The sequence below is a fragment of the Perca fluviatilis genome, chromosome 4, assembly GCF_010015445.1.
Source record: "Perca fluviatilis chromosome 4, GENO_Pfluv_1.0, whole genome shotgun sequence".
Lineage (NCBI taxonomy): Eukaryota > Metazoa > Chordata > Actinopteri > Perciformes > Percidae > Perca > Perca fluviatilis.
In genome coordinates, this window is record NC_053115.1 from 6,783,176 (window position 1) to 7,071,533 (window position 288,358).

The 288,358-nt window shown below is 40.7% G+C and overlaps 4 protein-coding genes across 9 annotated transcripts in view; 2 read left to right on the forward strand and 2 right to left on the reverse strand.

Moving 5' to 3' along the window:
- Positions 1 to 3,092, forward strand: part of arl8bb (ADP-ribosylation factor-like 8Bb) — a 10,542-nt gene extending 7,450 nt beyond the window's left edge. Inside the window, exon 7 of the mRNA XM_039798415.1 lies at positions 1 to 3,092. This exon is cut by the window's left edge and continues 35 nt beyond it. Coding sequence (XP_039654349.1) covers positions 1 to 15 — 15 coding nt within the window. The 3' untranslated portion in view covers positions 16 to 3,092.
- Positions 3,093 to 98,969: 95,877 nt separating this feature from the next.
- sema3fb (sema domain, immunoglobulin domain (Ig), short basic domain, secreted, (semaphorin) 3Fb) lies at positions 98,970 to 158,437 on the forward strand. Of its 5 annotated transcripts, none has more exons than XM_039798613.1 (19): positions 98,970 to 99,374; positions 101,377 to 101,539; positions 134,891 to 135,051; positions 135,415 to 135,477; positions 135,917 to 136,036; positions 137,387 to 137,476; positions 139,187 to 139,280; positions 141,871 to 141,990; positions 142,249 to 142,388; positions 143,573 to 143,687; positions 149,733 to 149,802; positions 149,951 to 150,095; positions 150,321 to 150,543; positions 151,655 to 151,743; positions 151,883 to 151,924; positions 152,937 to 153,094; positions 153,467 to 153,534; positions 153,827 to 153,960; positions 155,608 to 158,437. In XM_039798613.1, the coding sequence occupies exons 2-19, from the start codon at positions 101,422 to 101,424 to the stop codon at positions 156,082 to 156,084; spliced, it is 2,427 nt and encodes an 808-aa protein (XP_039654547.1). In that variant the 5' UTR covers positions 98,970 to 99,374; positions 101,377 to 101,421; the 3' UTR covers positions 156,085 to 158,437. The 5 variants fall into 5 exon arrangements, with proteins under 5 accessions (XP_039654547.1, XP_039654546.1, XP_039654548.1 ...); XM_039798612.1 differs by having other exon boundaries at positions 98,971 to 99,374; positions 153,452 to 153,534; XM_039798614.1 differs by lacking the exon at positions 137,387 to 137,476 and having other exon boundaries at positions 98,971 to 99,374; positions 153,452 to 153,534.
- A 6,462-nt stretch (positions 158,438 to 164,899) lies between these two features.
- On the reverse strand, positions 164,900 to 213,542 carry LOC120558193 (caM kinase-like vesicle-associated protein). The gene is made up of 11 exons (XM_039799132.1): positions 213,368 to 213,542; positions 177,360 to 177,467; positions 177,145 to 177,276; positions 174,041 to 174,115; positions 172,557 to 172,695; positions 170,277 to 170,397; positions 170,081 to 170,156; positions 169,727 to 169,863; positions 169,473 to 169,551; positions 167,991 to 168,078; positions 164,900 to 167,878 (listed from the first exon to the last, which is right to left on the reverse strand). Exons 2-11 carry the CDS (start codon positions 177,452 to 177,454, stop codon positions 167,483 to 167,485), a joined length of 1,338 nt encoding a protein of 445 aa, XP_039655066.1. The 5' UTR covers positions 177,455 to 177,467; positions 213,368 to 213,542; the 3' UTR covers positions 164,900 to 167,482.
- Positions 213,543 to 268,946: 55,404 nt separating this feature from the next.
- mst1rb (macrophage stimulating 1 receptor b) overlaps positions 268,947 to 288,358 on the reverse strand; it is a 21,780-nt gene continuing 2,368 nt past the window's right edge. Inside the window, exons 2-21 of one of the 2 annotated variants that reach the window (XM_039796327.1) lie at positions 286,462 to 287,768; positions 282,365 to 282,541; positions 282,139 to 282,261; positions 280,943 to 281,113; positions 280,680 to 280,840; positions 279,819 to 279,954; positions 279,560 to 279,696; positions 279,141 to 279,320; positions 278,930 to 279,029; positions 278,577 to 278,795; positions 278,306 to 278,452; positions 275,207 to 275,360; positions 274,937 to 275,026; positions 274,600 to 274,812; positions 274,401 to 274,481; positions 273,972 to 274,153; positions 273,722 to 273,831; positions 273,397 to 273,562; positions 272,267 to 272,403; positions 268,947 to 271,237 (exon numbers count right to left, since the gene is read on the reverse strand). In XM_039796327.1, the coding sequence (XP_039652261.1) occupies positions 271,006 to 271,237; positions 272,267 to 272,403; positions 273,397 to 273,562; positions 273,722 to 273,831; positions 273,972 to 274,153; positions 274,401 to 274,481; positions 274,600 to 274,812; positions 274,937 to 275,026; positions 275,207 to 275,360; positions 278,306 to 278,452; positions 278,577 to 278,795; positions 278,930 to 279,029; positions 279,141 to 279,320; positions 279,560 to 279,696; positions 279,819 to 279,954; positions 280,680 to 280,840; positions 280,943 to 281,113; positions 282,139 to 282,261; positions 282,365 to 282,541; positions 286,462 to 287,667 (4,122 nt within the window). In that variant the 5' untranslated portion in view covers positions 287,668 to 287,768 and the 3' untranslated portion in view covers positions 268,947 to 271,005. Of the gene's footprint in view, positions 271,238 to 272,266; positions 272,404 to 273,396; positions 273,563 to 273,721; positions 273,832 to 273,971; positions 274,154 to 274,400; positions 274,482 to 274,599; positions 274,816 to 274,936; positions 275,027 to 275,206; positions 275,361 to 278,305; positions 278,453 to 278,576; positions 278,796 to 278,929; positions 279,030 to 279,140; positions 279,321 to 279,559; positions 279,697 to 279,818; positions 279,955 to 280,679; positions 280,841 to 280,942; positions 281,114 to 282,138; positions 282,262 to 282,364; positions 282,542 to 286,461; positions 287,769 to 288,358 lie in introns of both variants that reach the window. The other variant, XM_039796326.1, reaches the window with a different exon arrangement.

The following is a 288,358-nucleotide window of genomic DNA, read 5'->3' on the forward strand; positions in this document are numbered from 1 at the left end:
TCACGGAGAAGCTGAAAATGAAGCGCCCTGCCCCCCAGTTGCAGCTCTGGCCTCAGCCCCCTAATAGTCATGGGACCTCGACAGCCATCCTTTCCACTGCCTCTGTGAAGTAATTCCAGCTATCTGCCCACTACCGTCAGCACCTGCACCACCCAGTACACTACCATAGATGTGTAGCCCCTGTACAGCACTACCGCCACCCCAACTATCTGGAGTCTTGAAAAGTTGTTTCAGTACTGTGCTAGAAGGTGGATTGTCTACCCATCATGCCTTATCGCCAGTCATTACAGACATGCTTCGTGTTTGTTTTAAAAAAATTCTTTTAATAGCTTCTGTTCCCTTTGAAACAAGAGTCTAAAGGCCTTTTTTTAACAGTCGCCGTTCCCGACCTGTCGCGCGACATTGTGACGTCAAAATGACGTAGCTCTCGCTGGCGTGCCAGGATTTAAAGTACCACTCTATTTTATTTTTTTTCAGCGGCTCGCGACAAAGCGGAAACAGGACGCATGGACGAGTTCTCTCGTAAACCTACTGGGTTAACCCTTGTGTTGGAAGGACAACACAAGGGTTATGTACTTCCGTTTACTGTGTTGAGAATTGCTCTCTAAACCCGGTCTCTTGTTAAGTAAGTAAAGTTTATTTCTAGAGAACATTTAAACACCGTTTAAGCTGACCAAAATGCTGTACAGAAAAGCACTAAGGTGCTGTATAAGAAGAGTTCTGTTATGGTGAATGAAAGGCTTGATCCGACGAAGGAGGTCATCGAATCGTTGTGCAGACATTCTGAAGTAGTCTATCATCCTCATTTGTCTCACGAGGATATTGAGCTCACCATATTTGTGTTTGGCGTTACTCAAAGGATGAACATTCCACCTTCTTTTTCTTTGTGTTTTTTTTTTGCAAGCAGGCTCAAAAGCAGCTGTTCTTCCTCATCCATTGACTCCGAATTTATCATCTTATCCTAGTCCGTAGAAATAGCAAAAGTCGGTAGCCTTTCCTCAGTTGCGACACCTCTGTTCAGGAGAAGACGGCAACTAGTGTCGCGCCTGCCACGCGTGACTATAAACAGTTACGGCGCTCCCATGACGTCACACTGTCGCGCGAATGGCGAGTATACTGCACGTTTAACGATGTTACAGTGCGCTGTCCCCCCAGCTACACTAGGACGGATCTGGTCTGGCTATCACCAGACCAAGCTCAATCTTCTAAGATTGAACATTAGTCTGGGGAGTGTGCTCTGACTATTCTACTGTACAAGAGGCGTGATCAACGGGCATAGTTCAAATGACTCTGTGCGCAGTTGGGTTGAAGTCCTTCAACCAATCAGACCAACGTAGCAGCGACAGCGGCATCAACGGGTTGCTGCGCTTCGGTGGCCGCTATGTTGAATGTAAACAAGAAGCTGCTTGGTCGCTTCTCTCTCGCCACCGTGATAACCAGCCAATAGCGCGCCAGGTGGATAAGCCAGTTTGTGATTGGTCCCCGCAAAATTGTAACGGAAGCAGGATAGATAAACGTACAGGCTTCCAGCCTGAGCTGCAGGACGGAATCAAATCGCCGGCAGATCGGGCTGGGTTTACCCGGTCTAGGGTGGACCTCCTCCACATTTAAACATCCGTTCTGTTGCTTGTCAACATGTGGTGTTTACGTGACAAGGTTGTGATTGTAGTTTTTAACAGTTATTTGCCAAATGATGAGCTTGTGCTAATACCTTTTTTTTATTTTTTATTCTTGATTTAAATCTTCGCAATATAGCCTGCATTTTATTTGCTGGCGTGAGAAAGTATATATTTTATGAAGTGACTACAGTCAAAGTTTACACATAAGGTGAAGATGAATAGAAGGTAAGACTGTGAATGGTTTTGTCCGAGGCAAAATCCTAAGATAGGTCAGCAGAGTTTTAAGTGCCTTCGGCTAAGTGTGCGTTCCAATCAGATTGCCCAATGCAACTTCTAACCCACTATTATAAATAAACACTTTTTACAGCCGCAACATAAATCTCCTTGATCACACTTAACCCCACCCCTCGACGATCTCATTTTATGTTTTCTAATCTCATGCTCTCATGCGTATTATGTCTAAAAAAAAAAATAAAAAAAAAAGAGAGAAAGAAAAATGAGAAATGAAGTTATGGTTGATGTGAGGTGAATGAGAAAATATTACATTTGGTTTGGGTGGTGTGTACTTTGAATGCTGTTTCACGTGAAGCCTGTGACACTTTAATGAAGCTTGAAATGGGGGCTAACTTTTTTTCTTGCAGTTCTCAGGTTGTTAAAGGATTTTTTTAAATATTTTTTTTACATTTTTTTTTTTTAATTGTCTGAACACAGTATGGGTGTGCCCAAGTGTTTCAAAATCCCCATTTTGTCCGGGTTGGATAACAGAAAGCCAGTGTTAAGTCATGATGACTGAGCTTATGGAGAACGGAAGACAGTCCATTAGTTCCAAGCGTCGGATGCTGGATGTCATCCATGGCTTGCCACGCCCTTTGTCTCAAGCCTGATGTCTTTTTGTAGAAGCCTTAGCAGCCCGAAGGACAACACTGTCTCATCTAAAAGCGATGTATTGATCATTTCCTTTGAGCGACAAGACAATGATTTGTCACAGGTTTGATTACAGATTGATTATTAAACTGCCCCTTTGCTTGGCCAGTGCTTCTTGATCAATTTATCAAGTATTTTTGTGTGCGAGTGTTGCTGGAGGACAGTTATCCCTTGTGCTACAATGCTGTATGGCTACGTGGCTTCTGCATTTTACTGTAATGTTTTCTACAAATCCATCGCACACTTTACTGTCTGTTATCTCACATGTTCTGCGTCTGTATCGTCGTAAATCCTAAATGTCGATTGTTGGGACCGCAGCAGTGAGGGGCTGTCAAATTTGGGTGACTGTGGGTTATTTGGGGAAAAAGCTTTGTTACCTGTGTAATAATATAGCCTATTTGTATGTGCATGTGCTGAACTTGCTGAACACATTCAATCGCAGACTTTGTAAATAAGATTAGCATTTTTATTTCACCAAATGCTCTCCTGTAGATGTCATGCATTCTTTCCCTGTGATTGCTAATAAATTTGTGTTTTATTTTTAAGGATTTTAAGTTTGGCATCCAAATTCTTTCGGAGTGTGGTCAATTTAGTTTGTCACCACTAGGTGGAAGCAGAGGACTTTGGAAGGATAATAGTAAAGTTGTGGGAGCTTTAAAGTCTCTACAGACTGTAAACTCTCTAGTTTCACCTGAAGTTCTCCTTTGGTGCATCATACTGCTTTCCTCTTTTTTTTTTTTTTATACATAGTGGTTATCCAATCCAACTTTATTTGTAAAGCACATTTAAAACAACCAGTTTGACCAAAGTGCTGGACATTGACATTGATTATAGTAGGGCAGTGTTTCAGTGTATGCCTGGCAAATGGCGATCTTTAAGAGAAGTTTATAGGTGTAAGTAGAAGTTAAGAGTGAGATGACCGATTCCAGCTCAGTTTTCAGTTTCTCACTTGTTACTTGAACCTTCACAGCACCTTTTACCCACAAAACATTTCATAAGGAGATGATCATCAGGCAGCATACCTGCGCCCACAATTCCCATGATAATTTCCATACGCAGACTTAACATTGTGCTACCTTTGTGGATAGATATGGTTCTGTATTTTCCATTAAGCAGCTATTGTTGCGTACAGATCCCATAATAGACGATTAACACCTCCTCAGTGGTTCTTGGCAGAAGAAGAATGTCTATTATGCATAGGAATTTAACACGGTGCTAAGCAGAATGCTAAGACGAGCACAGGAAGTGTGTCACAAGCTAGGGGGCAATAAAGCAAGCCGTGTTCCCGCAGCTGGCGCTGCACAGAGCCGTCGGGAGGGGGGGGGCTGTGCTGTTAAAGCAAGAACACCTAAATTAATCTCATTTGTTAAACGCAGCTTTTAAAGAACAGCTGCTGCCATTTATCGTATACCAGGGCAGTTAGAACGTGTGGACAGATCTAGGTGTTATCCGATGAATTCCATGGGTCAGAGGAGACCGTGGCGTGTATGTCTGCACGGGAACTTCACATTCGTATGTATGTGTGGGGTTTGCATTTGCAAACGACCGCACGTTATTAAGTAGTGGTTACAAACACGCCACAGGGATTTATGTGAGGAGGTCACGGAGAAGACCCAGAGGCGTGAGATACTATTAATGTAGTTACACGCCATTACCGATGGGCTCATTAGGTATACAACTTGTTTTGCACCTAGCACCTGTCACAACTGTGCTATTTGCATTTCTTAAACGTCCAAACGCATTGGCCAGTCCTATGAATGACTATTCATCACCAAAATTACAAGGGCTGCTGTAAATTATGAAATATTTGTCCAGACATGATTCACTCCCTCATAGCTTTCACTCTACTTAATTACTACAACTCAGAGTTTAATAAATCCGCTCTAAAACCTTGATGGATGTCTTACATTATGAGGATGTAACCCAATTTTCAACAGGGCTGCTCGTAACGATATAATCAGGAACACGTCTACATAGCACTGTGGGTAGTCCGCTGTGTTATAATGCATTGTGGTCCAAATAATGTCAACGTTTTAGCTTACCCTAAATTAATATTTGAACCTTTGCAACATGAAACAACCGTTTGACATCACAGGTATCTATTCAGCTTCCTGTCTAAATAATTCCTGTCTAATGCACATAAACGGTTCATGATTGAAGCTGCTGCCACTTGCGTACATACACTGGCAGAATACATACATACAACATAACAGCCCTGGACAGTCTCACTTAACAGTCGGTGCAGGAAGCCTGCGCTTTACTTTTGCTCAATTGCTGTAACACGCCAACACATCCCACCTAGTTTATGCACCCTCATAATCATTTATTGTACATATCATGTGCAGAAATGTGCAAAGGAGCGGTCACCTTGTTAGCTGTGTATGTCACTAGGACATTTTTTACAATGAGAAAATGTTTATTGTCTGTCCGATCAAAGATTGTTTTTGATAGCGTATGATTTATATGTGTCTGTGTGTATCTGGTTTATTTAGCATGCAGTCTTGACGCATTAACTACTGTGCTATCCCTATCGAGACTGAAGCATACCCATTACCTTCCTCCTCTCTCTAATTCCCTGTGTCACTACAAACTGTTTTTATATCTTCCAGACAGGCCTGCAACACTATTTAGTTCACTTCCAGCATTTAGACTTTAAGATCATAATGTTTATGATATAAAGCATTTTCAGTGCACCCACAGAGCATCTCACCAAATCCCCCAAGCTGTGAACATGTGGTTCTCAAGGTGAAGGTCTTTTCATGTCTGATTTACGGCACCTGTATCAGAATGAGTTTCAAACAGCAAGATATTAAATCTAAAATTCAGCAGAGAATTACAAAGCGATGCAGCCGGACTTGGTGGAATCTGACAGGAAGCGTGGTTGGAGCTACTCTTTCAACAACATGTTGTGCTCAGTTTTCAATACATATGTGCAACATGAAAACAGTCATTCATATTTAAGACGTGATTTCACATTGGCCCAGGCATCAGTCGTTTGTTTTTTTACTGCTGTTTGCCAGTAAGTCCTCTTTGTTCATATGACCGCGATGACATCAGAGCACCACTGTCTTTAGCTGAGCTAACTGTGGGGTAATTTGTCCTGGGATCTTAAAGCCTCTGTTTTATGAGACGTAAATAAGTTGTTCCAAAGTTGTTAAACTATAGTTTGGGGATTAGAGGTTGGAAGCCCCAGCATCAGCAGGCATCTGCAAACACTTCATTCAGGTCCCAGTGTGGACCATAATTTGGCACTAATCACTATGTGTGGAATGTCACATGATTCATACAGAGCTGCATGGCACGTATCGCCATCCCTTACTGCTCCACACCCTGTAAAAGACAGATGGTGACATGCACACACAGCATTTATAAGACTCTTTATAAGACTCCATAGACAAATACATACCTCAATTAGCGGGTTGACCTCGGCCATTTACCGTGTTTGACCCAATGTGATTTTCAGTTCAGCTGTTTTTAAATAATCTCATTTGATGATTTTTTCCATCACATTTTGATAGTTATTTCATTTCCTTTAAAGACAAGTAATAACAATATGAAATTTTGCTTAGAGCAGCAGCAGATAATTAGTAGCCCTGTCAGCGACATGACATTATGGATTGTAATGAAGGTCTGTTGGTTGGTCCACCACTTTGGACAGACTGAGGCTGTGTTCGATACCACTCCCTCCCTCACTTATGCACTACTTTGTATATAACAGCACCTAAATAGTTTACTCAACAGTGACCAGTACAATGAAATTGCGGACACTTGAATCATCATTTTGCAACATCACTGACAGCTCTTGAGTCACAATTATCTTCTTAAAATGTCGAGCATTGCATTGTGGGATTGTTAGCAGAAAGTCCATGCCGTGGACACTACACGTTCTTCATTCAATTGTGGAATTTTTGACGGCATTATAGTTGATACATTCACAATTTAGACATTCATACATAGAGATGGCATACAAATATACTGCACTATATGGTAAATTGGGAGTCATTTTGGACCCAGCCTGAAATACATTAACAACTATTGTCTGGATCGCGCTAAATGTCCTAAAATGGTTGCAACTTAACCATCTTCTTATGTTTTATACATGGAACACTGAGGTTTTAGTTTGAGTGGTGGCGAGCCATAACAGAAAACCACTGTTTGAGTGTCAAACGAGAAGTTACTTTCCATTTGACGTAAACCATGACTTTCTCTTCTTTTTTTGTGATTGTGGTAGTGCAGAAAAGCTGCTGAGACCTCCAAATGCAATAAATCCATTTCCACTCAGTGCAAGTAATCTTTCAGGTCCATTCTGTTATCCGGCGTCCTCTCAGATAGCCGGCTCTCCTGTGGACGCTTTCATACTCTCACCTCCCTGCCTCGGCTCTGACACTCTCCTCTCCTCAGATTCCATTAAAAATCCTAACTTCAGCTCCTGGGGCTCTGATCAAATAGGGCGGCTAATGCATTTTTCCTGCGTTTTGATTTTTTTACCAATGTACCGCATATTTACATATAGATTGAGTATTTATCATTCTGCATTTTAAGGCAGATTCACTGTAGTCCACTTTATAACCATGTTGGATTTATGTATATTTAATGAAAAGTTGATGTAGAGAGTGTAATTCTTTGAACAAGGGAGTATACTTGGTATGTGGGGTGAATAGTAATGCAGCGGCTGTGAACAACTGAACTTGTAAGTCTTCAAGTGTCTTTGGTGTGGTTAAGTCAGTTTTTAGTCAGTTTGGTCAGTATAATGTCCTTTGCACCTCTACTCTCAGTAGCTGCATTGGTCCGCCAACATCGTGTGATTAAGGATATCAAATACCAATCGTCACTTTCTTTATCCTGCTCTAAAAGCAGACGGAAGTGACATACAGTACAGGCCAAAAGTTTGGACACACCTTCTCATTCAATGTGTTTCCTTTTTATTTTCATGACTATTTACATTGTAGATTCTCACTGAAGGCATCAAAACTATGAATGAACACATATGAAATTATGTACTTAACAAAAAAAGTGTGAAATAACTGAAAACATGTCTTATATTTTAGATTCTTCAAAGTAGCCACCCTTTGCTTTTTTATTAATAAGGGAAAACATTCCACTAATTAACCCTGACAAAGCACACCTGTGAAGGTAAAACCATTTCAGGTGACTACCTCATGAAGCTCATTGAGAGAACACCAAGGGTTTGCAGAGTTATCAAAAAAAGCAAAGGGTGGCTACTTTGAGGAATCTAAAATATAAGACATGTTTTCAGTTATTTCACACTTTTTTGTTAAGTATAATTCCATATGTGTTCATTCATAGTTTTGATGCCTTCAGTGAGAATCTACAATGTAAATAGTCATGAAAATAAAGAAACACATTGAATGAGAAGGTGTGTCCAAACTTTTGGCATGTACTGTAGGTCATTAGCCACAACACACAAGTCATACATATTCCCTGAGGCAATCTCTCTTCCACTGGGATGCCAAGCACATAGAGTCCAGAGAAATAATTACTACCATTAGCACAGTTAAAGGAACAGTTCAACATTTTGGGAAAATGGTAAAAATATTTTCTTTCTAGAGGATAGGATCAATACCCATCTCTTATACAGTATGTCTGTTAAGTATAAGCTACTCCCAGGAGGTGTTTATCTTAGATTAGCATAAAGACTGGGAAACAACTATCCTGGCTCTGTCTAAAGGTTGCAAAATCTCCATTGCACTTCACATACCCTTTTGTTTTAACACTTTTTTGTACAGATTAAACAAATAACATCTAATGTGTTAATTAGTGAGCTTTTGAGGTACTGGTGTGCTGATTGTGTTACCTTCGGAGAGACAGGCTACCTCTTTCTGGTCTTTATGCTAAGCTAAGCTAATTTGCTGCTGGCAGGAGATTCATATTAAAATGGACATATTAATCAGTCCTTCCAGAAAAATTTTTTTGTGATTGTTGCGGGCAAAAATCCTTGATTATGCGGCACGTTTTCTTAAAAAATGCGATGAGATATGCGGGATATTTATGCAATTTTATGAACTTAGGAATTTAGGAACTTGCAAAAACTGCGGTTTGATGAAAAAGAGAAAAAAAATGATTCCCCCAACACCCTGCTTTTCGATGATGTTCACGTCGCGTAATTACGTCACTTCATAACGTTCCCATGGCAACAGGGGAAAATGGCTGCTCTTGTGTGAAGTAAACGCAAAATGTTTCAACTTTCTGCAAAGATATATGTGTTTTTGCAACGAAAATGCGGGGATTATGAAAACATGCAAGCCCCACATATTTTGCGTGGAAATCGTCAATTTATGCGGCGAAAGTGCGGCGTATTTTAAAAAATGCGGCCCCGCATAAATATGCGGACTTTGGCTGATTATGCATTGAATTATGCGATCGCATAATCACGTTTTCCTGGAGGGACTGGTTAATTAGGACTGATATCAATCTTCTCACCTGGCTCTTGGCAAGAAAGTTAACAATGTTTTTGTCCACTCTATATCCAATTAGTAACATGACAGTATTGCTCACAAAGGGCATCATTGGTCTGATTGTGTATTCATTTCCTCATGCATTCATTGTGTCTCCTTATGTTGCGTAAAGTGACTTAATTTATCAGTGTGACCCTATCACTGTTGTCTAAAACTCAGCCTCAAACTTAATGTAATTAGACTGGATTAGTCATTAACATACTGGACCCTGAGAGGTCTTTAAACTACACAAGAGAATTGTAAAATGAGGGGAAGAAACAACATGTCACTAAAATGTGTCTTTTCTGATAAACGTTGCCCAAATCCTTACAAAGGATGTCCCTAACTGTGCGCTCGCAGCTTCACTGGCTGGAGGCATGACGAATCTACAGGTCTTTGTTTGCGTGCAGCATCAGGTGTGAGTGTGTTAAGAGGACTTTACGGGGCCCTTTATCCTGCAGTCACTGGGGTTTCAGGTTGACAATGGCTGAACACCCTGTAGGTTGTGAATAGAGAGGCTACCAGGACAAATGGTGCACTGCAGGCTGGAATGCTGGGAAAATGATGATAAACAATAGAGGCAAAATAATGTAGTGCAAACAGTGTAGCTACCTATAAGCTCAGTTTTTAAAGCCAGAAAGAGTTGAGCACCATCCCCACTAGCCCTACTCCTCTAAATAAGGCCTTAATGAGACTTTGGATTCAGTTCAATGAGAGGGACAGATGTTCCCTTGGGCCAGATAAACTGGAAACCCAGTGATAGCTGGATTCAGACCAGGTAACCTGCCTTTGATATTAGCAGTACGTTTCCTCTGCAGGTAGCTGGCCTTGGCAGACAACGTGAAGCCCATCAGATGGAAGAACAGCCTTTACCCTTGTCTGATCCCCTGCCAGGACACCTTCTGCAACTTTCCCAGGTTCAGAGCAGACACCGGATGATCATACATTCATCGTGGCTATGCGTCACATTGCATCTGCAGCAATGATAGCTAGTTAGCATAGCTCCAGATGAAAAGTGATTTGTGAAGAGGCCTCCGGTATGTGATGTCGTTTTGAGAGGCATGCCGTGATCTGCTGCTCTTCTTCTGGCTTAATCCTCTTGACTGCATTTGTTAGCATTTTTTTCTCAGAGATTTTTTTTTTTTTTATTACATGAGGGAAAAATCTGCAATACTGTCTCTTGAGCAACATGATTTACTATTGCTCATACAGTAAAAGCAACAGTCTTCCCTTTGGGGGTTGCGCTCTATTATAAACTGCGATATGGCTGACGTTTTGCTGATGAGAAACAGCTGTTGCCTAAGCTACCTCATTCACAGAAAGAGGAAAAATAGCACTTTGGCAACTTTCAACCACCTGCCTGAACATACACTCTTTTCAGCTACAAGCAGCCTGTCGAGAGAAACAGGAAAGTGTGCTGTATGACAGCAAAGTCTTACTAATACATACACTAGATACAGAGTTTAACTTATGACGTCCTTTTTCCTTCCTATAACACGTTCATGTTTTCCACACTGTATTCTGTGTGTGTGAGAGTTTAATGGATTGTCCATTTTAATTTCACTGACTTGCCTGCAATGGTTTCCAAGTGGCAGTTTTGCTTTAGCATGTTGTCGTTGAGACATTTCCAAAGCAAACTTTCCAGTCATTAATTCACTTGCCATGTTTTGTGCGGATTGCCAGCCCAACCACCTCTATGTGTTATGCTGTAATTAAAGAAGTGTTTGAACACGATCTGATGAAGAAAAGTGTTTGGATACACAGGAAAGGAGACGAGGCATGGCAATCACAGCTGAAGAAAGAATTACATTCTTTGACATACTGTAGCATGTCCTTCACACTCACTCTGCTGCCAAGTTAAAAGCATTTCTGAGAGCATGATTAAAGGTTACTTATAGAACAACATTTGAGCACAGCATATGCATGTCTTTGAGCTGAGAGTCCTTCCGTAAAGGAGCACGATGAAGCAAGACTGGAATGCTATTGTTTTACAGGAATGCTGTTTCCTTGCTATTGGCATTTGACTCTGAAATGAGGACAAGTTGCTATTTCTGGTGGAGTACGACTCCAAGTCATTGTGCCGGGCTACAATGAGCACAAGCCCCTCTGAAGGTGACACGTAATAGAGGTTGGTGGTAAACAATAACCTGGTGTCCTAGGATATGCAAGGCTGGGACTTAATAGAAAGTGTCGATGGCAGTTCTAACAGAGAAGTTAGGACTTGCTGAAAGTTCACAACTACACTGTTTTATACCCTTTGATATCAGTGTTAAAGGGAATAGTTTGACATTATGTCAAATACTCTTATTTGCTTTCTTGCCGAAGTAGGCGAAGGCAGGGTGAGCACTGCTGCCTCACAGCAAGTAGGCACTGCAGATCCCTGATCTACGCAGAGTTGGACCCCCGGTCCGAGCAGGGCCTTTCTGTGTGGAGTTTGCATGTTCTCCCCGTGTTTGCGTGGGTTTCTTCTGGGTGCTCCGGTTTCCTCCATACATAAAGACATGCGTTCTAGGTAACTAGGACTACAGTTAAAAAGTAGCTGACTGGCTAATACTGGCACATTTACAGAAATGTTGATTAATGTGCATTGTCTTAGTAAATAAATAATAAATCTAAAAATGAGAAGATTGATACCACTCTGATAACTGTCCGTTGAATATGAAGCAACCACCCACAGACGCTTAGCTTAGCATAAAGACTAGAAACAGCTAGCCCGACTCTGTCCAAATGTAACAAAATCCAGCTACTGGCACCTCTCATTAATTAAAAAGTTAGACCTCGGTTCAGTATAGAAGCAAAAATGTAAAAAACTACAATTTGTGGTTTTACAAGGGAGGAAATCAATTCACCTGGCATTGACCCCCTTAATGAACCACAACTTGCCATTTTTAAATTTTTGTGATGAAACACATTAAACACTGTTACCTTTGGACATTGCCAGGTAAGATGTTCCTTCGTGCTTCCAGTCTTCATGCTAAGCTAAGATAGCCAGCTGCTGGCTGTAGCTTAATATTTAGCTAGCTTGCGTTAAAGGAACACGCCGACTTATTGGGACTTTAGCTTATTCACCGTATCCCCCAGAGTTAGATAAGTCCATACATACCCTTCTCATCTCTGTGCGTGTTGTAACTCTGTCCGACGACCCCAGCGCTAGCTAAACCTAGCACAGATCCTGGAGGTAAACGGTTCCAACTAGCCTACTAACCCTACTGCTCCGAATAAGTGACAAAATAATGCCAACATGTTCCTATTTACAAGTTGTGATTTGTATAGTCACAGCGTGTACAAATAACAAGGTCACATGAAACACAGCCGTCTTCTAACCGTAAACTGAGAACTATATTCTCAGAAAGGCGAAGCACTGCTACTTCTGCTAATTGGGCGGAGTGATTTGCTAGCAGCACCTGAGAAGCCCCGAGTAGAGAGTAGCAATGCTTCGCCTTTCTGAGAATACAGTTCCCAGTTTATATATGGTTAGAAGATGGCTGTGTCTCATGTGACCTTGTTATTTGTACATGCTGTGACTATACAAATCACAACATGTAAATAGGAACATGTTGGTGTTATTTTATCACTTATTCGGAGCAGTAGGCTAGTTGGAACCTGTTACCTCCAGGATCTGTGCTAGGCTAATCTACCGGTGGGGCCGTTGGACAGAGTTACAACACGCACGGACATGAGAAGGGTATGCATGGACTTATTTAACTCTGGGGGATACGGTGAATAAGCTAAAGTCCCAATAAGTCGGCGTGTTCCTTTAACAGACAGATGTAAGAGTGGTATGGATCTTCTCATGTAATTGTCATCAAGAAGGTGATAACATATCTCCCAAAATGTGAAACTATTCCCTTAATATGTTAGAATTTATACAGAAACAGTGTAATAACACATACACTGGATGCCAGAGACAGGGCCATTTCAACAGCCACACACCTCCCATTCCATAACTTCTCAGAAACATTAACCAACCACTGTAAACACTGAGGCAAACAATGAACTCATTTATTGGAGGGGTTCAAAAACACATGTAATAGATGGCTTTTGGTAGCCTATATTTTAATATATTTCATAGCATGCAAATTAATTTAAGAATCAAACCATATTTAGCTTGGTCCTTCACTAATGCAGACCCCCTGATCCACTTCTGTCACGTGCAACCTCAAGAGGCTAATTCTCAGTAAACAGGAGAGGGAAATTATGGTTTGTTTCCGTGAAATTGGTTATGTTTTCTTTGGAGCGATAGACGGACAAGTTCCTGGCTTGAGACCACAATACAAAGCTGTGTGGGTATAGACAGAGAAGAAAGCAAGAGAGGTTGTCCATAGAGAGGATGCAGTGAAAAGGCTATTCCAGGTGAAGCTGTTTGCACTGAATAATTACATTTACAGTAGTTTGTATTCACAAGCTTCTTTGTGATTCTTTGTTTTCTTTGTGCATCCAATCACTTTTATCTCCTCTGTCTGAAAATGTGTAACACGTTGTATCTGCAGAAGGGACTTGGAGATGGTATTTTATTTCATTTCCCCATGACACTGGCTTTGTTAGCCTTTGCACAGGCTTGACGTGTGGAATGTCTTGTGTGACATTTTCAGTTTTCCATGGCTTATTGCATTCACATTATGGTATAGAAGTTCTCTAGTGTTGGCCTGCTGTCTGCAGCCGTGGTGGTCCTCTTAGCTGGAGACATGCCATGTCCCCCCATTGTCAACCATCATCTTCACCCTTTCTTCCAGCGACGTTGCACCGCTACCTTTTAACAGGCTAGGCGTCATACACTCCCACTAATCGCTATGCATGATTTCTCCAGAGAGGGTTCACAGCCATCTTTGTTCCTCCCATTGCTGCCTCTTGAGAGCAGGAGGCTCCGCGCATTCCAGCAGCGGCTGGTCATTGAGTTGTTTCCATTGAGGTGGGAGAGCATGGGTCCAGCTCTCTGTCTCCGGACTGATGGATGGGCTGTCTGACTTTATCTGAGCAGGACGGACGCTGCGTTGGCTGGGGCCCAGAGATTGTCACTCCTGACTGCTTTATCAGGGCCTGACTTATAGAGCTGTCATCCTCTTAGAGCAGGGTTCCCAGGCATCTCGTCCAGCCGTTCCCCCCTCCTGTCTGTCATGTTGCCATCCAGGGACCTTGGCCATTCTGCTTGACTGGCCAGACGCCTGCCTCCCACCCAGGGACAGATACATTAACATCATCAGCTCCACCCTTGGGTGTTAGGCAGTCTGTTGTAAATGCCTTTCTTTTGACAAGTGATATTAACTCCAGATGAGACATGGATATTCTTATTTTAGATATAGATAGGCCTCGAGTGTGGATAAATGCCGCTTCATATGCAATTTCACTGGATATTCACTGGTGTTGTATCTTCCTCATCTTGCACAGACTCAAAGGAAGTGATTTTCAAACACTTTTTAATAGCACTGCTGATATGTTTCTTTATCTGGTGTTAACACTACTACTACACTTCCCTTAATGGTAAAAATAGAAAAAGATGGCAATTTTTCAAACATCTTCTCAAAGATTGAGCCCATGTTTGAGCTTGCCATGAAACCACAGCGGAGTTCCTTCCTTATTCTCACTTTGATGAGCCATTGGAGAGCTTGGGGGGAAGCCAAGTAAAGTCTGGGGCCTCTTGCTCATTCTGATGTTTTGTTTCAAACAGAGCAGCTTTTGTTCAACTGTCAGAAAAGGAGCGCTTCACAGTGTGTCGGAGTGTGTTTAGTAACCACAAACACACGGCATGTGCATTTATTTGATTTACTTTTTACAGAGGTTATAAAGACACAGTTAGACGTGTGGTTCATACCGTTTCCACCATCAATCAAGAAATTATGGGATTTTGAATGTGTATGTGTCAGTCTGTATCTAATAAGTATTATTAAGTTGAAAGGGTTAACCTCAGGATGGCTTTTAGGATGATTATATAGAGATTGTCATGTCTCCAGATCTCACGTCTGACTCCTTTCTTAGTCAAGACAATACAACACCCTGGGGGTTACACTTTAAAGATGGAACCATGAATAATTATGAAAAATAAATAAGCTATTGTATGTGTCCTATGGCTAGACCAGTCTTAGTCATGTAATTAGATTAAATGAAGCAAAACTGTGTTTTTATATATACAGTATCTCACAAAAGTGAGTACACCTGTCACATTTTAGTTAATATTTCATTATATCTTTTAATGGGACAACACTGAAGAAATGGCACTTTCCTACAATGTAAAGTATTAAGTGTACAGCTTGTATAACAGTGTAAATGTGCTGTCCCCTCAAAATAACTCAACACACAGCCATTAGTGTCTAAACTGCTGGCAACAAAAGTGAGTACACCCCTATGTTAAATTCCCATAGAGGCAGGCAGATTTATATTTTTAAAGGCCAGTTATTTCATGGATCCAGGATACTATGCATCCTGATAAAGTTCCCTTGGCCTTTGGATTTAAAATAGCCCCCCCACATCATCACATACACCGTACCTAGAGATTGGCATGGGGTACATTCCATAAAATCATCTCTCAATGCAAATCAAACCAGCTATTAGGCTAACTGACATAAAACCATGCCAATCTCTAGGTATGGTGAAGGGCATGTAATGATGTGGGGGGGCAATTTTAATTCCAAAGGCCAAGGGAACTTTATCAGGATGCATAGTATCCTGGATCCATGAAATAACTGGCCTTTAAAAAATATAAATCTGCCTGCCTCTATGGGAATTTAACATAGGGGTGTACTCACTTTTGTTGCCAACGGTTTAGACATTAATGGCTGTGTGTTGAGTTATTTTGAGGGGACAGCACATTTACACTGTTATACAAGCTGTACACTTAATACTTTACATTGTAGCAAAGTGCAATTTCTTAAGTGTTGTTCCATTAAAAGATATAATGAAATATTTACTAAAATGTGACGGGTGTACTCACTTTTGTGAGATACTGTATATATATATATATATATATAGGCCTACTAGGGGTGTCACGATTGACTTTCGATTTGAAGGCCACAATTCAATTCCAATTTCAATTTCCACATTTTAGGATACTTTGAGTTTCTCAGAGTTTTATTTTTAGTGACTGTACCTGAAGGCATCATGGAGTCCTGTCAGAGTCCACTTGTTTTTACCTTCGTTGTTTGTTTACATGACTCACACGGGGAATACACAATGTTGCCACACTGGTGACTTTTTCAGGGAAGCAGGAGGATTTGCTGTTGTTTCTCAGTCATCGCGGACTCCGACAGTGGTCATGGTGTCTGGAATAGTCAAGCTGCAGCTAACATCACCCTGTGTATTTAGCTGCATGCTACACGCTGTGGCTCTTTGCTCGGTGCATTGGCAAGGCTGAACTAGCGTCTTTGTTTTTGTTTCAGAGCTGGAATTGTCATAACTAACTTTTGCAGATAAGAGAAAGCTAGGCTGATAGTTTGCTTTTTTCCTGATGAGGGAAGGGGGGGTCAGAGAGCCAAGGTTTTAAGAGTCACAATATCTGACTGAAGGTTTCACCCTTGAATTGTGTTTATTCCAGTTATCTGTCCATCCATCCATTCCCTAAAGTGTGCTAATCTGACAATGTGTTGCTGCTTTATCAACTGGCACAATGACGTATATATCTAACTACTATCTGTGAAAATCTGAGAGCACGAATACAAAAAGTTCCTCATGTCCAGTGCTGTTTGACTATGTGGGTCCCTGGGCCATTACATTATCATTCATTTAAAGATTCACTATGACCCTTCACTGAAATTTGATATGCAACACTAGATTTGGACCATCAGCAATCAAATATACCGGCAGGAGTAATAAACTGAGAATGAGGAACAGAATGGGGCCAGTGTGTCAGCAAGAGTCATTCCAGGCAAACTGGAGTCTTTCCTGTAGCCCCCCCTCCACAGCTCTGCTTTCCATCCAACCTGGATCATATGCCTTTAATGGTGTGTAATCTCTTAAGGGATGAGATTTATGTCCTCTCCCTCTAGAGTCAGGGCCAGGGATATTTGGGAAGAGCGAGAAGAGGCTCCTGCGGGAAAAAATGATCAACTTTCTGTACATTTGTGTGAGAAACGCTCCAAACAAGGCACTTATAGTCCTGCGTGACCTCTAAACATACTGTATTTAGGAAAGATTCTAAAGGGAACTAATTATTCATCCTTCCTTTCCTATTTTTTGTACTACCCAAGAGCTTCAGATTATAAATATCACTGTGCAGGTAAAAAAACAAAAAGGTAACAGATGTGGACAGTTTGGCTGTGAGCCTGCAGCTTATATAACCATTCTCAATAGCTGTATTGTACCAGTTTGTTCCCTGTAATTGTTGCGGTGATGGTTCTGTGAAACTTGGTATTGTGTTAGATGATGGAATTTGTTTGGAGACAATACACGTTTGTTGAACTTATGAAAGAGAAATACACTCCGTTGATGTATGATATCTCCCTTCGGTTGGCCGATATTGCTCATAATTTTGATAGACTGGCTAGTTTCTCAATAAGCTGCTGTGTCACAGCCGCCCCAGGGCGCACTGGACATATTAGTTCTGGGAAATCAAGACCAAATGTCAGCCAAGTGAAGAGAGTAACAAATCCTTTAATATACAGTATATCTCATTTATTGATATGAGACATATGGAATTAATTTACCTTCAAAAACTCACTTAAATTGCAGTTATAGTCAAACTAAAAACTGAAAAATTTAACTTACATAAGCAACAGCCTTGCTAGCAGTTCTGTTTGGCTGTATAGCATTGCTGCAGTATCTTTCTTTGATCAAGCTAGGATCAGCTTTCTCAGTATACAAATGAAGTACTTCACATACTAATCCAAGCCAGCCTTTTGAGCCAGGAGAATATTACTTGTAATGTCAGTCGACAGCCCATATACATCACTGCAGGCTGGACCTCTAACATTAACTAGGATCTTCTAAGCATTAAGTCGTCCTTACTATTGTTTCCCTGTGAAATCCTAGCCTTACTTTATTCTAGCTGATACATAAATCAAAAGATTGCTTTATCTTGTGAAAGCAACATAGTCCTGATGAGCTTAAAGGTTATTGGATTAATGGTATAGGCTTTTTAAGGCTGAAATGCCTTTGATGTCTCACCCAATGCAAGCCTCATGATGAAGGACATATATCTATCACCTTGAGGTGGTGAGTTTATATGGCTGAAATAAAGGAGCCACACGATGAAAGTAGCTAAACTGAAAATAATTTACCTCATTCTGTTGCTACGGCCAAGCTTTTAAGTAGCTGCAGGTGTTCTGAGATAAGTGCAAGAAGCTATGTGATGTATGTATCTATAGTATGAGGCATCACTGTAATAGTATGGTGCTGTCACTTGTACTCGATAGAACAATTAGCCTGCATGAAATCACTTTTACAAACTACACACTTAAAAACATAAATCTGATCTGGTGAGTGTCTGTGCCCCAGTGAAGTACACAGCAATGTGTATTTCAGTGTATTCCTCAGTAATACTTTTTTTTGCATTTAGGTTATTGTAAACTTGTCACACGTACTTCATAAGCTTTCACCCGAACAGATGTCATAACGTTTCTATTTGTCCAGAAACACTGAGGACTTTATTGGAATATTTTATTAATTGAGCTGTGATGTGGGTATATTATAAAACTAGTGAACAGCACACACATCTTATTCAAGCGTGCCATGCTTGGTTGTGTGTTTGGAGTTTCGTCTGGTTTAGAAAAAGCCACTTGTGACTACAGTCAAGTACAGGCCAGCATTTTTCAAAAACAATCTGCTACCAAGGATGAAATTGCTGCTGCAGGGGAAAGGGCAATGATACTAATCCACAAAGGCGGAGAAACTGATTCTCTCAACTCCCTCGGGCTGAACCGTTTTTTAACTGAGAGCATTAGGCTATCCACCCTCGCAATGTACCACCAACATCTTCGTCCGCCATGTTTCACAGCTTCAGAGTGTACCATCAGGTTCAGGAATGGAAGGAAAACTCCTGGAAGACTAGGGTTGCAAAATTCTGTGAATTTTCAAAGTTGGAAACCTTCCATGGGTATAAACAAGAATAAACGGGAATTAATGGGAATAAACTGGATATTTTTAATATTGCTTGTTATAATACTGTCAGTCTATAACAGGGAACTTAAATGTAGTTGAAAAAAACACATCTTGCAGCATAATCTTGGCTAAAACAACCTGATTTAATGCAACTTCAGTCAAATGTCCTCCCTATATTCGTCAATGACATGCACGCACGCAGTAATCAGCATAGGCTACTACATACTTGCCAACGTTAATACATAACCCATTGCTATTATTAACCTATGTGTGTTAATTGTATAGCCCACTAGCCATAGTAAATCAAAATTGGAATGTTTCCAAAATTCCCCAGCTAAACTTTCCATGGAAAGCAATATTAAAAATATCCAGTTTATTCCCATTAATTCCTGTTTATTCCCATTAATTCCTGTTTATTCCCGTAAATTCTTGTCAATTGCCATACAAGTTTCCAAATTGGAATATTTCCAAAATTCCCCAGCTAAACCTTCCATAGAAAGTTTCCAGAAATTTAGCGCTGCAACTACAAGTCAAGTTGCGGCACTATATGCTGCAAATGCCGTCATCAAGGACTTGATTGCTCCCTTGCCTGTTGAGAGTGCAGAAGTGTGTGCGTGAATATGTCGGCACAACATTTGGAGGCCTACAGTCAAGGCATGTTTCATACTTGGTCTAATTTAAGGTTTCAATCTGTGTGATGATATGCATCATGGAAAACATATTACTAAGACAAATTTGTATGTGCAGAAAATTCACTGATAATAAATAGTTATTGATTTGGGGTAAGGGTACCTCCAAAGTGCACATATACATTCAGAACAGGTTATATCTGATGGTTGTATGTGAAAGAACACCCTAGTGTACCAATGTGTAGACATGAATTATATGAAAACAACATGTTCAGAAGCAGAGACACATTTTTTTGTGTGACGCTGTGGCCTGAAGGCCCAACATTTCTCCCCGTGAATTTACCTTGATTCACTAGTAAATAATATTATACTTTTAATGTTATTTGGATGTCCCTAGGGATCACATACAGCCTTGATTGATTACTATTGCATTTTTCCCTGGGTCAAACCACAGACTGACTCGACTGAGGGGATCAAAATATCGCTTTCCCTCTGGCTAGTTATGGTTACGGTTATGTTATGGCTATTTGCTCTCTGCTTTCTTCAGCCTATAGAGACACAATATTGATCACAATGAGAGTCAATGAGCCAAGATGAAATGCCACATTTTCTGAACATTGAACCAACATTCCAACATTTGTATTATTATTATATTATTATCATATTTTAATTATTATTATTTGGAATAATTAAAAAAATTCTAATTTTGACACTAGGAAATCTGTATAATGATAGTCTCGCATTGCCAGACCTTCCTTCACAGAGCTGCGGAGGAGGGTCTGGCTAGTCCACACAGCTTTCTGGGATGGGAGAAAAACGTGCTCTGGTTTATTGGCATTTCTTTAAACCAATCACAATCGTCTTGGGCGGTTCTAAGAGCCTCTGCAAAATAGCCTCGGGAAAGGAACTTGTTTTGGGTGGAACATGTGTACGTTCAAAGGTTGTTTTAATCGTGCAACAGAAAACTCAGATTGGACAGATAGTCTAGCTAGCTGTCTGGATTTACCCTGCAGAGATCTGAGGAGCAGTTAACCATAGTCCTCACAAATCGACCGGTGTTTAAAATTCCAACACAAAGAAAGCGGAAGGTGACGGACATCCGGCTGAAAAGAAGGATCCAAGAAGTGAAATGTTGTGGATATTGACTAATATAATGATAATATAGTCCTTAGTGTAAAGCGTCACTAGAAACACACCACCTGTTTGTGCGCAGCATCTTGATTCTGAGGCTGCATGTCTGTCCACCGATTTGACCCGCGGAGCGCCCAGGCAGACAGTGCCACCTTCTGCCAAGGTGACCTGTCACCACAGGCTTTTAAACAGGCCTGCCATGGGTCTTACGTCACCCAGGGGAGCTGTAAAAGTGTTAACACCATGCACACTCTGCTCACTGGTATTAGGGAAAGGCCTGGTTACAGGAATAGCCACCTGTTCCCTTCTGGTCTGGGATGACTGCCCCGACTGTCCCCAAGGACCCCCATGGCTACCACAACCACAGATACACACTGAGAGGAATGGCAAAGCTAAACAAACACACCACTGTGGTCCACAGTATACCTCAATTTGTAGATTGTCACTCGAAAGAAGTATTTCAGTGCAGTCAGTCAGGCTTCCAACAGAAAACCATTTGCATAATGTACACAAAAAGATACCTATTTTCTAAATCAATATTGATAAAAACTATTGATTTTAATTAAAAACCTAAAACATTTCAATTTTATTTAAATTAGTTTGCCACAATTTACCTTTCATTAAACCCATTCCTGCCTTGGCAAAAGCACATAACAATTTAACCCTCTCGAAATGTTCTGTTATCCGTGGATTAAAAATACCTGAATGGCTAGTGTCACCACCCTCCTCCTCCTCCTCCTCCTCCTCCTCCTCCTCCTCCTCCACACTCACATAAACACACAAACGTGCTCATCATGTTTCATGTGGACAGCTGCGACAACATACAGATGTTGGCTGAAGCTCTGGGCAATACAGCTCCAAGTGAATTGTTTCCATTTACTTTTCAAAATAAAGATGGTGAACCATGTTTATTTTATGCATGATGGCTGATTATACCGTTGCCAGTGAGTAATGTATATTTAGATGACTGACTCGTGGATAAAGCAGGATTTCCTGAGCGTTATTTATTGTCTCAGTCTTTTAAGTGTGTCATTACCCTGTTTGTCAAATTCAATTACGAATGTATTAATGGCTAATTGTTCCGGCTGTTTTCCCAGTTCAAAGTCCTTTACAAGTCAAATAAATACTAAATCTGTATTTCATTTTACGGTCATCAATGCTGTTTTCTATGTATGGGTCTTTCTGGAAAGTTTGATTAAGGAGGAAAGGAAAACATGTTCTGAGCCACCACACCTTTTTAAATAGTCAGCTTTTGACATTGCACCTTTTATAATTTGAGCGGGTACTACACCCACTAGACTAGATCTAAACTACACCTAAAAGACTGATGACAAACGATAGATATTTATCCTGTGTAGAAATCCTCTAAAGACCACTCCGCCCTTCCCAATGCTGACAAGCTGCTGGCTACAGAGTGGCACCCTTTCCTTCTGTTCCCGTTCTGTGGTTTCTGTGTAAATGAAATGGATTTCAGGGCCTAGGTGTGAGGGAAAGGGTGCAGTTCATTTTAGATCCCAGTGTCTGGGGCCAATGTCATCCTCACTGCAGCTGTTGGTGGAGGCCTTCCTTTATAGCCTGTTACCTCACCATAACCGGGTTATGAAAATATCATCACTCTTTATGTATGTGTGTAAGGACAGAGGGTGGCGCTTGACTCAGTGCTAAATTGAGAGTAGTGATGGATCCTCGTGGTCACCACCAGCTCCGTGTGTCACTTCTAAGAGTTAGAAAGCTTACAAAAAAAAGGACCGTACAACCGTGATTATGTCATACTCTGCATTTTCATTTGTTTTCCTTATTCAAAACTAAAAAGTTGAAGTAAACAGTCCAATGTGTTGTTCATTTTATTTTTGTTCTGCGTGCCCATCGTGTGTGACAAAAAGCCCAGGCTAATTGCCATTTCCCAGACAGGACATCTATTTCTCTTCTGTTAAGTTTCCATCCTCCCCTTTCACATTACTCATTGAAAAGTTGATGTCACTTTCTTTTCACACTCATTTTTTTTTTTTTAATTCCTCAATGTCGCAACTGAGTGCCAAAATCCTCCACACAGCACTTTCAGAAACAGCTTGTTTACTTGTGCAGAAAGTGTAGAAAGTGGGTCTCAGAGGGGTGTTTTTTTTTTTTCCGTGTTACAGTGTGTATTTTTTTTTTTTTTTTTTTTTTTCCCCGCCGCTGTCGGGCATTTGTTCTTGAATAGAACAAAATGAGACAGTAAATGAAAAAAGGAAAAAACAAAAGCCGGCCCTGAAGTCAGATTTAAAACAGAGTTTCGTACGACAGTTTTGATGTGTGCCTCGTGAATAACTGGCATCCATTAGTTCTAGTGCAGCATAAGAGTGCCTCGCTGCTTTTCTCCAACCCTGTTCTCCCCGCTTCTCCCTGGAACGAGCCTTTGAAAACTTTTAAAATGCTCCAGGTCCTCGCCTCCCTCACTAATAAACGTCAGTAACATCGCCTCTGTTTGTCTCTCTGTAGCACACAACCGTCCTGAAACCTCAAAATGATAGACTTAGCCTTCACTTTCTGTCCTAGAAGAACTTCAAAACTTTTCTAAAAGAATTTTGTTTGCACCATGAAATTGTAATTTCCCCATTGGGGATCAATAAAGAGTATAACTTATATTATTAATTATAAATTATTATTATTATTATAAATAAATTATAAATTATGCAGGACCTCAGCATTCAGCAAACTAACAGTTTAGTGTCAAACCTCTAAAGCCGTGTCGGCAGCTTCCACATAAACAACGTGAAGAGGCACGTGGCCTCGCAGCACAGTCGAGCATAAATTAGACAGAGGTTGTGATCTGGGGCCCTGATGCCTGTCAGCTGTGGGAGGGACTGTGTGCTGATGGAGAGGTGAGTAATAGATTGTCCAGAGGTGGAGATAGAGAAGGGGGGCAGATGATGTTGTGGCTGCATGAACTAAGGACTTGTGTAAGTGTGTTTGTGTGTGGTCAGTCAGCTTGGTCTAAACTCCAGTATTCCTCTCCTTATTCTAATGTCTAACATAAATGTACTTATAGGTAGGATGTACAATTTATACTTAATATACTATAAATACAATTGGATGGAAATTATTACAATATCGGGGCAGGGGTGGCCTAAAGGTTAAAGAAGTGAGCTTGTGACCGGGAGGTCGTCGGTTCAATCCCCAGACTGATAGGATAAAATCTGGGTGGTGAAAGTGAAAGAGCAGTGCTTGTCCCTCCTTCATTACCACCACTGAGGTGCCCTTGAGCAAGGCCCTCTAACCTCCAACTGCTCCAGCAGATCAGACTGTGGTTGTACTGGGCAGCTTCCAGGTATGAATGTGGAACTGTGTGAATGTGACAGCAAATAAAAATGCAAATAAAAACTGGTGGATGGTGATGCATTTTGTTTAATTCTTTAAAGACAAAAAATGCAAAACTTGTGTTATCTGGAGACTTTATACATTTAACATGTGAATGTTTTTGGCCATCATTTCTATCAGTTATGATAACATCGTGCTCAGCAAAGCAAGCCAGTAATTTAACCATATTACTGTATCTACAGTAAATCGCTTTATTTGGAGGTAATAGCATATGCCTTTATGAATCACCTTCATTTTACCTGAGTGTAGTCTCGCATTGCCAGACCTTCCTTCACAGAGCTGCGGAGGAGGGTCTGGCTAGTCCATACAGCATTCCGGGATGGGAGAAGAACGTGCTCTGGTTTATTGGCATTTCTTTAAACCAATCACAATCGTATGAGCAGCCCTAAGCGCTGCACGGAGCCACGGTGCTGCTGAAATATAGCCTCGGGAAGGAACTTGTTTTGGTGGAACATGTGTACGTTCGAAAGTTGTTTTTGTCTAGCTAGCTGTCTGGATTTACCCTGCAGAGATCTGAGGAGCAGTTAACCATAGTCCTCATAAATTGGCTGGAGTTTAAAATGCCAACACAAAGAAAGCAGAAGATATAAAGCTGATGATCTTTTACTGCATCTGAAATATGAACCAATAACTGTAATAAGTTCCAGCTTTTTCAGCTTTGGATGTTGGTGAAAGAAAGTGGGTGATCTGACCTCGGGGCATTACTTCTACCCTCTTGCTGGGATGTGACTGCTTACTGTACATCCATGTACCTCCCATACAGCCTGCATGGGATCATTACTACTTCAGAGTTGCATTACATGCTCAAGGTGCCTTTTTCTTTGTGACATGTGGGGCCTTTTGTGGCACTGGGCCTTCTACCATGTACAAGCAGTAACTGTAGCATTCCTGCTACATGTGGCCTTAAGCAGACAAAAGAACACTATTTAACATTATGATGATATGTTCCAAAAGACCAATAGGCTCTATAGGAGGAGCTTTTGAACTTTTAAGCAGTATTTCTGTTTCTCTGTAATCAGATTGTGGTTCTAGTTATGATTTCTTTGTCCCTGCACAATGTGACATTGTAGGCACATTATGTCACTGACCACATGGAAGCCAACCATAACGTATAGTGTAATGTCATCATGGTGGCATCTTCTAACTGCATTATGCGAGCACAAGTATACATATATTTCAGATGATTTAAGCTTGTGTAATATGTGATATATCTGGGAGATTTTGAGCAGCTCATGTTCCTCTTGCTACTTCCATTGTGCCATTGTGAGAAACAGACTTCAACTAAATTGGATCCAGCATCTCCCAGGGCCATCCATCCAAGTTGAGCATTTGTCTGATGCATTCACTCAAAATGTTTGTTCTCATCACGATAGGACAAAACAAAAGATACGTATCTTTTTCTCATGATCTCATCACAGTCCAAACTGATTAAACCTCTCTACTTTGTTCAGTTTCCCCCTGGAGACAAAAAAAGGTTACATATTTTAAATCTCAGTGTGCATCTTGATTGCAAAGAGGGAGAACCCTGTCTTTCATCTTTTTGATTGATGTGAAGCAGACACTGATGTCTGTAAAATCAGCAGGGTCTCTGTAGTGGTGGGTCTGATTAAGTGTATTTGTGTTTGTCTGTGTATCTAAACTTTTACTCCTCGTATCATTTCAGTTGAGTGTTATATGATGATGTCTAGTCTAGGGGTGGAACGGTACACAGAAGTCACGGTTCGGTTCAGACATCTCAGTTCGGTACGAGTTCGGTACAATGGAGGGAAAAACAAAGCAAAAATGCACAAGGCAATTTAAATCTTTTTTTGATTGTGCATGTCTCTGGCTGTACCACCTAGTGTCATACAGTCTCTCCCCTGAGCTAGCCGCAACAGCCTGAAGTGTGTAAAGTAAGATCTAAACAGTAAACGATAAGTATCCCACATCATCTCCAGACTCCATCTGTAACAAAATAAGACAATCAGCTATAAAAAATACAGCATCTCTGTTCTCTGCAAAGACAAACTAAATTACCTGATTAATGCAATGTTATCACGACGTCTCCCGGCCATTTTTCACCGCAGAAAGCTGCTCCCTGCCTGGCTAAAGCTAATATAGTTAGCCTGAAGAAACAAGGCGTCTGTCCCAACTAACGTTACGGTTCGGAGCTGCGACGCTGGAAATGTAACACTAATCTACAACAACAGTCTTATGCTGTTTACACGTGGCCGGCTATTTTCATAAACGGACATTTCAACCTCTCCGTTTAAAAAAAAATAACATCGTGCACAGCTGTCAGTTTTCAGAAAAGTGTTCGTTTACACGTACCAGTGTATATATATATATGCCATCAATGCAGTCAAGAGCATGCCAAACCTGTAGGTGGCGGTGTAAACGAGAAGCTCAAGCCCACGTTAGCCAATCAGAATCCCGAAAATAGCAACAACAGCAACCAATCACTTCCTCTTTCTCTCTCTCGGCTGCCTAAACCTCCGTTTGTCTCAGTTTACATGCAAACGTGCAAACAAAGATTTCAAAAATCTCCACTCTGGCCGAAGTTTTTAGAAAAACTCGTTTTCAGAGGTGAATTCTCCGTTTGCGTGTAAACGAAGGGCGCAAACGAAGGGAAATGGCTCCGTTTGTAAAAATAACCGTGTACGTGTAAACAGGGCCTTATCCACCAGTCTGTCGCCTGTACTACTGGAACTGACTGGGAAACCGAAGTTTTCCCAAACTTGCGATCTTAAAGAGGCCGGCGGGTCCTCTAACTCTTGTGGGTCGCCACCGCTCGCCACGCTCGTCCTTAGTGCTGCTATCTATACTATACTGTTATGGACAGAGATCTTTTTTCTATGTGCTCACTAAAGTCTGGAATGACATTCCATAGCACATCAGAACTTTAACGTCAATAAGATCATTTAAATTAACATTTGCTCGCTATTTAATGGAGAGGTATACCTGTGACCATTGAGTCAGCTTTATGGCTTTGCCCTGTTGCTCATTCTCCTGGTCTGTGTGTTTGTTAGTGTTCTGTCTAGGAGTTTTTGTTGTGTATGTGGTGTTTATGTTCTGAACCTGCTGAAAATCAGTTTTACACTGAGTCAGGCCCGATTGTCTTTAATCTTTTCCTGTTTAATAAATAAAAAATGAAAATGAAATGAATCTCTGACTCACTAAAACTGCATACATAGGCGGAGCTCGGCTACAGGTGTTTTCTAGGTGGTGCGCCAGAGCTTCAGAGGTAAGGCGGGGCTACAGATTAGGTGTCCCTAAAGAACCTGCGTATCTAACAGTAGTTCTGCATTACATTAATTAATTTGCACGCAAGTTTTATTTATTTTCATACCGTGTATTCTCCGTGTAAATTCATGCACTGAACCGTGACGCCCGTACCGTTTCGGTTCAATACGAATACATGTACCGTTCCACCCCTACTCTAGTCCTCTGGATCTGAGACCCTCAACAGGTTGAATGTGTAACCACTTTAGAGTAATTACAGATAAAAGTCACATAAAAGTCAGTAAAATAAAAAGGACTAAGAAATGTGCAATGTCTGAAAGATGATCCCTGAATAGACGTACATACACACAGAGGCTAATTTGAGAAGATTTTGTTCAGGCAGCCCTGCTGTCCAAACATGGTTAAAGCTAGTGAGAGTAATAGCAATCTCAAATTACGATACTTCTGACAAATAAAGTAATGCTAATAAGTAAAAATAACAATATAATCAGACGGTTTCATTGAAACCAATAAAATATTAATTACCAAGATTGAGCCATGCTGGCTGTTCTGTGAGGCTGTCTTTAGGCACGATGGTGCTTTGAGCTAAATGCTAACAACAGCATGCTAAGTTAAAGTTAAGCAGGTTTAATGTTTGCTATGTGTACTATCTTAGTTTAGCGTTATAGCATGCTAACATTTAGAACTTAACACAAAGTACAGCTAAAGCTGATTAATGTCGGTATTTTTTTTTTTAAAGATATTAGGTTTATAAATTTAATTATTGGACACATTTACATTTTGACCTGAATATGATGCTACAGTAAAAGGTGCTGCTCATGGATGTGTGTACCAAATCTCATGGCAATCAATCCAAAGTTAAAGAGACATTTCACGAAAAACAATGAATGTCAGCCTCATGGTGGCACTAGAGGCAAAGTCAGGGGATCGTCAGAGTCATGTCTGGGAACCATGAGTGTCTGTACAAAATCCAACGGCAATCAATCCGATAGTTTTGAGATATTTCAATCTCGACCAAAGTGATTGACTGACCGACGTTGCCATCCATAAAGCTGTGTACAAAAAAAAAAGTCCTCCAGTTCTCTCATTTTGAGTGTCAAGCAGATTATGTTCGACTAACATCACTAACATTTAGGCCCCTATTTTAACGATCTAAGCGCATGGCGTGAGGCGCATGGCGCAGGTCCGTTTAGGGCGTGTCCAAATCCACTTTTGCAAGTGCAAAAGGGTCCGTGCGCTGGGCGCATGGTTCAAAAGGGTTGTACTTAGTGTCTTCATTAATTCATAGGTGTGTTTTGGGCGTAACATGCAATAAACCAATCAGAGTGTCATCTCCCATTCCCTTTAAAAGCCAGGCGCGTTTGTACCTTGGCGCATTGCTATTATGATGGCGGATTTGCACCGTAATATTTTTATTTGTAATCTTTTGCATGTTTGTGTGCTGCTGCGCTTCCCTGTGTGCACATGCTGTGCATTAGCCTAGGTGCATTTTACTAATTTGCTGTTAAAATAACAATGACTTTAGACCAGGTTTTTGTTGGTCACTGGCGCGATCACTTCCCGCTGCCTCAACATAGCAATACACTAAGAATGCACTTGAACACACCTCCCTGTAGGACCAGCATGCCCATGGGCGCAAAGATGGGCGCAGGTGCATTTGCTGTTTAAACGACACGGGCTCTGGACGGGAAATTGACAACTGGGTCGGTCTTAAACTTGCAAAGACACTTGCGTCGGGCTTTGCGTCGGGCTTTGCGTCGGGCTTTGCGCTGCGCCGGGTGCAAGATAGGGCCCCTAGTCTTACAGACTTGATGTGTACTGACAGTTATAAACTTGTGTCGATAGATGACATACAGTAAATATTTCTCTACACAAAACATGAAGTGAGTCTGAGTGAGTAGTGCCACACAGCAAGGATAAAAAAGATAGTTTGGACCTAGTTGTGTATGAAATGTCATTTTTACGATTACACACTCCAGAGTGAGGCACTGAACAGGACCTGTTTTCATAAAGACTTTTCCGTAGAGGGGCACTGCACTTTTCCTCTAATATGGTAAGCTTTAAAGATTGTATTTCCCTCTTATTGTGGGACCAGTGCCAGACATGGCATAGCTCTGGGTCATTTAAAGAGTTTGCTCAATGTCTGCGCATAGTATGCACACACATTCCCATGCACAAACTTGCAAATATGATCCGTATGTGCATTGAAACATAGTTGCAAGCATAAACGCAAGGAGCAGCATTATTTTCTTTCTCACGCACTTTGCAAAGCAGTTTTGTACTCTTTGAAAACCTAATTAGGGTTGTCGAAAAACCGCAGTCACTGAAAAATTTAAAAATACAAGATACAAAAAAAGGTCACTTTCACCTTTTCAAACTGACAAGCTGTTCCAGCCACACACATTACTTGAAACGATGCCAGCATTTTCTTGCCTTTTTTTTTTTTTTTTAACAAATCTGACATGCTCCAATTTATATGGCATTATAGCTGCTATAATAGCACAAAAAGAGCTCCTGCCATTAAGGAAGGATGGATTTAACACTAGATTTAACCCTTGGATTAGATCCTTTAATAGATTTTTTTTTTCCATCTCAAAGCTGCTTAAGGAATGTTTGGGAAGAAAGGAATTTCAATTTCCACAAATTCAAACCAGCACAAGACATGATACGCTTCCCACTCCTCCCAGCCCCCCGCTGGCTGTCTAATAGGCTAGGAGTGATTGACAGGATCGACTCAGGCCTTCTGCCTCTCAGACCTTGTTAGGATCTGCATGGGTTTCTGCACATTTCAGTTTTAAATCAGGGTAGAGAGGAATGTAGCCCACAGTTCTTCTGGAATTCTGACATATATTTTCATTTTTTAGTTACCATCCTTTGGCCAACGTACTGCAGCTTTAACAATCAATCTAGGTTCTACTTAGTGGATAAAAGATCAAATCTACAATTATAAGTGTTAAACGCCAGCTGTATTCATAGCCGTTTACCACTGTCTGATTCTTCAACTCTTCCTGTCTCTATTTTGTTTCCATCCCTCATGTCCTTTTGTTTCCTTGCCTGCTGTTGTCCTGCCTGCAGATGCCAGTCCCAGGAGCGTTAGGGGCTCCACACTCTGTTACCTGCTGACACTAATGTACACTGAAAGTCTCCAGCCGCTACAAGACCCAACAGCTAGCTGCAAAAAGCTTTTCAGGTCCCTCTGTACGTCCATTTCTTTCCAACTGAGTGGACATACAGTACACAGGGCTATTATATTCTTCTGTAATGTAGCTTACATGTCGGTGAACTGGAACTGGAACTGGAAATTCTCACTATGTGCATGAGTGCATTGGCAAATGCGAATGTTTTCGCTATAGTTTTTGATTTTAGAGCACCAATAAGTCACTAAAATAGTTTTAGAAATACCTTCAAGCACATGTGAATTCAAATTGGGATTTATATGTACATATTTACCAAGGAAGCAGTGAGATTTAAGGTTTTTAGTCGTGTGTGTCATGGGGAAAAAAAGGCTGTATGCAATACAGGCAAGAAACTAAATACATTGGGTGTTGGTTCTTATTATCTGATTACAGATGATATCAGCTTCCCACATGACACCAAGCAAAATCTGTGTCAAAGTGCAAATCGACTGATTTGTGCTTCCACTTGGGGCAGCTGGCAGACTCCTCCTTGTCTCTTAGTCTTCAACTTCGAAAAAAATAACTTCCACAACAGTTGTAAATATGTCAGCACACACAAGTGGTGCTCACAAGCACCAGGGGAAGAGTTGACATTGATCAAAGTGCAGGGAACATTGTTGAACTGAGAAACGGGAGAGCTTGATGTTTCGTCATCACTGTTGGGAATGATTTTGAATGATCTCTGTTTATAAACCCTGTGTCACACAACCCGGCTCGATTCATCCGTATTTTATGAAAGTTGGCTTGAAAAAGTAATTTTTGTCATCACCGAGATCAACATCAAGTCAAACATTTAACAAAAATCATGACAATCCAGGGATTGTGAATCAAACATGAGTCAAAGCATGGGCAAATTGTTTGATTTGTAGCTATACATGTGGAACTGAGGCTGATGTGATGACAGCCAGACAGTTTGCCAGAAGATCATAACTCTTCTATGGCTAACATCGGCCAATTAAACTTCCACATTACTTGTTTTACCCATTGTAAAGAGAGAAAAAAAAAGTATGACGACACATTGTATCCATTCCAGCCATTCTTCACGCCGTTTATTTGAACTTATTGCTACTATTTGGACTTAAAAAAAGAAGAAAATACTTGTTTATCACGGGTACTTCTTTGTTAACTTGGTTTCGTGGGCCGGATCTGGTTGGGGTGAATTGCTGATCTGGTTTATCTTGAATACGAAATGTTTCCTTCCCGATAGGCTATTGTATTGTGTGTCCTTTAAAAAGAGAACTCCCCTGTGGCCGGGTTGGCTCAGTGGTAGAGCAGGCGCACATATACTGAGAGGTTTGTACCTCGACGCAGAGGGGGTTCAAATCTGACCTGTGATGATTTCCTGCATGTCTTCCCCCCTCTCTCTCCCTTTTTCACTTAGCTGTCCTGTCAAATTAAAGGCAGAAAAGCCCATACAATAATCTTTAAAAAAAATAAAAAGAGAATCCCCCCTTAATGCATTGGCTGATTTTGTCTGCTTGTTGCTCTAAATAGCGTAGGACATGAAGTGAGACTTTTTATTACTACTGAAGTGCTGCCTCTTCAGGGGTAAACACTGAAATTATTTGTTAAGCAGAGCCTATTAAACATAACCATTTATATTTGTAACAATTTGGTGACACACCTAAATGATTTCTCTTGGTTACAAGTGGAGGGAGGCAGCTTCTCCCAGGACATAAATGCACCATAAGTCAGACAATCATAAAACACGACACATTTACTGTAAGACTTTACCTAGCTCAAGCAAGTTTCAAGCATTTGTAAGTTGATTTACATAGGGAAATAAAAGGGGCACCAATGGCTCTTTTGAAGATAAAAAAAACAGGTTCAACAGTTTACAACAATATGGTGTGCTTTGGAAAATGGTTTGTGATGTATGGCTAAAACATGCAAGAACCCCGGTTTGTGTGATTTTCAATGCACTATAACTACATCTTCCTCTGTCCCCAAAACAAATAGTACTAGCTATAAAAAAGAGAGGAAAGTTAGTATTAAATGCATTACATGTTTGCAGCGCAGTGTGTTTGGATTTGGGGAATTCCCTTAATTTTCAGGAATAATAACGTGTTCTAATAAGGTCACAGCAAAGCAGCGAATGTGTTGGGTGTATAAAGATTTGCCATTTATTTCTTTTCACAATTAACAATTGATAAAAGCATAAAAGCAATCGCAGATGACAAGGTAGACAAGTGTTAACCATACTGTGGTGATTCATTTTTAAAATAAATTTAATTTCATTAAACGTATTTTTTTCCTTTTTACGAAATGAACTAAACTCAAACCAAAACACTGACAGCCAGGAACATATTTGGCAGATAAGGGGCATAAATATGCAGACTGATCTCATGAAGTGACGTATGTATGACACGCCAATTCGTATGCCATTATTGGCGTGTTATCAAGAAGCATACTCGCTTTTTAGCGTCTTTATCGACGCTGTTTGGCCTCCGTAGACTTACGTTACCTTGTGTGTGAATTTACGCCGTAGCGAATAGTATGAAATGCCGAAAATCCGCGTTGGTCGGGGCGGTGGATGGGTCAAACACAGGACTTTCACCCAGGAGACCGGGGATCGTGTCCCGCGTGTCACGTTTCCTAAACTCAACCGTCGCTTTCTTCTTTTACTAAACCCAACCGGTTCTTCTTTTCCTAAACCCGTCCGCTGTGTACGGCGCTCAAAATGCGTGCAGAAAACACGCCACTTGGAGAAAGAGGCGTGTATGTTTACGTCCGCTGTGGCGTGTATGTTTACGTCCGCTGTATACAGCGTAGACATATACGCGGATAGCTCAAAATGCGTACAGATAACACGCCACTTGGCTTAAGTATGTTTACGTGAAGTCATGATATCACGTTGAAATATGAATCAAAACCTTAAATCATACCCTCTAAACTAAACAATCCGCAATTTTAATTGGAGCCTAATTTGTTAAAGTAGAGCTCAATCAAGTCGGGTCAGAGGTAATGCCATGGTCTGTTTGTACCCCCTGCTACTAACTAAATACTTTCAGTCAAAATGCGGTGAAGGAGCTCACATCAATAAGCAGTCCTGGTAATTATAAATGATTGACATGCAGCCAGGTTAATCCAGCAATCCCAGCCTTGCATAAAATGTCCCCCTGAGCTGTTTCGGGTCCTGGCTCCAGTCCACCCTGGCCCACATGTGGCCTCCAGATGTGGCTCCTGGGACGGATGATGTCAGGCACGTGGATGACTCTGTGAAGAGAAGCACTCAGCACAGATATAGTGGTTGAAACACTGACACAGTCACATCCCTCATGTGTGTTCCCTCAAGGGAATGCTCTATTGGCAAGACCCTGTAGTTTTCAGAGAGAAGGAAATGTGGACAGTAAGAGAAAATACATCAACCCCAGACAGCTGTAAACTGAAGACCTGTACCTTAAGGATCCACTTATAAAATATCACATAATCATACAGATGACATACTTAACCCTGGCTGGAAGATCTTTTAAAGTAGGTATGAGTAATTTGTGCTATATGTGCCTGTGCACATGCTCTTACGAATTGATTAAAAATGCCCAAAAAGTTCAATCCTCTGGCTATAAGCTCATTAGTTGTGTAATGACATCAAAGGCTTTAGGAACGTCTGTGGCTTTAGCTCTTGACTAAAAATGACTTTTGTTTTTTAAATGTTTGGTACTCTACACAGATGTTGAGAAAATAATGAGTAAATAATGGGTAATCTTTTTGCTGTGACAGCCAGACTCAGAGTGAACTCCCCAAAAAGGCGTGGTTTTTGACGCAGCTTTTCCTGGGTAAACAGGCCTCGTTTTTGCTGTATTTATACTAACAGTACAGCAAACATATTGCATTGAACTTTACTATTTATTGACCTGTGTATGTTTGACTGTGGCTGACCTGAGGACATCTGGCTCAGCTGACGGGTTTTCCCATTAGAGAATATGGGTTAAAAATGATCATTCTTGGACTGGCATAAATTACGGACTGGTTTAAAATGGCTGAAGGCTTTATATATATATATATATATATATATATATATATATATATATATATATATATATATATATATATATATATATATATATATATATTAATAAATAGATAGATAATAAACAGGCATGGTTTACTTCATATGCCGTGTACCTGTGTTATTGCATTATCTGGGTCACATAACAGCAATATATAACCAAAAGATGTATCCTGGAATTCATTCAAAACTTTAATTTGTTTAAAAAAGTAATAAATAAATAAAAAAACAGTATGCTGGCACTGCATGTGATCCTGGGGTCAAGGTTTAGCTATTTGGGAGGTTAGTGGGACCAAGCAAGGTCAGTATCCAAACTCTTCACACTTTTATAGGGAAACGCTCTTGATAAGTTGACGAATCTGGAGCCAAAATCTCTGAATTGGAAAAGTACGGGCTGCCCTCAGTATATGTACCTGTGGTCTTCAGCAAGGAACGGTCTGCCACCAAGAGAGTTTGTAGATTCAGGGTGACAGGATATACTTATGGTTAAATCTACCAGACAGAGTGGGTAGAGAGAAACGGCAGTACAGAGAGGAAAGGAAAGGAGCAGTAAAGACACAAATTTAGGATGAGAAATAAAAAATGAGTTTTTTGAAAGTGAGTATGATGTCTTGCTGAGCACCCTTTAAAACCGTCTTCACTGCAGTGGAGGAATGTAATTAAGTACATTTACTCAAATACTGCACTTAAGTACAAATTTGAGGTACTTGTACTTTACATAAGTCCTATCTTTTCATGCCACTTTCTACTTCTACTCCGCTACATTTCAGAGAGAAATATTATATGTTCCCATGGCATGAAAATTTCACTTTATGAGGTTTTTTAACATTAATATGAGTTCCCCCAGCCTGCCTATGGTCCCCCAGTGGCTAGAAATGGTGATAGGTGTAAACCGAGCCCTGGGTATCCTGCTCTGCCTTTGAGAAAATGAAAGCTCAGATGGGCCGATCTGGAATCTTCTCCTTATGAGGTCATAAGGAGCAAGGTTACATCCTCTTTCTCTGATTTGCCCCCCCAGAGAATTTGGGCCACGCATGAGAGAGAGAGAGACATCATGGCTTTCAAATGAGCAAAGTGGCAGTTGTTCAAGGCCACACCCCCACCCTCCACCTTGCCCCCCCCTCTCTCCTCCTCAATAGCTACAGACACATGGCACATCCTAAGGAAAGCTCATTGTGGGACTGGCTCTAGTGGCTGTAATTCTGCACCAAGGCTGAATTTCGGGAAAGAGACTTCAGATACAGTATTAGGGGACCACTAACGTCTATATAAAAGAGACTTCAGATACAGTATTAGGGGACCACTAAGGTCTATATAAAAGAGACTTCAGATACAGTATTAGGGGAACACTAAGGCCTATATAAAAGAGACTTCAGATACAGTATTAGGGGACCACTTAGGTCTACATAAAAGAGACTTCAGATACAGTATTAGGGGTCCACTGAGGTCTATATAAAAGAGACTTCAGATACAGTATTAGGGGACCACTAAGGTCTATATAAAAGAGACTTCAGATACAGTATTAGGGGACCACTAAGGTCTATATAAAAGAGACTTCAGATACAGTATTAGGGGACCACTGAGGTCTATATAAAAGAGACTTCAGATACAGTATTAGAGGACCACTGAGGTCTATATAAAAGAGACTTCAGATACAGTATTAGGGGACCACTGAGGTCTATATAAAAGACTTCAGATACAGTATTAGGGGACCACTAAGGTCTATATAAAAGCTTCCAAAGAGCACCATGTCATGGGACCTTTAACTCTACTACATTAATCTGACAGCATTACTTTACAAAGTAAGATTTTTGCACACAAAACACATGTAGTTTATAAAATATGATGTTTTATTATAAATTAAACTATCTCTCTATATATAAACTATATATATAGGCGTACATTTACTGTTGAAGTGATTAGGTGAATGAACACAGAACATCCTGATGATACTTAAATACTTTTACTTAAGTAACATTTTTAATGCAGAACTTTTACCTGTACCGGAGTTTTACAGTGTGGTATTAGTACTTTTACTTAAGTAAAGGATCTGAATACTTCTTCCACCGCTGTTATATATGCCCTTTGGGCAATGATGAAGGATGATGCAGGCAGAGACAACTTAGCTGTCATTCATCCCTAGGATGAGAGCATACAAGACAAAGTTAAGGCTCCTTCCTCTCATTCAGACTTTGGAGTTTGGACAACTGGACAGCATTCTCAAGTCAGAGTTTGCAGCTCTGTTTGATCATTTCGTGCAGTTTTTGCTAACCCTGGAAACACTCCTCACCACGTGGGTGCATCTGTGTTTGAGAGACAGAAGTGCACATATCTCTGATCTCGGCAGCAGTCCCCAGAGAACAGGTTTTCATCTCTATTCCTGATAAATCTCTGAACAAAAACAAGAGATTCTGATATTCTTCAAAGGAGGCCGAGAAAAATCTATAACCCGTCTGGGTGGAGCCTTTCATCAATATCGCATGAGGATCTCACAGTGTTCTCATGTGAAGCTGGCAATGGGGTTTTGTTTTTCTGACCGCAGAAGGCTGGGTTTTTGTGTGGAGCTGTGGGAATGTGGCAGTAGAAGCTGTAGTGTGGACACTGAAAACAAAAGTAGGTCTTGACAGGTTGAAGGTCCAGCACAATGCAGGGATTGTATAGGTTTGCCCACAGTTGCAGATGTTTTAATAGGCTGAAGCTGGATGACAGCTGTAGTAGCAGTAACAGTAACTTCTCCTTTAAAGAAACAGATCAAAGGTTTTAACACTACCTGCCTGTTATGGTCTAAATAATGGATGGATGAATGGGTGGATGAATGGATGGATGGATGGATGGATGGATGGATCAAAGTGATGAGTCTCCTCTGGATCTATCAGGGCCATATTGTGCTCTACTGCCTACAAGAGTGAATCAGAACTGAACTACTACCAGGCTACAGCTTAATTAGCAGTGAGAGATACACACTGCAAGGTTATTTCTTGCGGATTCACATCAACTTTACTGAATTAAAGTTAACTAATATTTTAAAACTATTAATAAGAAAATACAGTATTTGTGCTCTGCATGACGTTGCATTAGACACTAATTGCATGAAACTTATACAACCATACTGCCGTTCAAAAGTTTGGAATCACCCGTTGTATTGATGTTTTTCTTCTTTCCTTCAATAATGACCATTTTAACAAAGATTAAAACATTATAATTCAGACACCAAATGTATAATTTACATTTGAAACAGTTTTGGCCCCAAAAGAAGATAATTGATGATGATGATGATGATTAAAACTTCCATTCAGTCGATGTCCCACAGTGTTGCGTAACATTGGAGAATATGGAAACACGGCATATGAAAATGTTGCAAACAATCGTGGACCGACTGAATGTGTAAGTAGCCTAAAAATAGACATTATGTGACCACGACTCTGAACCGTAACCGTCATAATCATAACATTCAACGAGTTAGGCTACTAATCATTTGCACACATTAACAGTTGTATATTTTGGATCAAAAGTGAGCAGAATGGTATCAGTTAAGAGAAGTGGTTCGTAAATGTATATTTTTAGACGATCATTTAGTCCGTTTGTTATTGTCTGCCACACAGTTTCTCACTGTTTTATTATAGCGACTTTGCTTCTTCCCAAATATGCTTTGCTTCCTCGTATATATGGACATAGAAAAGAAAGACACTGAAAAGTTGGACTCCAAAATCTAGAAACTATGAAGATAATTAAATGACAAACTCAATGCACACTGTAAACATGACTTAGAGTATTTATCTGTTATTTCCCCCCAGCAAAATATAAATCCAAAAAGCATTGAGGTGTCCTCTCCCTGTTGTTTCATAGTTACCCTCAACTATATAGTTACTGGTCCAGTGAACTAAGACTATAATTTGGGAGGATTGTACAGTTAGGATAGGTTTTTACAATTGTACAATCCTCTCAAAGAGGAGAGAACACAAATTGTGTGCTAAGAATGGCAAATAAATGCACACGGAAGAGTAATACACATGATCCTTTATTGTTAAAGAATAGAAAAAAAAAAAATCATCTAAAACGATCTATTGGTCTCTGACCAGTCACCCTTTGTTTGAACCACTATTGAAACACACATGTAGTATAGCACTTTATATAATGCCCTTCATCACTGACTTGATTTAAAACACATTTGAAACTTTATCAGCCTTTTATAATTATCCCAACAACTGCCATACTATATTCACCAAACTATACAGCAATATAACAGCACCAACGACTGTCACATTAATAATTTTTGAAAATAATGGTCACAATGTTACAATAATAATAAGTATTTAACTGAACAGCAATATGTACATGTGTTATTTTAATAAATCCTGGCAGTTCGTGATATGGTCACGTTATTGAATCTATTAAGTCGTGGACAGGACACGTAAATGCTGTTTTTTTCGTGTGGCGATTACGAATTTTAAAGCAATGTGTTTCAATGGGAAGCATATTTCGTGATTACAGAATGATGACGGTAGCGAGTAGTATTGATAAGGCGAAAGTCTGCGCAGGGAGGTTGGTCGGGGTGGTGGATGGGTCAAACAACGCGGGACTTTCACCCCGGAGACCGGGGATCGCGTTCCGCGTGTTGCAGTTCCTTTCCTCGTTATTCTCTTCCTAACCACAACCGTCCCTCTGTTGTCGTGACTTGTACACAAATTAATAAATCTAAATAACGTGACTATTTCACGACCTGGCGTGAGACCGGGTTGGCCTGGTCAGGAGCAGGCTAGCTGCACAGAATAAATCTCCATGGCAACTTAAGTGCGTCTGCTTTCGTGGAACCGAGTCAAGGCTTAAGTCCTCCAGGATAACTGGGAAATCCCGGCTTAATCCGCTATCTAAGTTTTGTGAAATAGTCCTCTGTTCTGTTAGTTGAACTTACCAGACTGTTCTAGGTGTTCTATTATTTGCTTTTACCACTTAATCATTATGTAAGGGTTAATGCCCGACGAGGTGTCCATTGTCAGGTATTAATGGACGACGGCGAGGTGTGAACCGTCCGACGCGCAGTCCATTAATACCTGACAATGGACACCTCGAAGGGCATTAACCCGCTTATACCATGGTCACTTGCCAAATAACATATTTTTAAAACATTAGTTCATATTTTAATTAGTTTTACAATCGAAATCTAAAGTTTATCCAAACAATAACTCCGTTTCCCTGGTTACGCCTGACGGTTTGACTAATACCTGGAACAATCATTCCCATCCATCAGGTTCTTATGCAATGCAAACGTTGTTCTCTCCACCAGGCATTAGGAAGAACCTTAGATACGACTTGCCTCCCCTAGCAACCGGAGATATTTATATAGTCCGCTCAGCTGATAGAACCCTTCAGTTTAGCTACGAGCCAGAAAGCTAACGCTATGCTAGCAAGATCCAAAGTCAATAACATTGTGTACAGTTAGCAATCAGTAAAAATAATTTGACAGTATGTTGAACAACAAGACAAGCTAGCTATCCAGCCATGTCAACGACTTTTTCGAAGAATTTGATCCGCGATGTGTAACGTTACTGTCGGCTGCAGCGGCGCAGCCTGAAGCAGCGAGCTGAACAGTGAACGGGATGTGAGATAACGTTATTCGCTGTGAAACTGAGTCAGTCCAGAGGGCCAGTAGAACTTACTTCTTGCAGCCTGTGTGTTTTAGCGCTATCCTGTGGTGTTCAGAGGACGATTTGGAAATAATAAATCCACATTTCCTTTTTGATTCAATGTAGCGCATTCATATAGAACAGTAAACAGTCAGTTTCACCGAACTCCTTTAGTAGGTGTCCTACATCACTTTTTAATGGACACCCTGCAGCCAATCAGAATCGAGTATTCACCCAGACCATGGTATAAATCCAGATTAATGATGATTATTTATCTAAAAAATAATTGTTAAAATATTTTGTTGAAGCACCAATTGTCAACCCTACAATACCGTCGCAATATTGACATTGAGGTATTTGGTCAATTATATCGTGATATCTGATATTCTCCATATCGCCCAGCCCTACATGGGATCTTTTAGTACTTTCCATGATGCCTGTATCCACACATAAACACGTGACATACGTGCTTGCATTACCACACAAGTGTTTGTGAATTTAGTTAATATCGTTCATATAAATTTTATCAAAAACTTATAGTCCCTGTTTCCTACATCACAAGTCTGCCTCTGCTCTCTTCCTCCTACTTGTCAGCCCTTCAGAGGTCAAGTATTATCTCTCTGTTCAGACTTAGCAGCACTGCTCATCAAGTGCAGCCACACCTGTGTGTCTGTCAGTGTGCTGACCTCTCTGCAGTCCCTCAGGTAGACACAAAGACACACACTGTCTGACCCGGCACACACAGAACAAACAACTTTATTCATCTTCACTCACTCTCCACCTTTTTGTTCTCCTCCTGGTCTTTCACCCACCTCACAGGAGACTAGACACCAAAAGAAGGTCATTATCTGGCCTGTGGTAAATGAGCCATTGCTGACAATGATGAAAATCACAACAAATCTCTCATTACAGGAAGCAACAGTCCAGTGGATAAGTTTGGGTGCCGCAGGCAGAACATTCTAGTTGGTTGACCTGGAACTGATACTTTTCAGGGGACGGCCAGGATGGAAATCCCTAAGCCTTACAGGAACAAAGTGAGGGAGAGTAGCGTAAAGACGTCTTGTAGGATTTGTGCTGTGACGGTGAACATTTATGTTCCTTAAGTCTTCCTGCTTCAGGACACTTCCTGGCATAATCTTTATGCTCCGGTACACACATTGTCATTTTGCAGATTAAGCATGGAAAGAATAACAGCACCTGACCACACATTGCATACTGTATCACTTTCTTGGCGCAGTCTATTGATTCCTTTAGTGTTGTGCCCCATGAGAGGAGAGAGGGGACAGAGTGCATTGGTCCTGTTATGGACGAACAGAGCTTGGTATGTGCAGAATTTGTACAGAGGTTTTTGTGTCTGAGCATGCGGCTTGACCTCTCTCTGGGTCTCATCAGGCGTCTCTTGGCCTGAGACGAGGAGGCAGGAGGGGACCGGCGCTTCACCCTGGAGGAAATGAAAGAGGCAAAGGTACCAAGTCCCCTCTGACCTCTACCCCTTTACATTGTCACTCAGAATGACTTTAGAGAACCTGCCTACAACTTGTGTGTCTGTCAAAGGGGCCCCCTCTGCATGTTTTAAATACTTAACAGTCGCTCATTTACAAAGGCATACGGCACACTGTGGTGCCTTCAGATGAACTGGATGGGAGGAACGAGTCTGCTGTCTATCAAAATGAACATTTCCTCTCTCAGTTTGACACATGACAAAGTAACACCTGTGTGATACAAAACAGGCCCCGTAGCCTTTTCAAAACATCAACTATTGAAGCTGTTTGGATTTAACAGTCATATACAAAAACACACCTTCACTTAGCACATGTCCACTAAACCCCCAGGAATGGAACTATACTGCAAAGCGAGTTTGACATAGTGGCCAAACTGGGTATTGCAACTTCCCACGTTCATCACATGACGCACGCTAGCCCTAAAAATTCTTTTTTTTCTAACACACAAAAGGGCCAGTAACTGTTAAAGTTGTAATCTCGAACATCTCTGTTTGTGTTCTCTTTGGCGATAACGGGTAATTCCCAGAGAGCCAAACTGTCAGTTGGCAGTTGGCGCCGGGGCCGTTTACTCACAACGTTAGCAGAGAAAAAAACAGTACGTCGCCTCACACACAAGCTAGTTGAAGAGCAAATCTGTTGCGGAATATTTCCACCTAGGGGTGTGCAAAAAAATCGATTCACATGCGATTCGCGAATGAAGCTCTACCGATTCTAAATCGATTCATAGAATTCCAAAAAATCGATTCATATTTTAATTATTTTTTATTTATTTATTGTATGTCTACTGCAATCACATGGGGAAAGTAACTACATTTACATGCTGTGAATCGTTTTTTGAATTGAAAATCGATTTGAATCGAATCTTGAGCCTGAAAATCAATATTGAATTTTGTTTTTTTGTTCAAGGTTTTTTATTATTATTATATGAAGTCAGGACAATAGATTCAAACATTGTACAATAGTAATACAACATAAATGAGGATAAAATAAAGATTCGTTTTCACACCCACCCCCCAAGCTAGGTCTTACATGGCACACAAACATTGACGCACAAACAAGCATTTACTGGGAAACCAAATTAAGTGATCATTAAAAATTAAAATTAAAATAAATAAAAACTAAAAAAATGAAAAAAAAGTGGTTGTGGGTGAATGCACACCCTAATCAAGGAAGTGTTTGTAGCTCATTGAAATAACTAATAAAAGAGTTCCCGCATTTGAAAAAGTTCTCAGTATTCCCTCTTAGAGTGATTTTCACCTTCTCTAATTTTATAAAGAAAATAAGGTCCTTCAGCCACAGGGACACACAAGGGGACTGTGAGGATTTCCAGGAGATTAGGATCCTACACCTTGCCAGCAGAGTAGCAAAGGCAACAATATCTGCCTGTCTTCTGTTAAGAAGCCGTCAGACTGGTGAAACACCAAAAATAGCTAGTAGGGGGCATGGTTCTAATTGGACTTGAACCATGTTTGAAAGGATATTGAATATAGAATGCCAAAAATGTTCAAGTTTGGGACATAGGGCAAACATATGGCTAAGATGGCAGGGAGCTGCTCCACACTTGACACAGGTATCATCCACCTCTGGGTAACTTTCTGAGAGCCTTGATTGTGAAAAATGCAATCTCTGTACCACTTTAAACTGGATAAGACCTAGGCGAACACATGACGAAGAGGAACGTATTCTCTTGATGGCTCTCTCCCAAAAACCGTCTCCAAACTCTACTCCTAGTTCGATATTGAATTTTCTCAATTGTGCACCCCTAATGTCGCCTCTGACACCCAGTTCGTAATACTGCAAATGCAAGGGCATTCATCAGCAGGCCATAGGCTCAATCACCATTGTGTTACCTCATCTGCAGATAGATAATGACTCAACAGACATTTATTTGAATGAAAATCTTAGAGGTTATTACTTTAAGAGGCACAATGCTGAGCAAAGACCTATAAAAGTTCCCTTGGGTCTTGGCGGAGCGAAGCACGATTATAAGCATCCTGTTAAGGCGTGGATACCCGACCCGAGGCCGACGGGTCCCGACGGGTCCCGACGGTACCCGACGGGCCGGGCCTGGTTCGGACAGAGATTTAGAAATTATGGTTGGGGTCGGGTCGGGCTCGGTCACATCATCGCGATAAGGCAACAGCTTAATAACGTGCGCTTGTTGCCCCGTGTGCGCTGATACGCTCATCTGTTGACATTTCCGAATGCCTTCCTACAGTTGCTTAATAAAAGCGAGCTTTCCACACAAACAAACGTAGCCTATACATGTGTCATTAGTATGAGGAAAAAATGAGATTTTAACTGTGTCGGGCTCGGGTCGGGCTCGGACAGAAAAATTCGTCCCGATCCGGACTGTACATCCTATATGTGTAACACAGTCCGTTACGTTAAGTAAATATACTGTAAATGGTTCCTGTTCGTTGCCATAGAGTTAGGGCGGTGCAAACAGGGTATAAAATGAGCCAATGGTCTTGCTGTGTGTGTCCCTGAGTAAACATAGAGTCATTAGCCACTATGTCTCCTCTGCACAGCCATGGTCACTTGACCCTCATAAAAGTGATGAACAGTGTGTCTCGAGATGCTTACCTGTGTTAACACTCGTTAGGTTAGACTTTCACCCTATAGAGCACCTTTTACTATTGGCTCACCTCAGATTGACAAAGACATACAATAACTTCTCAAACTCACATGACCTGTCTCTCAGTGCCTCCTCGAATCAGTATTCCTGCCGTCTTAGACTCATGAATGGGTTTTAAGACGTCTCGGGGCAGAACGGCCCATCGCTCAGTAAACATATGACATTGGTTAATGCACAGCCAGGATAGTTTCATGGGGTTCAATGTAATGCTACACCACAAGTTGGAGGGCATTAACTGCTTGTGTGACTTTAATGGAAACGAGGGAGAGAGGAGCCTCCACCTTCGAGCCGTCAGTTCTCCAGTGTGTTGGCTAACAAGTCATTTCAAACATTTTCCTTCCTTCCTCACAAAAGACATACATTTCCCCTCTGTGTCTATTAACAATGACTTTTATAGATTATAGTTGTCAGGTCGTTCATTGGTTTACATATTGTGTAGCCTCAGTTTTCTTGCTTTAAAGTCCGTCATGTAGTATGGAGGGATGTTAATGTATACCACTCGATATTCATAGTTATTTCTGAAACAATGGTTCCTTTATCTACCTCCGTCTGAGGTAGATAAAAGCAGGTTGTCGCTGGTAGATTCAGCCATAGCTAGCTAACTGATGTGAGCTCCATGCGTTGGTTTAAAACTTTGTCTTCAACTGACTCGTACACTAGAATGTACGGAAGCTTAATGCAAATATTTTTTTGAGTGAACGCATTACGCTGCTTTGTGAATGAGTCTAAGCCTGTAAAAGAGTCTTAAGCACTTGATGCCTACTCTACATCATGTTATGCAAAAATACTGATGCAATAGGCACATATCCCTACAAGTCAGTGCAGGGTAAAGACAGTCAGGCCTAACGTTAAATTAGTATTAGTATTATAAGTGAAAATTGCATTAGAATTCTTATAGATTTCGGGCGCCTGGTTAGCTCACCTGGTAGAGTGGGCACCCATATATAGAGGTTTACTCCTCAACGCAGCGGCAGCGTGTTCAACTCCCCTTCGACGCCTCTTGCTGCATGTCGTTCCCCCTCTCCCTCCCCTTTCAAGGCTAAGCTGTCCTATCCAAATAAAGGCCTAAAATGCCACAAAAAAATAATCGAGTTTTACTTCTTCACTGATCTACTTATCTATCAGTATCACTGGAGAAAAAAAAAGGTATCCAAGTGGTTTTAGGATTGTTAATCTGCTTTCACATCAATCGCGCAAGTGCAACATTAAAGGTGCCCTGCCACATGTATTTCATTACTTTGTGGTAATGTCTGAAGTTCTACCATGGACTCTGTAACATTTTTTGTGGAAAAAAGGCCTTGGTAACCTTGTTTCAAGCCATTCTAGAGTGGTATAGAAAGCCTGCAGGAAGACTCAATTTGTGCCAGTTCTCATTAATAATCAATGAGCTAAGCTGTTTGAATCTGATTGGCTAACAGCTAGCCAATGAGAGCCTGGCTATCAGAATCCTTTACCCAGCCCAACTGGGAGAGGTCATGAATAGTAATGAGCTCAGGCAACATGATGTCAGACTGACCAGCTTTTGTAATTGGCCTGATTTCTCTGCTTATTTCTGTTCAGTGGCTAGAGCTGACAGAGGAAGTAGCAGTTCATTTTGACATTCACAACATAACACACACACACATATGTACCTAACATATTTCAAAAATGGTTTTGTATGGCAGGGCACCTTTAAGCATTGCCATTATTTTTGCAGTGGCACCCGCGTCGGGGCAAGGCATAGCACACAATGATCAAATTTTCTGCCAGTTCAAGTTCAACTAATGAACTCTGACCTCCACGACGTGTGTCCAAAGACATTCCAGCATAGACAGAAATTCAAGTTATGATGATGCTGAATTCCACACATGGCAGAAAATATAACATTAGAAAATTGATATTGCCATTTCTGCTTTGTATTTGTATTGCTAGGTATTGCGTTACGTAATATATTTGATCCTACAGTCTACCTCTACTTTGCTGTACCTCTAACTACAGTATGCATGATTGCACATTTTGTGAAAAAAAGAGAAAAAAACAGGTCATCTCGTAAAATAACTACTAACACCATCCTGCCTTGTACACTGGAATAATTTTCATTTCCTCGTTGCTCAGCAGTAGGCCAGCATGGTAGCAGACAGCCTGCAACATCCACACCTTAATTGCCATCTATCACTTTAATGGTGGGGTAACTTAACACTAAACAGCATACCCCATTAAAACAAAGTATCCCCATCCTTACCTGATCAGTGGTAGGAAGGCTCATTACGGCTCACATGGGGCACAGTGTCATACCACGACTCATAAAAAAACATGGTCACAGCAGCTGTGGGGGCAACGCAGCTCACTTACACAAGCATTATTTATGCTGGGGGTGTGTATGGGGGGTGGTAAGAGTAGTTTGGTGCCCTGTCTGTCACGCTGCTGGAGGGGTTCAACCTGGGCTCCGTTTTATAAGCCTTCGGTGCCAGGGGCCCCAGGGGCCCCAGCTCCCACCAGCGTGGGAAAGGAGGCTAACCATCAGGTTATGTGGAAGTATTTTTATGGTGCATTGTCCAAAGTGAGAGTGGAGGCTGGAGCCTCAGAGACCATGACCTTTGTGACCTTTTATATACACACATAAAAATGGCCACATCCACATATTGCTCACAACCAAAAGCTCACATCTTCCTACACCTCTGTTAATAGTAACCCAAGCAAAGGCAGTAATTTATGTGCTTGTTGGACCTTCTTGATCGTAAGCTCTTGTTGCTCATCTCTCTCCCGTATCGGATGTCCTTAGCCAGGATGTAAGTGTGTGTTTGTGGTATGAGCAACATAAGTGGGCTTGACGAATCCACATCTTAGAGCCTCAGTTGATTTGCTCCAGACCGCCGCTGAATCGTCCCTCAATCGGTGAATGATTCAGCTGTGACCAGACCTGAGGCATGTCCAGCTCATACCCACATTTTCACTACGACTAAGGAACATTTGGCATCACTAGTGCAGTGCCTGTTTAAAACATGCCTGTTTGTTTGGACGCCTGGGTAGCTCACCTGCTAGAGCGCGCGCCCGTATGTACAGTAGAGGTTTACTCCCCGACGCAGCGGCTGCGGGTTTGACTCCAACCTTGGGCCCTTTGCTGCATGTCTTCCCCCCCTCTCTCCCCTTTCATGTCTTCAGCTGTCCTATAAAAATAAAGGCCTAAAAATGCCCATCTTTAAAACAAACATGCCTGTTTGGAATGGGCTGATTTCTTGGCCTCCTGTGTTGCTGCATGCAGCTTTCTCCAGAACCACTGTACTCTGAAATAACTTACAAAGGGACCAAAGCAACTGTGGGCCTATATTACTGACTTACTGTGTACTTGTACTTAAGAGGAAAACATTGTACTACTACATTTAGCCTGCCTGACAGAATGTTGCCGATTCAGATTCTACTCACACAATATCACAGTTAAAATATGATGCATTGAACTATCCAGAATTATATTAGAGTTTAAAATCTCTAATAATGATAATGCCTCTCTTTTTAATTTAACTAAGCATTTGAAAGCAGAACTTGTACTGTGCGGTCCCAGGCGGTTTTACCATACGGCATAGGTAAAGCACCTTGTGAATGCATGTTTTTTGTAATTAATTTTTTATAAAACTCAACCTGCAACACATGTTGCAGCATGGTTTAATCAGGCGCGGTTCGACTGTGGCTCATTTAGAGATTCCGCGTGTCCCCCTTTTTTTTTTTCGTGTAGCAGTCACACGTCGTGGGCCTGGGCGGTAAAAGCAGGGAACCCGGCTCAGCAGAGCGCAGACCGGCTGGAGAAATGTTCGCAACCGCCAGCAACAAAACAACATGCTGGAGAGCCGCAACCTGTAACATACAGTATAATGCAGCACGGCTCAATCAGTCGCGGCTCGGCCGCGACTCATCTAGAGAGTCAGCGTGTGCCCTATTTCATCCTTTTTGGCATGACACCGGTAGCCAGAGCATCGCAATCAATGAGCCTTGTAGGGATGTAGCAAACCCCCGCCCCCCGCTACTGTACTGCGTGCTGCTGTACTGCGCATGTGTGGAGACACACGTACAGAGATTCCTCAAATTATAGGTAGATAAGCATCAGGTTCTGGTCCATTTTGGCTTTTTTGGAGGAAGCAACACAGAGTGGGATAAAAATGTAAATATGTTTGTACGGAAACTGCATAAAATATTCTGATGTCAGAAGTATCTGCTCTCTCCAGTGCTGAAGAAATAGTAATAGTCATCCAAGCAGCACAATAATGATTAAAAGGAGGACAGGGCAATTAAGAAGACATGTTAAGTAACTTGCATTAGCGGAGTTGTGTACTGTTTTGCAGCTATGTGACATCGTGGATTACATACAGCCTTTTTTTTTTACCCATCTTTCCAAACCCACACCCTGTCTGTGATGGTGTGGGGGCTAATTTGGCTCTTTCGTCTATATTTTAACAGCATCTAAATAATAAATAAAAAAAATACAAATACATATGTTTGGACATTAATGGTTAAAGCACATTATATGTATCGGGGGTTCATGCTGTGTACTGAATGTGTGTTACGTGTGTAAGAGAAAAATTATTTAAAAGAGGGAAATTTGGGCAATGCTGTATTTTACAGCCGGAGTCCATTACTTCCCAATACTATCCTGTTTGGAAACTTTATTCTCCTGAATTATATGCTTGCCTGACAAACTGAACAAATTAATCGGACGCGTGTCAAATGGACACGATCTCTCTTTACCTATAATTACTGCCAAAATGACATAGTTCTTTCCAGAAAGCTTCACTGGAAGTTATGGGAAGTTGTTAACCCTTAGTTACAGTATATCGTGCAGAAATGATTAACTAAGATTCACTGTCTGAATTAATAGGAAGCTGAAACAGGAATTGGAAAAGGTAATAAATTAAAAAGCATTAAAAAGTGGATATATTTGCTTGATTTGTAAGTAAGTAAGTAAAATGTATTTATACAGCGCTTTTCACAGAAAGGGTCACAAAGTGCTTTACAATGTGCATAGACAATAAAAACATAATATAAAAATAGTCTAAGAATACAATAAAGTAAAAATACAACATAAAAAATACAACATAAAAATATTATAAAATTATCAATAAATAAAAGACAGAGGTTACCCAAAAGCTAGCCTGAACAAGTGAGTCTTCACTTTTTGTCCCATTTGTCCATCCATCCATCCATCTTCGTCCGCTTATCCGGTGTCGGGTCGCGGGGGGAGCAGCTCCAGCAGGGGACCCCAAACTTCCCTTTCCCAAGCAACATTAACCAGCTCCGACTGGGGGATCCCGAGGCGTTCCCAGGCCAGGTTGGAGATATAACCATTTGTAACATCCAATATCTAGAAGAAAAAAAAAATCTAAGAAAATGTGTTACAATTTCGCATCTCTTAGCTTAATGGGGATGTGTAATGTCATTTAAATCATATTTATCCATGAATGTACATCAGTCCCTCCAGCATATTCATACGGGGGCCGCATTTCTTCAAATATGCCGCACTTTCGCCGCATAAATTGCAGATTTCCGCGTAAAATATGCGGTGCTTGCATGATTTCATAATCCCCGCATTTTCGTTGCAAAAAAGTCACATATATCTTAGTAGAAAGTTGAAAAAAATGTTGCGTTTATTTCACATAAGAGCAGCCATTTTCCCCTGTTGCCATGGTAACGTTATGAAGTGACGTAATTACGCGACGTGAACATCATCGAAAAGCAGGTGTTGGAGGTTGAATTTGACATGTACTTTGAGTCTCTTAAGTTGGTATCCAATAAGAAACCTATCTTAATATCTGATATTATCTGAAATTTCTTTAAGTGCTCCTGCTGTCTATATTATTAACGATTTTTGAAAGTCTGTCTCTTTTGTATCTTTTATTTCCCTCTGTTTAGACTATTACTTTTATTTTTACTTTGAAATTATATTATTTGTATATATTTTTCTATCTTATTTGTTTACTTATTGCAATGACTGAATATCTGTAAATTATTTTTGGAAATTAAGTTTTAAAAAAGCAGGGTGTTGGGGGAATCACTTTTTCTTCTCTTTTTCATCAAACCGCAGTTTTTGCAAGTTCCCGCATTTTTTGCAAGTTCCCGCAATTTCATCGCATAAAATTGCATAAATATCCCGCATATTCCATCGCATTTTTTAAGAAAACGTGCCGCATAATCAGGGATTTTTGCCCGCAACAATCACAAAAAAACTCCACATTTTTCTGGAAGGACTGGTACATACCACTTAAAAGTGTTACACCCATTTTGGAGGGTAACTACCGTAACTGGAACCTATTTTCCCAGGTTGAAAAAAAAATGGTAGTTACCCTTTAAGGAGTGATTCATATATGAGCAAAAAGACATTTTATTGGTACGGCTGGAAAGGACACAGAGTAGCTTGTATCCTAGCAGGTGTCTCTTCTTCCAGAAGTCCCATATGTCCCATATGTTCACTCCATCAAAGCTTAACATTTGACTGGGCTTCCCTGTGCTCATGAAAGTGCACAGTTAGGTTCCCAGGGTAAAGCATGAAAAAGCCTTTAGCAGGGTGTGTTCATGCACCTGTTCGGTGTACACTGAAGCATTATGTGCTGAATGCACTGGTTCAAGACAGGTTGAAGACTGATGTTGGGACACATTTGTTTTAGGACTTGGATGCTTTTGCACCTGCTTTAAGCATTACTGGTGCTACAACGTAGAAAGTAGAAAGTAGAAAGTAGTAGAAAACAGAACATGCTGTATGGACTTAGATAAAATAGATAAATACATAGATACAAAGATTTGTAACATGTTACATTGCAAGTAATGAGGTAAGTAATACGTATCCAAGCAAGCCTCAAGCCTTAGACATGGAAGAAAATTAATATCCCAAATATTTTTCTTCAGTTTTGATGGTTGTAAGAAAAATAATATTTAATGTGTGCCATATTCTCTGTCATTTAGCCAAACAGTTTGATATTTTAGGAAAAAAATGATAACTTGGACTTCCCTTTTTCTTGTTATATTATTTTTACCTTGTTCTGCTCAATTTCTTTTATTCATTTGCCACACTCATTCCTCATATGTTAGAGTAGTAGAAAAATGTTTTACATGCATCCCATCTGCTGATCTATATTACACTACGATAATCTTACCAACTACCACTTATCTGTTCCTTACCCTAAACAATCAAAGATATCCCCTGAGCTTTTAATTCATCTGTGTTGCATCATGGCATACATCTGGGACCAGTTGTTTGTGGCATTTGAAGCCTCCCGATGAGCGGATGGAACCTAAAACCATGTTCGTTCCCATGAGTTCATGATGTGCTTCATCTCCCCTGCTCCACCATGCTGCTGAGCCCAACCCGCAGCAGATGTTATTGAGTGCACATTTGTAAATATTTACCCTGGTGAGGAGCCTATGAAACTGAGGGACGTGCACAGTCGATGGCGACGCTGACAGAGCAGCAGAAATTGGCCTCCGAATTATTCCGTGTTTTCAATCTCAGAGGTTGTGTTAATAAGGCTCTGCTGCAACACAGCACATTGTAATTTCACTGAAAAGGCTTGGAGCAAGTTTAAACCTGCAATGATTTCACATTAAAGCTCCCTGATGAGCTTTGTGTGGTTGAAATATACTGATATACACTATCATATTAACCTTATTTGGCTGATTTGAACAGCTAATTTTGGTTTACGAAAATCTTGGAGAACCTTTATTTAACCTCTCCCAAGAGAGCACGCAAGAAGCATGTGCTTTAAGAACAAGGAAAGGAAGGGGAAAAAAGGAATTACTTTTACTCTGATATGAAGCCTGACCTGCTGCCAAGTGCTGTATCCCAGGAGAGAGGGGTCAAAATTTGCTTCGCTCCTCTCAGCCCCCTTTCCTTCTAATGAAGATAAAACAGGCAAGCTGCACAGCATTTTGCCTGGATGCAAGCCATTACCACTGCTAATTGGTAATTACTAGATTAATCAGCAGAGGAGGTACCTCTCAAGCAGTCACTCAAACGCAGGTTATTCAATTTGTGGAAGTTTAGTATTAAACACTTGCTGTGTCTGGACTCAGATTGGTGGTGACTGCAAACACATTGGACCATCGTTTGATACGCTTAACAAATAGTTAATGAACAAACCAAACTATTTTAGCACATTTTAAATATGTCTTGTAAGTAGTTTAATAGGCATAGACCTACATGCTGTTTCTGAATGCCTCAGGAATGTTTGGAGCATTTCTGAAGTGCCTACATGGTGTCAGACATGATCTTCCATGTTGTGGCCATGTAGCTGGCAGAATTCCTTTGCTTGCCAACGTGAAGCTCCAGAAGGGAATAAAAGCATCAATTATGCAGTATTTGAATGATTATACAAGCATACAGGATTAGGAAGTGCAGTGATCTTCCATGTTGCAATAACAGCCTGTCTATGTTGGTACAGCACGCCTCATTAGCACCACTCCCACAGCTGGATGTGGGCTAACAAGATAGCCGACATTCACTCTCTAATTAGCTCCTCTGGTACCCCGCGTTCCCCTCTCTTAGCTCAGCACCGGGTTTCGCTATCATGGCCTTGCTTTGCTTTTGCCGTGCAGGGGGTGCGAGATATTGATTGTGCTTCTTTAATGATAAATTCCCTTTGTGCTACGGAAGCCAGTTAGTGAGGTCTGTAGTACTGGGCAGACCTTTTTCTCTGTGAAATGGTTATGGCAAAAGAAACGTATTGGGGCATATCCTTGGAGTTCTGAATCAGGAGAATCTGAGGCGCCTCTCGATGTGTTGTCTGGAATTGGTTTTGGGTCTTGAGGCCAAGCAGCACTTTAGGGAGAAATAGTTTGCTTGTGCACAGGCGCAGAACATTTGCAGTAAATTCTCTGAAAAGTATTACATTTTAATGCCTGATCACCAAGACTGAGATGCTCAGACTAGCACATATACAGTACATTACTGTTACTAAATTACATCCTTGTTAGTGACAGGCGACTATGCCCTACCAGTTAGGAAGCGATTTTCTGGCAGGTCAGACATGACAGGAGCAGCAATGGGCAAGAGAGGAATGATAGGTCACAAAGAGAAACGGGAATGAAGGGGTTAAGAGGGCACAGGGAGAATTAGACATTGGGTGCTGTGAACAACTTGGGGTGAGCAACCCTTTCAGCCAGGGTGTCTGGTGTCTCCACACAACATGCCAGCGTTTATTTAGTACCAGGCAACAAGTTGTTGGGAAACCCAATCTCCTTGCCAGCAGCCGGCCGCTCCTCTTTCAGAATCTTCCTTCAGATCTTCGTGGCGTCTCCCCGCTCTCTTGTCTGTCTTTCCCTGCATGAAGTCCCCCGTTAGGTGACGTGGGACGCCTCTTATAGCTCGCCACTCCAGCTTTTCTACTGCGGTCAAGTCGCCACCTCTCGTGTTACACTGAATGGCTGATTCTCTGTCAATGATGGCCCAAGGGCAGATGCAAAGCACAGCGTGAAGTTGTAAGGGTGGGTGGGTGGTGGGGGTTCGGTCATCAGTTACTTTCCAAGTATGGCAGTTTGGAAATACTCCAAAGAAAGGGGATCCTCTGAACCTTCCTGTTCTATGTGCTTTCTGGACCTGTTTCAGAATATGCAACCAGATCATGTACATATGAATAAGAGTAACACTTTGGTTGATCAAATGCACTGATCTTAGAAATGTAGTATAGTTTTCAAATGATCTGCATCCTATTTTAGAGGTAGTTGACTTCTCAACTATGAATTCAATATCAAAACTACTTACATAGCCAACATTGATGTAGGATGACATTATCGATTAAAGAAAGCAATACACCATACGTATGTTGTTAAAGGGAGAAGGTTGCAGCCTACCTCCAAAAAATATTTTCTATCCCACAATATGGATCATAGAGTTGAAACAGAGGCTGTGTTAGCCAGCCGTCACCCAGAACCTGTACAGGAATGACCTTTTGGCTCACCCATACGGCATATCTCATTAGCATGCTAACATTGATTAGAAATTATCTGTGTAGTATTCAAAGGCTTAACTGCAGCATGGTGTTGTTTGTGACGGCATGTCAGACACACGCAGAGTCGTGCCTGGCCTGGTTGATTAATGATGGGAAAGGTCAGTCAAACAAGCTCCCTGGCTCTCCATTTCCAGACAACAACCAGAGGTGTAGGGTTCACTGTTTTCAATCAGCGGTGGATTTATCAGGACTGTGTTATCAAGGCTACATGTTGCAAGTCTCAGGAACAATGACGTAGCTGTAAGGGGCCTTAAATGGACTTTTAAAATGAAATCTTATGATAAGAATGAAAGTCGGGTGACCTGACATATTATTTTAAGACTATCAGGTCTAGATTTTCTTGTGATGTAAAACACAGTGTTTTGAGTGAAAAGCATGTTGTTGGTCAAAACATTACTTGAGAGCTACTATTTACCTTTTGGTCCAGGTGGACATTTCTCAACAACTGTTGGATGGATTGATATTGAAATTTGTGGAGTTTTTTTTCCCAGACTTTTCCTCTAGCACCACCACGAGGTTGATATATTTATCTATTATTGAAATATCTCAGCAAAATAGCAATCCGTTTAACAGGGATTGCAATTTTGTACAGACATTCCTGGTCCCCAGGGGGTGAATCTTCATTGGTGGTCCCTGGACATTTCCTCTAGCACCACCATTAGGTTAAGATTTGTGGTTACTCTGCTGTTGGATGGATTGCCATTAAAAAAATTGGGACATATACCAATCAACCAATTAAATAACCAATTCATTCACTTTCCATCTAGCACCAAGATCATATGATGTGAAGATTTGGGGGCAGAAAACTGCAAAACTTTCCGCAACAGACAATCTGACATTCACCCCCTCTTCGCTTTGTGATTGGTCAGCTATGAGGGGGTGAGTGAGAGAGAGAAAGACACAGGATTTGAACATCTCTTTTTATCTCCCTTTTTTAACTCTTGATACAACTTTCTGTCACTTTTCATGTGAACAACCGAGTGTAACACGATGTCTTCCAGGACAGACAGCAAGAAAATGTGTTATGCCCATACAGCACGTCAGCACGTGTTAACTAAGGTATTGATTGATTCACTGTTTAATGGTTTGTGAGATGCTATTTCCATGAGTTATTACAGTAATAAGCATCACTTAACAGTTAATCATGCAATATTAAACATTAGGTAAATGTTGACAAACGTCTCTTGATAACATCAACTATGGGTTTACTTGTTAATTAAGGTATTTCCTAATATTACTAGGTGGTTGATAAAGATGTTTGATAGCATGTATGTCTTAAAGTGATGGTTCGGAGTAATTCACCCTAGGGTCCTTTGCACCATGACCTCGAGCCAAACACCCCCCCAGAAGCTTTTTTCTCCTGGGTCGAACATTGGGAGAGTTAGCTAGAGTAGCGTTATCAGCTGAATAGCTTAGCGCAGGGGCTAATGGACCCACGTTTGTACACCAGAAGTTTATGTAAATAACACTTGCCTGCTGGCTTCTGCTCTCTGCTGTTGTTGCTGCTGCAGTAAGACGAGTGCTTAGGGACATCTACAAATTACAACACCGAAAAGAGATGCAACAAAAATATTTATTAATTTAACTTTTTTTTTTTAAAGTAAGTGCTGTAGTATAACTAGCAGGAGACAAGTAATAATTGAGGTAAGTTTGGAGACATTACCTTATTTAATCATTGAATTAATAAATATTTTTGTTGTATCTCTTTTCGGTGTAGTAATTTGTAGACGGCCCTAAGCACTCGTCTTACTGCATGTAGCAGCAGCAGCAACATAAAGCTGAGGAGAGCAGGCAAGTGTTCATAAACTTCTGGTGTACTTACAAACTTTCTAATCCATCGTTTTATGAGAGCATAACCTATTTGTACTACTTGTAGACGTTTGGTATCATTTCGGGCATTATTAGTGGGGTAATTTACAAGATACAAACGTGGGTCCATTAGCCCCTGCACTAAGCTATTCAGCTGATAACGCTACTCTACGCTAACTCTCCCAATGTTCGACCCAGGTGAAAAAAGCTTCTGGGTGGGTGTTTGGCTCGAGGTCATGGTGCAAAGGACCCTAGGGTGAATTACTCCGAACCATCACTTTAAGGTTCACAGCCAAGCCATCTTATTATGAGAAAACTGTTTTTTATTGTTTATTTACGGGTTATGGTTGTCCACATACTTTATTGTCCACTATATTTGTCCATCCTCCAACATATGACTTACTTTTGGTAGAAGGTGAGATCAATGAAAAGACTCCATAGTGTCCATGCTGAGGTTTGCTTGTTCCTTTGTCTTCATGTAGACATTAACTTAAAGCCCAACCTGTATAAATTATTGCTATAAGCATTACTTAACCACAATTGATCACTTCATTAATGTATAATAATACTGAATAAGCATTACTAAACCATAACTAAACAGTTATTAATGCTCTTTGATAGCCTTATTGTAAAGTTGAGAACATATGCACCTTAACTAACACTTGATGTATGTATAAATTGAATATATGTACTGTATATATGTATTAATATGTATTAATGCATATCATGTATCTGTCAGCTGGTTCTTCAGCTCAAGGGGAAGCAATGTAAACAAGCTGTTGAAACTGATGAAGCCATTTTGAAAAACAGTACAGCAGTTGAAAGAGATTCAAGAGCTTCTGCCAATAAAAAAAAACATTAAATCATTTGCCTCATGCAGGCATTTATATTGTTATAAAGTTATAAAGTGATACAGTTCATGTTAACATTAATTAATACCCAATCCTAGTAATTGTATGGACCACTGCAATGTTTTCTTTATGATTCCTTCCTTTTTTTCTTTAATTTTATTAGAAATCACAAAAGCAAGTGGCAATTTGTAGTGAACTTGTTAATATACATTTCGTATAAAGAATTGTTTTTTCTGTTAACTGTAGCATATGGTCTCGTTTTTGGGTGGATAACAGATGGTTGTCCAGAAAAAAAAATTCCATTTGGTTCACTACTGTTAAATGACAGTGACAGTTTAATTAATGATGGTGAATTAATGCATTAATCACGTGTTACTCAAGGGATATATGCTTTCATCTTCACAATATTGCTCACATAGAGCATACATAACTGGTTAACTATGGTTAAGTGATGTTTTAGCAGCACTATTATGCATGTATCAAGGGTACGTTAAGGTGCATATGTTTATATCATATATCATATCATTATTAATTGTTTAATTATGGTTTAGCAATGCTTATTCAGTATTATTATACATTAATCAAGTGATCAATTATGGTTAAGTAATGCTTATATAGAATGCACAATAATGTATCTAGGTTGGACTTTAAGTTAATGTCTACATGAAGACAAAGTGGTGGACAAAAGTATGTGGACAACCATAACCCATAAATAAACAATAAAAAACTGTTTTCTCATAATGAGATGGCTTGGCTGTGAACCTTAAGACATACATGCTATCAAACATCTTTATCAACCACCTAGTAATATTAGTTTTTGTGTATTAATAGCTTATTAATACATTAACTAATGTTAAAATAGACATATTAGTTAACTGTAATTAACAATCAGTTAAGGCATTAACTAATGGTAAATAATGCATCAAATAATACCTTACATGAGCAAACATGAACATTGTTTATAAATGTTTATCAGACACCTTATTTAACTGTAATTAATGGTTAATTCATGATTATGAATGCATTAAGTAATGCTAATTAATGTACCCTTATTGTAAAGTGTTACCCAATCTATTATGATATATGTTTTGGTAAGTTTGTCCCATTTGGCAATCCCATTTGGCAGCAATAAAATTGAAGTGAGATGAACAAACAGAGAAATGTATCTTTTTAGATAAAACAGATGTTGACAAAGTTTCCTTTAGGGGACATCATTTGAAACAGGGAAAATTTTGAAGCTGGAAAAAAGGTAATAAATTGCAATATATCGCAGAATATTGCAATATGTTTAAAATCGCAATAATATTGTGTTGTGACGTAAGGCTCGTGATGATATTGTATCGTGAAGCCCCTGGGGATTCCCACCCCTAACCCCTAGTATGAAGACGCTGACACACTAGACTACAGTCTGACACAGATTATGACCAAGATTTTATTAGACCCATGTTGTACAGTGTGACATGCAATAAACTTACACTGTTGTTCTGTTGTTTGGTCTCAAGGCATTTAGTCTTGTTCAACATTTTGTTGTGGATATGCTTTTAGTTAATATGAGACATTTATCAATACATTTCATTAAAATAGAAAAAATAAATAAAAAAGGCTTTTAGCCATTTTAATGATGTGCAACACCATAAACCCAAGGTTGATAAATATTATTTATACTCTGGCTCAAACATTGTTAAATAGTACAGGTAAATGGGAAATATGATACAGAAAATACTGTAGTTAGTGCCACATTGTGAATTAGGTGATTATATACTGACTATATCGTGTTTCTCCTGACTTAAAATTTGCCATGCCTACAGTGATGTGCCTACAGTGCTGCATAGCAGTAAGCCTATACTCACATGTATGTGTATGTATTAATAGCAAATGAGAAACAGACATCTAACATCCTCCCAACTTCCAGGACAACGTTTCAGGAGTGCCATTTAAATGTTTTTTCTGGCTCAGAAGTGACACCTCATCAGCAGTTTCTTATGAACCACACATTTTCAATCACTACTCCCATATGAATTCTATTTTCACCTGATAATCTGTTAAGCGACAAGCTGTTTGCGGATTTTGAGTGGAGACCTGATACAACGACGGTCTGTGAAAAATCACGCGCAAACAGTCTGTCTGATGAAAAGCAGATGTACAGAATCAAAACAAAAAGTATGCTGAAAAGATGATTTACTATGTGGCAAAACCCTTGTGGTCATATGACCCATATGGGTGACATAGTCATAGCTTGTGAGGCAGATAACTGAGATACTGTGAGGTTAGGGGAGGCCTGAAGCCTGTGCGTGAGCGGTTTGGTCAGACAGGCTCCATGTGCGAGTGATAAAAGTGTAAAACCATCCAAACAAAAGGCATATGAGATGAAATCTCTATCTGTGACATTCCCACAATAATGATAAAGCCAGGTCCCATGTGTGCCTGCATTAGTGTCTGACAGACTGGGGTCAACTCCACTACATAATCGCACTCTGTCACGGCAGAATACACAAGTTAACCACAAGACAATAACCATTTTTAAAATACAGGATCATTTGATAGAGTTTTAAAATATATATTTATATCTCTGGAATATCATTTTCTTTCAGGAGTTTATGGTGAAGAGAAATTATTAATGCTTGTGCTGAAAGCAACGCCGCTTTATGCATTCCCTTGCAGAAAACTATTGAGAGCTGCAGCAAATGGTGTGTAGCCAGAGCCCACAAGCAATCATAGAGATCTAAGTCAAATACCCCTATTCCCCATCATGGCACAACAAAGGTTTTCCCAGCAGCCACTTGGTATTCCGTGCGGAGAACTTGCGTGAAGATACCTCGACCCACAGCGGGGTGAATACTCCCCTCTTTTATATCAGGCATTGTTTTACATACGTCTGTCTTTTGTTTTGAAGTCCAGAGATTAAGACTCACCAGGAACAAGGCAGGTAATCCTCAAAGCAATACAGGCAATTAAGGCGATTAAAAGATAAGATCAATTTATGAAACGTGGTTGTTTATCGCCAGTTATCGCTGGGGATATAACTGAAGGCTCCAGAGACATGCGGGTAATTAACAGGGCATGATGGGTGTAAACACCAAGCGGTCACACGGGAGACGCGCTCAGATGGAGCCGTGTTTTGTTAATTTACAAGCTAGGATCACAGCGTTTTGACAGTGCAGACCTAGGACGTAGAGTGGATTGCTTATTTGCTTTGGTTAGCATGTGGTGACGGCGGGGATGCTCAACCGCCAGGAGAGACTGTTCTTGGTAAAGCCTGCTTTCGGTCTGCTGTAGTCTGTGTATTGAAGCATTGGCAGTATAGGTGCCAGAAGTTAAATTTGGTGCTAGTGTAGCCAAGAAAGCCTGCCATGCTTTGTGTGGTGATCAGTACAGCTACTCTGCCACATACAAGCCCAGTACCCCTAGGAATTACAAAGAAGAATTCACACCTCGTGATTATGTCTAACGACAGCATTCATTTACACCCAACGCAGGGAGTAGTGTGCCCTTTATGTAGCATGCTGGAGAGTAAGGATCTGCAGGTTGGTTCAGTGGACTACTTAAAAGGTCAGGGAGGACACCATTAACTAACTCCTGTGCATTAATGTGTGGGCATGTAGGTTAAATAAAAAGGACATGGATGTCATATCTTTTTTTTTTTTTATCATGGATGCTATCAGAGTGTAGGGCAACGTTAAACTTTGTCCTGCTCTTTGTTGGATTTGGGAAAGTTTACACTCCCAAATCCTAAACCCCAGTCAACGTTACCCGAAATAGTCCTGTTTGCCAGACCCATCGGTAAGTCCTCATCCTAAAACCTATTCTTGTAATGTTAAAAAAAAGGGAAGTGTGTAAGCTGGCCAGCCAAAGTAGGTTCATGTGTAGACACATTTAGCCGACGGCCGACCGTTGACAGAAAACCCCCGTCGATATGACCAGTCGCGTCCCTGAGTTCCAAAAAACTGCCGCGGGACACACACTCACCCGACACCAACTTGAGAAACGTAATACGTCTTGATAACAGCAGGCGGCGCTACTCTGTATTGTAGCCCAAGAAATGTAAATTATCTTCTTCTTTGGGAATTTATGGCAGCCGGTAACGGAACATCCCTCCAGCCCTACCCTTTCGCTAGTGAAGTACACGGCGCAACCAATGGGCGCTACTCTGTGTTGTTGCCCAAGAAATAAACACCGGCAGCTGATAGGACGAACGAGTGATGTGGGTCTGTTTTCTCCGGAAATTCAAAGCCAGACTGTCACGGCGACCGTTCAGAATACGATCTCATATTGTATTAAAATAGTTCACTGAAACGCGTTTCTGAAAACATTTTAAGCGAGAAATAGGCCGTGCAGTTGCTGAATCTGTCTTCATTTCAGATCGACAAAGGTCAGTTTAAAAGATTTCCGTCAGATTTTGAGAGACTCTAGTCACCTCATTCCACTCGTCATTTTTCCGGGTGAGTCCCGACGGCCCTGCCGGCGACTGAACATGTCAGGTCGGCCAAAATGAACGCCGACAGCCCCCCAGACTGATGACGACACGGGACACACCAAACAAACTGACCTCGCCAGACTGTCCCACGGCCGATAATCGGCCTGGTGTGTCAGCGCCTTAGACTAACCTTACATTGTTCCTTATCAAATACTAGGACTAACTAGCGCTACACTGCACAATGCTTCTTTATTTTAATGTCCTCTATGCCTGTGCCTGGGACATGCAGTTCGAGCCTCCATCTTTTAGCATAATATCAGGTATGTAGCCATGACGCGCATATTTAAGGCCTGTTTACAAGCTTCAAAGAGTCTGCTGGAAACCTCAAAAAGTCAGCCATAAAGAGCATTGAAACCAACTTATGGAGCTACTGTTGGCTTAATTAGCAAGTTACAGCTGACAACATTTGCCAGCTTTGTCATTTCAGCCCCAAAAACAATGATCGGCAACTAGAAATAGGAAGCCTGAAGTCTGAAATAAAGGACCCATTGTTTCAAAAACTGCTAAGAATTTGCGGGTGGTAAATCTGTGCCATGCTAAAACAGAAAGCTTGGGATGTGTAGCAACAGTAATTAACGTTTTTTCTTTCACTGACCTTAATCTAGTGTTTTTGTTGCCTAACCCTAACCCCACCTCAACCTTATTTCATTTGCCATCTTTCCCTAACCTTACCCATATTGAGGTTGCAAACATGTAGATTCAGCGTTAATTAAAAATTTTTAATTTGTCACTTCGTCCAATGTTGATGTTCTTGTCTGGCGATAGAGTTGCACATACACACTGATGATCCTACCTCAGAGTGGACCTCTCGTCTGAGCTGATAGCTCAGAGATGGATATGGTAAGGTTCACCTAATCTAAATTGAAACTAAACTTTACACCCTGATTCTTTGTTGTGTTCCCAGTACCTCCAGTAATGAAACCCATAGGGTCTGCTGGTCTGTTTTGAAACTGTATTGAGAGCAGAAATATTCTAGGTCATGGGCTTATTAGGAATCCCTGCATCACAAGAGCACCAACTGGTTTTAATAAAGTTCAGGATGAGGCCAAATTCATTCAGTGTGGGCTGAAAAAGTTTAAGAACCCCTTATATGGGAGTCCGGATTCCCTGACTGTTTATGATTAGCATTTCTAAAGTGAAGCTTGGGGAAACAATCCAGGCGAGTTTATTGTACACAATTTCTTGTGTTTTCTGATGGAAGAATGCAGATTCCAAAGGAGACAATACAACACACACAGCTGTATCTGTGCATTGCTTTTGCTTAACATATTGTGTTGCAATAAAGAGGTTGTAGGTTTTTGATTATCTCTTGTTTTCACAATGATAATGAACACATGAATTACTAATATTACAGTGGAGAATACTAAAACGCTGACACTTTTTGCTGATCCAGTCAATCGGCCTTCCAGCCTTTCTCTGTACTGGGTGAAAGGACTTTTTATTCCCTTAGTGGCTACACACACTGACATAATACTGAACAGTCAATCACACAAAAAAAAAATCACAAGTAATAAAGATCTACATTAAATATAGCCAATGCTAGCCTGGTGCCTTGAACACATGATGGAATGATACAGTCAACAGGCTCTGCATGCCAAACTTGAAGAACTTGCTCATCTGGAAATCTTGTTATTTTCTAACAGATGTATCTTATTTGTCAGAGGGAACTGATAGTTCTGTAATAAAACATGCTAAATGTTTGAAAAATATTCAAGCAAGTAGCACAGACAGCCCAAACTGCCAGTATAAATGTGAACCAGGAGAGGTAAGTCAACTGTGCATGCAGAGCTTCATAAATATAATAGCGTGCCTTGGTCTCAGTCTTGAGTTGTTTTGCCTTCAGAGCACGCCTGACTGATAAGAAAGGAGAGATGATAAGTGTGATAGCAAGTCCTGTGCTCCCAATTTAGATTTGAACAACTGCAACTGAGCTATGGCAAACTGGGAGCATTTATTTACCCACTATCAGACATTATTTCTACAAGTAAGACTCACTTAAGTGAGCCATACAAGCTGAGAATGAGGCTTAGGGTTATGTACTTGTGACATACAATTTAAAGGTCCCATGACATGGTGCTCTATGGATGCTTTTATATAGACCTTAGTGGTCCCCTAATACTGTATCTGAAGTCTCTTTCCCGAAATTCAGCTTTGGTGCAGAATTACAGCCACTAGAGCCATTCCCACAATGAGCTTTCCTTAGGATGTGCCATTTCTGTGTCTGTAGCTATTGAGGAGGAGAGGGAGGAGGGAGGGAAGGGGGGGCGAGGTGGAGGGTGGAGGTGTGGCTTTGACCAGCTGCAACATTGCTCGTTTGAAAGCCATGATGTCTCTCTCTCATGGGTGGGCCAAATTCTCTGGGGGGGGCAAAGCAGAGAAAGGGGAGGTAACCTTGCTGCTTATGACCTCATAAGGAGAAGATTCCAGATCGGCCCATCTGAGCTTTCATTTTCTCAAAGGCAGAGCAGGATACCCAGGGCTCGGTTTACACCTTTCACCATTTCTAGCCACTGGGGGACCATAGCCAGGCTGGGGGAACTCATATTAATGTTAAAAAAACTCATAAAGTGAAATTTTCATGCCATGGGCCCTTTAAATAAAATACATAATGTACTCTTAAGTAAACAAAATGTGCTACTGTTTGCTGCCAGCATTGGTACTAAAAAAAGTTCAAAAACATTTGGACAGTGAAGGAATGTCAACATTCTTGCTCAGAAAGAGGAGCTGATCAACACGCTCTGAGGTCAGAGTGCTCCTTTGTTGACTTTGTCTCCAGCCGTTGAGACTCTTTCAGCTGAGACGCTAGTACCTGGATGGGATACAAAGGTATCTTTTTGCCAGCTTGGCCGGGAAAGGATAGACATGCTCATGTGATTTCCACCAGCTTAGAGGATCTTCTGTGAGTGCCAGTGGTGTGACCTCCTGGTATCTTTTCACTTCCTCCTCAGCTATGGCAGATAATGATTTTGTCGCGGCTCCAACATCACCATAAGTCTGACCAAGTAAGTCTGTTAGCCCACGTGACTTTCTCATCTTGGCTGGAATGACTGGGGGTCCTGGATCCTCTTCAGTGTAGCCAGGTTCCTCCTGATGCTCCTGGACTTCTGGCTCAGAGATGGTCTGCTGCCTAAATTCTTCCTGTAGAGTACACAAACAAAGTATGCAGTAAATGTTGTTTCTCTTTGGTAAGTTATAGTTAATGTGTCTTTAATAAAGAGAGAGAGTGTAGGATTATTTTCCTCAGACACCACAGTGGTCGCCACTTGCATCGAAATCAATGCCTGTACAATTTCTTCAGTGTTTCCAACATCAGTATCATTCCATGCGAGAGTGCTACTCTTTCTCACTTCGGGAGACAACAGCGCTGCACATACGGCAGGCTATTGTTCAAGGAACCACCGTAGCATATCATAAGCACTGTTCCATCTCGTGCTGACATCAGTCTTAAGTTTCAGGGTCAGGAGCTGTAACATTTTCTGTTTTTTTCTCCAAAGCGTGGTTTGCCAGTGTGCTTCTGTTGAAAAAGGCCCCATGAGCCTGGCTCACTGTTGGCAGATTTAACTACCGCTGCGACGGCAGATTCAGCGTGTGAGCGAAACACTTAACGCGTAGGTATCCCGCTAACTGAACGGGAACGGCCATATTAGAAGCGTTGTTGGTGACAACCACCAGGTCTTTGTCAGCAATCCCCCATTCCCGTGCTGCATTTTGGCAGGAGGTCAGCAATGTTCGCCCCGGTGTGACTTTCGTGTGCTGCTCTAGTTTGGAGGACGTGAGCAGTTGCCAGTCTAATAGTCACAGATCAATCCACTGGCCGTGACGTCCATGCATCACAAGTTAATGCGACCCGTTCTGCTGTTCTCAAACTTTCCTCAACGTTAAGCTTCACTTCTCTGTAGAGCTTGGGTACGGCTTTGTGCAATGGAGTCACATACCTCGGTTCTAGTGTCTTTAGCAAGTAATAAAAGCCCTCATTTTCCACTACGCTGTATGGACGCAAGTCTTTGCACATTAGGCGATAGTTTGAGCTATTTTCTTCACTCGCTCTGAATTAGGAGGTAGCTTTGTCAAGCTAGTGTTGGTTGGTTTTTCGGTGGAGCTGATTTAGCATTAGCTTTACCGTCCTTGGCTAACGCTATCTCTAGATGGTGGCGTGTGAGATGAGCCCTAATCTTTGTGGTATTCCCAGACTTTTTTATTTTCAGTTCTTGCAAATCCCATGAGTTATATCCATCTCCGTTGTCCCCTCCTTGTTAAAAAAAACAGACGTAAGTCCATACATTTGATTTAAACGTGGACGGTGCATTTCTGATTTCTTTCTCTGATGCCGCCATCTTTATTTTACCTACTTTCTCCTGCACGCTGACAGTAACCCCTGCTGACCTCACCAGAAACCAGACTGCACCATCTAGTGGACTGAAAAAGCAATTTATTTTATTATTCTACCACCAAAAAGTTAAATTCTCATGTGCAATTTATATAATAAAAGATCGATGTATCGATACAGTATTGCCACGGGAAATATCGCGTTACTATGCTGTATCGATTTTTCTCCATACCCCTAATGCTAACCACATGGTTAGAATTAGGATTTGCTTTGACATTGTGTCCATGTCTTTATTTATCTTCATTATACAGGAATCAACACCTGTTATAACAGATTTTCCTTTGTTTTCTCTTCCAAATAGGTTTCGCTAACATGGGAGTTTGTTTAAAACCTGTATGATTGTCTTCCCGCACATATTCTTTGCCCTGTCTGACTTCTTTTTTAGTGAAGTTGGCTCTTTCTCATCTCAGCAATTACTGTAGTAAGTATAAGTATATCATAACTGATAGAAATAATTGTCAAAACCTCAGAAATAAGACCAAAATTTAAAGTTGATTTAAAGTATCAGTGGAGTTGGAGATTCTAAACAAACTTGGACAAACTCAGGCACCAACCCAGTTTGTTCTTGTAATGTCATTAATGTATCTATGATTGAAATATGCATTATTTAGTAGAACACCATACATGTTAAGCCTTTGCAAATATTTCCAAAGTGGTATAGGAGGCGATTTGTTTAGCTTGACAAAGATGGTGAATGATTTAGTTTCCTTGGAGAAAAAGTGAAAAGGTCTTTGTGTGGGTGGGTGTTTTTTTGTGTGTGCTTGTATATGTCTGAGTGGATGAGAGTGCATTAACCAGACCCTTGGGCTTGACAAGTCTCCTTTGGAGGCTGTCTGCAGAAGCAGAAGGGCAGGAAAACAGGGACCAAGGCCTGTCACAGCACATTCAACTGCCACCAGCTTACATTAAAATCAGCCTAGCTCTGCTCCACATAGACTGAGTGTAACGCTGCAGACTGCAACCAAAGGTCAACGTCTAAAAGCCAGATATCCGAATATGATAAACCAAAAGGAATGCAGCCACCTTTCCTGTAAATTTAAAACACAGAAAGCTGCTCTGGCTCGTCTTTCCAGTCGCAGTGTGGAATTAATGCTTATTCCCTGATGGAAGTAGGATGTGGAAGCTAACTCCTCTAAATGCTAGGTCAGGCCTTCACCATCAGGGCTGTTTTTTCACTACTGCCCTCATCGTGATCTGGCACTTTCTCAGAGTTTACTTCTTTAAAAAGCTCCATTGAGCCTCTTCTGCCGTGGAGCGAATGGACCTCTGCTCCAGAACACACAATGTTGCCGGTCCTCCTGAAAAGTGTCCATTTATAGGTTTTGGAGACCCGTATGTTGTCATTCATCCTGTTTTCCTAATCATGCTGTGCTGTTTTGCCAACGGTAATGTTTCCCTACATCTGTTTTTGATTCCTTGGGAGGAAGCGGGAAAATATATGCATCTCTATCAGTAAAGATTTAGAGAGAAAGGGTAATTGAGATATGGGTTTTTGGGATCAGATTACTTGTAAAAGCCTTTATTTCAAGAAAGAGTAATGGCTTGCTTCAACTCATTTTCTCTTATTTTGATCTACGTATGGTGTTTGTAAATCATTTAGTTTCACATGCCTTTTCTTTTTTACCAAACTTTACGCTCTCTAGCTTTGTCCACTTGAAGGCAGCAGAACAAGCTGTAAACACAACATTGATTAATTTGGAGTCAAAAGTGTTGCATGGCCATCCGAGTCCAGTACTCACCCTCCCTTTAGCTCTGTTTTGGTCTCCACCAACTCCTGAGGGAAATATCTGCCTCTTTTGCTGGCAAAAGCTCCACAATGTTCACTAGCTAACAACACTGTCTGTTTAATAAAACCACTGTATGCTACCTGCCAAGCACCACAACATTTTTGTGGTGCTTGGCAGGTAGCATACAGTGGTTTTATTAGAGGTTGATGAGAAAACCATTAGCTTCCATTAGCAGAATTGGGTGATTTGTCACTACTAGCGACCCCTTTTCACATTACACATAGTCATTTAATCTATTATATATCTATTAATGCAGCAGCTATACGCAACACATTTCTAAACACCGAGTTACGATAGACAGAAAACAATCTGCTGGGCTAATTTTAAATCTCACTTTCCACAAGACATTGAGAGTTATTTCTTTGTTTTAAAGTGGTTAATAGTTTTTATTTATTTATTGTTTTTTAAAGATAATTTTTGGGGCTTTTCTGCCTTTCATTTTTGACAGGACAGCTAGGTGAGAAAGGGGAGAGAGAGGGGAAATCGTCACAGGTCGGATTTGAACCCTGGACCTCTACCTCGAGGCATAAACCTCTCAGTATATGTGAGTACAATTAAACCAATATACTGATGAGTAAATTACAGAATAAAGTTAGCAATAGTATATTTTATTTTTTTGTCAAATCCCATTAAAGTACCAAGTAAAATCATCAGTGCATTCATCCATTATTCAGTACTTTCCAACCTTATCCTTTGCTTCTATATCTTGTCCTTTAACTTCTTTTTATGAATGACTCATGGACTCACTAACTTGAAATTTGGAATGATAAGGTCAAGGGTGCTGCATGAGGGAAAACTGGGAATAAAATGTGGACTCTTTCTGCTGCAGACCCCTGTTGTGCATCAGCCAAAGTAATTGTGAAATTTTGTCACATACAGTACTGAAAACAAGGCACCTTCGTTCTCCACTGTCGTTTGATCCAACCCGTCTTGTATTTCTGTTTGGGGCGAGGTGATTGAATTCTTTGGTTAGAGTGTACACTGGTGAATTATAAACTTGGATGGTATCAGCCGCACCACCCTGTAACCTTCACATTGTGTGAATTCTCTTCAACACATATCAGGCCTTGGTACTGCATCACGTTGCTAAGATTGTGGCTCATAACTTTACTCAACAAGTTCTTGCCCTACCGCCACATGCACATCTGTATTTGATGATGCTTTCAAGCTGAGTTCAAGGTAAGGCCACTACAAATTACAAAAAAGGCCACTACAAATTATTACAGAATGACAACTGGTATTTTAACTGAAGACAGTGAATTACAGCCATGCCTCCCAGAGAGCAGAATGGCATTCCTGTATTATCTTTTATTGGCCATTAGGTATTTTACTCTGAGACTAGAACACTAATTTTAACTAACCCCTGCTCTGCCCACATTATTTCAGCAGAAGTATTGCAGTAGAGGGACTTTAGCCAGTCCCCACAGCATCCTGTGTGACTTCCCTCGTGGAACAAGTGTTGCTTCTAATTGCACCCAGGAATATGGGTGAATGAAGGGATTCAATAGAGCATTATTAGTTGGTGCCCTCCGCCAAACTACTAAGTTTAGATGACATCAGCTTGTTAATTTTAATTACCCTCTAATCCTCTCTGCTTTGAACAAGGCTCATGCTAATCCTGGCGGTAATGGGCTGCCATAAGTGAGAGTAGACGAGGTTTAGGCTTGTTCGGGTAATCAACCAGCTGATGAAGAATGGAAAATCTGGGAGAAGGAAAGTGGCAGTCGACTTCCACAAGGCCTACAGATTCAGTAATTCTGAGTTTGTTTTCTCAGTGTGTAAGGGTAATGAAGGCATTGAATCTATCTAAATGTTTGTCAGATATACATCACTGCAGAGCAAAGGACATCCCTTTGCTACTTCCATGAGTAGAAGGATCAATTTAGAAGCAAAGTCATTTCGATGAAAAACAAGTGAATGATTTCTCTTTAATGGTGCTTTTTTCCATTTGATTGAAGAAAAATACAGCAACATTTCAAGTACAAGCACAAGATTAATTTGACTTGTTAAAGTTACATTCCTTAAGATTTGAGTTCCGGATTTGGTGACACCTGTAGTTAATTATGGCAAAGCTATGAAAGTCTGAATAATACAAGTCCCAGAGTTCTATTTAGAATGACACGTTTATCGATCACTGGGGACAGGAAGAGGCTTAAATTACCACTTAAAATAGCCACTTAAAATTACAATAAAAGAAGTGCAACTTGTGCATTTGTTTACATTGCACTCAAGCAAACCAGGGGCTCCGGGGATTCATCACATGACATTGCTGTAAAGACTGTTTGCTTAATTAAGACTAAAGAAAACCGTCAACAAGAAAACAAGGCTAAAGAATTATTTGATGCACATGTGCATAAAATACATGCACTGTGCACGCTCTCTTTTGAATTTCATCCAGCACTTGCATGCATGAATCCCTTGTTTTTTAAAGATTATTTTTGGGGCTTTTCCGCCTTTATTCGCTAGGACAGCGAGGTGAGAGAGAGAGGAAGACATGCAGGAAACCGTCACAGATTGGACTCGAACCCTGGACCCCTGCGTCAAGGCATAAACCTCCAAGTATATGTGCGCCTGCTCTACCCACTGAACAACCCGGCCACGGTGAAGCCTTTGTTTATGTGCACACCATCTGAATTCAGAGTGCGAATGGCGGACTCGACTGCTGACAATGCAAACTACTAGTTCATATATAGCGGTAACTAATGAGTGTAAATACATTTAATGGCTTTTTTTTGTGATCAAATGTTTTTATTCAACACACATACACAACCAGCAGTATGTTACAGGTAACAGAACATACATGTATATACATTTAATGGCTATAGCAAAATAAATTACATCCAAGTACCCTAGTATTAAGAATTGGGTTTGATATGTTTAAAATATGAATTAGTTACATAAATACAACTGAATAGGAGTCATTTATTTAATTTATTTTAGACTGAATTCGTAAGAACAGTGTTGAACCAAACCCAAATTGTCAAAATCTTCTGCATCGCTGTTGCGTGCGAGCACTGAGACACTTTGTTGTAGAGCTGCAGGGGAACTGTTGAGTGGCAAATTCTGATTCAAATTGCATGTGAATTATTTATTATTTTTCAAAGCTTGCACAAGGGTATAATGGGTTTAATTGCAGAACCTTGCTCTGTTCTGTTGTGCAATACTATGTCCAATACTATGTATGGTAATAAATGTAAAATACATTTAAAGAATTGTACTTTTGTGTATTTAGACAGCTTTACCCATTGTAGCTTTGGTTACAAAGCCATGTAGCTGTGCAAACAGAAAATAAAATTGGAAATCGCAGGAGGCAGGCCAAGCACGTGCCTGCTGCTACACACTGCTTACAGTGTGGTACATTTGATAGATAATAGAGGCTTTGACTTCAATTCAGCACTTTGTAAAGGAATGCCATGCTGCGTCTGTAACTGGTGAGTTACAGCCTAGTTTTACTCTGCCAAGGCATGACGTGCACTGTACAGGGGTTACTGAGGTTTAAAATGTAGCTCTCATGAATGGGCTGTAGTTTAATAAGCCTAAAAACAATATACATTCATATTTTAATTTCTTTGTTCATTTTGGTGTCGGTGGAATTCAGTTTTTTTTGGTAAATCTTAATAAAATAAATAAATATGCGGTGCCATACTGAGCATTCAAATCTCAAAAAGGTTTGTGTGTTTGTGTGCATTTTCAACATACGGCAAAGCATTCATTACATGTTGTAGCTGGCCTCCTCTGCACAATGCACACTGCACACTCTGCTTTAACTTTAAAAGGGAAAAACATTTTGTGTTGGATGAAGAGCCAGAAAAAACACACAAAGTCCATTGAAAAGAATAGGAATTTGAACTCTTGGAGGTCACCTCAGATGATATCGTAACAGCTGTATTCATCTTCAGAGTGAATGTGTGAGGGATGCTCTCTTTTGAAGTGTGAAGGGGAGAGCCAGTCAGTCTTTGCAGGTCAAAGTAATTACAGAGCGGCTTGAAAAGAGAGGCCAGAGAGGTCAGAGAGAAGTACCTGTTCTGGCCTTACAGATTACTACCTGCTACAGCCTGACAGCGCTCCAGAGGTCACTGTTAATACTGTAAACACCTTTATGTTGGTAAAAACCTTGTTTTACCATGATATGTCTTACTTTGACATCCTGTAGAAGGAAATGTTTTTGATTTACACATAAAGGGCTATTTAAAATATCTGGGACTGCAAAGGTGTGAAAACAGTGTAGCATCGTCAACTACAGAGAAAGCAGCCCTCACACACTAAGATCTAGATTCTCTCAAACGTGATCTGCTTATGTAGCTAATTAAAATTAGAAATTAGAGGTGTGTGTGTGTGTGTGTGTGTGTGTGTGAGAGAGAGAGAGATAATGTGTAATAGGTCATACCCCTGCACTGCCCCAGATAACATGAATAGTCCTATGACAAAGCATTTTAGCACATTCATAAATCATCGTTAGAACAATACAAGACTGTTTGTTCCTGGTTCCAATATCATTACATGTTTTTTGAAGCATGTACATATTACTATAGGGTTTATGAGTCACAGCCAAAGTATAGGTTTTACTTGTTGATGGTGATCTCACTCTTGGGCAGCCAGATGACATGTGTCACCATTGCCGCTGAGACATTATGTAGTCCTCGTCTGTTTTTCTGCATCTCTCATTATGTGAGGCTGAGACCCATAAAGGAAAGAGCAGGTCTGGGCCTGAGATGAAAGGGGATGTCAGTCAGCATCCGCAACAAGGCTGCCCACCTGCTCCAAATACCACACAACCAGATAGCTAATGATGAGATACCTGACTGAATTAGCCGATGGATACAGTATTTCATTAAGGGTCACTGATGGTTTGCTGATTTCAATCCAGCTTTGGTATTGAGCAGCGGCAGGACATGGATGCAGGACAATGAGGTGATTATCTGGCATTCGATAACGCTGCCAAATACCAGCAATGCCATGTTGATGGAGCTGCTATCAAATGCCAGGATCTGTGGCTCTGGGGAACAGGTGGTAAATGCTCACCAGAGCACCCCCAGTCTGCGGATACTTATCTCAAATAATATGTAACTCTGTTTTATTCTTTTTTGAATTTTCACTTTATTGGCTGCGTGGACGGGCAGAGTTACCTTGCCATAGACCATGGTGTGGTTATGGAAACACAGGTGTACAGGGTCTTCTCAATTCTCAGGTAGTGAATGAGTAGCTGCCCAAGTTCAAAGATAATACTTCCTTAAAAAATTGAACATCTTATTTTGTCAGCGCTAAGAAGCCAAATAGGACAGTGTGATGGCTTTACTTTGCAAGAGATGAGCAGCTAGGTCTGCAGATATGAACAGGTGCTCCAACGTAAATCCAGCTCTGACTTGGACCTCTAACTCTGCTCCTTTAAACCCCCCAGGAAGTCATTACTTACAGCTTTTGTATGTGGTAAGGAAATGTTGTTCTCTATCAATTACCCTGGAAACATAACAGTTGTACTAAAACCACATCATTAAGCAATTGTAACCAAAACAGACTATGTTTATTATTTGAGACTTTTGGCTACACTGACAAACTCTATGAACTAATGCTACCCTGGAGGAAAGTATGAATACATCTGCATATAACAATAATTCTCTACTGCTGTCTGCCTGAATGTAGAGGGGTTGCAACTTGTTTTGTGTCACTTCAAACTCAGAGAAAAATACACGAAGACTCCAATAGTGAAATAATAGTGCAATCATATTGTATTGACATCGCTATGTGTCCATGTTGTCTTTATGTTCCCTATATCCAATAACTTGGCATACATATATATATATATATATATATATATATATATATATATATATATATATATATATATATATATATGTATACATGCATTGTGGTCACACATGTATTGGTACTGTATCTCCCTTACTTAAACACACATTTAGGAATCCTGATCATGCACCTCAACGCTGCTCTTAAACATGTCTGCTCATGGTCAGGCTGAAGGTTTGGCATGTCGCTGAGATGACAGGGAGGTCAATAATAGCCGTTTATGAGAGGCATATCATCTCTACAATACACAAGCTGTAAATTATTATTATTATTAGTATTATTATTATTATTAGGACTGTATACGTACATGTCAGGACAGACTCTGTGGATTTGTATTGGACTGATTTCACGTCAATTAGATGTACAGAACCCTAGCTCTGCGGTGTGATTTATAGAGCAGGTCTGTTGGTGTGTATCAAATCAGGCATGTGCAAGAGGACCTTTATAAATACCCATAAACCCAGGAAACATCTCTGATAGCCTCTTACGTTTAGAGAGAGGCACCAGCTATTTATGGGAGCTGTTACCTCTCGCTAGTGAAAGTTTGATTACTCTTTTAAACATGTAGTTTTTAACTGTCTTCCCTTGATTAACAGATGTTTCAATCTGTCATTAATACTTCTGCTAAGGAGTTTATTTTTTTGGGGTTCAGCATGTTGGTTCGTTTGTCTATCAGCGGGATTATAGAAAAACTACTGGCCCGGTTTTCATGAAACTTGGTGGAAGGGTGTAGCATGGGCCAAGGAAGATCAATTCATTTTTGGAGCTGATCTGATTCACACTTTTCTTTTCTTTTTTACTTTCGTTAACATTGCTAGATAGGGCGTTTGTACTGCGTTCATGTGGTGTCGGAATAATCGGAAATATTAGTTACTGACTGGGAAAATTCACATGAGGCCATTTTTACAATTCCTTGTCCGTCTGGTTTTATTTTCTAAAAAAGCTTGTAAAACATCAACCCTGTTGTCTATAGTCAATCAATGTACATCATTTTTTTAAGGAAAAAATGGGGATATTAGAATATTTGTGCTGTAGTGAGGTCAATTGAATGTAAAAAAAGGTTGTATGACCTTAACATTGTGAGATAGCATGCCTTGGCGGAGGTTTGCGCTCTCCGGGTGCCCTTCTAGTTCATATTTAATTTAATGCAATCTTATAGCAACAGCACTTGCAGCAGCCAACATAAATTAGCTGTATCATTATTTTTGAATTGCTGTAGGCGCATACAGTACACAACAGTGCAACAATGCTTGAAGCAGTGGTGAGTGAAGTAGCTGCTCAAAAATGTATACGCTTCTTTAAACACACTGATGCTTGTCACATATAAACATAAGTTTTCCATAACAAGAAGATAGATTTGAGTCAGCAACTTACCAATGAGACTAATATTGGTTGTCAAATGGCAAAAAAAAAGAGTTTAAATTATTCACTTGTAATTTCTAAATTTGGTTTCTTAAATCGCAATAAAAAAGGCAGCAGGTTTTAGTGATTTTTGCATTGCTCTTACAAACAAATAAAAAAAACAGGTTGCTATGCGCACTTGACAATTAAAGCGAGGCTGAGCTGAGTGCTGCTAATACTGCTGAAAGTAACATTAGCATGGCTCTGATCTAGCACATGAAAGCGAGAGATGCGCCAGACTTGCTTCATCCAACTGGAGACACTCACATGGTCTAGACACACAATGCTGGCAGAGAATCCCTCCCTTTAACTATGGGGTGGTCACCATGGATACCACATACTCATCACCAATTTCTATTACTCTCCACATGGCACTGTGCGAAGGCCACACTACATCGGAAATCCAACTCAAAGCATCAGAAATGAAAGCTTTGAGTCTTCGTGCCTGGTGATCTATCACAGGATGGAAGTCATGATCAAACTGACTGTTATTAACGTTATCTTGTCATGCATGAGCCACGAGTATGGCTTTGGATATGGTGAAAAATTGGAAGTGTAACTGGATTATGAGGGATTTGAATTTGACTCGATCAGACACCTTCAATATCAGAGTCCATGTGTTACTACAATCCTGCATATAGCCTTTCATTCATGAGGTCTCCCACGTGAAACTGTGCATAAACACAATCCTATTCACACACTACAACCTCAAAATGTCTCAATAATTCACAGCCCAAAGTTTCTTTGCCTGTTTCTCCTCTCTGTTTTTATTAGATATTCCTTTTGCTTGGTTGCACTCCTGGGAGCAACAGTGCAAGGCTGGAGAATTTCAATGTGGTTTATTCATCCCCCCCCCCCCTTTCCATCTCCATATCAGTCTGAATCAAACAGTGGCATTTCTTCAGCTCCAACTCACCTAACCTGCCATGGTGGAAGTCTTTTTTTTGAAGGGCTGGCTTGGTAGTTTTGGAAAGCATCATCAGCAAGGCCGAGTCCAATTACTGACCTTCCAAACAGGGCCTTTGCAGACGTTACTGTGACATGTCTTATTTGCTTACAATCTTCATGTCAAGTCTGCAAGGGCACTGGGGCCTGTTTCACAAAACCAAGATAAGGGATAAAGCCGGGATTTCCCCCGTTATCCTGGATGAATTTAGCCTTGACTTCGGTTTCACGAAAGCGGAGGCACATAAATCACCATGGAGATTTATTCTGTACAGCTAGCCTGCTCCCGACCAGGCTAACAACCAGGATTTATTTAATCCTGGAGCCTTTTCTGATCACCCAGCAGTGGTTTTACCCTATTGTTATCAGCCTGGATTAAAATACAACAGGTGCATATTGCTGTTCATTTAAGTACTGTTATTATTTAAAGTTGTGACCATTATTATTTTTTAGAATTATTCATGTGACAGTCATTGTTACGGTTATATTGCTGTATGAAGACTGCTGTTCATATTGTTGTTAGAAGTTTGATGAATATATTACTGCAGTTGTTGAGATAATTAGAAAAGGCTGATAAAGTTTCAAATGTGTTTTAAATTTACTAAGGGCTAAAGGCAGTTACTAAGGGCAATACATACAATGCTGTACATTGTATGTGTAGCACACAATTTGTGTTGTCCAGTAAACTGGGACTATAATTTGGGAGGATTGTACAATTTTAACAACATATCCTAATCGTACAATCCTCCCAAATTATAGTCTAAGTTCACTGGACCAGTAACTATATAGGGATGTAGGCTACTGTACATGTAACAACAGGGAGAGGACACCTCAATGGTTTTTGATCTTATATTTTGCTGGGGGGAAATAACTGAAGAATATATCATACTTCCACAATAAGCTGCTGCTCACTCTGTATAAAGTATGTACAATGCGTATTCTCCAATTTGGCATCAGTATATCTGTGATCGACCTCTCGGTCTTTTGAGGAAAGCCGTGGACGCCATCTATCTGAATTACTTCAGCCTGGCTCGACCTAGTTGCTCCTCCTCAGCCTGGCTTGGCCTTCATGAAATGCACCAAGCCAGGATGCACAGATTAGACTAGGTCAAGCCTCGCTTTATCGGTTATCCTGGATTTATATATTCTGCTTTTGTGAAACAGGCCCCTGGACTGCAAGGGTTGTAAACATACATCAACAACACTAAGAGCCTACAAAAACACTGTACTGTGTAGACTGCACTTAGACATAGTAATGCTTTGAGCTAAGTGCTAAGACCAGTATGCTAACACGCTAACAATGACTTGTGCATGTTGATGTTCAGCAGGTGTGTTTACCATCTTAGTTTGGTGCCATGTCATTTCTCCAACCAGGAAAATTCCCTTTGGTCCTACAGCCCACTAGTCACACTAGTGACATCCACCAGCGATATTACGAGTCCCACTATGGCCACGCCAAGACCCGTCCTTCAATAGCATTTATTGGCCAGCTGTTCATGCTTACGCAAGGTAACGTAACCCCATTTGTTCAGGTCCTATCCCCTGACCAATCGGCTATCCTAACCTTAACCACTCAAGGTGTTTCGTAGGGCGGGTCTTGGCCTGGCCATAGTGGGATTCGTAATTTCGCCACCAATGGGACGTCGGACTAGTGGGCTGTAGGACCAAAGGGAATTTTTCAGGTTATTGAGAGGTCGGAACAATGGAGCGTTGGAGAAATGGGCAGTCGCCCTTAGTTTACCGTGTAAGCATGCTAATATTTGCTAATTAGCTCTAAACCCAAAGTACAGCTGAAGCTGATGAAAAAAAACGTTTTTTTGCAGGAAATTGACCTGATGGTTGCACTAGAGGTAAAGTTAAGGCATAACCAAACTCAACAAAATGTCTGTACAAAGTTTCATGGCAATCATTTCCTTTATTGTCTCTTCAAATGAAATTTACCAGCAACAAGAGACCTGGCACATAAATATGTATTATGTAAAAGCCAGCAGACAAGCTTAAACACCTAGAGGCAGGAGACCAGTCGGCAACAACTGTGGCTGTAAGATGTGTTGTTCCTGGAGAGACACTGATCTGATTGTTGCTGTTAATAATGCACTGTTTCCTTGTGACAGGCACATTTCCCCGTCAATGGACCACCAGTGTCCCGCAGCTGCTTGTGATGTAAATACCCACAGCAGGAAAACCTTGGGGTGAGGTACAGGTAGTGGTCGAATGAGTGTGTGTTTGCATGTTTGTGTGTGTATGGAATGGGGACGGGAGTCTGCGTATTTGCATACACGTGCATTAGAAAGAGGGAAAAAGAAACAAAGAGCTAGAGAAGAAATGGTTTAAAGAGACAGAGCACAACTCCTGTCAAGCATGAGCTGTGTAAGTCACATCGGGCCAGGTCAGAGTTCACTGAGCAGAATGCTCACTACAACCTCTGATGATGTTTGAAAGTGTTTGTTTGCTCAGGCTGATAAAAGATGGATGGGTTTGTTTCTGTAGACTGAGGGACATTATTCTTCAGTGACTGACAGGGGTAAATCTTTTACATAACAGCCTTCAAAGTAAATAACTGACGCATGCTTAAAGGAACACGCCGACTTATTGGGAATTTAGCTTATTCACCGTAACCCCCAGAGTAAGACAAGTCGATACATACCCTTCTCATCTCCGTGCGTGCTGTAACGCTGTCTGACGGATCTAGCATTAGCTTAGCCCAGCACAGATCCTGCAGGTAACTGGTTCCAACTAGCCTACTGCTCCGAATTGTGACAAAAGTGACAAAATAACGCCAACATGTTCATATTTACATGTTGTGATTTGTAGAGTCACAGCCATCTTCTAACTGTAAACAAACCGGGAACTATATTCTCAGGCGGAAGAATATAGTACTTGGGTGGAGTGATATGCTCGCAGCAAGCCTGTCTGAGAATATAGTTCCCGGTTTGTTTACTGTTAGAAGATGGCTGTGTCTCATGTTACGTTGTTTTTTGTACATGCTGTGACTCTACAAATCACAACATGTAAATATGAACATGTTGGCGTTATTTTGTCACTTTGTCATGGTCGAACGGCTCAGGCTGAGTTGGAACCAGTTACCGTAGGATTGTGTGGAATATCTTAGATCCGTCAGCTGACGCAACTACGCATGGAAGATGAGAAGGGATTATATATCGACAATAATTCTGGTATTCCGGTGAATAAGCTAAATTCCCAATAAGTCGGCATGTTCCTTTAAAGTAGTGTGGTATTCAGTTCGATCAGCAGGTCAGCTTATAGTTAACCAAATCCAAAGGCATGGCAAAATGGCTCCATCATACAGTACATGGTGAACATGGTAAACACCTGCTAAACGTCACCAAAATTGTGATAATTCTATTCTGGCTTTTCCTGATGTTAAAATCAGCAAGATGAGTTTGAACATGCTGAATGACATGCTAATCACACACCGATATCAACCACGCAGTTATTTCTCGAGCAGTAAAAAATAAAATGAAAACACAAAGTGGTGCAGTTTTGTGTGAGACATCGGGCCCTGTTTTAACGATCTAAGCGTACGTCGTGAAGCGCCTGGCGCAGGTGCGTTAAGGGCATGTACGAATCCACTTTTGCTAGTTTAATGGCGGAAAAAAGGGTCCATGCACCAGGCACATGTGTCTTCATTAATCATAGGTGTGTTATACTTTTATTTTTAATCTTTTGCATGTTTGTTTGCTGCTGCGTGTCCCTGTGTGTGTAACAAGCATAGTGTGCGCGCGCAGTTTACTAATGCACTGTTAAAATAACAATGAAATGCTGCTTTTCCGCTGCCTTAAGATAGCAATATGCCAATAATTCACCTGAACACACCTCCCTGTAAGACCAGCACGCCCATGGGCGCAAAGATGAGTGCAGGTGCATTTGCTATTTAACGACGTGGGCGCTGGATGGGAAACTGACAACTGCGTCGGTCTTAAACTAGCCAAGACACTTGCGTTGGGCTTTGTGCTGCGCCAAGGGTGCAAGATAGGGCCCATTATGTTTAATTTCCTCTTTGTCTATCTCTCCTCTCTCATCGCTGCGCTGTGTGTCACTATCCAGACCTCCATCAGAGAGGTGCTTGCTAATACTTGAGTGTGCTGCATGCTGGGATAGGGGGATTATCTGATCACCTGTTCCACGCTGCATTCCCTCACTCTCTATCCAGGAGAGCTGCAGGTTTTAGTTGCAGGCGGGGTTTTCCTCTTGAGCCCTCCCTCTGTTATATATTCCCTCATTACCTTTTCTCACATGCTAAGTAGGGACAGTCCTCCAATTACTCACCATTGAGGGTCGCTATTGACACCATACATTTGCATGCATCCCTCCAGGTATTTCTCATGAGAAAACTCCCGATGCAAAGGTGAGGAGTCCTTCCATGGCCAGAATTGTTACCCCAGAGCCCAACAAAAGATCCTTTCATCCTTTCTTATTCAAGAGGGAAATAGTCTGTGTGCCCTGGAGACGTTTGCTAACACGTTCCTGTAGTGGGTCATTTCCTACTTTAGTTCTTCCAATAAAGACAAGCCAGTAGTATTAACATTTAAGCCAGATGGTAAGCTATTCACATTGGAGCTTTAACAATAGCAGTGCCCTGTATTTCTTAGTCAGATATCTCCCTGTACTGCCAATTTCCTACCTCAATTTCTAGTAACATTTCAGGAAAAATGTGTAAATGAAAGCAATAACATTGCAGGGACATGCCCATAAAGGTCTATCTCTGTCTGACGAAAGATGCTTTCATGTGGAGCTAGCGAACCAATCACAAGACTGCATCCAATGCTCTTTTAATATTCCATTTAATGTATCGAATGCGTGTTTGTGATTCACGTTAAAATATTACTTGCGTCACAAACTTGTTAAATAAATCCCCCACGTACACTTACAGCCGGCCTTGCCCCCCCCTCCATGTTTTTCTTCTTCTGTTGAATTTTATGGCGGTGGGCATTGAAAAGTGTTGCATTACTGCCATCTGCTGGACTGTCCCTTGCCCAATCTATTCCGGCATTGCCACGGCACGTGTGAAAAGGCGCAAGATGAAAATTTTACTGAATGTAGTGCATGTGTGAATAGTGGATATGACTAGCGGTGCCTGTAAGGTTATCCCACTAATTTACCGGAAACTACTGTGTGTGTTAAAAGAGGCTAAAATCTATACACTGCATTCCAAACTGGGACAGATCTTTTAAACCTGCACTCCAAGACATGCAAACAGCGATCGACCCTTAAATGACGACCAGGCCAACATGCTTAGCCATTGGCTCCAGTCTGTGCTGTTGTGAGCTGCTCATCAATCACGTAACAACTAGGTACAACTTCGAGGAACATTCTTTTTTGAAGCTGGGTAGGCTACTGTATGAGTCAGACCAATTAACACAACATCAAGGCAGTGTAAAAATAGATTAACATCGGCTATTGCCATAGGCGCTTGTCACCTTATTTGCCGATATAGACCGATGACAGTAAATAGGGCTAGGGTTGTTACTAGGGATGCACTGATGCATCGGCTGGACATCGGACCATTCCGATCTCCAGCCGATGCATCGGTGCATAGTAACAACTTAAATGTCTGATGAGAATAGCCACTCTGCACAGCAGATTTATTTTTTCCTTTTTGTTTTCCTTTTTATGAAGCATCTATGAAGAGTGCTTTGCCTGTCATCAATATTGCCTGCAGAGAACTAACAGCAACAGATCCACCCTTAATAAGTAGTGTTTTTGAGTGTGTTCCGTCTGTGGCCTGTTTTAATGACCTGGCACCAGTCCGACTGGGTGACATGCTTACATTGTCCTCAAACTTCCCTCACACTGTATACCATAATTAGACATAAACTCATGAGGCAGTTGTGCAAATATGTTTTCCTCATGCAACACAAAAGAGGCCGCTTTGAAGTCAAGTATTTTCTAACTGTGTGTGAAAGGGTGTCTTTCGAGCGTGAGTCATACTAAAAGTCTTTGTTTCTTTTGTGCATCAGGCTAATGCTTGATGCCAGGGAGCAGATCCGTGCTGGAAAACCCTTTTGAGGTGACACTGCCAATAGGTCGTATAAGGAGAGCACAAGAGGGTTTCAGGAAAGGACAGAAATCCAGCCAAGCCTAGAAACCAAAACAGTGTGTGGTTCAGAAGGTTCATGCAGAATACTGTTTGATGAAGTCTCCTGCTCTTGTTTTAAAAAGAATGAAAGCCACTGTCATTTCAAACTGCGCGTTACTGACAGAATTGCTGTGTTATTGCTTAATTGAAAACTATTAAAGAACATGACAGATGGTGTTTAGTAGAGCAAGGGGGGTCCTTTTTGGCACAGGCCTTCACATAACCTGCTCATATATCATCTTAGTAGAGGATTATCCACTGTGGCACTCAACACTATCAATAATCAGAAATACATAAAACCTAATGACTTTTGTCACCTGGAGCACTGGGTAAAACATCTGTAGCATATGAGCATAGGATGACATCTGATAATGATGCCTTTCCCAGCTGTCTGCCAGGTCATCCACTCACTTCTGAACTAGCCTTCAGTGATTCCTTTTTTATTCATTGTTAATGGAAAATAGAAATGTACACCAAATTAGAAACTAAAAGAAAAGAAAAAAAAATATTTTCCTAATGTAGTAATATCTACCGATGCAGATGGCTTTACTTGAACAGGTTTTGAGATTTCTGTTGCCACACCAATACAATTGAGGTGAATTGAATTTTGTCTGTGGGGCAGACCTTGAAAAATTACATTTAAAATGTTTTATACCAGAAACAGCAGCCACAGAATATACTGTCAACAATTTTTGGGGTAAAAAGTATTTTCTAATGAAAAGAGTAAGAGTGAGGTCTGTGGGTTATCTTGAGCACTGTGACCCAAGCGGGGCACTGACTTATGCAGAGGTGGCATGAAGTACTGTACCTACACACACACACACACACACACACACACACACACACACACACACACACACACACACACACACACGACACACACACGCACACACACACACACACACACACACACACACACACACTTTCTGTCTCCACTACTATATTCCTACTCTTACACATACTATGTCAGTGTCTTGTGGTGAAATGTAACTAAATACATTTGTACTTTACTTGAGAGTCTTTTCTTTTCATGCCACTTTCTACTTCTACTCCACTACATTATTCTGACTGCTTCAGTTACTAGTTACTTTAAAAAATGTAATTTTTTGCACACAAAACAAGTGTAGTTCATAAAATATGCTGTTTTATTATAAATCAAACTACCCAACAATACATAGGCCTACAAGTACAGCTGAAGTGATTAGACCATTAAATACTTAAACACGCCAATTGACAGAACTGTTTTGATCGTTTCCAGTTTCTAAACTGTGAGGATTTTTCGGCATTGAGTACTTTCATTTTTAATACTTTAAGTACATCCTGATGATAGTTTTTTTTTTTACAGTGTAGTATTAGTACTTTTACTTAAAGTGACTATATTTAACCTTGTCATTTTTCATATAATGATCTTAAATTACCTGTAACAGCAGTGAAAAGAACGGTATTTTTACGTAGTTTTTATAAGTGCCGTTGTTTGGGTCCGAATTTTCCCGCCAAGTCACAGAGTGATTTGCAGTAGGTAGACCGGTTCTACACTAACACATTCTGATGGTTCACAGATTTCTTTGTAACACCGGAAAGACCTGTGTTAGCGTATCCAGCCAGATAAAAGGTAACAGGAGATGTCTTAATATAGGCCTAACCCTAACCCTTTTGTCCAAATCTGCCGCTAGAATCAACACAAACTGAAAGTTATATATAGCAACTTTAAGTTAAGGATCTGAATACTTGGTCTTGTCGCTACCTGAAGCAACATACCCACACCAACACAGCCCCTTTTTTTTTAATGCGCTGCTGTTTTTGGTCTGAATGCCCGATCATTTCTTGGCACATTTCACATTACCATGTGTTTTTTAGAAAAGTGAGAAAGGGTTACTGAAAACATCCAGGGGCACACAATGTTCAACCCAGCAGCCACTCTCATGACCTCATTTAATGTGGGTTTAGTTCACACCCAAACACAATTAAGGATTAATGCATTAAAAAGGATTGATCATGTTTGTGTAAAGTCCGCAAAAGTATATTGTAGTGATTAAGGATAAATCCAAACTTAAAACTGTTAAAGTATGTGTATCGTTTAGCGATGTTGACAGTGTTACTCAGTTCCCAAAGAAACTAATTCAATCCAGGCTTTGGCCTTTAGTGCTGCTGGCGCTGTGTAGTCTACAAACTGAGAAGCAAAGCAGCCCAGACATGCAGGGACCACAGCCCCTCCAGCACTATAGCAGACAACACAAGTAACTCACATGGAGAGTTTTCACTGTAATTATAACACAATGTTACTAAGTCTCCTGTCACCCTGCCATGCAGCCATGTATCTATGCTGTCCTGTACACTTTAGGCAATGTGGGGACATCCACGTGTACATACACCATGCAAATGGATACGGTCGGAGATAGTTTTAAGTTAAGTTTGAGGATGACTATACAAATCATTCCTGCTGCCAGTCTTTATTAGAATCTTGCTGAGAGATTTATGGGTGAAACTGAAGTGCCAGTATGCATGTTTTTGTTATTTCCTCAGGCTCACATCAACTGTATCACAGTCACAGTAGCACAGCAACAGAGAGATAACATGAGTCAGCATACTTGGATTTAACGCAGGAGAAAACAATTGGTATCAGGATGACACGTCGTAAAAGCTGTGTATTAAGAAGTGAGTTTCCACCACTACTGGGTGGTGTACATGCTAGTCACCCGCTGTTTTTTTTGGAAGGCACACCCTTGAATATTAGAACTGTAACCATGGCACTGGTATCCTTTGGCTGGTAAAGAGGAAAGAGGCCAACGTCATAGGGAAGGGGAAACAAGGAGGGTACAAGTAATTGTCCTTGGTTTTCTTGAAAGGCGCTTTATAACTAAAAGTTATTATTATTATTATTATTATTATTATTATTATTATTATTATTACTTAAGCATCCTTACTTTATTGGTTGAGTTAGTGATGATAATTAAAAGTTATTAAGACATATTTCTATTCAATAACTTTCTGGAAAAGTAAAATCTATTGTGTAGGAAACAGCCTAGAACTTAGCTGCTGCTTCCAAAACTATCAGTGAATCTTTTTTTTTTTGTATCCTCTTTTGGAAAATGGAGAGAAAAAAAAATTCACAATAGCAGTTGCTACACAAAAAGCAAATCATTTTATTTAAACTTTTATGTAGACCCACACTGTTTTGTTTACCTCTACTTTGGTTTGACGTTTCCTCAAGTCTTTCACCCACTCCTTGAGGACATTCCTGACCTTTTTCCAGCTGGATGTTGGCTCTTCATTCAGGTGGAGCCAGCAACATTAAGAGCAAGAGGGCAAGAGAGGCACCTGGTAAGAACCTGTAACTGAGGAATTGCATTCTGGTCTATTGAGGTTAATTTACTGTAGAAGAAGTGAAGAAGGGGGTAGCTCTGTGTCTGTTCTATGTTGGTTGCAGTAGAAGATGCCCAAAAATAAATTCAGAAAATAATATAGTAATAATATATGTTTTAAGTTGCATTTACATGTGTTGTGCTGGTCTACCAGCAATCAAGTCAAATGAATTAGGTTGAGATTCTGGGGCTGTTTGTGACTTCATGGTGGGATGGGTGAGGGTGTGGGAGAGGAAGGGAGTATCCTGTCTCTGCAGAAACAATAGTTGTACAGGTCGGTATTGAGAGTCTGCAGGATAAGTTCCCATGGAGTTTAAGATAACCTTTCAGTGGCAACTCCCAACACTTCAACCAGGCTTAACATGGTTGGCATAGAAATAGAGACACCGAAAACAAAAGTGGCACCACAGTTGTGGCTCTGCTGAGTGGGTTCATTCCACTGTTTTACCTTTACTTGACTTCCTTGCGGAGAATGTCAATGGATGTACGTATAGATAAACTAAAGCAGAGAAACTTAGATGATGCAATGTTGCATTCTCCTTTGAAAAGTATGAATGCTTTTTGTGGCAATTAATCTATAAGTTTAACACTGAGTCACATTATAAAGTAGTGAATTGAATTAGAATTAACAGGGAACACTAACAAATGCAGAGTTAAAATATTTACAACATTCAGATTCAGGTCTCCCTTTTGAGCTCAGTCTCAGTCAAAAAAATATGTGCAATGTGTATGCCAAAATCAAAACGTTCGTGCAGTAGATACGTGGAGCGCTCCAATAACAGTAATGGAGACCAGTGCGTTTTATATGCACACGGCTCTTGCAATCCTGCTCACGTATAGTATAAAGGGACGTGGGACCACGTAAGGAGGTTGGTTGGGGTCTTCCCTAAACCCAACCCTTTATTAGCGTGTTTTTGTGGTTATGTGCCGGGTTTTTTTCACTTTCTTGTGTTACTAAAGCCTTTCCCTGCATTCTTTTCCTAAACCCAACCATTTTTTATTCTTTTTGGCGTGACGTTGTTCTCGCAATAGTACGTCACGGTCTCGGGATAACACGCAACGTGGCGAAGCGATCCGCGTGCATATAAAACGCACCGGTCTCCCTTACTGTAATTGGACCGTTCCACGTATGTATTGCACGAAGAATTTGACTTTGGCGTACACATTGCACGAGTGTAAACCCGTGTTATTTGTACGCTTTTGAGTGAGACCGGGTTGCCCTTTTACTCTCCTTTCAGGCATTTCAACAGTAAACATTAAATCGATCACCTGTCTGTCTGACGGTGTTTCAATACTTGTAGTATGTGAAGAAACAATGCTGATATTTGTTTAAACTCACCTGTCTTTGCTAATGATGTCTACAATCAAATCATAACATGCACCAAAGGTGCAACTGGCCAAGCAGATTTGGACAGTATTTAGCTCCAGTGCAAACGACAGAAGCTCTGTAAGATTAGTAGAACCTGAATATGGGTTCGCTTGATGGGGTCATGACCTCGGCGTCCTATCACAAGGCAGGAAGTGAACGAAAGCCGAGAGGAAGTATTGCACTCTTACCCACTAGGAGTACCATGACATCCTCAGGAAGCATCCATGGAGCGGAGCAGTGCCAAGTCAACAGCACAATAGATAAAAAGCCAATGGAAGAGAGTGCACAAATTGTTCTCCATATCCTTGGTCTCCACCTCTGTGAGACTGCATTCACGCAAACACGCTGTGCTTGTCCACCTATCGGCAGAGCACCGATACGTTTCACTTGTGAGCCAGACTGTTAAGCCGAAAAGGACGCACAATACAACAGAGGCAGAAAGACTGTCAAGTCAAGTCAAGTCAAGTCAAGTTTATTGTCAATTCTGCAATATGTGCCAAACATACAGAGCAATTGAAAATACATTTCTCTCCGACCCACAGTGCAGTAAGGACACGTACAAGTATAAAATCGAAAATATATACAAATAAAGATACAAGTAAAATTTACAAATAAGATAAAGAAAATAATATCTATACAGTAATACATTCTAAATACTGGAAATGTAAGGCAAAATCAAACAGTACAGAAGACTAAAGATGAAGATATTTGAAATGTGCAATATAAAGGAAGAGTTCCTGAGTGTGAGGTGAGTTTGGTAAATGTCCAGGAGTGAGGGGAGTGGGACACCAATGATCCGCCCAGCAGCACGACTGGCAGTAGTTATTAGTGTGGGGTTGTGTAGTGCATTTTCTGGTAAGTATATGAGATTGTAGTAGCAGCTACTGCAGCTGTGGGAACAAAACGTGTATCATGTGGCCAGCTTTTTAATATGAACACAAGATGAGGAAGTAGAGCTGGGCGATATGGAGAAAATCAAATATCCTACGATATTTTTTGACCAAATACCTCGATATCGATATTGTGGCGAAATTGTAGGAATGAATTGGTGCTTTCACAACATATGCACACAATGAGATTTTTGATAAATAATCATCAGTTGTGTTGATATAATAACTATGTGGGTAAAGGCAAATAACGGAACAGCTAGAACAGTCTGGTTAAGTTCAGAAAATGACATCACTCTAATGTAATGCAGCCTTTAAAACCAGGAAAAGACAACACTTGTGTCAAATCACGATATTACGATATCCAAAATGTAAAAATTATTTATCCAAAATCTTGCCATTTTAGACGATATCTAGCCTCAGATATTGATATAATATCGATATACTGCCCAGCCCTATGAGGAAGCACTTCATCTCAGAAACATGGAATAAAATGACCATGCCCTAAGCCTGGCAATGAAACAACCTAAACAAAAAAATTGAAGATACATAAAAAGGTACAAATACAATACCGGTATACTGTATAAACAATCCCAAACTATTTGTTTCAATTATTCATTTATTTCTTTACATCAGTACATTTACTTTGAAGCTGGAACCAGCAGCCAGTTATCTTAGCTTAGCATGAAGACTTGAAACAGAGAAACAACTAGCCTGGCTCGGTCCAAAGGAAACAAAATCTGCCTACCAGCACCTCTAAGGCTGTGGTTACACCTGTCTTTTCAATGCAACTTTTGTGATTGGATCTGCCAGATTGGACCTCAGCTGTGTCCGTCCATGTGTGTGACACTTTAATGCGACCTGCCTGATCAGATAGTGATCAAATATATTTCCACGCGGATATATTCCAGCGTAATAGGTGCATCCAAAGTGGCACTTGGTGCAAGAGAGAGCCTTCTTTTTCTTTATATTTCATTTTATTTTGTAATGGTGGCAGGGCCCGTACAAGATGCACTTTGTTGAGGAGAGAGCAGCGGAGACGAGTGATTAACGCAACTACAGTGACCACAATGCTATAAGACAGCGGGTCTCAGCTGTGCTCCAGCCGCGGTTTTCCTCCTCTCTTCCCTTTGCTCTCGCTCGGGAGAGGAGCTCCTGTGTGGGACGAAGATGACGTGAGACCTACTTTTGATTAATTGTCTGTATTGTGTCCACATGCTGTCCACACTTTACTGAAATCCGAACGCAATGTGAGCCAGGCCTCCTCGACATGTGGTCTGGCTGATTGAATCCCAGTGGGAGCAAGTTCTGCTCTTGGAGTGTACAGACGTGAGAGTTACTGCGTCCTGGCATGATCGGATGACAGCCATAACTACAACAGATAACTTCTAACATAAAATTAAAATACAATTAGGCCTATATAAAGAAATCTCCTGCTACCTTTTACCTGGCAGGCTTTTCCGGTCTTCAGCTGAAATCTGTGACCCGTCAGAATGTGTGCTCTGTAGTGCCGTCTACCTGCCATAAATCGTTTAGTGACTAAGTGGGGAAAATCGGACCCGGCCAGAGGCATTAATAAAAACTGAATAAAAATAGCGTTCTTTTCACTATTAGTCTCGTTTACTGTTACAGTTCATGTATGATCATCAGATGGGAAATTACTCAGTTTCAGAAACATTTTAAAGTTATATTTAGTCACTTTAAAGCTACATTGTGTAAGAATTTCTCCCATCTAGCGGTGAAATTGTATATGACAAGCAACTGAATATTACTTTCTAGCCCCTCCAGTTCCGAGCGCATTTTAACTCCTACGGTGGCCAAGAAGTACGACTTTGTCCGTTAATGTTCCTTCCAGTGTAATAATAACGTTACGTTATTTTGGTACCATTTCATTGCTAACATCAGCTATCAGGTTCTCAAACACATGCAAGCTAATGTTAGTAAAGTATCAGTGCTATCGTTATAGTGTATATTGTACAAGATTAATAGTGTAATGCAATGTTTACAGCGTAAGAGAGAAGCAACAGAGATTTGTGCTTTTAATATATTTCTCTGAGCAGTATGAACAGTCATGTCAATGAAACCGAAATTAGCTCTTAGTATCTCCATCGTTTACACGCAGCTGTTCTAGCTGTAGCTAGTCTGTGTTACAACTGCACATGACGTGAGTTGTCTGCCAGGGAAATCACGACACATATGATTACGTTTATGTTACAAGGTAGACAATACTTTTTCATCATTGACGCGAGGAAAAGTATCCTAGACGTCATTCTAGCGTTATGCACAACCATGCTATGGTTAGCCAAGCAACTATAAAACTTTGAATTTACACAAATAGGCAGAATTACCTTTTGAGAAGAAAGCAGGCAACTTTGGCGTCCCTTTTAAAATCCTTGCTCCTTATGATCTCTTTCCATCTTGGAAAAGCCACTCCAATATTAACTTTGGTCTTGTTGCTTTGCCTGTCGCGTTGTCGTTTTAATTCTCTTTTTAACTTCTTTGGCGATTCCGTTCTCTTCTCCCCCTCCCTGGCATTCGTCACGGTGCCACTGAGTGTAAAAGCTTGAAAAGGCGGAGGTATGTCCCTCTTTGGCTAATGTATTTTAAAGATAGAGGCGCAACATGGCAGCCGTCATTCGAGCGAGTCGCTCCTATGTATTCTGAATGATTCTGCGCTTACGAGAATACTTTGATTAGTTGGTGGAAGTAATTACACATGAATGAGTACATATTTGTGAAAGAACAATGTTTTTTTTGCTAAGAATCAACTCAAGATAGCTTTAAGATAGATAGATTAAATTGGTGAAATACTCCAGTCAAAGTATGGAGGCATCAAGCATCAGGCAAAAGCAGCTAATCTGTTTGGGAAATAGCCCTTGTCAGAGCCCTTCCCATTTTTCTGTGAATTTTACGGTTATATTGTCCTGGGATGGTAGCAGGACCTCCCAGATAACTAGTTTTACAGATTCTGATACATAATCATTGTATGTGTGAAAATGATTTCTCCTGCATACGTATCTAAACACTTCAGTGGCTCAGTGATGTGATTCAGTTTTTACCTCCCCCATGGGTACTAGCAGCACAACATAAACTCTGTCCTAGTTCAGTACCTCCCAGAAGGTTGGTGTGAAGAGGAAGTATGACGCATACTAAGTATGAATCATATATGACCCACCTAGAGGACTTGGTTGTGTTTCTTTTTTTATAATCAGACCCAGTCCTCTGCTGAATGAAATCACCATTCAAACTTGGGTAGATGGATTATTTGTTCAAATTTTGCCACTCAACTTTACAGTGACAGCCAAAAAAAGACCCCAGACAGCCAGCCTCGGAGAACAGAGGTGTATTGAGAATCTCGAAGTGGGTTGGCTAGTCCTCCCCAGGCTGATGTCTCGGTTTGTGATTTTATTCAATTACACACTATTTACCTTTCACATAATGTCAACACTGATGTAGAGCGGCGGTGGGTAGAAATTAACTCACCTGTACCTCACATTATATTGTGTCGAACACACACAATTTAAACGACACAGAAACGCATATGTGCCCGCGCGCACACACACACACACACACACGCACACACACACACACACACACACACACACACACACACACACACACACACACGCACACACACACACACACACGCACACATACACTTTGGCATGAGTTTGTTTATCCAGCTCGGTCAAGACCAACGTACGGTCCTCGTCCCCTTCCCCATTTGATGTGTGAAAAGTGGAAGGAAATCAAAGCCATTTCCTTCATTCTGGCCGCTGTGGGTTGTGTTTCCCTGGGGCAGGAGAGGCGAGACTGGCAGGAAAGTATCGTTGAGCCTGCAGAGTCTGGGAAGTGTATGGAGCACCACATGTTGCCAAAAAATAACAGAGGAAACTGTTGCTCAAAGGTACCAACCGCAGGTAGGGGAAAAGGAAGGTGGTTCAAGCCCTCAATTGTGAACTTGGCTCCAAGGAGTTGCTTACTTTCATTCAGTGTGATCAGAGAGCCTGAAATCCCCCTTCCTCCCTCCTCTCCTACCTAATTTGTTCATTTGCTTGTTTAACTGAGTCACTCACTCACATTCAGTCACCACAGGAGATGAGAAAAGTTTGTTCTAAATGCTCTTGAATTGTTAAACAAGTTTTTATATTGTTGAAAGTTTCCCTGTGATATCTAGATATGATGCTTTTCTTTTCTCATTTAAATGCTAATAACTTTGAGGACATCATCACAGAAAATGCTGGGAGCAAAGCTTTCCCCCTATCTGGTCGCAGCACAAGGTGAGCACCTGCCTGCTGAATTTGAGATATTACTAAGTCTTGTTGGCGCAACAAGGCAGTTTTAGCTTTGTTTGAAGACTTTTTGCGAGCATACATGTGCACAAATATGTGTGTGTTTGTGCGTGAGAGAGAGAGAGAGAGAGAGAGTGCGTTAGCTGTAGACATAATACTTTCAGAAATCAGAATTATGTTGAGATGCCTGGCAATGAGGTAGTGGTAGCCAGTGTAAAACAAAGAGCACGTTGTGTTTTGAATTTTTTTTAAGAGTCTGTGCTTGAAACAGCACCTCAGGTTGTGATCGGAAAAGTATTAGCCTACTTAGTAATGCTGCAAAATGTGATTGCCTTTTTTCAGCGACAAATAGGGATTACAATTTTAAATTCAGTTATTACCGGTCCATTACTCATCCCAGTAGCAATCCTTTACTTCGACAATTCGGGGCTCGATTTGTTTGCTGTGTTACCAGAGGTTTGATGGACGGTTGATGCTCGTTTCTGTGTGTTTATAGAACAGACTGCTGCCAGACATGTTAGCTTGGTGAAGAGGTTAAAGGTCCCATGGCATGAAAATTTCACTTTATGAAGTTTTTTAACATTAATATGAGTTCCCTTGCCTGCCTATGGTGCCCCAGTGGCTAGAAATGGCAATAGCTGTAAACAGAGCCCTGGGTATCCTGCTCTGCCTTTGAGAAAATGAAAGCTCAGATGGGCCAATCTGGACTCTTCCCTCAATGACATCATAAGGAGCAAGGTTACCTCCCCTTTCTCTGCTTTGCCCGCCTATGAGAAAGAGAGAGACATTATGGCTTGCAAATGAGCGAAGCATGGCAGTTGGTCAAGGCCACACCCCCACCCTCCACATTACCTCGCCTCTCTCCTACTCAATAGCCTTTAAAGCTACAGACACAGAAATGGCACATACTGAGGAAAGCTCATAGTGGGACTGGCTCTAGTGGCTGTAATTCTGCACCAAGGCTGAATTTCAGGTAAGAGACTTCAGATACAGTATTAGGGGACCACTAAGGTCTATATAAAAGAGACTTCAGATACTGTATTAGGGGACCACTAAGGTCTATATAAAAGAGACTTCAGATACAGTATTAGGGGACCACTAAGGTCTATATAAAAGAGACTTCAGATCCTGTATTAGGGGACCACTAAGGTCTATATAAAAGAGACTTCAGATCCTGTATTAGGGGACCACTAAGGTCTATATAAAAGAGACTTCAGATGCTGTATTAGGGGACCACTAAGGTCTATATAAAAGAGACTTCAGATACTGTATTAGGGGACCACTAAGGTCTATATAAAAGAGACTTCAGATACAGTATTAGGGGACCACTAAGGTCTATATAAAAGAGACTTCAGATACTGTATTAGGGGACCACTAAGGTCTATATAAAAGAGACTTCAGATACTGTATTAGGGGACCACTAAGGTCTATATAAAAGAGACTTCAGATACAGTATTAGGGGACCACTAAGGCCTATATAAGAGAGACTTCAGATACAGTATTAGGGGACCACTAAGGTCTATATAAGAGAGACTTCAGATACTGTATTAGGGGACCTCTAAGGTCTATATAAAAGAGACTTCATACTGTATTAGGGGACCACTAAGGTCTATATAAAAGAGACTTCAGATACTGTATTAGGGGACCACTAAGGTCTATATAAGAGAGACTTCAGATACTGTATTAGGGGACCACTAAGGTCTATATAAAAGAGACTTCAGATACTGTATTAGGGGACCACTAAGGTCTATATAAGAGAGACTTCAGATACTGTATTAGGGGAACACTAAGGTCTATATAAAAGAGACTTCAGATACTGTATTAGGGGACCACTAAGGTCTATATAAAAGAGACTTCAGATACAGTATTAGGGGACCACTAAGGTCTATATAAGAGAGACTTCAGATACTGTATTAGGGGACCACTAAGGTCTATATAAAAGAGACTTCAGATACTGTATTAGGGGACCACTAAGGTCTATATAAAAGAGACTTCAGATACTGTATTAGGGGACCACTAAGGCCTATATAAAAGAGACTTCAGATACAGTATTAGGGGACCACTAAGGCCTATATAAAAGAGACTTCAGATACTGTATTAGGGGACCACTAAGGTCTATATAAAAGAGACTTCAGATACAGTATTAGGGGACCACTAAGGCCTATATAAAAGAGACTTCAGATACTGTATTAGGGGACCACTAAGGTCTATATAAAAGAGACTTCAGATACTGTATTAGGGGACCACTAAGGTCTATATAAAAGAGACTTCAGATATTGTATTAGGGGACCACTAAGGCCTATATAAAAGCATCCAAAAAGCAGCATGTCATAGGACCTTTAAAGGTGTGGAAAGGTACTTAGCCCAAAAAGGAACCAAAAGAGGATAAATGTGCCTCCTGGTAACACAAAATGTCTTATTACCTGCTGTGTCTTCTCAGCTGCCAGCTAGCCACCAGCAGCTTTGCCTACATTCATACATTAGTCTATATCCACAACGTTCCACTTCCGGGATTGCTCCGTTTGCTCCTTCTTTTCGGCCGGATGTCTGCTACCTTCCTTGTTCTTTGTGTTGGAATTTTAAACACCAGTTGATTTCTGAGGACTATGGTTAACTGCTCCTCAGGTCTCTGCAGGGTAAATACAGACTATCTGTCCAATCTGAGTTTTCTGTTGCACGACTAAAAAAACCTTTGAACGTACACATGTTCCACCAAAACAAGTTCCTTCCCGAGGCTGTTTTGCAGAGGCACAGTGGCTTAAAGGCACCGTGGCTTAAAGGCACCGTGGCTTAGCACGCCCAAGACGATTGTGATTGGTTTAAAGAAATGCCAATAAACCAGAGCACGTTTTTATCCCATCCCGGAATGCTGTGTGGACTAGCCAGACCCTCCTCCGCAGCACTGTGAAGGAAGGTCTGACAAAGCGAGACTATTCATACGGTGACAAGACGCCCCGGTTTGTCCAAGATTGTCCCAGTTTCAAGTAGGGTGTCCCCATTCCTGACAAATATCTGTAAAACACTAAAATGTCACGGTTTCACCACAATTAAAATAATAATAATAAAATACATGTGGAGATACTGTAGGTCTGGCAATGTGAAACTGCAAGTAATGTAGCTAATTACTTTTCAATGACTAATATGTAATGAGTAATTGAATAAAAGAAATTCAACACTGGTTGATCTTTCAGGTTTAACAGAAGTACGTAGGAAGGATGATCAGAAAGTTGTAAAGAAGACAAAACAGAGCAACAGCAACAGAAGAATCTCGTCCCAAGACCGAATTCGAAACCTACATGGTTCAACACAATACGAAAACACAACGCAGCCTCTACAGAGTGTCACATCTCTCCACACATATTGAAACTGGGATTGTGATACGAATGATCTTTTGAACCGTGTAAGAATCACAAATGCTGATATAACACCTGGCATCTGTTAATGCCCTGCAGGCAGAGCCCCACAGAAAGCACTGTTCACACCTCAGCTGGAATGCAGGCTCTGCTGCAGAACATTAAAACAACTTCATACACCACTTAAATAGATGTCAACAGCAGCTTGGAATCATGCACTGGCAAGATTTGCTTTTATCACAAATATTACAGTTAAGGCCCACTTAGGACCAAGAAGTCCTTGTGGGTAATGTACACAACTCACCCTTGATTCCCATCAAGCAGAAAAGATCGACTATAAGCAATCAGGGCTGACAGCTGATTTATTTTTTTTCTTTCAGAAAATTCCAGATGAGGGGGTGTGGCCTCTAGCTCACCCAGTAAGAGCGTTCGCCCCATGTTGGCTGAGTCCTGCAGCGACTCCGACCTGCTGCCCTTTGCTGCGTGTCATCCCCCATCTCTCTCCCCCTTTCATGTCTATCCACTGTCACTTCATAATAAAGGGAACCCCCCCCCCCAAAAAAAAAAGAAAACTCCAGATGAGGGCCTGCTTCTCGCAAAATCTGCCGTGTCCTTACTGAATAGATAACTTGTCCTGAAGAGGAGGACGTCTCATCAAACTGATCCTTTTCTATTTCAGCTCTGCCAAGTCACTTTAAAAAAGAACCTTTATGTTGGGCCGGACTGCAGAGTAAAAAAGCTACCGTGCCAGCGTCATGGCTTCATATGGAAGAACATTTGAGCTTGACAGCTTCTTTTGACCTCATTGAGCCAAAAGCTGAACACCTTACAAACTTTCTCTCTAATCCCAGACGAGTTTCATGGTGAATCGAGTACGTGCAATTTAAAGCTCCAGATTGAATGAGGGACAGATAATGCAGGTGTGAAAGGACACTGAATGGAATATGATTGAAAATGGGAAAAATGTTTAATTTTCTCAATGAGCTTTAGAAAATCTTTACAGGCGGTAACTCGGTGGCTTTGAAGCGTCCAATCAGTGTTTAAATAGACCAGCAAATTAAGCATTTTAATCGACTTTTCCGTGTACCATCAAATGAATTACATTGCTCACCCTTTTTTTTTTTTTTTAAATCAATGGGTACATAACCAAGATAAGACTTTTAATTTCTGATAAGTTGGGCCCGGCAATCATTACATTGTCTGTGCTCTAAGTGGCTAAAATGGACCAGGGAGGTCAAATATTCAATGGAATAAAATGAATGTAACGCAAACTTGTATAAAGAAACTTTTACCCAGGGAATGGTAAAGTTAATCAAAGTTATTTTATCTTTATAATACGCACTTTTAAAAGTATAACTCAGGTAAGTAAAAGTGATGTGAGCATGTAAAAAGGATTTATTTTTAGGCCAGTCACTTGTTGATTGAGAGAAAAGGAACACTGAAGGCATCCTATAAGCCAAATCCTTTCCCTCCACACCTCATGTGTGGGTGGCAGATGGTAGCTCGCTGGTTGTCACAGCGATAGAAGATGGAAATGCAGGCGACTGATTCAAAGCAAGCAAACACCCCCCTTCGTGAAAGACACTCTGCCGTACTAGTATACTACCTATACATTCACACAGGAGCTGATGTTTTTTTTTCTGTTATCACTTTGAATCAAAGCACAAGTTGTTAATGTCCTGATAATTGAAAGGTACACATAACAACAGCAGTGGCATACAAACTACATTACTTCATGCTTCTTTTTAATAGCCTATATGTTTTCCTGGCAACTGCTGGTGATACTGCTACTAAATATTTCTGTCATCATCTCTCTGCCATATGAGCTGTATTTATTTAGCCAGACTAACCATCAATAGATCCAAAATGCTGGATTTATAAAAATAAAAATACAAAAAAGAATTATGTGTTTCTTCCTCCCCTAAACAGTTTACAACTGGAGTTGTTATGTGACATATGGATTGCGGTAATGTGTTCATGTTCTTCTCATTGCTTCTGTAGCTTGTAGCTTAACGCATTCAGCCATTGAAGCCGCTATAATCAATATTTTCTACATCACAATTGTGTGTTATGCGAAAGGTGTCGCTTGGAGTGACAAACCCACAGACAATTATCACCCAACTGCAGTTCCCCTCAGGTCCACCGAGTGTTTCGGCATCTTTCAGCTCATTATAGATTTGATTTTTTTGGCCGACAGTCATCAGTGTTTTCAGACTTCACAGACACCTACTGTAGGAGTCCAATCAGAGAAAATAATCATAAAAGTAGCCCAATTATTTTATTTCCATTTAGGAAAGGGGTTTTGTAAAGTACACCTCTGTTATTTTGTGTTTTATTAGCATAAATTAGGTGAACCCAAACCACGGTTACAATAATAAAACATGATCTTCACCAATTGTTTTGGATAATATTAGATAACATTATGGTCAGAAAGACTTACAATGAATGTGTTAAAATGAGGTAATGCAGGTTTAAATATCATACTGCATCACCTCCGTAAACCAGTACTAGACTTGGATCTGATCAGGGGATTTTAAACTGACTTTGAAGATTTTAAAATGTGCTCATATGGGTAACATTTGTCAGATTTGACATATATTTTATTTTTTAATTACCACTCCAATAATGGCAACTTTCCTTTACATATCAGTTATAAATGAAGACATTGATAAGAACAACTTTTGGGCTGTCATGATATGAAAACTCCCTTATTTCACTTATTTTAGGAAAAGGGTTACAGAAAGTCATCAACTGCAGACCTGATGATTTGAGTAGGCCTGTAACCATTTTTTACCATTTTTTACATAATTGCGGTTTCTTTGTTTAACCGCAATTAATTGCTAACATTAGCTAAGGTCCTAAGGTATGACTGTTGATGGTAATTGTTGATTTTTGTTTAGATATGCCAAATTGTAATTATATAAGTGATTATTGGTCAGACTGTTGAGCTAAAGCTATGCTAGTTGTTGGCACTTGACGCTACACACGTTCATAGCAACAAAAATGACAAGGAGGATACAAAATGTTTTATGATAATAAAGAGGCGTTGTTTACATTATAGAGTACCTGTCTTATTACATTATCTCGGTCACGTAACAGCGATATATAACCAAAAGATGTATTCTGGAATTCATTCAAAACTTGAATATGTTTAAAAAATAAAATAAAATAAATAAATGTTTTTTAAAATGTGACTGAAAGAGACTATTATATTGTTAATCACAATTATTTCTGTGGCAATTAATTGTACAGCAAAGCAAAGCAAAGCTCTATATTTGAGTCCTTCATTAATTTGCTCTTACATTTCTGCAAGGTGTGTGGCTCACTATGTAAAAAAGCCATGGGCATATTAGATTACCAACATTTAGAACTGAATTATTACCATTTTCACAACCTGGCAACCTCATTTTTTTTCTTCTTTAAAATAGCCTTAAACTGATAGATTTTCCAACGTTTTGCACTTTGTGTAATAATAAAGATCATTTAGTACATAAAAACATCATGATACTTAAAACCTCAGTATTGGTGGCCGGGTTGCCTCAGTGGGTAGAGCAGGCGCACATATACTCAGAGTTTTATGCCTCGACGCAGAGGACGAGGGTTCGAATCCGACCTGTGACGAATCCCCGCATGTCTTCCCCCTCCCTCTCCCCTTTCTCACCTAGCTGTCCTGTCAAATAAAGGCGAGGAAAAAAAACTTCAGTATTGAATGTGGATGAGTAGTATCCATTTTTTGCCCCCTCTCTTCCGTGACAGCATACAGTGGTATACGACGGTAGTAAATCACGTCTCCTGATGGGCGGCTCGGCTCAGAGCTGCCCGCCCTGTGGGTGTGTTTAAGGCAAATAGGCCTGTGCATCCACCTGCTAGCGCCCTGCCTCCCTCCAGTCAGGAGCGCCCAACTTTCCTGAGGAGCACACGCTGCGTGCCTGGACCTCTCCACACCACAGGGACTTTGTTACCAACTGCTTTTTCCCACGAGATGTTGATTGTGCTCGTGCGACAATATCTCCTCGTCTCGCGGTCTCGCATAAGATTGAACTAAAAAAAACAACATTTTTTTGAACTGCCTTTTTTTCTTATTGTGCGCTGACAACTCCCGGGGCCAATAACCACGCAGGTACAGACTGCCCTCCTGAGCAGGGACTGTACCGGGATTTTCTATTATTATTGATTTCAACTTGGAGACGAAAGTGACCGATCTGTTGGAATTGGTTTGTTCAATGACTTGCAAGGTTGGACCTGAAGTTACATTCGGAAAGCTGTAACAATAAGGTAAGCCTTATTGTGCTGTTGCTTTATGCTTATTATTTTGTATTTAACCTGCTTTATTATTAATGGTTAAAAAGAAAAAGCCTACCTGTCTGCAGCTGCGCGCTTTTTTTTTTAATTTAGTTGCAGCATATGCCTCTAATGACTGTTTTGTGTTCTATAAACACCTGAACAGAAAAACCTAATCATAATTTTAATTTCCGACAAATCACAGCCTTAATTCTTACATGAATTATTACTAATATGTATTTAATTGCTATTTATTTTACCATGCGCTCTAATACCACACCAGACTGTTTACAGTTCTGTCTGCCATGTGTAGCCAAGGCTACCTTTTATTTATTTATTTTTTTTGCATACATTTTGTATTTTTCATTGCTGAAGAATTTAGTGATGGCGATCAATTAACAAAGTTTGATATAGTTTCCATTGTGATATTTTCAGAAAGAGGCTTTATATTTGTCTTATTGTTGGGAAATGTGACACATCAGCAGGGTTTTTGTCGTTTTTTTTTTTTTTTTATTTTCCATTAAATAAACAAGCAGGATTCATGAGAAGGGTTATGTTGCCACTGACAACTTGTGGTTATTAGCGTTTGTCTTTGACTACATGTAGAAGTTTAAAGGTTAAATTACATTTGTCCAACGTGTGGCAGTTAATAACTTGCAGACACAAACAATGAAGAAGCTGAGAGCATCAGTGGATGTGATATCTTCTGTAGTGTGACGCTAACGTTTCCATAAAAGGTCATTTTGCAAACTTCAACTCATGTCTTTATTTTGTGCCACGAAATGACTGAAGTGGAGCAGATATATTTATCTTTACAGCATAGTGTGAGTGGACTGTGTCTCTCGGTCTCCACAGTGTCATTTGGGAGCAGTGCCTTGTTTGATTTCATCTGCGTGTGTGAAGGACTCGGCCTCTGTCTCAGAATAAACAGCTGGATGGTTAACAAATTGTCAGTAAATAGCCAAGGTTTAAACAGCTGGGTTATGCTCATGACTCCGCTTCAGCCAGCCAGTCTGAGGTCTCTTTGGCTCTGCTGACGTCTCCAAAGGTGGGTTTGGGATGGAGACCTGCTCCGAAGTGTTCCGTGTTTGTAGTCCAAACGTGGAGGGGAGAAGAGTTTTGTGTCCAACCACTGAGGTCAGGTTGTTTTGGGAATAGACTGTGTTGCAAAAAAGTTTCATCCGTCCATTTAAAAATACAGACAAGTGGCAACATGGTAGAGATGATTAAATGATGGAGAATGCCCAAGGGCAAGAGGTGGCCTGTTAGACGAGTCTCTCTGAAGATTTGTGTGTGATGTGTGGATCATTGTCGTTGCTCCCAGGTGTCTATCATTCATTAACCGGAGACTTTATTGATGACCACCACTGCATTGTTCGGAAGACTTGCTTAACTGTTCCAGTTAGCGTTTGAGCCCGTCATCATTTGTAACCCCTATAGCAAGAAGTTAATATTTTATTTTAGAATGCCCCAATCACAACTTATTTTTTTGTCTCTTTCTCTAGTAAGCGTGGGGACGTGGTATAACCCGCTATTAGGTGAAGCTATAATTACAGAGCAGCGCACACACACACACGTATGGTGTCATGAGTCATGGTGTCAGGAATGCGTTTTGGGTGCGTGGAAACGAGCAGAAGAAGAAGAAGAGCTTCTCTCGCTCGAGTCAGCGTGATCTTCCCGTTTGTCACCAAGGCACACGCTCGGAAAAACAAACATAATTCTTCCCAAATGGAAGTGTGTGCACATCTCTAAAAGCTTGGCGCATCTCCATCAGGACTAATGAGTTAATGTGAAGCTCCCAGAGATCTGGGTGTAATCTCCACACCTCAGCGCTGCATCGCCCAAGACTCGCAGGGACGGGGCCCTCGGGAGCCGTTGATTTGACGTGTCACATAAATCAATAAATGAAAACAGACTTATTGTGGCAGATATATATTTGCAGCGCAGAGTTGAGAACGCATTTTCTCGTCTCACGTGTCTGTTTTTGTCCCTGCAGAGATTTATTTAAAGCGCTCTTTGTGCCGCTGGAGGTTGGTCGACCATGCAGCTGGACGGTCTGTGGACGGTCCACGCCCTCCTGGCACTGTCCAGCTTGGCTCTCGGGAACCCAGTGAGCAATGAGCCATTGGCCGCGCCCCGCGTCTTCATCTCCTTCAAAGGTAGGAACCCGGACCTCATGCTTCACTCTTTTATTCCCACCTGCCTCTCATTCCTGGTTTGCAACTGGATTTCTGAATCTTCGAATTCTGTGCCGGTTTATCAAACTCTGCCATGTGTTTACTCATTGTATGACTGATGACTGATGACTTGACAGTTGTGCAATTGAAGGGATTGTGGCTTTTTTGCAGAGGAAGAACTTACAGCATCACCAGACTCTCATGTTACACCGCAGAGCAAACCGCAAACAAATCATGCAGTTCTTATGGGCTGCCCCTTCCTCAGACCTCCAGGCATTGTAATAACCACCAGATGCTTCCACTAGCTTATATTGTAAAAAGAATTAAAAATGCAAACAACACCATATGCACATATTGAAGATATAGTGTGTGTGTGTGTGTGTGTGTGTGTGTGTGTGTGTGTCTTGTTCGTACTCCTTTTGAAACAATAAACATGATTATTGTTTTAGTTAATCAAATGCAGCGTCTTTATCTTCAATCATCTTCATTATGGAATCCCTAAATTGGAGCCACAAAAGAGAGACGGGATAATAAGGAGCATGTAATAACTCCATGGCCATTATGTGATTATTCCCTGGTGAGGCAGTACTTTTGAGGTCTGTGTTTGTGCGTTCCAGCGGCCGTACAGATTAGGTGAGATGGGTTGCCGGGTTTTGAGGGGTGCAGAGTGAGAGAGGGTATTATCAAGAGCAAATTGCCGGGATCAGCCAAGCAGAGCGACGTCCCCGAGGCCTGTCCTGCTCGGAGATCAAGCCTTTGATTAGCATCCAGAGAAAAGCTGAGGGAGCGAGCAGCAGTGCCCCTGTTTGCTTTGCTTTCCATTTCCCAGCGCTCCCTAGTACAAGTTGACTTAATTAAGTGGACTGGCACAGTTCATTGTTGAAGGCGTTTTCCTGCTTTAATCAAGTAGGATTTACCACATCAGTGAACGCACATCCAGAGCTCAGCAGATGTTTTTTTTTTTTTTTTTTCATTTTCCAAATATCATTTTAGTCAGTTCTTTACACAAACGCTGGGTTGTTTTTTTAGAGAACTGTGTAAATTGTTTTTTATGCTATAGGATATTCTGTGAGCAGTCTCATTGGCTGCTTTTGTGTAGGTGCATCTTTGGATGGCTGAACTCAGTAGAAATATATTTGAAGGCAGCGGACTACAGGCACTGTTCTTTGGCTGACAAGCAAAGTGGAAAAAGCTCGGCTCTCCTGCTTACCTGTGTGTGTTTGCCTCTCCAGTCAATATGAATTTCACAGTCTGCTGCCGCTGCCTCTCTCAAAGGAATGCACCCCCCCCTCCATTCAATATTATGACTCTCTCTCTCCCTTAATTGCTTTTTGAGAGGCCCATGTAGTCCTTACCTTGACAAGCAGGCTGCGCTTCCCCTGATGCATCGTGTTGTGTTAAGTTTTGCTTGAGCTGTTTGGGATTGCAGTTTGCCTCTGAGCAGCAACTTTAATGGAACACAGTTTGACGACAAATGTGGACAAAATGCAGTTTTTTTTAATGAGACTGAGGAAAAGAATGTGCTAATTATCGGTCCCCTGTTTATTATTATTGATCATTATGGCAGCGTGTCACACTGTGAAGAAAAACTTAAATTGCAGCTATAAAGCTGAATGTCTCTCTCAGCGTTGAACTAAACACGGGTTCCAAACTGATTAACTCGGTAGCTGAGGAGCGAGGTTCAGAACCATGACCTCCATCTGGGAGGCCCTCACTTCCCCATTAAAGCAGGCAGAGTAAATCATGGGACCTAATTGCTATGCTTTGGCTTCATGTAGTGCGCACAGCTTTTATGACAGGGAGAACACCTTCTGTGGTATTGCGCAAAATATTCAGAAGCTATAAGGTGAAAAAAAAATGCATCTACTTATACACATGTCAATAAGATTAGAGTTTGTAGAGTCTGAGGGATAAAACCTTGGAAGTAGACTTTGTTCAGGCTTATCACATTTTCTGTGCTAGTAAGCTGAGTTAGCAACAAGAAAGATGTCTGCCTCAGTTCAAACAGCAAATAATTGTAATCAATGTCAGATGAGAACTGAGTATTTTGTAGAATGAGGGAAAGAAAAAAGAAAGAAAATACTCCGTAGATAATCAGTAGACATAAGTTGACACAAGACCGCTGTCGCCAGAAACCCCCGAGAGAGGAATCATATCCAATAGTCGACCTGGAACTGCTGAGCCTCTACTAGTTTGAGGTAACACTCACCCAAAGTGACTCATGGCATGAAATGTAGGAATACTATCATTTAGGTTAGTGTGTTTAATGTAGGGATGCAACTATTGATTGTTTTCATTTTTGATTAATCTATCTATTATTCCTTTTGATTAACTGATTAACTGTTTTCTGCCTACGAGAAGTCAGAAAACAGGGAGATAGGTCTGTTATTATGTCCCACAGCTCAAGGCAATATATTCAGATTGCTTTTTTTTTGTATTCAACTACAAGTCCAATTGTCATGTATGACAAACAAAGCATCAAATCGTTGCTTTTGAGAAGCTAGAGCCAGCTTATGTTTGGCACTTTTGCCTGTAAAATTACTAAAGTGGTTAATCGATCATCAAAATAATGTTCTGTTGTTGACTAATTGACTTATAGACTAATAGACTAGAGTCGTTGCAGTTGCAGGCAGCATTTTGTTATGAAACCACTCATTTTGTCAGTGAAATAAACACAATCTGATGCATTTGAGACTTTAATCAGTTCTATACTTTCTCTAGAGCCATGTAGGTGTTTAAATTAGAGAACTTGATTTTTCTTTGTGTACAGGAGTGGATGTTTATGTAAAGCCGTTCAAATTGCCGCCAAATCAGCCCATTTTTAAAGCTGTGAAATACTGAATTTACATGTGAAAGGATTGGGTGAGAGCATTGCCTCTCCCTAACACTCCTAAGTCATGCAAGTGCCTTTGTAGCGTAAACCATTAAGACGTCGACTGATTTACATGTGTAGTTTCTTTTATTCTCGCTTTTGTTTTACACTGTGAGGTACAGGAAACACCACAATTTTGAATGGACGAAACACTTTCGAGGGAGGTTTTGCAAAGAGTGTAACATTACTGCTGTTGGCCCCGATGCCTTCTATGACATATTGGAGTTCATGCAGAAGAGAAGATCCAAATCTAAATCTTGCTTATGGCTCTGCTATTTCTGGTCGTACTGTATACCACACATGAACCTCTGCCTCATCTGGACTGCCACGACTTCATTCACTCACCAAACATCATTTTACTACAGTCCATACAAAGTCGAAGTAAATCCATGCTTTACATGCAATTGTTTACATGGAAGGGGTAACTGGCAACGAAAAGCCTTTAGTGCCATTCCAGAGATCTTTAAACAAGGGCTTTTCTCAGTCTGCTCAGATAAACAGACAGCAGGTAAACACTAGTTCAGAATAAACAGAGGCACAGGGCCAAGAATCCCCACGATTGTACATTTTCACTTTGAAAAGCCATGCAGACATAATCTACAGCTGAGGGTGGAGCCATGACTTGTGCCACAAAGACCATGTGAGAATTACAGTAACATCTCACCTTTTCTCAACGGCTGCTTTGACAACTGCAGCAATGGAATTATGGCATGTCAGCACAAAGGAAAAGTTCTTTAAATACCATCACATCATAACGATTACACCGCGCTTCCCCCCTTCCTCCTACTGAGTACATACAAGGCCGAATCCACCCAGATGACACCGAAATGGGGGCCAACTTTGCCACAATACACAAGCTCACCGCTGCCAGGGCAGGTGGCAGTGAAAGGAAGTGGCTCTGGTTCGTCATTATTCCAGATATTTATCATCTGCACGCCCTCCTGTGAAGGGCTAACAGCAGGCTCCTATTTTTACTCCTCAGCAAAGTCTTTAGTCTATATCGGGTGTGTGTGTGTGTGTGTGTGTCTGTGTCTGTGTGTCTGTGGGTGTGTGTGGGTGGCTTGGGTGGGTGGTGTGGTGGAGTTTGTTTGTGTGTGTGTGTGTGGGTGGCAGCATAGAAGGTAAGAAACTCCCCTTTGGGGTTAAATGCCAAGCATTCTCATTTCGGCCCTGGTTATCCAGTAGTTCTGTTTATGTTTTTTTGTCATTTAATGGCCATGAATGAAAGATGAGGATTAAATTTGACAATGTGAGCTAAAAAGCAGTTTAGGAGTGTATTCATACAGTGAGGTAGCTGTTTTGATAAGTCAACAGTTTGCTATCAGTTCATCTCTGGGCTTGCCCAATTACTGCCGCCCTGTCACTTATACTAGTAAATGTTTAAACTGTTATTACTGTTGTTCACACAATACGGTCCAGCGGTCGCTTTCTTCTTTGCGCTCCAGAGGTACACATTAGTGGTCAGAATTATTTTACGCTGTTTTCAGTGCTGACCTGATTGGCTATGACAGCATGTATTTAAAAAAAAAGTGTTTACTTAACATTGACTGTTTGAATGAACAACTATAATGTGGTTTCTATGGGAAATTTGCATCCAGGCCCCTTTTTACTGCTTTATGAAGTAAATGCAATGTGACTTGTATATTTGCTCAAGGTGATCATCACTAATAACTTCCTGTTTAGCCGCAGTCTAATTTGCAGGATACCTCAAGCATATTGGCACACGTTAGCCCTAACTGTAATATCGCAGTATTGTCGAACCACAGGCAGAAGCCACAAAACCACTGGCCCAGTAGTCTGGCACCACTGCTGTGATCTCTATTTACTGTTTGTGAGGTCTTATTTCATATATCCCCACAGCAGCAAAGTAATGACTGACAAAGCATTGACAACCACTATAACTTTGGCCATGTCCCAGACCTCAGCTTCTCTCCACAGCAGCTAAGCTAGGTTATATTTAGTGTAAAACTCTCTTCTCCCTCAGCAGGCCCACAGCAGTCATTTGTAGCACCGTGGTTAACCATTGAACACAGTCGGCAGGGTGGTGACGGTGGTTTAAGTGCAAACGCAGCTCGGTCCGGCACAACTTGCGCTCTGCTGTGATCCAGCTGTCGAGTGTGTCACATTATTGTTAGGTCCAGGTTGGCTTGAAGCCATCCTTAACTGTGTAAAACATTTGAAATGTGATTGAGTGGGTGTAGAGAAGAAGTGCAAAAGGAGACTGTAGTGTGGTTTCTAGTCTGAGCCCAGTGTTCAAGAAGGAGTGGTAATCCTTCACTGTGGTGCCCATAACTTAAGAATTGCCATCCCTTCTGCCTAATGTGTGAGCTCTCTAACCTTTGGAGTGGAATTTGTGTTACATTTACATGTAAATCCATACATCACTGTGGAACAATAAAAATAAAATGCATGGCACAGATGCCTTTACTTGTTTAGTAGTTCAGGGATTAAATCCTAAATTCATGTCTGAAATTAATGTATGTTTCCTTGACAAAGCTCAAGTCTGAGCATATAGCTGTATATCTCGAACTTTCATGGCTCTCTTCATTGCTCTTCAATCAAAGTCATGCAACAATCGGGAAAAAAATGAAACGTGATTGCTGACCAGCTGCAGTCCTCGTCCAAACTCGGGGCATGGATGATCATCTAGTCAGAGGTAATCGTTAGACAACTATGTCCAATAGTCCCAGGTTGACAGGACAGGAATGAGGGATCGATTATCTATCTGCCTGTGAGCTTCTGTTACATAAACTATGTCTCCTATTTGGTGGATGACTGATAGGACCATGATTGCATTTTCTTTCCGGACCAGTTGGTACATTGTTTGCATTGGAATGCAATGAAGATGATAGTGACAGCTGAGGAAAAAAACCATCAGTGCACTTTGGTGATTGGTCACATTTAAAGCGTGATATCAGTGAAATTCTAAAAATGTATTTGTATTTCAGTGTGAGCTTCAAACAGTTTTGACACAAATTCTGCAGTTATTGCTTTTAAAGCAAACCTCCACTCTTTGCTTGTCTATCATTTTGGCATGTTTTACACACGATGGTTTAAAGTACTGTTGTGTGTGCAATGGATGATCGCAGTTGAATATGGCACAAATTTGTCTCCATAACGCTTTGCAGTTAACCTAATCTATTAAATCTGTCAGTCCTATAGAAGGCAGCACTGCTGCTTTTCTCACCCCTCTCCATGTCAGGTGTATGTGTGGGACAGACGTGTTATATTCCACAAAAAAGATGAGTATGTTAGCACCTTTCATCACATTGAACCTGAATCCACCAGTAATTTCGTGTACGTCTCTGATGGTGCTAGCTTCCCTCTGCAAATAAAATCGCGGTCACAGTGTCATCTCATAGCTATGTCAGCCAACCATTAGTGCTGTCTGCGCCTCCCACCCGGCGCTGATGGAATATCTGTTTTATTCTCTCCTTCCCATGGTTGTTAAATGCACACAACCCTTTCTTTATGATGGCCGATGAATCGAGTCATTGTACTTGAGTGTTATAGAATATAGCCACTTGGCACCTTGCTCGACTTGATTCTTATGCCATATGGTCGCAAGGTTGTAAAGTGTATCGCAGGCAGTTTGGGTGGTCCTAATGTTTGATAAAAGAGGAAAAGGTATTAGTGCTTGTCTCTTGATTCCCCAAAATCTGGCCAATGGATGCTGGATATATTGTATGTGTGCAGGTGCAGAAGTGTTAGCAGGTAACAAGGCTCTTATACATCGGGGGGGGGGGGGGGGGGGGGGGGGGGAGAAAAGAAGGAAAAAACCAAAAAAAAAAAAAAAAAAAAAAACCCCGAACCGGGGGGGGGCCGCGGCGGGCCGTGTTTTTTTTTTTTTTTCTTTTTTTTTTTTTTTTTTGGGGGGGGGACCCCCCAAAAAGCGGGGGCCCCGGTTTTTTTTTTTCTCTGGCTTAACACCCTTTTTTTTTTTAGCATCTGCAGAAAGAGAGATATGTTGTGTTGTGAGCATGGTGTTCTCTCTTTGGTCAGGGTTTCACCTGTGGAACAGCCTCCTGAGTCAGGTTACGGGCTCTGTCAGTGCCTCGCCTCCAGTGAAACCAAGGTCGTCTTTCGAAAAGACTGAAGACCCAGTGTTGTCTGTCCGTCTTGTCTTTCACGGGCATGTTGTTGCATCTGTTGCTGCCCCCCTTAAAAAAAAAAAAGAGACAAAAACTCTCCACACCAGACTAGAAAATAGTCTAATCCAGATACTGTGAATCACTTTCTCCCCACCAGTGCAGCATCTCCTTCCATATGTTTTTTTTTATGTAACTACAATTTTACAATACTTTTTTCCAGCTTTACTATAACTACAAAACTACAGAATTAGAACATGTATGTTGTTTATGTCTATGCAGAATGTAAGCAAACATGTGTGGAGCTGTAAATGATTCCCCATGGCCGAACGAAGGAATAGCAAAAGTTATTCCCTGTAATCACAAAAACTGCCGGGGCAAAGGTCTTACTCTCACTGTGGTAGCTGGAGACTGTGCCAGTCGCATCATGGGAGCCCTGTCGGGCGTGATTAAACTTTATGAGTCTTTTCAGTGATGTGGAGAAAACTGTCATCCACCGTCTTTTGTTGTTATACTAACCCTTTGTACAGGAAACTGTTAACTGCGACTTGGTATCTAGTACACCTGCCAAGCTTCAAGGTTGGTCCTTTTCCTACGTGGCATAATTAAGACTTCCTGTGGGATTTTGTTTCTTTTCTCACCTGTGAAAACAGGGCATTAGTGGAGACTGGATAAACAGGTTGAGGACTCAGACTGGCTTTGTCTCTGTACCGCCGCTGGGGCTGAACACTGTATATTCTTAGCGCTAGTGTTTCTCTTGTGGCAGATTAAGGTGTCAGGTAGAATAATGGTCCAGGCGGATTAGATGCGTTCGTGAATCCAGCTCCAACCTGCGCCCAGGGTTTACACTTTAGAATGTGATCTACTGTGATTTATTTCCTAAAAGTGTTACTTAAGAAAAACACGGTGAACTAGCAGAAAAGAAGTGAAGGAGTCAGTAAAGGGGAAAAAGGAATTCAGTTGCCACATAGGTAAACGACTCTCGATTGAGCCCCTATACTCGGAGGGGTGACGTGACCGCCGTTGTCCGCCATTTAGCTACTCACAGAGAAATTGTGTTGTCTTAGATCAGCAGACAAGGAAATGCACTTAATATTTGGTGCATGAAAATGCAGATGGTATTCAAGTTTTAGTCATTTCTGTTTCTGTCTGGGCTTCAGCACTTCCTTCGTAGCCACCCCTTCAAAGTAATCCCTTTAGCCCCTGTACAACTCGACCAGAACAAGGCAAACTGCCTGGTCTTCCACCCCTGCAGATTCTCCCAGTATCACCTCCCTTCCTCCACTCGCTCCACTGGCTGAACGTACTTTGCTCGTATCATATTCAAAGCCCAGTGCTGGCATACCAGCCTTTGAAGGGATCCGCACCCCCGTACTTCCAGGCCTGTGGCTCCAGCCCTAGACAACACACCGCCCACTCCCTGCTCTGTGTTAAAGTACAAGAAGGCGCATGGTTCGCTCTTTGCTACAAAAAGCCAAGTCATCACTTGTTCACTCTTGTTTCTTCCTTCCGGCTCCCGAATGGTTAGCACTCTGATCTCAACAGCAAAGTCATTCCCTTTCTGCAGTTGTAGGCTTAGAAGTCATCTCCTCGAGAAGTACCTCACATCAGCCTTGTTTATCTGAATCATGTCTGTGCTAGTAGCTCTGAAAATACTGTCTTACTCTGTTCTTAGGTCTGATTTTATTCATTCGTTATCACGCATCACACTTTTTTCTTACACGGCATGTGTGTGTGTGTGTGTGTGTGTGGTGTGTGTGTGTGTGTGTGTGTGTGTGTGTGTGTGTGTGTGTGTGTGTGTGTGTGTGTGTGGGGTGTGGGAGACGGGCATGACCCTGACTACAGAGGTCAAGGCCACTGCCCCCCCCCTCTGATCTACAACCTCAACATCATTTCTCACCATCTGTCAGTGGGGGATTGAGTTTCAGATGTGTTTCGCTGCATCAGAGGCAGGCCCACTAATGTGACCTCTCTTCTTTGAGGTCTACAGTAAATACACCATGACTGAGTTAGTGACTAAGGCAGAAAATAATATTGTGCTAATTTACAGGTCGCACACAAATGATAGTGATGGCAATGCATTTAGCAAGTCCAGCTAAATGTGGTCCAGGACAATCAGTTTGTTCTGCACTTGAAATATTGCATATATTCATGGACTTTACATTAGCCCCTGCAAACCTGACATAGTCACAATGGTTTAGTTTCCAGTTTCCAACAACTGAACGTTTTCTTCACTCGAAATAAGAAGTCTTATTATTCATCATCTTGGTGGAATGGGATGATTTGGTGATGTAATTATTTTGAGTTCTCTGGCCCTTAATCTTTGTTTTATGATAATGTTAACAAATGTTGCAAAAATACTGATTACCAAAGTTATGTAAGCATGCCAATCATGGTGATGCAATTTGAAAGAAAACAGCAGAGTATGTTAAAAAAAAAAAAAAAAAAAGGATGCAAGAATAGAAGCCATGCATCTCCAACCTGTTCTGCATGTGTGATTTGTCAGTATCATACAAATCAGTAGTTAACCTGTGCCGTTTGCGGCATTGATTAGGTTGGGTTACGTATCAGATCAAAAGGTGAAACAGAGACTGATCGGAGCCAGACTTGGCTACAAGTCTATAGCTATTACTTGGCTATTACAAGTTCAGATCATTTAAATCTATAAAATGCAGACCCAGTGCAGCATTTTGACAGTATATCAGTATATCAGACCAACAAGCACTCGATATCGAGCCATACTCATATGGGTTTGTTAAACACAGCAACTGGATGCTATACTGATCATTATCTTAGCGTTCGCTGAAGGACACAGGAGGCTAAGGTCCATTAGGACCAAAACCTCACGCCACAAGAACAGTTTTTTCCCTTCCGCCACTAGACTTATCAACAAGGCACGGAAACCCACCCTGACACTCCCCACACTCTAATACTTGATTTTCTTTACCTCTTATTTTCGAGAATGTGTGACATGCACCTACAACACCAAAACAAATTCCTTGTATGTGTAAAAAACGTACCTGGCCATAAAGCTTTTTTCTGATTCTGATTCTGAAAAAGTGCAGTGAGCATTTAACTCAATCCTCCAATCCTTTCAGCATGTTTGTCCCTTTTTCTCACCTTCTCATCTGGTCAATGATGAGGTCATATACTATTCCGCTTTTGTAAGGGGAAATAAGGCTGTTTGGAAGACACACTGAAGAGTTTAACCCATAAGAGCACTCAGGCATATTACAATGCATGCACTTTGATGCCTTTGTAGTGGCGTGGTTTTGAAATGCTGATTTGGAGATTTCCCTATTGCTGCCTCCTGCGGGGATGGACTCTCATTTACATGCATTCAGGCCGGGCCGGGGCCAGCGGTGAACCCCCCAAAGGCGTTTTTTTTTGTCAACGACCCATCCTTTCAGGCCCCCTCCTGCGGCGGTGCCTCCTCTTGATCGGTGAAGGAGTGAAGAAGAGGAACCCTGGCTTGCAATTCCCCTTGTTGTTGTTGTTGTTTGGCGTCGCCCACACACTCTTCCCCCTGTGAAGGTCCTATAGCTGCAGGGGTGTTTGTGTAGGTTTGCCTCTTGTTCACAGAAGTCCGTTCACATTCCGGGAGACCTAGGCGTGGGTGTCAAACTGGCACCAGGCCTTTTTTGTCAATGAATGCGGCGCACAGCATCCCGCTGGCCTTTCTCTGGGCTGCCTATAGATTTCTCAGTCCAGGTCCAAGGAGTACCACTGTGGAGCCGCAAAGGGAGGACAGCAGTTTAGAATTGAGGTGAAAAATGAGGTCCTCGGATGGAGGGAAAATGAAAGTCAAGAGGAGCAGAGGGGATTATTTACGTCCTCCTCTCCAGCCTGGCATGCTGCCAAACCAGTAGTAGTGGGTGATGTGTTGCAATATGAAAGCACAAGGATTACGAGTATTAGAGGTAATGTTTGTGAAACTATTTGGTAATGCCCCAATGTTGCTCACTTTGTTCAATCACTCACCCCCCCCCCGTCTGTGATTCTCTGATCTCCCGGCTTGTCTAAGCGGGACGTACATGCTCTTGAGCTCTGCGAATCCTCTCATTGTTTTGTAAATCTTAAGATGAGAACGGGTGGTGTTACTATGTGTGCTAAGTCCCTGTTTGACTTATTAACTCAGTTGCTTGTTTTGCTTAGGCCTTCAATAGAGGGTTAATGAACACTCTATTGCCACTTTACTGTGTGGATCTTAGTGGAGGTATTTAATTTCCCCCCAGGGACGTCCTGTGGCGTTTCCCAGAGTTTCGGAGCAGCCTACTTTGCATTTCCTTTCTGTGAGAAGACAAACGGGCCAAGAGTCCAAGATGAACAGCTCTGAGAGAGGGAGGGTGAGAGAGAGAGAGAGAAAATGGGACAGACAGAGGAAGAGAAGCAGGCAGAGCGCAGGCTAGGATTTCACTCCTACTTCTCTCCCTCCGAGCTCTGAATCAGTCCAAAGTCTCTCTCATGGGCTGCAGCGTGGATCGGGTTTTACCCCCTCTCCCACCTTCCCAGTTTTGACATGCTTATGTTTTAGCATCCCTTTTGGAAATAGAAGACAGGCAGCAAGGGTGCTCGCTGAGGAATGGAGTTGCAGAAAGTGTAGAAGATTTTTTTACAGGGTAAAAAGTCCTGTCAGTAATTGTAAACTGTTGGACGCGTCCGTATTCTGTCACTTAACTGGAGTTCAGCTCCACCGGTGTGTAATCAGGCAGCCATCCATACATTTGTCACCATTGTGGTTGTATTCCTGCCGCCTTCAATCCTCTTCACCTCAGGTAATGACTGATATCATCAACCACCTTTGCAGCGTTTCCCCTTTTCTGCTCATAACTCTGTCAGACGGAGCTCAGTATGCAGCTCAACTGTGACGAGTGTTTACTATTTTAAAGAATGTAATTAAGCCAGTTAAACTTCCCTTTTTCCGTCATAGTGCACGACCAGACTGGGGTTCCAGGTGGGTCCCAGTGCCAACTTTTGTCACATGTTGGACCCAGTGGTGAACGATGGCTTTTTAATGGAGGCCTCCCTGCAGAAAAAAAGGCCCTAGCTAGTGAAACCAACCTGAGGGAATATTTAAAAGACTGGCAAAAGAGCAGTAACAAATGAGCAGCTCTTCCTGTTTTCTTAAACGTGGAAGCAGCGTTGAGTAGAGGTAATTGATCGTAACTAATTAGCGGTGGAGAGATAAATGATGGTTAGGTGAGATGCAGCCCTTTTAATGACACGCTGTGGGGATGGAATGCACTGTGGAGTTGACTCTTCTGTGAGCCCACGGTAAAGCTCTGTCATGTGTTTGTGTTTGTGAGTTAATCTCCAAGGCACCTTAGGCCTCGTTGGCTGCGCTGGAGCATGTGGAAATAAATCAAGTGACTTTTTCCGACATTACTTTTGAGCTGTTTTTGAGCAACGATTAGTTTCCGAAAGAAGGTATTGCATTCAAAATAAGAATTACTGCTGGAGTATCTGTTTTGCTTGTAGGAACGAGGCAGGTGCTTACAGTTTAAAATCCGGACGCTTGTTGCATGTGACAGTGTATAATCTTGCTGCCGGTCGTCATCTTTGACACAGGAACGATGTGCTACTCTGGTGCAAGTTGTCCTATACCTCTCCACGGCCTCTCACCAGCAAGACGTTTTGTTTCAAGATGGGGACGAACACTGCATAAAAAAGCACTACCATAACTCAGACGTAACTTTATGATGACTCCATTTATTGTGATATGCATGGTTGGAAGGAAAAACAGGAGTGTCTTCTGGCTGGAGCAAAAGCACAAGAAAGCCCACTGAAATTAAATCAACATGGGAGCATAAAGCGTGGCTTTCTTTTAAAATTATATGCTGTTTGAGTTTTACCTTGTCAAAACACGGCAGGAAGAAAACCTCTAATATAATCCAAGATCCAAGTTGTGTCTAAAATAACTCGCAGACACCAGAATCGCTGATAGATGCAGCGATGATGACTCTTCTCGCAGCTGCGGCCGACCTCTGCCTTTTCACCTTTCTTAGATTAGCACGTCCTCAGTTCTCTCTCTTAGCAACATGCTTCCGCTGCTTGCCGATGGTTGTCTCTTGAGATGTCAAGAAAATTCACTTTCATGCGTTAACCAGAAGGGGAAGCTCTGAAAAGAGCTGTCATGACCCGGGACAATCACCGACACACCTGATAGTTTACCTGTCAAAGGGTTTCCTCTCGTTTTTAATTCTCCTTTTTATTTATTGTGATTGATGCTTTCATGTGACATTAAGTGTGTGTTGATAAGCCTGCGGACATTCTCATTCTTTTGTCAGTGGTTTGTGTGTCTCACGTAAGGTGAAAAATCTCCTACATAGCAATCCCATCTGATTAAATGCTATTTCCACAGGAGATGACAGATACACTATGCCAGTATACCATTAGGTCTTTATTCTCTCTAATGTGGCACACAATTCATTTAATCAGACATTAGGATTGGCAAGAGATGAATGTTATGAAGGGAAGTGCTACTGTTAAATGCTCCATATCAGTGGAACTTGAAGCTGCAGCCTCGGTTCAGACTTCATCCTTCACATGCTTGTTAGGAAATAAAAAGCCTTGAGGTTGATTGTGATAAATATCATCTGGAAAACGAGTCCTTGCCGGTAATGCATCATTGTTAACCTCACTGGGCTCTGGAGTGAGCAGATATTTATGACTTATCTCTCTCCTTCATGTGAGAAAAAACTACTTTGAAAAACTGCTGCTATCAAAGCTGTATGTTTTATCTTATGATTTCGAGTAATAATGGGCACAGCATGTAGAAATGTATTTTTAATTCATTGTCTGCATAATAATACAAAAAAAGAGTGTTCCCAGGTCTTTGCTTTTTATGGTGCAGAGCAGCTCAACCACATTATATTGCTGCCAAACCATCCATTAATCCAACCACTTTACTGCTGACCATAGGCCAAACTATAATGCAGAATTTATAATGTGTTTGTCATGCTGTACCTGTCAGACATTTACCAACATCAGTGTGGTTGGAGAGTTAATTGAGTTAGTTGGCAGTTGAGAGTTAGGAACTTCCTTCTGAATAGCAACCTTTTTACCACAAAAATCTGTCAGATTCCAAAGTCTGTTTGTATATATTTTGTCCAGAAGTTGGAGGTTTTATAAAAGTAAAACTGAGCATTAGCTTAACTGTCCTTTTTTTTAGCAAGTCTCAAGACTGTGCTAAATATATTTTCATACAGAAATGAATGAAAAGCTGCTTGGAAGTAGACAAAATGATGATCTAAAAAAAAAGGAAAATCTAATAAACTGTTGTGTGTTTTGGGGAAGAAAAAAAAGGTTGGCAGTTATCTAACACATTCATAATTGGTAGTAAACGGGCTGAAATATGCAAGAGCACTGGCATGACCCAGTGGTGATGCACACCAATTATTCTCCCACTGTTCCCAGTGGTGATTATACAGCAGATAATCAGACATTATTGCCAAATATTTTCTTTGCAGTGAACTCTCTCTGGCTGAGATACAAGCCATACTTCTCTGAGGAATAGTCGACGTTCTCAAGATAAACTTGCCTGGGGAAGCAGATTACGCTCTCCTCACACAGAGGTTCCAGAAGAGCTCTGTTTTGACTTGTCTCGCTTAATTGCTGTGTCAATTAAAATGTTTTTTCAGAAACATCATGTGGGCAGGGCAGGGGCCAGGAGGATCGCGAGAGGCTCTGTCTTGTTCACAGCTGTGGATTGCCTGCAGTGTTGATGCAGAGAGGGAGAGAGGGAGAGAAAGTGAGGTTGGGCTGCTGGGGTGAGCAGCCAAAAGCAAGCTTTAGGTGTGTTTTCCTGTCCAAATCAGATTAACATATTCTGACATAGCAGTAACTGAGAGGCACCTTTATCAAGATGTAAATGAGAGTGAGATAAAGCTTAGCTGAAAGTGCTGTTGATTTTCGGGAGTGTAGATAAAAAGGTGATGGACTTTTTTTTGGAAAATGTCAGAGATGGAGACATTCTTAGCAAATTGATAATGAAATGAAATGATGAAGTCACTTAAACACTGTCACCTCTACAATCTTACTTTAAGCATGCATTATTCAAAATGATGGGAAATGATGTGAAAGTTATGCATCAGTGGGGCCAATGATAACATGCCATATTAACTGCTTACACATTGGAGCTGAGTTTTGTTCTGTTTGGCAAAGTGTAAAACATCTATCAGAGTTGTCTTTTGGGACAAGAAGGACTCGACCCATGATGGGTTTCATACCAAATTGAGGGTTAATTGCCGAGTGCTGCAGGGCCAGAAAAACCAGTGTGAGAACGAGGCAGTTCCCTCCACAGTGAGGTCTTTGGTACTTAATAGAGCCTAAAGCTGGATTTAGATGTGTTTGTAAGGTTGCTGTAGCCATAGCTACACCATAGGCTACACCGTGGTTGAAGTGCGCCTCTTAAAAATGTGACTACATGCTCAGACCGTAGTTTTGAGTTTTCAAAAGCCTCCATTATCTTTTCCTTTTCAGCAACACACAAGCAGGAAAGCCATCTTCTCCACTGCCCTTCTGCAATAATATAATTCTGCGAAACAGCATGATATTCTCATATCGTCGCTGTCGGGTGAAAACCTTGTATGTGCAAAACTGTTGTTTTTCAGTAAATGATAAAAAAGGCTAATTTGAAAACATTTTATTGAGCTATATACCTAGACGAAGTCAGACGAAATCGCCTCGTCACTGTTTAAGTAATTGTAAAACCTACAGACAGACATAAAGGGTGACCAATAGCATTGATTTATTAAAAAAAAATTAATAACGAAATATGGAGATACAAGGTTTCTGCCCAACAGCGATGATATTCGGTAATGAAACAAGGCAGACCATCCCACCATCGCTTGTATCAAAAAGTGAATGAAAGAATGCAAAAACAGTTTCAGGAATATAATTAAAGCATGATACAGTCGAGGTGCAGGGTCGTCCACCAGAAAAGTTGAACCCGGCTCACCTTCGCCGCAACACATTGCACCATCATCCAGCTACACACTGCGTTGGCACGTACAAGCACACATTCCTGGAATATTCTTTACCATTAACCTCATTATAGCTAAGAAGCAGGATAATATGAACGCCACAGTGGTGGATAACTTCCCACAGAGATTCTTCTAGTAATATAAACCACTGTGCAGTGGTTTGGCGACTAATAAGCCTTCAAACTCATCGATCTATCACTCAAAGTCAACTTCCTCAATGATATATATATTTTTTGTACCTTTATTTTACCAGGAAAAGACTCACTGAGATTAAAAATCTCTTTTCCAAGAGTGTCCTGGCCAAGACAGGGAGCAGTACAACCACACACATACACACCAACACAAAATACATAAAAACATAAAGAAGATATTTATTTTTCTCCAAACCTGTAGTAACACGCCCTCACCAACACAGCCCCTTGTGTTTTTTTTTCACACCATGCTATTATTGGTCTAAACACCCACTAAGGACTTAGCTCCAAAGATGAGCCCTCAAGCTCCGTCAAAAGCACAACTTTGCCTCAAACTGGGATGAAGCAGAGATAACTGCAATTATCTCAGTTACACTTTTCTCTCGCTGAAAATTTTTTTTTCTGGGATGCCTCCTCCCCGCCTGTTTCTTGTCTTTACCATCTAGGAATTCACTCTGAACAAAAGCTGTATTTTAGCCACTTTGCAATCTATACTTCCGACCTCTCCCGTAGCTCATTACTTGCTGCCAGAACTGCTCAAGAGGAGGGCTGCAGGGTCACAAAGTAGGATATCCTGCCTGTCAGTCAATGTCAGGGCTGTCAGGTGTTCCTCGCTGTTGCAGATTTAAACCCAAGTGTGGGGGGGGGGGGAGGACTGGTCATTAAAATCTCGCAGGGAGGCCGAGTTTTGAGTTTTGCCAAAGCTCAGTGTATTTCCACAGCTGTCAAGCTGTCTTTATGTCTGCTGCCATGTGTGGATGTCCCCCCAGGCACGACTGAGTCGAGAGAGACAACTTTCCTCTGAGTTAATGAAGAAGAGGGATGAAGATGGGTGGGGGGGACAAAGATGAGGAGTTGTGGGTGAGATGTGATCTGTTTTCTTTATGTAGACCCAGTGCTGCCCCCGGGTCATATGGGATTAATATTGTGACCAGTGGATGGCTTTAGAGAAATTTGATTAAATTAAGATTTTCTGCACCACAGGTTTTTTTCAGTGCAGTGACCCTTGAGTGAAACACACCCATCATATAGTCTACAGTGTTTGTGTGTTCTGTGACTGAAATACGTTCTACCTGTAATCTCAGTCGCACGGGACAATATGGAACGCAGACAGGGACATGTAGTACAGGAAACCCTTTTGAGGTTCTTTTTAAGACTTTTCATCTACTTTTCTCCTCCCGTCTACCCTCTCCTCCCCTCCCACTTACTGTGTTCTGCTGTCATGCCAGCCTCAAAGGTTATAAATGACTGTGGATTTGGGAGCCTTTCATGGGTTTTTGTAGAGGACTCCCTTTGTAAACTTCAAATGTGTGGGGTCAAAGCAAGGCTATACACCCAGAAGAATTATGGATGTGTGAATTTGTTATTGGAATGATAAAAGGACGTCTTAGAGGGATAGTATATCACACCACTCCAAAAAAAACAACAGAATGGTTGTTAGAGGGAGTGTAGATCCGTCAAATGTGGAAAGCAAGTGTTCAAAAAAGATTCATACAGGTTTTTTTTTCCACCTGGTTGTAGTGCAACACTACTGGAAAGCGGGAGCACTGACCTCTAAGTGCACTCAGTCTCTCGGAGAGATTGCAGCCTGAGACCGACCATGATGCCGCCCCATTAGCTGAGATAAGGCAGGCAGGGATTGAGAAGCTCAGATCAATGAGTCATTATGGGGAGTGCAGAGCTGTGGCCACAAACGCTGCCAGAGCAGGATGCTTATAGTTGTGGCTTAGCGGCAACGCGGCCAAGCAATTCCTTTAGCCGCTTCCCACCAGCCTGTAGTGAGGCCATCCTGGAAGAAAAACCCAGCAGGATTTTCTCCGGATTAACGGTTGATTTCATGTCGAATATGCTATCCAGGAACGATGAGACAGGGCATCAACCTTTTCAACTGACACATTTCAGATTGCCAGAGCAGCCATTAGGTTTCTCACCTGACACGGTTTACTTTAATTCTCATTTATGGATTCTGCTATTCTGTGGAATGCAGTACATGTGAGGCTTGGCTCTTTTCTTTGTACCGTGGTCTCAGGTGTTCTTTCCTGTGAAAAAATGATTTACCTTATTGAAAAGAAAACTGGATGAAAAAAGATACTTAAAAGCTGTTTCTTTTTAGCTGCATTTCCAGCATTATTATGGTAACTTAACCTATAAAAATGATGGCCAAACTACAGAAATAATAAACGGTTGTAATAAATGCATGATCCTTTAATATGTATACAGTTCCTTTGTCAAGCTCTTCCTCTGGTGCAATCTGTGGTAGTGACAAGCTTTTCATAACAGGTAGGGCATGGCTGACCTCTCATAAAAGCTCTGACAATTTGTTTAGTGCTCATAATGAATAGAAAATGTAGACGCACTCAAGGGAGTGGACAATGGCCACTTGTTGGCGGTCATCATGCGTGACCAACGTTATCCTTACACGCTAGTCTATTAGATGCAGGAAACACAACAAGTGTGTGTCTTTATTTTAAAAATGTGTTTGGTGCAATTGAATAGGTTGTGTGCTGAGACCCCTCCTTCATCCCCTCCTCTTGCATAGTCTGCCCATTTAAAATCTTCCCTGAGGCTTAGTGCTCCCTTAATAGCCACTCCTCTGTGTTACTCTCTGACTACATTTTGGCTGATATTGATCAAACTTGAAAGAGGAGCCCTTAAGTGAATGTGTAAAAAGTCCTGGTAATCAATGATTGACAGTTGATGTTTCGCTCATCAAGGTCACTTTGCCAATTTCAGCCCGTAGAAGAGCTGCAGGGCAATCAAGTGACAAGTGAGAAAGAGGGTTTGTTTTGTCTCTTCAGATTTTGCTGTACCAGAGGGAGGTCGAACTGAGAGAACGACTTTCAATCACAGTAGTACTTCAGCTCCAAGAGCAGGACAGAGCACAGCTGAAAGGAGAAACGGGGAAAATCAATCTTCGTGCCACTACCGTATTTGCACCAGGCTAGATATAACGCTGCTAGGATAATGCTTTTTTCAGTCCGCCATTACAGCTACAGTTTATTGAACTGAGACACAACCAATGTGCTGTTTTTGTGCATTTAAGAATGAGTAAATCACATTTTGGAGTGTGTTATTCGTAGCCCTTTGATTCCTGTAATATATACACATTGTTGAAAAGAAGATGCACAGCCCTGTAGTTTGAGCTCAGCAGAGGCAACCTGTGGAGTGGCATTTCACCCCAAAAAGTTAGTACACATTTCTGTTTAATCAGGTTGCACCTCAAGTCAATTAAATACATTTTGACAAGCACATTTCCTCTTAATGTGTTTAAAGGTCCCACCTACTGTAGTCGGATTAGTTCTGTTTGACTGAGAATGTGAGAAAACAGGAGAAGCCTCCTCTGATTTAGAAAGCATATTGCCTGTGTTGGGGAAGCAATGAAGTGTTTTTGGTGGGGTTTAAAGAGGCCGTACTGAGGGGGGGTTAAAGGAAAAAAAACGAGGATGCTTTGGCTGTGTGTCTTTTTTTTTTTTCTCTCTGAGGGCTGAGGTTTTGGTCAACATTGCCAAAGCAAACACCTCCGTATTCCACCACAGACGAACCAATACGAACCTTTCGCACGCTTCTTGCTTTCTGTACCTTCCATCAGGGTTTACCTCATTTCTGCTTAGTTTGCGTGCTGATTTTGCATGTGTAGAGGAGCTGGACACTTTCAACTTGTATCCATTACAGCGCTGTTGCATCTCATGCTTACATTGCATCTCCAGCTGCCGCCTGTCCAAACAATCACGAGTCACACTTGTTGTGTGCACGCTATGCATATTATCCATACGTGTGTGTGAGAGAGGCCGAGGGATGAGGTCCACACGCACACATCTCTCTCTCACCCACTCTGTCTGCTTCTCTCTCTATCCATCTCCTGCAGTTATCGGGCTGAGTGTATCACCCTGTTAGCTGCAGGGAGATTACCAGTGACAAACTGGGAAAGCTAAATCGGCTTGGTAAACTCACTGACCCTGCAAACCACCACCCCCGCCACCCCCCCACACCACCACTATCTCCTTAACGCAACCTTACATGGACATAGAGAGTGGTCTGCCAAAATAACAGTCTTAACACAGATAACACTTGGAGGAACTCTCGAGGTGAAGACTGAATTTAAATGATGAATGCCCAAAAAATCCGGCTGATGTAATGGACTTATATCGTGCAAATTACTTTGTTGAATAGAGGAAATGAAATTCAAAAACTAATGTTACAAATTATGGTTAGGGTTGTGGACCACAGGCAGGTAATAACATGTAAATGTTCCTTAACTCTGGATTATACTTTTAACGTTTTTATATCAACCATAATAGAAGCACGAAAAAGACCCAGAAACATAAGTTGGTCAAGTGATGACAACCTCAACCAGGAAATTGATTCCTCACGTCTTAAGGGAGCCTATTATCTCGTTCTGACTCTGAAAGAGGATAAGCGTGCAGAGCCTTGGAAGGCCCTTTAAAACGACCGTGGTTTACGAACAGCAGGCTTACAGCGGAGAGATGGAATCAGCGACTTTTGCTCCTCACTCTGTTGTAACCTCTGAACGGGTCTCCTTTAGTTGCTGCAGAACTGTGCTGGTTCAGAAGCGGTGAGGGAAGGATTATGCCTCAACAGAGCTAGTTTGCACGATGTGCCGGAAATCAAATGTGTTTATAGATGTTCCAAACGACCACACTGGAGGGTGGAGTCATAGAGGGAGGGAGACAGTCTGTCCTGGAAGTAGTGTTGTGTTAGAGACGCAGACCATTTAGGTCATCCCCCTGGCTGACAGACCCGGCGAGGCAGCGACAGCCGAAACACAAAGCTGTTTATTAAAGGCTAATCGCCTTAATTTCAGATGAGCGCCCTTCGAACAGAGAAAGTAATTGATGAGACAAAATGCAATGACGCTGCTGACATACGCGTGGAAAAATGGGATTTGTCTTCTAATCCCACTTCCTGTCCCCAAAGCCTGGGAATCAGGGGCGCGTCGGAACTCAACTGATCGCCTGCCTCCGTTCAAAGAAGGGATGAACGAGAGGGATGTCCCGCGAGCCTCCTGCTTCCGTCAACATCATCTGCCTCTTGTAGAGTATGGATGATCCTAGACCAGAGAAACTCTACATGGCAAATTAAATGGTAAAGACTTCCACGGACTGACACACAACTTCTCCTTTACCCCCCAAGGAACAGGAAGAAAAGTGCTGAGGTAGCACCACATGCACTTACACAGGACTGAAGGAGCAGTGGGAGCCTGGTGGGAGGAAGAGACCTGGAGCAGAGCCACAATGGCTGCTGTCACAATCTGTCCGGCCTTCCTGTCATTCTCAGGAAGGGGCTAGAACAACTGGCCTCCCACACTGTGACCCCGCACTGCTCCAACAAATAAGGCATTCATTACTACAGGGCATGATAGTGGGCCACTGGTGTCACATACATTAGGTTGCTATATCCTGTGTCTTTTCAATTGTAAATCTCCCACTGGCCTGTCAGGATGCACCTGAGAGACACAGAAATGTATTGTCGCATTGAGACAGTTTCCAGCGCTGCCTGACATAGTTTTCTCACTGGTGGATTCAAGCTGCCAAGAAAGATTTTTTTTTTTTAAATCCACTGTTTTTACGAGAAGATGTTGCTCCATTGTTACGAATGAAACCTTATTTGTAAGGAAACTATTTGGACGGCAGAGGATGCAGATATAACTTTATAGGAGCACAGCGTGGAAATAAGGTCGACGTTGAGTTAATAACAAAAAAGAAAATTTAAAACCTCCGCTGGAAGTCAGCCTGTGGCAACTTAAGCCTGGCTTTTTGATGTCTTTTGATGCAATTTGTTGTGTCTGGCTGTTGACATTAACATAAGATATTCTCTGTCATACCAGGTATATCACAAAGATGAAACGTATATATTATTCCATGGAAAGCCCTGAGCAGACTCCTACGAAAAAGACAGATTCAGCTATTAAAACAAATCACTTTGTTGCCAACATTTGACAACAGCTTTCATAAGTTTGGATACAACTAAACTTAGAGGCTGAATTTGTGTTATTAAGAGCTGTGAGACAGTGGATTTATTCAACTCTAATAGGTTACTCTCCTTAAACAATCTTTCAGTCTTTCTCCTATGTCTAGTCTAGTTTTGTGTTTGGTACAGCATAGAAGGGTTTCAGTATTTGAATTTTCTTCCCACATTCCCATAGAGTTTAAGTCCTGTCCATTTTCACGAGCTTTAACATTTTACAGAGCGAAGGATACTGAGAGAAAGAGAGAGAGAGCGATCCATCTTCATTACAACAAGGCTGTTCTGGACTCATAGCTGAGTGTTCCTTCCAGCTGCGCACTTCCTCTGGAACCAGACAGCAGAACCAGAGGCGGTGTGTCTCTGCCCCTGAGTGTGTCCACTATGTGGAGATTATAGTCTGACATGATGCTGAGAAATGCAAGGTTACAATAAGGAATGCTAAAAGTAACAGAGCTCTTTCAGTCGGGGCTTTATGTTTCGTCTTTGTGGCTGCTCCCTCATAGTTCTTCTGCTAATTTTGCAGTGCTATGCTTTTGTTCTTCTGATACAAACACTTGAGCGCATGCTTGCCTGCTGCCTCCTCTGGCTTCTGCACCAAATCAGCATTAAAATGGATTTACCATGCTTAATGTACTCAGGAAACCAGAAGGTATGCGCATACTGTAACTGTGGTTGGACAGATACCATATACCAGTGATTCATTGGTTCAAGGGGTGTAGTAATTCACATGTGGATCTCCACTGAGCTGGAACTCAGGGCTGGGAAGTGTTAGAGTGATGGCAGAGAGGTTGCAACCCTGAGCCCATTGAGTCATGCTCAACATACACTTTCTCTTCCCTTTACCCCTGTTGAACACAGGCTCATTGCGATTCTGGACAGGCCATCCAGTAATGCCACTTTACCTAAGGCAATCCCTGTTTCCTGATTTCACCCAGGCTGAGAAGAGATAACGCTGACCCTGAGCTAATCCCAGATTAACCAGAACATACAGCGCTGCCACTGCTGCCCAGCGACCTCTGACCTTCTCGTGTCTCCTGGCCGAGGCTGCAGAATCCATGCTGACCGTGCGCTTGCAAAAAGCAGGTTTTGTCAAAGCCCAGGTTAGGGCATTTGTGCCATTTAAAATAATCTAAAGAGCTCAGATTGCTTAAAATGGAGGCAGCCACCAGTAACTTTTCAGTAGGGTCTCCAGTGAAAAAATTGAATTCACAACAACAGTCTGTATGCAGAGGGTGAAGAAGGATTGACATGTGGGATGGGAACTAAGGCAAGATGTGTCACTGCTGAGCTGGAGACTGTTAATAAAACACATGTCAGTTAAAACAGAGCCATGTTTGTGCAGATGTGTGCGATTAGATCTAGACTCTCATGGGAGGATCTCCTTCCTTACTAGTTCTCCACATTTCACATCCTCCTCAGCTGGATCTCCACCTTTATTCATTTTTGCTAGATTGAAGGTGAAAGGTGTTCATTTGTTTGGAGAGAGAACTCAGGTCCAACTGCGAATATTATTAGCTTTATAAGATTTAAAAGAAGAAACAGCGATGGCATGTGTGACTTAAGTTTTGGTCATAGATTCTTCATCGCCTCTTTGTTCAACGTATTCTGTACCATCACAACGGTCTGCTGTTACAAGAGTTTACATGAAAATTGAGACAAATGTGTACCTCCTCCCCACACCCACACCCGCCCCTGCCCACTCTCTGCCTGTCCATCAGCGCGCTGGGCTTTGCAGGCAGAAGGAGAGGGGCTTAGATGATGGGAGCCAGAGGCCCTGTGATAAGACCATTTCTCCGCATGAGAGCTCATCAGAGCTGACAGTGAATACAAATTGGTGCCATTAGTGAATGGGGGTGGGTTGGACAGAGGAGGGGCGGGGCACTACAGTGGCTCCTAATTATAGAGTTGGTGAGCCCCCCAGGGCGGCAGGGGAGTGGCAGGGTGCGGGGGAGCGGGGGTAACGAGGTGGCGACAGTGGTAAACAGTAAAATGTCACGTCTCACAGAGCATCATGGTGCAACTTCTGGATAATGTGAGGTCAGAAGTGATGGTTAATGATGTGTGATATGGGAGTGCTTTTAGTGCGTATCCATTATGACGGATCACATTCAACATGTGTTGAGACAAGACAGGGTCACACCTTATCCCTAGCGAGGAGGCTCACAGCAACAGAATACAAACAACATGCCATGCATATCGAAGTAGCTCCACTTTATTGTGGTTTATAACAGCTGGCGAATCCCAGCAGGGAGTCAAATCACTGATCATGTATTATCATAATCCTGTTTTTGGCATTCATTTTGCGCTGTCAAAGTATGTGGGCTTTGGAAAGCCCCTCCGCCAACACCTTACCGACATTTGAAATGGGGCTTCATCTAAAAATGTTGATAACTTTCCCAAACTGAAATTGTGACATACACGCCCACTTCATGCAGCAATTGACAACGTGTGTGAAGGTGATAAAGTATGCAGGATGGTGCTGTCACTGACAAAGGTATATGTTTTTCCATTCAAAATATACAGTACAATAAAATAATTTAATATTCCTTTAAGAGCAAATTAACACCCCATTTTAGCTTGAACACCCCCTACCCACTATTCACAATTAAAAAAAAAAAACAGTCTGAACCCTGACACCCCTCAAGGGCCTAGAGCAGTGGTTCCCAAAGTGGGGTCAGGGGTCTCAGGGGGTCCCCAGCAAAAAAAGGAATCATTTATTTTCTCTATAATTCCATCAGTATGTAACACTGGTCATGGGTTTCATACACTTTCTGTAATAAAACATCTAAAAGCAAGAATCCTATTAGATGGGGGACCCTGGGATGAAATAATATCTAATATGTGTCTAATATGTGTCAGTTCAGTGGTCCTTAAAGTGAAAAAGTTTGGGAACCACTGGTTTAAAGGACAAAATGATTTCTGTGGAAAGGATACATAACACTATGAAAAATGACAATGATTAATAGATAGTGTGATGGATTTTTTACTCTAAAAAGTGGATTTAGTGTTAAAGCTATAGTGCGTAGTTTCTGTCTCCCCCATGAGGAATTCTAAGTAATGACAACAACACTGTCGGCGCATCCACAAGTCCTTCGGTGATCGCGCATGCGCCCCCACCCTTCCCCCACGCAGTTGCTACGTAGCCAAGGAGGACACGGAGGATTAAAAAAAAACATGACGGACTCTTCAGAAAAGGTAATTATCTTCACTCGAGCTTCTGTGTGGGAAAGTCACCGTACGACACAATCTTCTGAACATAAGAAACACAGAGAGAGTTGTGTGGAGCTGATAGTCTTAATAAGCTTTGTAGCAACTCATTTGGCAATGGCTTGAATGTAACAGACGTTCATTAATATCAAAAAGTTACACACTATAGCTTTAAATTTCTATGATGATCACAGTGTTTTCATTTTTGCAATAACTGAGTGGACTACTATAATACCATTCATGTTGTCATGTCTTGCTAATTTCACCAAGTTTAAAGAAAGATGATAGTGAGTAAAGGTGCTTGTGTTGATGCTTTGTATTGTATGGGGCAGGTGTTTGCACAGGTATGCTGTTTTGTCTGTGTTTTCTCTCCTAGCCGCAAGCTGCAGAGCCTGTCTCTCCACCAAGATGCAGACAAACACACACACACACAAACACACACACACACACACACACACACACACACACTCACACAGAATTCAGCGAAGCTTGACCACCCTGCTGAAAGCACATCACAAAACATTACCATTCCGTGTCCCTGGCTCTTTGGCATTACCAGTGGGTCAGATCATATCTCCAGATCCTGTGCCTTTGCATTTTTGTTATCTGCTGAATGACGCGTCCTATCTGATGTGACACAGTGGCCGAGCCTTTGACCGCTTTTATTATCCTCCGTCCCACAGAGTGACTAAGTCGAGGCGAGCAGCTGCTGTGTTCACATGCTGTTATCGTTCCTTTTCATTTAGCAGCACAGCTAACCTCATACCCACTCTCCAGTAATCACACAGGCATTCTTGAACAACTGTGTCACTTCTCTACTGGCATTGAAGCGTGCAGCTTATACAAACCCAAATAACTCATGTAAATGTTTGACACAAAGACAAGTCGTGTTGAAAGGAGCTGTTGAAGAAGAGTGAAAAAGGCAATGTGGGCCAGGAGAGTCGCTGATTAGAAGTGACTCTGCTAACTAGATAGTAGTGCAGGTGCCAGTTCAGCAGCCACACACTTGTCCATATGCAGAAGAGGGTCCTTTAATCTCCATCTTCGTGTTTGTGAGCTCAGCGATTGCCCCTATATTAGGCACGTCCTTATCTTGCAGATACAGGAAATCACTGTGAGAAAGTTTTGCTAGATTAAGATAAGAGAGAGAGAGAACCACAGCCACTATCGTATACAGGTGTCTGGGTATAAGCCAACTCCACTCTTACTGTGTGATCTCGGTAATAATCTCAGACTTTTATGAATAAACAAAATGTACACAGAAAACATAAGATACTTGTACTTTTTTGTGCTTTTTAAAGTTGTGTAGGACATTTTGTACGAAGGTGCAAATTCTTTTCGACCCAACAGTAAAATACCACACAAAGTAAACAGTCAAACATTCAAGTTATCATCATTTATTTGCTTTAACTTAGTAGTCGATTCCCCAACTTATTCAAATCAGACTAACGCATCACCCACAGATTATTCTCCGACTAAGAACGATTGCCATGTTTGCTGTAGATAAGTAACAGAAATCTGCTGAAGCGGCATTGGAAGGCAATGTTACAGTAGGATGAGGACAGATTAACACAGTCCTCCCTGATCACAGCAGATAGCAGCCACCAATGCGCCCAATCTTACCCTTTTTCTCAAATTCACGTGACCAGCCTTAACTGGGCTCAAGAGAACAAATGCATCATTATACAGGTACATGGGCAACAGACACTTCTTAAATATTTCACTTTCTAAGACTCATACAAATTAATGAGAAAGTCTGAAACTTCCATAAGGTAATGCATGCCATTTCCAGCAAGTCTCTTAAACCTGTGGCACTGTCACCTGTGGCGTCTCAACTCATTACTGCTCCTTGTTAAAAGCTGAACTGCCAACTAGGCAACATTGCAATTTTCCAATAAAAGCAAAGCGTCTTTTGTGCAGAGCTCCATAATTGCTATTGAAACGAAGTGTGCCTTCTGAAGAGTAATAAGACTTATTACTGTTACTCTGGAGTTTTCCTCCTCTGCATTGACAGCATTCAAAATGTTTGGCCAGGATTCCTGACAAGTGCTGCCTTTGATGTGAGAGAGCATGTCACCTCTCCCGCCCCCTCTTAAACACCCTAATTATCACTCCTGTCACTTCGGTGCATGTGAACGAACACACCTCTTTCTGACGGGTTGGAAACTGCCTCAGGACACTGCTCAGGTAGCGCAGCTTGTTTATGATGCGCCAGGGGCTAACGGGGTATTTATGTCGCTTTGTTACACAACCTCAGAAGACAGAAGCAAAACCTACTCAACACAAGATTTTTCAGTTTAGTGTTATTTCAGTATAGATCATGGCTTATGTGTTCCAGTTTTAGTGGTTCACTGTGATCTTCGGACAGAAGGACTCCTTGTGCAGTGGCTGCAGTTTCTAATTATCGACCACAAGGAAAAACCACAGATCCGTGAATCAAGCAGGTGATTGCTACACACTTTGCTCAACATTGCTCATCGCTCCCTTCCTGTTCAGTGTCAAAGCAACAGACCACAAACTTTTTGTCTCTTCCCATCACCATCCCCCATCTTTACAGGGAATAGCACAGGCTTCAAGCAGCAACATGCTCTGCACTGTCATTGACAGTGGCCTGCAATTTTAATTTACCCAATTTGAAACCAGAGAAATATGCAGTGGGGTGGAACACCCATATCGGTGTCATGTAGTGAGTGTGCGCTGCGCTGTCAAGTGCCAGGATGTGTGTATTTACTCCCTCTGAATTCTCTCTCTTTCTCTCTTCTGTTTTGTTAAAACACAAAGTCTGGAGTTTTCCATGATCCACTCACTTCCCTGACGCTTCTTGTGAATTTGCCAGGAAAGTTATGAGCGGGGTAGGCCGTGTACTGTTAAGTCACGCTGAATGCTGTAATCGTTTCTTAATGAGAGGAAGTTCTGATGTTACCGGTGGAGTAGGATGCATTAACAGCTGAATATGATACATAAAATCCAGTCTTCTCTTTCCCTTGTGTGACAGCATGGTGGGAAATCATGTCATATAAGAAGGCATTAGCCAGTGGGCTTTCTTATTTCTGGAGATGTGATCTTGAGAGTGCACCGCATGCCGGTGAACCTTTCCTGTCCAAACATATTTCCAAAGTAAACTCGGCCCGTTGGCTATTAATTTAAGATGGAGAGATATGCTATAACATGCAGGCCTGCAGTCCCGTCAGCAGCCAAGTATTCTCTCAGGAGGAGGAGGGCTGGCTCAGTCCGACAGTGAGGCATGTCTCTTCTCTATGTTTCTATACCTCATTTAACCAGGCAAGCTGACAAAAATACAAGTCTTATTTATAATGGTCTAAAGAAGGGGCTGCAGTCGGGTGGTGGGGCACATCCAGTACTTCCCAGTACAAGCACTGTGTTGTACCACTGGCCGCTGACCAGCTCCAGTGCTGCAGCTGAGGGTTTCTAAAAAACACGCTCGCACAAGTCTACAAACATGCATGCAGGGAGACAGTGTTGCATTTACCAATGAATTTACAGTGAATGAAGAACTCACAGCAACCCGTTTTCAATCTTAGAAACGAAATCTAATGAATGCAATAAAAAATACATTGGCCAATAAATGAAATAAACCATCCGTGTTCTTTTTGCTATTTGGCTCAATGTTTTAGTGTTGGCCCAGCTTCAGTACTACTAGATAGACTTCCCTGCTCAACAATATTTTAGCGGTTGAGGTGGCCCACGTAGTGATGGTGTGTGTGAGACGTTTTGGGCATGATGTGTGTAAGGATACTGTGGTATCTGGCCCTATAAGGTTAAAGTCTCAACAATACAAAGCTTTTTAAAAGGTTTAAGTGCGTAAAAAGTCTCATGAGTATTCACTGGATGCATCTGTACATGTATGCACATGTATGCCAAAGGCCTTGAAAAGAGCCCAAAACATTAGAATTAAAGTTGGTGCAGAGAATATATGTTTCCAACATTGGACAATGAGTTAGTTGTGGGCCAGTAAATTTGACTTTGACTTTGAATATGCTGGGATTGGCTCCAGTCTCCCATGACGCTGCAAGGGATAAGCGGGTGAAAATAATGGATAGATACAGCCTATCATTAATGGCCAAAACTCAATAACCATCACTTTTTTTCATGCTTATCAATAGTACAAATAGGCCAAAAATGAGTGGCGTCAAATGTTTTTCCAGCAGTGATTATTGTATCAAGCACATTAGAAGAGCTATGCACCTACCTTACCAGAAGCACCGCGGTAGTGTCTTGATCTGTCCCTCAACGTGTATGACCTGTAGCTCTCTACATCAGTTGGCTCTGATGCTGACATTAAAGTAGAATGTGGTCAGGACTCATCTTACTCAGCTCCCTGTTCTAAAACACCGGCAAAAACCTTTCTCATTGCCAGAGGAGAGTGTTGGGTTGTGGGAACCGGCATTGGGCTGTGTCACCCAGCAGCACCTTGAGATGCTGGGAGAGAGGAGAGGATTGTCTGTGTTCAGCAGACTGAAGAGAGTCGCCCGGATTGCCTCTCACATGTGGAATGAGAGCTCACTCCTGTGTAACCACTTAACTTTCTGTGTACTACTATACCTTTGTCTATAAAAGATTGAAAATGAGAGAGGTCTCATAAACTGACTTCTTCTTTGCGTGCAAGAGCATGCATAATAACGTAAAAAAAAAAAGGTAAAGGGAGAGACATTGAGTGCTTGGATCAGATTCCCTCACCAGCTTACTTTCACCTCTAATAGAGCCATTGCCATATCCCAGGGGGAAGTAGTGCGTTCCTGAAAAACAAAGCCCTCGCTGTGTGTGCACAGACCCCCCAGAGTGAACCTAAACCATACAAGCAGTAATGGGCTACTTTAAGAGTTTATCTGGCTCTAATAGACACACTTGTCCACTGCTTCCAGGCTCTAAATCTGAAGGATAAGTCTGTATGTACGGTAAATGCTGTCATGCGCTAATGTGGCTGACAAAGAGCATAGTAGTTCAGCCACTCTAAGCCTTTCCTGTTCAAAATTGTAATCTCATACTTAGAGTATGTAGTTATGTGTTGAAGGAGGAACAGTGGATTTTATTTCATTTTTAGAAACAAATTATGTAACCTTTATTTAACCAGGCAAGTCATTATGAACAAATTCTTATTTACAATGGTGGCCTGGCAAAAGGCAAAGCCTCTTGAGGGAGGGGGCTAGGGGCTAAAAGAGAAAAGTTAAAAAGACAGCAGCACACATTTCCAACACGTCCACTACTTATATATATATATATATATATATATATATATATATATATATATATATATATATATATATATATATATATATATATATATATATATATGTATACATACACATACATGTACAATCATAACAAGCATTACATGTGACAACAAACATAACATAAATGACATACAGTCTAGCACACAAGCATCGAGCAATACAACTATAGAACAAGTGTAGCATGCACAAGCAGTAAGACAAACAAAATCCAAATTGGAAACCAAATACAAGCACCACCAGGCAGGCCCTTAGATAAAAACCCCAAGGCACAAGTAAGAGAGGCAGGCCCAAGGATTGAGTTTGCTGTCTGTGACTGGTTGGATAGATCAGGGATCTTTTTTTTTGAAAATTTAGGGTTAGCACCTAGCAGCGCAGTCTCTCTGCATGTCTTTCCAAGCTGGTTGTGACTGGCTGTTTGCCTGGCACCAGTTTCAGTCCAGAGACCTGCTGGTCTTGTTTTCACAAGCGGCCTGACCCTCAGGGCAGTGTAGCAGCCGAGCTCAGTCCACTGCCATAATCCGTCTTCGATCAACATTTCATAGGAACACAATGCCATGTGCCCCTGCCTGAGGCGAAGGTTGACTTTGGGACTGAGCTGAGAAAGGCTAACAGAATAGGGAAGGATGTCTAACAGCTTGAATGACTTCACACTTTTTGTACCCAGATTCCAGACTCCTTACTTCTTTCTTTGTTTTTTAAACTCATGGTGAGAGGTTTCAACAGCTTCATTCTTATGGTATCAGAAGACCCAATGGCATTTAGCCTTGAGCTCCATATGTAAAAGCTGTGCAGCTTTACTCAGCTCTGATTCATTCTTTCATAATGAATCACCACAGTTTCATTTCTCAAACAACACCATCATCTGATAGGCATATAACTCTGCGATGTAATCTACGTTACAATTAGATATGGAAGATATGGTGTGAGGAAAGATATTTAATTACGGTGTTGAGTTTTTGCTGTGATGTAAAATTTGGACATGCTGTGGAGTACATTCAGACCCGACTATCTCTGTGTTATTGTATGATTATGAGATTAGATTACATATGTTTGTTTCTTAATGTGCGGCTCTCTATAGGGTGTGTTGTTGCTATGCACTGTCCACATTCCCTCTTCAGCTGACAGATGGTCTCATCCAGCTACTCTCTGACAACAAACACACACTGAGAAGTTGCTGACAACCTGCTTCAGGAAGGGCTTCGACTGGCCCTCGGAATGTGTGTGTGTGCGTGTACTATGTGTACTTATCCTGTGTTTCACTCTATCCGCACACACATAAACACAGCAAGAGTGTATGGGGAGTCATCATTCAACTTAAGTCTCCAACACAAATAATCACAGGGACCGACCACATGTTGCATCTCCTCTGCTGTGGGCTATGACAGCTGTCAATCACTCTGCTGACCTGTAAACATTCCTTTGGTGGGCACAGTTATTAAATCAAACTGTACAAATATAGCAAATCTAATGCTATTAATCTTTGCTTATTGACGTACCGCGGTGTTAAATTTAGATCTGGCAGGAAAGACTGGTAATATCAGATTCCATTGGGAGTCTGTTTGAAAAGGTCTCTAGATGGTGTTTATTTTAAGGCCCAATGGTGGACATGTTGATGGCTTTGCATGCTTTGGTGTCCAGACCTTGCAGGAATGTTTCTCAGTCACTTCAAACATACTGAACATGACTGTGCATACAGAGCTTGCAATAAAAAAGGGGTTATTCATCAACTGCCCGAAACATTTTCATTGTTGACAATGAAACTTGAAATGATTCTTATTTTTACAAGTCTTGGGTGTTGCTTTTAAGGTCTGACACCCCACGTTGACTACATTTCACACTTCCTTCTTTTTACTATACGCTGGCACACCTCTGTTCTGATATATCATTTGTAAACAGTGAAACAAAGCTAACTGTATTTGACAGTTTATCCTCTGGTTTCCCTTCACCGCATTTTTGGCTGCTAAATCGAGACAAAATAACTAACCTCAAAGTGTGGTTCCCTGTTTCAGCTTTCTGTGGTCTGTTGGTTGTAGAATAAAGCTAAACAGTGAAAAGGGACTTTCCTGCTGTTTGAGTAAAACCTCGGTGTTTGTCCAACAATATGTGAGGGCCACCCTCTAATGCCTCTCCCCTACAGATTGTGGAGGAGTGTGTTTGTCTATGGTGTGGCATGGGGCCTTTGCTGTCTTAGCAGTGGCCTCTCTGCCCTGCCTGTACGTGGTTGCTGAACCAAGAAGAACATATCAAACAAACACTCCCAACACAGAGCTATAGGAAGATTGGGTTACTCTCGACATGAGAGGACTAGTCGACTGCATTATATTACCAAAGGCACACACCCCTCTGCACTTTAAAGAGTGGGGTCCAACAAGGGATGGATCAGTTTAAACTCAGTATATCCACCTTACCGTAATTTATAATTTGTAGTAAACATCATATTTATCTGTCAAACTACCGTGTCTGTCTTTTCTGTCTTCCGACTGGTAGTCACAGACAGCCATTGATGACTTTCTAGATCCTCTGATCCACTCAGGCGGTATTAAGCCATCAACACAGTGTGACAGACACTCAGTAGCACTTGTCTCTAATGTGCGGTGTTAAGTTACAACAGTGTTGGTGGAAAACCATGAGATAACTCCACACGGGTATGCAGGAGTGGCATGAGGAATGTGTCAGTTGTGCATCCATGTGTGTGTGAAAATGTGCATGTGCACCACAGCTGTCGTTAATGGGTATGTTTCTGTCTCCATACAGAGCTAAGATCCACCGGTACTGCTCATCACTTTGCCTACCTCCTCAACACGTCTGACTACCGGATCCTGCGTATGGATGAGGACCATGACCGCATGTACGTTGGCAGCAAGGACCACATCCTGTCCCTGGACCTCCATGACATCAACAAGGACCCACATATTGTAAGACCATTCCCATGCTCTGCCTCCCCCAAACTCTGGCCCCTAAAAATTGGCTCTTACACTGTGATGAAGCAAGCGCCTTTACCTCAGCGCTACAACAGCTGCCCCCAGGGCAAAATGTTCTGTTCTATTGCCCCAGCAGCAGGCATTTTGGTTAGCTCACATCTAGTTTTTGCTGGAGTGCACTTTTTCTGGTGTCGGATCATTAAAACACTGTAATTGGGTTATAACAATCCCAACAGGACTAATATTAGCCTGGGTGGATATCCCTTTTGCAGTTTTAGCCCAAAAATCTCATAAAAGCCAGTGATGTATAGCGGGTTGGACTGTAACTATAAAATGTCTTCTGTTCCCCCATCGCAGATCCACTGGCCGGTGTCCGAACGAAGAAGGATGGAGTGCCTTGTGAGTGGGAAGGACGCCAATGTAAGTAGGCCTGTTGACAGCAATCTTAAGCTCAGCAGGGTCGTGATAGGCTAAAACAAATGTTGTTTTTCAAATGCATGGCCTGAGAAGCATAAAGCTCTCATCATTGTGCACAATGGTTTTAATGTGAGGAACCTGTAAAAATCACCTGTGAGGTTCGTAATTGGCCCAGTAAAGACACTGGTTCCCTTCTGTCTCGCCAAGGAGCCAGGATAAGCCCAGTCTGCCATCCTCCTCTCTGCCAGGCCAGGGTGGGCAGCACTGACAGATAGTTTGATATATTGTCCAAATATATAGAGAGTACAGTATTACTGGTTTGTTTCGAGACACCCAGACTTGAGTAAATCTGCAGGAGATGCACCAGTAAAATATGGCTATGAATGGCTATTCATTTAGATGTTTATTGCAGTTTGATTGACTCTGGTCTTTGTGTCTCCAGGAGGAATGTGCAAACTTCATCCGTCTGGTCGAGCCATGGAACCGGACTCAGCTGTACGTCTGTGGAACAGGAGCTTACAATCCAGTCTGTACCTTTGTCAACCGCGGGCGCAAACCTCAGGTTAGAATTAAAGTCTTGAGGAATGTACAAGCCTGGACGGTCATCTCTCGGTACATCAACTCAGCAAACATAAACAGCTTTCTCCATCTGCATCATGTATGGCATAGCTTGACCTCTCCTTTTTTTTTTTTCCTCTTACCCAAGTTCTTACTCTCCATCCACCTTACGCTAGGTTCCCTTTACGATTTTCCTCCATCATTAAGCCCGCTCGAGGTACCATGTCTCCACGTCTGGCAAATCAGCCAGCACAGCTTCACCAGCACACAGCTGTCATCCCCAGCGAGCTGTTAAAGCTACTCTGTTTAGTCTCAGCCTTTAATGGGACCTCTTGAATTTCCTAAACCAAGCCAGGCATCGCTACCTCGCGTTACTCCCCTTTAACACCTTACTCTTCCTTAAATATCACACTTGTTCCCTAATGATGACCAGGGGACTTTTTAAAAGGGGATCAATAAAAAGTAAATTTCCCACTGGATTCTCCCTTGAGATATACAGCACGGTGCAGAGAAGTTGCAACGGCAAGTGCGGCTTGTATGAGTCCCTTGTTGCATATGGTTCCTACGTGACCCTTTACTAATGAAGGGCTTCCATCCATCCACTCACCTATCCAGCCACCCCTCCATGCATCTAGGCCACCCGCCAGCCTCTACCATGTGAGACGTCGGGTAATTGGAAGTGGGAGCTCCCATTATGGGGTGCCAGTGGAATGTTCCAGTTCTAGTTCATTAATGAGAGGGCTGTTTTTTCTTCGTCACATTGAACAGACAGGTCTGAGTCGTTGTCCCGTGTCCACCTTTCTTAGCTGGGCTGGGCAGTCACCTATGATTGCAAAAACACGAAATGATACTCTTCACACAGATGTACGCACACACATATCCTGACACACATAAGGACACTTTTTTGTCATTATTAATTCAACATTCAGATAGATTGTTGTCATTTAATTACACCACTGCAGGCTATATTTTTAAGTTCCCCAGTGCTTAAAGAAGGAGTCTTGTAGCTTTTGTAAACGGTAACCGCAAAATGTTTGGCTTTGGCAGCAGCTTTGAGGGGAATGTACTGTATGTAGCATACTGTGAGAGCCTTTATTGACTCAACCACAGGATAGGCAACCATCTGGTCAAATAAAAGCTACACACATTCCCTGCACAATCTTGCACACATACAGTATATATTTTCCTCATGCACTTGCATTTTAGTAATTTCAGTAGTATTGGTTTGGGGAGTTTCTCACTATGTCTTGAAGTCAGCACAGAGTCAAGAGATGCAAGTGGAGGTCAGGGCGGTCCTTGATCGTTCCACATTAGTGGCGTAACATCCAGACTGTGTTGCTGTCTCCTGTTTTAGACGTCCATGTATCTGCAGATGGCCCAGGCCAGAGGAAGGGCTAGCCGCGCAGCTGAACCCAGCGCGGTGCACGAGACACTTGGACTAAAGGTGCGATGTGGGCCCTGTCTGCACCGCAGCCCTGCACACTGCCTGGGCTTGTGGTCACCAGCAGCATGCTCCCTCTCTTTGTGTCTGAGCACATTTTTGTCATCACCATCTTTAACCTGGCCATCGCTTGTTTATCTCCGTTACATTTGGCATGTATCTTCTCCAGTCCGTGCACAATCTTAAAGTTTTGTGTAATGTGGAATTGCATTTAATGTCATCTCATTTTGTTTCTCCCGTGTTCCCCTCATACTTTCTTTGTGAAAGCCTAATTGTCTGAGCACCCTTTTGTATCCATCATTGTCCATTTGTGCTTTGCATTTGTGCTAAATGTCATGTTTTGCATGAGAACTGGGTTATCAAGTGGAAATGGCTTTTCAAGCTGCTAAAAAATTCAGTTGACTTTTATTCGGCTCAAATTTAATTAAAAAGGCGTTCACTGCTGTTCAATGCATGGCATATTCATTTTTATTTAGCATATATTTAGCAGCGCCCATGAACAACAGATGACCGAATCATTCATCCTGCTTATCTGGGATAAGATGTCCCACCCATCAGTCCTTCACCGCACCAAGCCCTCCACCTTCTGTAGGAATGTGGTGCAGTCTTTCCCACAAAGGCGGCAGGACTAGTCAGCATCTGACCCACTCCCACAGCAGGCTCTGTTAGCCCAGAGCAAACACCAGCCATCTGTAGCCAACTAGCTGCGCAGCAAAGGAAATAAAAGAGCCACATACTTGAACATGTCTCTACTGTTTGAGCTCTCTAAGCACTTTGAAACAACCTTACAGGACATAAAGGCTTTAGGTGAAGTGGGACACAAAAAGTTTTTTTTAGTCAGATTTAATTAGAAATATGTTGCAACTTTTGTGAAGGGTCATATTTTACAGCAAGGTTGTAAAAACATGTTCAGGGCACAGGTTCCCTCTGGTACACATAAATGTTTGTGACCTTTTTTTACACGTCAACATCTGGCATGGCTGGGAGTGAGCTGCCATCACCTCCTTATTCGCACAAGTGGTGATTTTAATCAGAGATGAGTAGGGAATTGCACAAGGGTGCGTGTATGATCCAATGATGTAAGTTTGGCACGGTGCCATGTTCTCTCCCCTGCTTTAGTGCTGATGGACAATGACAGAGATGTCTCCATCTCTGTACCCGTTGGGAGTGAAAAATGGGGATTGGACATGCTCTGGTCTGTGAAGCGGGGCTACAGGACATGTCATTGCATGCCACTGATTCATTTTACCCCACTCTCATACGCAAATTCCTGCCAATCACCTCTCAGTGCTTGTGTGCAGGGATGCCAAGGGCACTGAGCATCAGTCATCCTGCCTCCATCCTGGGTTTGTTTTTTTCACTGTGCTGGATTACAGGTGTCAGCAGTAGGCCTGTGCAGCCATAGGCACCAAGAAGCTGAGAGATATTTGGCACGCAGCTTATTATGCTGAGAGAAGCAGCCCACGACACATTGTTTTCCGCAGTAGAGTGGCATAGAGATGGATTAGAAATTCCTTGCTTTCCCCGCATGTATTTTTCTGTATGAACGAGCGCTCGTTATTCTAATACTTCATTTCCCATAAGGCCGTATAGGTCCCACAGGAGTCAGAGGAAGCACATTCCCTGCCTCATTTTCCCGGCACAGGGGAATCACAGTGACAAGATGAAGAGTACTGAATTTATTGCCTTCTCCATATGATTTTTCCATTTCAGGAAGAAATCTTCCATTTGGAGCCAGGCAAAGTGGAATCTGGGAAGGGAAAGTGCTCCTACGACCCGAATCTCAACAGCGTGTCAGCTTTGATCAGTGAGTATAATCTGAGTTTGGTCACATGAGGGCGTGGGCATGGGTACAGTCGGGCCCAGCAGTCTCATCCCATATGGATTGTTCATCTTGTATCTCCTGTTTCTTTACATGGCCTTCTTTCTGCTCACAATTTATATTTTTAGCAAACTTTGTTAACAGAAGATATTTATTGTATGCCATTGCGCAAGAGGCCAAGAATGGCAGGCCAAGTGTCCTTTCCATTCTGTAACTATTTCCCACACTGAGCTGCTTTGTCCAGCCGCCTAATCATTATATCCTAAGGAATATGTTCTTGTTAGGGTTGAGATGGGCACAATAATATGTGCCTATTAATATGTGAACCCCTCACTGGGGAATTAGTGGCTTCCAATCAAAACACTTGCTTTTCAGTGCTTTCATCACTATTTTAAGAGTAAAATGATCTTTATTCCCAAATTTACTAGGACTTACTTCCCATGAAGCCTGAATTATTTGCACATGCTTTAATAATTAAACAATCATATACTTACATACCATTATATTTACAGACGGGTGACAAATGAAAGGGAAAAACTGAATAAATGAGTGGAGAAACATAATGAATGCAGACTCAGTAAATGGTTTGATGGTTATGAAAATAATGTGGATAATAATAATCATTCAGTGAGGAAATATGTTTTTTAAGGACGATGTTCATTCCTTCCAGGTGGAGAATCAATGCCAATGAGCATCAAAGCTGTTCTGGAGGCTTACGATGGCCTAAAGACACTTATGTTAGTGTCATAACATGGAGATGTTCCATATTCAGTGAACCAAAATATTGAAAATAACTACAATAATCTACTTTATTTCCGTGAGGAAGTGTATTCCCACTTATATTCCCATCTATCCATCCTGTTATATTACATTTACATGTATAACAGCTCAGTTTAGCTCATCATCTGTTGTAGCATTCATGAAGGCAGTGTCCTCTGTCCCTTCACACAGGGTCACTTAGTCAGGTCCAGACCACACAGTTGCCACCAGTGAAAGGCAATCTTCTCTCTGTGGGGTGAGACAGCGGGTGTAAATCACTGGCACTGCTTTCCCACATTAGCACAGTGCCAGCTGACCAGTATGGAACCAGTACTGTCATCCAAGATGGATTTATCTCCCACGTCCACCAGTTAGCATCATAGAAGGAACACTGTAGTTAGTGCTGATAAGGATTAAGAACCCTGTACCACAACAATAGATTTAGCATTGACCGCTGACTGCTCAGCTCTCCACCGCATTAGACAATCCATCGTCCGTGGACATTTTAATGATATTTCATCAATCTTCATGCAGCGCTGATGAGGACCATGACATTGAATATAATGGTGGTAGGACAGTGTGTTTTGTTTCCTCTGCTCTACCTCCTGCTGTCTGCTTACTCCATCACTGAGAGCTTTGACAGTCACACCTGCTCTTCAGTGGGGCCCTAACAGCAGCTGGAGGACCAGCACCTTTCCTTCCTGTGGCTTAACAAGACTGTTGTATGGATTTGTCAGTCTGCACACATGGATGTGCTCATATTTTATGTCTTTATGGAGTGCGTGCGAAGGCTGTTTCAGGAAGTTTGAGCACTGTTTTCGCTTTATTTTACCGCTAAATTCCTAGTGGTTTCCTCGGAAGTTATCTGGAAAGAACAATATAAGAACAATATACACCCATTTATTTATTTCAGCTTTTAAGAGCCAGAAAATGTTACAGTGCTTTAATTGTTGGGAGGGGTTTACAACTGGTTGATTTCCACAGGAAGCTCCTTGAAAGAAATACTAATCTTAATGACAAAAGTAAATAATTAAAATCCATTTTAACCCAAGCAGATTTATTATTGGAAACTTAATTGTCTTTCTTAATTGACTGTTCAAATAACATTTCAATCACAATTTTGTTCATAATCCTGTACTATACCACTAGGGGTAACTAATATATAGACAATGATGTTCCATATATCCATGTCTTCAACATGGAAATGTTTTGCACATGTAGCTTCAGCGTGTCTTCAGTCGTTTAGTCGACTTTTTTTCTGACTTCTCGTTTGAAATGAATTAAATGGAAACTGGAGATGGACTTTTCAACCAAATTCTGTGTTTTTTGCATTAGCTCACACTAGCTAAATGTGCATAATAAAAATCTGCTGATGACATTCATCATTTCAACTGACAGAATCCACGGTAGTCGGCTTTGGTTAAATTCTGTGTGAAATCGCTGAGTAGTAGTGCCTGTAATCACTGCGAATATCTAGTGGTTACTTTGCCTCGTAACTAATGTGGACAGGACAAGTAGGCAAATAATCAGTTAAACAATGTTTCCATTTTAAACAAATTACACAGTCCTTTCCAGAAACGTCCTACCAAATTACAATTGCATTATCCGTTCTTATAATTTCGAGGATTGACCACTGGCATCTTGAGTGAGGGATAGTATCAACCTATCAACCTTACCACGTTGTGTCTAAATGAGATAAATGTGTAGATGATGTTCTAAATATACAATTTTAAATAAAACCCTTGGTGTTTCACTAAACTGAACTGTTTTTTTTTTTTTTTTTTTTTTTTTTTTTTTTTCTCTCTCTCTCTCTCAGATGGTGAACTGTATGCTGGGGTCTATGTTGACTTCATGGGAACAGACTCTGCCATTTTCCGTACTTTGGGGACAAAGACTGCCATGCGCACAGATCAGTACAACTCCAGATGGTTAAATGGTAAATGTCCTATTTAGCCTATAAATGATACACCCGCTTTCACCCAGTGTGTGAAGCCTTCCTGACTGCCTTTTCAATATACAAACAGGGTTTCAAATGTATAGCTGAAATGAAAAGATTCTGGCGTTTGCATATACGTATGTTGAGAATCCCTCAACAAGTGATAAACAGGAAATGCTGTACAGTTTATAAAAGGTTTCAGCCAGATGTTTTCCCAAATTTACCCTCCGCCTGACTCACCACCTCTTCTCCCCACAGACCCCACTTTCATCCACGTACAACTCATCCCCGACAGCGCAGAGAGAAATGACGACAAGCTGTATTTCTTCTTCCGGGAGAAGTCCTCTGAGATGGGTCATAGTCCTGTGACCCAGTCTCGCATAGGACGCATCTGCCTGGTGTGTACACAGTGGGAAGCGTGTTTGTTTTGGGGTATAAACATAATGAAAAGAAAACCTGCATCGATATGAAAAACAGGCTGGAGACTTCCGAGGCAAACCAGTTATTTGGCCAACGCTGACGTGCTGGAATCCACATGTGTTTTTAACCTTCCTGTCTACAATGCATCCCTCTGTCTGGGAGGTTACCCTCTGACCTCTGACCCTGCGATCTTCTGACCTTTTCTCCATGGTAGTCCTAAAACACTTGAGCTTTTTAGTGTACATAGCAGCGAATTACTCACCGTCTCTCTCTTTTAGAGTCCTTCTCAGTTAAACTAGACTTCCTCCACAAAAGCCGACGTGCCCCGCAAATATAAAGTGAGCCGAGCAACAAAAACAAATAACAACAAATATCTCTTGGATAGCTCGCGGGGCATCGTATAGTATTTATACGGCGAGTGTGAGTGCATGCGTTCCCTTATGGATTTGCGTGCATATGCGAGTGTTACAGCGGGTGTATGAGCACGGGTATGAGTGAGAAAATGTGGCGTACGTGTGTTCGTTGCCTCAGCTGTTCACCGTTGTAATAATTTGAAGGGGTCAGGTGCTGACCCGGCACACAAACACTCATCACCATCGCGGTGGGTTCTGCCACGGCCTCCGGAGACCCGGTCCTGTCATTCTTACCTCGCCACACATCTGGATACTCTTACTGCCACTATCTGCACCCCGCACATCACCAAAAATACACTCAGCCGTCTACTGGAATTACACTGGAATTTATGAAAACATTTCAACTCCCAAAATGGGATTCATCAGAAGCGCACGAAGAATGTGAAGCCTACGACCGCCATTTAAAATGAAATATCAAAACATACAGAACAGGGCATGCTTTCTCCAAATATGCTGATTATGGAGGAGGACTTTAAAGCACATACTGGTCTCAGCTCTTTTTTACTGGGATAGATTCTGGCCTTGCTCCACCACAGATGGAAGAGTCTAAATAGGAGGGAGACAGTGTTTACCATCTCACCCCCCCCCCACCCCCCTTCCTTTTAGTTTCCTGGCTTTGCAAACCAACATGTACTCTATAGTGTGTGTGGGTGGCTCCACCTGTTTGTTTTTTTCATTGACATAGGAGGATGTGAGTATGAGCGAAATGATGGAGAAACTGTTCTGTGTCACCGCCCTCTCAAATACAGAATGATGACGGAGGCCACTGCTGTCTGGTTAACAAGTGGAGCACCTTCCTGAAGGCCAGGCTCATCTGCTCTGTGCCAGGGGCCGACGGCATGGAGACGCATTTTGACGAGCTCCGTGAGTACAAAGAGCTTAACGCCTGCACACTGAGATTATGCTGTGGTTCTCTTCCCTATTTTCAGTTGAAGTGGCGATCTGTAGGTCACTTAGTGTGGGTGGGGGTGTTGTATAGATTTCGTTGTCAATCAAACGGGCTGTCAGCCCTGTGATGTCTTTTCCTCCTGCTTCACTGCTCTTTTGCCAGATTGCATCCTACATATCTAGCCCTGCAACTAATTATTATTATTGATTAATCTGCACATTATTTTCTCTGTTGATTGTGTGATCATTTTGTCTATTAATGTCAAATTGCTTGCTTTATCTGACAGTCCAGAACCCAAAGATGTTTAGGAAGGCATCAAATTCTTACATAAAACACTGGGTCAATCTGTAACATGGAATAGCGAAATTCGTCTTAAAATAGAAATTCTGCTTTTTTGCCAGAAAGATTAGTCTTACTAAAGTCAAGAACTTTTGTTACACCCTTTTTTTTGAAAGAAACTATACCCTTTCTTTGTGCAGTTAATCATTTTGACAGTAGGTATCAAATGGCGAAGAAAAAAAGGCATAAATGACACGACTGGATTTATTTGAGACATATTCATTTTCAGGTTCCTGTCATGTATGATCAAATCTGAAATATTAGGTAGAGAATAGTCTACTGCAGGGTCTGTTTCTACTGCAGCACCTGCCAAGAGTGTGCTTGCGCAAACACATGCACACCAGAGCTCAGTCCCTGGCCCATATGGCAGGCCACTCCATCCCATCACATGGCCCATACAGAGTACTGGAATGAGAATGACACACATAATCCCACCACTGTAGTTGTGTTCTGCTTTCAAGATGTCTTAAATAAAAGTGTGTGTGTGTGTGTGTGTGTGTGTGGGGGGGGGTGGTTCTGATGGTGGGCAGATCAGATCACCAAGCAGGAATGTCTGTGAGTGTGAGACTATAAGCCTCTCCAGGGGAAGCTCTTTCCCTTTCTGTCTCACTGGTTTAAAATAGAGCCAAATAGTGATAGGGGACTGATGCGTGAGGCAACTGTTGCTCTTGAACTAATCTCAAGAATGAAAAGTGCCATGCCTGTTGAATTTGATGATAGTTTTTTGTCTCTTTATCTGTCTGACACATTCCTTGCTTTTATCTCGACTTGCCTGCAGTTCTAAAAGCACTGCTTTGTTTTCACAGATGACATATATTTTATCCTGCTTTGAACAATTGAAAAAGTGACACACACTTAAAATCTTTGTGGTCTTTTTGTGTGTGCAGCCACTTCACCTAAATGTAAGATGTGAGAGCAGTTCTGAGTGCGAATAAGCTCACTCTGTCTATACAAATGAGGGTTCTGTCTTTACTGGTCAGGTCAGTGTTGACGTGGTGTGCTGCGCAGAGTGGTTCTGTGACAGAGTTGGATAGTCGTCAGTGTTTGCCGCTGGCGATGGATTTACGGATATTGTGTGAATAAGGCTGTAAATGTGTAGTGGAGCAGGCTTGTGAATGACCATGACAGGGTACTGTAGACATGTCCAAAGAGAAGACTGCACGTCAGTTTGCAGAGCAGCCGTCCCTGCCAAGGACTCCTAGAGGGGACAGTAAATTGGGTATGATTGAGTTTCATGCTAATAGCTTCACATTGATGGAGTGATTTTGTTTACAGAGGGAAATGGATATTTTAGGATGTCTCAAGGACAAATTGGTCTTCATCTATTGCACATTGAATGCACATTAAATGTAGGAAGGAATAGTTGGACATTTTGAGAAATAAAGTTATTCGCTTTCTTGCTGAAAGTTAGACAAGAAGATTGATACCAGTCTCGTGACTCTGTGCGTTCAATATGAAGATGCAGCCAGTAGACAGTTAGCTTAGCTTAGCTTACTATAAAAACTAGAGGCGGGGGGGGGGAGACAGCTAGCCTGGCCAAATGCAACAAGATCAACCCACCAGCATGTCAAAAGCTCACCAATTTACGTTATGTTTTTTGTTTAATATGTAGAAAGCGTCAAAATTACAATGTTTTCCAGGATTCCAGTGCCAAGAAATATTCCCCCATATAAATTGTATCCTTTTACACACTTGCTGGACTTTAAAGGTGCTGAAAGGCAAATGTGTTACCTTTGGATGTAGCAAGTCTAGCTTCTTCACCCTGTTACCAGTATGTATGCTAAGCAAAGCTAACTGGCTGCTGTCTGTAGCTTCATATTTACCCAGATTGGGTAGTGGATTGGGAGTGTGGTATCAATCTTCTAATCGAACTCTTGGCAAGAAAGCTTATAAGCTTCTTTAAAGTTGCACTATGAGTTCCTGCATGGTCACTTCTGTTGATGTTCCAAGTAAATACCAAACAAACAGAGCAAGCTCTTCCCTCTCTCCATGTTTCTGTAACTGTCATGACTAACTGACTAACTGTCACTAACCCCCACCCCCAACCATCTTGTCGATGATTGGCTGGAGTGGTTTGTTGTATTTTGGTGCACAGCCTGTGCCCTAGTGTTTGTTTGACGTTTACGACCCCTGTGTTGTCTCCCGAGACCGGACTTTTTCACAGTGTATTCAGGGGGCAGGCAGCTAGCGGATCAAGGAGAGATGCCTATGATTTGAGACAAAAATTAAATTGCGCTGAAACCATGCAGGAACTCATAGTGCACCTTTAAGAGTCTACATACGGCATATAGCAAGGAGGCACTGTCGATGCATTACACTGCACAGTTGAAGATTGTTTCAAGCCAGGACAAGTTCAAAAAGATCAGTTAGCCATGCTTCTCTGAGATTCTTAAACTCCCCCCTTTCTTTAAGAGTTTTAATAAAACAACTCTACAAGTCATTACTGAGAAATGTGTTGAAATATCCAGACCAGCTGTATACCATGGTCTGATAGTCTTATTTAGAAAAGCATTATGGCAAAGCACGCCTTGAGACCTGGGGAGTTTGTACAGTTGGTATATGTAGCACTTATTGGCTCCACCTGTATACTTGTACTTAAACGACCCACAATGATTTAAAACACAGTGTTAAATGATTTTTTTATTCACTAACTTATAAAAGGAAAAAAAGGGGCTGCTGCATTTTAGATGTGGAATGCTTTAAAACAAGTCTATAATCAATAGCTAGATAGATTATAAGGCAGAGAGCAAGATAAAAGACCCACATTGAGAAAGAAGGAGAGACACTTAGGCACAGACAGCAGATTTAGAAAAAGAAGAAAAAAAACACAAAGGCTGATAAAGTAGAAAATGAAATCTTTTTAGAGGAAATGGAATGTATGGCGGCTGAGATTGTATTGCCATACAAAAAAAGTGTTGGATCTTTTCCAAACTGAACATCCCCTGGAGCTAAGTCATCACTGCTCTGTCAGGATAGCTTTTATTGCAAATCACATTGTTTTTCCCATGTTTTCCTGAAGGCTTGATCTGTTTTTAGCGACTGTATACCGTCCATGACAGTAGCTCTATCTTGGCCTCGGAGGTATCTCGTCTGCATATATGCACATTTACCTGTTCTGGCGTGCAAATTGCTAATTTCTGCAGAACAGCTGTATGTCATGACATGGATCATCTGTTGTGTGACACCCATGGCAGCCAGTCGTGCTACGTCCGTACTACCCCATGACCGTTTCACTGCTCCGGATGTGGCTGCTGTGGAGGACGGCATGTTGGTGTGTGTGTATGGGTGTGACTTTGGGGAATTTGGTAGCTATGGAGAAATGCCTGCTATCTTTGAGCTTTATACTTTTCTCTAGGAATGAGCTAAAGGCTGTAGACAGTCCCCAGAGGAAGGCCAGACTGTACAGATTCACTAATGTGGACAGGAGCAGAACACAGCAGTTCAATTCAAAGACAATGCTTACTTCCTCCATATATCATTCTATCTGCATAGCAGCATGACAGCTAATTTCTCATGCTGGTCTTTACCGAAATGCAAGTGCATAAATCTGAATGGGTATACTTTTTTTGGATGCATAGATCAGTTCTCCTTCTGTTTCCACACTTCACACAAGCTCTAATAGTCATATTTTTTTAGCTTCATCCCTCTGTCTTTTGCTTGTTGACTCTCTCACCAATCACATCTTTACTCCGTTATTTCCCTGCGCAACTAGGTTGGGAGCGCATTCTCCGTTTCATACCGAAGGCCCTTGTCCTATTGTAGGCAGTCAATGTGCCTCCTGGGACTTGTATTTAGGTCAGGTACCGAACAGGAGAGAGACTTATCACCCATCACATGTTTAGCTCCTCTTATTTGTTGCTGTGGACATTTCCTTAGTATCAACGAAAGGATAATCAAAATGTCCAATGTCAGAGCTCTGAGGACAGAGTGTGTGAGCGATCGGGATTTAGAAACCTCCAGAATTGGCCGTGGAGTATATGATGTAGTTCTCTTTTGGGATAGAAGATATATTTCCTTCCCATCAAAGTGGAAGACATGAACTATGAACGCAGGAAGAAAAGTTTAAATGTTCTCTCTCTTTGGGAGCAGTCTCAGGTGGTTCAGCAATCACGTTGTTCCAGTCTAGACTGTAGAGAACCAGACTGTTTGATACTCTGTGTCTGATTCCTGGATTGGAATGCCTTGTTGAGGTTAGATGATAAAACCTCTCAAGACTGAGTTGTGATGGTGGTATCTTGTCAATGAAACCTTCACATTATGTGTCCTTCCTGATGACATTGTTCAGTTTCCTGTTGCACAAAGTCGATTGCTGTGGTTTTACACCTACTGTTTCCGTCTGCAGCATATGAGAATGGCAGGAGGTCTGTCTGGATAGAAGAGACTCACTTTACTTTATTTTTTCTTTTACTTTTTTCTATTAGATTGTTAGTTTCGATTCACTTTTTGCCCTCAACAGTATCAACATTTGAATATGTCCAATACTTTGGTTTGGGACCAAATACTTCCTAAATTAATGTGATTCCCATCAGTCTCTGCTGTATGTTGTTGTTTGTGCTAATTAGCAAATGTTAGCACGCTAACACACTAAATTAAGATGTTTAACATGGTAAACATTATACCTTCCAAGAAGCATATTAGCATTGCCATTATGGGTGGGTTAACATGCTGACATTAGCATTTAGCAGGATTTAGCAACAGAGCAGGCTGTAGACTCTTTGGGGCCTTTTTAATGATCTAATCGCATGGCGTGAAGCGCATGGCGCAGTTTGACGGCGGAAAAAAGGGTCCGTGCACTGGGCGCATGCTTCAAAAGGGTCATACTTAGTGTCTTCATTAATCATAGGTGTGTTTTGGGCATAACATGCAATAAACCAATCAGAGTGTCATCTCCCATTCCCTTTAAAAGCCAGGCGCGTTTGGACCTTGGCGCATTGCTATTATGTTGGCGGATTTACACCGTAATATTTTTATTTGTAATCTTTTGCATGTTTGTGTGCTGCTGCGCTTCCCTGTGTGTGTGTAACAAGCATAGTGTGCGCGCGCTGTGCACAAGCCTAGGCGCATTTTACTAATTCACAATGAAATGCTGCGCTATTGACTTTAGACCAGGTTTTTGTTGGTCAATGGCGCGATCACTTCCCGCTGCCTCAAGATAGCAATACGCCAAGAATTCACCTGAACACACCTCCCTGTAAGACCAGCACGCCCATGGGCGCAAAGATGGGCGCAGGTGCATTTGCTTTTAAAACGACGCGGGCGCTGGACAGGAAATTGACAACTGCGTCGGGCTTTGCGCTGGGGAGGCAATTAGTCACATTTACACGTTGACATTCACACAAATTCTCACATGAACCCCTGACCTTTACTCTTTTGATGCAATTATGGATTTCAGGGACTCGGTATATAAGTTATATATAATTAACTTATAATATAAGCTCCCACTTTGTTCATCAAATCCAGTAGTGTGTGTTCCATGTGTTTCCAGCAAAGATGAAGTTTCAGCTTCATTGTTAGTGCATCACTTCTTCCGGAGAGGTGTAACCTAAAGGTCTCTCTGGCTAAGAGAGGTTGGGTTGACTGAAAACTGTGTAAATATTAGTAAGAGTGCTTGTGCTGTGGAGCGAGATGTTTCCTTCACCCGTTCTGTTGCACTGACGTCATTTCTCTCTATTCTGTTACAGGAGATGTTTACATACAGCCAACACAGGACACAAAAAATCCTGTCATATATGGCGTCTTCTCTGTCTCTGGGTAAGTATACTAAAATGCATACTGAATATGCACAACACCTGTAATAGACTCTGTTTTGATATAGATTTCCCAAGTTCATTTTTTTCCCCCCATTATTTTGCAAGATACATTTTCCTGACCTTTTTCTTCCTTTACTGTCTTTTCACAGCTCTGTCTTCAAAGGCTCAGCAGTTTGTGTTTACTCCATGGCTGACATCCGCATGGTCTTCAATGGACCCTTCGCCCACAAAGAGGGTCCCAATTACCAGTGGGTGGCCTACACTGGGAAGATCCCCTACCCTCGACCCGGCACGGTGAGCTTTAAATCCACAGTGACCCCACACACGAATCCCACAGCAAGCTGGCATAACAGCAGCTTCTCACTGACTCAGACCTCAAATAGAAACCATCTGAACAAGATGCAGGCATCAGTATTACCAAACTCTGAATAATACTCTAAGACAGGCTCTCAAATGTGCTTTTTATGTGATTATGTCAGTTATTCTTCATGGCTTACGACGCTTCTAATTCTCTTTCAGTGCCCTGGAGGTACGTTCACCCCCAACATGAAGTCCACTAAGGACTATCCAGATGAAGTGATTAACTTCATGAGGAATCACCCTGCCATGTACAATGCCGTGTACCCAATACACAAGCGCCCCCTGGTGGTTCGAACCAATGTGGACTATGAGTTTACCACCATCACTGTGGACCAGGTGACAGCTGCAGATGGCAACTATGAAGTGCTCTTTCTAGGAACTGGTGAGTGTTTTGTAATACATTTGATGTTGTATGATAGTAATGAGGGAAGGAGCCAAATATCTGCTTTTTGTCTGCTTATTAAATCATCACAGCTTTGTAAAGGTTTCTTTTTTTTACGTGTCACTCTGAACCCATGAACCCTTTGATCAGAGTCAGAATGGTGAATGACAGTGTCAGTGAGAAGCTGAAAAATGGAGAAAAAAATCCCCCCATGGAAATAAATCCCATGTAAGTGGAGGGCTTGTCTCCCCTGCAATCATTCATCATTAAGAGAAAAGCATTCTTGCCTTTTGTGCTTGAGTGGAAATTTAACCAATCAAAGGGTTTGTACCTCGCTCTATTCACATGAAGTAAACAACAGGAGATTTGTACCTGGAGGGCAAGGGTGGATCAACAGCGGGAGGGAGAGAAAAGAAACAGGGGGTAAGAAGAAGAGAAGGAGGACATCCATCACCTTAATCTTGCCCACTGGTGTAAGAGAGATTATCTGTCTGTCTGCATGCCTTGAACCTTTAATAAGGCCCCAGTATGACAACAGCAGCCACCACACAGGATGCAGCCCTCACATATTGCATATGACGCCTCTTCTTTGTTCATCTGTGCATTACGGGGAGGAGACTAATGGGTTTGTGTGCGATGGCGGGCCACTGTGGAGGAATGTGTGTCCTTTCAGCTGCTGTCAGAGGCAGCCATTCAGCCCTACATTGGGGCTGAATGCAGAAGTCATAATACATCTCAGGTATCCTGCTCACAGGAATGTCTAACTCTTTACAGAAATCAAACATGCTAGGTAATGCCGGGCGAATGTTTTATGGCATCCAGATGATTAGTTCAAGGCAAGAAGGGAGCTGAGGATTATAAAAGAAGTTTGTCACGGTGGCGGCAGTGAGAAGTGCACTAAGTGGAACAGAGCTTCATGTCATTGAGTAAAGGTTAAAGCAAAGATAGCCACGTAACAGAGGTGAAGAGTACAGTGGAGCCTGTTGATATGAGGATTATCCCTTGTTGGAGGCTGCTGAGAGAATAAAATGGAAATCCAAGGGGCTGTTGACAGGCGAAGGGGTGTGAGATTGCAGGTATGTAGCTGACAGGTGTGTGTTGTCCTCCACAGACAAGGGAACAGTTCAGAAAGTCATCGTTCTGCCCAGAGATGACCTGCAGACTGAGGAGCTGGTCCTTGAGGAGGTAGAGGTTTTCAAGGTACGTTTTTATTTACCCCTTTTCTCTGTTCTTCTACTATACTTTTTTGCACTTCCATCTATGTTCTCACACCCACACCTTGCACATTTTGTCATAAATTCCTTGTCCTTAATCACTATGTATTCTTTTCTCCATCAAGGTCCCTACTCCAATTACAACAATGAAGATCTCATCCAAAAGAGTAAGCATGTCTGTGCAAGTGATTTTCTTAACCTTTGCTAACATAAAGAGAAAAGAAACCATCTTCCAAAGACAGGAAATTACATTATGCAGTTTGGAAAGGTCACATACCACATACATAAGGATGTGCTTAACTGTTGCTTCCCTTTATAATTGATAAAAAAGCTGTGGGAGAAAATGAAGAGAGAAATGTGGGAAAGACACTTAGAATTTTGTGTTGTATTTCAGTGTGATTAAAATACTTGGCCTCTTCTACATGCTATGACATCATTTCACAGAAAGAGAGTTTGTGTTACACACAGCCTGCCAGATAAATTTCAAACTGCTGATTTTACAAATATGATGGCAACCTGATTGACCTTGCAACCTTTGATGAGCTCAATATTCTACCAGATGATCCAGGGCCTGTTGCTGTTTCAGCACAGTGCAGGATAAGAGTTTACCCTTAACTCTATTACATTCATCTGGGTTTGTGAAGTGTTTGTATGGAAGCAAATAATAGTCAAAAAGATTTGAAACACATAAGCCATTGAAAAATATATTTTTATTAGGGTTCCCAAACTCAGATAGAACATTCGAGTACCCAGGCTTGATTGCTCATCCCTGGTATCCCAGATGTCCAGGACTAAATCTCATATATTGAAGAATATTAGTGTCTGAATTTGATCAAGCCAGTTTGAGCAACCAGATTTTGACTTGACTTGCATTTTGATATCCCAATTGAGCTTCTTGAATTGTAGCGATTTGAATGTAGTTTTTGAATACTGGGAACTTGAACTTGTTAACCCTTAAATATACTATATGTATACTGAAAATTGACTATTGAAAGTTTCAACTATGGCCATTAATTGCCTCCATTTAGCTCTGCTCAGTGCATCTGTCCTAAATAAAACTCAGGATGTTTTCTCTTTCCCTTATTTCAATTCCAATATCGATGTGTACTGTAGCGTTGTGTATAACACCATTTTCCATCCTCTCTCTCTCTCTTTCTCTCTCTCTCTCTCTCTCAACAGCAACAGCTGTATGTGTCATCAGTGTTAGGGCTGACCCAGCTGGCTCTTCACCGGTGTGATGTGTACGGCGAGGCTTGTGCTGACTGCTGTCTGGCCAGAGACCCTTACTGTGCCTGGGATGGCAAGTCCTGCTCCCGTTACTCCGCCTCGCAGAAAAGGTGAGCACCAAAAGCAGTTTTAGCATGAACTTACACTAACATTATAACTAAATGACTGACTCAATTGGTGTGTTAAATGATGATGCTGAAATTAGACTGCCTGTATGGCTGATTGGCTGTATTAATGTGTTTTGTAAACTGTGGTTCATGCTCAAATAATAAATAATGTACTTGTCATATTAAAAGTCTATCCAGTAAATGATGTAAATTCACATACCTGTAATAACGTAATGGGATGGTGGTTTGTGGTTGGATCCATTTAAATGTAATACTTTAATGGCTTTATGTATTGTGGAATGGCTTTGAATGGCTTGCGGTTGCTTTATGTTTTTTTTCTCTCCTTATTCGGCAATACTGGTCTGACCCCTTTAGACGTAGCCGGAGGCAGGACGTCAAGTACGGCAACCCCATCCGCCAATGCCGAGGCTTTAACTCTAACGGTAAGAAGTCTGTTCTTCAACCTCCTGAGTTTTCTTTCTGTTGCTTCTACAGTATTTTGTTCATTAATGAACTCAGAAGGTTGAAATGAATGACACATCCCATTATTTGCTGCTCCTAACGGTTCACGCTTTCATTGTTATGTGACTGTAATCTGGCAGCTTTATGGTAATCTGTGACATCCGTATTGTTTTAAAAGACTTTTGATTTGGGAAGATTTTGGTTGTAAAGGAGTTTATGGTAATGAGTGTTTTGGTTGCCATGGAAATCCCCCTCTCTCTCTCTGCCCTGCAGCCAATAAGAACACTCTGGAGATGGTGCAGTATGGGGTGGAGGGAAGTAGTACCTTCCTGGAGTGCCAGGCACGCTCTCCACATGCTGTCATCAAATGGCATCTGCAGAGAGATAACAGTGACCGCAGGAAAGAGGTGAGCCGCCACATTGTGTATTTCTCAAAACAATTCTGGTTATATAAGCATATTGTATTAGTGGGCAGTTTACTCACGTTCATATTTATCTAACATAACGCACAATATAAACCTCCCGAAAGTAAGGAATCGGCTTGAACTTTACTGGCATGGGCCAGATGAGCATTTCACCAGATGAACATGAAAAATGTATTTTGGACATATCCATATGTGGCGGGGGCCAGTATTTCTTTCTCACTTTATTACTCTGTTGTCATGGAGAGATGGAGAATTATATGCAGTATGGCACATTTGAAAAATGACTCCAGTGTAATTCTTTTCCGATTCTCTGTTAACACCATTAAATGATTCAGGCTCTGATTGAATGATGCCTGATTTCTCACACAGACCCCTGACTGTCCTCAGACCCAAGGGAAGGACACATAAAGGGGAGCTGTGAAAAAGCCCTCTGCTATGAAATATATAACTATGAGGCAGTAGTTAATGTTTTATTGTGAAGCTATGTAGTGTTGCTGACTCTCTTTTATTGACTATTCTGTTGGATGGTCTCTATTCCCACAGGCAGAGCCGACTTTGCTGCTGCCTCGCACTTCTGATTCTAAGCTAAAATGCTGTCATCACCTAATCAGATTCCTGGGTGTGGACGTACAGATAGAGTGAATTAATTAATACAGTTACACGTAGAGTAACCGTTTGATAAGATTTGAATGGATTTTTTTATGGTGATAAATTCACCGTATAGGCCAAGGCAGTATGGAAGAAACGGATGTAACAGATCAAAATGTCTGTAGAAATATTCGTTGCCCTTCTCCCCTCACTGACCTGTCACTTGAGAGACACAATTTGCTAACAAAGTCTCACTACCCAGAGTCATAACTCAGTCAAAATTCAACCCAGAGACATCATACACACACCGCTAGTGCATTCCATTTGTACTCGGAAGTCGGATTTTCTGAGGTCAAAGTCGGAAACGCTCCCCGACCTCCGATTTCCGAGCTCGGGAACTCGGACAACCACCAAGTACCCCGAGCTCAAAATCCAACATGGATGCCCCGTGCATCAACAGTTGTGAAAGCTGTAGTAACATACGGATATCAACACTTCTGTCTTATTTGTGTCTCACTAAATCGGTTGTACATACAGTCCTGTCCAACTTCTATCTGTGGACATGTTGTTATGCTGTTTGTATGTACAAAAAACAGCGTAATGCGCCGTTATCAACTAGTATTGTTAACAATGGCTAACCTGGCTAGAGCTAGTGAAAACAATGAAAATCCGACTTGTAAATGGAACGCATTCAACTCGGGTGTGACGTCATTCCCAGCTCCGGCTTCTGAGTTCCGAGGTAAATGGAACGCACGATAACATACTCGTTACAGTGGTGTAAAGATCTCAGATGTTCGTAAATTTCATTTAGAAATCAGAGAAAAAGACACTCCGTATAACTTCTGATCTTGGCTCAAAGTCATCAGATTCAGACTCTTTTAACAACTTTCTGTGTAAGCCCCACTTTCACTATACATCCATCCAGATACAAAGACAGAAATGCTTTTCAGTTAAACAGATACATAAAGTAGCTTTGCATTATACCCATAATGCACAGGATGTCACATCACAGGTATTTTAATGAGCTGTTTTTCTCTGCAGATGCGTTCTGATGGTCGGATTTTGAAGACAGAGCAAGGTCTACTCCTGCGGTCTCTGCAGCCCTCTGACTCCGGCATGTACCAATGTACGGCCACGGAGAAGAACTTCAAACACATGCTGGTCAAGCTGCAGTTGGTGGTGCTGTCGAGCCGGGCCGTCAACAACGTGCTGGTGGAGGGCGGAGGAGGGCTGGTGCCGTCTTCTCTTCACTCCGGCAGCACCCAGTGGACCCCCAGCGCAGGCCAGTACAAGGACCTGCTGACCATCCTGAGCCAGCCAGAGATGAGCCTGATCAATCAGTACTGCCAGGACTACTGGCAGTTCGGAGACCCGCTGCTGGGTGCCCTCAAGGCCAAAGACCTGAAGGAGCTCAAGGAGCAGAAGAAGCCCCGCAACCGTCGGCATCATGGGGAGGGGGAAGGGGAGGGGGAGGAGAAATATGAGCAGGAGGAGCAGGATGAGGAGGCAGAGACATGAGGAGCCCAGCTTTGTGTTCTAAAACACCCTCAACCACCCTTTCTCCCACCCTGTGAAAACTGGGAGAGACTCATTGAGAGTAGCAACATGAAAAATCCACAAACCAAGAAAAAAAAAGAAAAAACTGAGAAAAAAAGAGGCTTACAAACAAAACCCCACATACACCCTCTCAAACAGTAAGATATATGATACACAGTATTTATTGTAGGTTGTATATAGTATCATTCTGTGGATTTCTTTGTACTTATAGAAAAAAAACATGCTCTTTGTGTATAGGTACCTTTGGGGCAAATATTATTGTTATTAATGATGTTGTTAATTTTATTGTTGCAGTTACTGTCATTACAAAACTTATCTGTCAGCATCAGATGACCTCGGCGACTGGTTGGAATGTGTTATCAGGCATGTAAGCTGTTAAGAGCGAGCTTTGAAAAGCTCTAACGGGGAAATGAGTTGTTGATAAGGGGTGATGGGATCTCTGTTTTTTTTCATGCTTGCTTTGACGCGATGCCAGGACTCTTTTATTTCTGGACACACCAGGAACTCCTGTGGTGCAACCCCCCCATGGCTGCATGCGGACAGAGACTTAATATTGCCAGGGGACCATCGACACATGGTCCCAGTGATTGTGGGGAAACAATCCTTTTTTCATGGAAACCCAGACGTACAGATGACTGTTCAAATATTTTCACTGGTGTAATTGGGCCTTTTAATAGGAAACCGGTGCTTGCCACCTTTCTATTTCCTTCCTGATTGGAGGATTGATTGTAAAACGATGCGGCATCTTTGCTACTTCTCAGCCCAGATACTAATTCTGAGTATTTCAATCTCAATTGTACTCTACTTTGAGTAACCTGCAGCTTTTTCTGGCCATGACGTTTAAATACATAGATGACATACACATAGATAAAAAAAAAAAGCAAGTAATCAGATCAGTTTTGAATAAATCTATATCTAAATATAGTGGCTGGGTTATTTTCAAATGCAGACCTCCTTTGAACTGAGATTGAGGTGCAATAAAGGGTCAAGGTTTTGCACGAAGGGCATTATTCTTTTACTTTCACGGGACATTGGCCGGGGCCAAATGCAACAAGCACACGGGCAAGTTATAGTTGACTTCTGTAAAAAAAAACTAATTCAATTCAAGACGAAAGAGGTGCCCAGATCAGGCAGCAGTTGTAAGCTCTGAGCACTCGAGACATCTTTTGTTCTTCCTTTGACATTCATGTGTGGAAAAAAAAAAAAGATTGCCCATATACACAACAGAGCATTGTAACAATGTTGTGACACTAACCAAAATATTGGGAAGCTGGCTTTCATTATGTGCATGAACCTGTATTTGTACTGTAATTCTGATACTGTGTGGTCGTTTTTATTTTTTTATTTTTTTCATCTCTAGGGGTGTACAGTATGGTCTCTGAGGGACGCTCTCGTTACAGGGAAACGGGGAAAACAAATGCCCCTTTTTTCAAATATACCCTGTTTAAAGCATGATGCATCTTTTCATTGACATTTATTTAGACTTTGGCAGAGTATTAAGTGAAATTATCTCACGTACTGTATGTGTTTGGATAGCACATAAATAGGGAAAGTATCACACAACGGCGAATCCATTATGCAGATAAAGGCAGTTTGGTTTAGATGAGAGGGTTGTTGTTAAAATGTGAATGATAGTTGTATTGATTCAAATTTTTTGCTCTATTAAAAACTTAGTACAGCTGTTCTCCAGCAAGTGAAAAATAATGACGTATAAAATATAAAATATTTGACAGGGAAGAAAAACATATCTGGAACAAGGTGCAAATTAATTTTCATAACATTCTGACATTTCAAGGCTTTTAATACACCCTGTCTACCTTGTATTGAGACTGTCTTGAATGCCTCTGGGAAGATGCATCCATAATTCATACAGAGGTATCTGTATCTGCTCCTCAATTTGGGATGTCTGTCTGCATTCCCAGAATCAATTACAGCTCCAGATTGTCTCCTCCAAACGAGACCGGGGGTTATACAGCAAAAAAATGCAAAGAAAGGTTGTACAATTTGTTGGTATTTTTAAAAACGTGTCTGTAGTTTTTGAGTGTTTTTGTTTGTTTTGTATTTTTGCATCATCAGACTTTATGGAAAAAAAGAAAAAAACTAAATGCACAAAGGTGATGTTCTTGTAATGACTTGTGTAAATTACTCTATCTTCCCTTTCCATTGTTGTTGCTGACTAATAAATTAAAGCTCTATATTTTATAAGAATGGAATGCTCCCACCCTTCATTGTGATTGGCTTGATACTGGATGTTTTCCATGTTCTGCCCAGAACCCTCTGGATCCTTGGAATAAAGTTGTACCTGTTAAAGAGATATGTATGCACATTTGTATAAAATATACACATTGCGTTTGTGTTTGTAATGAAACTATTGGAAGGTAAAACACCTCCAACAAAAGGGAACAGGAGGAGATGTGCAATCTTATTCTATCAGTGTCTTTACCTCTGGTGTCTGATAGGTATTGATTATTCAAGTTCCTAATCCCCATCAGTTATATGTTCAGTACTTAAAAATTAATTAACTCAGATTATAAGTGTTCAATAGTGCTAGATAATCAGAATATACCTGTGAGAGATTGATAGGGTTGTAAATCAATATTCATTTCTCAGCAAGTTGACCAGAGACATTCAGCCTTTGGAAAATTACTATAAACACACCATTTTGCATTTTCAACTAAATAGTGTTAAAATAAATATATATATATATTTCAACAAGCCATTGACAAAACTGAGTTATTTACTTTATGATGTATTCTGTCTTTATTAGACATAATTACCGATGTGTCGTGTACATACTCTTTTGAAAATCTAATTTATTTTTGTCCTTTACAGCAGTGTTTCTCAAATACGTGTACTCCTAGGGGTACTTTGGAGCACTGCAGGGGTATGTGAGATTTTTTTAAAATATGTTAATTTAAAAATATCAGTCATGCATAATTCCCTGAAAAGATTATACTATAATAGTAAATTAATTTTGTAATGAATTTAAACATTTGAAGTAGCATTTAAATGTTTTTCAGTTACAAAGTTGTAGTTTAGTCAGTCAGACAGGGCTGGTGCAGCGCCTTTATATAGGCTTTTTTTCCGCCCCAAAAAAATACTTTGCGCTGGTCAGGGTGTACTTGGCACAGAGAATATTTCACAGGGGGTACATTATTGAAAAAAGTTTGAGAACCACTGCTTTACAGGCTACAATAAATAGGTCGTTTTTTTTTGGAGGACATCTTGACATGTTACAGTACGAAATGCACAGGTGTAAATAATTGAATCATGGCTGAAATCCATTTAGCCGCTTCAGTGGCTCACTATCACACTGTTGTGGTTTAACTAGGACACATGAATAGAACAGAGCCATCGGTGATGTTATTAGTAACACCTGTGCTTGTCCTATGAAAAGTCAAAAGTTCTTTTGTGAGGCGCTTGTATCCTTTTTCAGAGGTTTCAACTGCGGACCTCTCATCTGGGGACCCCAGCTCTGCCAGCCAATGGGAAGAGAGTAGGGTCCCCAGGCATCAGGTGTGTCATTACCTTAGCGGCCTGGTGTTCCTAAAACCTTATTTAGGCAAAACAGATTTGGAAACTTTCAAGTTTTTCCGCTCAAAAATTTAAGTAGCATTAATGTAATGATGTCAGGTAGTAAACAGCTAAATAGTCTTCCTTGTTGTGTGTCAGGTGTTAAGGAAATACTATTCTACATCACCTAAACAAATACTACCCAGTTGACATTAAAATTGTATGTACTTTTACTTGAGTAAAATGTCTTTAAAGCAACGGTCCTTTTTCTGGAGTAAAGTCTTCTAGTACTCTTCCACTTGGAAATGACACTGCCCCTTTAAAGTCCCCCAGACACGTTTTAAAGTATGTAAAAATACTCTACTTCTCCCTCGTTGAGAAATTCTGAATCTGGTCTTGCGCACCACCGCTCCTTGCGCTAGGTTGACCGATAAAAGAGCAGTGCACATCAAGATGGATAGAAACATCGGAAAGATTCAGCCATAGATGTTCAGCTTCAGACAGGACGGCGGCTTAGTGACAGTTTTGAAGTCCTGTCTGAACCGGCATCAGTCAGACCCAGACCCAGTCTGTTGTGCACCAAAATTGGCTACTAGCAGACATATCAGAATGGTAAGTGTAGTAGTAGTGCTACTACCACCATTGTTATCCTCTGTTCATCTATTGACCAATATTCCATGAATCTGCATGTTTCCGACTATCACGATCTATCCACTATCAAAAGTACGTGGAGGCAAGTCTGGCTCACAGCACCCAAGGGGAACAGGCTGTTTTCAGGTCAGAGTAATGTGCTTCATTCAAGCTCATTAGGGTTTCTGTACCTCATTAAAAGACTAATGGTAGAATTGGCCTTTAATCAGACCAAGATTGACTCACATTCTTCCATAACAATACAGGTCAGCAGCAAATTGGCAGAGAGGAGGAGAGGAAGAGAAGGTAAAACGCCACTAGGGAAGAGCACAGGATGGGAATACATGGAGTATTAGAATGTTAGAAGATAACCTCATGTCAGCACTGTATAAAATGTGATGCATGTAGATCCTTGTTTGGGGACCTGAATATGCTCTTCATGTAATGTGTATGTTTTCCCACAAAAGAGAATTGCTCAATTTAGCCCCGATGACATAGTGTAAAAAGTGAAGATGAGAACATGTCTGGAGACATCATTTTACCCTTAGCAGGGGTTTGTTTCAGGACAAAGCAGAAAAAGGCCAGATGGTTTGGAAAACCATCACAAAGCATTCCAAGCATCAGATGACATGTGGGTTTGAGAGAATTCTGTTGTCCCCTTTTTCATTCTGCCTCATAGACGGAGCTCTGTTCACTTTGCTTATCTGATCCCTACTAAGGAGCAGCATAGCAGACGAGGAGAGTCAGGGTGGCAGTTTGACAGTCCAGGGTCAGCCTCCCCCGTAGTGGCTCTTAAAATTCTATCTGCATCACTTCAAATCCAGCCATCTCCCCCTCTGTATATTAGAAACTGGCTTAAAACCAAGAGACTGATCCACATTTTGGAAATTCAAAACCACCCACAACAAAGGTTGACCCAGCCGAATCTGATCAGACATTTCTGTGCACCATTCTTACAATACAACAAAGATGTATTTCTGTGGAGCGTAATCTCCACAGCGGCATATCACATGACATAATGACAAGCAATGGCATAACTACCATCATTCAATGGACTTTTTTCAGATGCGGAATCCGGGTCTGTCTTATCGTTGAGTCCAATCTGGTGCTCGGTGGCTCAGAGGCAGTCGTGGCATTCTGTGGTTATTTGCTTCATCTCTCTCACAGTGAGAGCTGTCGGACACTTACTGCATTGTTGCAAAAGTTGGAGAGTGAGAGGCAGAAGTTTGGCATGCCATGGAACTGGTTCACAGGCATCCTTCTGAAGACCTACAGACCTGGCCACTTTTAAATACTAAACTCAGTCCATTGATGACATGATGAGCTGACATTAATTTGAGGCCTCAACCTGGGATTTGTCACAAACTGGGTTACAGAGTTTAGCTCTTAAAGTGACTGCCTGTTTTATTTGATGCATCACCCCATATTCTGGCCTTGACGAACTCCAAGTTCTCATATTGTCAGACTTTCTCATGCAATAACCATGTGCAGATGAGACTCTCTGGAAAGTGTGGAATAGCCATTGTCGACCACCGGTGCCTTCTAAAATAAATTAGAGAAAAGAGGGAGCAACACTGCTCTCTGTTGCCTCTATGTAATGACAGCAGCAGTCCTGCTTACAGCTGCATTACATGTTGTCAACCAGCAGATGGCAGGATTTTCATTTACAAATGTGCACAATTAACAGGCCCATACAGTAAGAATGAAATCGTAACAGTTTGTACCATGATGTTATATAGCTTCAAACATTTTTTGCAGAATAATATTTGGAAATAGTCAGTGCTGGAAGAAGTACTTAGATAATTTACTTAGTATAAGTACAAATATAACATTCTAAAAATAATCCATTACAAATCTGAATTAAAAATCCTATAGTAAAAGTACATAAGTATTATCAATAAAATGCACTTGGTATTTGAGATGCGCCTGGTCTCCTTGTGTAATAATGCTTCTATAACCTCAACCCTGTCATGCACAATCAAGTTATAGACATCCTTTTTTTCAGGGCAGCCTGGGCTATCAGGATATGTATGCTGCAGGGATGTCACATACATGTATAAATTGTTATATGACTATAAAGACAAAAGAAAAAACTACACAGAAAGAGACCAAACAACTAATCGATTAATCGAGAAAAAAAATCAACAGATTAATCGACTATGAAAATAATCATTAGTTGCAGCCCTAGTATTCAGACCCTTTACTTAAGTAAAAATACTAATACCACACTGTAAAAGTCCTGCATTGAAAACGTTACATAAGTAAAAGTATGTAAGTATCATTAGAACAAATGTACTTCAAGTAGTAAAAGTAAAAGTACTCAATGCAAACATTTTAGAAAACAGGAAATGATCCAAACTGTCAATTTCTGTCAATCAGCTAAGTGTTTAATCAGCTAATCATTTCAGCTGTACTTGTAGGGCAATATATTGTTGGGTAGTTTGATTTACAATAAAATAAACACTTACCTGCTAAATTTCTATGCAATTATCTAATCAACCAATCACATGGCAGCTGCTTCAATGCATTTAGGGGTGTGGTCCAGGTCTAGAATGTCAGAATGGGAAAGAAAGGTGATCTAAGCAACTTTGAGCGTGGCCAGACGGGCACTGAAATGTAGTGGAGTAGAAGTAGAAAGTGACATGAAAAGAAAAGACTCAAGTAAAGTACCAGTACCTCAAATTTGTACTTAAGTACAGTACTTGAGTAAATGTACTTAGTTACATTCCACCACTGACAGTAACTGTAGCTGTCAAATAAATGTAGTGGAATAAAAAGTAGTAGGAGTATTTACCTCTGAATTATGGTGGAGTCAAAGTATAAAGTTAAGTAGAAGAACCGTAAAAGTGTACTTAAGTAACTAATTGTAAATAGTTACCTTCTACTGGAACTAGTGGTTTTACACTACATCATTGAAATTCATATAAAGTGTTGCAGTCAGCTATGAAATATTAGGTTCTGTTGATTTTTGCTATTTAATATTGTGCAGGTAATTGATTTGGGAAAAGTTTCATTAAAAAAGTTTACTATTAATACACTTTAAATGTAAAATCTGTTTCCCAGCATTCTAATGCATAGTGTGTCTTCTGCCACTGATCCTCTAAAACCTCATTTAACCAATCTGTCTTATAATACAAAACTTAATAACTGTAGGTGGATGAAAAGCTATGGATGCTTTTGGATTTTTTGACGTTTCAAAATTGAAGCTGTTCTACACAGACGCTAACATTGTAAGTAAGTAAGTAAGTCAAATTTATTTTTATAGCACATTTAAAAACAGCTTGCACTGACCAAAGTGCTGTACATAGCGTATTAACCACAGAATAATAAAATAAAATAAATACACTTACAGATCAGTGATTTAAGCTTAGACATCAAGAGACAAACATTTAATTACAGAGGACAGGGTAAGACAATTAAAACACAGGGAAGGCCAATGTTAATAGGTGAGTTTTGAGCCTGGTTTTGAATATTGTAATTGAAGGGGCATTTCTGATGTCAGGTGGCAGTTGGTTCCACAGCTGAGGGCCAGCAACAGAAAAGGCTCTGTCACCTTTTTGCTTAGGCCGAGACCGTGGGACATGGAGGAGACCTTGACTGGAGGATCTGAGGGACCTGGGGGCTACATGGGGATGAATGATATCAGCTATGTAGCTGGGGGCCAGGGTGTGAAGAGCTGACATTGATTACAGTTAATTACTGAAATAACTGTTACATTATAGACGTGTTTTCTGCAGAACCTCCGTGGCATTGAGAGAGCTGAGACAGTAAAATCTAAGGGGAGTTGTTGTGATTGATTGCTTTTTAACCTCTATATGCCAATAAATCAATGCTACACATCCCATCCCATTCATCACTATCATAATTCTTTGCTTGAAATATTGTCATCGAGTTCCATAAAAAAGCCCGACACATCAATCGAAGTGAATGGAAACACTACCGATGAGTTGTGTAAGTAGAATCATTCTTGCTTGCTGTCGCTCAAGTACTATATATCGATTGCAACTACGTTACTCCTACCACAATGTGCGGTAGCTATCTTAGCTATTAACTTAGTTAGTACACACGTTTGGTTTTGCCAGGAGGATGTAATATTTTGTAAAACACTCTGTTCCTCTCGGCAAGGACAGACTCTGATCAGTAGCCTTTCATCTCTAGATTGCTGGTTGAGAGAAACAGGAAACTGACACTTCTCCCATCCTACCATTCTTAATGAAGTCATCCAACGACACAGAGTATCCTCCTGAGTCCAGATGAGTGTATGGATGGCTGCATACCATTGTACAATGGGCATGGAAAAGAGAAAATCTCCCAAGAGGAAGCCTATTGAAAACCCAGAGGGCTTAGAGAGTGAGCTCTGTGCATCATTATTCCAACAAGATGCAATTCAAGTATCTTGGAAAGTGTCACCAAATGGCCCTGCTGGGATTTTTCGAACACGAGTTCACACCCCACCAGGATGGCTTCTGCTAATTGAGAGCGCGTAAAACAGATGCTCTCCTCTGGGTTAGTGGGAAAGCAGAGTGTGATGACGCAGGCTGTTTCCCACATTTTCTCTAAATAATCCTGCAGATCTGCAGTGCTATTCACTCTCTGTCTACTAAGAAAAGAAATTATGAGGATTACAGATGAATAAACAGGTGAATTATAATTTTTATTACCATCAAAGTCATCAACTCAATCAAGGAGTACAGTACAGAGCTCACAAATGCAAGACAGGACCTACATGTGACCACTGGTCCTGGCAAACATCACATCTACAAATATGCCTGTAAGTGCATGGTAAAATGAACAGACATGGAATACTAAATACAGTAAGAAATGTATTGGGGGAAAAAGCTTGCTTTAAACTGTGTAACAGTGTTCAAACAGTATTTATTTGCCATCTAAACAAAGAGAACGGACTACATGAAATAATCAATTCACATAAAAATCTCTGATATTCTTCTTTAAGCCTCTCGTTAAAATCTAAATATTTATCTTAAACAATGTAAGAAATGATATAGTGGTATAATCATAATGATTAGTGTGTCTACCCATCTACCTTAGCACAAATTAAAAGGAGATACAGTACATGTATAAATAAAAAGACTGCAAAAACAAAGTCAAACTTGAGATTCTACGGATTATAAAGGTGATACATTTTCTCCAGAGCCCCCTTTTTTTTTAAATCTGAAATGCACATTTTCTTATAAATTCACAGGTGTTCACACTTAACAACAGATTGGGTCGAGTCGGACAAAGTGGCTGTGAACGAGCCATAACATATTATACTCTAATTATATCATCTAACAATAGTATTGACAATGTGGCTGCTGTTTTAATGAAAACCCATAGTTCTGTTTGGTTAGCCCATGGAAATCCCCCACACACACACACACACACACACACACACACACACACACACACACACACACACACACACACACACACACACACACACACACACACACACACACACACACACACTTTATCTGACTGCAGCCATGTGTTACTTAAGTGGCCCTGATGGGCTTGACAGCTGGCAAGGACTATAGACTTCCACTTACAGGTACATCGACTGTATCGAAAGGACACCAGGAATCACAGTTTCTGCAGCCGTTCAAATATTGCTCAATTTCCTCTAGAGTGATTACAGAGAACTTTTTCTGTAGCTCATTATTAATACTCGAGGGGACCAGTGACAAGAAAGGAAAGATTGTTATTACTGTTTATCAAGTATAAGGAGAAACATCTATGGAATCAACACATGACTGAAAGAGTCAAAAAAACAACAACAAAAAGAAATATGGCAATAACAAAATCCAAATAAATACACAATAAGTTCAGAAATGTCAAACATATGCTTCATATAATATATATATATGTATATAGGTCAACAAAGCTGAGTTGGTGAAGGTGACCCTAGTTACCACAAAGTCAAAACGATTAATCTCTCCCTAAAACGCCGCATGTGGTCAGTTAATGCACATTTTGTTTTACAGTTACAACCAAATAATAAGACATATGTGACATTTTGAGTCAATAACCGAAGACGAAGGACATGATTAAATCAAAGTAGATACAAGTAGACCAAGAAAAAAACAGTTATTGTCACGTGATGAATAAATCATGTCATGGAGTTTCTAAAAATGAAAAGCTACAAATTAATTTGGATGCATAGAACTGCTATGTAATGAAGACTGTTTTTTAGTTTTTTTTCATATGACTTACATTGACAGCAGGGGTGCTAAATGAACAGTGGTAATAGACAGCATAATGTATAGTGCTTTTGAAAAAAAACATTAGCCTCGGCATGGCTTGTGGCAAGAGACGAGGGTGCTGTTTACTGCATTAAGATGAAGTTTGGCAGTAGCACATCCTTATCCACCAAGTGGCTGTAAATGTAAAACGAACAGCAAAAAGTGAGAACGCATGCTGTTTTGGCTACTTCTACAAAGGTCTCTATATACAGAATCTTTACACTTACAGCTATTAGGTTCTTTCCTGAGCAGGAAGTAAGCAAAGGAACATAGTGTTTGTGTGTGTGCTTATGTGTGAAGCTGCCTACTTCAAAATACAGTACTGGGCATAATAACTCCCAGTCACCAATCTCAGCATTGTTTAACGTACAATAACTGGTTAGTGTAGACTTGAACAAATAAGAAAGATAAGCATATTTTCCCTGTGACAGGAATATGTGATCTTCTTCATGTGTGAGGACCAGCACTTACTGAGTATCACGGTACAAGGTCAACATTTCAGAAGCAAAACTTTCCACTGATTCTAAGAACAAATACTGTAATTGCAAGACTGGCAGAGGGAAGTTTCCCAAGTTGGCTCATTAAAAAGGAATCAAAGCCGTTTTCAGCACAATTATGTCTTCCTATATTCTCTTATCGCTAAGAGAACAATAAGAAAGAAGACTTTAGCTGCAAGCCACAGCTCGACAGTAAATCTGTTTTTTGCCCCTTAAACTCAAATGTGCGGAGAAAGATGGTTTATATAACCTGACATAAAACACCGGAGGGTCAGTGAAAAAAGACACAATAAATGTAGAAAGAAAGCCAATGCAGCGCAGCACTCGGGAAAGGTAGCACACAGCCTCCATGAGATGATACTAATGCTGCAAGTGAGAGAGAAGCAGAGTCTGTGTCACCATGCTAGCAGGTAATGTACAGTGTGCAGGAGTTGGTGGGGACTGCAGAGGTCACGCAGGAAGGGGGGGTGGGGGGGTCTAACCCTGCTCGTCCCCGGCATCAGTGGCTGCGTGAAGAGCAGCCGAAGCTTCTCCATTACAACGCGATGTGGGCTCGGCCTCCTGCGGCGCTGGGCTCGGTTCTTGTGGCGCCTCGGCTGAGGCTGCCACCCCGGCTGAGGCTGCCACCCCGGCTGTAGCCACCCCGGCTGTAGCCTCTGGCGCCGGTTGACTTATCTCCGCTCCAGCAGGGAGCTCTGTGACGGCAGCGGGCGCTCCCTCAGGTGTTGTGTCAGATGAGGGTGCAGTGGGGTCGGTGGCAGCCTGGGGAGCCGCGGCGTCTGCTGGGGCACCGGCTGCAGGGCTGGTTGCCCTCGAGTCACTCTGCTCGGGGGCTCGCAGTCTCTTCATGATGGTGGTGACTCGCACAGCTTTCTGTAGAAGGAGGGGACAACAAACTGAACTCAAATAGGCGCTGTAACCTGAAAACTTGCTCAGAGAACATCAACGAGAAGACCTTCCTGGAAGAGCGAGCAGGAGGGCTTACCTTCCATTTAGCTCTGGCAAAGTTCTTCTCTATTTGTGCACACACATTTTCCTTGATGTTCTTATCTGAAGCTGCACCGCCAGAGATCCTGTTGTAGAAAATGGGAAAAGCACAGTTTCACAACAGAGCTTCATGCTTCCCTTATCTTTGCATGCCACAGGCTGCAGCACACATTATGTTCATTTTATTGACTGGCAAATTTTAGCAGGAACTGTTTTACCTTTAAGGATTATTCTGTTTTTTTAAGCTTGGTTGGACCATTTTCTCCTAGTTTTTGTCCCTGTGACAATTGATTTGCGCTCAAAATGTATAGTGCCTCTGTCAGACACATCTAAGCAGGGCCAACAGTCGAACTGAGAAAGGGATTAATACGCAACCCAGTCTCGCGGCAGTTTGTGATGGCATCATGAAAAGAAATGGCAACACTTTACTTGAAGGTCTAGACATAATCGTGACATGACACTGTCATAACTATGACATGACACTGTCATGAACGTGTCATAAACGTTATAAACAAGTCATAAACGTTTATGACTTCTGTCATTAAGTGTCATTTGGTTTTCGTCATGACAAGTTGACATTGTTTGGGTTGTCTTGATTATGATAACTTGACATTAATCAAAGTTGACATTACCAGAAGTTGTCTTGGTCATGACAAGTTGACATTAAATTTGTTTGGGATGTATTTCTCATGACAACTTGACATAAAATTTCTTTGGAGTGTCCTTATTAAGAAAACTTAACAGTAAACAGGATGACATTATGTCAAGTTGTCATGACAAAGACATCCTCTGGTAATTTCAATGTTTCCACTGCCCCCCAAGTGGCTACAAAAACACGTTATTCCAGGTTTAAGTGTGTTGGCATTCTAAGATGTGAACGTAAGCACTAAACACTGATTGTATGAATTTTATGGTTGTTGTTTGTTTGTTTTTATCTTTGGCCATAAATCAAAGTATCGGACTAAGTGAAATGTTGACCTGATGATGGCACTAGGTAAAAAGTCAAGAGATAATTTTCAATAAATCATTTCAGTTATTGCAAATACCCTGTCGGGAACATGAATCTCTGTACCAAATATAATGGAAATTCATGCAATATTCATCAGGACATTTCAATAGTAATCAGTACATGTCAACCTGCTGGTCAGTAGAATACAATGTCTGGGAAACAATGAATCTCTGTGCTAAATTTTGTGCCAATCCATCCGATATTACATTGCTATCTCTAGAACCACACTGCTTATGTGACAAGCAGCTTTGGTTTATTTTAAGTAAACCATCAATATTAATAAATTAATGAAATGAATTAATGAGCACTTATTAAGGAGAGTGATGAGCCTTTTAAAGTAAACTATGACATTTCTCAATGTGATTTTAAGGGACACATCAAACAAGAAAGAAAGTCTGCTCTTGTAGCTCTTCTGATCACACTGCTCTGGTTCAAATGGTCTGCACGATATATCTAAGCTCTGCTGCTTACCATTCATGGTTTATAGCCTCCTGGGCTGTCAGTCTCTGGTCTTGATCCACCTCCATCAGAAGAGCAACCAGACTCTTGGCTGTCAGAGAAAAATCACACAGAAGAAACTTAACAAAAAAACGGGGAGTTGTTCTCCTGAGGACATGTGTTTGGCTACTCTATGGGTTAGAAAGGAGAAACTGTTTTGAATTTGAAATGTTTACCCAGCGAGCTGTCATTGGTGTTCCTTCACAGCGTTAGAAAGTAGAAAGTACCTGAATCTGAGATTTCATCCCAGTACGGAGAGTCAAACTCATAATCGCCTGCCAGGATCTTTCGGAACAGGTTCTTGTCATGATTTTCAAAATCATCGTCGTCGGTTTCATCGTAGAAAGGAGGGTTGCCTGACAGCCTGAGTTAGCAAAGAAATAAAATAGCATCAGGAGTCAAAAAACCTCTACATTCCATATTTTAACAAGGCCTGATGTATAATACCATGTAATGCATCATCTTTACCAATATCCAGTCTGCAGCCACCCGGAGACTTTAAATAAGGTTTAGAGCTTTAGAAAAATAATCCCTATTAAGAATAATAATCTTCTCTCTTTATCTTTAATGTCACAACTTACAGTATGTACATGATGACACCTGTTGCCCAGCAGTCCACGGGCCTGCCATATCGCTGTCTGCCAACCACCTCTGGAGCTGCACAAGAGATGAGAAACATCAGCAAAAAAAATGTTTAAAGTTTGAAAGCCACAAAAGGCTGCCACATTGCATACTCTACAATCTCTTATTTGTTACTTGGTAAACATATATACTCACCCAGGTACTCTGGTGTCCCACAGGGGTCTTTGATTAGTCCGTTCTCCAGCTTGGCAAGATGGAAGTCACTGATGACTATTTTAGAGTGCTTCAGGCGATTGTAGTAAACCAAGTTCTCCAACTACAAAGGAATTGCATATTACAATGACAACACTTAAACGTAATATTCATTATTAAGTTCTTTCATTTTCATAGTTAAGCATCTAGTGAACGTTTAAGAGGTCGAATATCAGTTGGGAGATTTTCAAACAGAAATATAATACGAATACTGAAAACATCTAAAAGATAAATAATCCTGTGCAGAGGAAAGGAAAAAAATTGGAGACAGTTTCATTTTGGGATTTTTTTATGACTGGACTAAAGCTAAATGCCTCAACCAAGTTTGACACATTTCCACTTAAGAAATGCATTGATTTTATTTAAGCTGATTTAAGATTTAAAAGGTATCAAGGTGGAGAAGCTAATCCAGCTTTTGCTAAGAATAGTAATGACGCAACCGCCTTCTCTTCTATTTCTCGTTTGTCGTCTTGATTCTGTATACGACAAACTAAAGCATCAGTGACTGTCGTTTATCTCCAAATCAAAATGACTGTCTGCCTGTAACACTGTTAAGAACACTCTTTCCATGAAGCCGTTTTTTTAGCTTTGACAAAAAAATCTCTCATGTTTTTTCCACACTCTGCAATAAAATGCTTCTTCTTTTCCCAGCATATTTAAGACTGTTTGACTCCCTGTGGTCTGTCCATGAAGAATCATACAGATGTTTGGAGAGTCCAACCTGTTCTTCCCAGACCGACCGTGTTGAACATGACACAAACCTTCCGTGTTTGTGCGTCACCACCACCCCTCCTCCACACAGTTGCTACGTAGCCAAGGAGGACACGGAGGATTAAAAAAAAACATGATGGACTCTTCAGAAGAGGTAACTATCTTCACTTGAGTTTCTGTGTTTCCTATATATACAGTAGAGGCCAAAAGTTTGGACACCCCTTCTCATTCAATGTGTTTCCTTTATTTTTGACTATTTACATTGTAGATTCTCACTGAAGGCATCAAAACTATGAATGAACACATATGGAATTATGTACTTAACAAAAAAGTGTGAAATAACTGAAATATATCTTTTTTTTTTAGATTCTTCAAAGTAGCCACCCTTTGCTTTTTTGATAACTCTGCAAACCCTTGGTGTTCTCTCAATGAGCTTCATGAGGTAGTCACCTGAAATGGTTTTACCTTCACAGGTGTGCTTTGTCAGGGTTAATTAGTGGAATTTTTTCCCTTATTAATAAAAAGCAAAGGTTGGCTACTTTGAAGAATCTAAAATATAAAGACATGTTTTCAGTTATTTCACTAATTTTTGTTAAGTACATAATTCTGAGAAATGATATTCACATTGTAAATAATGTCATGAAAATAAAAAGGAAACGCATTGAATGAGAAGGTGTGTCCAAACTTTGGCCTGTACTGTATATATATATATATATATATATATATATATAGATATTAATGATATATATATATATATAAGATTTCATGGCAATCCATCTAATAATTGAAAACTTATTTATTAAATTAAAATGAGTTCAGATAGATCATGGCTAAAAATAACATTAACGTAGTGCTTCTGTCCGAAATTTACTAAATAGTGCTGTGTGATCCATGGCAGACATCATCTGCTAGTTCATGATCTTAAATTATCAAACCTGCAGTCCATAATGTCTTGCATTATAATCAGATGAAGCACATTGTTTAATAAAAATGTAAAAGACATGAAATTGAAAAAGCTGTTCGATCACGGCGTGACACCAGCATTGCTCTGCTGATCTAGACCCTCAGGCCCATGTCCTGGCAGGTCGCTTGGTTGAATTAAAGTGAAATGAATTTGATGGAGCAGACGCTTGTGGATACTAGTGTCTGTTTGTTTGTTTTCAAAAGTTGGGATTTATTGTTAGAGCAGCTTATAACAGCACAGAACATCACAGAGGGGTTTAGATGGTTTGCAGGTAAAAAAAAAAAAAGACATGTAGCTAGTACATAGAATAAATTACTGGACTAAATTTAAAAGATTTGCAGATTTGCAGCTTTATTTCAATAACATTTGATCACTATATTTTCAACATATAAGTGATTCTACAGATATATCTGGACATTGTTTTTGGTAAAAGTGAAATAATTTACATGGATTCCAGTTGTATTGCTTGGGTTAACAGTGTGATGCCTCCACAGTATCGGCGTCTTTTTTACTTCGGCCTACAAGTCCTGCACTACGTAGCGTGTTACCTTGAGGTTTCTGTGAACGATATGCAGGGAGTGGAGGTAGGCGACAGCCTCCAGCACCTGGCGCACCACGTTGCTGGTGTCTCGCTCTGAGTAGTAGCCTTGGTCCAGGATCCAGTCAAATACCTCTCTGCCTGTTGCACTGTGGGAAAAGAAAGGCCCGTAATGCGTTACATGGTTGTTTTTTTTTAAGATCTTTTTTTTTTAGCTTTTCCACCTTTAATTTTTGACAGGACAGCTAGGTGAGAAAGGGAGGGAAGACATGCAGGAAAGTGTCACAGGTCGGATTTGACCTCTGCGTCGAGGCATAAACCTCTGAGTATATGTGCGCCTGCTCTACCACTGACCAACCCGGCCACATGCATTACACATTGGTTGTTGAAAGTAATGAATGTGATTTTTTTTCTCAGCATTGGAAGATTTGCACCGTGTACAGGGTATCCCACAGAAAATGTGTTAGTTAAGGTGGTAGGGTGGGGTTTGCCGTCAGAACAGCCTGCTTGTCTCAGAGGAAGTGTAACGTCAACAGCGACCGCTTTCGCCTCTCCATTAATATCATATCGCAGCAAAACGCTGTCTGCGTGAAGTTTTTAAAAACTGTAACCACACATGAAACCGCTTTATCGGCATTGTCGTGACTCACTGTGACTTCAACAAAACTGCAGAGTCGACGTAGTTTGCCCGCACCTCTGCACGCGCGTGTGTGTGTGTGTGTGTGTGTGTGTGTGTGTGTGTGTGTGTGTGTGTGTGTGTAGGTCGGCGTAATATGTTTCATGCGCTTCACGCTCAAGGCTGGACAGATGAAGTTAAGGCGCGGCAGTATGAACTTGTTTTAGGGCGTCGCCTTTAACTGCAAAGTGCTGCGGGAAACCCTGGTGTAACTGCAACGTTATCATTTTAAATCTGACTGGTAACCTTTCTGTCATCAGCCATTCTCTTCCCATGTGTCCATCTAATCTCTATTGTCAGCTATTTATAGAAACTAAATACAGATAGAAATATAGAAACCACCTACATTGTGTATTTATAGTGAAATGTTAATAGATTTTTCCAAGAATAACTGTTTTTGACAAAATTACACAACACCCACCTGTTAAAGGGGAAATGGTTTTAATCATTTCCCCATAGATGTTTCTTTTGTGTTTGATCATTTTCTTTCCAACCAGAATTCCTAAACTCGCAAATGTAGTGTCCCCGAAGGACGAGATGAGTATCGTGCATTTAGAATATCCATGGAAATGCATCAAAATTCCCCAAGAACACATGCTGATGAGAATAGAGCAGCTAGCAAGCATCCATATCTGAATACCAAATGAGTGGAGTTCAGCGCTGTTCTCATATCTACGTTCAGGGCCTCAGGCTACAACAGCTCATTCCCCACGAGTGTACTGTATAATCAACACATGCAGTACAGTACAGCAGGCCCGAGCTACCACAAAGACATGCAGAGAGCGTTTTCCCCCTGCTCATCAGACATCTGCACTCACAGTTCAAGGAAGAGGAAGTACTCTTTTTTGGTCTCGAAGACGTCCACCAGTTGGAGAATGTTGGGATGCTTCACCCTGAGGAGATGCGTCACAAAGCACAAAACAGAGAGAGGAACACAAAGAGAGTGAGAGAGTGATGTCAGCAATCACATAGGAGATGATGTCTGCATCAGTCATTAAGTTGGAGGAATAATGTAAAGACCTGCTTTAAAGTGCTCATATTATGCTTTTTGGCTTTCCCCCTTTCCTTTATTGTGTTATATATCTTTTTTGTGCATGTTATAGGTTTACAAAGTGAAAAAGCCCAAAGTCCACCCAAAGGGACTTAACATCTCCAACAGAAAACACTGTTCACAAACTGCTCCAAACAGCTCTATTGTAGTCCAGCCTTTACTTCCGTGTCGAATGTGCGTCACTTTGTAACACACGTTATAATGCTCGCCTAGCTGCTAGCATGGCACGCCCTCATACTCTGCAACTGACAAGCTAGCAGTGCTTACCTAGCTACTGCGCATGTGCGACTCCCAACAAAGATGGAACAGAAGTGAGATGTCTCACTCTGTAGCTAAAACAGAGAGCTGAACACACAGGGTGAAAAGAGGAGCTGCAGCAATGTGCAGTACAACAAAAATATGGTGTTTTTTGAAAATTAAACCATGTGGTTTACATGGTTTAATACCAGAATAGGTTTTATTCTGGTACAACCTCTAAATACAATTATGAACCTGAAATTAGTATAATATGAGTACTTTAATGTTCATAAATAATGTGTGTGTAATCAAGTGCATATGGGCATAAAAACAACCATGAAGAAGCATGGTGCTGAGCAGCTGACTGTGCCTTTGACAACCACAGCACCAGCTCGGAAACGTAATAGTGAAATTGGCCCACAAGGGAACAATATTTAAGGCTACAGAGTTGTGTCGCTGCCTGTAATATCCTCCTGAGACCCAGCCCATTGACTTATGTCCACTGTAGTGGACATTTGAGTTTCATTCCTCTCCTTGGAATCTTTTGTGCAAGTCTCTTAATTCCTGCTGTACTGTACAGAGGACATCCTGGGCTTTTCAGTGATATGTTATTTGATTGGCTGGGAGGCCGGGAACCGCCTCTATCTTTCAATCCAAAATGGACGGCATAGGAACAAGCACATTTTATGGAAAGATAAGAGATGAGTCAAATATTGTTTGTCTATGGTTTTGTTACTATGATAATCATATATTTTCTTGTTCATTAAGGTGTTAGGAATCATATATTGAGTTCTGATAGCAACTACATTATGTATCTTTTGAAAAATTTGCCATTTTGGGAATTTCATGTCAATCATAGTGGACATCAGGACTATCTTCATTTAAATAATGACTCCACATCTACCAAATGTGTCTGTTTTTGTACTCAAATGATCCTGTTGTCCACTATAGTGGACATGCTGTAAATAAATAAAAATCAAAAAATTTAAATTGTAGGATGTTTTTTTTTAACCTTAAACAGGTATGGAATCACAAAAAATATGATTAGGAAAAAACTTATTTTCCTTGGTTCTCAGGAAATAACGTAGTAAAGTACAGATACTTAAATACAGTATTTGTACTTTGTTACATTACAACACTAACAATGATATGGTACAACCAAGCTCTACAACCAATCAGGGGATATTATCTGCAACCACCTGTTGTAATTACATAAAGTGTGACTGCACTGCGGCCATTTGCCAACACACTCTTTTGTCTTTCCTTCCATAGGATTGGTCTGTTAACTGAGGTATTGCCAATATTAAAAAAAATTTTGCACACAATTACAGATCCCCTACAGACATTTTTAAATACATAAATAATTTGCCTCATGTTTTTTCCACAAAAAATTTCAATTACCTCATTAAAAAATCTTAAAATCTATGAATCTATAATCTATGAATATATACACTACCGGTCAAAAGTTTGGGGTCACTTAGAAATTTCCATTCCACTCCATTATAGACAGAATTGAATAGAATAAAGTTTTTTTAACCAAGGCAGCAGTTTTCAGATGACATTATGTGCTTACATTGCAAACGGGTTCTCCAATGTTTTCTCAGTTAGCCTTTTAAAATGATATCAGATACAGAATGTGCCTTTCAAACAGTGGATGAATGGTTGCTGATAATGGGCAATGTAGATATTGCATTAAAGATCAACAAGAGAACGCCTTTCTTTTCTGTAATGGAAATTTCTAAGTGACCCCAAACTTTTGACCGGTAGTGTATATGCATTAAATTCAGATTTAAATAGAGCTCAGAGAAACGTTTCCCCCTCAGCAGATGAATATGAAAACAGCCTTGTTGTGTCAAACTCTGCACAACATCCAAGAACAACAAGCAAAACAGATTTTTGACTGGAGGGGGACCACTGGTATTAACAATATCAAAAACTCTTGACTGAGAAGGAACCAAATTGCCGGTACAATGACTGCAGGAGTACAGCAAGAAATAACAATACACATATGTACGAAGATGAATACTTGAATAAGCACCTCTTTTCTTATTTAATGGCTATATACAAACATTTTATATTCAAGACTGCATTTACTGTTTGCCATCAATTATTCCCAGCCTTTGACAATGTCATCCTATTTGAATTTCCACTCAAACCCCCCACTGATGATTAGACGATAAAAAACAGGAGCAGTGCACATCCCTGCTATTGAGGTGTCTGAAGTGTAATTTTCAGAGGAACATGAATTCATGTTTAGAGGCTTATAAGGCTTCTTATAAGTAAATCTTGCTCCACTACTTCGCCTGCTGTCAGCGAGAAATTGTTTGATAAGGCCCAGGTTATGCTAATGTGGGTTTTACCTGAAAGTTAGCTCATCACAGGTTTTTAGAAACAGTGGCTGTGTGTGATCACTCAGCAAAATGAGGTTCACTTGACTTTTCTTATTAAAGTAAGCATCAAACGTTTTCTCTTTTGTTTTTCTTTTCAAAAGTTGTTTTGTCTGTGAAATTAGTATTTAAGAAGATGAAATAGGGAAAAACAAAAAAGCAAGGGAATTGACAGTCTCATCACTAATGCACAATTTAACACAGAATTTTTGACTCCAGAAAACATTAATCACAATGAATAACTTACATCTTTAAGATGACAATCTCATTTTTCGCGGCCTTGCGGACTTTCCTTCCGTCCTTTTTCAGGAACTTTTTGCATGTATACATTTTCATTGTAGTTTTGTCCTTGGCCCTGAATATCTCACAGAACTCCTCCCTGAAAAGAATCATTTTATGGCATGTAAGGTTCACAAGCGATGATGCATCTTTCAAAAGTCAAGAAGCTGTTGAGATACTCACGATTTAACAATCTGACCCAGGTCATATTTATCTGTCACGTCCGAAGGATTGCTATAATCCTTCTTTTCCCCAATTGTTAAACAGCCAAATGGCATGGCCACTCCTGACCTGTGGTGATAGAAACAGAAAGAGAGACAGAAGAGGGAGTGAATGAAATGAATAATGACACTTTCATCAATCTATCAGGGTATTATGTCCTGGTGTCCCACCTAGCTGATTATTTCTTTTCAATTTGGCGTCACACTGTGCCATTATATTACACTGGATGATGACTTAGCAAATGTGGCCCTTCCTCAGACAAAAATGCCTCCAGTAATGCTGAGAAAGCATTTCAAAAGTGAGAGCTAAAGAGCCCCCAGGGGCAATATCAATGCAGTGGATTGTTTCACTTTCTGTACTTTGCAGCGCTGTGGAAATAGGTCTGGCAATGCAAAACTACACTTACATAGCCTTTTGTGATCCTGCATTGAAAAAGGACTGCAGTCTGTATGCTAATATCTAACTTATATAAGTAATAAAACAGCAAGGGGAATGTTTTTTGCAGTAAAGCAGAAGTCTGGACTGAATGTGCCAGTGTTTCTTTGTGGGGTGAAAGTTGCAAACCATAGCGGTCAGGGAGCAGAGGGAGCAGCAGGCTAATATGGTCGGAGAGCCCAGCGAGGTAACCGCAGCAACAAGTGAAGCATTTCCAATAAAGAATGGGAGCCAGCAATTCCAGGCACAGCAACCCAGGACTTAAAGTACTTTACTAGTTCTGCATTAACACGTGAACACCTAATTGTGTTGCAGCTTCTCAGTGCTGCATGGAGTGAAATTTGAAACCAGCCTTTGCAACTTTACTGCACATTCTTTTTACTGAGAATCAAAGGTTTTATAGTCAGCTTAGGTGGAGTTGGGGTGTGTGTGTGTGTGTGTGTGTGTGTGTGTGTGTGTGTGTGTGTGTGTGTGTGTGTGTGTGTGTGTGTGTGTGTGTGTGTGTGTGTGTGTGTGTGTGCACGCGCGCAACCAAAGTGTGCATGTGTGTGGTTAAAACCTAGAATCTTGTCTATAGCTCAAAAGAAACATCCACATGCTTTACGTTTTTCAGAGTTGGAACATCTGATAACAATGAATTTTGATTTTAACAAATCCCTTAAATGAACCCCTTTTTTTGTATGACCAAGACATGTACTAAGCAAAACACGTGAACAGTAATACGGTTGAAAAGTGCTCTCTAAACAACTATGGTGACCTATGTAGGCAGGCTCAATAGCTACGCATTAGACTTTAGATTTGGGGCAGTGTTGGGGAGTAGAGTTGTTAAATCAAGGCTGAAGACCTATCTTTTTGATGTTGCCTTTCTTTAAATAATCGTCCTTATACTGCACTGTAACTTTTATTCTCGTATTTTATCTGTTTTTAATGTTTTTAATCGTTTTTATGTAAAGCACTTTGAATTTCCCTGTTGCTGAAATGTGCTATACAAATAAAGCTGCCTTGCCTTGCCTACATGTAGTATTGTATTTCATGGTGGCTGTTGCATAGCTTAGCTATTTTCAATTTTTTTTCAACTGACTAATTTTGAACTAGTGTGAATATTCTGTATATTCTGGATAAAAAAAATATTTATTAATGAGCCATACAAGATCAATCTGCGGTCTAGGTAATGGATGTCCACATGCAAATGAGAGCAGCCAACATAAGAAGTATAGAGTTATGTGTAAAAAGGTCAATCTGTTCACTGTTGCTCCACGAATTATTTAAAATCAATATATTGAATGGATACGAAAAGGACTCAAGGTGATAGTATTGTATACTGACTGTTAGGTTCCTGGACCTATATACTAAGTCTAGTATGGATGTGTTATTATTTGATTTACTATAGATAGACAGAAAGGAAGAAGATAGATGGAAAAGAAAGAGAGGGGGAAAAAAAATGTAAATGTGTGTGTATGCATGTATGTATGCATCTGTGCCTGTGTATGCATGGGTATATGTGAGCTGTAGGTAGGTAGATATACGGTGTATGTGTATGTAAAGAAGAATTGTGTTAAATTGTTTTGTATGTAACTAAAGGATAAAAATACAGAAAGGAGGTAGGACTAGAAAAGTTTGTTTATGAACTTCTTCCTACGTCTTTTTGAACATGGGAATTTCTTATTTGAATTACTTATAATAATTTTAGTAGATTGTGCTGAGAAGTACATGTCCTTATTTATCTGTCATTTTAATTATATATATATATATATATATGTATGTATGTATGTATGTATGTATATATATATATATTTTATTTTTACATGTTCAAATAAACTACTACTAAAAAAAACTACTACTACTATGAACAGACTTGTAATCCGATGTAAATGAACGAGGTTGTGCACTGAGCTGTTAAAATAACAATGAAATGCTGCGCTATTGACTTTTGTTGGTCAATGGCCCAATCACTTCCAGCTTCCTCAAGATGCACCTGAACACACCTCCCTGTAAGACCAGCACGCCCATTGGCGCAAAGATGGGTGCATGATGCAGGTGCATTCGCTATTTAAACGACATGTGCGCTGGATGGTCTTAAAAAAGCAAAGACACTTGCATCAGGCTTTGCGCTGCGCTGCGCCAGGTGCAATATAGGACCCATAATGTTTATTGTCCCACCCATCTGTTAGAGGAAATGTACGCCCATGTGTAAATGTGGTAAATGCTTTGGCTCAGTAAAGTTATTCTGCAAAGAAGAAAGAAAGATTCTGCAGGACCAGTGGCTTAAATGGAAGTAATTCTGAGTAAGTCCGACAGAAGAAAGGCATTAAGTAGCATGTAGGGAAAATCTATATTACGCTAGAAAACATTTATATTCAGCAAGTCCACAAGAGAGTTGTTGCACTGTGGAGAGGGAAAATAGATTAGAGAAAAAGAGAGTGAAAGAGCAATGCTGATGATGAGGAAATCGAATACATCTAATGAAGACATCCATCTGATAAACAAAGCCGTTGTGGTTTTGGAAAAGCTTTCTGAGCACACTCAGTGGAGACCTTTATTTTACAGGTTCACGATGAAACTGTAAAATATAAGTTAGACTGTGGGGACATGAACATTCACAGAGATCCAAAACCAGATTATCAAAGAGACAAAGTATCTCTGACAGCCACTCCCATTTTAAAAAGTGTGACTTCCTCTAATGGATGAAGAATTTGTGAAGCATTTCAAGTGGAAACAGCAGGCGGTGGTATCATATAACAGAGGCTGCATAATGGGCCTATTTGGACTGACCACCATCAGCAACATTCAAGCATTATCACCCCATTTTCTGACTGTTATCTGCCCTTCGAGAGCACCAATCGATGGCGTGTGATGCTTTATGGCCCAGTGTGTGACCTGGGTCTGCCAGCTTGGGCGACAATGCTATATCACCACAGATTTTTTTTTGCAGATGCAGTGAAGATTTACAGGATGGAAGATGGATAGTGATAAAGATTTTGGGCTTATTAAGCAAGCGCAGCACCTCTTCCAGCCAGGCGAGCAGTGGAGCAAATTCGTTTTTTGTTGTGTCTGTTGAAATCGATGAGGAACTCTTGTAGCGCTTGTGTCTGAGCGAAGCTTAGGATCATATGAAGGTAAATATGGTGCAAAACGTGAGAGCTTGTAGAATACAATGTGAGAACTTGCAGAACAAAAAAATTAACTTGTATGTTAAAATTTGCACTTGTAAAATAAAAATGTGCACTTGTAAAATAAAAATTTGCACTTGTAAAATAAAAATTTGCACTTGTAAAATAAAAATGTGCACTTGTAAAATAAAAATTTGCACTTGTAAAATAAAAATTTGCACTTGTAAAAATTATTCACATTTGAAGTCACAAAAAGAAAAAAAACATGAGAGCTTGTAAAAAAATCTGAACTTGTAAATTGAAATTTGCACTTGTAGAAAAAATATTCACAAATGTGTAGATTGATATTTGCATGAACACAATGACAGCTGCAAACTGGTAATGCAACATTTACTCATGTACTTTTTTTTTTACTCAGGTTGATTTTCCATCACAACCACAACTCAGTGATTACAACCTCTCGAATCTGTCACTGTATGCGCTCTCTCGCATCACCAAGAGGCGAATCTGCGCCTCGACTTTTGCAACACTTGTTGCGATACATTTGGTGCAAAACTAATTTGTACCTGTGGACTTAGGCTGTGGAGCTCTGATCCAACAGAACGGGGAAAGCAGGGTTTCTATCGCCAGATGAGGGACAACTCTGTCCGGCTTATTTAGCTATGCGCGCATGGAAGCCTGGTTGAATAGCAAGCTAGCGTTAGCTAACTAACCAACCAGCCTGATTCTAAATAAATACCTTTTAATTATCTTAACACTTTTAACAGTCAAACTGAAACACTGGCGGTGAGCTCCAGGTCCTGCAGCCGCAGACGGACCGTCACCAGCGGGTATCGGCCAGCGAAGCAACATCGCTATTATTGCCAGAAAGCTTCGCTGCCGACCTCGACCTGCAGTCGGCTCCAGCGGGACACGGAGAGCCCCGCACCCGGTAGCATCGGCACATCCCCGGCCATGACCACAGCTTGCTTTGCTGATGTTGTGCCTCACTGCCAATCATTGCACCCGCGGTGGGCAGCAACAATAGCTTCTGCAGAATTACATCCACCTCGCGCAGGCAATTATTTTTGCCGAATGATCGTCATCTCTTAACCCTCGTTGCTGCCGAGATTTGCACCCAGGTAGCAAGGAAATGATAGTCTGATAAAACATTGATGTCTCTAAACGTTGTAAAATTATAATCATCATTGATGAACATGACAAAGGAATGTATATAGCCTACATTTTAATTAAACAGTAGCTACTTTGCCTTATAAAATCATTATTTCCCCTTATGGATGGAAGTCTTGGCGGGGATGCAGAACTTGGCACGTGTTACCCGCTGATGACGGTCCGTCTGCGGCTGCAGGACCTGGAGCTCACCGCCAGTGTTTCAGTTTGACTGTTAAAGTGTTTAGATAACTAAAAGGTATTTATTTAGAAGCTGGTTAGTTAGCTAACGCTAGCTTGCTATTCCACCAACACTAGCGGTGAGCTGCTACCGGGGCCGGGGTTCTTGGGTCCCCCTTGAGCTCCGACTGCAGGTCGAGGGCGGCAGCGAAGCTTTCTGGCAATAATAGCCAAGTTTGCTCCGCTGGCCGATACCCGCTGGTGACGGTCCGTCTGCGGCTGCAGGACCTGGAGCTCACCGCCAGTGTTTCAGTTTGACTGTTAAAAAGTGTTAAGATAATTAAAAGGTATTTATTTAGAATCAGGCTGGTTGGTTAGTTAGCTAACGCTAGCTTGCTATTCAACCAGGCTTCCATGCGACATAGCTAAATAAGCCGGACAGAGTTGTCCCTCATCTGGCGATAGAAACCCTGCTTTCCCCGTTCTGTTGGATCAGAGCTCCACAGCCTAAGTCCACAGGTACAAATTAGTTTTGCACCAAATGTATCGCAACAAGTGTTGCAAAAGTCGAGGCGCAGATTCGCCTCTTGGTGATGCGAGAGAGCGCATACAGTGACAGATTCGAGAGGTTGTAATCACTGAGTTGTGGTTGTGATGGAAAATCAACCTGAGTAAAAAAAAAGTACATGAGTAAATGTTGCATTACAAGTTTGCAGCTGTCATTGTGTTCATGCAAATATCAATCTACACATTTGTGAATATTTTTTCTACAAGTGCAAATTTCAATTTACAAGTTCAGATTTTTTTACAAGCTCTCATGTTTTTTTCTTTTGTGACTTCAAATGTGAATAATTTTTACAAGTGCAAATTTTTATTTTACAAGTGCAAATTTTTATTTTACAAGTGCACATTTTTATTTTACAAGTGCAAATTTTTATTTTACAAGTGCAAATTTTTATTTTACAAGTGCAAATTTTTATTTTACAAGTGCAAATTTTAACATACAAGTTAAATTTTTTTGTTCTGCAAGTTCTCACATTGTATTCTACAAGCTCTCACGTTTTGCACCATATTTACCTTCATAGGATCAGGCTAAATGCTGCACTTACGTGCACTGTGTCAAGACTTTGAAATGCAGCAGTATGGGGGATTATTTCACCTGCTGCTGTGGTATGATGTCGGGCTACGCCTTGGGGAAATGGCCTGTATCTGTTTGGTATGGTAAGCCTTTACGTATGTGAGTGAGAAGTCGTTTCACTAATCCCACCATGAAATTCCTCAGAGATGGAGAAGTGGTTCCTTTCCTTTCGTCCTTTCATTTACTCTTTGAGTCTGTCTCTGGCCGTCTTTCACCCCTTCCCCCATGCTCCCCCTTTGGCTCGGCAGCTACTAAATGAGGATGCACGGTGAAGATCAGACCCAATGCATCACACTTGTGCTGACTGCAGGCCATTACAAATTTACTAAAGTAAACCTAAGCAGTGCTGAGCCTCAGTTATGTACAAAGTATATATTTTCCATTGACTACATTTACCTGAGATAAAAGATATGATCAAATAAAACCTGCTGTATCAATTGTACATAATTACAAAAATATAAAAGTGTGTGTAATAATTGGTAAAAAAAACATTCAACTTTAATTTTGAAGTGAGCATTTTCTCACAGTCCAGTTTTGTGTTGATTCCCCTGAGACGACTTTACTCTGTGTTTTGAAAAACTAGTAATTTTGATTTGACAAGCCTCATCTCAGCCATCTAAAATACCATCTCTCTCTCTCTCTCTCTTTTGCTCAGTTTTCCCCTCTGTTCTGGGGATTCTGGGGATTGGTTGAAGCCTCAGACCCACAAGGACAGACTCGCCAGCTATTAGGGAATAAACATCCTTGACATTCACTTTCTTTCATCCCTGCTGATCCCCTGGAATTGCCCGAGAGACTGCGATAGTACTTTGTCTTCAGCTGAAAGGAGGAGATAAGGTCAGCACAGATGGGCATGGCCACAGATTCTGTCTAGGTCTTAAGAGAGATCAGTGCGAGAAAGATGCTCAAATAGGTTGCTTCATGCTATCTTGGCGCAAGGAAACTATGCTTATTAAAGTCGAAGCAAACATAAAGACTGGAGGACGATAGAAAACAAGAAAATAAGTTATTGTTGGCCTTCCGCACATCAGATCTGTCTTGACTTAAAAGCCCTTAACTAAGGCAATGCGGAAAGGAAACTAGTGTCAATTATTAGAGCTTTAAAATAATACACGGGCAGTTACACTTTAAGTTTCAGTAAGCTTTCTAATGCACCAGGATATTCAATCTAAAAACTTTAACCAGGCTCTGCAATCTGATTTTGATTCCGACTGTGATTGGAGAACTGACACTTTGTTCAGACAGCTTCCACCTGTGCTTTGAAATCTGATTTTCTAAGATTCATTTCAAATTGTAGATACATGGAGGACTGCCAATGACATTTTCTGGTCAGATCGTGCTGCAATTTCAGAGATGTGATTTAAATAGCACTTTATACACAAATGTGGACATGAATGTTGTAAATCTCATCTGACATGACTTGATTTTATTTCACATATCAGGTTTGCAAAAGGAGAGATTTAAGCTGCAGGTATGAACATGGCTTTTTAAAGGCAGGTATTAACCTTCATTGTTGAAAAAAATCCTCTTTACATCAACACAAGACATCAAGGTGGGAAGTGTGTGTGAGTGTAGGGAAGCCACAGTCCAAAGTCCTTTTTAAATAACATGGTGGCAGCCCAGCAGTGATGCTCATACAACTAAAACCGACCATCTAATTATTTAGATATATACAGAGATGTATAGTAACGAGTAGAACTACTTCACTACTGTACTTAAGTACTAAAAGGCAGAATCTGTACTCTACTGTAGAGCTGGGCAATATATCAATATTATATCGATATCGTGATATGAGACTAGATATCGTCTTAGAGTTTGGATATCGTAATATGGCATAAATGTTGTCTTTTCCTGGTTTTAAAGGCTGCATTACAGTAAAGTGATGTCATTTTCTGAACATACCAGACTGTTGTAACTGTTCTATTATTTGCCTTTACCCACTTAGTCATTATATCCACATTACTGACGATTATTTATTAAATATCTCATTGTGTAAATATTTTGTGAAAGCACCAATAGTCAACACTACAATATCGTTGCGGTATCGATATCGAGGTATTTGGTCAAAAATATCGTGATATTTGATTTTCTCCATATCGCCCAACCCTACTCTACTGGAGTATTATTTTTTTTCCTACTTCCACTTTTACTTCAGTATGTATTTTCGATAAGATTAATACTTTTACGGCGATACATTTATGCGCTACATCGTTACTCGTTACAACCAATCACCGTGAATTTGGTGCGATTCGCAATTATGATCAATCACCGCAACTTTTCCGCAAATTTGACCAATAACCGGAGTTTGACGTGACTTCAACCAATCCCAGCAGTCCCACGTGCCAGACTTTGTATCAGTAACGTACAGCCAATGACCAAGCGGGAGTGAGAACGGGATGACGTAACACACGGACGTCGCCAAATTCATTTCCTTGTTTCGGCTATGGAGACGAGACGTGTGTGACTCTAACATCTCACATTGACCAACAAAACCTACAGCGAAAGACCGTCCAAAAACATTTCAGACCGTCCCGCCAACCTGTATGCATTTTAACATCAATGTACGCTGTAACGTTTTTTCACTCTAAAATCGCTGAAAGCTGCTGCTGTTTCAGTCCTGTCGGCTCTCTGCAGCGGACGGGGCTGCTCAGTTCCCCCCGCGACTGACGTGCGCACGCACACACAAACACACACACACACACACACAAACACGCACTCACACACACACACACACACGGTGGATGCAGGAAAAAACGGAGATGAGACGAACAGAATTACCTAAATTGAGGACAGCTACGCTCATTATTGTAAGTGCAATGATAAGTTAAAGTCCAATAAGTAACGTTACTTTATCAAACCGTATGAATGTGTGTCCCAGCAGGCGAGGATAGGAGATTAACTAACAATGTAAAGATCAACAAGCCACTGACACATATGTTCAAATTTGTTTCTTTCAATAAATTATTACTTTTTGTCTTAAATCCACCAGCTATTTTCATATTATACCAACATTTGCAGCATCCTGAGCCTTGTTGGTTACTAGGAAAACTCAGCCCAGAGCAGTTTTATTTTCCCCAAAACAAGTTTTCTTTTTTATTTTTAAAGACCTATACAACAAAAAAATGAAATAATATAAACAATATGATATTCAAACTTTTGACTGCTTTCTTTAATAATTACATAACACAATACTTGTACTTTTACTTTCAGTACTTGAGTAGTACATTTTAAAATAAACTACTTGTAATACTTAAGTACAAAAAATGTTGAATACTTTAATACTTCCACTTAAGTGTTGTGCTTAAGAGCACTTCAACTTCTACTCAAGTTACTTTTTTGATAGAGTACTTGTACTTTTACTCAAGTCTGGGTCTCTAGTACTTTATACATCTATGGATATATATAATGTAATTTTTCACTTATAGCTATTATTCTCCAAGGCTACAACAACAGGCACATTTATGAATGTGCTAATGATTGTTATTGCTTTCTATATAGTAACCGTAAAATCCCATTAACGTCAAAGCTGTCTGACTCTGAGTGAACTTTTATAGATGACGGGCTGATCCAAGGGCCAAGAGAATCCATTAGTGTTGAGATTTCCTCTATAAATGGCATACTCAAGGTGGAATATTGATGTTATGCAATTCATCTAAATCTGCCGGTACATGACCCTGGCAGTCCCAATGCTGCACCGGAATACCCTGAATATTTCTGTATAATTAGAAGAGATGGGCACCCAACAAGACCAAATCAAAGTACTTTATACATATATTATTTTACAGTATAAGATATTTACTGCATTAATTCAAGAAACAACATTCTGCAACATCACCACACTGCCTCATTACTACAACTTCCAAGAATTATGTCTTTTTACATTTGACTTTAATGGGTAATGAATTCTTGGAAATGTTGACATAAAGGTTTGCATCCACTGTCTTAGGGAGTTTTATCACACTAATTAAAGTTGCATTGCAGCATATTATGCTTGCTGTTTTAACCTTTGCAGGGCCAACAGAGGAGCGGAGAGCTGAACGGTCTATAACGAGGGGAGATGAGCAGGGAGACAACATCAGTAAGGAAATAAATGAAGAGATGGAAAGTCAATCAGCAGCATGCAGCATATGAATGGGAGCAACGATTTTTAAAAGAGGGCGCATACACAATTGAATTAATTATTCATCGCTGACAGTCTCCTTTTCCACAGTGTGTCTCACTGGGCTTGCGGTTTGTGTCTTTCTTGTACGCAGGAATCGCTGTGTCCCGGGGCGCTTGCTTAACACTGTGCTCGGAGCAGAAGCATGCCTGCTCTGGCAGTGCTGTAATAAATACCAGCCTTCTCTCCTCGGCCATCCACTAATCCCAGTTCAGTGCGCTGCACTGCTTGTCGGCGTCTGCTTCAGCCTCACACACAGTGAATCTCTCAAGAATCTATTACATCTCTCATTGGTTTGCCAGACAAGGGTTTGTATCTGACATTTATTGCTGTGTTCTTCACTGAATGAAAAAAAACACTGCAGTGGCTTCTTCAGCAGCACACAGTCAGCTTGAGAAAACCTTCACTCTTTCCCACTTTGCTTTCTTCCCTTCTGTCTTCCTGTGCCAATACTCTCTCACACTTGGAGCCCCTCATTGGTGAATCACTTGCAGCAACTACACAACAGGCTTAACCTTGCTCTTTACAAGAAACACAAGGAAAATCACAGCCCCCTTTTACAACTGCTTCTAAAGAGGAGGTGAGACTGCAGGATCGTGTCACACATACTGTACTGTCAGTTCCACTAGTTGATATATCGCTCGCCCTCCCAGGACTGGCAGACTGGCCTTTCTACACCTGCTGCCCACCATTATTTTTCTGCTCCTGAGGAGGTACACAAAACACACAGCCTTAACTAGGAAGGACAGTACACAGGATTTTTTTGTTATCAACTATACTCAAGTGATTATAAGCAGGCTAACAGCTGCTCAGAGCCTGTGAGCATTACAACCTGAGGAAGCATTGTCTCAGAACTGACTAACAGGATGGCAACAGGCAGTGGCTGCTTTTTGTCTCTTATGGCTCAGTGTAATTGGCAAAAATGACAGAATCAGCTGACTAGAAGTGACTTTAAAATTTGGAACACAATTGCTCACTATGTACCTAATGACTGTATCTTTCTTTAGTGTCTTCTTTAATCCTGTCAGCACCAAAATCCATCATCTTAGATGTTTGTTCCACACAGAAAATGGCTGTATAACACAGATAACCTACAGAGCAGTATGCCAGCTGAACTGTAAGAACTGTTTGTTTCCATTTTGTTTATTTAACCTGCAAGTTATGAAGACATTGTGACTATGAGATGCTTTGGTTTTGTAACATCAATTATTAAACAGATTCAAGCTAGAGGATAAGCTGACGCTGCTTACTTGAATGGTAATAGCGGGCTTGACTTGTCAGGGGGAGAGATTTCATTTCCTGCACTTAAAATGTATGCTAGGGCTGGGCTTGGGTTGACAATTGGTGCTTTAACAAAATATCTTCACACTGAGATTTTAGATAAAAAATCATCAGTAATGTGGACTTAATATCTAAGTGAGTAAAGGCAAATAATAGAACAGCTAGAACAGTCTGGTAAGTTCAGAAAAGTACATCACTTTACTGTAATGCAGCCTTTAAAAACAGTAAAAGATAAAAACTTATGTCATATCACGATATTACAATATCCAAAATTTAAGACGAAATCTAGTCTCATATCACGATATCGATATAATAGTGATATATTGCCCAGCCCTAATGTATGCTACTGTATGAAGATTTTTGGCATATGATTTAAATTGTTTTGTTTATGCTCATTTACAAATTTTAAAAATAAGTAAGTCTACATAAATCAATAAATTAATTAACAAAGCAGGAAGTGAAAAGCCCATTAATGCCCATGTTTGAGGAGAAAACTGTCTTAAATTGTTCAGATAAATGTGCAGCAATTTGCTTGTTATTACCAGTGTAACGGGCTGGCTACATTGCACACGTAATGTACGCGGAGCGGACGTTCCAACACTACGCTTCAAACATAATCAATGAAACTGGCCACACTGGACACGAGAGCAGCACCTAGTGGTGCGTATGCTCCGCAGAGATCCGTGTGCGCCCCTTTTACACAGAAATGGATCATAAAGTGTCTATATTTCTTTTAAATTAAACAGGAAATTACTTGATGAAAATCAAGTAATTGTATTGGCAAAAAAATGTATTGGTAGTTTGGTTTTGAGAGTTTCTGTTTCCCTCACATGTGTCCTCTGATGACAGCTGACAGTACATTGACGTTTTCACAGCGCTCTGCAAGCTCCAAAAAACTGAAGAAACAACAACAATCCTAAAGGAAAAGCTCAGCGTCTCGCTGCGACTCACACAATCCTACACCGTGTGTGCACTGCAGGTGTAGCCAGTTAAAAGATAAACTTAGCAAAAAAAGTAAGGACATTTGTGTTTGGTAGATTATTTCTCTATGGTAACTATTGTTTTTGGCAATTAATCTCATACTGTTGGAAAGCCTGTTTAGTTCCCTTTCAAATGGTGCCCCATTTGTAAGGAACATGCATTTGTGGGATGAGCAGCAGCGCTGAGTAGGTGGGTTGTGCCCATGAAAAATTTGCCAAATCTTCTCTGCCAATGCCAAACTGCTTATTCTGCCATTGACTCTTTGGTGTTTGGTGGATTGGATGATTGAAGTTTGAAGAAACAAGACATATTGGCAATTTAACAATTTATTAATTTCACAAACAGGAGCGTCAGTAGCGTGTGGAAGAACCATACACAGCCACAACAGCCTGGCACCTCCTCCTCATGCTGGTCACCAGCCTGGTCACACACTGCTGTGGGATGGCATCCCATTCTTCAACCAGCATTTGTCAAAAGTCAGCCAACGTGGTTGTGTTGGTCACTCTGGCACGAACAGCACGCCCAAGCTGATCCCACAAGTGGTCAATGGGGTTGAGGTCAGGACGGCTGGCAGTCCATTACATCCTCTCCACTCCCACATTCTGGAGGTAGTCTCTGATGAACCCCACCCTGTGGGGGCGAGCATTGTCATCTTGGAGGATAGAGTTCGGTCCCAGACTGTGGAGATATGGGATTGCCACTGGTTGATTGGCAGCACCTGGGGGTACCAGAAGCTCAAAGGGAACTAAACTTTCCAACAGTATAAGATTTATTGCCAAAAAGCATTGTTACCACAGAGAAATAATCTACCAAACGCAAATTTCCTTACTTTTTGTGCTAAGTTTACATTCGTACATTCTTACATACGGAACAGTCGGCATACATTACGCGTTCAACGTAGCCAAAGCGTTAGGCAAGTTATTTAAAAACTGTAATACATTAGCCTACATTACACAATGAAAAAGTAATTACATTACTTTATTAATCTCTGCAGCAATAGTAATGTGTCAAATTAGTGCTCATCACTTAATTTATCAAAGGTTCCTTCAAACAACCCCAAATCAGCCACACCCACACGTGTCATATTTTGTATTGAAATTGAAAAAACACATTGGGGTTTATCAAGAAGTCAGTTTGGAGGGAATTACTGATCATACAGCAGCTATGTTAGCTTAGCTGCTGGTAGCTGCACATAGCTCCTGATGTCAGCTGCTCATTTACACCCTCTAACTTAAAAAAACCTGGGTAATTCCTGAATGTACACATTGCCGTGGCTAACGTTAGCAAGCCGGCTGAACACACAGCAGTGAATTAGACAACTTTGAAATTAACAGAAGTCACATTTGTACTCTGTTAGTAGAAGAGAGAAGAACTGCCTCGCCTCACCTCAAGCCCCTGCGCCAAGCTAGCACGTCCCGCACCAGTCTATCAACTGAACGCAATACGGAGAGCGATTAAAAAAAACTTTGCAAAGATGAATATATTTTCAGTTTCTTTGTCGTCCTAGGCTAAATATTCTCTGTATAAATTGAAATGTATTTATATATTTCTGCACGTAGAAGTGCACATACATGTGTGCACGTACATGTGTAGGCTAGTAAACTCCCACCCCCGAAAAATAGGGCTCCCCCCAAAGCCATGGTGTAATTTTAAGCAATGCACTGGTTAACTACTAAAGTATTAAGTTGACTTGATATTGGTTTTGTAGTTGTGTCCCGTACCCAACTATAAAATACCCATAAACTGTCATGGTGGTCCATGAGTAAATTAGCTTTGTGTAATAATGAAGAATGCCTAAAAAAGGTTTTAAATGTAGCTATACTCAGTAATGCTATAATTAAAAAATAAAACTCTTATAATAATGTGATCATATTGTACAACTGAGGTTAGTGCCAGAAGGATCAGAATCCAAAATCCACTAGTTTTAGCTTGAGGAGAGTTAGCACAGTAATGGATGGTTAGCTTATTGAGTTTACAGGCTAATTTAACGGTGTATAGGCTAATTTAACAATGTACCCAATTGCAGCCAATAGTAGGAATCATAACTTGCTTCTACAATCTAATGCAAGTAATTATGTTTACAACAAGACCCTGGCACTTATGTTGATGGCAACAGTTCCAGTAAATTGAGCAAATAGCTAAGACGCAGTTAAGTAATCAGTTACTCAGCAGAAGCAGAAAAATAAATCCCTGTGACAGCTGAACCCTGCTGAGACGCCAAATTGTACGTTGAGAATTGCACACCACCCACGGCTGCATGGCCACTGTTGACCTCCAATATGGCTGCCTGAGGGTGCTTTAGTGTAAAATGGAAAGCCTATATACAGTATACATACACAGTGTACTCTTCAGGTAAGATGGCTCATAAGTGCATTACCTATGGAGGGAGTGTGTGAAAACAAATGTTGGCTTGTTTTGATGAAACAGCTACAGACAATCCATCCTGAAGGGAAAATATTGTGTGTGAGTGCATGGAAATGAGTGCATGCCTGAATGCACAAATGCACGTGTGCATTACAGTGTGAATCCATATACTGCACTGTACTAAGAAAATATGTGTACTTTCCTATTTGCATGGATACAGCCACTATTTCTATTTTTAGCCCAAGAAATGTCTCTGCTGTCGAAACTCCTGTACCTTTGTGTCATTTTTAGTCCAATGGCGACTGTTGGTGTTAGTGTTGTGTATGATACACATCAATTCAAAGTGCTTTACGCGTTAGTAGACAAAAGAACATATTACAATAAAGGTTAAAAAGGAAAAGTGCATTTGATCAGCTAAAAGAACAAAATGCATTGAACAGTTGGTGTTTAAGTCTATATTTGAAGCTGCACAGTTAGAGCACCTTTAATACAACCAGGAAGTGGGTTCCAGAGCTGAGCAGCATAGCAGCTAAAAGCTGCTTCCCCATGTTACAGTACTGGTACTGGACTTTAGTGGTTGGTATTACCAACAGATTTTTCTCCAGTGATCTGAGAGGTCTAGCATGCGTGCATATTGCTGAGACAGATATTTTGATCCAGCCCCATTAATGATTTATAAACAAGTCAATTCTGTGGCTTCATCAACTTTACCCCTGAAAAAAGATGCACTTATTAACAGAGAGAAGTTCAGTTGCTACCTGTAAAGGGGCGTTGGTTTTTCTCGACGTTTGCAGAATCACACAGATATTGTTCATATTTCTACTGATAATGTTAAGAGAAAACAGACTACGTTGTGCAAAAAAAGACAAAGTATTGGTGAAAGAAATAAACCATAATAGGTTTCAAGGTTTCAACTTGAATACACAGTAAAAAGAAATTGCTGCACAGATATTCCCACAATTACTGCTAATACTCAGGCCTCAACTTTAGTGGCGTTGTTACGCTAAATTATGAACAACGCTTCTTAAAGTGTTTGCCAACATATATGGGAGTACATAATCATGGTTTCATGTGGAATTCATACTGTTTCTAATAAAAGGGAATGTTATGTGTTCTCTTAAGCTTTACTTCTACTTTACGACTATTCCCATTTTATTCATTCTGTTTACTCTTTATTAGGGCTGTAAATGTGATGTTAAGTAAAATGAATGCTGTAGCGATTGTTTTGAATCTAACATTTTATTTATTTTCATACACAAATTATTATTGATATATACGGTATACTTTTTAGAAATAAAAAGCAAGCTTTCTTAGTGGTTCCTACACAGGTCGAACAAACATTGACTAGACCCATGGCATAAGTGTGTCTGCTATGAGGGGGATGTCATTACGCGGTCTGTCACGGAAACCTACTTTGTTCACATCCTATCCCCTGACAAATGGGCTATTCTGAACCATTCAAGAATAATGCCTAACCTCAAGCATCTTTTTTTCTACAAACAAAATGTACTCCATTAGAAACAATTAAAAGATGCTATCATCATATACAAGTTAATTCAAATAGTGGCTATAATGGTGCATTTTCTATATTTAAAGATGTCGTTGTAGTGTTTGAAAACATTAAGGTTAACAGCTATAATTTATGTTATGACTGGCAGTTAAAAAACAATTTTTGCATTAGTCATATAAGTTTCACTTTATTTAGCTCAGCTTCTTCTCTGCCACGCAGAAGCCATTGCACTGCCAGCCTTTTCAGCTTTCAGTTCCTCCGTGCTGCTTCAGTGGACAGAAACTTTAATTGCCATGCATAAAATCGCTATTACATGAAATATTATCATCTAAAGGCAGGGATAAATAAAAGAGCCTAGGGTTTATTGGTCACACTAATTGAAAGTCCCCTCAGAGTGCTGACTGTGAAATTGATATCGCAAAAGCGAGCAGTAAATTCAATTAATGAAACTGACAGGAGAAGACAGTAAATTGATAACATTTGAAAGCAAACAATACTACACCATGGTGAATGCCTACCCATTGTGGGAAGAACTATTTCCTGTGATAAACTTGAGGGAAATGGTGTTGCACTGCAGCTTAATCGCCGCAGAAGGCAATCTTAGCCTATGGAGAGGCTGGTGGGCCACCATGGGACCTTATTTAGTGTGTGTGTGTGTGTGTGTGTGTGTGTGTGTGTGTGTGTGTGTGTGTGTGTGTGTGTGTGTGTGCATGTGTGCGTGCGTGCTTATATGGGATGTACTCACGATGAAACACGGTTATTGCTTGTTCTTTCTCATTAGGCTGATAAAAAGCCGCGGGATAAATACTTACATTGTGCATGGAACATAGCTAAGCTACCTAGCTAGCTAGCTAGCAAGGTAACATATATTGTGCGAGACAAGAGTCAAGAGAGAGTGACATCACTGAGCAGTTTCTCACAAACCTAACTACGACAAACTCCAACCTTCTTGACTTGTTATTATCTTTAAAGTTGGCCGACATAATATGTGTAATACATGGTACAATTCAAAGAATTCCGGCTGCACCTTGGATGAAAAATAAAAAAATAAAAACTTGCACTTACAGTTGCACTTACATGTGACTCTTTGTAGTTTGGCTTATTTGAAGCTAATGTGCTTGCAGTTTATACCTTCATGGTATAAATGGCTCATATGAAGTCGCTTTGGATAAAAGCTAAATGACATTGTGTTTGTTAACTAGAGTGTTCATGTGTTTTTTGGGGTGACAAGACAATATACTTATGGCAGAGTTAGTCTTAGAATATAAAAAGAAAACTAAAACTGCGCCACCTACATGGAAACATTTGGATTTTAAGCCAACAAAAGAGGTGAGCTGGAAAAGACAAGGCAAAATGTAAACTCGTTCTATTAAACACTATAATTTTGGTCTCACTTATCAGTCTGAGTTAAGTGCCACACCTAGTGGTAGAATTCGGTAAACAGACTTTGTTGAGATATTTCAGTTTGGATTCAAGTGGTGGATTGATCTACTGGCTGACAGAGAGACCGGCCGACATTGGCAACCATAAATATGGTATGCAACAAGGTCTCATTACAGAGAAAAGGCTGTACAAGGCTGACATAATCTTTCTAGCAAAGAGACCAAGGTATTTTCTGCATGCAAAAAAATAGATCACGTTTTCCCTCTAATACAACAAATTTGTCCCAGCACCATCCTTGTTGTGCTCTCACACAATCTGTTGTGTTTTCCCTCCTCGGTGCAAAGTAAATAGATTGTGTCTAATGCTCTCATTAGTTTCTGCTTTATCTCTGTGTACCATTGCACGCTGGCTCCATCTTTTATTCTCTCTTCTCATTCAGTTTGAACAGCTCTATTCTCCACCGGGGAGAGGAGGCTGCTTATATCATCGTTTCACTGAACTGAAAATTAGGAAGTTCAGAGCATGAAAATGCCTTTGACAGAGGGGAGGGGGACGGAGGCTGCAGCTGCATCCGTTGCCTGATGTTTAAAACAAGGCAGATCTGGAGGGTTTTGTCTGAAGTCCAGCACAACTGAAACTGAATGTGCTAAGATGAATACTTTGCTCAAAGGCAATGCATGTGTGATGAAGATGTGGGTATCTGCATGGTTTAGATTCATTCTATGTGATGTCTTTTTGCTAATGAAATATCTACTGGGAGTGGGGCAGTGCAAAAGCTGCACTTTTTAGCAAAATATTTCAAAGCATGTTATGCAAAGGATCAACTTATGCTGAAACTTAGATGAAATATGCATAAGAAAAAGCAAGCTTACAATAACATATAATTGTGCCAATTCCAAATTCAAATCAGGTTAATAATATCAGGTATGAAGGGAATGTTTTATTACAGATCTGCTGTTCTCGGTCCTGTGACTAACCCTGCCATAACTCTAGCTCTGGTGGAGTAGATTTTGAAATTCAGCTAAACCAGTGAGTCAGCAAAAACAGGAATACTGCAGCATAGAAGGTTTAACATTGTTGTGCAAAGGCAGGGCAAACGTATGTGTGTATGAAATCGACGTGGCTCACTCCACCTCTTTTTTTTGTTTTTTAGCTAGAAACCAATTAAATCAGCACAATGCGGTGTAACAGATAGACCTAGGAGGTAACAATTTAATCTTGTACACAGGACTATTATTCACGATTAACCAGTTTAACATTGTGTTAGCTCTCCATCCAAGTCCAATCATGAATGCTATATCTGCATGTTCATTTAAATTCTCTTTTATTCTGAGAGAGCAAATACAACTCAACATCATGAAGAGGCTTCATGGATAGGGCGCCATGCCGCTGCTTGTTAGAAGTGTGTTATGAGGTTCTTGGAGGATATAGAAACTGATGGGTTGGACTGCTGCAGAGCTGTTGTTGTCTTAGGGCTTGGTGTGAAATCAAAGAGAAGTTTCTCTATAGTGCTTGCTGCTTTGGAGCGAAGCCTAGAAAATGGAACAATGATTTTGTATCAGTGCTTGTTATTTAATGTGATGCATGTCTCAACTACGTACGTTAAGGACAGTCAGATCATGTCATCCTACTTTAAATGTTTCCACTAACATACCACTTCCAATGAAACATCTGTGAACCGTATGGACATTTTGTAACTATCTGAGCTGTGCGTGTGCATTGTGTATGTATGTATTCCAGCCATGGACTGTATATACATGCATACATATATGGACAACGCATCTCCACTCCCTTCCATAAGCCAAAACATCTCAGATACAGGCGCTGCCATCTTGTAATTTTGGAGCCAGAATCTGTGCAGAGTTGATCGGGCGGTGGATCACAGCTGTCAATTATGACGTTTAACCACATTTTAATAGCATCAAATAATTAATAAAAACCAAACTTATCAGAGAAATGAACACTTAAACAAAAAACAGCGTGAGAAACCAATCACAATCGTCTTGGGCGGCGCTAAGACAAGGACAGAGCCACGGTGCCACTGAAAAATAGTGGAACGTGTATATTCAAAGGATGTTTTAATCGTTCAACAGAAAGGATTTCAGATTGGACAGATAGTCTAGCTAGCTGTCTGGATTTACCCTGCAGAGATCTGAAGAGCAGTTAACCATAGTCCTCAGAAATCCACCAGAGTTTAAAATCCCAACACAGCATTTTGCATTTTTTGCACGGTTTTACAGGCAAAACGCAATACAGTCGCTGCTTCCGAAAACAGGAAGGAAAGCTGGCAAAACCATAGCCGACGGTGTAAATGCGTAAATGCGTAAATTAGGGCTGGGCGATATGGAGAAAATCAAATATCACGATATTTTTGACCAAATACCTCGATATCGATACCGCAACGATATTGTAGTGTTGACTATTGGTGCTTTCACAAAATTTTTACACAATGAGATATTTAATAAATAATCGTCAGTAATGTGGATATAATAACTAAGTGGGTAAAGGCAAATAATAGAACAGTTACAACAGTCTGGTAAGTTCAGAAAATGACATCACTTTACTGTAATGCAGCCTTTAAAACCAGGAAAAGACAACATTTATGCCATATTACGATATTACGATATCCAAACTCTAAGACGATATCTAGTCTCATATCACGATATCGATATAATATCGATATATTGCCCAGCTCTAGCGTAAATCACAACGCTTATCAATATCACTTCCCCATCAGTCAGGCACTAGATCTGACCATAATTACACTTGTGCTTTCCATAAACTGTCGTTGCTTTAGCCTATTATTTCAGTTGCAACCCTGGCAGTGGTAAGCCATCGTGAGAGAAAATAAAAAATATAAAAACATAATTCAAACCGATGTGCGCATTGGCAACACACGGCTCAAGAAGCCGACAAATTGCCTTATACGTAATTCAATCCGCTGAAAATCTATATCTTTCAAAATAATACCCATCAGGGAATGTTAATGTGGTTGTCGGTCTCTAAATGTTTTAACTTTTATGAGCACACATCTCTCTCTCTCTCTCTCTCTCTCTCTCTCTCTCTCTCTCCCCACGCACCGAGCTCCACCGGATCTTCTAAGAACGGTGACGCCGTTATCAATCGAGTATTGATTGGTCAGTTGGCGGTGCTTTTACACCGGTTGATCTCTAATCTCCAACATAACCTGCTCCCGAGCAGGTTAGGTGTTCAGCATAAGTTACCATGGCGATTTAACCCGATAACAAGTGATCCACCGCCGTGATATAAAAAAAACTGGATTGAACACAAAGTTATCTCGTTAACGCCAAATCTTGCTTCGTAGTACAGGCCTCTGGTCTGCCTGCAAGTTTGCTGTTGTATCCCAAATAACCGGAGTTAGATAAATGCATCACACAGGTAGCGGACGGGGGGGTTGCAAGCACTGTTGCTGCAGAGTTCAAATCTTTTTAGAAAAATCTCTCCATTGTTTCGGTAGAAATGCTTCACAGCCCCCACATTTCAATGTAGGCTACCAAGTCATTTATTTTTCATGGTTGTATTGGCCGGACTTGCCGGATTGGCAACATGTTGGAGTAAACATTTTTGTAACACTACATAATATATGAAAGACCACTGTTGTCAAGAAGAATGAAAGCAGAAATTGCTCATCATTAGTCAACGATATTTGAAATTAGATTTGATTAATTGGTAAATCAGTGGGCATGCTTTAACAACAATGGTCTTTGTGCGAGTGTGTATAGCTTGCGCTGCATTGTTAACAGTGTGTAACAAAACAAAAACGTAACTAAAATGAGGTTAGCAAAGTCCGAAAAAAATATTTAAAAAAGAAATGGCCAAAGATCTGAAAACTAAACAAAAAAAAAAGTTCAACCAAACTAGCCTTGATCTTGCTAAACCTTTAGTGCATTAGTGTGTGCTGGAAGAAATAAAATGATGTTTCCTGGAAAATATAACACATACGGCATTGCTCAGTCATGAAGTTTATGAGCTGAATTTATTTGAAGTATTTTTTAAACGCATAACTTTTTATGTCCCTTCGTCTAAGGATTTTTATTAAAGTAGTTCTACTGTTGAAAAGGAAGTAGTGTGTATCCTGCAGGCTGATCAGTATGCATGTGTTGCCGACAGGATTTGTAATAACTGTCTAAAGTACAGTACCTTGATCTGACAGCCGCACTCTCCCCTGGCACAACTGTGAGGCTGAGCAAAGGAAAGTGTCACATTTTCAAATAAGTTGTTACTCTGTGTTTGTGTGTGTGTGTGTGTGTGTGTGTGTGTGTGTGTGTGTGTGTGTGTGTGTGTGTGTGTGTGTGTGTGTGTGTGTGTGTGTGTGTGCTGTGGGGGTGGGGGTGGGGTTGCTATCGTAAATTTACAGTATATTTCTAGGGTGGAGCTTGTGAAAATAATCTTTGCTACTCAGACAAAATAAAGTGGGGCATGACATAACTGGATGAATAAAACACTAACTTTCACCTCAACAGTCATCACAAAATATGACTTGAGTAGCCATGTGGAGATGACGAGCCATCGGTAAATTGCTGCAAAGTCATTAATTAGATCAGATACAACTTGACAGAAGCTTCGCAGGAAGAAAGCTGCAGGAGTAAATGCCCAGGATGTTTGCAGAGGTCTTTAAAACATTGCCATACCCTGATGATTTAGGACATGTGCAGCGAGAGCAGGTTGATGTCTCTGGTTGTGTCATATTTGAGAAGAATAACTCCCTTCATGTTTGTGCATCACTTACAAAGCTTTGGCTGCAAAAGGACAGCTCCTGTGGGATTAATACCCACACCAGTGCAGTCCTTAAAATTAGGATATTATGATGCTTTTTTTCTTCTTTTTGTTATATATTGAGGTTACTGAGCTCTAGTTTCCACCTACAGTAGCTTAATATGTAAGCTAAGTCAGTTCTGTAATATTCTCCACAGCCTCTTCATATTTACAAGCTATTCTCACTGGGGGAGAAAAGCAAGCAGGATGAGGGATGCGTAATCTCTCTTGACAGAATGTTCATGAAAATTAGGTATGTGTCACTGCTGTGTGCTTTTGGATACTTAGCAAGAGAAGCCAGCTTGCACAGAATTTCTAGCTGCTTTACAAATGACAGTATAGAGTGGAGCTGCTGCATTTCTCGCTGCGTGCAGGTAAACAGATGTTGGAGACACTGCTGAGTAGCTTGTAGAAAATCAAAGTCATAATAGCAGACTGACTAACACTGCAGTGCCTAACAAGTTTCAAATGAGGGTAAAATGCAAGACCACAGCCCAGTCTCCATGGTTATACAGAGGTCACATGGGTGAAGCAGCAGAAGAGGGGGCGCCTCTATCTACTGTATAAGAGGTGGCATACGAAGAACTTTGCCTGCAGGGAGGACACGCTCTCGCGCCTCACAACGGGTGATTACATGTGTCGCAGCCCATTGTAAGCACAGACCCAGTGAGGGGGGGGTGAGATGTTCTGCATATGGCCTTGATGGTCCCGGTGAAATCACAGCACCGCCTGCCCACCAGTCCCGATCCCCATGCTGGCTACATTTCCTGTTGTAAACACGCAAACACCAAGCCACCCAAAAAAAAAAAAAACTTCATCTAGTTTGCATTTTAGCCAATTATTAAATTGTTCTAGGCATTCATACATGTTTCACACCCTCAGTGTGATCACATTTGTCCTTCTTAAACTGAAAGAGAGCATGGTCCAAGCCTTTACCGGTCTTGTGTTGCACTCCAACAGCTCTACTTACTGTACTGTATGTACCCAAAAATGGTATCTCATAAATCCATGCAGTAAATTTCCTTTTTCATACTTTTTTACTTTCAGATGAAGCGTCATCCCATTACACCTAAAATAGTCTCACTTTGCCAGACCTTTCTCCACAGCGCTGCAAAGGAGGGTCTGGCTAGTCCACACAGCATTCTGGGATGGGAGAAAAAAGTGCCCTGGTTTATTGGCATTTCTTTAAACCAATCACAATTGTCATGGCGCTGCACGGCGCCACGGTGCAGCTGCAAAATAGCCTCGGGAAGGAACTTGTTTTGGTGGAACATGTGTACGTTCAAAAGTTGTTTAAGTCGTGCAACAGAAATCTCAGATAGGACAGATAGTCTAGCTAGCTGTCTGGATTTACACTGCAGAGATCTGAGGAGCAGTTAACCATAGTCCTCAGAAATCGTCCGGAGTTTAAAATTCCAACAGAAAGGAATCGTTAGGTATGGAAATCCGGTCGAAAAAAAGGACATACGCCGGAATTTCCGGCAACACCTAAACGTCCTTTTAGGAATATTATTTTCATACCATAATAATAATAATGTATACTTTATTAATCCCGCAAGGGTAAATTGCAATGTTTTCACTCTGTTGTTATTACACACAGGTCTGAATTACACACAGACATCCTCAGTACCTATACATGCACTAATGGAAAGATGTCAGAGTGAGGGAGCTGCCCATGGAAAGGTGCCCTGAGCAGTTCGCTGAGGTGAACTGGCACCTCTCCACCACCATAATTTGGACCGTATGGGGACTCTCCGGTTCCCAACCCAACTCCCTAATGACTCCTTACTGACTGAGCTATTGCCACACCCAAGGAAAGTAGAAGAAAGAGAAAAAGAACCCCAACTACTTTATATCCACTCAGCAAAAAATCCAGGCAGGACGTGTGAATCATGCACACTCCTTCACCAGATTATCATTTGATCCCAGAAAACACCAGTGCTGTTTACTTCATCAAGCAGAGCTGTCAACATCCCATTTATTTCTGTAGTTTCTTGCCTCCACATAGAAAAAAAGTCTGTTGTGCTGAATGGCTTAAAATGTAGAAGTATTTGCTCTAAATATGAATACCCTGTTTGTTTTGTCTTACATGATCATGGTCATATTCCATTTTCACAACATATTGACATGCACATCTTTTTGTATGTGGCTGTATTATTACATTATTACATTTTATATATGGTAGGTAAATGTAGATCATATATAAAAAATACGTTGTTTTATTTGGGATTTTAAGATGTTCAGATTTCCATTTTCAAGGGAAAATTAGCAAGCAATGAGGTCCAGATGTCGTCCTATACCAGTTTGTTCCAGACTGAAATATCTCAACCACAATTGAATAGTACAAACATTTACGGTCCTCAGAGGATGAAAATCCGTTTATGCCCGTTCTCAAACCAAAATGGGGGCAGCAGTGTTTACAAATTTCTCCGTTTTAGGGACTGTGCAACGCCGGGGTAGTGTGAATGCATGGCGTAAACGTAGCAAAAGATATTTGTTTTTACACCAAACGTATTAGTAGATGTAGCCTGACATTTCCTCTGGTGCCACCATTAGGTTGATATCTTTGGTTTGAGGGAAGTGTCTCGACAATCATTACATGGATTGCGAATACATTTTGTACAGACATGGTTCCAAGAGGATGAATATTAATGCCGACATCCCACAAAAAAAAAAAAGCGGCCCTCTAATTCATTTGTCCGTCTGCTGTTTTATGTCATATGTGACATGTTGCTCTGTTCTACTTTTATCTTCATGACGAAAATGTTCCTGGCAGAAATAACATGCAACTGTGCAAGCCAGTCTGAATTGAATGACTCATTTAAATCCATGTCCACAGCACAAATGTGTGCTGGGAAAAATTGGAGTAGTAACACTGAAAGCCCACGGGGGTTGGTCCTCTGGTTCATGCTTGGCCTTTCTCAATTAAGGTAGCGTGGCTGGAAGACTGGGCTCAATGCTCTACAAAAACTTACTATCCACCACAAAGCTGGACTCGTGCTTCTTTTCGTCCCACATGAATGAAAAAAAGCCGTCTCTGAGGCCTTTCTGCAGTCAATAGTAGCAGTCTGTACCTAAATATACTTTCCTCTGTTTTCTTGCTTTGTCTAGGCAGTGATACAGTTAATCTACTCTTGGTGCGTTGGTGTGCTTCATGAGGGAAAAAAAAAAAAAAAAAAAAAAAAAAAAAAAAAAAAAAAAAAAAAAAAAAAAAAAAAAAAAAAAAGAGGGGGGGGGAAGGAGGGGGGGGAAAAAAAAGAGGGGGGGGCGGCGCGGTGAAAAAAAAAAAAAAAAAAAAAGAGGAGGTGGTAGATGAATGACTGAGGTGTGAAGCCTCGTCGCTAATGGAGGCATCCACCTCCACCAGGCTCTTTTTTTTTCCTGAAATCTGTGATTAGCTCATCTCCAGCCCTGTGTTTAGTTACATGCCTTCAGCCTTTAAGCCTGGTGTTTAAATACTACTCTGTGAATTTGTACTTGGTATAAAATCTAACCACAAGCAGCGCAGATGCTGCCACAAGTAATATCTACCGAGGTGATACGGGTTTATTTCAGCTTTTTATGCACATGTCTTGATGTAAGGAAGCTTGGCTGCTTTATGTAAAATCTGAAACGCTTCCTCTTCACACTTCACCGGCTAATCTGACCATTCTCTGCGCCTGTTGTTAGTTGCCTTGGTTACAAAGTCCTTCAGTGTGGCATCAATGTATAGTACCATTTCTGCTCAATGCAGAGAAAAGCATCTTTTGCTTTGGAGGAGGGTGTATGTTGTAGACTGCATATTGCTAAATTTAGAAGATTTGTTTTTTTCTCTCGTTTGTCTTTTGGAGGTCCAAGAGGTTTGTTTATGTCTTCAAACAGCAAGTAGCGATAAAACATTCATGTACATTACCGCACGGATCAGTGTTATTATTGTCTTTCGTGCGAGAGGCGTAGGAACGGTTGTTTTGAATGATTTTTATTGGATGAGCTCATTAATGTCTACCACCTGTTCCCTCAGCCCAGTTTCCCTCCTCCTCATCTGTTAGAAAAAGAGTTTGCAAAGTGGATCTCATTCAATGTGGAATTGCTGCATCTCATTAAAGCACATTTTAGTCAAATAAATGAATCACCTCCCGAGGAGAAACATTTGTTTCTGTTTCTTATAAACAATATCTATACAATATTGTATCACAACACACACAAGGGCAGACATAGTGAGAAGGTGCTCAGGGCTTTAGCACAGTCTACTCTACTGTACACTGTTAAAAATGGGATCTTTCCAGGCTACCAGAGAACTAAGGTGTTGGATAGACTGAGACAATGAAAGGTTACAACCTCCTGTCAAAAATCTTTCAGGGAAATATCTGACACCCATAAAGATGGCATTCCACTCTCCTTTAAGTGGATATAATTGATATTTTTATGAAAAAATGTATGAAATGAATGCAGCTCCCCTCTGCTTTACAGAGGTTTATAGCTAATTTCAGCTCATTGTTTAGCCTTCCGGCCTACAACTTCACTGTTTTTGGTTCACTCTCACCGCTTTCATAGCGCCAGTTTCAATCGCAACAAGCAGCTGTTCTCAGTTCAAAAGCTCTATAAGCCCAGTACCTGCTCAGCACCAAACAACAGACAGACACATTTAGACACTAGCTGGGCGACATAGTGGAGCATTTAGCAGCTCAATAGCCAGACAAATTCCAGAGACTGGTAAAAACTGAGCTACAATAGAGTAAATATTGGAATAACATTTATCAGGCGGACAGAAACGCGACTCCAAATGAATGATAAAGTTGCTCCCTAATTGCTTTATGTGTAAACAAGTAACAGTATGCTAATACATTTCACCATATCAACTTAATGTTGTGTTCACAAAATGTTTGATGTTGAAACAGACAGGGCGGCAAAAAACAATCTGTTAATGCTACTTTAATGCCCTGTTTTACTGAGGCTATACGAATACTGGCAGGTTTCCATACACATAATTTGTTGTGCACTTTAAGCAGTAATTAAACAGTTAAATAATTTGATTTCCTTTGCAAATCACAAATTTGTAATATACTGTGAGTGATCAAGCCTGCTGGGCAAATATGATTCATTTGTGTTCTTTAGAAACAGAAATTACTCTGTTTTGCTCCCTCCGGTGACGCAGACCTTTTAAGATTCCTGATTTAATTTCATTCTGTCTTTACAGAAGTTGCCTGCTCTATTATCAACCCCCTTCTCCTATCCTCCTCCTCCTCCTGTTTCGCCAGAAGCCAAAACTGCACTGTTGGACCTTTTTTAAGAATTGCAAACTGACAAAGCTGAGCTTGTCATCACACTTGAAATCCAGCTCAAAAACACAACAAAACACAGATCATGAAGCCTGTTCAAACTCCAACCTGCTTCCCTGTCAAGTCATAATAAATAATAGAGTATAAATAGTGCTGATGCCAGAGCGCCAATAAGTCGTGATTCAAGGGTCAACTCAAAGCACATCTGTGTCACCACGGTGACAAACTACCAGAGCATAAGGAAGCAGCATTTATTGTAGTCATGCAACTGCCAGTTGTCTTCAAGGTCTGCCATGCAACTTTAATGAAAATAGATTTCCCCTGTCCTTCACCTGTGCAGCATGAAGTGAGGATCAGTACAACATAGAGGAGAGACCATTTTAAACAGGATCGAGAATTCAATAACAGGACTGACACATGAAACAGGACAAACAGGATCTGTGAGCTTTCATTTCTATTTTTCTCTCAGAAAATAATCTAATGTTCTGCATTACATCTACAGTAGCTACGTGAGTGTTTTTTTTACACTGCTTTTAGTAACAATACTGGAAATTTCAAGACATTTCATCAGTTCCTTGATGCATAGAGCAGAACCATGCTGAAGAGTCGATGCAATAAAATGTCACCTGAGACACTCAAATATCACGGAAAATGCCACCTTATTTCTTCAGGACGCAGTCAGCAAACAACACAAATCAATAATAATGCCTTCCGTCCATCAACAGCCTTCACTGTGTCAACCCCTGTTACCTGTTGTGAATGAGAAAATGACAGAGCAGGCAGCTGGGGTGACAAACTAAGTGGTGGTGACAGCAATGGTCTACATATTTTATGTTTAACTATTTAAGCAGCAGGGACAATGCACATTAATTAACATGAGCATTATACAGGCTAGTTTTCATCTGCATTTCCTGGCAGGTTGATGACATTAAAAGAAAACGAATAAACACAGACATGAGCACAGATTATAGGAGACCATCATATTTCTATACACCAGTAAAATATCTGCACATGATCATGTGTTCTCAGTTTAAGAAATCATATTTAGTTAAAATTTTACATAGGAGGCCCAAAACTTAGTAACGTACAGTCATGTGAAAAAATTAGGACACCCATGCTAAAGTTGACTAAAAAGAGGAATAAAAAAATAATCTTTTGGAAATTGATCTTAATGCCTTAATTTAAAAAATGAGGAAAAATCCAATCTTTAAGGACACCAATTTTCTTTGTGAATGAATAATGTATCGTAAATAGTGCTGTCAAACGATTTAAATATTTAATCGCGATTAATCGCATTAATGTCATAGTTAACTCGCGATTAATCGCAATTAATCGCACATTTTTATCTATTTTAAATGTCCCTTGACTTCTTTTTGTCCCTTTATATTTTCTCATTTTAATGCTCTTATCAACATGGAAAAGTGGATTGGCTTGCTTTGTGCAAATTATTTTTTTATTAAAATGGAAATGGAAATTGATTTATTTGAAACAGGGACAATGCACAAATAAACATTAAACTTGTTAAACAAGAGAATATGTCTTGGGCCAGGTTATAGCAACAATTGCTAATTTCCACCTGTAAAACCAGGTAAAACCAGGTAAAACAACATTGGCATATATATACGTAGTGTTCAATTTCACACAAACATTCACACTTGGAGCTAATAATCTGTCACAAAATGTAACACTGTTACTTCCATTTTCTATTGCAGATAGTGCTGCCTCATGCCTGAGGCGAGCGTGGCTGGTCGTCATAGCGACTGCCGTGGGCGTAGTTTGGTAGCGTTGCATTTCCCCATAGACAGTTTCCCCCGACTCATTTCCTGGTTGTCCTTCTCCATAAACTCAAGGAGAGGGGTAACTTTTCCTGCTCCAGGTTTCCCACCGTGGTCAGAAAGAACAGGGGAGACACTTTGTTTCTCTCACTAGGACTCTAGAGTCACTACTCGCTCCGAAGCTAATCGCCGTGACGAGCCTACTAGCTACGCGGCTCGCAAGCCCAAACAAGTGTGTGCGGCCGCAGCATGTGTCTGTTTTGTTTCCGGTCTGCGAAATACCCGCCCTTCAATCACTACTATTGGCCAGGCGTCCAAGGTAACGTAACCCCTTTTTTTCAGGTCCTATCCCCTGACCAATCGGCTATCCTAACCTTAACCACTCGAGGTGAAATGCCTAACCGCAACCAATCGAGCTGCTTCGTAGGGCGGGTCTTGGCGTGGCCATAGTGGGATTCGTAATTTTGCTTCCGGTCTAGCTAGATCCGAAAGAACGTTAATCTCGCGATAAAAAAATTGACGGCGTTAAAATGAGTTTGCGTTAACGGCGTTAATAACGCATTAAACTGACAGCCCTAATCGTAAATAAATAAATGTTGTTCCTTAAAATACAGGGGGCATAAGTAAGTACACCCCTATGTTAAATTCCCATAGAGGCAGGCAGATTTTTATTTGTAAAGGCCAGTTATTTCATGGATCCAGGATACTATGCATCCTGATAAAGTTCCCTTGGCCTTTGGAATTAAAATAGCCCCACATCATCACATACCCTTCACTATACCTAGAGATTGGCATGGGGTACTTTCCATAAAATCATCTCTCAATGCAAATCAAACCAGCTATTAGGCTAACTGAGATAAAACCATGCCAATCTCTAGGTAAAGTGAAGGGTATGTGATGATGTGGGGCTATTTTAATTCCAAAGACCAAGGGAACTTTATCAGGATGCATAGTATCCTGGATCCATGAATAACTGCTAAAAAAAAAAAAATCGGCCTGATTTCTATAGAATATTTTACTCTATGCCCAACTCGTTTTATGAATACATTATTCATTCACAAAGAAAATTGGTGTCCTTAAAGGTTGGATTTTTCTTAATTTTTTTTAATTAAGGCATTAAGATCAATTTCCAAAAGATGATTTTTTTACTCCTCCTTTTAGTCAACTTTAGCATGGGTGTCCTAATTTTTTCACATGACCGTACGTATAGTGGAAAGGAGAGTATGTGCCAGACCACGGTAACGTCACTGCATGCCTTTGCATAAGCGACTCGCTCTTAGATGAAAATGTCTACAGTGGCAGCATGAATCAATGTTGAGGTGAAATATTAATCCACTTCCATTTAAAATTCCCCTTCACATTTTCTATTTGTGGATGCTAGGCAGGGTGGCTCTTTGAAGCTGCATGGCGTCAAGTAACCCTTTCACTAAAGATGAGGTTTGAGGCCAGGAAACTTTTTTTTTGTGTTTTTTTAGTGGACAATTATTAATCATAATTGATGACTTTTTTTTATTGACACTAAACGTTCCCTTCTTAGAAGCAATACTAGCACTGCCACATCTCATTAAAACATAACTGCTGTTGTATGCTCCCTCTGATATCCAACCAATAATGACTGATGATAGGGGGTACCCATTTTTGGGTATTTTTTATTATTATTATTTTACACATCAAAGTCTGTTTACAGGTGTTGGGGAGTACTGCTACTGTACATACGTGAAACATTGTACAATGACCCCAAGTGACAGACTGATCTCATAAAGTGGCGTATGTATAACATGCCAATTCGTATGCCGTTTTGGCGTGTTACCAAGACGCATAACCGTTTTTTAGCGTGTTTATCAACGGCGTAGCGAGTAGTATGAAACGACATAAACCTGCAGTTGGTTAGGGTGGTGGATGGGTAAAACACAGGACTTTCACCCAGGAGAGATGGGATCGTGTCCCATGTATGGTGTTTTTCAACCATTTATTTTAAGCCTTCCCCAATGTTTCTTTCCTAAGCCCAACCGTTAATTGTTTTTTTTCGTTTTTGTTGTTTTTGTGTGTTACTAAAGCCTTTCCCAATGTTCTTTTCCTAAACCCAAGCTTTTTTTTAAATTCTTTTTTATTTTTTTTACACGCGTGTGACGTTGTTCTCGCGATAGTACGCCACATTCTCGCGATGACAGATAACGGATGTGTATGTTTACATCCGCTGTGTACAGCGTAGACGTATACGTGGATAGTGGATCAAAATGCGTACAGATAACACGCCATTTGGCTTTTGGAAAGTGCCGTGTATGTTTACGCAAAGTCATGATGCCATGTTGCAAGTGATGTCACTTGAGTCAGCGTCGGTCAGGACTGAAGACTACGAGCTTGAAAAGGACTTAGAGTTAGGACTGGAGTTAGAAAGAAGTGAGCTTACCAGACCTCTGCAGCCTGCTCCTCATCTCTGCTTGAGGATAGTGGCTCGAGGCAACATTAGCCGCTACTAGCATAACACACCTGAATCTCGGACCGAAACCATCGGCGGTCGTGTTACTTTGGGGGTATTGTTAAGCACCAGGTTTTGACAAGGAAAAAGAATGCATGGAATTTAAACAGATTATATCTCTGGTTTTGTGGCATCGATTTTGATTCCTTTTCTAACTGAAACTTTACATCATGAGTCTGACCAAGATATAGGAGTGCATTTTATAGACCTGAATTGTCTCTAAATCTGTTTGCGCAGTTGACTGCTCTTTTGTAAATAGGATTTGCCACTTTTTTTCTACATGCCTGTGGTGCCACTCAGGGGGGAGTGGGAGGGACTGTGGCTACTTCCGTGGTTTGATGACCTCACATGCATTTCCTCAACTGGCAGATAAGGAGCTGTGCCTAGGCCCCATCTCCTTTTGGCCATCCAGCAATTGGAAAATCTTAATAATATTCATAATAAACTAATGTGGGTTGTGTGAACAGATAAATGGCTTGTTGAAGCAGTGACATTTACTGACACATAATGATTAATAAGAAACGGGCAGAGAAAAAGTCACTATGTGCATGATTGAGCTCTTATAACAAGGATGTTGACAATCAGCCAGTAATGTATGCATACAGTACAATGTATGTTTAGCGTGCTCACATTTAATGCATCCACCATCTCTGTCACAAATGGGAGCATCTTCTCTTTAATGTTGAGACTAGCAGCTTAATGTCAGATGCTGCATGGCACGACTGCTAAAGGTATCACTGCAAGATTTATTCACTTTAGTATATCCCCCCTCATTTTACTCTCACTCACTTCTCACAGCACGCTATTGGTCCACTGTAAATGAAGGGAGCGCACGCACAGCTACAACAAATAACTCATGTGTTGCTGCAGTTAGTCTCTGACTTCATAGCATCACTTGTTTTTGCTTGGCTGCTTCAGTCATGTTAGGACAGCGTTGGCCTGGGTTTGATGGGTGGACAACAGCAGCAGTAAAACTGGAGAAGCATCATATGGAGCCCATTAACAAAAACATCCCACACTGAATCAGAGATAATGGTGGTAGCTCTAACATATGTAGTACTGAATGTCTACATGATTTATTTTGTTAGTTTACAGGATGTGGTTTGCTCTGCAAAAAAAACAGATTTTTAAGGCACCATGTTCATATTTGCATGACATCACAATTATGAAACAGATTACATCTGCAGGCTGTTTGGAAATGACCAAGCATGTATCACGTTATTTAATTTCCTCTGTGCTGCAATGTAGCGCTTTATATATTTGGCTTTTTGATGAGTGTAGAAAAGACATAAAATATGCAGTCTATATGGCAAAAATCTGTATTTATGAGGGTAATGTTATATTGACTATCCAATACAACAGTCAGCCTCTGCAGTGGCTGAGTATATCCACACGCTTTTGATTCTCCTCTTCAAAGCGAGAGACTACACTCACAGTCCACACACTACAGTTCTCATAAAAAGAGCCAGTCCTATCTTATTACTTTAGATGTAACCCCATCCACACTTGAGGAATGTTGTCTCTGACTTAAGTCATTAAACTCCCTTCTCTTGTATAATACAGGTCCCTCACTCATACTCAATGGCCCGCTATTCTTATTTTCTCACAACTCTGGCACCAATATAATGAAATCTCTGGCACTCCAATAATCACTCCAATAATGCCAGCAGTGCCTCCTCCCAGTGACACTTCCTGTGCTTTAGTGTCAAAATGTATACTTCACTCTCTATAGAGAAAATGACCCTGCCCACTCAGGTTGACACATAAAGGAGGCAAACAAATAGCGTCACTGCATCCACATCTCCACATGATATCTGCTCTGCAGTATACCAATTTGAGCCCCAATATTTCTGCTCAGTGTGCGTTTTTATTTCTAGCACAAGTTCTCTGCATAGTACACCCCTTGACTATATTAGAGCACACATGGTGAAGTTGGCATTTGGCTATTGCACAGGAGCATAAGTGGCTGAGGACTCTCAAAGGTCCCATAACAATTTTAATGAGCACAAATAGACCTACATGCAAAGAAGAGAAAACATATATGTGTAATAGCTTAGAGACAACGGATACCCACGCAGTACAATATGTACTGCACTGTATAAGGAGAACCACTGGACTAGCAAAGGCAGAAAGTAATAAAAACGTTGTATATTGGACTATATTGGTGCAGTAGATCTGAACGAACAGGCTTTTCAGAAATTGATACCACAGCTATTCATTCAGGAGAACCTACTCCACTGTCCTCCGAGTTATTTATTTCCATTCGTTTAAACCATCCCTGTCACCCTTTTTATTTCACCAGTATTAGCACATTTGTAAATCTGCAGTCACATTTTCAAAGCACTCCTCACAGCTCCCCACATTTCTCTATCGTGCCAGCTCACACAGAATCAATTGCGAGGCTATGTGGTAATCTGCTGCACTTTCCTGTAGCTGCTGCTGCAGCTGCCATGGGGCCACCTGGGGTCCGCCGAAGGTCTGGACCTCTTCTGGGACTGAACAAGTCATTACATACAGCTGAAAAGAGACCCAGTGCGCATCCCTCATCTTAAAGGGCCTTAAGGATGTGACCTGCATTAATGGCATCAACCTATGGTAGAAATGCTCCCCCTGTGTAAATCCGAGTGTGTGGCTCAGCTGGCTTACTGGGCTGCCAAAGGTACAGACCTGAATTTGTATCTAAATAGGTGGTTAATAATAATGAATGTCAAGCGGAAGATTGAGACTTGATTATTTTAAGTCTTATTAAATCCTGGAACTAAATGTCAGTGTCTGCTCTCTAATGTTCTTCTGAGGCAGGGATCATGGAAGAGTTCAGAGAGATTAGTGTCAGTGTCTCACAGTAAAAGCTTATCTATTCACAGCATGCTGATGGTAGCAGCAGTTATTCCTTATGAACTGGAGCCTTTACAGAATGAAAAACATTGATTATGGCACATTTCCTGAAAGCGAATTCATTTTAATGTCTACAAAGGTCATCGTGTGTTTGGCATAACAAAATAATAACATTTTTGCAAGTGGGGTCTGATGACCATTTCCATAAAAAATCTCAATGCTTTTATCTCATTACACATTTGAGGCGGAGTGAGAAGGGTATTCGATTTCCCTAAAAGTAATTTTTCTTGAATTCATATTTAGAGGTGTATCATCAGCCACTGTTGAGCAAGGACAACATACCGGAGGTTGCTTTGTTTTAAGCCATCTTTAACCCCGGCCGCTTCTCACAAAAGATGAAAACCTGCATAGATGATGTCAGAGAACATTACTGACCTTTGACATTATAGTTTCTGCATGGTTTTTCACATTAAAAGTTTGCCATGTAGGGAGGCTCAACATAAGTCACTTAAAATTATCCTTATATGTTTTAATGCAGCCCAGTGGTGTGGCATCAGCACCCCCACAGAGTTGCAGCATCAGCACTTAGATGTGTGCCTGTGGCGCCAGTGAAGACTTAGTGCTGTATAAACTCCCTGGAATATTAGAACTAAATTACTTTTATTGCTGTAAGAATTCAGGTTGATGATGAGGTCAATCTTAATTCATACCCAATGCTGCATCTATAAAGTTTACCAAGTAGCCTACCATTTACAAAAAACAATTATAGTCTCACTTTCAAGAAATTCTTTTGTTGGATATCTTAAGATTAGTTTTGGAAACATGGTGCAACATAGTACAGATTTGCAATGCAACTAGCCTATAGGCTATCTAAAAACAGATTTTTCTTTACCCAAATGGTGTAAGACATTAGATCTAATGGAGGGTTAATTGACGCCAGCGCGGTTTTTCATCAATCCATTTTTCTTTATTCCCTAAACTATTACGTAACAAACTTAAACGATTAGGGTTAGTGTTGTAAATAGACTTCGAGGCATCAATAACGGAATTTTTTTTTTTTTTTGAAGTCATCGCATTTTGTGTTTTTTTTTCACACCATTGTGCTTTGAGTTCATTCCGAAATCTGATCGGCTATTTAGAAAACATCTCAACTTACCTTGACACCAAATTCCGCCTCTAAACGTAGGATCCAGTGGCTGTCAAAGTCGAGTTCCTTCTCCTATTACACTAAACGTTCCTGTGAAGTTTAAAGAAATAAAAGTACTTCTACATCAAATTCGTGCGCTCCTGCAGCCTGTAGTACTGTACCATCTGTTGTGCCTGCGCGCGTCGAGCTCTGCGCGGTGAGGAGGAGAGGCGAGGGAGGGAGGGAGGGAGGGAGTTGAGTGTCCACAGCGCACAGAGGATAGGACAGCGCACACAGGACGAGACAATCTGAGCGCGTTCAAATCCCAGCCTACTGAACATGCACTGTATTTTACAGTATTTGTATTGCAAGGGGCAATAGGGGATAAAAACCCGCACTTAGTGGAGGATGCACCCTCACGCACTTTCACTTAACCCACCATTTTAACCTGTGCAGTAAAATACAGTTTAAAGATGAATTTCAATTCACACTATAGTATTTAGCAGTAAATAACAATAGAATGTAAAATAAACAATACTGTATTACACAAAGGTTTGCACATGCACATACTGGACATAATAGTTTCATATTTATCCTGCCTGCAAATAAAGGCTATAACTTACTTCACCAGCCTGCGTGAATGACGGTCTGATCTATCAAAGCAGCCTTTGCGGTTAACCAAGAGCAGCTCAACACAGGGCATGGCAAAGTTGCTATAGTGCCCTATTTTTCTCTCGCAATATGCATTTATATCACTAATTCATAACAAAAATGAAGGTAGTGCAATAACAGGTTCCATATAACAGGCATATGAGGTAGCCTGGCATGTATTTAAAGTGGAGAGGTAAAGTACAGCAGAATTAGTTGATATTATTCAGAGGAGCACCAGACTACTTCCAAAAAAACAGCTGGCCAATCAGACGCTGCTGCTCTGTGGCCTGGACTTGAAGAATTAATTTACCTATTTGGCAAATGTAATAATCTGTGTAGGCTTGCTGTTCATGAGCTTTAGATACATGCAGAAATGTGTTTGTTTTCAGGTTTGAAAAATGTGATTAAAAAAATGAACAGAAACATCTGTTTTTCAGAAAATGTGTCTGAATGTTACCCTGGATAATACTGTACATAGAACAAGCTGACAAGAAATCTCAGTGATGGATATCTCAAAACCTGGGGAAATGAAACCAAAATCAGCATGGCTGAATTCCAAGCTGTATAGGATGTGTGAGAATAGATGTTTTTCTGTAATTTGGGTAAATCAACCCTTTAAACTGCCAAATCAAGCATTAGCAGCTGGCCTGTGATTGTTCTTGGAGATGAATTCATGCTTTAACATTCTGAGATGTAACCAAACCCTCAAGGGAACACATGTCCAAACACATTGTAAATGAAGCAGAAGGGAAAACATACATAAAACTAGGAAGTGAAAACATTGGATGCTCATGGGTTAAGACACCATGAGCTACTCAGAGAGCAGATGGTTTTCCCTCAATGTGACAAATACTGTACAATGCCCCACATACGTTCAGAACGATGAAATCAAAGGTCAGAAGATCCATTTGCTGCTAGAGAAACTGGACTCGCACGATAAGGTTTTCGATAGAATGCATTATTATTTTTTATTGTGTCCCTACCAAGCATAAATTAGCGCAAAAGTTAAAGCCTCTGTTCCATCACCTCCTCCTCCAAAAACTGCTGCCTCCTCACCCACATGTGTTGAAATCTGCTGAGGCAGGTGAAGATGGAGCCTCCCACCCTGGACGAGTATTTTTGGCGGGGCACAGACAGAATGTTGACCCCTGTGTCGCTGGGTGCCATCTGCAACCGCTGAGAGAAGCCAAGCTGCCATTCTGGCCATTTACACCTCCTGCCAACTGAGATCATGCTTCTTCAGATTTGTTCACAATGTGCTCGCCAGGCTTGGTCACTCTCATGATAGTCTATATCCACGACGTTCCACTTCCGGGATTGTTCAGGTGCCGCCGGAAATTCCGCCGGATGTCCCTCTTTTTGGCCGGGGGTCCGTTAACTTCCTCTTTCTTTGTGTTGGCATTTTAAACTCCCGTCGATTTCTGAGGACTACGATTAACTGCTCCTCAGATCTCTGCAGGGTAAATCCAGACAGCTAGCTAGACTATCTGTCCAATCTGAGATTTCTGTTGCACGACTAAAACAACCTTTGAACGTACACACGTTCCACCAAAACAAGTTCCTTCCCGAGGCTGTTTTTACCGCGGCACCGTTGCTCCGTACAGCGCTTAGCACCGCCCAAGACGATTGTGATTGGTTTAAAGAAATGCCAATAAACCAGAGCACGTTTTTCTTCCATCCCGGAATGCTGTGTGGACTCGCCAGACCCTCCTCCACAGCGCTGTGGATGAAGGTCTGGCAATGTGAGACTACTCTCATGTGGTGGTCGTACAGAGGGGTCGCTCATTTCAAAGGGGCAGTGAATTATGTTCAGGAGGCTTATAATCTAACTCACCCTTTTCAGAGAACCAAGTTGTGGGAAATGGTGCAGGTCTTTGCTTTTTTTAACCTGAGGGGCTTGTTGAACTCTTTCTGTAAATACTGATGATTAAGTCTTTACTTGGGAACAGTTTTTGTCAAAAGCAGCTACGGTGATCTATTTTAAGAGATTGTAACTTTGCTTTGTTTGCATACATCAGAACAGGCTCCTCATTCAGGAAACAAAAGAAGTTTATTTTTGATGACGAGACAATGGGCGTGCTTTTTTTTAAATTTTGTACGTATTTTGATGTCCATTTTCAGGTATCGCATTAGAAAACATGAATGTGAACGGGAGGAATTTGATGAAAATTCCCTGGTTGCGCAAACAAGTATGAAAATTTCACTTTATGAGGTTTTTTAACATTAATATGAGTTCCCCCAGCCTGCCTATGGTCCCCCAGTGGCTAGAAATGGCGATAAGTGTAAACCGAGCCCTGGGTATCCTGCTCTGCCTTTGAGAAAATGAAAGCTCAAATGGGCCGATCTGGAATCTGGATGCTTTTTCTTGCTCCTTATGACCTCATAAGGAGCAAGAAAAAGCATCCAAAGAGCACCATGTCATGGGACCTTTAGGGTGGTTTTGCCTTTGTTGAGAAAGAGTCGATGCGTTACTTGAGATATTGAAACGCCTTTACCGAATAGGTTCTGACAGAGCGAACATTTCTGACTATGAAAGAAATGTATTTATGTGAAAGAACAATTACAACTTGCACAATTTAACCAAATTCCTGAGGCTCTCTCTCCATTTTTCTCTGCACTTTTTGATGTCTTATATCTTAGATTCTAAATAAAAAAAATTTTTAACTTGTGATTTTCTCAGTAGACGAGTTAGATAGCCAAATCAAATTTTTTTGTTTTCGGTTTGCAACTTCTGCTTCTACCACTTCTGTTTACTGGGGGATTGAAGCCATGCGTAGCCTATAGTGCTGACTTCTGACAAAAATATACTGTAGCCTTTATTTGCTCAAAGCCAGTTGATGGAAATGCGCCTAATTTGCATTTCTTTTTGCGACATTTCAAAGGTTCGCTTAAAATTAGCTTGACAATGACATGGAAACACAGTGCATGTCTTTATGATAATGCACGGCCAGTAAAGCAAACAATCCACATCTCTACTGCCTGTCCACAAGACAAACTTAATTATACAGCATACTGGCAGCTGTGACCCAGGAGTTAGAGCGGTCGTCCACCACAAGGTCGGTGGTTCGATCCCTGGCCCCTGCAGTCTACATGTCAAAGAGTCCTTGGGCAATATACTGAATCCCAAATTGCTCGTGAGTGTGCATGTGAATGTTTAGGCACCTAGCGTGGAAGCCTCTATCAGGTGTGTATGAATGGGAGTGAATGCTGTCTTGTGTTGTGAAGAGCTTTGTGTGATTCCCTTAGACTAGAAAACTCTATATAAATGCAGTCCATTTTGCTGGCGCAATTGTAACAACAATTGTGAAACAAGACAAGATTAGCCATGCCTGGTACTTTGAGTTGAAAAGTGTTCCCAGAGTGATGTCTGATGTGTTCAGCACTTACAGTCAGTCACTTTGTCTCCTGTCACGACCATATCACTGATGTAATGAAGCAAGCGGTAGTTATTGCACGTCGACTTCAGCTGTCATCTCTCAACATTAGGACAGAAGAGACAGCTGGGGATCTGTCACCAGGATGTCCTGTTTTTCAGGGCCGATCCACAGTTCCTCATCGTGTCTCGAATTGCTTCACTCATCACTTCTTCCTCCGTGGTTGATTGTGGATGGAGTGCACTCTGTGTGGCACATGGTCCGAGACATGGTCATACAGAAGCGGATAGAGTTACTTATCAACTCTGATTGATAGCAAGTTCCAGAATTATGATAAGTTATTCCTGTCAGGGTTGGCTGCAATGTGTGTTTTACCTCCTCTCAGTCCAGCCGCAGCTACTTTTTGTCTTTATTCACAAGAGATTCTGGTTTGATTAATGCACACAGTCTACCGTCTTCACATCACATGGTTTATACATGCTGTTTATTTTTTACCTGAAAAGTTTCTTTGTTGTTTTTCTGTCTCCAACCACCTTCCCAATGCTTTTTTTTTTTTAAAGCGTTCCCAGTACTTTTGGTGACAGACAGACTGTGCTGTTTCACTGCAAACGCCTGATATCACCATGACATCCATAGCCTTGTAGCATCACAGCACTCAAGCTGGAGTTGCTATAGCAACGGGTGATCAGATGGGTTATTTTACTGTGTTTGTGAAAATATTGAGGAGATGATGGGGAAAAGATGATTTTATAATCAGTCACCAGCTAGATTGCATTTGGTACTCACCAGCAGTGGTGTAATGTAACTTTAAGTTAATACATTAAGTAGTACATTTGTTAACTACAAATGTACTACAAAACTACATTTGGAGAAAAATAATGTACGTTTTGCTTCTTCTTTAGTTTCAAGTTACTTTGCAGATTTAGATTAGCTATTCAAAATATATATCAATATATTATGATATTTAAGCTACCCAGCAGTTTATGAAGTAACGAAAATTAGCCCCTCCTTCACCAGCTACAATATTAATGTGATTATTTTATTTATTTATTTATTTGACAGGGACAATGCACAGCTCCTTAGCAGTACCAGAGTTAGCTATAAGGTAATTTTCATCTGTAGTCCCTGGACAGGTGACAGAGGATAACATCTCTCTCTCTCTATATATATATATATATATATATATATATATATATATATATATATATATATATATATATATATATATTTATATATAGATAGATTCTCACTGAAGGCATCAAAACTATGAATGAACACATGGAATTATGTACTTAACAAAAAAGTGTGAAATAACTGAAAACATGTCTTATATTTTAGATTCTTCAAAGTAGCCACCCTTTGCTTTTTTTGATAACTCTGCAAACCCTTGGTGTTCTCTCAATGAGCTTCATGAGGTAGTCTCCTGAAATGGTTTCCACTTCACAGGTGTGCTTTGTCAGGGTTAATTTGTGGAATTTTTTCCCCTTATTAATAAAAAAGCAAAGGGTGGCTACTTTGAAGAATCTAAAACATAAAGACATGTTTTCAGTTATTTCACACTTTTTTGTTAAGTACATAATTCCATATGTGTTCATTCATAGTTTTGATGCCTTCAGTGAGAATCTACAATGTAAATAGTCATAAAAAAATGAAAAGGAAACGCATTGAATGAGAAAGTGTGTCCAAACTTTTGGCCTGTACTATATATATATATATATATATATATATATATATATGAATCTGAAATGGACCATTCTGCTTGATGAGCACTTTCTGTACTTTAAGTATATTTTGATGTTGATACATTTGAGCTTACTTGAGTACGATTTTGAAAGCAGGACTTTTACTTGTTTAAAGAGTACTTTTACACTGTAGTATTGCTACTTTTCCTTAAGTAAACAATCTGACTACTTCTCCTACCACTGCTCATAGATGAACAATGTCAGCCTGTTATTTTTCCTCGTTACTAAAAGGTGCCAGAAAGACTGACGTAATCATTATAATTTGCCCCTCCTCTTTTGGTGACCATCCATGAACGGATGGTCCCTCTGGCAGAAACCTACTGCATTACAGCATCTCCTGAAACAAGCTTTTCAAGAGGAGCCCTTCTGAGATGTGAAATCATGAAGGGCACAGATTTGATATCACCCCTACAGAGGGAGTGCTGCTGACACTTTAGTAAAGGTCAGGGCTGGAGGCACCAGCTGCAATATAAGGATTACATTACAATTTGTAGTAAATGTCTTTAAGTACTTTATGACCACTGATACATGCAGAACGTGATTTTGAAATTTTTTATTTAAGCAAGTTACTAGTAGCACTAGTTAGGTGTGTGTGTGTGTGTGTGTGTGTGTGTGTGTGTGTTTGTCTCCCTCTCTTTTTCTCACACACGCATTATCGCTGCCTCTTACCATTCAGTTTTCACGTTTTTTAGGCTTCAGACTCACCAATAGCTGTTTTGTCTTCCATCTCTCTCTCTCTCTCTCTCTCTCTCTCTCTCTCTCTCTCTCTCTTTCTCTCTCTCTCTCTCTCTCTTTCTCTCACTCTCTCCTCTCTCTCTGTCTCTTTCTCTGTCAGCATACAGAATCCTGTATCATTATTCCTAGAGGTAAGACCGTATGAATGTATATGATTCCATTCCATGACATGGACATTGTTATTGCCAGTCACATCTATCCAGAGAAGGGTAAATGTTTCCCCATTACAGCACTCAGAGGCCTCTTTAAAACCTGCAGATCCATCCACTTCCCTCTTAGCAGGATTTTTTTAGCATTCTGCCTCATAGCCAGTGGTGGAATTAAAATTAAAATTAGAAAAACTGAGAGGCTGCCAATAGTAGGATCTGTTTTTGCTCTGTTATAAAATACATCAGAGAGTGCTTTTGAAATATTTCGGTGGCAAAAAAGGTCAGTAGCAAAGGAATAATATGATATATGCAGGTATAACTGGCTGACCTCATGACATATATTTTATTTTACCCGCTGTTTAATTTACATTAAATACAATGTAAGACAGAGATTAGGTATCTATAGTGGAACTGTTGTTAAAATGTAAAAATAGAAATGTAGAGCTTGTGTCGATCCATCCATCTTCGTCCGCTTATCCGGGGTCGGGTCGCGGGGGCAGCAGCTCTAGCAGGGGACCCCAAACTTCCCTTTCCCGAGCCACATTAACCAGCTCCGACAGGAGGATCCCGAGGCGTTCCCAGGCCAGGGTGGAGATATAATCCCTTCCACCTAGTCCTTCCCTGAGGCCTCCTCCCAGCTGGACGTGCCTGGAACACCTCCCTAGGGGGACGCCCATGGAGCATCCTTACCTGATGCCTAAACCACCTGAACTGGCTCCTTTCGACACAAAGGAGCAGCATCTCTACTCCGAGCTCCTGATGGTGTATGTCAATTGTCAGCATCATTTAGAATGCTTCCAATTAATTTCTATCGGAGCAGCTGTGCAATGATTTCTGGTAGCGTCGCAGGGAATTCAATTCAGCCAACTTTTTGCAAATGAGGAGCTTTCGACTCGACGCCTCTCAAAAGCTGATGAAAAATCTTTTAGAAATAAAGACAGATTCAGCAACTGCATAGCCTATTTCTTGCTTAAAAGGTTTTCAGAAACATGTTTGGGTGAACTATTTTCGTAAAATAAGAGGTCGTATTCCGAACGGGCCACCATTATGGTCGGTTTTGAAATACGGGAGCAGCCAGCCCCATGTGACGCGTTCGTCCACTCAGCTGCAGCCATCACGGTTGTCAGAGGGTAGAGACTGTTTTCTTCGCTTGTCAGTGATAAGTGAAGAGAAACTGGTGGCAAGCCCACTAGCGTGCAATGCTGGGAAGCGGGCGCGATCCCATCCGTGAAAATAACGCTTATTTGGACACCTACCTTCACCCTATCTCCAAGGGAGACGCCAGCCACCCTCCTGAAGAAACCTGCTTGTACCCTGGATCTCGTTCTTTCGGTCATGACCCAGCCTTTATGACCATAGGTGAGGGTAGGAACAAATATTGACCGGTAGATCGAGAGTTTTGCCTTCTGGTTCAGCTCTCTTTTCGTCACAACGGTGCGATAGAGTGAATGCAATACCGCCCCCACTGTGCCGAATCTCCGGCCAATCTCCCGCTCCATTGTCCCCTCACTCACAAACAAGATCCCAAGGTACTTGAACTCCTTCACTTGGGGTAAGGACTCATTCCCTACCTGAAATAGGCATATGTCATATTGTTTAGTGTCCCAGTATATCTAATGTTTCCTTGGCAGCAAAGATATTCTTACTTAGGGTGAATGATGAATGTATAGAAATTTAATATAATATTGTGACAAAAGATAGAGTTATGCAAAAAATGAAAAGATGATCAAATAGACTAGTACTAACCATTCCTTTCTTATAAAGCTGATTACCTTCCAGCAAGTGAATGTGTTTTGTATTGAACATTTAAGTGCCGGAGCTCAGAGGATTTTTCAATGCGGGCATTTGGCCAAGTAAAGGAGCTGTTCCATGTTCAAATGTTTTCATGTCTGTTTATTTATGGCAGGTACTGTACTGGCCAAGTTTCTCTGTGCTATTTCTGGCTCTCCTGAAATACACAGTAAGCTAATTTTTGTCAAAGGCTTTGAGGGCTTAGTTTGGATTATATGAATGAATACCCATGGTCAAAGTGATGATAAAGCTCCACAGATGTATTTCTGTACCTTCTGAAACAGAGAGAAAGGCTATGAGGGAGGTGAAGATTATTTGGCCATGTTATTAATATCACAAATCAACTGTATTATTTAAAGGGATACTTCACCGATTTAGCATTAAGCTTTGTATCAGTAGAAACCCGGCAGTATTTTCGAATGACCGGGCTTCCGTCCCTCATGTCCCCCCGAGACGAGAGATCGCTGTATTGTGGGTCTGGAAAAAATCGTTCGATGACGGAAAATGGCGATTTTTGCGTCATCGGAAGATTTTTTGACCAGAGGCAATGGACTACAGCCAGTAGTAGGAGCTACTTCCGCATGTTTTCAACCCGCCCATAGGATGTTGGACTGTCGTCTTTCTCCGACGATTGCCAAAGCAAAACGAGCGTCAGCTATCTTGAATCCTCGCTAAACAGTAAGTCTCTCAGCAGCAAATTTTTACAACAATTTTGTGCATTCAAACTACCGCACACGTGTACCACCGGGATACATTGGTACAGATCGGAGAATATGCAGGACACTTTATTACAGACGGAATACTCAACACACTACGCAAGTTTCGCCCGCCTGCCATGGAGACCAGCGGTGTTGCTTGATGCCTCTGGCCGGTAAAGGGACATCATCAGCGGGGAACGTTGAACGAGTGTGCCGGTGGAAAGCTAACGCTAGCCGGCAACCTGCTCCATCAATCCTGATTGCAAGTGTCCGCTCATTAAACAAACTGGACTACATCCAAATTCAACGAAACTCCCAACGCGAGTTCAGAGACAGCTGTGTTTTTGTTGTTGTGGAAACATGGCTGAACAACAGTGAACCGGACTATCCAGCTACCAGGCCGGCTGCTCTGTCGCCGGGTAAGACTAGTTAGTCGAGTTGGGCTGTGTTAACACGGACTGGTGCTTGTATCCAACTAACTGCTAACTGCTGGTGGAGTTTGTGACTATTAAATGCCGACCATTCTACATCCAACGCAAATTACGGCTGTGTTTATACTCGTGTTTACAGCCCACCAAGCGCTAATGCTAATATGTGTTAGCTGAACTTTACGGAGCATATAATGTGTGTGCACTAAATGTAGCCTGTTTCGTATGTCGTTTTTATATAAGGCCGTTTTTATATATTTTAATTGTGTAACCACTTCAGCCACGGTGAAACGTTGTTTCGTTGAAATGATTGAAATGGTTGAAATGACAATAAAACACAGTTCAGTAGACCGCCTCACTGTCCGTCTGTCTGTAAACGGTAGGCGTGGCTTGTGAGTAAACTCTAAAGCAGCGAAGCAAGTGCATTCTGGGATTTGGTGTCTTTCATCCACATGAGCCTAAAACACAGTTTCTGGCTTTTCTCGGCCTAGAAGCCACCAATTTCGAAAATAATTTCACATTTCTACTACATAAGTGACCCAATTTAAAGATATATTCATCTTTCCAACGGTGAAATATCCCTTTAAGGCCCATATTTGGGAAATACCCTTAATGGCTTTCTTGCCGAGAGTTAAATGAAACGCTTGATATCACCCTCACATCTGTAGGGTTAATATGAAGCAACAGCCAGGAGACAATTAACTTAAACTAAACAACTTTAACATAAAGACAGTAAACAGAGGGAAACAGCTAGCCTTCCTCTGTCCAGGTAACAAAATGTCACTAATTATCACAGTCTTGTCATCTTGAGTTTGGCAGGCAACCAGCGGAGAGACTCCAGGAAGTGACTTTGCACAGCCAAGACAAAGTTTGGCACATAACACCCTTAAAACCGAAATATGTATTTTTACGCTTGAATTTTTGTACAGACTGAACAAGATATCACATGTTAATTAGTGAGCTTTAGAAGTGCGGGTAGGCAGATTTTGTCAGGCTAGCTGTTTCCCACTGTTCCAGTCTTTATAATAAGCTAAGTAGACTTTATATATTATATAGCTTCATATTTATCAAACAGACTCTAGAGCAGTATCTTTTTATCTAGCTCTCAGCAAGTAAGCGTATAAGTGCATTTTCAAAAATGTTGAACTATTCCTTTAATTTGCTCTATATCAAAATATAATGAACATAATTATAGGTTATGCTTTTAAAAAATATGTGGAGAGTATGACTTTTATGTTGCAAAGCACTAAACTAAGGCTGGAACTAAGAAAACATTAGCATGTTTTTTTTTGTATTTGTAGTATGTTTAAGTTTGTTTTTGTCTTCGGTTCGAACCATAGACTATGAAGATGGACGACACGTCTCCACTTCCTCCCACTCCACAAAAACGAAGCCAAAATAGTCAGTAGAGATACTGAGGTCCAGTTATGCAAGCTATGGCAGACTGGCTGGTTGGTCTCATAGTTTGGCGTGTTATGCGTGTGCATAGTGTGTGTGTGTGTGTGTGTGTGTGTGTGTGTGAGAGAGAGAGAGAGAGAGAGAGAGAGAGAGAGAGAGAGAGAGAGGTAAGAGGCAGCAATAATGCATGTGTGAGGAAAAGAGAGGGAGACAAACACACACAGAGAGAGAGAGAGAGAGAGAGAGAGAGAGAGAGAGAGAAAAGAGAAGAGAGAGGGCATCTGAGGGTTGCTTCAGCTTGCATTAAACATGACAGGGATTACATTTCAGAGCAGTTTTCCTTTATTGTACCTGCCAGTGGCTCAAGAGGGAATTCATTAATGAAATTATTTTTTTGTGGGGAATAGTATTATGCTATCTAACAAAAAGAAGGTTCAGATGCATTTATTTGTTTTTATAGTAAAACATGGATATGTAAATTGGAAAGTGAATACCAATGCAACAAGCCGGAGTTATTGCTTTTCATCACAATGTAGTTCAGAGCCTCTCAGTCGCCAGGACCCCCCCATGTCCTGATGTTTGCTACCCATGGTAACTGCTCTGTGTCAATCTTTACGCTAGCTACTGCCTCATTGTATTTTTGAGAAGAAAAGAAGGCCAGATGAGTCACGTCTAGATTTTGAACACTCCTCTGCAATTCTGCTGCTACTGTGAAAGTCATCTGCAGTGATCTCCAGACTGACATCACATACCACACACATCGGAAGGATGCCAAAATTGTTGTTATCATGTTGTCTATAAGGAAGAAAGGCTTAATAAAGGCTTAGACACAATCAACTCCACTATCCTCTGTTGAGGCAATGCAGAATGGCCATACTGAAATTATTGCTTTATATCTCATACTTTAGTAAGATAATTGGAAAACAAGAACAATATTGATTACAGTAATGGGTACTAAAAGTCGTTTTACGTGACTGTTCTAATGACCAAACGCTCTCACAGTGAACACGCTGGGTACAAATATAAGCCCTTATTGCTCCTATTCTGCTGTTTTGATCATGTAACCCCCAACCACCAATTTATCATTCCTGTGTGGTCAGTTCAATGTTTTGAAGTATTCCAGTATTCCAGTCCCCTTATCCTCTTTCTCCAACACAAATTTGCAGATTTGTGATAGCGCCCCGTGGTCTGGAACCATAAATGTGGTCCATCTTCTTTGCTTTCGGCGACCCGCAGCTGCGTTTGCTTTTGCTGGACCTCTCGTTCGCGTACACACACACTCCCACCAAACTTACCTTTTTTTTACTAATTAAAGTTTGCCTTACGTTTGATTGCGTAGTAACGTGAGAACGTAAGTGTTGGTTTTTTGTATTGTCTCAGGGCCCTGAGTGGATCAGGGTAGGGTCTGTAGCAGATGTAAATAGATATATACACTAAGCTTCTTGCTGGGATGTGACTTCACACCCTCTCCAAGCCAAAAGGGGAGTTAGCAGTAAGAAAGTACCACTGTGCAGAGGAATTGGATATTTAAAACTGGGAGAAATCCAAAGTTTAAGAGATGACACATTTGATTTGATTAAGCGAAGTCTGCCAGCCAGTTTAGGCAGCCAACTTGAGCCCACCACTAATATGGCATACTTCTCTTACTGCAACAATGATCATCAGTCATCCAACTGATTATGGCAGTGTCCTTGAGTTGTCACTGCTCACCTGAAAGGGAGGGAAATTATCGTCACTCCCTGCCATCTTGATAATTCCTTGGGGGAGTGGCGAAATCAGAGCCTAGACACAAAATATCAACACTACATATTTTACATTCTCATAATAATACATTCCACATATATAGTTAAGTAGTTCACTGATTTTACACTTAAGGGTAGGCTATCTGTTCCAATTATATAAAAATCCAGGTGGTGGGAGTGGGGTTGTGTCACTATGTCCAACCACCAAACATGTTTATTATAGATTAAATATAAATCTCAGACAAAAGAAGAAAATCAGACGTAGGTTATGTTCACAATTGCTGTCTTTTTTGACAAGAAAAAGTTGACTAGGGCAGTGTTTTTATTCCAAAAAGCAGCCAAGAGCGTCTTAACAACAGCTACTGTTACGGTATCCTCACTAGAGTGCTATGTGGAGCGGTGCTAACGTTAGATAAAACTAAGCGGTGGAGCGAGCTAGAAAAAGAACAAAGAGAGAGAGTGATGCTGCTATCGTTACATAAAACAAAGAGAGTTCCCTGTACACAGAGCCCGGTCATACCGTATAAGTGTACAACTCGCTGTGCTCCGACTCCATTTTTTCTTGTTGTTATAAAAATGACAGGTCTGGCTACTCCGCTAGTCATTGGTCGGCTGTCAAAAAAGTGCTTGATGTACGGCTTTTGTTTCAGAAAAGTTGAACTTTTTTCAACTTCAAAAAGACACTCCGAGGCATTTAAAAAAGCGCTGACGACTTTTTTGAAAACACGGTTTACTCCATAGGATTATAATGTAAAACAGACGCTGGCAGCTTAAAAACGTGTGAACATAGCCTAAGAGGGCATGGAACTGTTGCTATAAATCACGCCCAGTGGGCCGTGTAATGGCAGCATTATAATAAGTCTCTTTTTCACACTGATGTGACTGGTCAGATTTAGATTTAACTTGGAGGGAACTTATTACTGACTGTAACAAGGTAGATTGGGCATTAAATGTCATTTTAAAGTACTTTTTGACTTTTTCAATTTTCTTTATTATGCTATATATCTTTGGTGCACATAATAGGTTTACAAAGTGAAAAAGCCCAAAGTCCACCCCAAAGGGACTTACCATCTCCAACAGAAAACACTGTTCACAAACTGCTCCAAACAGCTCTATTGTAGTCCAGCCTTTACTTCCGTGACGAACGTGCATCACTTTGTAACACACGTTATAATGCTCGCCTAGCTACTAGCATGACACTCCCTCATACTCTGCTTCTGACTGGCTAGCAGTACTTACTGTACATGTGCGACTCCCAACAAAGATGGAACAGAAGTGAGATGTCTCACTCTGTAGCTAAAAGAGAGAGCTCAACACACAGGGTGAAAAGAGGAGCTGCAGCAATGTGCAGTAAAACAAATATATGATGTTTTCTGAAAATTAAACCACATAAACCTATTCTGGTACAACCTCTAAATACAATTATGAACCTAAAAATTAGCATAATATGAGCACTTTAAGATCGTCAACCTACAACAAATCTGTTATCAATCTGGTGATCTGGTGATGGCGCAGTGGATATGACACATGCCTTTGGTGTGGGAGATCTGGGTTCAACTGGTCAACTGGTCCACTGCGGATACATCAACCAATGTGTCCCTGAGCAAGACACTTAACCCCTAGTTGCTCCAGAGGCGTGCGACCTCTGACATATATAGAGCAATTGTAAGTCGCTTTGGATAAAAGCGTCAGCTAAATGACATGTAGTAATAATAATAATAAACCCTGGTACATGCAGCTACTTTATGCAGAAAGTCTGTTATATGACAGTTTGGCTCATATCTGAGGTTGAGTCTGTGAATTCATAGTTAGGTGATCTGAGTTGCCCTACTGTGAACGACTTTTGAATCACAGCCGCCACACCAGCAGAGGTGTTTAGACAGATAGTTTCCATGACAACATTATTTGATAAGCTCTCTCAAAGCGTACAAAAGTGAGGAATACAAAGCCACCTACTCAATAAGTTGGACTGGTGAGAGCAACTCTATCACTGCTTTGTGCAATTTGGACGTCAGTTTTGCACAATGACAGAGTTTTTTTCAGGTGGAGGGCAATTTTGTATGTCTTTGTGAGTCAAAATCCAATTGCATCCAGTGTACACAGCGTTCATATCAAGGTGCTGCCACTGATGTGCTGGCAAAATAGATGAGGAGAAAAGATCACAGAGAAATGTGATAAATGACAGTCAGTTTAGCTTACAGGTTTTTTCATTTGCTAAACGACAGTGGGCACATCTGGAGTCACATGTGCAAAACTCTAACTACAGTCTGCACTGCCAACAGTCACCTGAGCTAAACAGTTCACTTCACCTGCAAAACTAATTCCAAGCAACTTACAGTTTTTTCCGATTGCTAAACGACAGTGGGCACAACTGGAGTCACGTGTGCAAAACTCTAACTACAGTCTGCACTACCAACAGTCACCTGAGCTAAACAGTTCACATCACCTGCAAAACTCATTCAAAGCAACACAACTCTTCACACACGTCTCAAAACAGGCTCAGTGCAGCCAAACACTATGCACAATCCTCACTGAGATAACACACACTGTCACTCAGAACACACTAGCATCAATACCACCAATACACAAATTACAAACTTTCTCATCTATACAGTTTGAACAATTTGAGTGCCTTTACACTACTCAATAGTTTATTTAAGGAAAATATATAGATTTTATAATATATAAATCTTTACATAAGGTAAACAAGAAGGAATGAAAATCAGCAGTTTGCTTCAATGTAGTATTTTGTCTCTAGTAATTTATGGAATTACTGGGGAAAAAAACTAAAGGTACATACGTAACAGTAACAAAGAATAGTGTTACTAATTCTGCCTCTCTCCAGCATCATGTGGCAAGTTTTCTTCATCACACTGGATGTCTGCATCATCTCTAAATACGAATAATGAATGTGGTGTTTCTATTGCTTTCACCTCCATCAATTTCTGAAAAACATTACAGTTTTTTTCGATTGCTAAACGACAGTGGGCACAACTGGAGTCACATGTGCAAAACTCAAACTACAGTCTGCACTACCTACAGTCACCTGAGCTAAACAGTTCACATCACCTGCAAAACTCATTCAAAGCAACACAACTCCTAACACATGTCTCAAACAGTATCCATTACTTTCTGAAAAACAGTAAGAACGCAGTTTTACAGTTTTTTTCGATTGCTAAACGACAGTGGGCACAACTGGAGTCACATGTGCAAAACTCAAACTACAGTCTGCACTACCTACAGTCACCTGAGCTACTTTCTGAAAAACAGTAAGAACACAGTTTTACTATTGTAAAGATATAGTGTTTTTCACTTTTTTTTATAGCTGCGTACATAACCTCAGACATCTTACCTGGACATATTGGTATCTTTGCTCTTTTACCCGTTTCTCTCAAACAGTACAGTGTAGAATTGTTTCATTCTTATTTGGTGTTTGTATACAAAAAAAGACTTTCTGAGCTTTCTCTGTATAAATACCATATATGTTCACTAACTAGTCTAAAACAAGACACCTGCTTAGGCCTTCAGCTAAAATTGCAATCAGCAGTGTTTGTTAGGCACCAGACTGAAATCTATTCTGTTTTGAATGTGTGGTTAACAGTTTTGACAGCAGTGTGTTAGCATTTGAACAAAGTGCTGTAGATCTACAGTGTTGTGCACCTTGTGGTTAAACTCATGGGATAAGTGTGTAGAGTTTTGAAAACTGTGTTCAAGCAATGAAAAATGAACTAGAGTTTGGTCCACATGAACTGCTGCTGTGCAGACTGTAGTTAGAGTTTTGCACATGTGACTCCAGTTGTGCCCACTGTCGTTTAGCAATCGAAAAAAACTGTAACACACGTCTCAAACAGTATGCACAGGCCTCACTGAGATAACACACACTGTCACTCAGAACACACTGAGGGTAAAAACACTAGCCTCAAATACCAATACAGAAATTACAAACGTTCTCATCTTTACAGTTTGAACAATTTGAGTGACTTGACACTACTCAACAGTTTATTTAAGGAAAAAATATAGATTGTATAGCATACCAATTTTTACATAAGGTAAACAAGAAGGAATGAAAATCAGCAGTTTTCTTTAATAAAGTATTTTGTCTCTAGTAATTTATGGAATTACTGGGGAAAAAAACTAAAGGTACATAACAGTACCAACAAATAGTGTGACTAATCCTGCCTCTCTCCAGCATCATGTGGCAAGTTCTCTTCATCACATTGGATGTCTGCATCATCTCTAAATACAAATGAATGTGGTGTTTCCATTGCTTTCACCTCCATTACTTTCTGAAAAACAGTAAGAACGCAGTTTTACTATGGTAAAGATATTGTGTTTTTCACTTTTTTTTATAGCTGTGTACATAACCTCAGACATCTTACCTGGACATGTTGGTGTCTTTGCTCTTTTACCCGTTTCTCTCAAACAGTACAGTGTATGATTGTTTCATTCTTATTTGGTGTTTGTATACAAAAAAAGACTTTCTGAGCTTTCTCTGTATAAATACCATATATGTTCACTAACTAGTCTAAAACAAGACACCTGCTTAGGCTTTCAGCTAAAGTTGCAATCAGCAGTGTTTGATAGGCACCAGACTGAAATCTATTCTGTTTTGAATGTGTGGTTTACAGTTTTGACAGCAGTGTGTTAGCATTTGAACAAAGTGCTGTAAATCTACAGTGTTTTGCACGTTGTGGTTAAAGTCATGGGATAAGTGTGTAGAGTTTTGAAAACTGTGTTCAAGCAATGAAAAATGAACTAGAGTTTGGTCCACATGAACTGCTGCTGTGCAGACTGTAGTTAGAGTTTTGCACATGTGACTCCAGTTGTGCCCACTGTCGTTTAGCAATCGAAAAAAACTGTAATATTGTAAAGATATAGTGTTTTTCACTTTTTTATATAGCTGTGTATATAACCTCAGACATCTTACCAGGACATGCTGGTGTCTTTGCTCTTTTACCCGTTTCTCTCAAACGGTACAGTGTAGAATTGTTTCATTCTTATTTGGTGTTTGTATACAAAAAAAGACTTTCTGAGCTTTCTCTGTATAAATACCATATATGTTCACTAACTAGTCTAAAACAAGACACCAGCTTAGGCTTTCAGCTAAAATTGCAATCAGCAGTGTTTGATAGGCACCAGACTGAAATCTATTCTGTTTTGAATGTGTGGTTAACAGTTTTGACAGCAGTGTGTTAGCATTTGAACAAAGTGCTGTAAATCTACAGTGTTGTGCACGTTGTGGTTAAAGTCATGGGATAAGTGTGTAGAGTTTTGAAAACTGTGTTCAAGCAATGAAAAATGAACTAGAGTTTGGTCCACATGAACTGCTGCTGTGGAGACTGTAGTTAGAGTTTTGCACATGTGACTCCAGTTGTGCCCACTGTCGTTTAGCAATCGAAAAAAACTGTAAGAACGCAGTTTTACTATGGTAAAGATATAGTGTTTTTCACCTTTCTTTTATAGCTGTGTACATAACCTCAGACATCTTACCTGGACATGTTGGTGTCTTTGCTCTTTTACCTGTTTCTCTGAAACGGTACAGTGTATAATTGTTTCATTCTTATTTGGTGTTTGTATACAAAAAAGATTTGCTGAGCTTCCTCTGTATAAATACCGTATATATGTTCACTAACTAGTCTAAAACAAGACACCTGCTTAGGCCTTCAGCTAAAATTCCAATCAGCAGTGTTTGATAGGCACCAGACTGAAATCCATTCTGTTTTGAATGTGTGGTTAACAGTTTTGACAGCAGTGTGTTAGCATTTGAACAAAGTGCTGTAAATCTACAGTGTTGTACATGTTGTGGTTAAAGTCATGGGATAAGTGTGTAGAGTTTTGAAAACTGTGTTCAAGCAATGAAAAACGAACTAGAGTTTGGTCCACATGAACTGCTGCTGTGCAGACTGGAGTTAGAGTTTTGCACATGTGACTCCAGTTGTGCCCGCTGTCGTTTAGCAATCCAAAAAAACTGTAATAGATGGAGAGAATAAAAGTAATTCCCCAAAGTTTTTTTTTAACTAAAAAATTACTTTCTTTTTACAAAAAAACTACGTAACACACAAGTCTTGTGACATAGCTCATATGCCAAAACAAATTACATGTTCATATACCAGCATTAGAGATTACTCATAAGTGTCAACAATTACAGTAAATGCAATGATCATTGAGTGGATGACAGAACTTTACTGATGCAACCATGGCAACGTAGAGAATAGGATCCAGCATCTTGATAGGCTGTCACTGCTGCGACGAGGCAGCCTGGTTGCATAACGCTCTCAACCTTGACTTTGATGTGTTCCTCTTTATATCGTTGTACCTGCGGTGAATGTTCATGTACTGCGTTTGGATGAATGCAAAATGATTGCATTTATTTGGTGAGAATGGCAAAAGTGATACAGGACAGCCTAAAGTAGAAAGGGTCAAAGATCAATTGCTGTTTCCACTTCCTAGAGGCATTAGTCTACAGATTTTAGATGTAGACTTTAATAATGTTATCCATTGCACATACAGTACACACAACACAGCAAGAAAACAGTGAACACAAGTAGCACACGAATTAAAGGTCTGTTTGCGTCTGTTCGTGTGTGTGTGTGCAGGGTGGCTTAGCCGAAAAAACTTTGCAAACTATACTTCCAGCTGACTTAGGCAGCACAAGAGTTTAGCTTCTATCAAAGCCATCTGGTGCTCCTTTAATAAAACGTGTTTGAAGTGTGTCATGTTTTTTTCAACTGGTCTCTCTGTTTACGCAATGCCGCGTGGCGTATAGAAAAGAGAACACAGCGCATGAAGAGAACAGGAAGACGAAAAGTGTGTGTGTGTGTGTGTGTGTGTGTGTGTGTGTGTGTGTGTGTGTGTACAGCTGTTGGCAGTGGGCGGGTGTTGGGGGGATGTGGGTGCAGAGAATGAGAGTATAAATGTCACTTTAAAATGCAGTGCCTTCTCTCTAATACATGACCGTCACTTCACCCGTTTCCAATCTGGTTAGAATTTGTCCCTTGACAGAGACACTGCATGGATTTCATAATAAAGCGTGCTATGAATCATAAAAGAGGATGGCCACATTTATATATTTTCAAGGAGTCTATTAAAAAGTTAGAGACTAATCGTGACAAATTATACATTCTCTAAGATCTAAAGGTTTTACAGTGATGATCATTTCTTTTCTTTTTTTCTAGCAACATGAGCAAATGGTTCTTCCATGGATTTGTAGAGTCCATACACAGCAAGCCATGGGAGATGCAGTTATTAAGAAGTGAGTCTTCCTGTGGGTGTCGGAGTAGAGATGAGGGGGGTTCATTGGTCAGAGGAAAACAGAGAGCAGAGGAGCTGACCTCAGAAGAGGAAATTTTCTCTTAATTAACAGCAATTCCAGGGAGTAAAGATGTAAAGTAAAGTAAAAATGTTCATCTGCACTGCTAGCACTGTGTCTTCTTTTTTTCTTTCTCCACACGTGCCTTCCACTCTTGCTCTCACCCAGTATCAATGGAAAAACACCCTCAGCGCTTTGTCACGTCCTCATTTAATGATGCTCCTGTGGACGGGAATTTTCACCAAGTTCCAGGATTGCTCATGAATATTTGAGCGGTATATGAATTATGTGCCATGGTCCATAGCTTGTGGAGAAGACTGACTGGATCAACACTTTAACCCCATCATCTTCCAATGATGTTACAGCAGCTGGAGAACCAATCCCTGCTCCACCAACCTGACTGGCTGTAGCTGTCAACCATCGCAGTGATGGGACAACATTGGATGCATGCTGAAGAGAGTGATTGGTGATTTAACTCACAGCAAGAGGGGGTCAAAAATGATTCCTACATGTCGACTTGCATTACCAACACTTGCTGTATTACTACTTCTTATCTGTAGCATCCCACAGTGCCTAATGAGTCTTATTAGAAAGCAGTTACAGACGATAAAACATAAATATGTGTGCACAGATTGTTTTGGATGCATTTCAGCTTACACTAGATATGCTGGGTAGCACTGACCCTGTCACACAACACATATTTTACCTCAACAAACTCAATATGGCTCTAAGTGGAATCAGTGTGCGCTGAAGATAATGTATCAAATAACAGGCTAAATCCAATTTCACAAACATATCCCCTTGAGGTAAGATTTAGATAGCTTGACTGCTGATCCCTAGTTGCACACACACACAAACACACACACACACACACACACATTGAGAGAGAGGGAAAAGAGAGGCAGCAATCCCTAACTGTATTCCTTTAGATATCAGAGAAATTCTTTTTTAAGGGAGCGTGCATCTTTCATTTTGCCACAATCCATCTAACAATGGGTGCTTACAATCTATGTGTATCGAGGTGAAGTGCCGTTATTCCATCAGTGAACCTTTATTGGCTTGTTAATCCCAAACACATTGAGCTTGGAGTGAGGCATTAAGAAAGGAGATTACATCCCACAGGTCTCCTAGGTCAAATGGACACACACAGATAACAATATACAATGATTTTCCCACTTATCTTTGCAGTTCATAATATACAATCTTCAAGTCTCCCCAAAAGCACACAGTTCATGTGAATGACAGATAATAATGCAAAATAATATAATGCAAAATAATAGATATTTGACATGACATCGGAAAAAGGAAATATATACGTGCCCACAGGGCAGAATTATAGCTTCGCTATACCTAGTCTGGTGGATACATTGTTGGCAAATAGAGCCTTTTCTCATTACACATTTGCTTGTAATCCACAAGAGTGTTCGGTCAGTTATTGGTCCCTGATTCAAGGGTGGTGCCCCATTTTGATTGTTTGTCAATTTGGTCAAGTTATTAACACCCATATTCATAACTTTATTAATATTGATAAAACATATTTGATCTTTGAATTGCCAATAATTGAATCTGTACCTTCCTAATCCCCAACAAGAGTAAGAGGAAATCTGTCTTAACCGCTGTGCATTCTCAGTGGTTGTTCCCTCCAGCAGTTTACCTGTCAGCAAACTGTACAGTCCAACTCAAAACCCCCTCCAGCCAAACACCTCAGTGAGATAGTGTAGCTCTGTGTTTCTCCAGAATATAGAAACCCTTCAGGGCAGGATCTGGCAGCGGGCACGAATATGGAGTTAAACACCCACAAAGGAAGATGGATGAAGTGTTCAGCAACAGTATCTTCTATGGATTATGCTTTTTGAACAGTGACACAGCAGCAAAATAAATTTTAAGGGAAAGGCAGAATATCATCCAGATATCCACATCATTATATACTACACAAACTACATAATCAGTGTCTACGTATCTTAAACTCACTGAATTGGCTATTAAACTGAACTGAACAAAACGATTTGACTCAGCAAAGTGATCGTAGTTGTAATTTACACCTCTCTCAGCTACCATTGTAATGTTGTATCATAGTGGACCAAAGATAGTATACATATATACATATATATATATGTATATATATATATATATATATATATATATATATATATATATATATATATATATATATATATCATTAAGAACAGGTTCTTATTTAAAATTCACTGTCTTTTTAAAAGACAAAAATTTAAAAAATCAATTTTATGTGAATGATTGCATATGTGTGACCAACCAGCAATAAACAATATCATCTGGTTATACCATATATATATATATATATATATATATATATATATATATATATATATATATATATATATATATATATGGTATATATATGGTATGTTTATTGCTGGTTGGTCACACATATTGCAATCATTCACATAAAATTGATTTTTTAAATTTTTTGTCTTTTTAAAAAAGACAGTGAATTTTAAATAAGAACCTGTTCTTAATGACTTGCCTGAAAACTATAAAGGTAAAATAAAATAAATAAACATAATTAGGTATGATTGGCTTTAATTGCCTCTAACAGTATTTCCATGTTGTACCTGAGTGTACAATCACAAGGTCCTGCCTTCATGCTGAATATAATTATTGATGTCTTGATCCCATTTAAACTGCCGGCTCACGCGTTGTTTCTTCATTTGCTAAGTGACGTTTGTGCCGGCCTTGTATCTCCTTTCAGTAGAAAAGATAAATCACTGAGAGCAGACTGTAGGCTGAAGGAGCGGAGGACACAACGGCTTAGTTAGCAAAAGCCCTGAGGAGAGCAGTGTCAGTCACTAACTCCCCACAGAGACCCACTGGACCTCAGAACGCTCCCCACTGGGAACATTAGAGAAACAGGCCTTGTGGCTAGACATGCATGCACACACTCGCGCGCGCACGCACACACACACACACACACACACACACCTCTACTCATGAAAGAGGGAGAAAATTATTATTGTCAAGGTTTGGCCAAAAGGGGTTTGGTGAATATGTGACCATACATTCATGATCGTATTTATCAAAAGGCAACGAAAAAACAAAAACTCTCCTTGCTGCTTGCTCTTCTGAGATAACCTCAGGATGTTCTAATGAACAAGTTAGACTGAACAAAACTATTCATAATGTATGTTGTGCAAGAACAGCATTGTTATCACACTTTCTTCAGGGAAACATCATCTATTATCCAGTGCATCTCTTTCTATTGCCGTGCTCTGCTCATCTATTTCTGCCACAAGCCACTCACGCAACACCAACATACAACATCACCTCACATGTCTTACTAACTCCTGGGTCCCCAGTATAATCTATATTAAGACTCATAACAAATGCATATTTGCTACTGTTCTGCTGATATCATGACCCGGTTGACTTGTGGTTTGCTTTTACTTTTCATCCTCTGGTCACAAACGCTGTTGATCCCTCAGGCTATCCAGCTGCTCAATGACTGGTGTTGGTGGAGGAAAAAAAGCTTTGCTACTCTCTTCAAACATATTTTTGCCTACAGCTCAAGTCACATTGTGTATGTTTATTCTGTTGAATCACCATTTGTCTAGCATTGCTCATGACAGCGAACTGGAAACATATTGGTGTAAACATTTAGCAACAAATGAACACAAGCATTGGCAATGTTTTACTGTGTGGACCATCCGGAATGCAAGACCATAATAATTAAAGCTGAAGAATTGCTTGAGCAGAGCCACACCTCAATTGCGCCTTTTCCGGCATCCCTAAAAATACCCACCTACTGTAACCCTCGCCTCTAAATTACTCTCACATTCTGCGACTAAAATGGTCAAATGTATCTGGTTGATGGTGTAGTCCTTGCTAGTGAAAGCCAGCAAATTAAACCCCTCACAGATGCTGACCGTGGAATTTGAATGCCAGAGCTACGTGCAATTTTCCGTTTTTGTTTCACCACAGAGGCAAAAAGGAAAAAGAGCTAATAAAAAAAGATTAAGGTTACAGTGTGGGATGTTGTGTTTGTGTAATCATCACATTTTGATATGTGTTAATGGCATGATATTAAACATTCCCTTCAAAGCATGTTTTACTAGGGAATAAACATAATCAATTGAACTGGAGATATACAGTGCAGACACACCAAACCATAAAGGAGCATTTTAACTCCTTTATCCCTTATCCAACTCTCTGAAATTATAAGCTTAAAAGCTTAAAGCTGTTAAAATGTGAACCGCAAGCATTTATAATGAGGTAAACACAACTGGCTCCAAATCTGAAGTAGAAAAAAAAGCATCCTGCTTTTTTTAATACCTAACACTAATGGGCAAATTGTTTTCATGAGAAAGTGCCAGACTCGTGGGCAGAAGATAAGGATTTCAGCATTTGTTGCGCTGTTGTAGCAAAATTCCAGCAGAAAGAAAAAAAAAAAAAAGGATTTGTTGGAAAAGAAATAGTAAAATATTTAACATAACATGAATATTCATGTTGCAGGTGGAGACTGAGTTAAACCTGAGTAAAACAACAACAATGATTATATTTGAGTCACACAGCACCACACTAACCTGAATCACTGCGTACACCACCCACTCTGTTTTGAACTTTGAATATAATGTATAATTTCAGTACGGCATATTTTTATGTCTCTTGCATGGCCACTCTTCCTGTCGCAAGTAAATTACCCAACATTGAATTCCAAATTTGTGATACAATATATATATATATATATATATTATAAAGTTGTTGGCTTCAGTGCTGTCATTTTCAACCCTGCAGGGGAAATGCCAACGACCTATTACAGTAAGATGAACAAACGCACAAATGGCAACCACAGGAGGTGCTGTTCTGTGTTGACCTCTTCTGAGGATGTTTGTATGACCTGGGGACACAAATTCTGACAGACAAACTCCACCAGGAGCTTCTCTTCTCAACAAGTGGACCCCCTGTCACCCATGAGAGCTCTGATGTGCGTCAGTGGCTGAATGTTACCACGACCTCCTACATAGGAGCGAGACACCCAGACTGAAAGAGACACAAAATTACTAGAATTTTGGCATTGTAGTCGTAGTGCATCTTTTTCTGTGTGAGCATCTCTTTATAGTCATTTTGCGTCTCTTTATAGACCCAATCACAATGTTTGTTTGCAATAACTTGCGCGTAGAAAACCCCTGTGTCCCGTACATACAATTTAACGGTGCTGAGCAAAGAGGGGCGAGGAACAACTGGATATACTCTCATCTCATTCATCTAAAATGCATGTTTGATGTTTTCATAAGTCAACACTTTCCCTAACATTAGGTTGGAGACCTAATTTATCTGTTGGGCCACAGACCAAAGAAAAGACACCACCCTACTAACACTACTACTACCCAAACTAGCTGTCGGTCCAACCGGCAGTGAGATGTGTCTGTTCGTAACGCTAGATTCAAAGATGCTAGTGTAATAGCCCTGAAAAGGGGAGTAGTTGAATGAAAGATGCACGGACACAAACTTTCCTCAGATCATATGTGTAATCACTGAATATAACACAATACAACATATGTAATACATACAATTCTTCTGCTCCATATCTACAGAACTGAAATACCAAGCAAACAAATACAGCAATACACGAGAGATACAAAATACAATTATTCTGCTAACATATATAGCACTCATCATTACACCCTTTAACAGTACTCAGTACATTACAGAAACGTATACAGAACATACTACGACTCTCTATGTGTCGTAGTATGTTCTGTATACGTTACGCTACTAAGTGCCGCTCTTTCATCCACGATGTCGCGGTTAGCATTGCTAAAGGCTAATGTGGCTAGCTTACTCTTCGTCGTTTAATTAACTTCATTACTTCACAATGTGCGAACATACTGTGTTAGAAACACTCTCCTTAGCACATATACACATTCACATAACACTGTTAACCAATAACACATATCACAGGAGACTCATACCTGAAAAGGGGAGTAGTTGAATGAAAGATGCACGGACAGAAACTTTCAGACCACCGTGTTTACAGTAACTATATATCTTTAAACTTTACAGTTACAACTTACAATGACTAAAGAAATTAAAAAGTTTGCAGATTTCACATAACTCCACAATTCAAATCAACTGCAATTTGTCTTCCCAGAAGATGTTTGTTAGCGCAACGTCATTTGCGCCTCTTTAAAGTCATTTTGTGTCTTTTTTTTTTTGTCTTTTTGCATCTCTTTAAGTCATTTTCCATCTCTTCTTAGTAATTTTGTGTCTTTTAATAGTCATTTTGTGTCTCTTTATAGTCGTTTTGCGTCTATTTGAAGTCTCATGCCCAGAGGCCGAGGGGGCCCAGGGGGTCAGGGGTCCCCCAGGCCGGCATGTACCTGGTTAGCCCGTTTAGGACATACCTACTGTAAGTGTTGAGCATATCCACCACCACTGAAAAAAAAACAATTAAAGTCCTGCAACAACTGAGTGGTTGATGTGCGTACTTACATGAAAAGAAAGGCAAGAAAAATCAACATCGTAGTGAGACTAGATACATTGTAATGGTGAGTGAAAACCAAGCTGAGTTGTGAATTAAGCCTCCCAAGCTAGCCTTCTGCTCAATGCACCCCACACAGCGTCTGCATTACAAGCAGCTGGTAGGTGGTGATGTAGCTGACGTCTGCTTGTGGGCAGATTGTACGTTTTTTTTCAAGGAGATGAGAGGCTCTCCATTGACTGGGAAGATGGACTGCTTTCATACAGCCAAAAGTCACAAGTGATGATCTGCTGTAAGAACATGTTTTTTTCTCTGCTTCCTTCCTTACAATAGACCCAGACTTTCCTTAAGACTTACCGGGCTGGTTGCCATAGTTTTGGAAGGCAGTAGAAAAACACAGCTGAAAGATGAAATTATTTATAAAGGAACAAAACAAGTCTCCTGCGTTGAGCTCGACTGCACACATGCACAGCAGAGTATGCTAATAACATCCTGCCTAAAAAAAGACAATAGACGGTGGATGCAAAAATTACATGGCTGCATGAATACATTACTTGAGTCGTTGTTCTGGACGCTGTCCATTCATTTCATTAATAGATTAGTGTATTTTTGGCTACATGGATGTTGCATTTTCTGAACTAATACCATGCCTCCACTGAACTGTTTTGGCCACATTTTTAACTGTGTCCTTAATCCAAAATTCCAAATGGCATTATTCATCAATGCCTCTTTTTATTTCAGGTTTATGTTTAAAACTGATAACCATGCAACATTGAGATCCAATTGTTCTGTGTGTGTGAAATTAAATAACAATAGAGTAATCTGCAACGCAATCCTCTTGACACAGATACATTGTTTGATAAGGCAGATTCACAAAGCTGGGGGTGGCCAACATGAATACACTTTCCCTATTTTTTTTTCAATTTGAATGATGTGTTAGTAAATTACTATTCTATGCAAAATCTGGCATTATTTATGCTTTTGAGATGAACAAAAAACAAAAACAATGCTCTTGTGCCTTCACTATTGGGGGGGGGGAGTGGGGGCAATATTATGCTTTTTGGCTTTTTCCCTTTCCTTTATTGTGTTATATATCTTTTTTGTGCACGTTATAGGTTTACAAAGTGAAAAAGCCCAAAGTCCACCCAAAGGGACTTACCATCTCCAACAGAAAACACTGTTCACAAACTGCTCCAAACAGCTCTATTGTAGTCCAGCCTTTACTTCAGAGACAAACGTGCGTCACTTTGTAACACACGTTATAATGCTCGCCTAGCTGCTAGCGTGGCACTCCCTCATACTCTTCAACTGACTAGCTAGCAGTGCTTACTGCGCATGTGCGACTCCCAACAAAGATGGAACAGAAGTGAGATGTCTCACTCTGTAGCTAAAACAGAGAGCTCAACACACAAGGTGAAAAGAGGAGCTGCAGCAATGTGCAGTACAACAAAAATATGGTGTTTTCTGAAAATTAAACCACATAAACCTATTCTGGTACAACCTCTAAATACAATTATGAACCTGAAAATAAGCATAATATGAGCCCTTTAACACGAGTTAGATTCTAACTATTTGCTGTTCAATCTGTTGTGGTAACCAGGCAAAATGAATACAGGACCTGCAGGCTTCAATTTGAACATTAACAGTAGTTTGATCACTAGTGGTTGAATCTTTTGGCTGATATTTCACCCAGCAAATGGTTTTGGTTTGGTCTCAACCTGATGATCATTTTGTTATTGTAAAATTTCATTCAGAAACACTACTTTTTCATCTTTAACCTCCGCACAAGTAGTATCATTCAGCGACTAACTGAGCTCACAGGTAAATGCAGCCAATCCACTTATCCAATTATGAAATGTCGACAGAGCGATAGCTGTGGTTTCCGCATACAACATCAGTCATACACATGCATAGCAACAGCCGCAACACACCATATACACAATAATGAATCAGGTGCAAAAGCTGACTTTCCATAATAATGAGAATACTGCTTAATAATTAGTACTTAACTTGTTGTATCTTGTTTGTTTAATTCATACAAAAACGGAAATGTGAAAACAGCAATTTCTGGTTTTAAGGGATTATATATTATGCATTATAACTGTTTCTAGACAAACGACAGGTTATCCATCCACCCAGCAATTCTGTGCAGCATCTCTGCTGGTTGCCTGGCTACCTCACTGTGACAACAAGACATTGGGAAGTCACTGCACCCAGCTGTTGCTAGCCTTGAAATAAGGTGCAGCTCAGTTTCCTTATTTGATAGCTTCTGGCTCCTCTACTGAATCACAAGTTGTTCTGTCCTTACTTTGTAAAGGCCGTTTCGAAGCTCTTATTTCTGCACCGAGGAGCGCAACTATGCTATTGAGACTTACTGAATAGTCTCAGCCTTGGAATATCCATTTTATCGGCCAGTGATTATGTCTTGTCATATGAAAGGGTGGCCATTCAGATTCAAAACAAAGTTTTAACACAGTAAACTACATCCTCTTTGTTTTTTGTTTTTTAAAGTCAGCAGAGTTCATTGCTCATTGTTCATCTGTTGTGATTACAAACACACATCTTGATATACAGCAGGTAGTATCTCATAAACAATCACTGATGTGTTTTATTCAGGAATTTATTTTGGACGACTCTTCTAGCTCCTCTTATACACACTGGACTAACTGGGGACTTCACAACCCTTCTCGATGACCTCTTCTGTACCATTGGAGAGGCATCGGTAATAGCAGGCTCTAAAGCTTCTCCCCAGCATACATTTTCAGTGGTTATTTCCTCAGTTGACAAGAGGCTCTCCGATCAGCCCATATAACAAAGTGGCCACTCGAATACAACAGGAGATGAGTGTCATCTTAAGCCCACATATAGAGAAGAGGATGTTGATGATGATGGTAATGATGATGAGCATGAGGATGAAGGTGCTGAGGATCAATAGATTCCCCAACAATAGATTTGGGTTGCATGGAGTCTGTGTGCGCTGCTATGGAAACAGTTGACATCAGCGGGGTCAGAAATGCAAGGAGGTGTGTAGGGGTGGGTGGGCAGGTGGGTGGGTACTGGATCTGATGGTAGGCAGACCTGTGGAGCGGAGGTGGTGATTGTGGTGCTAATGGTTTTTCAGGAGGGGGAAGGGTTAGTGTGAGGGCCCTTCATTGCACTTCTGTCAGTTTAATGACTCCACAGCATGATTCCTCAGGTTAGTCCACACAGTTACATAAACCACCACTCAGGTTTTCATGCTAAATGCAATGGTCCTGTTGCTGTGAAGTCCAGCTGGTGACATGATAATAGTATATTAGTTAATACTATAGCAATACTGCATGACTTGAATGACTAGAATATGTATACAGTATGTTAGTCGTTTATCTGAAATGATCTTTTCTTGGGGATGATATCAAAAGTAAATTCATTTCAATTGTTTGCGCAAAATGCGATATATATATATATTTTTTTACCAACAAGTGCATAATCCTCTGAGAACGAAAGACGCCCCGGTGCGTCCAAACGATGTTCGACAAAACTCTGACTCAGAAATTACAAAATTTCATTTCAGACATTTATCTACTATTTTTGATCATATATTAACACTACTTTGTGACCCTAAAGACTTTGGTAAACTCATTTCAAGTACCTAAACAATTTGTACAACACATCATAAGTTAAAGCAACACCAAAGATTCTTTTTTACCTTAAAATAATGTTTCCAAAATCATTTCAGTGGTTCATCAACTCGTAACAGGGTGAACGGCACTTCTGCATTCGCTTTACGGCGCTCTATCTGCTAAAACCGCACTATGCAAGTTTGCCAGATCAGGTAGCGGATCTGTAGTTCGAATGAGAACGGTAATGAACAATTCGAAACCTGTAGGGGGACCGAAGAGGAAAAGTGTTTTGGTGTTGCTTTAAGGTTTGTTTTCAAAGGAGATTTGAGGAATTTCAAAAAGCCAACATCAACGTTTTAGCTATAGTGCCAAATTATCTCTTTACACATTGCGCTGGGACAGATTTGGGTCTTACTACACCGAAAGCAAAATTAGTTCTGAACATTTTGATATGAAACACATGGGGATCAGTTTTATGCAAAAACCTTAAAAAGGTAAATTTAAGAAGATGTGTGAAAATGCCCTTGGACCTCTGAGGGTTAATATATTGAATCTAGATGGGGCTTGATTTAGACTATGTTTAGACATAAACGATTTGAAGAGAAAAAGCAGTGGCGTTGCGTTCTCACTTTTTATTCCGCGTTTAGACGAGCGTTATGGGGGGGAAATCTGCATATGGTGGCACAAAAGTGTGTGAAATGCAATGTAGTGTGCACACCAGGTCGTGGGTCTGCGTAAAACCTTCCTTCTACTTGTCTCCCTCTCCTCCTCCTCTCTCCCTCTCCTCTCCCTAGTAGCACAAAGCGTACAACAAAAGCTGACAATTTTGTCTGGACAGACGAGGAGGTGGAGTTATTGCTCCAAACAATGCACACACACACACACTTCCACAGTGTGAACGCGATGGTGGAGCGTTTTTAAGATTTCCACTCTGGAGGGTGGTTTCACTTTTTGCGTTTTTAAGCCCCAAAAATGCCGTCACCGCCTAAACGAAAGGCACATCCAATAAAATATTTTGTCGTTTTCACCCGCGAACGCATTCGTGTAAACAGGGCCTTAGTAACAACTATATGGTAATGTGATGTACAAAAGCCACGTAAAACATTTATCTTATTTCAGGATATTCTGCATAAAATCTAAACCTAAGACCAGTATGATTGAACAGGGAGTTTCTTGCTCCATTTACTTTCTAATAATAATTTCCTGCTATGACATCCTATCATCCTTTTATATTTTATTCAACGCTTCCAACACAGCTTTCACTAATTAGCAAACTAGAAAATTCTTGTGATGCGTTGTTGCAGTAATAGTTTTGTATAAATGTGTGTCTCTGCAACTCTTACCCCTCTTTAGTTATATCATGATGAAACCGTTTCAGCTGTGTACAGTGTGGATGGTATATTGATTTTCCATTACCAGATGGGTGTTTTTTCACAGCAAAAATTGCCATTTAATATTTCTCGCTTAGAATGCTGTTAAATTTATGAGCTGTGATTAGTGCTGTTAATGGGTTTTTAAACGATGTAACCTGGTTTAGCCTAAAGATATTCATTAGATGATGCATGTGCCTGTCAATCAGTATTAAGGGAGAGACACTGAGTGGTTTTTCAAGCTTTGTCTCCCACACTCAGATACAGTTCTTGGATTTTAGAGATCTATGATTTCAAGATTCTCTGTGACTAGCACTGAACATTTGTTTAAAGGTATTGCTCATAAATGATGACACATGGTTCTTATATGATAGTACATTAGCCACTTTCAATATTAGAAAGTATATTGTATCAATATTGGTGATTCTGTCTGTGGTATTAAATATTTACTTGGTATCAAATCAGAACCACATGTTGTGGTATCACCCATCCCTCGGGCCTGAAACTATACATTTCAGTTTGAAACTGCATGATGGCTTTAATTGGTACAGACTCTGTTTTTTGTAAATACTGTATTGCAGTAACTGTAGGTATTTTTCAATCCATCACCAAGTTATTTATATAATTTGTACAAGATTATTACCTATGAAGATAGATCTATTTCACCTAACTAAAGCAAGGCTCGAAAAGATAGACTGTAATTAAGAGATTAAAAGTAGGCAAAGATTATGGTTAACACAATCTTAGGATTTGCCTTTCACCAACTGGGGGCACATGTCACATAATACTTGGTGTGAGTGGTTTCAAACATCTGAGTTGACTCAGTTAATATGCTTTAATGTAGTCAAGGGCAGTATCCCTCCATGTAATTTTAACAGGGCTGTGAGTAGGCCAAAGGGGGACCACTTTGCTTGTCACTCTCCAAAGGTCGAGAAGCTGAGCACCAAGGAAGCTCCAGTACTCTGCACTCACTTTAATTTAAGACTTCTACTGGACAAGAGTTAGCAATTAGAGTGTCTCCTCAACTACTGTACTGTTTGTCCCGAGGGAGGTGCCGAGAGGAACTCCCACTCACCCATTAATGTTTAAACTGGCCTGATTGAGCTGAATTATTCAGTGAATCACTCGTCCTCTGTGGGTAAGTACCTCCTTGTTGGTTTGGTCCTCAGCCTGAGTCCGTGTGATTATGGGCAGCAGTAGCTGTGGTTTCCACAGTGGTTGGTGTTGTCACCTAGGGACTGTAAACGTAGATGGATACTGTGAATTGGGAAACTGGTTAGGCATGAAAAGGGTTCTTTTGAAAATTGGTCAAAAGTATCAAGGTACAGGAGTCCACTAAGTCCATTCTTTGAACTGGGAGTTCCAGCTTGTAACACCATGTAAAATCAAATCTATGAGTATATATTAAACAAACTAGATATGTGTCAATAAGTGAGCTTTTGAGAGGCTGGTAAGCATATTTTGGAGAGAGCCAGGCATTTTCACAGCATTACTCTCTAAATGCCTAGCTTCACTAATCACCTCCTGGCCATAGCTCTGCATTTAAGCGACAAACTTGAGTAGTAGTATGGCCTAATTATTCATAGTATGGGTTCTGGGCTGTACTTGAATTAGGCCAGTTCCTTTAATCACTGATACAACTGTTGTTTATACTTATGTCATTATGTCATTTACCAATTTATTCTAAATTTTTCGGGGAAGATCCGATTTCATGACCCAATGGAGCTTATGTAACATCAGCATTTCAGAACAGGTTTTTGCCTGGGGTTCAGATTGTCCAAGCACGCGCAATACACAGTCTAATATTGATGATTCTAAGTCATTATTCACAACATTTCTTCCTCTCACAGAAGCAGTCAAAACTGCCTTTTTTGTCTATGTTCAGTCTGTTTTCAACTGACTTGGCTGCATGTCCTTACTATAACTGGAGCCGTTTGTAGTTCATATCCATTTTTTTTACAAATGGGTTGCAATGTGAAAGTAAACCCTGGGTTATCTGTGTTAAACCAAATTCTGGCTTTGCTTCTGGCATCCTACACATTCCCATTGTGAAAACAGCAGTTGCCTTGGTAACAAGCACACCACACTAAGGGCATCTTAACAAATCGTGCTGTGCCGTGGAGGCTGGAGCCGTGTGATAGATTTACATAATCAAGGACATTTACTGTACAGCCACTCTTACTGTGATCTTGAACATCTCCATAGCAACACCCATGAAGGTTGTTCTGTTATATGGACACCTCTGTGTCTTCTAACACCTCGCTCATAGAGGCAACTTTAACTCACAAAAAAAAGAATAAATACAAAGCATTGATTATATATATATATATATATATATATATATAACACAAGTACAAAGTTTCCTTAACAATGTAGCTGTACACCAGTGTTTTCCCCATGCATTTGTGATATGCCTAGGGCAATCTTTATGGGGGTAATTGGATGAGTTTGTTCTCTTAAGCCAACAGATGTTCCTCTGCAGTCACAGCTGTTAGCTTTATCTGGTAACTGAAGACTTTAGAGGAGATCTCAAAGCTGTTATCCCAATAGAAGAAATGTAAACATCTTGCTTTGCGTCAATGGGCTGTGAAGAAAGAAGAGACTGAATTTGTGGTTTGCATTTTGTCAAAGCTTGTACTATGCTTTGGTTTTTAGTGACATTAGTTTTTTCAAGTAGCTGGAATTGTCTCCCTGGCTCTGTCAGTGTCATCAAGCTAGGAATCTGTTCTGGTTTCTACTCAAACCGTCCGGCTCCAGAGTGGGCTTCATCAGAGGCCTATCACATAGTGTGGGTTGTGTGTGTTCATGTATCCCAGTAACAAGGGAGTGGCCTCATACCACAGAAACAGCCTTGGCATGTTGACGACCTACATTCTGTATGCCTAAAGGGACAGAACCCATCCACAATGTAATTACCACCAACCTTGTTTCTCTGTACAGCACTCCATCACTGAGAAAGTTCATCTTCAGCCCAGCATCTTCTTGCCACTGGGGTAATTTTTTAAATCTTTTCTTTCTGAGTTCGTGGTAGTTATCATTTTTATGTTACTATCTTGTGTTTACCAAGGGGCACATTAGTGTCAACACATACTTTTGCTTGCTATACAAATTAAGCAGAAAATGTGTGTTTGGACCTTTGTTTTTTTTCATGTGTACACCAAATGAAACCATTTTAAAGAGGCCGCTGATAACCAAATTGTTACACATCAGAGTCAGTTTACGCATCACAGTTAACTACTCAGCCGTGAAAACAGTTGTTTAAAGCCTTCTGCAGTTCTGGAGTGAGCTATCCTAAGTCTGAAAAAATAACCCTTAGGATGTCATCAAGTTATTTTTAGATTTTATTGGGCTTGGAGACTCTAAATTCTTATTAGAATGCTTGTGTTACAAGGCAGGAGTTTGTAAGACGTAGACAGGAAGAATCTAAAAAATGACGCAATTGAGCAGCATTGTGGGAGTATCCAGTTTAAGGATCTTGACCCATACTAGGGACTAAAAGCGACTTTGAGTCTTTGAAAAGCGCTATATAAATTCAATTTATTATTATTATTATTATTATTAAAAGTCAGGATATCTTGGCCTCTACTTATTAGTCTTTAATCATCCAGACATTTCAGTTGAATCTCTGTTCTTATTTATTATGTAGTCAATATGTTGTCAATAGTCTAACTTTAAATATGTCAATTATATAGACACCTGCTGATGTTGTTGTCTCTGAATAACACCAATAAAAGTCCATTGATTAAGTAAATAAAGAAATTATACGATCAAATATATATCTATGGAAATGGAAAGAATGTGTTAGATTTGTTTCTGACACAAGCTGTCACACTTGAATGCATCTCACAATCCCAAGCTGTATTTCAGTAATCAGAAGCTTCCAGTCTGAGAAAGTGAAGTGATTTACAGTCTAAGCCTCTGCCCCTGAAGACATGACTAGATTGGTTTAATGACAGTCACAGCATTTAGAATTACAAGCTGTCACCTAATACAATCATGTTGGCGTGCTACATAAGTGGCCTGTGTATTCGCACAGTTGATGTGACCAGGCTGGAAGCACATTAGAATCACGCTGGTAGGAAACATACAAACATATTTAGTACAGTTATACTTTCAGAAAGATGTAAAGAGTGAGCCCCACATTCTTAGCATTCTACAAAAAGGTGATCACTGCAACCAATGCATACAGAATATGTGTGTTTTATCTGGAAGCAGAACAGTTAAGAGATAATACAACTGAAATGAAAATAAATACTAAAATGAAAGGTCAATTGTTGAAGGTAAACTTTGAGAGAAAAGTCCTCTGTGTTGCTGCTGAGTCTATAACAATAAAAAACTCTCCATTGTATTTTCTATGTCTGTCTGTGACTGTCTGTTTTATTAAGTAGTGTTTTCAATCTATATTTGTTTTTCCACTGAGTGTCCTGGTTATTCAAACTTAACACCTCATGTTTAAAGTCCCATTTGAAGTTGGAATATATAATGTATCTAATTAAACTGCAAATATAATAGGAAGGCTATGGGAAGTTTGCTATGTAACACGTCAGTAAACTCGGTCTGCTTTCGTCTTACCTACAGTGCTATATCCATGAGAAAAAAACAGGAAGTTATTGTATTCGTTCCCAGGGCGTATTCCTGTTATCCATCCCTAAAGTCCACACTGAACTGGGTAAAAGGGCATTTAAATATTCTGCTCCCTCTACATGGAATGATTTGCAAAATTTTGAAACGACATGGAGGCAGGCACATCTGGCTGTAAATGTTTTTGACCAATTGATCTATTTGATCCCTGAATTAGTTGACTTATGGCGAACATTGTTGAAAATCTTGATATTTTATGATCCTGTAATTTATTATATGTTTTCATTGTAAATTGTTATATGTTTTACAGTCTGAAACTCTGTTAATTGTGCTGCTGCCTGTCTTGGCGAGGACACTCTTGTAAAAGAGATTCTTCATGTCAATGAGTATATTTCTGGTTAAATAAAGAAAGAAAGAAAAAAAACATGGCAGCTGGTGGAAGGGTTGAGTTTACAGGCTGGGATAAAGGCAGCATTTTGATTGGCTCATGTTGAGAACAACAACAGTTTGTTAAAGCACAGTGAGCTGAGGTATAATATACAAAGGACTCAAAGCAGACCTGTGTTCTTTTGTTTTGTTTATTACCATCTCATACAGACTTTGGGGGGAAATTAGATGTGGAGCTGTCTGTGGTGCTGAACCTGCTGGTGCTGAAAATGAAAATAAAATATTTTGGTCACATTATGGCATTTCCTGCGGATGTTAGAAAAAAATCATCACTTAGAAAAAGGGATCACTGGACGAACAGCTTAATTTCATGAATGATTTATTCTTCTTTTCTTCTTCTGAGTGGGGAATTTATTTTCTTTTTTTAAGGTTTTTAAGTCATGTATAAGTCCCACTACAGGCTGTTTATGTGAGCTCCTTTCGTGCTGAAGGCGATGCACCAGCACTGAATCTCTAAACAGACAAAATGACCACTTGAGTGGCTACAAGTTACAGTAAAAGGGAGCATTTACACTGCACATTGGCACTATATGTAGGCTTCTTTTTGACATGTTGCTCACTGAAGCAGTGACTATCAAGAACCACATGAAGGTTTTATTAAAGAAAATATTAATTGTACACAATTAATGTAGATAAAATCCAGAGAATCCTTCAGATGAAAACAAAAACTATTCAGACAGATTCCAAACTGCACTGAAAGTAACAGATGGCGTCTGGAAATAGAATTTTAAGCTTTGGCTTGCATGTCTTTCACGTGTAGTGTGGGAGATTTTCTATAAAACTAAAACTATATGATTGATACCATATGATAGCTAACTGTTGCACTGAATGTGGGAAACGTTTGAAATAGAACACAAGACAAACCTTCTCTCCATCATCATCCTCTAAACCCCAAAAAGAAATTTGATTTGATACAAATTGTTAAAATTAAAAAGAAATAAATAATAAAATAGAATGAAAATATAGTGAACAGATCCAATTACAAAGATAACATGGCTACTAACAAAGGCTCCTTCATGATAAGACTGCCCAAAAAAAAACTTCTAAGTCTGTGCATATCACTGTGCGTGTGAACTAAGAGTATAAGGCCATGCTAGGAGCTCTGTGAGGCTGTACCTATGCACAGTGGTGCTTTGAGCTAAATGTCAACATCAGCATGCTAACATAATTACAATGACCATGGTAACACTCTGATGTTTAGCAGATACAATGTTTACCATGTTAATCAGCATGGTTTATTGTGCATGCTAACATTAAGTGTTAGTAAATATTAAGTGCCAATCCATCTCAGTTGATGAGATATTTTAGTCTGGACTAAAGTGCTAAAAGCACTGACATACTGAGATTACCATCCACAGAGCCATGCCGCTAGTATGGCTAAAAATGCTCAACATTCCCACTGTCATTCTTAATATCCCTCTGTGATCATCAAAGATCAGGAAAGACAGATATAAACCATAAAGTCAGAAATCAATGCATAGGTTATATGTTGAGATGACAATTCAGAGTCTGTTTCCAGGGAGCAAAGCCCTCAAAATGTCCACAGCTATTAAGGAGATTTCTTCCACAGATCCGTCCTGTGGCGGCAGGAGACAAGCAGCTCATCGTCCCCCATGATCTCATGTGTGTGTGTGTCCATTCTGCAATTTTGCAATAACGAACACCAGGACTGATTCCAATAGGTTTTCTGATCAGAGCTTTTTGATTGAATGTATCAGTTTCTCGTAGAAATGTCATTTCATGGTGGAGCTCATTTGCTTTTTGTCTGTCTAGGAGCGTCAGGAAAGGAAGTCTCATTTTCACTTGTGGTTAATGAACCAGATTAGTCTGCACTAAGCATCCACACTTACAGTAATCATTTCTGAATATATGGCACACACACTTCAATATTGTGTAATGGCATGCTAGATGAGCTGTAACCACATACTTCTATACAAAGCAAAACTGCGATCCATAATGACACATCAGCACCAAATTGACACTGAAAATATTAACATTTAAGCTTATTTTTAAAGAAAGTCTGTTTATAGATTGCCACGCCTCAATATACAGTGTGTCATTTGAAACCTTTTAACATGCAATGATATTTAACATGCATTATGCATCACTAATAGTTTCCAAACGTAGTCCCTTTTTGTCATAATTTACAGTAATATTGTCCACAAATATGTAATGCTGCTTTCTCTAGTTTAGCATTTTTTTTGGTTTTAGTTTTTTTTAAATGTATTACTGAAAGAGTGATTATGCAAGTCAGACTTAGTTTTTCAGTTAGAATATCTCAGAGATAAGCACTGTGTCTTCAAGATTAAACATGCATGGTGTAAGTTAAAATAATCATTTTGAGGAATGCTTTTTTTTCCGTCTGGAAACGTCTTTGGTGTTTCTGTGTTTTGCACTTGGCTTTTTGGTTTAGGAACTTGACAGAGCTGCTAAATGCGTTTTTGTCTGCATGTATGTCTACTATAGTCACTAACTTTACTTTTTCAGCTCTGCGGTGTTGGGCAGGTAGTGTACAGTGGGTTTATTAGAGCTTTTTGATAAAAACAGGTCACTGCTGGCGCTGAAAACGAGGCTGATGAGAGCGGTAAAACTGAATGAAAACAGTTAAGTTAGGAGCCATAAAAACAAAAGAATGAGTTGAACTTTAGATCGAGTGCTGAAATGCTCAGCAAGGCTGAGGGGAAGTGCAGAGTCAGGTGATTGATTTGACTCATTGTTACAGTAAGAATATTGACAAGCACTTCTGTAACACCTACCAAATCGTTAATAAAGAGCCCATGGTTGGTAAAGATGCAGAGAACAATACAGTAAAAAAAGCAAGGTTTCATATACAACATCTACAGTGCGATATCTTCAAACCCTCTCAGAACAGTGTTACCTCCCTCGAAAAATGTGTTTCCCAGCTCTTTGCTCTATTTTCATTTTCAAATAAACTTGTGTCCAGCAGACCTCATCTTCTGACACATAGACAATACCAATTACTAAACGTTATGATTCCAATCAGCAGTTCAAAAAAATGCATGCGGTGCCTTTCTTCCGCGCCAATATCTCTTTCTCTTCATTTCTGATGGGGACAGACCACCTTGTAAAGTTCTGGTTTTCACCGGTAGTTTAATTTTTCTTTTGGCTAGACCGTTACAAGCTGGAGGTAGAGAACTGTATCGCATTATTGTTACACTTTTTCTTTTATTTATTTTTTGGCCTATGCAAGAGAGAAGCAGGCAGGCAGGCGGGCAGGCAGATGAACATAAACTCCCAGTGCTCTGTAAGTAACATATCAGCAGCCAGATTTACAAATTGCTCGAGGCACCATTGAATTAACATGAGGAACAAGCTGGACTGCCAATTGTAGATGTCTGTTGCCTTGTCTAGACTCAGTCAAATCATTGTTTACGGTATTATAACTTTGTTTAAGACAGTTGTGAGCATCAGCTGTGGATGTGTTAGGTGTGAAAGTGGTAGGACTGCTTTTAAACAGTTGAGTAAAGTTGGCAAATGCAGAGTTGGTAATTACAACTGAGGTCAAGATAGATTCAACATTCTAACCATAATGAAGGTGGGGTTTATTGCATGGCTATTTTATTAGACCATGGGACTTTAGTTTTAGCTAGGTGTACCTAATAAACTACCAACTGAATGTCCATCTCTCCATTATTCATTCCTTTGTAATATTTGCTCTGGTAAGTAGGAAACAGTAATGTGTAGTTAATGAACAAAGGAGCTGCTGCAGCAGCAGGGAATATTACCGGGCTATTTCCTCATTTTTACATATTGTAGCTTTTCAGAAAGCATGACTGTTGATATTGTTGAAGGCCTAGTGTCTGAATCCCAATATCAAATTTAATTTTCAAGTTGAGTCTTGAAGAGTTCTTTTGAGAAACAAAGTCTAATCTGTAAAGAGTTGGGCCAGCAGTGCAGGCAACACACAGTATGTGGCCTTAAAATCATATTTATATAGGAAGCAAAAATTGATAAAATTGTTGCTTGAAGCAGCGTTATGGACTCACACAAGAGAATAATTGGGCAGATGTTGGGTCTGATTCGCATCCTCCTGACAACCTGAACAGATTATTCTGTAGTGTGAGGGTTTAGTAACGTTAAAGCTACTGACTGCATCTGCGTTTCCCTGATTTCGAATCATAGTGTTAAAGGAACAGGGATAGAATATTGAGCAGAATCCCGCAATAGCCAGTGACAGCGAGCTGACTGAGAAGCGTCACCAACCAGATGTTGCATACTTGTGTAAACATTTTCAGAATTGCACTTTTAAAAAAAGCCAGAGCTATACATTCCCCTAAAAACAAAACCAGATGAGCTGTGGATCCAACAGGCATTTAGACAAATCCTCAACAAGTACCATAAGAATAACCGAGAGTAAACCTACTGAATAACTAACAACTGTTGTGTTCTTTCCTTAAATTTGGCGCACAAGAGAAAATGTCTGAAACCTAGATTAGGAGGTCTAATGGGAGATTTTTATTTGGCTGCAGTTGCCGAGTACCCAGCTAGTCATCCTTTCGTGATGATTGACGGGAGGGTTTTCAGTGGGAGATTAGAGGTGAGACTGTATGAAGCAAGGTGTCAGTAGAGCTGGAACGTTAAGTCCAACGTAGACGACAGAGGCAACGCTGCCAACACAGCGCCCACAGGAAAGTGCAGCAGGAGTGTCTGTCTGTCCTGCTGTGCCGTTAAATAGGTGATGATCATCATCAATTCATGTGAAACCATTTGGTGTCATCTGTAGCTTAAAGTCATTGCCAGTTGACTACATACTGTAAGCAAGGTTAGGATCATGTGGTCAGTGACTGCATTACGTTTATAGAACTGTACAAGACAGCGGCCATGTATCATTTTTTTATGCCTTTTTTCGATATTTTGTGATTATGTGTGAATATGTGTTCTGCTTTCCCACATCCTGGCTCCTCTCATTTGGGTTCTGTTCACGATTTTTACCCACAATGCCTTTTAACAACCACCACAGAACAGACATGAGTTTGTTGTATTAAATATGTTAGATTATTTGAAAGTGGAAAGAATGTATGGTGACAGTGAATTGAGCTTTTTTGGTTGTAACTAAAAAAAAAAGAATTCAGGTCCTCTGAGTCTCTGGTGGGTGAATTGTAACCTCTGTCTCTACCGGCAATGATAAGCCGGTCTACTGCTGACAACATCTGACATTTACTGTCGCTGTTTGAGATAGCTTTTCTTTTTTCTGTTGGCAGATTTTATTGTCCCTCAGCTAGGAATATGTGGTCCTGACAACATGTCATCTACATTTGGCCCACTATATGGCATAGTAAAAAAGACAGCACCAGGCAACTGACTTGATAATCAGACTTTTTTTTTATGTCATTTTATGTCAGGACATTTTGTTCCTGTTCTCTTTTTTTGTTGCAAAGAAAAACTCCCGCACACTGTCTAACTTGCAAAAATATATAAAGCTTGATAGTAGGCAACGTTTCGGTACTAGACCATCTTCAGGCAAATGGTGTTACATCCTGAGAAGCCATCTTTTTGTGCGCCAATCAACAACTTCCACATGAAATCAGGCATAAGTGCATAACATTCATTCACATATGTATTACTATAGATAGAACTTCAATACAACCCCTCTAAAGTAACCATAATAATATATCATACCAGAGCAATCTGTAGTACACAGATGTAAATTTCTATATAATGAATCCACATAACAAAATATGTAGAGCATTCATATTCAGGCATATTTCCAAAACCTGCTGGTACCTTATCCATTTATAGATAGAGGAAAAAATATAAAAATAAACACAAGAGTCCTCACAAAAAAAAAAAAAAGGGCAGGAACTTCATACTTTACATTACTCTTTGTGTTAAATCACATAAAATGTATAGGAAAATCGAAAAATAGAAAAAGTCAACATTATAAACATTGCTTACAAGACTCCACACCATCATACAAGTAAAAAAAAAAAACTCAGGGCCTCAGAATATTCAAGCTGCTTGTTTAGTCCTAAACAATCGGTAGCAAGTGATGTATTAATCCTGTTATGATGGACATGATATTCAGTTGACACGTAAGCTGCTGTAGCGGCTGCTAGAAGCAGTTGATCAAGTTGAAGTTTTGATGAGAGAAATATGCCATTATGAGTTTTCATGTCTGTAAGTCGTCTTACAATTACTTGTACAGCTGTGTTGACGTCATTCACGTTTGTTGACATTTTTCTGTCACTATTTTTCATTAAAGCTGTGGTAGTGGCAAAAAAATCCAAGACTTCTGCACTTCTGCTTGGCTCTGTTTTCAGGTTTTAGAAAATCTAATCTGATGGGAGACTTTCAGACTTCAGAGAGATACAGCCGTTCATACCATGGTCTCGGTGAATACTCGATTCTGATTGGCTGCAGGGTGTCCATAAAAAAGTGTTATAGGACACCTACTGAAACTGTCTGTTTACTGTTCTAAATAAATGCGCTACATTAAATCAAAAAGGAAATGTGGATTTGTTATTTCCAACTTGTTCTCTGAACACCACAGGATGGCGCTAACACACATCCTGTAAGAAGTAAGTTATACTTCCCCTCTGGACTGACTAAGTTTCACAGAGAATAACGTTATCTCACATCCCGTTCACTGCTTCAGGCTGCGCGTCGGACGGTCCACGCCTCGCCGTCGTCCATTAATACCTGACAATGGACACCTCGTCGGGCATTAACCCTTACATATTGGCTGTTCTACAAATGCAGACAGTAAGGGGCGTAGTAAGAGGTCTCACTCTACTTGAAATCTGGCGGGGGGGGTTTGCTTTCTACTGCAGCTTTAATGTAGCTCGGTAACTAGTTAGCTAGTTGGGCAGAAGATTTCCCCATTCTTAACCCATTCTTTCTTTAATTGCTGGAAACAGCCTTTAAAAGTAAATTTTTGTCTTTTATAAAAAAAAACGTTTTGTCATATTTGCTCAAACTGTCGCCATATTCTGACAGTAACACAAGACAGTTAATCTGTGAAAAAATTCACGTTCCTCGGCCTCCTCCTGGTGCAGATCCTGATGGTTAAAGGAAAACACCCAAAAAGGGCTCAGAAGTCTCTAACACAGTGTCAATGACAGCTCGTGAACTGAGGTCAAACTGTAAAACTAGGCTGCGCTGATCAAATATGAATCAAGGTTCTGTTACTGCATTGCCTATTTCTCGCCTCAGTATTTTAGTGTACTGTTTAGATATAAAATGAGAAAGCCGGTGGGCGTTGCTTAGTTTTGGCTCGACTGTTTTAATATGGCAGCCGGGTCACAATCTTTCTTAATTTTACAGTTTTGGGTGCTGTGGAAACTTCCAAAAGCCTTTAGGAGAACCAGGAGGAGCCAGAGGAACATTATTTTTTTCCACATATCTGTCTCATATACTACAGTCAGGATATAGAGACAGTTTCAACAAATATGACGAAACTTATTTTTATAAAAGTTACCAACTGCAGCTTTAATAGGCACCCTGATTATGTCACCAGGTTAATTTTCTTAGCAGGGTTATCTCAGCTTGGACTTGGATGCTAGCAGAAAGCCTGTGTTACAAACTGGAAGCATGCAGTTTAAAAACATGGGTATTTAACATGTATGGAGGGTCTAATAATGATTAAGTTTCATCCTGGGAATCGTAGGATCCAACATGTTTGGAGCCACAGTAGGGACTAAAAGTCAGGCTACCTCTGCCTTTGGTAAATTGATTTTGACCATTCTTTTTAAATGTGTCCCTTGAATTCCCCAACGTCAAGGGACAGATTTAGTAAGTGCCACACCAAATCTCTGGTAAACTCCATAGTGACATCTCTTCAGACACTCGTGGGCAGCTGTAGTATCAGGTAGTGGGACAGAATACGGAGGCCTGACTCTACTAGGAAGAAGACACAGCTATTTTTACTGTACGCTAAATTATACTTCACACACATTCATATGGCAGGGGTTTGTTTCGCTGTCCTCCCCCACTGCCTTTACTATGGGTTAATTATTATGCAAATTGCCATTGAAGAGCTTCAGGTTTTCATTAGCTTTGGAGATGAGTGCTAATTTTTTATGGGGTGGAAGCTTTGTATGTCTAATCTTGCTCAGATCTCAAATGCCTCCTTTACACAGAAATGGACAGGCAGTGTTGTTTTCAAGGAGCAGAAAGAGCATCTACAATATGTATATTGTTTTTGATAATGCAACTGGCTGTTTTTGTAAGGTCAAAGGTCAAAGCAGCTTCACTGTGAATAAACATATTGAATCTGTAAAAAGATTATATCAGTGTTTGGTCATTGGTTGCACATATTTGTTGGTGTAGTCCAGGTTGAAATAACTGCCAGAGACGTAGAGGAAACAGAAACACACCCAGGCCCTTTGACAGGTAATTGTCTTTATCTTCCTGTTCACGCTGCCTGTCTCCATCCATCAGCTGTTTTCATGACTCCCACTGCCGTCCCTTGATCCGGCTGCATTGACTGGCACCTATGCTTGAAAGACATTCTTTTTGATTACACTCTCTGTGTGTGGCCATCTGCTCTACAAGTGGACTCGTTGGACAACTGTCAGAGTAAACCTGCTCCAGGCTAAATCATTTAAAACAAGCCTAAGTATCTGTTGATTTATATGCTATTGGTAATATGCATTTCATTCTCTTAGCTTTGTTTTACTATAGCCATCTCCTTAATGTATGAGCAACATAAGTAATAAGTAAAGTGTAAAATTATGTTTTCACGCATGATATAAAATTAGCATTCACTCCTAGTTCATCAACTATACAACTGTACTATGAAAATTCATCGGAGGATGATAAAAATGATTACAAAAATTGGTAAAATTTGTATTTTAACTTATATTTTGCTTGGATGAAATAACATTATAATCAGCTAATAATAAATAAGCAGTAGAGATACATTTGCCTTCAGAATGGCTTTAGTCTGACTGGTGCAGCTGTCACACAACATCCAGAACTGTGTGTAGTGGATACTGGACCTTTTATCAAGAAAAGAACCGTCCAGAGCCATCACTGTGGTGTTCCCAGAAACCACTTTTTCAGTTTGCATGGGAGCATTATCATCTGAAAGATGGCACCATCATAATGGAACAGTGTTTGCACCCTAGGGTGCTACTGGTTGTCTAAAATGGTATTATATTCCTTGGCTGATATAAATGTAAATGGACTGTTTTTATTTCGCTCTTTTCTCGTCTTAACGACTACTCAAAGTGCTTTAGTACAGGAACCATTCACACACATTCATACATTATGCTCATCAGATAAACACGGGGTTCAGTGTCTTGCCCATGGACACTTCGACATGGGACTGCAGGGCCAGGGATCAAACTGCCAACCTTCCGACTGAGCCACAGCCGCCCTTATCAGACAAAATGACTTACCAGATAGGTCCCCATATCATTACCAATCCATCGCCGAAGTGTAAACCTTTATGGTTGGAGGAACACACACACACACACACACACACACACACACACACACACATACGCACAACTAATTGATATTCAACGTCATGACTCACTTTGTTCTACTTAGCACCAAAATAATTAGGGATTGCCTCAGTGATAGCTGATGATGACTATATGAGACTCAAGTTACAACTTGTAACTTGTATCTTAATGCTAGTGCTAGTTTAGCAATTGATTGAAATGCAGTTACTGTGACATTTCATATTTGCTGTAAAGGAAGTACAGAGTCAATATAAAAATACCGTACTGCTGCACGTAATTCAATGTAAAACTTGAACCTACTGTATGGAAAAAACTGCAACAGCAGCAACTGCAACAGTTTCAGCCGGACGAACTATAGACACTGAATAACAAAACGCAGTTAGAGTCATTTTGAGACAGAAATTCACAGTTGAAGGACTTGTTAGTATAACGTGGGAAAAAAAGGGCCTGTTGTGAATGCCTTATGTAATAGTCACCTAGCACTGCCACTCCACAGATGGTCCAGAAAAGGTAGGCAGTTGTACCAGCACATCTATTTCCACATAGCAGCAGTAAGAGCTCTTATCCTCTCTGCAAGCCCAAAGCTGACAGGAGGTTGATGCTCTTGATGAGCAGCAGCGAGGCCAGATACCATGATTAAAAATGGATGCTGATGTGAGAGAGAATGTCAGCATGATGCTGCTATAACACACTCATGTACAAAAAAAATAAAAAGCAGTCAGATTATGTCACCGGATGTGGCGTTCATTGGTGGGTTATTGATTATGGTGAGTGAGCCGTGCTAAGAGACAGGCTGGTCCCCAGAGAGGATTTGCATGATTGATGCTTTCTTTACGAGGCTCGTATCCTGTGCTTGTCAACTAGTCAACTCAGCGGAAAAAAAGACACATACTGTACCTGATGATAAATGGGAATTTGTTGAGACGCGATTTCTAAAATATTGAATACCAGTAGACCTACATAAAGTATACGACAGCATGAACAGGAAATAGTTCCTCATTATCAAATTTTTCTATGTCCAGAGGACAGCTTTAGTTTCCATGCATGAGAAATACAGCTGGCGCTGGCTTTTTGTGTATGCAGATATCACACTCTGACACAAAGTTCTTCTGTTTAGAAGGAAACATCAGAAAATGGTGCAATGCTGACTCAGACAAACATTGTACAGATGATTGAGAGAGAGATTTCATATTTGCAGCATTGGCCTCAAAAATACAAAATAACAAGACTGTGCCACAAAATAAGTCGCATACACATTCAGTGCTGAAGAATTACTCAGATGTTTGCTTTAAGTAAAAGTAGCAATAGACTGTATTAAGTAATCATCCATTACAAAAAGCCATACATTTAAAACTTAATTATCAAACATTATTGTAAGAAAAAAGTTACTTAAAGTGCTCATATTATGCTCATTTTCAGGTTCATAATTGTATTTAGAGGTTATATCAGAATAGGTTTACATGGTTTCATTTTCAAAAAACACCATATTTTTATTGTACTACACATTGATGCAGCTCCTCTTTTCACCCTGTGTGTTGAGCTTTCTGTTTAAGCTACAGAGTGAGGCATCACACTTCAGTTCCATCTTTGTTGGGAGTCGCACATGCGCAGTACCAAGGTAAGCACTGCTAGCTAATCATAAGCAGAGTATGAGGGAGTGCCTCGCTAGCAGCTAGGCGAGCATTATAACGTGTGTTACAAAGTGACGCACGTTCGTCACAGAAGTAAAGGCTGGACTACAATAGAGCTGTTTGGAGCAGTTTGTGAACAGTGTTTTCTGTTGGAGATGTTAAGTCCCTTTGGGGTGGACTTTGGGCTTTTTCACTTTGTAAACCTATCACATGCACAAAAAAGATATATAGCATGATAAAGGAAAGGGAAAAAGCCCAAAAGCATAAAATGAGCACTTTAAATCATCTATAATATAATCAAAATGTTCTATTATAACAATGGCTTAAATGAATGTGTTATTTGAAAGTGGTCACTCATAGTGATGAACCCACAGACAGGTATCGAGCGTCTCATTCATACTGTGTTTTACCTCGTTTTAACTTTATCCTTTTGGTTCACTCTCACCGCTCTTAGGGTTGTCACTGTACACCCAGCACCCAACAGCAGACCGACAATGTTAACGACTAGCTGGTGAACAACATGTGGTAGTTAGCAGCTAAAGAGACAGATTTTTGCCTCAGTAGTTGGTGGAGACCAAAACAGAGCTAAAAGGAGAGCGACCTGTGACTTGAATTCATCAGGTGGACACAAGCAGCTCAAGACCCACCTATTTTATTTAATTCTATTTTAACTTCCTCCTATTTTATGGTGTTTTTATTCATCCTAAGTCTGTTGCCTTATTTCTTTTTGGAAAGCACTTTGTGATGTTCTGCTCTTGAAAAGTGCTGTATAAATACAGTTACTACATTCTTCTGCTCTAGCTGGTTAAGGTGCAGGTAATTTTAACTACTTTATTGTAATTGTAAGTATATATTTTATAAAATAGCCTTATTAGGTTTTGCATTTAAAAATCATAATCTCCAAGTTATAGCTGTCAAATAAATGTAGTGGAGTAAGAAGTAAGAAGTGTGCAGAATCTAAAACAGTATGACATGAAAATGTTGTAGCCTACTTAAACTTGAAATAACAGATTATTGTGATCATTCTCTGTAGGTTCATCACTGTATCACAACTTTCACATGATCACACTGGTTTATTCAGTGTTCATTTCCGAGAGGCTGAATCCTATCCAATAAACCTAAACCACAATGGCTTTATACATACACCCTGCTGCCACTGATTTACTGCTATGATCATATGATTACTGGGGAAAATTGGGCTCTCTATCACATCATCAGTTCCCTATAAGTTAAAGGATGCAGACTGAAAAGAAAAATCTATCAAAGTATACAAAGAGGCATAATAGCTGAGAACTTCCATTACCAAGTGTGACAATTATACAGATGAGCCAAATATGTGCTTTCTCGCCTCCCATTGTGTTCCAGTGTTATCACCCTGGGCACACCTAGGCACAAATTAGTGATACTGATGTCCAAAAAGATGGGTTTATCATTCATTTTGCTTTGTAAGAACAAGAAATACAATACAAGACTTAAGGAAAAGGACTCGCACAAGCCTGCTACAATTAAGCTCTGCCTTTGGCTGCTGGTACCAGACTATTGTCCCACTGGATGCAATTGTTGGTGACTCATTCCTATATCAATGGTCAAACAAAGCACATATTCACCGTTTAAATTAGCAAAAAAAAAATAAAAAAAAACTGGTGAGATGGTGAATGGCAAAATGTTTGACACAGGGAATAGTTCTGGATGCTCTTCGGCTTGACTCAACTCTTATATTTTGGTCTAGCTGCTACTAGCTTTGTAGGACACAGGAGGAATATTAAGAGGAATATTAATGGCAGTGAATTTTAAAGAACTTTAATTTAAACTGCATTGTCCCCAAGGGGAAACTCTTTTCCACTGCACTGTACACATCAGACAACAACAGCACATAGCAACATACAATGATATACAACAATACACACTCAGGCCAGTTCAGCAAGGCCTCTTATTTAAAAATAATAATTATTTTATATATTTAGACCTAGCACTTTTCAAGCTTAAAGCCAACGTGCATTCCAGATTAAAAGATATTCAGAATAAAATTAAAGAATCAGAAACCCATTTAAACCACCCCCCTGTATCCTGTATGACATAAAGAAATAAGGAACATGAGAGCACATGTATCAAGCACTGAGCCCATACATAAAACAGATAAAGGTGCAAGTGCAATATAAAAGGAATTTCAGTTCATATATAAATGAGTCAAATGTGGATATAAAAAAATGCTCATATAAAGCAGGTAACATTTAGCCTAAGTAAAGGAAATAACAAAATATATAAATAAATAGGATGAAAAAATAAGAGATGATATCATATAAAGCAGATAGAATGCCAATACAAGAACATTTAAGGCAGCTATGGTCGTGGGGATTAAGCTCTTTCCCAGAGAGAGCCTTTTATGCCTCAGAAGGCATTGTATCACATTATATAAAGTTGGAATCAAAGGGCAACAATTCAATTGGCCTAACTACTAATGAAAAGAATAAGCTTTAGCATGAGGGAAAAGGTTGAACTTTCCTTGACCCCGAAGATGGATGTAATGATGTAACCACTGGCAGGCAGAGACTGAGAATTAGAAGGTTACATATTCTGAAATGTAATTTTCAGTCTATTCAAACGTGATGATCTCACTCCATCCAAACGGGAGATCTGGACACGATAAGTCCTTGTATCTGTACACAGACATACTGTATAAATCACAACCTTTCTCTTTTCAATATTCCTCAAGGTGGTTATTCTTTGAAGGACAGGTGTAATGCCTCTTTGAATATTAGGCCCCCCTGGGGGGGGAGAGGGGCCCCCCCAAAATCTTTTTTTTTATATATTTTTTTTTTTTGGGGAATTTTTTTTTAAAAAAAAAAAATTTTCACTCAACCTAATGTGGACTTTGTCATGCTTGCAGTACATTTGTATAGACAGAGTTTTGGGTGGTGATAAAACACAGGTTTTTCACCTTCTTGTACTAGAAACCAATTTAAATAAATACAATATCACAGCTTGGAACTCTAGTCCATGCGTCCAGTTAAAAAGGTCAGAGTAATCCTATAGCCAGTATGCATTCATGCAGTCATTTCTGTATTCCAGGAGGACCCCTGACCACTTAATGCACATGTTTACACTTCAGTGAATTAATACACTCTGCATCCTGGCATAGAGGTGTGAATGGACCTGAAGGACTCTCTTCTTTGCTGTCTTTTTTACAATTTACTACTATCTAGGGACAACTGAAAAGCCTACCACAGCTTGATAGAGATTAATGGGGGCAGGAAATCATTAATCCCCTTCTCCATTTTTTATCAGGACATAGCTGTGAGTCCCACACCAAGTGTTGAGAATTAGAGGGTAATCCAAGCTTATTTTCAATCATTTTAATTTGTGATGAAAAAGAAGACATGAGTTGAAAACTGCTGAAGGAGCTCTGCAGTTTTTTTCCCAAAGTATACTTACAGCCACTTGTAAAATAAATGTATGACCACAAGGAAGAGATAATTTACTTGAACTTTGGAGCAGACTGATTTTGCTTGCGTTCTTTTCTGTCCTGTTTACAATTTACTACTATCTAGGGAGAACTGAAAAGCCTGCCACAGGTTGATGGAGATTAATGGGGGCAGGAAATCATTAATCCCCTTCTCCATTTTTGATCAGAAGGAAGAGCTAATTTACTTGAACTTTGGAGCAGACTGATTTTGCTTGCGTTGACATTTTTCTCATATATCACTTTTTTTGCCAGTGGAGGACAAGGGTTATTTGGAATTATTTGGAGATTGAAAGGTCTTTCACACTTTTCACACTATTTCTCCTTTCAACTTCTTCAGATCTATGCAAAGTCCCCACAGATAAAAAAAAAAAAAAACACATCAGTAGTATGTCTTGACCTCATACAGTACTCTACCTCCTGGGTGAAATAAGTCAGGCTTGAAGCTGTAAAATCAATTGCTCTTAACATCACTATATTTCATGCTCAGGTACTGGACCAATATCAGCTTTATGGAGCGAAAAAAGTTTGATTTTACCTCTCTCTGTAAAAAAAGAAAGTAAAGAAGATGTGTAAATTATTAATGGCTTGTATTACAAATGCAGGCAAGAACTCTCAAGGGAGTGAAATGTTATCCTCCCGATAAGGAACTGACATCGGCCTAACAACAGTTTGCATTTGTCTCATCTGCTGCAGCAGAGCTATGACTGCTTAGAGGCTGAGGCTGCTGATGGTTGGCTTATATCTTCACTGTCGGGTTATAGACAACATAACTACTGCAAGTCGCTTGCACAGTGCTGTTGCTGCACAGATTCATAACAAACAGGTCAGCAGGTCAAGAGGCTAAGAGGTTTCAGGAACAGACAAAATGTTCTACTTACCAATTTCAATCAGGTCAACACTTACAGGCTAAAGTTCTCTTAAACCACTCCTTTCTTTTCAAACCATGTGTTATGTAAACATAAAGCTATTAAACAGGGCATGTTTCAAATAAGCATTTCATATGGTGTTCAACAGGGTTACTTAATTGGTCCAGTCCTTTTTCATTATACATGCTTCCGCTTGACAATATAATGTACTGTATATTTTTTATGTATACAGCTACGCAGACGACACACCACTGTACATATTGCTAGCAAAAAACAAAAATTCATCAAGTGGCATACTATGATTTGAATATTAGTAAACATATTGACTATATTAAGAGAACATTTTTGAATGTGAGAAATATTGTAAAAGTTAGACCATACCTTACTCTTCCTGATGCAAATTAATTATTGTTTTGGTTTTCTCTGGCTTGGAGCAATGTTCTTTTAACTGGATACAAAATTCAGCTGCCAGAGTTTTGACAACACATGTTAAAAAGAGCACACCACAACCATTTTTGAATCTTTGCATTGGCTTCCTGTCTCTTTTGGAATTGATTTCACAATTGTATTACAAGTTTAAAAGGCTCTATATCATTTCTAACTAAGCCGACTGTCTTTCCATCTACATACTCAAAGCCGCTGCCAGTTGTAAGACATCACGTTGAGCTGCATTGTATGAAAGATGCTTTAAAGGTCCCATGACATGGTGCTCTTTGGATGCTTTTATATAGGCCTTAATGGTCCTCTAATACAGTATCTGAAGTCTATTTCCCATAATTCAGTAATAATGAGCTTTCCTTATGACCTCATTAGGAGCAAGATTCCAGATCGGCCCATCTGAGCTTTCATTTTCTCAAAGGCAGAGCAGGATACCCAGGGCTCAGTTTACACCTATTGCCATTTCTAGCCACTGGGGGACCATAGGCAGGCTGGGGGAATGCATATTAATGTTAAAAAACCTCATAAAGTGAAATTTCCATGCCATGGGACCTTTAAGAATAAAATGTATAATTATTATAAAGAGTCAATATGCAACAATTAAATTAGCAAATAGTGCTCTATAAATATGCTGCAACTGAGAGGAACAGCCATGCCCCCGTACTTAGACATTCATTAACCTCATTCAATGTAATTTATGGTGTGTAGTGTATGGTCACAGGAAAACCTCTCAGCACACAGGAATATTGAAATATAGCAATAGAAATTGAAATAAAGCAATGCTCTGAGCAGGGAGAGCTAGATGCACCAATTAGTTGAACATTTTACAAAAATATTTTTTCCTCTTTATGTCTGCCTCTAACAGCCACTACAAAAACATTAAGCCCCAAAGGCTGTGCAGTTTAATTATTTTGAAATATTTCTGTGCAGGTCTCATAAATTCACTTATTCACCACTGTTGTTTGGGTCTGAAAGTGCAAGTTTGCAAAAATGTAACAGATTGTAACTTCTTGAGGTTTATTTTGCAGTGTGTTCACAGACGAGAGCAGTGTTGATCTCCAACTGAAATGTTGAAATTACTTTTAATGTCACAGTTTTCCTTTCCTGCACAGGATGGATGGATGGATTCAAAATCAATTGTAAAAGAAAAGTGATTTTGACACTATTCAGGCCTGAGTTCTTGGGTTCATGAGGTGAATAGCACTCATGAATGCAAATGCCTACAGTGTCAAAAAGACCTCTATTTCTTGTCATTTAAGCTGTTTCCTGCTGCACTGTGTAACATATGAGTATTGCTTTTCTGGTTCGATAGTTTTTTTTTACAGGACTTATTTTATGCCAGATCCTACTGGAATAGATTCCAAGAGCTCCCAGTTTGGCTCCAGCATTTATTTGTGAGGGCCTGCCATCATCACATAGCAATGGAAATAATTAGCCTACTGCTTTCAAAAAAGTCTTGCTCAGATGGCCAATTTCACAGATTGCTTTCCCCTAACTTGACACAGCACTTGAGCACTGGTTATTCATGTTCCCTCTAATGAGGCTGCCATATTACACATGCAGTATACAGACATAAATCGCACACATTCTCTGCAACATGATCAACCAGTACCAACTGTTTTGTCCCTGTATTTGGTTTGGTCCACATAAACAATCTCAACAGAAGATGGGTAGGGAAAAAATGAATGTTAATGTGTATGAGATACATTAGAAGGCCTACGTAATGGGACCTAATGGTGAACCCAGCTCAGGAGAAAAGCTATAAAGCTTGAGATGGTCACACAGCTGACAGCAGCCGTCTTCACAGGTTCTGCACTTTTTATACACACAGATAATACAACAGGAAACAAGAGGAGAGAAATGGAGTGAGAGAAAGGGGGGCAATCATGGCTGTCTTGATTCTTCTCTACTGTGGATCCTTTGGGCTCTGCCCTGCAAAGTGTGGCCTTACACACACAAACACACACACACACATTTTGACAACGTAAGATGGGCTCACTCTCTCTATATCAAAGGCCCCACCTCGCGGGATTGACTTTCGTTCTTGGCAGCATGAAAAAAGAGAAAACTTTATGATGTTTGTTTCCCTCTGGTTTTATTTGACTCCGGTTTTGTTGTGGGGAAGTGTGCTTGTTGTGTGTGATGTCTGTTTACAGCACTGGGAGTTGCTACTAGCGAGATCTTTGTTTGGTATATTTGTGAGATTGACAGATTGTTTCTCTATGTTGGCTGTTTCTTAAACTCATTTAATTGAAGATGCAGTAATTTGCTCCTGCCAAACGCTTTTTTTTTAAGATTAGTTTTTTGGCATTTTCAGTCTTTATTTTTGAGAGGACAGATGAAGACATGAAAGGGGAGAGAGAGGGGGAATGACATGCAGAAAAGGGCCGCAGGTCGGAGTCGAACTATTGCCCTCTGCATCGAGGAGTAAACCTCTATATATTGGAGCCAGCTCTACCAACTGAACTATCTGGGCGCCCATGGTCTGCTTTTCATGCCTTATGAAGCATCTAGAGGGCTTATTGGTTAATTTTCAGCCATATGGGGGAAGACCTGGGTCATTCATATTTCTATGCAACGGCAAAAATTATGCATACAGAAAGAATGCTGCATCCATGTTGCTTGGAAAATCTCCAGGAGCAGATCAGTGGATGCAACGTAGAGTACTTTTAACAGATTGCTGACCTCTAGTGGAGAATAAAACAAAAGACTCAGCCATAAGGCATTATAAATTTAACTGTGTGGAAATGAACTGCATTTCAATCAGGAGAGACTTCGTTCCAGATATGCAAAGATTTATTTGTGCAAAATATGAAATGTACAAAGTCTTTGGAGATTAGAATCCATTGTATAAAATATTTTTTTAAAGGGGTAGAGAAATCAAGATATATTCCCCCTGATGGAGTCTAGACACTGGTGGTGGTGGTGAAGGAGCACGAAGACCGGACCGGAGGAGTCGATGGGAGCGGTCAGCCGGAGGAAGACCCAGGGTGCCGTGGGAGATGATGACTGGAGGTGGAAGGGGAGGAGGAGGGTTACACTCTCTGCCTAAAATGACGGCTGACAGCAGCAGAGGAGAGAACAGATTTAAATCAGGGATGTCATGCTGTGATTGGCTCGTGAAATACATAGCCGATTCTGATTGGTTTAACTGAAAAGTGAACACCTCGAAACAGCTGATCAGTTTTAGGAGAGAGAGGTGATGAAGTTATAGAAGTCATCCTGAAAGAATTTACGCTGAGCTTCATATGGCCGAGATAGCATACATTCTCCTATTTACTTTACTTACTCACAAAAACAAATCGATAAACAAATAAATATTTCAATTTATTACACTATCTCAAAGACATTGTGTCAGAAATACAAGCAACAGTGGGACGTCAAATTGCTTTCAGAACATTGTGGTCAGCATTGTGCGTTACAGAAGTATGATACAAAATATACAGAACAATCACTACACTGCAAAAGAATTAAAGGCAAATGTGGGAATGTCATACCCAAATATACACATCTGCTGCTTTAACAGTACAATATTTTAGGTAGTAAAAGAAAAGCTAATGTGCCACTAAATTACATGGATACTGAACAGTCTTTGTATTTATAATGGCTACATTACATAATACTAGCAAGAAAAACAGAGATACGTGACTCCTGCAGTGTGGGAACAGGTCAGTAGTAATTTTTGGTCATCTATTTCTTTTGGCTGGACCACAGGGGCCAGCCCATGGACATCGTCACTGAGTGATAAAGTTTCACCATTGGTCAGAGTGAGTGTGATGACATAGTGTGAAGATGTGAGTGTTTGTGTTTCCTCGTTGGCCATTGCCTTTTTAAAATGTATTGGCACGACATAAGCTTTTATCTCCGCTTTGTCCATCAATCAGCTGATTAACTTCCTCCATACATGATGTGTGTGTGTGTGTGTGTGTGTGTGTGTGTGTGTGTGTGTGTGTGTGTGTGTGTGTGTGTGTGTGTGTGTGTGGGCGGTGGCGTGTGTGTGTGTTTGTGTGTGTGTGTGCGTGCAGTGACACAAGGTTATTTCTAAATAAATATAGTGGATGGGCAGGTTTTGATATTTCAACATGTAAGAATCGGAGAACAGCAGGAAGAGGGGCAGGAAAAAAATCGAAAGCCTTCCCAGAGCTTTGTGGCGCAGTGTGCGCTGTGTGAACAGCACAATGCTTAACTTGTGCCAATAGGAAGCAAGGTGTGCGGTAGAAGAGAAACTATTCAAATAACATAAAGGAGTAGACCTACACATTATTCTATATCTTTAAAACATCTTTAAAATAGAGCCATTTGAGTGGATGGGTTAGCTCAGTTGGTAGAGCAGGTGCACATATAAAGGTTTACTCCTCGACGCAGCGGCCGCGGGTTTGACTCCGATCTGCGGCCTTGTGCTGCATGTCAATGTCTTCATCTGTCCTGTGGAAATAAAGGCCTAAAATGCCCAAAATATAATCTTAAAATAGAACCATTTGAAAGGAGCACAATAAAATGCAAGTGGGACTTGAGTTTCACTCTCACTTTCCGGCAGAGATGTTAACATTGGTGCACCAAAGAGAGTGAAGTTGTGAGGTGGTAGTAAATGCACAGTGTAGGTTTCAGTTTGTCCATGAATAAATGCTGCAGCTCATCAAGACCAACATTTCAGGCTGTTTCATAATTGCCTTGGGGTGCAACCTAGGTCCGGTCTGTTTAACAAAGTAACATTAATTACACAGTAACCCTTTAGATGAGTAATCCAGAACAAAATCTTGTTGAAAATAGCATGATTACATTGAAAAGCATTACTCAATTATTTGACTTGAACATATCTTTACCATGTCATGTGATATACTTCAGTACACAACAAACAAATATTAAAGGGACCACTACAGATGAACTTTATATCCATATTAACATTATAGACATCATCACTGACTATCCCCATAAGTCTTGTTTTACCATTGATAGCTAGCTAGCTAACCTGCAGGCTAATTTAGCGTACCGTTGTAATGCCAATTAGCTTCTAATGGATAGGCTAACAAGTGCTAGCAACAAGACTTGTTTTATTTTCTCTTGCTAACAAGCTGATTACATCAGTTACACCTGTCTATTAAATACTTTTAAGAGGAAAGAGTTTGGAAGCTCAGACTTCACTCAGCTATTGTTGCAAAAGTGACAGACCCCCAATATGGCTGCCCGAGGGGGTGCTTTGGCAGCTGAAAGCATCTTACTACCACGTTCATGCGCACAAACAGCAGGCAGTCTCTGTGTCAGATGCTTTGTGGTAAGAGAGACTGTTGCGACCCGGCCAAGGTTTTTTGTGCTCTTGCTGTTAGCACCAATACCATTTTAAAGTTGAGAGAGGAAGAGGAGTGGATCAGGAAGAGACTGAGCTTGAGTCTTCAACATCTGTGGAGTTGTATTCGTCAGCAGACTCTGTGAGGGCAGGGTAGGGCCGCGGCTGGTCCAGGTTGACGTAGGTGACATTCAGACTTATGTAGTGTTCTCCCTCCAGGCCGGACAGAATGGTGAAGACAGCCGACACCAACGTAGCAAAGCTGGGCCTCAACTCTGGATCAGGGTCCCAGCACTGGAGCATTATGCTATACCTGGAAAAAAACATTGACAGATTCTGAGTCTGAGCAAGGAGGGAATGGCCAACTCAGTCCACTATATTATTGGCTAGTAGTAAAATAAACTATAATTAATCTCACATTTATTTATCATTTAAGACATTCATGAAATTCCAGAAGGACAGGCAACCAGGAAGTTGATCCCAGCCAAAAAATAGTCTGGCACGGAACTCCGTAAAATAATTGTTTTATTCACACACAACATATTAACTAGTGAGCTATAGAGGATCTGGTAGGTGGGTTTTGTTACCTTTGGTCATAGCCAGGCTAGCTGTCTCCCCCTGTTTACAGACTCTATGCTTATCTAAGCTAACTGTCTGTTGGCTGTAGCTTCATATTTACTCTACAGACTCATCTCATATAACTTTCATCAAGAAAGCAAATAAAGATATTTCCCAAAATGTCTAGCTATCCCTTTAATGACTATGTTGGTGTTGTATATGGGTTCCTGGGTAACACTTTCCCATGAGCCCTCAGGACAAGGGGTATGAATAGTTGATTTATTCTCTATCAATCTTTAAATTGGTAGGCAAAAGCTTAAAGTTCAAGGGATTTATCATTGAAACAGCAAAAACATGTTGACTTTTCCTTGTACAGTCAGACCACTGTGTGTCTAAAACAACTGTGTGTGTAAAAGAAGAAGTGTTCTTTTGAGTTGTTTTGTAGACATACACATTAACTTCTAAACTGCATTGCTTAACTGTTGGAATAGCAAGTAGTGGACAATTTACGGGTTTCGCACTACTGAGTGACCATTCTAAAATCTTGTTATTACAACTAGGACTTTGTTCTTCCGTCTTGTAGTTGTAAATCAGTGTTGGTATACTATTATTGTAGTATTAGTATTCATACAAAAGCAGCCCTTAATTCTGTAAAGTTTTACAAAGAATGTATGCAAACTAAGCATCAACTAAGCAGCACTAAACATCAACTAACTTACAATTATTCTTTAGACTTATTCAACAGTGAGCAACATAATTATATTACTCCTACTACAGTACTTACAATGGGTCAGGGCAGTACTGAGGCTGGGGAAGCCTCCTGCCCTTCAGTAAGTAATGTGTTATGTCATAAGGGTCCACCTCTGGGTAGGGGCTTGCTCCTCTGGTCAGCATCTCCCACATCAGCACACCAAAGGACCACTGCATCAAGAGAGGACAAAGTTACATCAAGTACCAGTACACTTCAACTCCCAAACAGTATTGTGTTTTGCACACTTGTTGAGAAAAAGTTAAAAACCTCTTTAAAGGTATTTAATGGAGCGATTTGTGTCTAACCCACCGTGCTTAGTATCACTGTGTGACATAAGCAAGAAAAACTGCACAGCCTTGAACACAGACAATATGGTCCTTAGGAGTTAGGCCAATGTGGAGTTGAAAACTATGATGGTGGAATACATTTCTGGAAACTAATGTTGCCTATTATTGAACTGTAAACAATTGTATAGTATTGTGCTGTAAAGCAATCCAGAAGAACCAAATCTATGCAAAATGCTATGTAAAGCAGTGTTTTCCAAACGTCTTGGCTTGTGACCCCTTGAACCAAAGCCATGTCTACATGCTACTCTTCATCATTTCTGTTGTCTACTGTTTGTGACCATTTCAACTAACTTTTTTTTGCCCTTGTTTTATTTAAATAATTTTAAAGGCGTAAGAGGTCAAATTATCCAGTTGTTGACAAGAAAAGTAAATCAAAGATTACAAAAAACTCAAGACAAAATAAACATAAATGTATGCAACATTAAATGTGAATTTTTTCTGCTTTCCTATCCTGATAATCATTTCATGACCCCTCAAATTTAATTTGCAACCCCTTGGGGGGGTCCTAGACCCCAAGATTGGGAACCACTGATGTAGAGGACAGCCGATGATAGGATATTGACTATTTCCATATTTTAACATGGTGATAATTGACATTAAAAGGGAACAAACATGGTTGAAATGTTGTGAACCAGACACATAAATACTGTACTCCTCTGTCAGATATTGCTATTTTTCACAATATACCTGCAAGACAAACACATCAAGTATTAAACATTGATTTACACTGCAAGAAACATTGACAAGTGTCCCTCAGAACGTTAACAACTACCACAGAGATCTCGATTACACTAAAGTAGCTCTTCATTTGCTCACCACATCGGACTTGGAGGTGAATTTCTGTGTCTGCAGACTCTCGATGGCCATCCACTTGACAGGCAGCTTAGCCTTCCTGTGATCCTGAACACTATAATACTCTTTATCAAATACATCTCTGGCCATGCCAAAGTCTGCCACTTTGACTGTATACGACTCGTCCAGCCTAAAGACAGAAAAAGTAAGATTACATTTTTGTAGCAAAACATTATAACTGAGTACTGTGACGTAATAAGCTCAACCGATTGTGTACCATGAAACACTGATGTACACTAAATCAAAGAGAAATTCAGGCCTCATGGCAGTGAATAAATTGCTGACTCACATGCAGTTGCGTCCTGCCAGATCTCTGTGCACAAACTTTTTCTGAGCCAAATACTCCATCCCCCTGGCAACCTGCAGCCCGAAGCCAATCAGATCCTTTACGGTGGGGTTCTAAACACATCCCACAAACCCATGACAAAAACACTGATTTTAAACAGTTGGAAATGTACACATAGTTCGCTACTCAGTAAACAGATGGTTGCACAAAAATCTGATGATTCATTTGCACTGTTTTAATGTAGCTGTCACACCCTCTTCTCGCAGCGTATGAAGTGCCGCAGGTCCCCATGTTTCATGTACGGTAGCACCACTAGAGGGAGCCCTTCCTGTGGCAGGAGGATGCCCAGCAGAGACAGCACATTACTGTGGTGGAAACCCTTCATTATGATACCTTCCTTTAGAAACTGCTCCACCTCCTCGACATCTGTTATTCCTGATGACACACACACACACACACACACACACACACACACACACACACACACACACACACACACATTATGGACACATTTATGGAAATGTAATGGAAGAAAGACACTTAAATCACAATTTTGAGAAGCTGCTTTTAAAGATATATGTATATATATATATATATATATATATATATATATATATATATATATATATATATATATATAGAGAGAGAGAGAGAGAGAGAGAGAGAGAGAGATATTACTCACTATTCAAAGACTTGACAGCACAGTGGATTTCTCTGTTGTTGTGGTCTGTGAAGTAGCCATGATAAACAGTGCCAAAATGACCCTACGGGGGGGGGGGGAATCACACAGGACTATTGCTGTTTCTTCCAAACAGGAGATAGCTTACACCAGGCTCCATAACATGTTTTTTGTTTCAGATGGAGGCAGTGGGGTTCCTTACCCTTCCCTATGATCCGGTGGTGTTGCACAATAAGCATCTCAGCAGGAATAAGAACATCCTTCACCTCCTCAAGCAGCTCTGGCCTAAAACTGGAGATGGAGATCTTCTCTGAAGGCATGAGGGGAGTGAGGGTAGGATCTATGCTGCCTGCAGCGAAGCTCAGGCTGGGGAACACCATCGACCCCACCAGCGGGGTAGAAGGACTTAGGGATACTACTGGTAAAGGTCCAGAGAGAGAGGTTTATTAAGTAGTTATAAAGGTATATGTATGTGTCAGAAGCAATCTAGCTATACAGTATTACAGTGCAGTATAACACGTGCTTAGCTAGAGGGTCACCTCTCCTGTAGTCCCCAACGGGCGACAGCTCCACATTATTTGTACCAGAGAGGTTAGCACTGTGGGCCAAACGGGTCTCTACCATGGAGGCTGAAAACATTTCACAACACTTTTTAATCATCAACCCCAGAAGAACACCTGTACATCCTATGCAACACCAGGGATGTTCTAGTTAAAAGATTTGTGTAATTCATCCCATATCCCACCCACAGCCGGTAGCAGTTGTACAAACATTTCTGACCAAAGTCCACATAACAGAGAGGAGCCCACCTTTCTTCGTCTTCCTTAAGTGTTTCATAACAACGAAGGCCAGCACTGCCCCGGCCACCAGAGCCGCCAGGATCCCCAGAACAACGCCCACCATGTAGTGGTTGCTGACCCTCACCACCGTACCAACGTTGTGGACCTGCCCGTTGATGGAGATCTAAAGAGCAGAGTTCATCATACACAGTGAATACCATCATCATACTATAAAGGCAGGAATCTTTTGTAAGTCTGTCCGGTTATCCAGTTATCTGACCCGCGAAAGACGTAACACGCAGCACGCTGTTGTAGGGCTGTAAACAGACTCATTTATCTATCTTCAAACTTAATAAAATAGCGTACATGACACTAATGACATTTCTTGCCAACTCTAGACACAAACGAAAGCCAGACACTAAATTATATTACATTGCTGTGAGCTGTAAATTCACCACTTCTAAGCAGAAGGCAGAAGATAACGTTATTTCAGAGCCTGACCGGGCAAAGCCTCTCTTCATCCGGGCATCTGCCTCCATCTCACTCAGACTCCCTGTGGGTCTGGTTCAGCAGCTGCCTGTACCATGGATGTCTAATAAGAAGGGCCTGTACCCGTCGCTGACATTTTCACCTGGCGGACGGGACGCTACTCAAAAAGTTTTTTTTCCTGAAGTAAAACTATTAATATCGCACAGTAGTCCTGCATTCAAATGTTTACTTAAGTGAAGAGTAAAAAACGAGAGGAATTAGCAACACAATGTACTGAAATTGACTTAACATCGGTTAAAGATGAAGCTTTCAACTCTAATACAATGCTGGATAATTTAATGAATAACAATGCATCATATTATAATTGTTGTATTTTGTGAGTAAAATCTGAATCTGCAACGTAACCAGTAACCTTTTTCTGTCAGATAAATGTAGTAGTACAATGTTTTCCTCTGAAGTAGAAGTACACAGTATGTCAGTACTATACAGTTTAGTTGCATATTTTTTTAAGTGCTTTGGGAGCCTTCTAAAAGTTATTTCAGGGGACAATGAGTAAGCATAGTAACATATCCAATATTTTGAATATCTAAACATCAAAATACATCTATAGCTGTTTGGAGACTTTTTACCTAATACATTTACTATATCGCCATATGGGTAATCTGTGAATTTCCCATATCGGTCAGGCTCTAGTTGTACCTTTAAGTTTTTAAATTTCGAATGCTATAATAAACTACCTAGCGTCAGCATGCAGACATGCTAAAGTGTCAGAATTTCTCGGGTTTGTGCATAGAAAATGAAAAATGTGCACTTAATTTTCTACAGTATTTTAATTATCTTAACTAGAAATATTTGGAGATTTTTTTCTTTTGGCATAATTTACATATCAAATCTGATAGCTGCTTGACAGTGTACATGCACAATGTACAAAAACTGGTTGGTGATCACTGTTGCATGTTGGATCCAGGTACAGTGCCTTGCGAAAGTATTCGGCCCCCTTGAACTTTTCGACCTTTTGCCACATTTCAGGCCTCAAACATAAAGATATAAAACTGTAATTTTTTGTGAAGAATCAACAACAAGTGGGACACAATCATGAAGTGGAACGATATTTATTGGATATTTCAAACCTTTTAAACAAATAAAAAACTGAAATATTGGGCGTGCAAAATTATTCAGCCCCCTTAAGTTAATACTTTGTAGCGCCACCTTTTGCTGCGATTACAGCTGTAAGTCGCTTGGGGTATGTCTCTATCAGTTTTGCACATCGAGAGACTGACATTTTTGCCCATTCCTCCTTGCAAAACAGCTCGAGCTCAGTGAGGTTGGATGGAGAGCGTTTGAACAGCAGTTTTCAGTTCTTTCCACAGATTCTCGATTGGATTCAGGTCTGGACTTTGACTTGGCCATTCTAACACCTGGATATGTTTATTTGTGAACCATTCCATTGTAGATTTTGCTTTATGTTTTGGATCACTGTCTTGTTGGAAGACAAATCTCCGTCCCAGTCTCAGGTCTTTTGCAGACTCCATCAGGTTTTCTTCCAGAATGGTCCTGTATTTGGCTCCATCCATCTTCCCATCAATTTTAACCATCTTCCCTGTCCCTGCTGAAGAAAAGCAGGCCCAAACCATGATGCTGCCACCACCATGTTTGACAGTGGGGATGGTGTGTGAGGGTGATGAGCTGTGTTGCTTTTACGCCAAACATAACGTTTTGCATTGTTGCCAAAATGTTCGATTTTGGTTTCATCTGACCACAGCACCTTCTTCCACATGTTTGGTGTGTCTCCCAGGTGGCTTTTGGCAAACTTTAAACGACACTTTTATGGATATCTTTAAGAAATGGCTTTCTTCTTGCCACTCTTCCATAAAGGCCAGATTTGTGCAGTATACGACTGATTGTTGTCCTATGGACAGAGTCTCCCACCTCAGCTGTAGATCTCTGCAGTTCATCCAGAGTGATCATGGGCCTCTTGGCTGCATCTCTGATCAGTCTTCTCATTGTATGAGCTGAAAGTTTAGAGGGACGGCCGGGTCTTCGTAGATTTGTAGTGGTCTGATACTCCTTCCATTTCAATATTATCGCTTGCACAGTGCTCCTTGGGATGTTTAAAGCTTGGGAAATCTTTTTGTATCCAAATCCGGCTTTAAACTTCTCCACAACAGTATCTCGGACCTGCCTGGTGTGTTCCTTGTTCTTCATGATGCTCTCTGCGCTTTACACGGACCTCTGAGACTATCACAGAGCAGGTGCATTTATACGGAGACTTGATTACACACAGCTGGATTCTATTTATCATCATTAGTCATTTAGGTCAACATTGGATCATTCAGAGATCCTCACTGAACTTCTGGAGAGAGTTTGCTGCACTGAAAGTAAAGGGGCTGAATAATTTTGCACGCCACTTTTTCAGTTTTTTATTTGTTAAAAAAGTTTGAAATAGCCAATGAATTTCGTTCCACTTCATAATTGGGACCCACTTCTTGTTGATTCTTCACAAAAAATTACAGTTTTATATCTTTATGTTTGAGGCCTGAAATGTGGCAAAAGGTCGAAACGTTCAAGGGGGCCGAATACTTTCGCAAGGCACTGTAAATCAGTCAGTTAATCATCATCTAAACCTCCAGCCGGATTTACCTTCACTGGCAATCCCTCACTGGTGATGGTCATGTTTTTGGGGATCCTGCAGGTAATCTCATTATCCAGGACTTTGGCATCACAATCAACGCCTGCCACCGTCATAATGATGGTCATACAGGAGCTCACCAGATTCAGCTTCTGATGCTGTGGACAGAGAGGTCAAATCAAGATATGAGACAAAATTACTTATTTATCATAAACATATTACAAATCCACATATATTTGTCATTAATTCACAACCAAATACAACCTTAGAGCTATCTCTTACATGTAGTGACACTTCGTCAAACCCAGGGTACAAATTCAGCACATGTCCATCGGTTTCAAAAGGTATGGGCTCGCCGTAGGGGTGGTAAGAGAACTCTTTGTTCCAAAGTCCCAACGCTCCGTCCATGTCAAAAGAAAGCTCTCCTTCCTCAGTCTCATCCCTGGGAAACACAGGAGAGATACACTCCATCCTCGTGGGCAAGGACTTGCCTATGCACTCCTGAAACAAAACAATGTAATCATACTTTATTGGTAGGCACAGTAGAATGTAAGCATATGACTTTGGAGAGAAATCAAAAAGACGGAATAAAAGAAAAATGCTGTATCTACTGTACATAATGATGAACACTGTACCCTTGTCACAGGTTTCAAATGGCTCTCATTGGGTTTAAAGCGGATGATGGTGCGGTAAACAGAATCCAGGTTCTCCCCCCCAATGACAATCTTTGACCCCCTGCAATACAGACAAATGTGAGAAATAAGATTGTTTCCTGTTACAACTGAATTGGTCTAATGAGAAAGATGAGAAAAAAAGGGAGAAATGTTGAAGGTCTCATTGGTTTACCTGTCAAAGCTGCAGTCAGGCAGGACAGCTGTAATCATTGGGTTTTCTTTGTAGTAAAACACCTTTGTGGTGAGGACTGGAGACTTGTCGATGAAAACACTCAGAGGAACGTCCCTCACCTCTGAGATGGGCTGGGACAGACAGATGATGGAGGACACATTGCCTTTGGGCTCTGTGACTCTGTAGGGAGACAGAGATATGTAATTGACGTGCCGTAACAGGTCAACTGTTGTAGATCAAAAAGCATTATTCATACATTATTCATGTTTAAAAAGATAACATCTCCAGTAGAAAATAGTTCAGATCTGAGTCAGTCAAGCCAAGACCTATCTAGGAGTTAGCCTGTAGTTTCACAAACTATTATTATTCTTTTGAGGTTAGTGTGGTGAAAAAAGATAGGGAGAGATGTATTTCCAGACCTCTTTATAGGACAGGGCATGTCATTGAGAGTGACTTTCCTGGTCTTCCCAGCATCCAAGTGAGGACCAGTCACTGTGATGAGTGTGCCCCCAACACGTGGCCCATAGTTGGGCTGGATTTCTGTGATGTTGGGAATCTGAGGGGACAGTTTATTAAAGTGTTTTGGTAAACAAACTACTTTTAGCTTAGTAAAATTGTTCATAGCTTGTACAGTATGTTGTAATGAGGATATCCGTAGATGATAACAACAAAGATTACCACAAATGTGAATCCTGGCATTTCTGCTTTTCCGTCAATAGAGTAGCGTCCCTCCACCTTGCCCTCATGCACCTCCACTGTAATGTTAACTGGTTTGGACAGCTCAGTGGCCCCAGAGCGAATCTTACACACGAAGCTGAAGAGCAGCACCACAACAGACACTCAGTACGTCAGCGAAGACAACAGTTTGTGTTGTTTTAACACGTTAGCTTTGCTGCTAAAACACAGCTTACAAGTTAAATCAATGCACTGACTCTTATGAATGTCTTTATAGAATTAGTTTGTTGGTGAGTCTATTAAAGAAGAATGACATTCCCATCAGCCTCAGCTGCACTTTGTGTTTAGTGCTAATTAGTAAATGTTAGTATGCTAACACAAGATGGTGAAGATGGTAAAAATGACCTGATAAACATCAGCATGTTAGCATTGTTATTGTAAGAATGTTAGCATGCTGGCGTTAGCGTATCAGTACAGCCTCACAGAGCCCATAGAGTGGCTGTAGACAGGTTACACATATTGGTTACAGTATGTGGCCTTGTGTATCATTTTCATATTCAACACATCAGTAACAAAGTATAATAGCGCACATGTCAAAATTTGGTGTCAGTCCCTCAAAGTTTAGACTCATTATGTTGTAATTATGTTCAACAGTCAGACATTGTAAAGTTTGATATCAAGGAGTAGCCATTATAGACCAGCAAAGTCATGCTCTGTTTGATCACTTTCTCGAAAGGTTTCCAGGAAAGAATTGACAAGCTTTTTATTTTATTTTTACAAAGAAATTCCTGAGGGTACATTTTCCACAACATTACTATAACAGATTGTACTTGGAGCCAGATCACGGCCTGTATGGATACTCACTGTGTGTTGTTGCTTTTGACTGGAAGAACAGTGCAAGCAGTCTGCCCCAGTCGGACCTGGTGGGTTCTGGAGGTGATGGCAGGTCTTAAGGGGGACTGGAACTCCCACCCACACACCGTTAGCTCTGTTTGGCCATCAGGAGGAGCAGTCCGTGGAAAGAACTGCGTCAATAAAGCAAAACATATAGTGCCACCTTGAAATGAAATGTTTTTATTAGTTGCTCATAGAAATGTTTGTATCCTGGAATACAGAACAAACCTCACCCCAGTGATCCCTGGTGGGCAGGACTCGTTCCTCCAGCGTCTGTTACACTCGCTCTCCCAGGAGCACACTCCGGAGCACCAGCCACAGCCCATGAACTTAGGGGCTGTGAGACACGTGGCACAAGTCAGGAAGTGTTGACACCCTGGCCCTCTCTGGGGCACCTGGATCATCTGAAACAGAGAGAAAACATTTTTAAAGGTCACATATTCAATAATATGGCCTTGTGCTACTTCATTACCTCCGCCAAGGAGGTCATCTTTTCGGTTTGGTTTGTCCGTTTGTTTATAGTTGGTTTCAGCAGGATCACGGAAAAACTACAGGCCCGATTATCATGAAACTTGGTGGAAGGGTGTAGCAGGGGCCAAGGAAGAGCGTGGGGCGGAGCAGATACACATATTATTTTTCACTTTCGTTTACATTGCAAGATAGGGCGTTTGTGCTGCGTTCATGTGGTGTTGGAATAATCGGAAAAATGTGTTACCGACTGGGAAAATTCACACTGGATTAACATTGTAAGATCCGACTTGGCAGAGGTCTTTGCTCTCTGATTGTGCAACTGTTGTTCTTTGTTTACTTGATGATATATTAGGCAAGGCACTCTGAATGTCTAGAGAGAACCCTATGTTCAGGTCTTCTCTCCATGCTGCATGAGATAAAGAGATTTGATTCATCAAATCATTGACTGTAATTTGTAAAAGTACTATAAGAATTTCTCTGACAGTGCACAAGTCAGGTCAAATGGTCACATAGACAGCTCCTGGTGCAGAAATGTCCAATAAGTCCAATAAATCAATCTAAATAACACAAAGTAACAGTCCTAACGTCCCACATACCACAAGCCCCATGGATTACAGATCCAGTGCCAGCTTTTCATATCCACCCTGTTCCAAACGGCATATCAAGCTTATCGATTTGCTTTAGCCCCTTATTCATTCTCAGGGTCACACCTTTTCCAGCATGCACTGGGCAGAAGGTATAAAAAAACACCCTGGACATGTCTCCAGAGCATCATAGCGTCACTGACAGACAATCAGGCCCAACTCATTTGTAATTGAAATGTAACCTGAGCTGCATGTCTTTGGTCTGCGGGAGGAAAGTTGACCCCAAGAGCCTCCTGCCATCAGATGACAGTAATATCCACATAGCCATTGTACATGTTTATATTTACTCGTATTTCACGTGACTGCACTCTTACCTTGTCTCCAACCACAAAGAGAAGATACTCTGATGAGTAAACAGCGGCAATGGACGAGACCCTCTGATTCTCTACCAAAGAGTAATTGGCAAAGATAATAGGGCTGGATCTTGTCAATACAAGCTGCCAACACATACACAAAATAGGATTATTAGTAATGGACCATATACAATGGTGATAATGAAGATAAATACCAAAAATAGCTGATTCAAATCATGCTGTATACCTGCAGCAGGCGTCCGGTAGAGGTGCCAATATGGGCTACGGTCTTGTTCTCTATAGTTGTGACCAGCAAAGCTGTGAGCAGAACATCTGTCATTTGCCTGTTGAAGAGGTCCACTCTGTAGTAGGGCTTTGACACCATAGTAGGATGGTCTCTGCATGTGGCGTTGTTCTCCATGCTCTAGTACAAAGACCACAGGCAGCAGAGCACATCAAAATGAGACAATAGGGATGATAACATCCTCAACATTAATCACAATAGTATTGTTTAGAGCTGCAAAGTATATTCGATTAGTCAATTAGTTAACTATCAAATTAATCACACACTATTTTGATTCATCGGTTTAAGTAATTTTTCATCGGTTTGAGTAATTTTTGTATTTTACAAATTCTCTGATTCCAGCTTATTAAATGTGAACATTTTCTGGTTTCTTTACTCCAGTATGACAGTAAACTGAATATCTTTGAGTTGTGGACAATAAATGAAACACTGATCGACATTTTTTTTTTACCATTTTCATAGACTTAACAAATGAGCAATTAAATTAAGAAAATAATTGACAGATTAATCGACAATGAATCGACATGAATTTCAAAACTCCGCACCAAAATGATTTATTATTTTTATTCAGGAATTCAACTGCCTGTCATGTAAACCCGAAAATACAAATAAAAAAATCATTAAAAAAAGTTCCACATTCTGAGACCATAAAATGTTATCCTTTAAAAATGTACATATGTAGTAAAACAGGCCCAGCTGTTTGCTTGTAAGGACGTTCTATGAGCTGCTCTGGTCACCAGCGTAATCATGAGAAGCAAAGTACCTGGCACACCAGAAGCACAAGGTTAATCTGTCATAATAATATGATCATTTTAATAATGTAAGAGGCCATGATAAATGATTCTTTGCTGCAATACTGACAGAAGGATTACCTTGTCGCTGTAAACACAGAGCAGGGCGGATCACTGTTTAATTAAACAGAGTCTTCATGTAAACACTGGCTAATATCTTGAAGAAATTACACTTTGAATTGTTTTCAAGGCATATAAAAGGGAAAACAGGAAACTGGAAAATAAGCATTTTTTCAAATTAAATTGGAAGACATGCATCGTCTATCGCGCGTCTCATGAAGTAAGACTAGAGTAAAACACAAACAACATTGCTATTGACTGAAGTCATTCGCCAGACCCTAGATAAGCATAAAAAACTTTTTGTTTATAAGTCAGTTTCCTGAACCCTAAACGTCAAATACCACTGACATGAAAATAAAAATTATTTTGGAAGCTTAAGGACACGTACTGCAAAGGTTAAGATACTTAAGGACTAAGGACTAACACACTTAAAATGACATTGAGGAAAAAGTGTAAACAAGAACATTATTAGAAAATATGTTATATTGGCTGAAACATGTTTTCTGTTAGGATAATTACTTATCAAAGAATGGACAAAATCACTGGAGTTCTCTTAAAAGTGTGTTTACTTGCACACAGTATACAGCACTTCAGCATAAGTACAGAAAATGACTGTCGATAGTCTTTAACAGTAGCTTTTTATAGAGGAAAAGGGAGAAATATTACACAAAGAGATACTGGGCCCTATTTTAACGATCTAAGCGCACGCCGGGCGCATGGTTCAAAAGGATTGTACTTAGTGTCTTCATTAATCATAGGTGAGTTTTGGGTGTAACATGCAATAAACCAATCAGAGTGTCATGATGGCGGATTTGCACCGTAATATTTTTTATTTGTAATCTTTTGCATGTTTGTGTGCTGCTGTGCTTCCCTGTGTGTGTGTAACAAGCATAGTGTGCGCACGCTGTGCATAAGCCTAGGCGCATTTTACTAATTTGCTGTTAAAATAACAATGAGATGCTGCGCTATTGACTTTAGACCAGGTTTTTGTTGGTCAATGGCGCGATCACTTCCCGCTGCCTCAAGACAGCAAAACGCACAGAATGCACCTGAATACACCTCCCTGTAAGACCAGCGCACCCAGAATGCACCTGAACACACCTCCCTGTAAGACCAGCATGCCCATGGGCGCACAGATGGGTGCAGGTGCATTTGCTGTTTAAACGATGTGGGCGTTGGACAGGAAATTGACAACTGCGTCAGTCTTAATCTAGCAAAGACCCTTGCAAGATAGGGCCCACTGTCTTCTTATCTCTGATCAGGCCCGGCGCCTCCTCCACGTGCGCTCTGCCCTCAGGGGCATTCTTTGCTTTTCACAAGGTCAGTCACTGTGGGCCTCATGATTATCTCATGAGAAACACAGTTAGTTTGCACACAGACTTCATGCAAATAGTTTAACACCTAAAACAAAGCAAAGACTATAGCAAGCATAGCTTTTCTAACATTTTCATATTTCAATGAGAGCCAAAAGGTCAAAAGTGGGCTGTGATCATCAGAATTGCTTACTCATATTGAAAAACATGATTCACTCTCAACGATCCTTTAATATCTAAATAAGTTGATGACGTACTAAAAAGCAGAAAAGCACAGCATTTGTAAGATACAGATGACTTTGTTGGCACAAAAGATGTTTTGATTTGCTGAGAAATGGAAGAACCAGGATTTCAGATTGCTGGACAATCCCGCTGGCAGGTTTTACTCAACATTCAGACAAGCAGCCAAAATCAGCAAAACAGAAAAAGCCTCAAGAGAAAAGTTCACTGGTCAAGTAGAAAGTGTTCCTCTGAAGACAAATAGAAGAAAGACTATACAAAAGAGAACATTACAACTAACTCCATCTAAACCTCTTCCAAATTTCCGTCCAATGTGAATCTAACAAATCAAAACCAACAAGTTCAAAGACTTAACATCCAAACTATGAAATCATGGCTGCAACTGCAATAACAGCAGCTCTGTTCTAGAAATGTTACTTCATTCTCAAACCAAACTGACAATAATTTACAGCCACCACAGAATAAAAAATTTAAAATCTGGAAATAAAAAGCAGCTTTCCCAAGATAATTAACACAAGAAACAAATGCTGTTATAATATAAGAAATAATATAAGATTAAAAATATTTATTCAAAAGCACACTTTGGCAAATGTTTAGTTTTAAAATACCCTCTTCCTGTCTGACCTAAGAAACTCCCTCAACTGATACAGAAAACAAGTCATACCTGGCCCCCATCCATTTTTCATTCCATTCTTTTTCCATGCTTATTTTTCCATCCAAAAAGCAATTTGTGTTAATGTTTTCTTGGATTTACCAGTGAATGCTCACTGAATGCTGATGCAAATGGTTCTGGGTGCATAGTTTTTTTGCTTTCTTGCCAAGAGTTCGATGACAAGATCAATACCACTCTTTGCATGAAAAAAAAGAAGCTATAGATCCAGCAGGTGGTTAGCTTAGCACAACACAAAGACAGGAAGCAGGGGAAAACAACTAGCCTGTAGCCTGGCCACCGGCACCTCTAAAGCTCATTTATTAACACTTTACATCTTGATTTTTTTTCAGACTGTCTCTGCAGGTAGAGTGGCAACCTCAAAAAAAAATACACCAGGGATTCACCTCCCTTAAATTGTCCAGTAGACTCCACATTAGGGCTGCACAATATGTCATTTTTTGTAATCGTCATCGCAATATCAGGTGCCACAATATACACATCGCAAAAGGCTGCGACATATCGCGATATACACTCATAGGTTTTTTGTGTTAGTTAAAATTAAATATCAGTAGAAAACTGCACTTTAAAATTGAACATAATCTGACTTTTATATTCAATGTTCAATTTGCTCAATAAAAGAATGTTAGAAATGATTTCCTTTTCATTTATTTTAAATTCAACAATAAATTAGTTGTATTTTATTAGAATACTACAAGCAGCAGAAATGCAGAACTGAGTGCATTGTAATTTGTTTATTTATCGTAAGTAATATCGTTAGCGCGATATTCAATAATGTTATCGCATATTCTCCTTATATCGTGCATCCCGACTCTACATACTGAATCAGACACACACACAACTGAATTTACCTTTGTTCTTCACCTGTCTGTCTCTTTAATACAGTATCTTGAAGAAAATAAAACAGGAACTCTGAGATCATATTAATCACCTGGAATTGTTGTGTTAGTGGACTGATGGGCTCACCTCATGAGGACAGCTCTCACAGGGCTGGAAATGGCAAAGCCCTCTGGAGAGCTGTTCTGGTCCAGACTCGCAGCAGTCATCCACCCCATCTACGATTGCTTTGTTCACATTGTCCATTGGGAAAGCGCACAGGGCCGAATCGTGCTCCGTGACCCCGTTGTCATCAGTAACAGCAAAAACCCCATACAGGATGTCATCCTCCTCCTCCGCCCCTAACTCCTCTGCCAGCTCCCTGCCTGCCTTGCCAAAATGGGCTGCCTGAACCACATTGTACACCACATCCTTATAGGGCTCACTGGCTACGTTCCTCCTCCGGCGTTTTGGTTCAAAGCGACACTCCAGGATCACCTCGCGATACCTCTTCATCTCCCATTCATTCCGTGGGAGACGGCCCAAGCGAGTCTGAAACGGAGATGAGTCCTGATCGGGGCTCTCTCTCTGAACGGAGACGAAGTAGACAAACTCCTGAGTGAAAAAGCTGTAGACATATTCAATATGGTATGTCCTCCGCAAGCCTGGAAGGACAGTCAGGCCACGCACATCTCTGTAGAAACCATCTTCTGTGGCCAGTGGTCGACGCACTGATATGGACTTCCTTCCGTAACGCTGGGTCACACTGTCGTTGACTGTGGAGGCAACAAAGAAGTAGACAGTCTGACCCTCTTCGACCATGGTGACTTTGGTACCAAGAGGGCTAGCCACACAGTCAGGACAGTAGGCAGCAGAGTTTGAAGCCTTTCTGAACAAACACTTAGAAAGGGAGGGCGACTCTCCATTTGAGTTCAGTTGGTGGAAATAGCATACACCATATTGAGAACTTCCACAAGAGTATAAATACATAAAGAGGGTATCCAACAGCAAGATCTGATTGTTTGTGTCCTCCAGGAAGTCAGGATCCTTGTCAATGTCGCACAAATCGCATATCTGGCACTCTGGGCTTCCCACCGGCCCAGTGCGGAGCTCCCACACCTTCTCCAAGCTTCTGTTGACAGCTTCGATCACATTCTGAGAGGCAACATACACCTCCTGGTAAAGCGAGTTGTTGACTATGTTCTGAATAGGGCCCCGGGCCTGGAAGAAGGGCATGGTGTAAACAACAGAGAAGTTGACAGGGCTGGGGGCAAGTGAGGGACAGTTGGCCAAGGCAAAGGCCAGCAGAGTCTGGACACAGACACATGTCCCCCACTTTGTGGTCCAGTGGACCATCTCCACTCCGGGGTGCACGAGGGGCTACAGCACAGACAACGTGGGGTTACCTCCAACTCTGATGTCGGCAGAAAAGCATCCTTGACACCAGCCGCTGATACCTGAATGAAGAGAGTAGCGAAAGTCATTCAATCATTAAGAAATTATTCCCTACAGCACAAATATGGCTGAAACCACAGCGTACAAAATGTATTCTTGACCCTGAAAATTGTTTGAATAAAAAAATCCCAAAGGAAACCGTTATTTTCTTTTTTGCTGAGGGTTATACGAGAATACTGATCCCACTCTTGTGTCCACTCCAGTAGCTTTTTTTCATGGTAAATGGACACTTAACAATTTGCCTCTCATACACTTATTCGCACACACTCTTTAACCCTTACTCTGTCTGCAACACTATAAAATGATCAACAGTTGCCCATCACAGCAAAAATATTGTTCTGTGGCAATGGTGCTATGTGGGAGTGTGCATTATTTGTACTGATGAAAGTGAAAATCAATATATGTCTGCTTTCTTGTGTTCCTAACAGATCTGAGGTGACAAATATCATCTCGGTTGAGCCAGATGATGATAAAAGTGGTCATAAAGATAAAAGCTTCCTCTGAGTCACCACAAACACTGAGAGGAAATGTTTACATAATCAAACAGAGAGCTGTGTTGCTAGTGCTCAGTATAGTAGACAGTGAATACAAC

What these genes read in the sequence shown, in the direction of transcription:
- LOC120558193 (XM_039799132.1), bottom strand. Translation starts at nt 177,454, where the DNA reads ATGCCATTTGGCTGTTTAACAATTGGGGAAAAGAAGGATTATAGCAAT. An exon ending in TACTTCCTCTTCCTTGAACT is followed by an intron (nt 172,696 to 174,040) that starts GTGAGTGCAGAT and finishes CTTTTCCCACAG; the next exon opens with TGCAACAGGCAGAGAGGTAT. An exon ending in TTGCCAGAGCTAAATGGAAG is followed by an intron (nt 167,879 to 167,990) that starts GTAAGCCCTCCT and finishes CTCCTTCTACAG; the next exon opens with AAAGCTGTGCGAGTCACCAC.
- sema3fb (XM_039798612.1), top strand. Translation starts at nt 101,422, where the DNA reads ATGCAGCTGGACGGTCTGTGGACGGTCCACGCCCTCCTGGCACTGTCC. An exon ending in ACGAGACACTTGGACTAAAG is followed by an intron (nt 137,477 to 139,186) that starts GTGCGATGTGGG and finishes TTTCCATTTCAG; the next exon opens with GAAGAAATCTTCCATTTGGA. An exon ending in ACAGTGACCGCAGGAAAGAG is followed by an intron (nt 153,961 to 155,607) that starts GTGAGCCGCCAC and finishes TTTTCTCTGCAG; the next exon opens with ATGCGTTCTGATGGTCGGAT.